At 48.2% G+C, this 277,859-nt stretch overlaps 9 protein-coding genes across 34 annotated transcripts; 2 read left to right on the top strand and 7 right to left on the bottom strand.

The window, feature by feature from the left end:
* The first annotated feature begins 48,289 nt into the window (after window positions 1–48,289).
* On the top strand, window positions 48,290–131,360 carry GPSM1 (G protein signaling modulator 1). 4 transcript variants are annotated; one of them, XM_055719848.1, is made up of 14 exons: window positions 48,290–48,446; window positions 75,388–75,609; window positions 76,140–76,275; window positions 76,569–76,711; window positions 78,241–78,364; window positions 79,566–79,681; window positions 79,961–80,116; window positions 81,853–81,961; window positions 84,985–85,111; window positions 99,504–99,574; window positions 102,942–103,121; window positions 125,201–125,360; window positions 128,524–128,732; window positions 129,141–131,360. In XM_055719848.1, the coding sequence occupies exons 1-14, from the start codon at window positions 48,388–48,390 to the stop codon at window positions 129,327–129,329; spliced, it is 2,001 nt and encodes a 666-aa protein (XP_055575823.1). In that variant the 5' UTR covers window positions 48,290–48,387; the 3' UTR covers window positions 129,330–131,360. The 4 variants fall into 4 exon arrangements, with proteins under 4 accessions (XP_055575823.1, XP_055575824.1, XP_055575825.1 ...); XM_055719849.1 differs by lacking the exon at window positions 48,290–48,446 and adding an exon at window positions 49,093–49,152; XM_055719850.1 differs by lacking the exons at window positions 48,290–48,446; window positions 102,942–103,121 and adding an exon at window positions 70,952–71,831.
* Window positions 131,361–136,837: 5,477 nt separating this feature from the next.
* On the bottom strand, window positions 136,838–138,806 carry DNLZ (DNL-type zinc finger). The gene is made up of 3 exons (XM_055719855.1): window positions 138,322–138,806; window positions 137,755–137,894; window positions 136,838–137,115 (listed from the first exon to the last, which is right to left on the bottom strand). Exons 1-3 carry the CDS (start codon window positions 138,484–138,486, stop codon window positions 136,944–136,946), a joined length of 477 nt encoding a protein of 158 aa, XP_055575830.1. The 5' UTR covers window positions 138,487–138,806; the 3' UTR covers window positions 136,838–136,943.
* Window positions 138,799–150,324, bottom strand: CARD9 (caspase recruitment domain family member 9). 10 transcript variants are annotated; one of them, XM_027809595.2, is made up of 14 exons: window positions 150,132–150,324; window positions 148,445–148,610; window positions 148,068–148,291; window positions 146,801–146,938; window positions 146,041–146,366; window positions 145,422–145,601; window positions 145,090–145,227; window positions 144,464–144,589; window positions 144,148–144,339; window positions 143,569–143,610; window positions 142,293–142,338; window positions 140,756–140,826; window positions 139,934–140,028; window positions 138,799–139,103 (listed from the first exon to the last, which is right to left on the bottom strand). In XM_027809595.2, the coding sequence occupies exons 3-14, from the start codon at window positions 148,249–148,251 to the stop codon at window positions 138,995–138,997; spliced, it is 1,647 nt and encodes a 548-aa protein (XP_027665396.1). In that variant the 5' UTR covers window positions 148,252–148,291; window positions 148,445–148,610; window positions 150,132–150,324; the 3' UTR covers window positions 138,799–138,994. The 10 variants fall into 10 exon arrangements, 7 of the variants coding, with proteins under 7 accessions (XP_027665396.1, XP_027665392.1, XP_014137836.1 ...); XM_027809591.2 differs by having other exon boundaries at window positions 145,075–145,227; window positions 150,132–150,323; XM_014282361.3 differs by having other exon boundaries at window positions 138,799–139,091; window positions 145,075–145,227; window positions 150,132–150,323.
* Window positions 150,325–152,069: 1,745 nt separating this feature from the next.
* On the bottom strand, window positions 152,070–171,703 carry SNAPC4 (small nuclear RNA activating complex polypeptide 4). Of its 4 annotated transcripts, none has more exons than XM_055719846.1 (23): window positions 170,941–171,703; window positions 169,876–169,913; window positions 168,743–168,898; window positions 168,069–168,194; window positions 167,143–167,221; window positions 166,547–166,628; window positions 165,582–165,686; window positions 164,901–164,973; window positions 164,442–164,606; window positions 164,062–164,209; window positions 163,116–163,222; window positions 162,734–162,828; window positions 161,917–162,011; window positions 161,217–161,302; window positions 160,118–160,513; window positions 158,971–159,060; window positions 158,500–158,743; window positions 158,324–158,394; window positions 157,963–158,061; window positions 157,665–157,692; window positions 154,905–157,012; window positions 153,437–153,567; window positions 152,070–152,583 (listed from the first exon to the last, which is right to left on the bottom strand). In XM_055719846.1, the coding sequence occupies exons 1-22, from the start codon at window positions 171,701–171,703 to the stop codon at window positions 153,448–153,450; spliced, it is 5,274 nt and encodes a 1,757-aa protein (XP_055575821.1). In that variant the 3' UTR covers window positions 152,070–152,583; window positions 153,437–153,447. The 4 variants fall into 4 exon arrangements, with proteins under 4 accessions (XP_055575821.1, XP_055575819.1, XP_055575820.1 ...); XM_055719844.1 differs by having other exon boundaries at window positions 153,452–153,567; XM_055719845.1 differs by having other exon boundaries at window positions 153,452–153,567; window positions 158,500–158,740.
* On the bottom strand, window positions 171,367–175,765 carry ENTR1 (endosome associated trafficking regulator 1). Its single transcript, XM_055719854.1, has 7 exons — window positions 175,599–175,765; window positions 175,250–175,522; window positions 174,630–174,703; window positions 173,747–173,858; window positions 173,082–173,144; window positions 172,261–172,400; window positions 171,367–171,851 (listed from the first exon to the last, which is right to left on the bottom strand). The coding sequence occupies exons 1-7, from the start codon at window positions 175,710–175,712 to the stop codon at window positions 171,758–171,760; spliced, it is 870 nt and encodes a 289-aa protein (XP_055575829.1). The 5' UTR covers window positions 175,713–175,765; the 3' UTR covers window positions 171,367–171,757.
* A 122-nt stretch (window positions 175,766–175,887) lies between these two features.
* PMPCA (peptidase, mitochondrial processing subunit alpha) lies at window positions 175,888–182,072 on the top strand. The gene is made up of 13 exons (XM_055719853.1): window positions 175,888–176,023; window positions 176,150–176,352; window positions 176,508–176,587; window positions 176,902–176,984; window positions 177,284–177,378; window positions 177,543–177,643; window positions 178,012–178,275; window positions 178,595–178,687; window positions 178,942–179,060; window positions 179,527–179,617; window positions 179,741–179,803; window positions 180,024–180,168; window positions 180,513–182,072. Exons 1-13 carry the CDS (start codon window positions 175,971–175,973, stop codon window positions 180,680–180,682), a joined length of 1,560 nt encoding a protein of 519 aa, XP_055575828.1. The 5' UTR covers window positions 175,888–175,970; the 3' UTR covers window positions 180,683–182,072.
* A 192-nt stretch (window positions 182,073–182,264) lies between these two features.
* INPP5E (inositol polyphosphate-5-phosphatase E) lies at window positions 182,265–192,916 on the bottom strand. Its single transcript, XM_005442026.4, has 10 exons — window positions 191,634–192,916; window positions 189,627–189,750; window positions 188,757–188,854; window positions 187,925–188,049; window positions 187,663–187,782; window positions 187,161–187,268; window positions 186,073–186,234; window positions 185,367–185,482; window positions 184,775–184,911; window positions 182,265–183,670 (listed from the first exon to the last, which is right to left on the bottom strand). The coding sequence occupies exons 1-10, from the start codon at window positions 192,482–192,484 to the stop codon at window positions 183,538–183,540; spliced, it is 1,974 nt and encodes a 657-aa protein (XP_005442083.1). The 5' UTR covers window positions 192,485–192,916; the 3' UTR covers window positions 182,265–183,537.
* Window positions 192,917–193,975: 1,059 nt separating this feature from the next.
* On the bottom strand, window positions 193,976–225,599 carry SEC16A (SEC16 homolog A, endoplasmic reticulum export factor). Of its 8 annotated transcripts, none has more exons than XM_055719841.1 (33): window positions 225,339–225,596; window positions 218,316–220,895; window positions 217,020–218,177; window positions 216,324–216,451; window positions 213,208–213,293; window positions 212,131–212,266; window positions 211,141–211,339; window positions 209,876–210,053; window positions 208,973–209,115; window positions 208,053–208,114; window positions 207,694–207,832; window positions 207,202–207,444; window positions 206,778–206,875; window positions 205,989–206,070; window positions 205,683–205,800; window positions 205,324–205,435; window positions 204,947–205,052; window positions 204,323–204,463; window positions 204,094–204,207; window positions 203,238–203,442; window positions 202,788–203,036; window positions 202,007–202,095; window positions 200,953–201,000; window positions 200,614–200,772; window positions 200,295–200,372; window positions 200,009–200,065; window positions 199,230–199,341; window positions 198,758–198,895; window positions 198,005–198,105; window positions 197,541–197,615; window positions 196,866–196,925; window positions 195,892–195,966; window positions 193,976–195,653 (listed from the first exon to the last, which is right to left on the bottom strand). In XM_055719841.1, the coding sequence occupies exons 2-33, from the start codon at window positions 220,818–220,820 to the stop codon at window positions 195,585–195,587; spliced, it is 7,263 nt and encodes a 2,420-aa protein (XP_055575816.1). In that variant the 5' UTR covers window positions 220,821–220,895; window positions 225,339–225,596; the 3' UTR covers window positions 193,976–195,584. The 8 variants fall into 8 exon arrangements, with proteins under 8 accessions (XP_055575816.1, XP_055575818.1, XP_055575814.1 ...); XM_055719843.1 differs by having other exon boundaries at window positions 217,020–217,550; window positions 225,339–225,593; XM_055719839.1 differs by having other exon boundaries at window positions 209,876–209,993; window positions 217,020–220,895; window positions 225,339–225,599.
* A 4,900-nt stretch (window positions 225,600–230,499) lies between these two features.
* Window positions 230,500–275,133, bottom strand: NOTCH1 (notch receptor 1). 4 transcript variants are annotated; one of them, XM_055720710.1, is made up of 34 exons: window positions 274,796–275,133; window positions 273,096–273,177; window positions 255,330–255,592; window positions 254,628–254,966; window positions 251,196–251,318; window positions 250,788–251,021; window positions 250,489–250,644; window positions 250,184–250,369; window positions 249,609–249,722; window positions 248,891–249,004; window positions 247,648–247,881; window positions 247,256–247,366; window positions 246,295–246,487; window positions 245,894–246,039; window positions 245,433–245,546; window positions 244,309–244,428; window positions 243,818–243,970; window positions 243,146–243,374; window positions 242,780–242,981; window positions 242,487–242,640; window positions 242,033–242,217; window positions 241,718–241,850; window positions 241,126–241,383; window positions 240,903–241,015; window positions 239,791–240,362; window positions 238,641–239,069; window positions 237,683–237,831; window positions 236,858–237,074; window positions 236,417–236,507; window positions 235,970–236,135; window positions 234,931–235,226; window positions 234,444–234,591; window positions 234,234–234,331; window positions 230,500–233,786 (listed from the first exon to the last, which is right to left on the bottom strand). In XM_055720710.1, the coding sequence occupies exons 1-34, from the start codon at window positions 274,956–274,958 to the stop codon at window positions 232,317–232,319; spliced, it is 7,755 nt and encodes a 2,584-aa protein (XP_055576685.1). In that variant the 5' UTR covers window positions 274,959–275,133; the 3' UTR covers window positions 230,500–232,316. The 4 variants fall into 4 exon arrangements, with proteins under 4 accessions (XP_055576685.1, XP_055576687.1, XP_055576686.1 ...); XM_055720712.1 differs by having other exon boundaries at window positions 241,126–241,245; XM_055720711.1 differs by having other exon boundaries at window positions 274,901–275,133.
* Between the last annotated feature and the right edge of the window lie 2,726 nt (window positions 275,134–277,859).

Raw genomic sequence — 277,859 nt, 5'->3', positions numbered from 1 at the left:
ATATACAGAAAACTCTAAATTTTAGGATTAATGCTCAGATTAAAGCTTGCCGTACTGAAGGAGTTAATATTTGTGACACAGAAGTACTAAGATCACAATGTAACTCCCTGGCTACCACCAGGAGTATTTTTATTTATCAGTAGTGTCCCTGAAAAACAGTACAATCAGTATACTGACTCAAACAACTGTCTCCTAACATTCAAGACTTCACTAAAAACATTTTTCCCCCTGCACAGGAGGGTACTTTTTAAAGAATGGAAAAATCTGAAATAAATACACTGTTTCTTATTGCTGTATTGAAGTGATGATTGTATTCTACCTGAATAATTTAATAAGTGGTATGGAAAGGATCTCCAGCTACAGGTCCAGACACCTTCATTTACTTGATGCCGTTTACATACCTTGCAATAAGCTGGTCCCTGTCCTGAGCAGCTTACCATTTTGGACACATGGAGGAGGCAAACAATGAAGCAAAATGGTCAAAATGATAAGCAGTGACCTTGATGCATCAACTGCTTGAATGCAGAAGTTTTCAAAACTTGTCATTATAAAACTCCCTCTTGGCAGCATTTAAAGCTCACACAATTATCTAGGACATAACTGCTTCCATTTTATCTACTGGATTGGCTCTTATCTTCAGCTATCACTGTGGAAAGGGTTTTACTTACCCCTCATGTTTCTTGCTTCGTTTATTCTCTAGCTGGACACAAGCCTCTTTACTCCCTGACAGATCAGGCCATTCTAGGTTGGCTGTGGACTCTGCTGAAGAGGAGTATAACTTTGGGCTGGAAATAAATTTCACGGTCTTCAGCTTTATTGCTTCTTCAGTTGCTGGGCTCCTTGTAAGCTAAAAGGAAAAGGTAATACATAAGGTTTCACCTGGGGTCCTTAGCTGCAGTGTCAGCTCTGACTTCAGCTACTATCTGCTCAAAAAACCAACCAAGACATCTAGCGAATGTGGCTTAATAACCTCTTGCTTCTTAGCCAAATTATGCAGCTTTTCCTGGAGTTGTGCCGTTGAATGCCGCATCATTAAGATTTCTCTTTGCTGCTTTAATAAAAGCTTTCTTTCTTGATGGGCTGCCCTGTAGATGTTTTGCAGGTGCTGGATTTCTGCCTACACAAAGCAGAAAAAGAAAGGAGTGCAAGAGAACTAAGATAACAGAGAAAAGAGACCTACTTAAAGATATGTATAGTATTTCTTAACATAAGGCAATACTACTCACAAAATACCCTGAAAATTCAATATGCAGGTTTTATTCCTTTTTTGTGATTTTTTTTTTGCAGTTTTATTTTTCACTAATGCTGACTGGGGGTTACCTGTAAAAACTAATGGCAGGTAAGGGGATATTTCATTGCCTGAGTGATGCCGTGTATGAGAGGTGAGACCTTTGGAAATTAATTATTTTCAGGTCATACAAAACTACAGGTTGCTTGTGGTTTGCACTCTGCATAGTAATTCCTTGAAGTAAAGGAAAGGCTTGTACTACATCAGAGTAGGACAAATTTTCTGACTACCAAGTGTAATTATGAGCCCAGCATTCCTCTCAGTAGTGGGAGAACTGAGACTATAAAATTAGCTGTCAGATTAATTTAATATATTTCAACATCAGAAGCATAAATTTGCATAAATCAGTGGAAACCTACATTATATGACCTGTTTATTATGGCACAAATAGAAAAATCCACAATAACAGTGGAGTAGCAGGGGAAAAAAAAAAAAGAAAAAGGTGTTTTCTTTTCTCTAAGATTTACAGACTGCTGACTTTGGCACAAAAACCCCACCTTACCGAATATAGGAAGCAAAGCAGAGTAATGCATGTGAAATGACACCACTGACTTTTTGAAAAACAAACCCCACTTGCTCCGACAGCTCCAGGCACCTCCCCACGTTGCATTCTCCCACTGTTGATAAGATGAAATCCAGCTCCTCTTGCTGCAGTATTACCTGCTCCTGTTTCAGCTCAGTTAGGATTTTGTCCTGCTTTGTGGCCACGGCAGAGGCTCCCTTACTATCTTGCCGTTTTTCCAGGCAGCTGGAGACCAGAGAAGGATGGGGATCACAATCAGACAATTACATGCCATGAATTTAATGCTCTTCAGAAAACAATGCCAGGGATAGGAGCAAAGCCCCTCTCCAGGCAGCTCTAAGTGCAGCAGTAGCTATGGAAGGCTCCCTGCAGGAAGTTTTGCTGGACTTGGAGGACATCTCACCACCCTGGGGCTGTATTGCTCAGACATCTCCTGAGGCAGCCAGACTTCCCTTAGCACTCTGTGCACAGCACTGAGTGGTGAGGGACACCATGCACTGGGGGGGGCTCAAACTGTACCTCGTGGTGTCCCAGCCCAGCCAGCGCTGAGGGACACCTCTCACCATCCCCAAGTGTCCTAGCCCAGCCAGTGCTGAGCAGGGGCTCACACCACACCTCAAGGATGCTCAACTGTGCTCTGGAGAGAATGAAACTGTGCAGACTCCCCTCCTCTTACAGGAAAAGTGCAGGTAAAGCAGAAGGATTTTATATAAACTCTTTTCCCCTTGAAAGGAAGAAAAAAAGTGTCCTGACTAAGCAGGCAGCTGCACCTCCACCTTCTGCAGAGGGACCTGTCCCTGTCAGGGCAGGCCTGCAACGTCTCTCCTCACCGTCTCTGGTGGCCCAGCCAGGCCAGCTCGGCCCTGGCTTTCTCCCGGAGAGCTTTTTTGCGGAGCGTGAGGAGGGCAGCCTGGTGTCGAGCTCGCAGCTCTTCTCCCCTGAGGCACTGTTCCATCATGGCCAAGCTGAAATGGCAGAAGGTGCTGGAGCCTCCGTAGTGCCGGCTGACTTTGCTCCACTGGGGACAGAACAGAGCATCCTGCTTATTCAAGAAGCACTGCACAGGTGACGAGTTTGACGTAGGGACTAAAAGCCAGAAAAAAAGAAAAACCCAAAACAAAACACCCCACACACTGCTACAAGAGCTGGTGTTACTTGGCTGTTGGAGCTGGCCTGTTCGCTGCTCTCCTCAGTGTCGTCCCCTGCACAGGTCTCCCTGGGGGGCAGATCCACTGGAGGTGACAACAGATTCAAGGTTTGATCATCATGCAGTGGCTTCCCGTACTCTTCTGGCAGGGATCCTAAGGAAAAAATTTTAAGTCATTGTAAATAAAATTTTTCACTGCAACAGAAGGAAAAAAAGACCCAAGAAAACAGTTCCTACAGTACATGAGTTAGCACCCATTCCTGAATTCAAGGTGCCTTTTCAAAGACTTGGCAGCCAGGTCTGTGTGCTGCCCTCAGCAGGAGCCTGGGAACAATCATCCTGCAGCTGCTCACTCGCAGGAGCAAGCTACAAATGCTAACCTTGCTTTCAAGTGAAATCATGGCAAACAGCTAAAAAGAAAAAGTAAATAACTTCCAAGATTGTTTTCTGTAGAAGGGGCAAGATTACAAAGGGAGATTGCTGTAGTTTAAGTATGCATAATGAACATAAGTATTTAGGTCAAAAATTTCAAAATCAGTTAGCAAATCAGCAAACTTTGTGTGTGTTCCAGTGCCTCAATGCTGCGCTGTTTCTCATGCCATGCTATAAAGTGTTGTTGTTTGCCCAGTACGACCAAATCCTTTAACTTAGTGTTCACCTTCTTGAAGCACTGAGCAATATGGCCCCCTTTCTCCCAGAGGTGTTCTTTCTCCCACTATTTTGGGATCCACTGGACTGCAATCTCTTTCCATCTCCAATGCAGATTGTTTCAGTGAATGCATCTCTTGATAACTGAAGGTAAGAAAGGAAATATTTTCTTATTGCAATCAAAAATACTCTTTCAGTTCCTAGCTTTCATAGCTAAGTCCTCTGTGGAGGCTGAATCTTTTTCAAACCAGCATGGTGCTCATTTTTATGCAGTATTAGAAGTTTGACATGTGCAAAGGTGCCTTTCTGGTAATTGTATCCATAAGACTCTAGAAGCAATTCTCAAGTCTTTGATCTATGCCACCTTACATGAACATTAAAATGTGCACATACAATATTCTCATTCGCACCAAGGTATATGATGGCAAAGCAAAGTAAGGAAATTTGTGGTTTCCTATGGGTTTCAAAGGGGCTTCTACCTTTTAAAAAATGCAAGATCTCTCACAACATTGGAAACACATTTATACTATGGTTTGTGCATAAATATGAGTAGAAAGACTGTATCACAAAGATGGATAGTTCACAGCAGAGATCTGAATTAATAAAATTATTAGGCCATAGTCTTAACAGTAATGTGACAGCCATGTAAGCTGCTCTTAAATGATTTGAACATCCATTTTAGAAGCACTGTGCAAATGCTTTAGTGCCCCAAGTCATTCATGTAGTCAAACCACAGGCTAAACCGAAGTGCCTCGCTGTATACAGCCTCCTGTACCTGCCAGCCATGTTGTCACCTTCTGATTGGTGTCCTCTCAAGGTTTGCTCTGCACGGTTCAGTCTTGGCACAGAAGAATAACTGCCACTGGAGCTACCGCTCTCCTGCAAACACAGAGCATTCATGTCTATGGCCAATTTCTATTGCCTAAAGGCAGAACTTTCAAGCTTTCTTCCCTCATCTTCTTAGGAAAGCCCTTCGTTGTAGGTAATGCTTTTCTTATGCCAATAATTGCTGAAGAGCTGGATTAACTAATGAGCTGGATACTACTCACAGTGTAAAAACTGTGTGGGCATATGGAAGTAAGGCAGTATAGCAGCTCAGAAACTACTGTGTATTTAGAGCTGCCTTCATGGGAGTCAGGGTACTATGTTCATACTAAGGGCTTTAAAAAAAACAAAAACCAACATACAGAGGTCGCTTCTGTCTGAGCTGTTCAAACATATTGAGAGACATTAACTTAGCTAAAGTATCCTCCAAAGCAAATACTCGCAACAATACAATGAGAGCTTGAAACTGCACATGAAGTCTGACCTTGTGTTTATGCATACGGGGCTAAATTCTTATTCTAATAGGCACTGAATTCCATCAGTTCCTAGCTGACTTCAGAATCTGAGGCTGGAAGGTAAACAAGAAATAAACAGCATGCTGAAGTTTTGGGGATTTTTGTTTGCTCATTTTAAAAAAGATTTCTTTTTTGTCAAGATCAGCATCTCACAAGGCTCTCTGCCTGAGCAAGTATCACAGTAACCAGCTCTTGAGGACTTAAATGCCCTTCTCTTGATTTTACAGCAAAACCAGCTGTAGACATCAAAAACTGCAGTACCCGAGTGGTTTCAGCCCAACAGTCCAAATGACAGCCTAAGGGACTCCGTTACATGAGAGACCCTTTCAAAAAGTTACTGTGATCTACAGTTTCTAATCAGTTAAAAAAAAACCCTCTTTTGATTAAGGGACTCTACATGAGGTAAAAAACCTGTGGGGATTGGAAGAACATTTCGCTGGATCCAGAAGTGGTAGCACAGGATCTGAAATGATTACTGACCTCTGAATTGCACTGAAGCAGATCACTCAAAACCCTCTGGCTTTCTTGAACCTCTAGCTTTGCTTTCTCCTTCAGCTCTGTAAGCTTCTGTTTCTGCTGGAGTTGATGGACCTGTGTTAGGAAATGACATGCTATAAATTATATTTTTAACCAAGCCACATGACTCCTCCGAGCTGGGGGGCAAAGAGCAGCAAACTCCAAGGGAAGGCAGCACAGGTATTGCGCAGCTGACTCCTGCCGCATCCTGCTGCTTTTGGAAGGCAGTACAAATGCTTGCTTTGGCTGCAGCAAAGCAATGTAGTCTTACCCTCAGTGCTAGACTAGGATCTCCAAACAGCAAATTAAGGCTGGCACCTCTCCTTTATAGCTACATGGAGTTTAGAAACCTAATGCACAGTCAGCTGATGCCAGCTGATTAAAGCCTAAACACACCTGAATCCAGGGACATCTAGCACCTTTTTACCTGGGATAGCAGAACTTGAATTACTCTTTGTTTGTTGCATAGGTTGCTCACTGTACCTTCAGTTTGTGAGCCAGTAGCAGGGAGGTTTGCCTCAAATTTTCCAGGTGGCTCCTGTGTTTCTCTTCCAGTTCTGTGCAGCTAGGGTCTCCCTCACCAGCAGAAGCTTAGGAAATAGATGGTAACAGTCACCATTTCTTAATTCAAAAAAATCTCTGCTCCATTTAATAGGTGCCAGCTGAAGAAAGTATCAGAGTTAACCAGAGGGAGGCAGTAGAAGTAGATTCCTTCAGATTCCAGTTACTGCCCTGCAAATGCATTCTTACACTGTCAAAGTCCTTCGGGATTTAAGTATTTGCTAAGTGTTTTGCCAGCAGAGCTGACTTGCTGGGTCACTTTGAGGCCAGTATACCTTGTAAACAGTCTAACTGTATGGTATTTTCAATGGGGTCCCATAACATCTGCTTCTCAGCGTTATTTGCTGCATATCAGATCTGACTGTACTTCTCAAAACATGCCTAAGTCCCAATACACAGACTCAAACAAGGGACCACCAGAAGAGGAAGGGGTGGTGTGTACATTGTTCCTAACTGCATTTTCCTTTTGAATTCTCCCTGGGTCTATTTTTGGAAGCCTCCCAAATCTGACATCTGTCTTTATTCCTGGAATAACTTCTCTGCATACATTTACTACTTCTACCATATCAGAAGAAGGAAAATGTCACTACTTACATGCTGTCAAGAAATCCGTTAGCATTAAGTCCTGCAGGTATTAGTGAGAGGGGAAGAGGTAGGACTCAAGAGGGCCTATGCCAGGGAAGAAAAGGACTGGGGAGCAATCCCCATTCTAAGCCTGAAGCTCAGAGCATCCATTATTGTCATTCTTGTTCCTGCTGCTCCTTCACTGCACCAACAGGGTCAGACCCACTAGTTACAGAAGAAGAAAAGCTTCCCAACCTGGTCACATCTTTGGGAATTCTAGTAACATCATGTGTGCCCCTTCCATCTTGCAGCTTCTCCCTGTGCAGGGCTGCAGGCTTGATTTCTCTCTTTTGTCACAGAGGGACACAAACCCCTGAAAAAAGCTTTTGCTTTTAAGTGGGGAAAACAACTCTTGCTCCAGGTGCTACTGCTACTTCCTTATTGTAACTCTTTTGTCTGTCTTTTACAGTATAGGTGATGTAATGTTTACCAGTGGTATGTTCTTGGCTGCTTTGAGCTTCTCAGATGAATTGCTAAGCTTATGTAAACAGGTTGTGTGTTTACTCTGTGCTGTGCCACTGTCACAGCAACCAGAATCATAAATGAACTGAAGTGTGAGTCATAAATAGAAATAGGTTTGACTTGGAAACTTGAGATAAAATCTGTATCCCTATCCACATTGTCTGAATCCAAATTACTCTGTGCCTCAAGATAAGCCTGCTCAAAGTTTGTTTTTGCTTTAAATACTGAAGAATCTTTTAACATGGAAGGAGCAGAGACCTGAGCTTCTTGGCATGCCAGGATGCTTTTCCTATTTACATGGATGTGAGTGAAACAAAATATTATGTTTCAAGCCTGATGCAGATTTTCTATTAGAATGATGCTGTGTTTTTATAAACAGCTTGATTGCAAATTTCACTTACCACTTATGGTGTTGCTATAGGAGGCTTTTTGTAACTCCCTACTTTTCAGAATCAAGAGATTGGATGAAAATCTCATTTTTTACTTCAGTAATGAGTATCTCCTGGTTCTGGAGCATTGTTTGAAAAGGCAAAATCATACTGAATTACCTAGAAATCACATGCCCAATAGAGTTCATCCTTTTAAAAAGATTTTTGGTTTTACCCCAGTCTTTCTAATTTTGATGACTGATTCAGATGCTTTAATGCACTGATGATTTTGTGAAATGGTATATTTAGGAAAATTCTGTGGGTGAAAGAGCTGTTGTTTCTGCAGGAAAGTTTTACTACTGGTTTTATGCAATATAACAGAAAAAAGACAAGTGAACAGTTCTTTAGTGGGTATACAAAGAGCTCATCACTTTCAAAAGCCAGATGAGGATGCCTCCTTCAACAATAATAAGGTCATTTTATAATCTATATATATCTATCGATGTGAATTTATCTGAGAAGCTTTTAATACTAATATCTGGGCCATTTTGAAGTATGATAATCTATTAGGATATTGTTTTAAACTGGCAAGTATTTTCAATTTGTGTCTCAAACTGAACAATGTTATTGTTGTTCTGCTCAAAGCCTGAACAATGGTATTGATCTCAAAATGAATACAACATTTGTTCTGACCTGTTTTCACTCCTTTTGATCGTAATTTTCCTAATTGTGGCCAGTTCCAGATGCATTTCTTGTGTTGCAACATCCTGCGTTAAAGAAAATACCATCTGGCTAAACTTCACGTCCTCTTATGTTATGATGAATGGCATTTTACTGCGTACCCAGATAGCTTCAATGTACATACGCTCAGTCTTTTTTAAAAAATGCTATTTGTTAAATCACTTTCCGCTGCACTGGCAGAATCTCAGTAAAGCCCTGTAGAATCTCTGTGACATATAATTAAAAAAGCCAGGCTAAAAGTCTCATTTTTCTAATCACTTGAAGCTAGGCAGAAGCACTTACTGCTGCTTTACTCAAGGACAGCTTTTTCTTTTTGCCCATGTCAGCAATCAGTCCAAACCTGTTATTACTAAGTTACACACTTGCAACTTTAGGTGTAAGCACAACTTTGACTAGATTATTGCCTGGAGGTGTATGAAGATGGTAAGAGTCCTAAAAAGCTGCTGTGGACTCCAGAAAGAATTTGGTACCATTTGATAATACCCCAGGTCAAGGCAATCCTTCCCCTCTCCAAAATTACTGTGCTAGCTCAATTGCTTTATGTATTTTAGGTTACTCTTTAGGTAAGGGAAGGGATGGGTGAAATACCACCCAGGCATTTCAGTACTTTGTTAGCGTGCAGGAACTGAGCTATAGTGATGACAGGTAAATGGAGATACAGAAAAGAGGTTTGCTAACTCCTAGTTACAGCTGAGATATGCAGCACAAGCAAACAGGATGGCTGTTTGGCCCTTCTTCAGCAAGACCAGTGAACCAAGGGCAATCCCTAAGCAACAGACTCTATACTTGAAGGCTATACTTGTTTATTCAAGAAAAATCAAAGGGCTGATCTGCATTCTTGAGTACCTTGGAAAATCTGTATATCCACGCCTGCTGAATCAGTTTCTTCTCTCCTCTATAAATATGTCTGGTATCCCACTTGCCATTGAAGAGTAGCTGCTTGCTAAACAAGGGGATTAATACGGCCTGTGCTGCTCCTGTCCTCCACATATTTTGTGTTCATATCTAAATCCTCTAGTGCAGAGGGTTGGCTAGAGTTCAGCTTCCAGTCAGATGTTGCAGCACATGGCAATACCTCACCCTGCTGCTGCCTCTTCCACGTGTGGCATGTTACATACAGAGCAGCAGAGCAGCTCTTGCTGCAGGCTAGTAAGAGAGAGCTGGCCCTGAATCTGGACTTAACCAGAACCCTGAATTTCCTGAATTTCTATTGCTCATCAATTATACAAAATTCCCTCAACCCTATACACTTGCCATAGGATACCAAAGCCCCAACCTGTATGGCAAAGAAGCTCCGGACCGCACACCACAAGAAATGCACATGTGCATCCATATGCTTTACAGTGGTATTTTACAAGTAACAGCACACTATGGGGTAGTAGCACAGAGAGGGACAAAGTCTTGACTTCTTGTGCACACGTGGGCTATAGGATAATTTATCAGCCAGCTAATAAGCAGTGCAAATACAGTCTCTGGGTAGAAAGTAACTAGTTCAGAGGGAGAAAACTGGTGTCAAAGAAAGCGAGAGCAGTTCTCAAGAGCAATTCTCATTTTGTCTGTCACAGAGTCAAGAATATGCTATGCTTCAATGCTGTCATCATTGCAGACTACTTTATAGATGTTTGAAGGCTGATGATGGAGCTCACTGAAGCTTCACCAGGCAGAAGCTTTGTAAAATACAAAAGACAGTGTAGGATTTTGAAGCAAAACCGAAGGGCTGTCTTATCTCAAAACTATCAGAGGACAATTAGCTGAAACCATGCTGTTAACACTTCTTGGCTGATTCCACTAATTTAATCATTCCTCCCTCTGCTAGAAGCAAGAAGGCAGCTCCCTCTAGTGATACGAGAAAACATGTCAATCAGCAGTTAAGGGGAAAGATGTTGCGTATAAATACATTTTCTTCGTAATCCAGGTTAAAATTCTGCATTTTAAGAATAATGGAGAGCATTCCATCTGCTTTCCTAATGCAAATTTTAAACCAGCAGCCGTGCTTAAACTTCAACATTTAGAAAATACTTTTTTAACAATTAATTTCAGCCTGAACCTTGTAATCTCTCAAACACAAAAAAGGAAACAGAAGTCTGGCCCCATGAAATGAGCTTTCTGACTCATTTAGTCCAATCTGTCTCATAGTCCAATCATGAGGCTGTAGGAAGGGACACAGGCAAAATGTTTTTTTTAAATCACCTAGTTCCCTTAATTAATAGCAATGCAGAAACTTGGGTACTGTGGGCTGTATTCAGAGGATGTGCTGCAGTATCAATTAAAGTACAGCTCACCTCCTCAGCTCCCTGTGGAAGAGACCTGCTGGTCTGGCAGGAATGATGGAAAGATGGTGGTGGTGTGATAAGCAGAATGTGCAAACCACTTCCTCATCAGCTCACTTGGTTGTACCAAGTTTTGTGCCTAAACTGATTAGAGATGCATATAAGAGCTATGTGAAATACTTTCCGGGGATGCCCGTGGAGACTGTTCATCACAGCATGTGCTTTAAGCATTTGCAATTCTGGATTTTACAAAGAAAATGCAACAGTGCAGGACAGGTTCACTGTCTTACTCCAGCCAGTAAATAGTTACAAGCATTCTGTGAAGATCTGCTTCTTCTACTTCGCTTTATTGTATTTGAAAATGAAATTTATTATTTTGCCAAGTATGTTTACTACAGATAATTTTTCCTGTCTTTGGCATAGCAATTAGCAGTTGGGTGATGCATGTATCTTTTAAAGGTAAATACTTGTATTTTGCAGCAATTGTATAATTGCACATCATTATGCTGCTTGTGCATGGTGACTTCTGTGTTCTGTGAAAGAGAACAGAATCAACTGCTGGTGTGATGCATTATAGCAGACAATACAGCCTTGCGTCTGAATGCCCTTTTCCTGAAAAGTGGTGAACAGATCCACTTGTGACCCATATTTCAAAACCACATTGTCTTCAGAATGACAGTTCTGTGCCTCGTCTGCAGCAACATGGGCCATACTGGAGCTGCTGGCTTACGGTCAAACCTTAGGCTTGAGCTCACTCAAAAGCTGTCAGCTCCTGCAAATGCTCGGAGAAGGTAAAGGTTTCTCCTGGCATAGACACGAGGCAGCCGTTTCTGTTGTTTGTACGGTGAATAGCTGATGGCAGGGTCTTTTTGCCAGCTAGCTTCCAGAATTGGGGCCCTTAGTTATTAATATTAAATAAATACAATGTCTTTTGCTTATGGTAAACACTTCAGACAACAGACTTACTGTCCAATCATGTAAGATGCCCTCCTAGTCCCTGGGGGGTGGGGAGAAGCGCAGTAAACAATGCTGGCTTCTCCACAACCTCAAAATCCAATATTAGATATAAAATTTTGTGAGGAAAACAATGAAGAATCCTTAATAAGAGCAAAGGCTTTTTGTAAGTACCCTCTTTGAGGAAAGGTTATCTGATCTTGTTCTTTTGTCTCAGAAAAGCCCTTAAAACAATGCACCATCTGCTACTGTTTGGTGGAAGCAAGCAGAGATCTCTTCAGACAGAGCAGCCTGCATGCTACTGTTTGCCATTTAACCCTTTCGGCCGCAAACTTTCCTTTGTTTCTATGCAAACATTTGTTCTGAGCAGAAGTGGTGATACCCTGCCCCCTGCCCTTGCCTTGGCCAGCCCTGCCCTGTCCTTCAGCAGATCCCTCCACTCAGCCCACACCCTTTGTTAACCCCTGTAAATGTTCTGTGCCTTGATGTCTCTTGATGTAAAAGTAAGATAATATCCCACACTTATCTGATGTAGTAATTATGAAGAATTAATTGTAAGGCTCCTTGCGACCTTCAGATGAAACTGCAAGGTGCTGAAAATGTCTCTGATCTAGATGGGGCTTGTTCCATCGAGGGCTGTCCGTAGCTGTCGCTCTGTAACTCGGAACAGGAGCGACCTGTGAGGTGATGCTGTGCTAGATTCACACCTGAGACAGCACAGCATTGCATGGAAAAGGCAAAGCATTTCTATTCCATTTTTCAGTGGGGTATATATGTTAAATTGGACCTGAAAGTTGAGGGGACATTTTTTCATATGCTCATTCTTCACTTTCAAAATCTGGAATGCGAACCAGCTACTTGAAATTCCTCCTCACCCTAGAAGATTTTTCAGTCCTAGTCAGAACGGCTAGCACGAATTCTCCTGCAATGAAGGACTATTCATTCTTTTGCCATAGCATAAGAATTACCTTGCACTGCGTAACCACCACGCTCTGACACTTTGGGAAATGCCACTTTACCAAAGTCCAGCTCAAAGCCGTCGTGAGTCTCAGCCCCAGTGCTCAGAGCAGCAGAGGAGGGCTGTAATCTGAGGTTGTCTGGTGTTCTCAGGCTCTCTCTGGGAGACTGGTTGGAAGTTTCCTCTTGATTCTGAACTTTCAAAATAGTCTCACACTGGTAGTGATTCCTCTGAGCTGTGAGTTCTCCCGGCAAACTGTGTCAAGGTAACAATAACAATTACTCAGAGAGCTTTTGCGATCGTTCATGTGTATAAGCAATATTTTGAACTAAAAAATGCTTATTTAATTTTAACAAATCTATGATTTATTACATTTTGTTAAAACAGAAACAAAAGACTCACTGAAAAGTCATACCTGCCGATGTACAAAACCCCTTCTTGTACCTTTATGTTGTCAGGAAATCTAACAAGACTTGTCTTCACCTACTCTACTTCTCTGAAAGAGCTGGGTGTTTCTCAACCTGGTGGCAAATAGAAACAACCACCTTGCAGTTCTGAAGCTTAATTTATGAGGGCTGCACTGTACAATCTGTGCCATTGTTAGGACTTGGTTGCACAATCTAGCTCTGAACCCTGGCAAAGTTATCTGAAATCTTTTTAGAAACACAAAGTACTAATCCCTGTTCCAGAGTTCCTGGGACTTGTGCTGAACATGGCTGTGGCCCAGCTAAGATTTTCTAATGATATATATACTTTAATATTTCAAACAATGTCAGCACCACGTCCTGCAGTCTTGATGAAAATCTCACCTAGCTGGTCTTACTTTGTTTTTAACAGTAACTATCTAAGCTTAACTAAAAAGATTAGGAAAGTGTGAAAATGGGCATTTACTGACCAAGTCTCAGCTGAAACACATGCAGGGACACATTGAAATAGTGACAGATGTTTTCTTTTTCATACAGAAAAATGAACGTGGAAAATTTTTTTATTGGCAATCAGCTTAGGGAAATCTTATTTATTTTTTTCTTGTTAATAAGCTTTTCATTGTTTTTCATGACCCAGAAACTGCTAAAGCGATTAGAACAGCTTCCACTAACACATCTTGGATGTAGTCTTCAGAAAGTGGGAGCAAAGGTGGATGAGAGAGAAGGAGGTAATAGGGATTTCTTGAAAAGCAGATCTAATATTTATTGGGCAAACACGCTGAGTACTATCTCCACATTTGTGTTGTGATAGGTTTTTTGTCAATGCTACCGTTTCTTTTGGCTCTTGAGAAATGCCTGCTTCTATTTGGAGAGACTGATGCCAAGATCCAAATCCAAATCCTGCCTGTTTCCTGGGAAGTCTACTGCCATTGTTAGTGGAGCCAATGCAGATACTACAGAAGACACTGGGATTACAGAGGAGTGGCCAGCAACCCCTATCCTCCAGACACAACCAGCCCTGCAGCAGGCATAAACCACCACAATTCCCAGATGAGGATCTTCAGATTTGCACCAGCTAAAGAGAAAGCATTATTGGGTCCGCAGCAGCAAGCAGAGCTGTGATCTAACAGCCAGCTGCCTCAGGACAGGAGGCTTCTGCCTGGCCACTGCTTGCTCTGCCCTAGCCCATGAGGCTGCACTTTCAAAACTGAACTTATAGTAGACCTTTTGATACTTACGATCTTTTTTGACTCTCAAGAATGTAGCCGAAAGCCACCTACGTAGGTAGCTGAATCAAAATAAGGATGAAATTGCATACACATTTTCTGGCAGTTTGGAGAATTCCCATCAGTGAGTCATTTGCATTAGCAACAAATCTCCATCAGCCACCCCTGCAGACTGCAGAGCAGCCGTGCATGAAATGGGAACATTTCTTATGGAAAGAGGCACCTGCGGGATTTCTTGCATGAACATGAGTCACTGTTTTCACAGCTATAATTAAACATGTAAACACAAACTGTGCTGTTGAAACTGGCTGTGGATAATATCATGTTCAAGAGCCCTGATTTTGTAACACTGGATGTTTTGTATTTGTGAATGTGGCCGGCAAACAGTCAGTTTTTAACAGGTGGCTTTGTTTAGATGAACCCTTGAAGAGAATGTCTGTTGTAGCCAACTGTGGACTCAACTCGTTATCACTGGTAGCAACGGTGTAAGACAGAGCACAGACCCAAATCAGCTGCTTTTACTATCACATTTTCTAACCTATCTCTAGCTACACTGGTGATGAGCTATACAGGCACAGGTTTACCACTGGCTCAGAACACAGCATTATCCCCACCTGTTAGCACAGTCTTGTAAAGTTCTGTGTGCTAGTCAAGAGGCAGGCTTCCTTCACTCCCCACCAACACTCCTCCATATGGAGTTCATGCACTCATGGTGCAAATGTGTCTGGAGCAGGAAAAATTATGACCCTGGAACATGTGTTCCTCAGTCACCTCCTTGACACACTCATACTCCCCTACCATGTGGCCTTCTGTCTGATCAGATCATAGATGTATGTCCTCAGCAGGGCTGTGAATCAGTTGAGCAACTTCAGGGACAGCTCGGTCATGGGAGCCTCATGTTGTCTTTACCGGTGTGTGCTGCCTGCTGGTGTGTACGGAAGAACTCTCATCCACTTTTGCTTCCTGTGAGTGAGTGGTACAGGCTTCAGGACTAGGGGCAAAATTCGAATCTAGATCATTGCAAATATCATTTGCAAATAAAAGCCAAGGCAAATTCAAAGACAGCCTTTTACCCTGAATCTTTGTATTACCTACTTTACCAGTAGCTAAGAAAAAGTGTGACATGGAGTGGTCTTTCCTTTATATCACCCTGTTACTGTCACTACTGCTGCATCAGAGGGAGCCCTCAACCCACAGGAGATGAGTCTGGAGTCATCCATATTATAGCAACACTTTCCACTTCTAATCTCTAAATACAGCAACGTTTTATGTGCACGTAGCTCTCCTCATCTTTTGAAACAGCACTTGCAATAGGGTTGTGATTTATTGTTTGAGAGGTTTTACTGGTGTGGTTTTTTCTGTGATGCTCTGAGGACTTTCTTTGACTCCGCTGCTCAAACACACAGGAGCTTTGCTTTCTCAGTAATTGCATTGTTCAGGAGATCAGTGCAATCTGTCTTATTTCTATTTTGTCTGATGCTTGTCCATTACAGCTGAGGGACTGTTCCTGTTGGGGCCCACGGGGGTTCTGCACCTACCTTCCACTACCGTGAATTAGAGTTGCATATAAACACACGTGCATCAAGACAAGAGTAATGGACCCCACCATCTCCTTCGGGCTGGTGGGCTGCGCTCTCAAAGGTGCAGGGCACACGCAGCTCTCGCTCTCTTCACTGCACTCTCTGAGTGCCGACTGCTCATGTTTTATACATTTGCCATTTTCTGTGACAGAACAGCTCCATAATCCTTGCAACTGATCTCTTGAAGCAGAAATCAGCCCAACCTTTGTGAATGTGGTAGTTGTGCACAAAGAACAGGGTTTTAACTCTCAGTAATTCCAGTAATTACTCTTCATAACTTTGGTAAGCTGAGCTGCCTGGACTTATCTCTCCAATTTTGATTTTCGTCTTGTTTACTTTGCACTGTAAAGCTGTAAACAATCTTCTTAAAAAGAATGCTGTGCCTTACATCCTGCCTTCAGTTAAAAAAACAACTCTCTTCTTCCCACTAGAGCTTTCTGCAGTTTAACTGCAAGTAGGTTGGCCCAGCCAGCTCTGCCCCAGGCACTAGTGAACTGCCCTGTAAGCAGAGTGACACCATCCCTGCCCGGCCAGGGACCCCTCAGCACCATCCCCATCCCCACCTGGGCAGGGATCCCGCAGCATCATGCCATCCCCGCCTGGGCAGGGATCCCACAGCATCATGCCATCCCCGCCTGGGCAGGGATTCTGCAGCCTCAGCACCATCCCTGCCTGGGCAGGGATCCCTCAGCACCAGCACAATCCCCACCTGGGCAGGGATCCCGCAGCACCATCCCCATCCCCACGTGGGCAGAGATCCCACAGAACCAGCACCTCATCCTTGTCTCTGAAGGGGAAGTTGGGGACACAGAGGCCAGTTTGTTGCATGTGTGTCCTTTCTTTGGTGATGCCTGTCCAAGCCATATGTCATCTTCTGGGTCTCAGAGGGTTTATTCTCTGCAGGGACATGCGGCCCCCAGGGGCCTCTGGCTTTGCCCTTCTCCGACGGGGCTGACCTGCAGTTAGCCATTGCGTCTGAGCCACCGGGTCCCTTCCTGGCCCTCCCTGTCCCCCGAGAGCACCTGCCTGCCCCCGGTACAGGAACACATCTTTGCTCTCCAAGGTACAGGCTAGATGCAGAGGGTTTTCTATTGACTGTCATCTACATTAAACATTTAATTAATGTAGGTTGACTGAAAACAACCTGCGTTAATGTAATCCTTCTTGCTAAACTTCCTGCTTCAAAACCTATTTTCCATAATAATTACCATGCTCCGACACGTGTCCTGTTCAGGGAAACTTAATGTTTGTGAGCAGGTGTTGCTCCACAGGCACCCAACCTGTGGAGCTCCAGTAATCAGAATTTTTCACCTGCTTTTGGCACCAAGGGAGTGAAAACAATTACTAAAAATGAATTTATAGTATTCGGTCGATTAAATCACTCTTTAATCCCCTGCGAAAAGGAGATCAGTGGAGATTTAACTGGGTGCTCACACAGACGGTCTATTCTGCTGTCAATGGCACATGTTATAATATGGAGGGGGTCGTTTTGCGGGGCTGGGGAGGCAGGCAGGGGCTGGGGGTCACTCTGCAGACACGGAGCTCAGCCCGGCTCCGGCGCGGGGCTCGGCGGAGCTCGGCGGGGCTCGGCAGCTCCCAGCCCCGGGGGCGCGGGGCACGGCGGCGCGGCGGGGAGCGCGGCTGGTGGCGCCCCCTGGCGGGCAGCCCCGGCACCGCCGCGGCCGCAGCCCCCAGCCCCAGCCCGCCCCAGCTCGGGGGGCCCGGCGCCTCCCGGGGGGGCCCCGGCTCCAGACAGGGGCGGAAAATGAAAATGCATCTCCCCCCAGCTCCCGGTCTTCTGTCGCCGCTGGAAAGCGGCACCTAGGGCAAAGCTCCTCCAGGGGGGCGCCAGCTGACCCTCTCCTATGGATCTCCCAGCTCTCTACAAATAGGTGGTTCCCTCTTTCAGTAAATCTTGTGTCAAAATCTGCCTACCTGGCAATTCTCTGAGTAAGGAGTAAAGAGCAGGCTGGCCTCATGCTGAATTGATGCTATTTATTTTAACTACGTGTGTGTGTGGCGCATTTAGCAGAGAATAATACATCCAAATTTGTTTACCTTCTAGCAAGGAATCTGTGAGATGGAGAGGCTGGGCTGGTGACGGGCTTTTCATGCAATAGGCTTCTGTCCAGCTCGGAGCCCTTATTCACAGGGAAACCTTTTAGAAAGACAAATGAAGGCATTTAATAAATATGTTCTTTGTAGAAATGAAATGGCCCAAGCATCAGCATCTATTCCCTGCCTACTTAAGTGTGAGTGCTTCACTTCCATATAGCTTTTCTTATCCACAGATTTCTAAGTACATGGGGTTAGGCTTATAATCCCTTTCTTACATCTGGGAAAGCCTAGGCACCAGAAGCTGATGTGTCCAAAATCAGTAGCAAAGCCACAGATAAAATGAAGAGATGTAGCTTCACAGACGCAATGAGAGGAGAAGAAAGTAATTAGATTATTACCCAAGTTAGATCATGACTTCTTAATGTGATAGCCTCTGCCTCAGTTCTATCTCTCTTCTCACAGGGGGACTGACAAACTTTTCAGTGCTAACCAAACAGACATATAAAAGAAGTCAATTACTGCTAACATTCTGGCAGCCTTCTGATCTGAGGAGACTTGCTGGAATTTCATGGCTCTGCCCTACTGAGCTAAACATACTGAACAGCATATGGAGTGGCACTCGCTGCTGCCAGAGGGTCCCTAGGGCTGCCTGTGCTGCTTGCTGAGGGCACCTGTGACTCTTCTTGGTCTCAGATTTGTGAGCTGTGCAGAGAACAAGTCTGTGAACACTCAAGGCTCTGGTGACTGCTCGCTCTGAGCAGTACAGATACAGCCTGGAAGACCCACTGCTCAGGGATTTTCCAAGACACACCACTTCCAATAGCCAAGAGGAGATGAGGCTTAAACACTGCTTTGTAGCTTTGAAAGACTTGGGCTATGGCATCTGAGCCTCACTGTTGCATCGTGTCAACGTGATCTACCTTGCAATGTGTTGCTCAGGTCTTCCCCAGCATTGAGACGTTTCTGTCCAGCACTGTGAGTGATCCATGGTATCTCTTTGCTTGCAGCACTCCCACCAGGCAGAGGAGTGGGTGCGTCCTTCTGTCTGTCCAGGGCTGTTGTTCCCTCAGTGCCACCCACAAGGCTAATCCTGCCCAGTCCATGAAATTCCCTATCTGATGACTCACATAACACTTCAGGATCTGGGGCGCCCAGAAGCATTTGTGTAGTTATTGTCCTGTCTTGTTCATCCTTGGATGTCTCCAGTTGTGGGTCAGAAGGCTCATTGTAAAGGTCCAGAGCTGTCTCTGTCAGTGTTTTGTCAGCAAAGTCTTTAACCCAGCTTGCTGCATTCAGTCTTATAGTTGCCATCTCAATGTTTTCTGCAAGTTCCTTGGATAGACTGTGTATGGCTTTCACTCGATCCTGTTTACTTCTGTATGGTGAAAGACCAGAAATCGAATCCTGGGAGTAAGATTTTGCATCTTTCTGAGGAAGGGAAAAGCTCAGAGGAGGCGTATGCAGAGCTGGGGGAGAGTAGTTCCTCAAATCTTCACGTTTCAGAGGACTGAGAAGCCAGCATTCAGATTCCAGTGATGCTGGAGAAGCTAATGCCTCTCTTTTATTAGGTGATTGAACTGTTTCTAGAAGTTGATTCCTGTTTAAACAAAAGGAGAAATACCACATTATAAAGACAAAGTGAACAAAGTGACAGCAGTTTTCTGCACAGACCAGTATCCTCAGCTAAAGCACTTTGCAAAAGAAAAAGAAACAGGTTTCCCTGTCTATAGGTACATTTGTCAAATGATAGATTCATGATGGAGTGTGAACTACTGACAGATGCAGAGAAGAAACAGCCGAGGGCTGGCAAGGAATAATTATTATTCTAAAATACAAAGCATAAAAGTAAGCTGGAAAGTTTGGCTCAACCTCAGAGCCAGAGCACTGGTGTCCTGCTGTGCTCAAAAGCACTCCCAAATGCTCCCAGGTTCTGTAACCCCTCTGGACCAGGGTGCAGTGAGGCTGATTTTAAGGTGAGATATGACAGTACATTAGTCCATTGCTCTATTTTTCTATAGGTTACAACAGAATACTGTGAAAAGTCTGCAGTGTGTGCTGAGGAGGCTTTCTAGGATGCTTTTTATGTCTGAGTACCTGCCTCTGTGATCTTTACTTGATAGAGTACAGGATGTTTTATCCACCCGGGCCATGAAACTCCTCTCCAGGATTCCACCACTGGTTTGCTCCTGAAACAGAGGTGACCATTAGTGTAAGCACTAAATAGCTAAGCAACGTAAGGGCAATATTTAGCTTTTGTTCCACTTAAGAATTGTTTCATGTAACTAGAAAACTGCATGCACCAAACAACAAACCTGTTCTTTTAGCTTAAGCAATGGAGATTTCCAGGCTTTTGGCCCTGGAGTAAGGGGTTCCAGCCTTACTAATGAGACCAGCAATTCTTGCCATAATTAGAAGTTAATTGCTCTATTTTCCCAGCTAAAACTTTTTCTCCCTGACACTTCAAAGCATTTGTATGAAGTGTTTTGTCTCCTGCGTGGTGCTGTACTGATCAAGGTTGGAGAGTTTTCAGTTTGCCACTCCTTTATGACTTACTTGCTGAAGTTTACACCGAGGACTTTCTTTCGCAGAAGCTGTTTCCCTGATGAGCTTGTGCATCTGGTCAGAACACATTTTCTTTCCCATAGCTTCTTTCTGTTTCTTGTACACTTCTTGCAGTCTCTTATTTCTTATCTCCATGGCCTGCACCAAAGACTTTTTCTCTTCTAGGCTTTTTTTCTTTCTTTCTTCATTCTTTCGACACATAAATTCCCGAACAATTTCAATGTTGTAGGGGTGAGGTTTTTTAATGTTCGTCCTCCTCTTTGAAGGATGCTTAAGGTTTTCTTTCTCAGACACTTTCTGTGCAGGCCTGCTTGAGCCTTTCTGTCTCTGAGGAGATGCACTTTTCCCTCTGCTGCAGTTTCTTGAGCTGCTGGGTGCCGCTCCAGCTTTCATTAATGAGGAATGTATCTTTTCCCCATTGAAAGCAGAGGGAGGTATGCCCTGAGGTCCAGGTGAGGGAGAATGGATCCCTAGGTATCGCTGCAGAACTTCTACCTTTCCTTTCACAGTATCTTTTGGGAGCCTGGCATGTCTGTGTTCATCATGACACTGGCTTTGCAAGTGTAGGTTCCTGAGTATCTGTTTTATATCCTTGGTTGGTGCATTGCTGCCCCTTTCAATAGGCTTGCTGGGGGGAACCACACAGCTTCTGAGTTCAGGGCTTTTCCCCACAGGTTCCTTTCCCTTTTCTGTGGAGCTGTTTTCCATCACTGGCATCACTACAAATCCTCTCCCAGGTCCTGTGGAGAGCATTTGGAGACAACAGTGGTGTCACTACTTCAGGGATGTATCAATTCCTGTATCTATCAAGTATGTCTTACTATAGCTGTGAGGACTATTTGCATGTGTAGCCCAGACTTGTACAGCTATTGCAAAATCTGCAATATTCTAGGGAGAATATAAACCTGTAAGGGTGAAATTTGAAGTTACAGTGGCCAAATGATATTACAAAATATGTGTAGTTTGTGCCCCTTCAGTATAAATAGAATTTAATATACCTGGACAGTGAAACCCTTTATCTCATAAACCTCTTATGCTTCTCAGTGTAGCACAATGAGATCTTGGTGGCCACCCTTGGCTATTGGTAGACCCAGAGAAGCTCTACAGCTGTGTCTGGCAAACCATTCCAGCTAAAAAGCAGGTTATGCTACTATGCGCAGGACATGGAGCTGATGCTGTATCTCTGCTGGGGAGCTATAACCTGTGTCATGATCCAGTCAAGTCTTACTTTAAGGACACAGTGCATTTGCATTATCCCTTCAAAACCACAACAGATTCAATGTGCCAGCTGACCATGGACGACAGCTTTAGTAATTGTTCTGGGTGGTTGCTAACCTGACAAGTGAGTCATTGCAAGAGTCATTAAAGATAGGTGTGCAGAAGGGCCTTGAAGCCTTTTGTTTCAACTAGTTTTACTAAACCACTTTTTTGTTTGTGTGCCAAAACAACTAGTGTTGTAGAGAGGCAACTGTACCAAAGGTATATGCTGTGCTTTGCTCTTCAGCTGTGCTCCTCAGATTTGGAAATGTAGGGGTTGGACCAAGCAACTTTCTAGCTAACTTCTGACCTTCTCTCCATGCAGAAGCACCAGGTAGCTTCACATCTGAAACAGAAGATTTGTATTTAATTATTAAATTCTCACACGTTCTTTGAAAGAAAACAGTAACTCTATTATAAATATTTTTAATAGCTATTTCCAGGAATAACACTCAAGGTGTGGGGAGATCAAAGAAGTTTCAGTCAGAGCAGCTTTAAAAATAAAGCTGATGCTACTTTGATGACAAAAAAAAATATATTAAAGCACTCAAACTTTGGAGGCTGTCAGTCTGCTAGGGTCTATTCACCAACTGACAGAAAGCTGGTTCATGAATCAGGTGAGGGCAACACATGAAGGTTCAGTGATTTCACCATTAGCATTTATATCATTTAACACTTTTAGCATGTTCACACAGTTCTTACAATTTTTACTTAGAAGCCATTGACTCCCAGAGTCCTCAAGAACACTTAGAAGAGGTCAGGACGTTGACCTGAGAGTGTCTGAGAGCACTCTTCTTTGATGGCAGCTGCAGACAGCTGGTACTTACTGGGTACCAGCAGATTTGAGAACTGAAGGGAGTGGGATAATGAAAATATTATTTTCCTTGTGATTACTTCAAACTCACCAGAGTAAACTAATTCATTTTTAAACTGGTGAGAATCAGCAGGATGCAGCATGTAAGAATCAATGAAGAGTACAGGACGATGGACAATGTATAATGCAAAAATAAATGATGCAGCATGCAGCACAAACAAGTTGTTCTTGCTTAATAGGTGATGTCAAAATAGACAACATTTATCACTGTTTTACTTCATAATTTCAGACTGCATTCACAGAACGCCAATACTTGCACTGGCATAATTATGTATTTATTGCAGACACTTCTCCAGCAGAAGGTGACTGAACAGGTACTTACTTGGCTTTTGCATGGGAATCCTCCCAACCAAATTCTCCCCCAATGAAAATATTCAAGCTTTTTTTTATATAGAAAAGATTTTACTCTTAAGTCAGTATCAGCCTCAGTTCAAAGATGTGGTTCATTCCTCAGTCAACTGAGTGAGTCAGGCTTTTCCAGCTCCTGTTCAGTAAACTGTCCCTGTGCTGAGGTGACTGTGTGCAGCACTTCTGAGAAGCACTTTTGGAGACTGGCTGGTTAACGGGATTGTCCTGAGATTCCCCTTTGCTTTGTGAGCAACAGCTGTAAGGCAACACCCCAGCTACAGCCCTGACTGTACCGTGGCCACTGGTGGAGTCACAGACACTGACATGCACTGAACTTGCAGCAGAGCCTGAGGTGCTCTGGGGGCTCATCTTCATCATGCACTTTAGGTCGTGTCACAAGGAGAATGATGTTTTTCAGACAAGGAAGAGCTTCAGTCTTGGGGGGATTGAAGTCACTTCCTATAATCACGTGGATTTACTTGGGAAGTCTTCAGAGGAATTACTCACTAAACCTATGTAGTTTGGTGTCTGACAGCAGGAACTGCAGATGGAATTGCCAGAATCTGTTGGGCTCAAGAGGGCTGAGATCCATCAGTGTCTTTAATGAAATACCTTACTGTATTACTTTGTTTTCTAGTTTAGCAGTATTAGAAATGCAGGATACATTTATTTTGTATGCTGCCTTAGTTTCTCTGAATGCAACTGACAAATTAATACGTATATCTAACAATCTTCACTTTACCGTGTTGTCTGATTTCAATTAAATCTTTTTTTTTTCTACACAGTGTTTATTAACTACAGAAACTATTATGCTAAAGTTCAAGAGCAGCGCCTCCATTTCTGATGAAAACAGTTCCTAGAAGAAAATCTTTTGATTTAAATAGTCTCCTGTTTTTTTCTGCCTATGAACAGATGAATATTTTATAGCTTTTGTGACTTAATTTTTTGTTAACTACAGCAAATTTATAATTCATCAAATTCCTGAGTACTCTGGCTCTGACCTCTGCCCCTCATTCATCTCTTCGTAGCCCTGCCTTGGCTCTTTCACTGACAGAAACTAATAGCCAATAAAGACACCATGACACTGGCAGTTACAATGATGAATGCTTCATGTGGCATGGTCTTATTATGACCCACTCTCAGAGGAAGATCAAGCCATTTTTCAAACTATCCATTAAAACAAAAAAAAAAAAAAGAGGGAGAAGGAAATTATTACATATTTCATGCATTTTAAATCGTACTTAGGCAGTAGAGCATACAGTGCCAATATGCTCATAATTTCATCAGCATGGTATTAGATAGCTTGGATTTGTTTCTTTCTGTTTCACATTACATACCTAGTACTCGGCTAGTGTAAAATACAACCACCTTGAGTGAACAGCACCCATAGCAGTTCTGCTATTTGTGTTGCTCCCAGCAAGTCTGAATGCAACCTATGCAAAGTAATAGCATTAAATGGGTAAAATGACTCAGTAGTTCAAATCTGCACTTAGAAGTACTGGTCAAAGAAAGCTAAGAGCTGCTGATCAGGACTCCAGTTCCTGCCGTTGATTTTGTAGTAAGGCTGATAATTCATCTGACTTTTCACTACTTTGATTTAGTCTCTATTTTGCAGGCCAGGAAATCCCTACCTTTTGGTGGCACTCTTAATTCATTAGGGAACACAGAACTGAATAGGTGACAGACAGCTCTTCCCGCCTAGGACGTATGGCTTATTTTTCATTTCTGATGATTTTTAATCCTGGCAGGTCTGGAATTCAATTGCTGCAGGCAATGGCATGGCAAATTGTCAAAGGTAAGGAAGGCTGGTTCTTGGGTAATGCCTGTGGACACAGGTGTGAAGCATGTGGCAAATCCTTGCCCATGGAGTGCCTGGGGGGTGGTGTGTGTGTGTGTAGGTGACTTGCCAAATTTTACCCAAAAATTCGGTAACAGAAAGTGGTATCAGGTGGCCAGTGTCATCCCCAGCCTGGGGGCCTCAGCATGATTCACCAGCAGCTAACCCAGAAACAAAGCCTTGCATCCTTGTGCTGCCGATGGTCATCTTCCACCTCCTTGAACAAATGCTGATTTTTGTCTGTTCCCTCAGTGCTTTTCTTTGTTACCTGCTTGGTATAACTAAGCTCTGATCCTTGACTGTGGATCCCAGGATTTGGTATTATTTTAATAACCAGCTAAAGATTTTGGGAGGCTCGTGCCCAGATGCCACTGGCCTGCAGTACTTTTGTCCATCAGTCCAGGTAACTTCTCATGATTTTCATCCTTACCTTTACCTGTCGCTGCTTTCTCTAGAACAGAGGACTTGGGTGAAGGCTGCCTCTGACTTTGCATTTGAATTCTTGGTGCTGAGCTTCTTTCTCTTCGGTCTTTAATCAGTAGGGGAAAAAACACAGAAAAGAATTAGTGTGCAGCTAAAATCAAACTCTAGACATGACTGCTGTCACCAACAAACCAAACCCAGTCCCATTTGCTTGGAACACGAAAGTGGGAGTCTTTTTAATGACACTGGTCACCGAACAAGCAGGACTTCTTTTATGTGTGGTACTGGAGATGTTCCAGCAAAGCAAGAATTGGCCTGGATCCCTGAGGTTACACCCACAACCCCAGCTACCTGTACAACAGCATACCACGCAAACAGCCTGGCCTGACTGGCACATCCAGTGGGCACAATGGGACACCCTTCCCTTGGTGTCTCTCTTGAGATCTGGGCTAACCTTTCTCTGCAGAGTACACAAACACTGCGTGCTTGGGCAAGTTGCCTGTGATGAACTGTTATGGTACAGCATTGATAACCTGGGATTTGGGAGACTTTTTTATAATCCCTCCCCTGTCCAGGGATGGTAAATTCTTCTCTGCTTGGTATTTTGTGCTCTTCGTCAGGCAAGGAGAGAGCAGACCTCAGGTTCACAGCACTAAAACCTAAACAGACAGATATTTGAAACCTGTTAGGGTATAAGGAACAGTGCAAATGCTGGTACCTGATAGCACTGAGCTATCATGCGTGTGAAAAGCAGAAGCATGCTTCCTAGGCCAGGCTGCAGGTACCTGACAGAGGTAATATCTGGCAAAGCAGCTGTGACACAGTTTTTTCAGTGCTAGAGTACAGTCAGACAAACTGAGCAAGTTGCACCTGAGCCAAGTGTCTGGGGCTGTTAATCTTCGGCCTCAGAGGCTGCCTCTGTTCTGCAAGTTGAATAGCTTGCCTGGTAGTTCCCTAACTCAGTTATGTAAAATGATCTGGTTTAAAAACAAACTAAACTAGCCTTCCCCCTGAGAATGTTCAAAAGAGGCTCAGCAGAGGATTGTGGCTTTGGCTTCTGGGTATTAGGAAGGGTAACTTTGCCCACCGATGACAGAAAGCGCTGCCTGGTTCAGCTGGAAGGGGAAGACAGCAGCACAGCCGTGTGCTCCCACAGACCAAGGTGAGCACCGTAAGATACTTCCATACATCATTGTAAAAGGTGATTTAGAACAAATCTAAGGGAAATGCCTGTGGAAGCTGGTGGTGTGTGACAGGGATCATAGTGCCCAATGAATTAACACTAATGCTATTATAGCAGTAAGATTATTATGTACAGCTTTTCAGCTTGTATTCTCTAGTCTAATATACCCCCAGTAATCCCCCTTTGGCTGAAAAGATTGCCAAGCGGGCAGGCTAACCAAGCTAGCTGTGGGCAGTCCTTGCTCTCGAGTCCATGCATTACAGCAATCTGAGATCTTAAATCATGTTAAACTAAAGTGACAGCTGTAGATGGATTCTTCTTCAGGCCCAAATTTAGCAGCAAAGCAGGATGAGGAAGTCTAATAATATTTGCTCTCAGATCCACACTAGTTCTACTGGATGAACTGTTAAATCCCCTGTAATGCCTCTGAACTATACAATTCCTGCTCTAAATACCTGTGATGCTTCTCTGCACTGCAGGGCTGCTCTTTCCCATGTCATGCTTTATGTGTGGCAAAAAGGATGTGGGAGGAAGGGGAGGAAGAATATATTTGCAGCAAATTCTTCACTGTTTTGTGGAAAGACATTTATAAATTTTTGCATGTTGGGGAATAAATCCAGTGGAGAAGTGAACTCAGAAAGCAGGCTGATACGTATAGCACAGGGAGGTTTATAGCTCCCCCAAGGGCTGCAGAAGTAAATGAATTTATCACACGAACATGATTGCTGCCCAACTTACACCAAAGTGTGGGGTGGAAGCTGTGTGGTTAGTTATTCAGCTGTGCCAAAGCACTGCTAGGTAATACATGGTTTTAGCCTTTCTCCATAGATGCCAGCCTACTACTGACCTCTGCAAACTGGAGCAGGAGGAGCAGATGCCACTTTGCACACCTTTCTCTTCAGGGATCTGTTTTGCAGTGGCTCTTTAGCATAAGCGGAAATCAGGCACTTCTGCTCCTGGGATGCTGCTTGCTGCTTTTGCTTCTGCTCCTGGATTCTCTTCTTGAGTTGCTCTAACTTCTTTTGGGGTGATTTTTTCCACAACTCTTCCAGCTTCTGATCACTGGGCTTGCTGGCCAATGGAGTGTTGCTCGGACTGCCGCATGGGACAGCTGAGAATGGACGGCTCCCTGCAAGGGAGTAAGGTGGGTGATGCAGAGAGCAGGGAGATTTTTCTTTTTCTGTTGTGTGATTCCTTGAATCTGTGGGCTCCCTGAAACCGTCCCATCTTGGTATGTACAGGCTCTTTGCAGGAGACCATGTTCCAGCTGTGTCTTTGCCATCTGCAGCCTCCTTTCTGGCAGGGCTGCAAGGTGCTGAGCGTGAGTGTCCCTTGGGGGACAGAGGGATCATTCTGGATGGGCTTTCAAAGCAACAGGTCTGTGACCAAGCAGGGGAGAGAGCAGCACGGTTTCCCTTTCTTAAGAAAAAGAAAAACAAGACTGAATATGTAGGGTGTATTATTAAATTGCTCAATAGACTGCTAATACGAATAACAGTTGAGTTTCTACAACATGTTCTGATGGTGATCCCAGTGTCTGCACAGGATCAGCATTCTGCCAATTACCAGCAGTTTGGAAAATTAAGGTAATATTGGGAAAGTGCAAAGCAAACCATGGTCTGATAAGATTTATTACAAGTATGAGCAGATAGACTAACACAGAGAACTGGTGTCAGAACACTGACTTGTTCACTGGCTTGATGGTCAGCATTTCCAATTTTTTGTTGTGAAATTGTCTGGCAACCTTTTCTGTTCTTCTAATAAATAGTAAGGTCTTAAACTTTCTCTGAAATCCTGCATCCCAGAATTTTAAACCCACTTATGTGTGCCTTTGCCTCTTCATCCACCAAGTGCTGTACATTAAGGTGATTATTTACCTGCAGGCTGGAGGAATCTCATTGCTTTTTTTCGTATTCAAAGCTGTTTCATCTTTGTTCCTCTTGCCACCTACAGCATAGAAAAATTACATCAACGTCAAAATGTCAAAAATGTTCCTTCACCATTAAATTAAACCAGTTCCTTTTACTGGGGACTGTTCCCCAACCAAATCTGGTCCATTGGACACCTGGGTACAATTTCATTCATACTTGGTAAAGAGCCTGCCAGCATCACAGTTCTGGGACAGAAGAGTGAGAGTTTGTCCTTGGATGTAAAAAACTCTGCGTACGCTGTCTCCATGCCATCCACGTCTGCTGGGCAGACTGAGTATTTGATTACTTGCTTGCACAGAAACCCATGCTACCTTTAGTACTCTGTGTCCTAGCTACCTGAATAGTATATGGCCTTAAAGTGCTCCACCAGGTCACATCGTGACCCTGTCAGTTAAACCCAGTGACAAACTTTCATCTCATCTTTCCTTCCCTTGTTCAAATGACTTGGGAGCAAGAAAAAAGATTCATGTGCAAAACCACAAGCTCCAGCAAAGCTTCTAACAGACCAACTCAACACACCTCTCTTGCTACCCTTGTTACAAAGACGGGAGTCCAGGCAGTGAGCCATCTCCATGAGCATGGTACAAAGCCCTACTGCTTAGGGAGGAAATAACTTCCATAAATATTAAAGGCCGGCAGCTTAAACTGTTGCCAGCCAATAAGCCATCTAAAAAAAAAATATCCAGCAGATGTGAAAATAATAAGTGAAGTCTGTTCTTGTCATTAGTTTTTAAGAGTCTTTTGGAATTTGGTTAGATTTCCTGCTTTTTTCTTATCCCACTTTGTCTTTTAGAGATGATTTTAAACACATTATGTATTTCCTGCAAAAGTAAACAAGAAAAATGCTGTATTTACATCACTTCAGCCATCTCTAGGGAAAAAAACCTCAGAGGAGAAGAACAAATAGCTTTTACTTTGCTGTAGCTGGTGGGTATTAATGCTGCATCTTTTGCCCAAGCTCTCTCCAGCAAGGTGTGATTCCTCATGCGTTGTGATATTCTTCTGGGAACATTAGTAGAAAGCTATTGAAAATATACATTTTCCTCAACAAAGAGGGCCTTTCACGATCTCTTGTCACCTTCCCTTCCCTCCAGCACCAAAGCAGTCCCCCAGTCTCAGCAGTTTCCCAGTAACTCAGAACTCACCAAAGCTTTTTTCATGCCAAAGCTTTCTTCTGGCTGCCTGTGATTTGGCACAGCTCCACGTTTGATGATAAAATTTGTTTTCAATCCTTTGTAGCTGTGAAAAGGCAGATTTTACTTTTGAAGGGAGACATATGTGGGGTTTTTTTCTGTGGTAGCCTTTTGCTGGCATACACTACTTCTCTGATTAATTTTGCAGCTCCTAGTTACTCTGTAAATACTGGCATGTCTGAGCATGTTCCATGTGGTATTTCCTACAGTTGGAAAGAATGCACTTGACTGGGAAGATAAGAGATGAAATCACCTCTCTCCATTATTTACACTTTGCATGTATGTGTGCCTCAGATTTTTACCAGAGCTGCTCTGATGTTTTTAAAAACAGCATAAGCTGGCAGTAACCTCAGCCAATAGCAACTTCAAAAGTGTGATGCTAGTGTCAGGCCTTCACCACACAAGCAACACTGCATGCATTTGGATAATACTGTGCATTCATGCAAGTAAGTTCACTGTTAATGATTGCAGCTGCTGTGCCTGATATAAACATTATTGTGTTTCCTACTAAGAGGACAATAAGACAGGGAGAATTCAGAGGATGTCCTGGCTCCGCGAGTGTCAGCTATTGTTCTGCTCAAGGGTTCAACCACACAAGCAAGACAAACGCTTATCTACTCTTGTCATTAATTCTGAAGAGTGTTGTGAAATTTGGTAAGATTCCTTGCTTTTCTCCTTACCTCTTTTTGTCATTTAGCAAATGATTAAGGAGGTTATATGCTCATTGCAAAAGTACAAACAAAATGGCATGTTTACATCACTTTCATTTACATTATTTCAATGAAAGAAAACTCTGTGGAGATGATGCACAGGTAGCTGACAGACAGCGCTAAAGGCATGTGACAGCAAGTGTTCCCTGAACCACACATACCACTGCTTTGGCTTTCTGAAGACTCTTCCAAGCCAAAGCCACATCTGTGGAAGGAAGAGATGAAAGACATGTTTTAGGATCTCTTCACATGTGTCTTCACTATAGACAATTTCCCCTCATGCCCAAACCAGAACAGATTATAGAGGTGGTGGCTGAAACACAGAACTGTTCCCGGAAAATTTTGGCTGGAGTGCTCTTATATACAGCTTGTTTTCAATGTGAGCTTAGTTCTGTCAGAGCTAATGCTCTTTGAGCTGTGTTAGTACTTATTCAACAAAAATCTTCACTGACATTAGATGATAGTTTTGCATGTATTTAAGAAAGACTGAGCTGCGTTTCCCAATTGAGTCCTATTTGGTAGTAACTCAGAAAAAGAAAAAAACAAAACTGTACAGGATTACTTGTGAGAGTAAGAATGGCTCATGACTTTTTACAGAAAATACAAAGCAACACATCAGATACAGCGAAGCTCCTAGCATGAATAACTGCATACATTCAATAGTAATTGAGTCTTGATGACTGCAGGCTGAAGGAGATTCATACAGCAGGTTTCTATTAGAAAGCAGCATGAAATGGAGAGTTCTGGTGTTGCTGTAAGAGCTACAAGCACAGTTACAAAACTGTCTAACACTCTCCAAACTTCAAGATATTTGCTTCATTGTGTCTGAAGTCATGCAATCCAGATTAAACTAAGCACTGAAGTCTTTCAATAAGCAACAAATCCTTGGTTTAAAATAAAATTATCCAAGTCTCTGCTATGGCCATACAGAGAAAAATGGAAGCTCATTACTCTTGTACCAGCTAAAGGATCTTATTCTCCAAATGCAAAACTGTTATCCAGCTTTCAGCTGTGCTAGAGCTCTGCTTACTTGATATCCATGTCTGAAACAACCATGCAAATGTACTAGTCGTTGCTGCCCTTTGGGAACAGTTTAGGTCATTTTTACGCCTATATATACTTTCTTATCTATAATTGCTGACTGCCCATAAAGACCCTCATCATTTAAATTTCTGTGGTGTTTGCAAATGTTACCTGTTACTATCAATTTTCTCAGCCTTATGAGGGAGTCTCAGGGAGAGACAGGGTTATGAAACAGTTGGTATATGTCTTGCTTTGGGTGAATACACTGAAGAACTGCCCTGGGAGCTCAGAAGTCTAACACACTCGCTTGAGGTGATGCCTGTATGATCAGAGAGTCAAGAAAGTCAGCTCCATCCTATGTCCCCCTGTTACTGCCTTGTCAACACTTACCTTTTGAAGTCTCATCCATGCATGGAACAAAGTCTCCACTTAGGAGCTGTGCAAAAGCACGTAGAGAAGCACTTTAGAGATGATCTGTGGGAGGGCTGCAGTTTTTCTACAGTGGCTAATCCCAGAAACCACTTTCAAAGAGAGATGTGAGAAAGATCTCAGCACTGAACATCCCATTTGCTGCTCCTTCCCTGCGTTGAGCCATCCCCAGGTACCAGCTCCCTGGCACCGGCTGGGAATAAATACAGAAGTTCCTCTGAGACAAGTGCCAGGTTGGTCCCTGCCCTGCCCATGAGCACTGGGAGGCACGGGAGGACGTCCAGAGGAGTCCCACCAGCCTAGCTGGCCATCGGCCATCGGCACACCTTTGTTTGAGCCCCTCTGTGCAGGGCGACAGTAGCGACAGCGCAGGGAGAGCCTGTTAGGAACAGAGGAGAAAACAAAACAGCAACAAGAGGAGCCTGAATGCTGATCTCACCTTGCAAACATGTGGCGAGATGCCAGCAGCTTTCTTGACAAGTCCTTGCGTCCTTTCCAGGGCGTCTGGCATCCTGGCGATGACTGCTGCTAGGGTTGGGATGGCTGCAGCGGAGAGGGCAGTGCAGCAGAGGAGCTGGGTCACCAACCTGGGGCCCAGGTGGAAGCAGCTCTGTAGTTCTGGAATGGAGAGAGAATATGGTGCCAGAGCAGGAGGAGAAACCAGACCCATCTGAGTCCTCATCGCAGGGCACCCTTTCCTCATTGCAGAGCACCTCTTGTCATTGCAGGACACCTCTCCTCATACCTTCCTCTGTAGGCTCATCAGCCTTTGATCCTGCTCTCAGCAGCACTCTGTCACACCTGAATCCCTGGGCTCAAGAGAGCAGGAGACTTAATTCTGAATATTGCTTTTTATTTAGGGGAAATGAAAAAAAGGGTTTCTGATCTGTGATTATAAAGAAAGGCTTTACAATATAAAGTAATTGTATGCTAACGTCTCAGATAAGGATTTTCCCCCTTTGTGGGTGTCACTTTTTAAAATGTCACAGTTTTTAAGTGTAAGTATTTGAAATCTGGGTGTGACCTTTCTGGTTCTTCAGGTCTTGCTGTTGTTATCGTCTCCATTTGGATCAACCAGAGGGAACACTGTATTCAGCAAACAGCAGAGGGCAAACTCAGCTCGCAGAGGTGAGGTATTGCGGTGCTGGGAGGCTCCGGGCCCCAGTTTCTGCCAGGACAACTCAGGAGAATGAATGGCCGTCGCCACCTTGGCCAAAGACAACATGAAATAGGTAGCAGCAGAAAAACCCTTGCTATAGCAGTGATTCAGTTTCCTCTTCGTTTTCATCCTTTTCACAGAAGCATCTTTCTGGTGGGCTTCAATGGGCTGATGCCTGCCAGGGAATTTTTTTAAACCCTCCCAAGATTATGGCTGCAGGTAATTAAGCATCCCTTAAGGTGTATCTCGGTGAATTTGCCTTCTGTTTGTATGCTGCCCATGCATTGCTTTGGGAGACTTGGTTTCTGCAGTTCTTTGTCCCAGAGTTACTCACAGCTAATTCCTGGATCTGTGGTTACAACCAAAATTACTACAATCAACACATAATGGCCGAGACTAGGCTGATCATTCAGTGCTGCTTCTCTTCCTTGGTTAGATGGTCCTTAGACATTGGTTTCCTGTGAAATTTTTCCATTTCTGAATTGTAAATCTGCTTCCTACAAATATCCTATCATATATGCTGAAGTCCTGCAAGTCCCAATGCTATATATGCCATTGGCTCAGATATTCATGTAAGGCATGTGAACACAAGAAAGACAAACAAATAGGAATAAAACACATGTCTCATTACCCTACAGCAGTGTACTTAATTACTTACACTTACTGCTGTCATGGGTTGAATTTCAGTAAGGACCCTGAGAAGCAGCTCTGCATCCTCTTGTAGGTCCCACCTCACTGCAGAGCAGAGAAGACCGATGTCCTGTTTCATCAGCATTTTGGTTTATATTGAATCTGCCTCTTTTTTCTGGTTTATGTCCTCAATTATTTGTTCATGCTTTAAAATTGTACAGATTCGCTTTAAGCAGCAACATCAGTATTTTAAGTGTTTGTTATTACTGGAAAGTACTCAGATGGTGAGGCAAGATACCAACACCGCATCCTTTCATGTGCATGGATCCCTGTGGTCTCTAGAGAAGTTCTCTTGAAGAAACAGACTCAGACTGCTAATCTAATAAACGTCACTGCAGTCTGTGCTCAGATATCTCCAGCTTTTCAGCTTTTCAAGTCTAACCAAACAAGGAATTCCTGAGCTGCAGACTGGAGTCACGAAGTTCCCATTTCAAGCTGTTCCAAGCCAACATTTTGGCCTGATGAGAGGTTTCAGTGCTAGGAATGCAAAGCTGGTCCAAGAGGGGAGCCACAGCTATTCAGGGTACACAAGTGATAGGAGCCCTAATTGCACTCTCAGGGTTCACAGGCAGCCCCTGTGCCAAGTGAACTGGCCCACCAAAGGGAGAGGAGGGAACGCTAATGTGAAACCTCAGCAGTGGGAGGGCAACTTGCAGTGAGTATTTGATAAGATGGGAAGCTGTGACAGTAACCAGGAAAGCCCAGTGCTGGTCCCAGCCTGCTGGGTTGATGGAGGAGCCAAGTGGAGCAGGAATGCATGTGCTGCGACAGGCAGAGCTTTCGGCTGCACGCAGGCGACGCTTCTCAAGTCCCTCAGGTCGGACTGGCATCTCTTTTGGCACCGTTTTTTCTCAGCAAGCTGTTGGAGCTGACGAGAGCCAGGAGAGTGACAGATTGCCAGCATGTTATGCTGCACATCTTGGAGTGTTAGACCACAAATCTGCTGAGAGATGAAGTAAAACCTATTACTGGGCCAAATCCCACTTCTGCAGTGTGTGAAACTCCCAAGTCAGGGAGCCAAGTGTGAGCCGAGGCAGACAGGAGAAAATCCATTTGGATTCGTATCCAGATATTCAATCCATTTGTATTTTAGATCTGTATGAGCAAAACGAGCCAGTCATTATGGTTCTGGCCTGCTGACTCCACAGCTCCTGTCACATGGAACTAAGACAGAATCAGGCCCCATGTTTTCATTCATGTGACATTTATGATGCATCAGCCCTCAAACACTGAATTTCCCCTACAGAGGTACTCAGACTACCACCTACTCATTTTAGCAAATCAGACTACAGGCTATTGCATATCCAGTGGAGGTTTTACAAAAGCCATTTTATGCTTTTTCTGGAAAGGATATTGCAAAGTTCCTTGCAGCTAAAAATCTGCCAAGAGAAATGTGGCTAACCCATTGCATGGGATTATCCCATGGAGAGGATATTGTCCAGGTACGAGTCTCTGCTTTTTTCCAGCCAGCAGTTTCCACTACCATTGTGCACGCACAGTGATGAAATGGGATGAGACGTGCCCGGCTCTGCCACACTGTGGCACTCGGAGCTTCAGCGTGGTTTTCTGGTGTTTTTGCAAGGCAAAGGCAAGTGGGCTTGGTAATGGCTTAATGGTGTACAAGACTGTTTGGAGTCTGGAGGTTGGTTTGACACCTCCCAGAGGCTTCAGTTTCCGCTGTTGTGCACTGTCACTGTTTAGGAAATATTTAAACCCATAACCCACAAGGCCTAGCAAAATGCAGGAAGTGCTTATGTATGTGAACCAAAACCAGAAATTCCTCCTAAGTCTCTGTGTTCTGACACAGACGCATATCATGCAGCTATACTTTGGCGCCCACCAGATATAACTCCCAGGATCTTACTAATTAGCAGCTCTGGAAGACACAGAAAGAACTCCTCTTTCTCTGGCTCATTTGCTCTGTCTGCCTAGCTTTGTGAGAGTGTGGAGGCTTTTCTCAGGTTTGGGAGCTATGTCCAGCTAAAAGGAAAGGAAACGTTGCTTGTTTGTTGGGTTTTTTTTTACAGTGCCTGACTAAGCAATTTACATTGTAAACCACTTTTCACAGCATTTCTCAGTTAGCAAACAATCAAAGCACAAATCTAGACTTTGATTGCAAGCTGGATGTGAGATGAATTTTGTAGTAAGTGTGTAGTGGGAAGAGGCAGCTGATAAAAAAAAGTGTACTGCTCTTAGGTCTGATGCCAAGGGCCCAGTCCTGCAGCAGCTGAAATTTGTGACAAAACACAATCTAAAGTTAAAAGGGACAAAGATAAAGACACTTACTAATTTGGGATTTGATTTGAACCTGCAAAAGCTTATGGTTGACCACTACATATTGAAGTGATTCTTAAGGGTACTTCTTGTCTCTCAAATCAGCAGCATAATAAGACTGAGCTAAATGGGCTGCCCCATTAACAATGCCTTGTCACAGTTTCTGAGATAGGACACAAATTCCTTCCTCCACAGGTAATGTAAAATAGAAATATTCATGTAAAAGCCTCAGAGATACAGAGGGAAGAGCCTGACCCTGGCTGCAGAATCTTTGCTGGTACCATTATTAATCAGGGTGGGGTTTTTTTTCCTTTTTTTTTTTTTTTTTTTTTTTTTTTTTTTTTTATCCTAGCAGCTCCTGCTGTTTCCCTTGTTGTAAGAAATAAGCAGATAATTTTGCCTGGTCTGTGTCATACACACAGTTACTGAGTTGCACTGAGTGCTGTACGAACACAGCTGAGATGCAGGTGGGAGGCTACCATGAGGCTGCCCCAAGCCTGGGGAGGGATTCACTGGAGTAGATACACTTTGCAGTGATTACAGCCAGAAACACAAGGAAATATTAAGCTTGTGTTTTCCTACTGATGTCCTAAAATAACAAGAGTATATGTGTCAGGAAAGAACTAGACCTTCAGAATGTCTGGATGTTTTGCTGCATGCCAAATGATGTCTGGAAACGGGCAAGTGTTCTCTTTACGTGCTAAAATACATAGATATCATCCAGTTATTGGGGAAAGTGTGTTAAGATAGGAAATAGCTATCCATGGCTCATTTGGGGTTTTTTCCTATCAATAGAGGACTATGTGAATGGAATCTGAAGTGAAGAAGTGGAGGGGGTGCTGCCTGCACTGCGCAGCTGAACGTGGGAGAGCGCAGGATTGCCATGGAAACCTGCTATAGTAAACGGGGCTTTCCAGCTGCATGATAAGATTTATAGTGCCAGGCTGGGACTAGGCAATTTAAATCAACAATCTACAGGTAAAATGGCACATTTCCTTGCACATTGTCTCCATGCCCTGTAAAATGAAAAGGGAAGGGTAGGTGGCTGGGGAGAATTACGGGTGTACAAAGTTATGAGGAGTCTTAAAGCCGGACCTAAAACCCGCAGAAGCTGATGCAAAGATTCTTGTGGCTTTTGGGAGGGGGCAGACCAGGCATGCAATGAATGGGCATATGTTCCCTGTGCACCAAAAGAGAGCAGTAGGCACAAGGATGCACCATACCTGTGCCCAGTAAACTCAGAGAGCGGAGAAGCAGAATCTATTCCCTCCTTGCACAGCCCTGCAGGTGGTAGACCCCGCGGCTCAGGAATTATCTTGGTTTGGAGCTGGGGAAGAGTCCACCTGGTAAAGGCCTCCAAAACAGCTCGTTACACCTATAAGTGAGACAAAGTGTGCTATAAGCCACAAACAATGCTTCTGTAACAAGGGATCAGGTGAGTGGGGAATGATCTACTGTTTCAAGATTGTCCCATTTATTGACATTAAAGCACAGTGATATATGGAGTGTTATGAAACAGCAAGAACATTATTTTTGCGGTACTGCCTTCATCACCATACATTACCAAGACTTGAGTAACAGTGACCCATAATCTTCTCCTGGATCAGACACTGCACATCTGTCCAATCCTACTCCCAGCTAAGGGCAACAGTTAAATCCAACTTTCATGGAACCATCACGGGGCCAGCATGGTCATTAGCTCCTACAGAACTGCATGCATTTAAGTACCTTGCCTAATCTCTTGACTCACCGTGTGTCCTGGACTTAGTGTGAGTGATTTAAATATGCAGTTTAGTACACACCTGGGTATATTTGTGACATTAAATATAAGAAGGAAAATTCCTTTTGAGCTGGAGAGTACAGAGTCCTTGGTAGCAAAGACTCAAGGCTCTGTACACTCTGTAAGCATGTTTTTACTGCGCTCCATAGCTTTTTCTTCAAACGTTACTTCATTCTGTTTCAACCTTTCAACAAACCATCAAACAGCTACCAAGAATGGCAAGGTTTTGGTCTCTTCAAGAAGAGTTATATGCTTAAAATCCAAGTAGTCCAACCAGAATCTGGGAACTGGGTCCTCCTGTCCTACCTGTGCTGCTGCCTGTTTCTTTGCCATCGAGTCCTGCCCACGCAGCAGATGCTGCCAGCCAGAGTTCCACTTCCCTTTTGCATGTTTTCCTCTCTGCAATACTTTCCATGGACCTTCAGTGGCTTTCAAAATCCCTCCTGTCACCTTTCAGTTCTTTACGTCTGCTCAGCAATTTGCAGGCCCTTAATCTCAGATCTGCATAATTTTCAAATGGCATAGTGAGAAGCTTATCTAATTACCTAGGTAGAAGCTCTTGGGCAGGCTAGTATATTGTGGCGTGTACAGATGCACCGTGACAACTCATCTTTGATGCATAACATCTGTCTTGCATCAGAGCTGATCAGCTCAGTCCCGCTTGGGACACCAGTGTGGGCAGCTACGAGAGGTTATGAGAGCAGAAGAGCTTTATATATCCCATTTACTAAGAACAGTTCCTGGGGCCGTTGACCCTCTGCTCATTAATTCACCTTATTTCTCTTGATTATATTTGTTTTACCACTAAGTGCCAATCCAAAATATTGTCAATGGAGAAGCAGCAGGGTAAGATAACACAACAGACTGATTTCTGCCTTGTTATGCTCTGTCAAGGCAGGTTGCACTCAGATTTGCCAGGGTTTCATTGCTGTTGTCCCCTGGGATGCTAGACAGCACAGTCATTTAACCCGAGATCATTTATGACTGTGACTGGAATTTGTTTGTATGGGCCCTTTTTTTTTTCCCCTATGTCTTTGAATAATAATGTAAGCCAGCAAAAATATTGCCTTATTATTGACAAAATTAATCTATGTGGAGTTAAGTGCAAAGGAAAATAGATACTAGCTGCATACCCATCTCCAATAGAAAATAAATATAGCATATGTTTGAAGGCTAAATTCTCTGCTGATGTAAAATGGTGCAGCCCTGTGCCAGCAAATAGAGCTATCCCAGCTTATGTAAGTAGATAAGCTGACCCTGAGGATCTTCTGTCTGCTTGCAGTAAAGTTGGTGGGTGTGTTACTTCACCGAGAGAAAGAACAGATCCTGGACACCTGGAAATGATGGTTATTTAGGGGCTGAGCCACTGTGAGCAAGAAGTGTCACCACTATGCAAGAATGTGGTAGGAAAAATGTGGACTTGCTTAATTGAGCTGCCTGGTAGAAAGGTATTAAGTTTGTAGAGACCTAGATACATGTGAGTGAAATGTGCTGTCCTGTGCGTAGCCTAGACTGGAAGGATTCCCAGATGCCCTTTTTGGGTTTCTCTGACAACATAATTTAGCAGCTCATGAGTGAAAGTCCAAAGCAGCAGCCAGCAGGTAGACACACCGTTCTGAGGGCAAAGCCACTACCTTCATTCCCTTTACTTTTCCAAAGAAAAGCCAGGGGACAGGATTGTAAATGTAGATTAACATTGTATTTTGCCACTCCCAAACCTTCTGCTCAGAATCAGGATGCTGTTCTTTTCCAAGAGGCCAACACAGCCTTCAGGCTGCAATCAACAGAGGACACAAATATTTGATCTCAATAGACAACTTGAGCAAACGTTAATATTCATTTCATCCCTTAGGCAATACAGCCTGTTAATCACATAGTGCGATCGATACCACAGTACATGTTACACTGAAAACACGACTGTCATGTCAACCATAATGTTGAGATTTGCTAGCCCAGGAAAAATATCAAATATCAGTAGATAAAACTGATCAATAGATAAACAAGAAGAGTGGTTTTATGGATAACAGAACAGATTGACTAATTAGAGTTCTGACATAACATAAACACTCTCACTCAGTGAATGCTGCATCAGACCCAGAACTTGTGTTTCAGCTGCAGCATACTTAAACACCATTCTTCCAGGTATCAGCTAATGCAGGGTGCACTCTGTTCCTAAGAAGTTAGTTGTTCCACTGTTTAATTACCTACATTTACATGTCGCATCTTATTTCCAGTCTGAATTTGCCTAGCTGCAAGTTCTGGATGTGACACTCCCTACTAGACTAAAAAGTTTTCTATTCTCAGAAATTTTCTTATCTATAAAGTTAACTGTCACCTAAGATTCACACTTTAACATTTACTTAAGCAAGCTAAATCAGTTGACTTGCTAATTTTGCATCACGCCTGTAACTGATATTTATGGTCTTTGCTTCAGTGTTGCTTTGTGGTCTTATACTTGGCTCGTTAGCTCCCAGGACCCCAGTAGTCTTTTCATAGCCCCTTCATTTCAGCATATGCATTTTCATCTTGTTTGTGATGTTTGGCTGTGCTGGAATGCATACTCCAAATGCATGTCCCACTCTACCAAACAAACCAATCCCATCTCTCCCATTAATTGCTACCATTCATCTAAATTTGATCTTTTAACACAAACTTTACCAGTAATGTCTTTGTACTTATTCTCTAGATCATTGATCAAAACATTAGATAGCACTGTATCAAGAGTAAATCCTTTGGACACTCTAGAAACTCCTCCATCAGATAATTACATTTAGATGCATGTTACCAAATTTTCCATTCATTTAATATAAGCCACATTGATTTTGCTGTATACTATTTTTAACAGAATGTCATGCAAGATTAAGTCAACTGCTCTGCAAAAGTCTAAGTCTATTATGTCAGCAGAATTACCTTTATGAACTGAATTTATAATCTCCTCTGAAGAAAGGCTGCTTGTTTGATGAGCAGTTTTCTGGAGCAATGGATTGACATTCCATGGCCCTTTTGACTGTGTTCCATATTAGCACAGCATCAATATTGGGCTAACGAGGCTAAAGTTACTTGGGTCATCCAGTTACTTTTCTAAGATATTTCCTTTCACTATTTGTCTCTTTTCAGGCCTTTGAAACTTCCCTTGTGTTCCGTTACTTGCTCAAAATTTAGCATTGATGGTGCAGAGTGTGCTGTGTGTCAGTTATCAGTCCTAAAATGAGAATTATTGCTTTTAGAAAATGCTGCTTAATGTTGCTAAGATATTGCCCTAATATTCATTTAGAAAGATAGAACAGTCTTATCTTCAAGTGGAAGAAATGTAGAAAAAAAAAATTGTATATCCTGCCATAAACACTTAGCAGAGTTGGGCTGTAAATGGTGGTATTTTTGCATTGGCTTTCATTGCTGATTAAGAAATCGATGGCTTTCAACCCCAGCCTGTGCGGTTAGTCTGCAGCCTTGGTTATAACCAGAACGGGCTTCCTGTCACAAAGAGCCGGTGTGGGGACTGCGAGGGGCTGTGCACCCCGGTGCGACTGCAGGAGCCTCTGTGACCTTGTGGTGTGGTTGGTGACATGAGCCACTTCGCCACCTCCTTCTGCCTCTGATTCTCTGAGCTGTTGGCTAGTTAAATAGAAATAAACCCTGTCAGTTACATGGCGAGTGTTTGGAAAGCACTTGCAGAAGCTTGACTAAACAGTGCAATTAAAGTGTAAATATTGGCAATCTGTTTTAAAAACAAAGCCAAACACGCTTGCTTGTAATTCATGTCATTACCAGCAGTTACAATTTAAAAAGGAAATAAAGCCCCCTTCAAAGGTGAAAATGCGTATTTTCCCCCTCTGCTTTCAAGTATAACAAAAGACTACTTTTTATTTCAGTTAACACTAATAAGAGGTTTTCCCAGACTTCCACCAGGAGAAGCTGGGATTTTGTCTGTTGACTATTGGAAACTGGAGTTGGTTAAACAAACCCATTGCCATCACTGTAAATACAAGCTGATCATGACTCGGCGCTCTGGGGTATCTGCCCGAGCAACAAAGCTTTAATAAAGTGCCTCCAAGAAAAGCTCCCTGTTACTGTTACAAGCCTTCCAAGCCCATAAAAAAGACAGCGTATTTGTGATGAACCACAAGAGAGACTCACATCACCCTCTTGGGGTGTTGGTTGACGTCCCAAGAAGATCTCTTGAAACTGGCACCTTGCAGGCTGTTGTGCTCTCCTGCAGGAGCAGTGAGAGCAGTGCCCCCAGGCAGCCAGAAGCGATGGGAATTTACCAAGAGATGAAAAGGCAGCAGCAATCCGTGTGTTGCTCGAGCATGTCCAGCTTGCTGCAAACATCACTGAGCTGCCTGCGGGTACGTGTGAGAGGCAATTAATAACACCAAGGCTGCTCACATCCCCCCCAGCTGGTTATCAAACACCATCCACCCTGGATATTGCAGTCAGCTCCAGCTTTCCTTCCAGCCCGTGGGTCAGCCCAGGTCGCAGGGAATCATGGCTGTGGCAAAGCCTGGCTGAAATGCTGACCACACCAGCAGCCAGTTTTGATTCCAGGAAAGGAGGAGGATGAGTGTGTCTGCAGAGACCCTGAGCATCCTGCCTGGGGCAAGAGCAGCGCTGGGGCCGCAGTGCCAGGCCAAGCTGGGCCAGCCTCCCCTGGGCAAGCCGCATCCAGAGGGAGCAAGGCCAGGGCAGAGGAGGAGGCTGGCAGGAGGAGGAACGCTGTTACAACATGCATGACTTGCTTGTGCTTGAAACTTGCTGAGTTCAAAAGCTTTCCCAGGCACTCCGTACAGTCTTTCTGCTCTGAGGTAAAGAGTAACATTTCAGCTGAAGAGGATGTGCTGGCTTTTTGGATACAAGGCATACATGACATTAGCACAAAGAAGTCAGGACAGTTCCCTCTGGCCCTGCCTAAAAAATCCCCATCTACCAAGCAGGCCAACGCCAGGCCATAGGGTTTCATTTCATCGCACAAACCATGAGGTTGAGAGAAGGGAATTTTAAGGTTCTCTTGCTATTCATTTAATGAAGCATTTTCAGTCAAGCTTGAAAGCTAAAGGAAGCGGATGAGTTCTGCCTTTTCGTTTGCTTCTTCCGAGGCTGAAAAGACTATTAATGAAAAGGAAATTCAGGGACATTAAAGACATAGGATGTATCAATATGCACAAAGCTGGAAAAGCCAAATCCTCAACTGCTGCGTGCACCCGAACATAAAGGAATGTAACTTGTGAAAACTATTAAGGTCTTGATGTGTTTTCATGCTGTAACAGGAGAAGAGAGAGGTGGGCGTGAGGGCCTTACCCTAGGATGGGGAAAGAAAGTTAAGAGCATGCTAGCTGTATTACTACCCTGGGAAGGGGTTTGCACCCAGTTTTACTGCCCGACAGGCATGTTGCTCACCACACTACTGGCTCACCTGGGCAGTGGAGCTCTGGTGTGAACGTGAGCGCCAGATAGGGGTCTCTTCGCTCAGTGGTTGTGGCTGTTGCAGGTGTGCATGCACACAAATTATTCAGAGAAGTTCAGTACTTGGAGCTTTTCCTGGGTCTCTGTGCTCCAGGAGGTTTTAAAAGAGACAACCACAGTCAGAAAAGCAACTCTTCACTCTCAGATGATCCTCCTTATTTCAGGAATGAATAATATTCCTGGCTGCGAGTCTCTATTACAGGTTATCTGGAGACTATAATAACCTTCTGTGCTTTTACTTGCAAGAGGAAATAATGGTTCCTCCCTGAGTCCCACCCGCTGAACAGAGGAGTTTTGTTGCCTTAGGACCAGATTCAGCAGAAAGAACGATTGCAAAAGCCCTTGAAAACTGTAATTCCTTTCCAGGCCCTGAAAAAAAAGCTGTGCAGCACAGCAGTTTTATTTAGACCTGTTAAATCTTCCAGATGCATGCAGGGCTCTGTTCCCCAAAGAAATACACTGAACCTTGTTCTTAATATGTTGTTTTAAATAACAGGAGTGGCTAAGCGCTCCTGCTGGAACCCGTCTCTGTCCCCTCATGAGTTTCCTGCATGGCTCTTCTCTGTTCTGAGGAGACTGTTGTTGCAACTCATGTAATTATGTTTTATGAAAATCCCAAAGCCAAAGCAAATGTTCCTGGTTTAGACAGGCTGTGTGTGGCCTTGATTTGCACACCAGCCTTTGCACCCTCCAGGGGCATTTCTTTTATTCCCTCTTTCTTTAACAAGGCTAATTCCTTTCTTACCCATCTTCACACTGGTTTCAGGCTTATTCAAACTACTTTGCTCACAGCTCAGTAATACTTTAAAGATCTTCAGACATTAATTCTTATTCCTTCCCCAGGAGGGATAGGTAGAAGTTATTTTCTTACCTTGACGTTACGAACTGGCATATGCAGGCACCAACTGTGATGTTTCACAAGAAAGCATTCCTGGCCAAGGCTACAAGGCTATGCTACTGATCATCCCCTCACTTCCAGTCCTGTATTCTTCATCTGGTGCCTGCATCTGTTCGGACACTTGCTCAACAAACTGGGGAAGAAATAGATCTACCTTCTAGTACCCACTGCATATGCATATACAGAGCATTCGTTGGGTCACTTTTCACTTGGATTAGTCCTCTGATTCAGTTCAGTGTGCGGCCACGAGAACACTTGTGCTGGACCAGCGCTTGGGAACCACAGAGACAGGCTAGGAAAAGCAGAGGAAGCTTCACTGGCTTTTACTAAGCAACGTTTGAAAGGTTAAATTACCTACCTGGTGGTACAGCCTTGCTCTGTGACCAACAGCAGAGGTGATGTAGGTATAAATCCGTGTTTGAACAAAAAAACTAATTTGTTCATTATGTCAAGGTCTTTTGATATTTATGGATTTTTTACTCTATATTAAAAGTTAAAATATAAACAACAACACAACACATGCATATTAGAGTTTGTCTGGAAAGAAAGAGCACATGCACTAGCCTGATTTATCCTGTCTCCAGAAGTTTTTGTCTCTTCAGTTTTCACCTTTACCATATAACTGCTTTTGATAGTTATTGTTGCTTGTTTACCTCTAGTCACTGTAAACTACTATTGCTGGTTTTAAAGGAATTCTGCTAATTACAAGTTTGCATCTATCCTTCCTCTCTATGCTTCCGGCTACTTGAACTAGCATTTAGAAGCCTGCACACAAAAGGAAGTTGCATCCACTGGGGTACTTGGACATTAAAAAGGCACAAACTTCCTCAAAGATATGTTTATGTCCATCTCAATTCACAGCTGTAAAATCATCTGATATAAGCCAAGACAAAGTTTCCCCAGTTCTGTTGTGTGAATCTTTCTAGGCTGGTTTAAACTAATACTATTCTGCCTCCAGACTAAGATCATTGAGCTGCCTAAAATGTGAAGGTAGGGAAATTATTACCATCCCCACCACACTGTCTACTTTGTCTGACTGATAGCAGATCATTTATAGCCTCTCTGTCCTTCTCCAATCTGACAGTGGCCAACTTGGCTAATAGTTTCATGATCTTTTTGCAAGTCCTGCTGCTGCAAGCCCACTTTCCTATGGATTTGTCTTTTGTCATGGGGCTTTTGGTTGAGTGTGAACTCTAAAACAAGCCCTGTTCTGCTACCTACCTACTCACATCTTCAGGCACATAATAACATTGGAGTTTTCATTGCCCACTTCTCTCAGGTGGGAAGTAATAGGTCTCTTCATCTTAATATTTTCATAGAGACCCTCTGTTTTCAAACCCCTGAGAGTTGGGAGTTAAATGACTGTCAGTGGGGAAGTGGCAGAAATCAGATGCACCTGCCCATAGACAAGGATGAACTGTGCCTTCTGTCACATCAAAAAGAGGACAAGAAAAAAATATTCAGTTCTACATCCACAGAAACAGAGACCATAGCCTGCTTTTCCTTGCAGGCTACCTTTAAGGGAATTTAGAGAACGGCAGACTCTTTCAAGTATGCTGCATAATAGCAAGGGGCTTTCAGAACCTGCTAGTTTGAAAAAAAGAGTGCAAGGTATGGTGTTTCATTACAGCTGTTGCCAGTAAAGGGTTGACAATTACAGGGCCAGTTCTGTATTGATTTCAGCTGGGGTTTGTCAGCTTCAGGAATCTGAATTGCAGTGCTCTTTTTGCACATAAACCCCAGCAGAGGCCACCAGCAATCCATTTCATGAGCTGCAGGAAGACTTCTGTGCTAATTAAGAGAAATCTTTGTGTTTTGGAGGGAATGCCTGACTCCTTGGCTTGTCTGGATGATGAAGGTACAGAGGCAGTGGAGGCATGTTCCTATGTCCTAGCAACCCTTAAATAACTGGCAAAATTTGCTGGTTGACTACTGTATCACAGCTCTGTATTGCTGTCTTCCTTTCAGCTTTCTGTGCCTTGTTGTTTTCATGGTTCTCTCTTCCAAGTGGTGGGAAATGAGACACTAGTTAGAGCTCTTTCATATTGTGTTGTGATAGTTTTGGGTATCAATTTTTAAGAGACGTATTTAAAAACTGCTCAAGAAGTTTTAAGGATCCCGCAATCCTATTGCCTACTGTTGTGATTCTGCCTGTGTTTGTAAGTGAAGATGTAGAGATGTTCAGTAACTAGGTGGAACAACTAGGATAATAAGTGCCTTAAGACTGCAGAAACAAAGGGCTGTTGGAGGTGCAGAGGTACGTGATGTCTAACTAAAATGAACTCTGCATTGCCTTTGAATTCTAGCCCAGGTGTTTTGTATCCTATCCTCTTTTTCATGATTCATTCTTCCTTTTTGCTGCTCTTTGCAGTGGCCCTTTTCAGGTTTAAAGATTATTACTACTCCACTTCTTGATCTTATCTGCACTGAACAAATCAATTTCTTTTATCTTTTTCTCATCGGTCACACTTACCTGGAGTCTCTAATTGTGCTATGTCCTTCCCAACATGTGACACAATGTGGACGCAATTCACCAAATGAATTAGTGGCATTTCTAAAGAATTGGTTTTTTTTTTCCTCTCTGTACTCTTGTAATTTGCCTGTTTCACTGTAGCTGAGCGATGGATCTGAGCTGTGGCTTAGGTCCAAGTACTTGCAGGGAGCTTCTTGGCATGAATATGTAGGGTTAACCAAACCCAACCCACAGCAAAGTAATTGAATTATTTCATCTAATGAATTCAAATCTATTGTGACCTGTTTGCCACTATACAAGAAGAAAAAGAAGCAGAGTTTGTCAGATGATAAATTATCCATTGCAAATTCATGAATTTTAAGGCCAAAGGGGACCATTATGCTCATCTTAGTCTGACCTCCTGCGCCACCCAGGCTGCGGAGTCTGACCCAGTGATTCCTGTGTCATTAACATGTGGGTGACCCCTTTGCCCAGAGCTCTGTGGAACACCATATATCTGGCTGGAGCCCAAACTGGAAGCTGGCCTCCACCCTCCTTTCTTTTGCTCCCCTTTCCAGCATTGTTTCTCTAAAGGGCAATTACTCTATCTGCCCACATTCATTAAATGCCAACCTAGTGCTGTGGGCCTGGTGCAGCAAAGCAGCCTCTGTCGCCTGTGGTTGAGCACGGGCTGTAGCCAGCAGCAACAGCAGCTGGTTTTCATCTTTTGCACTAGTATTCTTGGCTTGGGGAGGGGGGGAAGGCATGGACAAACAGCCCCCCTGGAAATACCGAAATCTCTTAGAGGTGAACAGTTCCTTGTTTCCATGTGCTGCGAACAGCTGCTCGTGCCAGGATGCCTGCTGCTGTCAGTGAAACCACAAACCTGGGTGAAAATGAGTTGGTGTGAGGCACAGTATCCCAGCCTGGCCCATGGGTTTGCCTGTGGTCCCGCCAGCGAGGCTTCTGTGGCTGGTTGCAGAGGGGTTCCTTTCTTTTTGGGGTGGTATGGTTCATACCCAGGGCACCATTGCATCTCCCTGGGCGAGGAGGCAGCTCTCAGCACTATGGTTTCAGCATTCTCTGCTGAGGTTTATCTACAGAATTGAGACTACTCCTAAGCTAAGACACGGATACAGGTTTGTTTATGGGCTTTTGTTTTGAATTTAAATGCCCAATCAATTAGCTCTTGGGAAAGAGGCTTTTGTGGTTTGCTAGGGGGATGTTATGGATGATGGTTTTTTTCCTGAGCAGGATCTCTGCTTGCTCAAGAGGGGCTTTTGTGCAGGTTCCCAGGGTAAAACAGCCCAGTAAGGGCATGGCTCTGGGTTCCCTCTGACCCCAGGGTCCTCATGTCTGCAGAGCAAGTTACTAGAACCCACTGAAAGCCACCATTTATACCTGCCCTTCTTTGGAGTGTACTGTGATGATCATGATGTGTAACTTGGTGTTGCTGGGTAAGTGGCACTAACGTACAGAGAGGAAGGGAAACACCCCCGTTCCTGGTGGATTCCTCACTACCAAAGGCAGCAGCCAGACCTTGCTTTGTGGTGAAGTCTGCTTCTGGCATAGCCCACCCCCGACTCATAGAAGGCAGGCACAGCTGTGCCAGGTCCTGCTCCCTGCTGCTCCAGGTGTAGACACCAACTTTCGAGGACAAAAGGGCTTAGGCTAAGGGGAACTGGAGGCTTCTTATCACGGAATGAAGTGGCGAGGTATGGTGGGGGTGAGCCATCGGTAATGCTGTGCCATCCCCCTTTTCCCGGACCGTGCAGGTGTGGTGCCCGCACCTCGCTGGGCGAGCAGGGGGCTGGGGCGGCTCAGCGCGGCTGCCCGGGGGTGAGTGCCGAGGCCCCGCGGTGGGATGTTAAACGGAGGGGGGAGCGGGGACAGGCGTGACCTCCCGAGGCTGCCGCGCCGCTGCCCCGCGCCTTGTGCCGGGGGGCCGGGTGGGCGCAGCCCCGCAGCGGAGGGTCCCGCCCGGCCCCGCTGCCCCCGGAGCCGCGGCCCCGGGGCGGGCGGCGGCGCCGGGCGGAGGAGGAGGAAGGGCCGCTGCCCGCCGCGGGGCTGACATCAGCCGGAGGAGGGGCTTGCCCGCGAGTTTCTTTGCTCGGCGCATCACTTCCCGCCGCTGCCATACTCCGCTGCCCGGTGCCGGGCTGCAGCCGCGCCTGCCTCCGCCGCGGCGGGCGGCTCGGCGGGGCCGGCGCCCATGGCGTGCCCGCCCGGTGCCGACAGCCCGGGCTCCGCCGCCCGCCGGCTCTACTCGAGGTGAGCGGGGCCGGGCGCTCGGCCGCGGGGGACCCGGAGCCGCCCGCTGGCCCCGGAGCTGCGCTCGCCGCCGTGGGCAGCGCGCCCTGCAGCGCCCGGGCCCCTCGGCGGGGGGAGCGGGGCGGGGGGCGGCGGCGGCTTCCCGGAGCGGGAGCGCGTCCGCGGGGGGCGAGGAGCTGTTGCGCGCCCGGGGACCCGGCGGGAGCGGAGCGCGAGGAGATGGAGGGCAGGGAGGTGAGGGTCGCTACGTGGGGCAGCTCCGGCTTCCTCTGCGGGCGCCGAGGTTGCCGCGGGGCAAGCTGTGGCTTTCCTTGGCGCTAGCCCGGGGCGAGCGGCTGCCCCCGCCGAGGAGGCTGATGCCGGAGCCTGGTCTGCGCTGGGCATTTCCATGGGAGGCTCCTGATCGCACTGCAGAGACTTTTAAGTCTCAGCTTGAAAACTGGGCGCTACAGAAATTCACACAAGGCTGGCAAAAAATAGCTTCAGGCTGTCTGTCGTTCGTTAAAATAGCCCATCTTGCCCATTCTTTCCACTTAGACCAAAAATAAAAAAGTCTAAACGAGAGTCAATGCGAGGCCTTACAGCATTGCTTAGAGCGTCGGTGTTTATGCTGTTTACCCTCACGGTGGTTTTATTTCTCCTCTAGCAGTCAGAAGCGGAGATAATGCAGTATCTGGACTAGAGGGTGAAACAAAAAAACCCCGAAGTACGTGCAATATAGTAGCTTTTCATCAATTCTCTTTGCATGCTTTGTAATAATTAGCATGGCAGCGAGTGGGTTGTCTGGTTTTATGTGTATTGGTTCATTAGGACAGCAGGTGTTTCTTGTTTTGGTTGAGAAAATGAAAAGAGAATCCAGAGTTACAACCATTGGTCTGCCTACCTGGTGGAGCTGCAGAAAAACACTGGCTTTTCATCAGACTGGATTTTTTTTTTCTTTCTTTTTCTTTTGTTTTTCTTGAAAACTTTTTGGGGAATAGGCTTTGGCCCTTTTTGGGAAGGAAATCCTGGTGGTTGGCTGCGTACCACTAACATGTGCCTGTTCAGCGTGGTCCACACTGCTACCACCTGTTGGCGATGAGAGAAGAGAAATAGGAAGCACCTCTCCTGTGGCTTGGTCAGGGTGGCTCTGGCACGGTGTGTGGTGTTAAAACTGTCTTCAGGCTTGCACTGCAGGCCTTCAAAGTACATGTTGCTGCAACCTCTCTGTCTACTGCACTGCTAATGGAGCTGTAACTTAAGAGGTTTTTCCTTAACTTCACTGTATCATAGTGTAGAAGCTTCTAGCTTGAAGTAAATGACTCTGAAGTCCAGCTGGTAGGCATACCTGCGGTGATGGGTGGAACCTTGGGGGACTGTTCAGGTGGTAAAGCCAGAATGACTGATGTCAAAGTTTTAGTGATTTTTTTTTTTTTTTTTTTTTTGCCTGGGAGCAGTAATTCAGGTGTAAGAACTGCAGAAGGTGCCTGTGCAGACAGGCACTCCTGCTTATCTGGGGGATGGTGGAAGGTGTATTCCTTCTAGGAAGAGGGATGGGGTGGAAGGAAGCATGCCACAAAGAGATGAAAGCATTCATTTTACTACGTCCCTTGGTATTTCCCTAAATTCAGCCCCTCCTAAACAAAGGCATCTGTTTTGTTGTGCTCACAGCAGACAATCTGTATGCTGACTCAGCCAAACTCTTCTATTTACAGCGACCAAAGTTGGGAGCATCTCTGCTATAGCAGTAATACTCCATATGCAATTTTGCAGAAGAGGTCCTGTGTAGCACTTTGTCTGTTCTAGCTAACTTTTCTGATGCCATTTAATTAATTCCTGTTGCTACTGTGGAACTGATAGTCTTGAGGAAGACTTGGTGGAAGTACAGGGCTTTGGAAGAAGTTGAGCAGGGCTGGCATGTCTGTGGTGGCCAGCTCCTGGTATTGGATGTAGAATCTTTGGTGGGGCTTGTTGGAAATGTTGAACTCTGTGATCATGCTTCACAAACTTGAGCTGAGCAAGTATTATGAGCCTGAGTTAATGCTTTATTTTCCATGGGGTTTTGATCTGGTACTAATTTAAGTGTATCCAGTTCAGCAGCATGTAACCTCTGAGGACTTCTGTCGGACAGAATCTGGGCTGCAGGAGCAGTGAAATACCTGCTTGCAGCAGGTTCTCTGCTCTTTGCTGCTGCCACAGATAGTCTCACTACCTGACCTTGTGCTGCCTACCTGACCTTGAATGCATAGGAAGCACCAAACCCATCAAATGATGCCCCTGGACCATGGCTCCTGAGAGTGTCAAGGTCATGTTAGGGACCAGTGTCCAGAGACCTGCACTGGATTTGACCCATTGTTTTTAAAAGGTCACTCTGGAGATTTTAGAGTCTGGGAATGAGGCATGGGCATGTTCTAGGGAAACCACTGCTGTCCTGCAGTGACATCACTGAGACATTATTGATCCCACACAGAAAGAACATTAAATAATGCTGCAATTGGAGCAGAAATGTATAAAACTGGAATGAAAACTCAGATAAGTGTGCTTTGTTCCTTCCTTCTGGGTGTCCCTTTCCCTTCCCCTTGTTCTGCATTCTCTTGCAGTGCTATGTATTTTCAATAGAGCTGTTGGCTTTTGTAATGTTTACTAGCTTTCCTTGATTGTGTCATAAACAGTCTCCATCTCGCTCATTAACATCAGTACAGGGGGTACCTGACCTGAATGCGCGTTGGGCAATTAGAGTGCTCTGTGAGCACCACGGATCTTTCTAGAGACAGCAACTTTCTCCTGTTCTGGTGGGAAAACTGAGATGGAAGAATCATTGGCCTTCTGACATGGAAGGCAGTAAGAGAGGCTATAACTCGGGGTGGTGGTGAAGGCAGGATAAACTGGTGTTTGCAAAGCTCATTGGGAAGGAAGTCCACTGTTGGGGTGGGCCTCCCTCTGGAATGGTTCCTGTTCATTTTGCGCGTATCCAAGGGATCACGATGCTATGAAATATTACGATAGTTTTCCTGCTGCTAGTACTTGTAAACTTTCAAAAATTTGTAAATCTGGACTTCATATAACACTAAAAGCACTGTTGCCATTTGTTCATTCAAAAGGAAAAGAAAAAAGTTATATATTGCTTGCTTTTAAGATACATTTATTCTCTTTCTGGTATTCATTAGCATCTGCCTCAGAGGTGAGAACTGGTACCACCAGCCATGCCAGTTTTGGTGTTCATTTGGAATTTCACTGAATACTCAAGTGAGTAAGCCTTCTGGTGATACTCGTGGCTCTGTGTTAACCTGGGCTGGATCTGAGCAGCAGTGTGGTGACAAAGAGCGCTCTGCCTCGTTGCAAATCCTCTGAGCCTGAAGGTTGGAGAGCTGTTGGCTCACAGGAGGTTGGCAGAGGAAGATGGTGATGGGCTTGCTCTGTGGTACTGGGAAGGGGCTCAGGTGAAGGATTCCCTTTGCACTTGCTAAAGATACTGCTGAACTACTGCGGTAGCAGCTATTGCAGACCCTGGCAATAGCTGAGGCGGTGGCGGAGTTCAGGAGAGAGAATACACCTCACCTGAGCAGCCAGGTGAATGCTTGGCTGCTGGGGAGCCTGGCCACTGCTGCCACACTCGAAGTAGCCCAGAGGCCACTCTGCAGTTGGTCTGGCTGTGCAGGTATCCGAGCCAGCAGCGCTTCGCCTGGCACTGAGCAGCCGGGCTGAGTGGGTGGCACTGTGAGTGAGGCACTCGCAGGTCTGGCTGGGGCACTGATGCCTGGGGTAGCTCGTGGCAGGTAGGATGGATGAGAAGTAACTACTTGTAAGTCTTTGCACTTGGAGTTGGTGCAGTTGACATCTGTTGTGTAACCAGGACCTATGCAGAAAATACAATGTTGACATGATTTTAAACTGTTTGAGCTTGCAGGATACTTTTACATGCTGTCTGTGTTTGACTTCCTGGCAGACTTCCCCTGTCTCCCTATTCTGATGTTCCAAATTGTCACAGCCGTCCTCTTGTCTCCAGGTAAGGATTTTCCTGCTGGAAATGAGTGTTGTGCATGCTGTGACTGAAAGTAGTCTGTCCTGGGTGGGCAGGTTTGCGAAGGGGGGGCTAGTTTGGCATCACAGTGAAAATGTGGTGTTCTCCACTGCCAGAAAGCTGGGAATGTGGAAATGACCCTTTTTTTCTATTTCTTTACTCCATAGATCTAACTTGAAATCGCTTATTACATTTGAGAATGCTGTCTTAGAAGTTTCTAAAAGATTACAATTTTTCTTTTGTAGGCCTGTGCAGTCAGTCTCCATTAGTCAGAAGGATGGGAAAAACGGGACAAGCATTTCTAAATAGCTGTGCTGCATAATAGGCGGCCTGAGCAAAAATTATATGATAGCTTAGCGTGCAGTGTTGGTTTTGTTGACATCTGTTTTGGGACATGTTGAACAACTCACTCGTAGTTTCAGCATTTGCGAGTAATGTGGTCATCCCAATGCGGAGCCAAGCAGAACATTTAGTCTCCACCACAGCAGGGAGAGGGACCCTTGCTGGCCAGACCTTGACTGGGAATCAGTGTCTGGCTTTGTTGCCAGTTTCCCCAGGACCTTGGGCATCACTTTTGATTCTTCTGTGTTTCTCCTTGTGGGATGTGGGGAGAGAAGCTCTCTTTCCCTTCTCCCTTTGGTCTGATGTTAATTGGGTTGGGGATGTGCCTTGTACCTGTGCAGTGCCTAGCACAGCATGATCTTCATCTTACTTCTGACCTCTAGGTGCTGCTGCAATACAAACAATTGTTGTCTTCAGGGCATTAATTTGACTTGTATGAGCACGTGTGAATCAAGTTGAGATGATACACAGCTCTTCCTGTGTACTGACTTGCACTTCACTCACTCAAGTCATGCCAGGCCTCCTGCTTGTTGTGCCTTATGCTCCTGGGTTGAGAGCTGTCCATCTGGATTCATTATCCCAAAATACTTCGCATTGTAGAAGGCATTTGTGCCAAGCAGACTAGAAAGAGAACTTTGTGCGTTGGCCACATGCTTGTGGGTTATGCCGTGTTTGCTACTGTGTCAGCTGAAGTCAAAGAAGCTTATGTGACTCGTGTGTATGGCCCAAGGGCACCCCTTGAAGCTAGCTCCCTGCAAAAGGTACGGTTAATGCTCTGTTTGGTCACCCCGGGGCCTAGCTGAGCAGAGGAGTGAGTCTGGAAGTGAGGCAGCCTTTAGCCCTTCCTGGCTGGGATGTTGTCCGTGGAGCATGAGCGAGCCGCGCTATCTGGTGCTCCATCACTAGCTACTGAGGTGCCTTCTCCTAGCTGTTCCATTAGTCATTAAATGCATCTCTCCTGGGAAAGTATCTGAAAGAGCTCGTGGCTAACAAGGGAGAAAGGACACTGTCTGGAAAGGGTTCCTATAATCAGGAGATTGGGGGGGTGGGGGCGGGTGGTGGTGTGTGGCTGCTGGGGCAGTCTGAAGGGCAGAGAATGTCCTTGGGGTCTGTGGTTGGTAACAAGGACCTCTTGCCACTGGGTTGTGGTTGGATCATGGTGACCAGGTGTTGCAGGTTAGTTGCCTCCATGGGTAATGGGTCCCGTTCTGGATCCAGATCTTATCGGAGCTTTGGCTGGTGTCTGCAGCATGACTTCTATATGCCACGTGAAAATCTTGTGTGTAATTAACTTCTGTTTTCCTGGTGGATCTGCTGCCTTTTATTTTCAAAGTCAAGGGAGCAGTGCCTATTACACCAAAGGATGAAAACTCCTTATTAAGGCTGAGAAATTGATTTGTCACAGAAGAGTGATTTTAAAATTCCTTTGTGGTCATTTCTCTCTTCAGTCAAATGCAGCGGAACCGTGACTGCTCTGGTGACGATAGCAGAGACTTGAGAGGTGATGGGAGACTAGAAATACCTGGGCAAAGGAGACGGGAGCAGGCTGCATAGCTCAGTTGGCATTCCCCTCCTCCCGCTCAGTAGTGAGTGTTTCCCAGACATTGGATTTATTCCTGATCCATTACGTAAACAACAGGGGAAAGCCTTACCTTGGTGTGCGCCTTGAGGATGAGCAAAATCACAGCCAGCAGCAGGAAGGCTTAGAATTAGATATGTTGGTAAAAGGCTGGAACATCTGTTTCTTTCCCCACTACTCGAGGTCTGCAGATTTGTAGCAAAATATCTGCAGTATGCTGTGCAGTTAGGAAGGGATTTTTTTAATGGACTATGGCTAATAGAATTATGTTTTTTAAATGAAGTTCATCAGGATGGAAGATCTGTCTGGATTCAAACCAATAGAGTGTGTGTGTATGTTCCCATTAGAGCAAGAAGAGGTCTCCAGCCCTGAAGGATGGACTGCCCTGAGGGGTGACATCCCCCTCCTCCTTCCCTGAGCCAAGCTGGCTGCTGTGCTTGGGACATTGCTGGTGCTTTCAGCTGGAGGTGCACTTGAAGCTTGAGCAAGGACAGAGGAAAGCCAGTGGGGAGGTGGCGGTCCTGGGGCAGGGCAGACCTTCCCTTGCAGCTCTGCAGGACCACCCTGCTGCCACCTACCCAGCCCTCCTCATTCTGTCCTGAGGTGGATCTGGGGTGACCCTGGCTTGTGTCCTGGGTCCCCTGCTCAGCTGGTGACTTCCTGGCTTGTCCTATGTTTCCTGCAGCCATGCTGCTTTCACATGTCCCCAGGGCACAACTTTGTTACTGCACCATAATCACATGCAGTTTGCGCTTTCCCTACAGCAAATACTGGTATGTCTTAAGCTTCATCTCCCCATACTCTGGTGTTCCAGCCCTGCTTTCTACTCTGTGCTGTCTTGCCGCCTCTCTAACAGATCAGGCTTTCTGTCAGCAGAGAATATAAACTATATTTTTTTGTGCTGCTGTGGTTGCTTTTTTGCTGTCTTGTATTTTTGCATTTTAGGTGATGTCCAGAGTTGCATTCAGCCTTGCTTGAAGAACAGGCTTGAACTGTCAGGTCTTATGCTGCAAGAAGCCACGAGCAGCAAGTTTCTTCATGTGGAGGGATGCATCTTATTTAACCCTTGATACCTCTCTGCTTTAAGAACAATTTTATCTCCAAATTGCTGCTCAAGTATACCTAGTTTCCTCCGCTTCCAGTCCTGCCCTGTGTATCACTTTGATCAGCCAGCCCAGCTTTCAGAATTCAAAACCATTCCCCTGTTATAAAAAAAGATGCCAACCAAAGCCATGAAACAAAAATTCCTTCTGCCTTTGGGCAGGCAGACTACATAGCCTGACCACAAAGTGGGGCTGTTGAATTCTGGGCCTGGGCTATTTATATTGTCAGTGGGAAAGCTTTCCATTGACTGAGCTGCTCCCTTCCGAAAGATACTTTCAATTAAATGTTATTTGACAGATCTGACTTCCTAACTGGCTTAATTTAACTGGTACAAATGGAATTTTTTATTTTTTCCCCCATTGAAAGCTGAAGAAAATAGAAATAATCTTGATGGAAGGCTACTTGCATTCAGAGTCACATCTATCTGTTGTTAAATGTAGTAAGCCAATAGAGTGTAAAACCGTGAAACAAAATCCACAACCAGAAAGGTAATGGTCCTGCCAGTGCTTGGTGAGGAGAAGGGGAAAGGGGACGCCAGCTGCCCCTGGCTCGGAGCACAGCAGCACTCTAAACAATGCCCAGTGACGTTATGCAACTACCTAGGGAAGGAAGTGAAAATTTATCATTATAGTGCAGTTTCAAGGGCAATATTAAATGAGTAATTTGCGGCACAACCCCCTGTACTTAACTAACTTCTTCTGGGATAAAATGACAGGGCTGGTAAGGGCGATAGCAGTGGCCTCCACCAGGAGTGGAGAAAATGCAGGCTCTTTTTTAGAACTTAATCTGAGGCACTGGTGATCCTTCAAAGTGGGCAGCCAAACCAGCGTAATGGCGTGATGCTGCAAGTGTATGACTGGTCCCTGTCCCAGTGAAGCCTGGGAAAGGGGGAGCAGGCATGTGCTGAAGCATCTCATTGATATCTGATTGTTCTTCCTTATTTCAGGGGAAGTAATAAAAAGACCCCTTTGCAAGGCCTTAGACATTGGAGCAACCATGCAAACTCTGAATGAATTACTTGGAAGGCAGTGCTACACTCTGATCGCTACCTTTGGGCTAGAAATAAATACCTTAAAAATCTTTTGCTATTGCCAGTTTTCTTTCAGCAAGAAGATTTTGCCCAAGGATGTCCAGATTGGATGGAGCTTTGAGCAGCCTGGCATAGTGAAAGGTGTCCCTGCCCATGGCAGAGGGGTTGGACCTAGATGGTCTTGAAAGTCCCTTCCAACCCAAACCATTCTATGATGACAGGCACCAGAACAACATGCCTTTCCTTTCTGACTCTTTGAGGTTAGAAATGATGTAGCTGAAGAAGCTTCATCTTCTGCTGTAAGTCAGTAGCTCTGTGCAGCTGTTAAACCTGAAGGAAGAATATTGGATTGTCTAGTGTCCCCTCATGCTTGTGTGTTACACTTTGCATTTACACCCTTTGGAGCAGTCAGAGGGGCTTTTCTCTGTGAGTTTGGTGCTAATGCATCTTTTCTTCAGATGCTGCAGGAAAAGATTAAGAAAATGGATTTAAAATGGGGAAAAGACCTATGTTGTTAGTATAACATAACTTAGTGTAGAAGCCATTTCATGTTGAGCCCTGGCTCCACCTGAGAGCAGATGTTTTGTCTTGGAAGCAGCTTTTAAAAAATGTATGAATAAAACTTAGTGCTGTCAGTTGATATATGCAGTTTGCTCTCTGAGCTGCAGAAAATGATGGCTGTTATGCTCCTGGGAAGCAGCTTTGAACATGCACTGCATGATCGGGCTCCTTTCCTGCCCTGGGGACCCAGCTCCATTTCCCTCCCACGCTCTGGCTGCCGGGGAGCAGACTGACATGGCTTGTGCGAAAGCAAAGCGCTGCCCCTCTAAGCCCCTTTCTGGATGCTCTGTAGAGCTTGCTGTGGGCCGGGGTCTGGCTGCTGATCCATCGTAAGACCTGGGGCAAGTTACTCGATTTGCAGCCTTGCTCGTGCTTGCCTGCCCCGTCAAGCCAGTGGAGGAATGACTTTTGCTGTGGGATTGCAGCAGGCTTAGTGTGGGGAGACCAGCTTTGCCGTGGGGCTTGCAAGTGTTGTGGCAACACACGTAATTTATAGTTGTGTTGAGTTCCTGAGGGGATGGCCCAGCCCACTGCTGGGACAGGCAAATGGGGGGTGTGTGTGGTGGAGTTTCTCTGTGCCTTGATTTTAAAAAGCCGCACAGCTGTGTGGATTTGCAGGTAGAGTGGCGGGGTTTGCTGTACCAAATGGCTTTGCCAGGTTGTGCGTTTCCATGACTTTCTTGATGCTCCTGTGATTTTGCAGACCGCTGAGCTATATGTGCTCTTTAGTGGCTATCACGGCAGGTGCCTTTTCTGTGTGCCCTGTGCGGGGGCTTGGCTGGCGGTGCCTCCATGGGCACTTTGGTGTAAATTGCTACAATTTCACACACTCTGGCTTGGAGCCGCTTGAGTGCAAATTAGCTGTGGAGCAAGCTTCTCCAGTGATCCACGCTGCAGGCTTGAGGTTGTTTTTGTGTGCTCAATCTGTGGAGTATCCATTCATGCCTGAGGAGAGCTAGAAAGGGCTGATTAATATTAATCTCTCTGGAGCTATTTGTTAATTACTGTTGTTCATGGTTTGTATTATGGTACTGCCTAGTGTCCCGTGCTGCTGCGCTAGACTGAGTGGATCCTGGAAAGGTTATATCCGTTCCAGGGTTTTCAAGTGCTTGGTAAACATCAGTATTTTATTGCAGCCTTTCTGGGAAATATTGTTCCTGTTTTCAAGGGTGAAAAATTGTATAGTCTTCAGGATGAAAGAGGATAATGGTGGCAAAGCTGGGAGCTGAATGTCCTGACTCCCACTCCTTCCTTTCAGCACTTCCTTACCCATGTCACAGTGAGGTTAATTGTGAATTGAAGAGGAGACCTTGGCTTCGTCTTTTACTGAACCAACACAGCAGCGCTGCACGATACTACAATGGCTCTGCTGTTCTGCTTAATATGGGAGGGAGCAAAAGGTTGTTTAGAAGGAAGTTAGCAGCTGGTGAATTAGATATTAGGCTCTGCCCGTTCACAAAGTGTTCCTTGCAAATGTGGTAGGAACACTGCAAACCACAGGCCCCAGGGGGGAGGAAGAGGGCAGCCTGGGTGGCCGTGGGGTCTGGGTACCATGAAGAACCCAACACCAGGTACTGGCTTGAAGAAAGAACAGCCTTGAGTTGTTGGAGTGCTCAGGCACTTGTGACTCTATGTAGTTATCTGTCTCCTAGGCTTTGGGAAGAGAGCAGTTAATGTAAAAAGGAAGAGAAGGATGAGGAGAAAAATTGTTCCTTAGCAGAAAATTGCCTGTAAGTTAAATCACTTAAGAACTGAGTAGAGTTCCTGGATGGCCTGCCTTGAGAGGTGGTTGTCTTTGGGGTGTGGTGAAAGATGGAGAGAGAAAAACACATCTCTATTGTTAACAGTTAGGCAGGAAGCTTTATGGGGTGCTCAGTGGCTGCTGGTGCTTTGAGGAGGGTCCTGTTGTTGCTGTGCTCCAGCTATGCTCTTGTGAAGTTATCATACCACAGCTGAATCTGCATCAGAAATCAACCCCTTTTTTAGCAACTGTCTGTGGAGATTTGTATTGAGAAAATGGCACTATGGATTGTATCTTGCTGCAAAACACAGAGGCCATCAGATCTGACTTGTTTACTGGCCAAGCTTTCTGCAGCATGAAAGCAGATGTATAAACCACCAGTGACTAAACAAATGAAAATACCTAGTATCATGAGCAATGTGTGTTTCTCTTTCCTTTCTGACAAATAAGCCCTTCTGATTTAAGTGAGGAGTAGCTTGCTTGGGAAACCCATTGGCCAGCATCTCATGGTGAGCGAACAGGGACTTGCATACATAAATGCAGATGAATGTCCTGGAATTGTGAGACTCCACATGTGCCTCAAGGCATTTCCTGGCCTCTGAGTTCAGCCGAGTGTCTGAGCTCCTACATGGGTCTAAATAATATAAAAACATATGAGTTCACCACAATGTTCCCAGAATTCTAAAGCTGCAGCCCTTGGCCAGCATTTGTATCAATTGCTTCCATCAGGGCTATAATCCAAGAACCTGCAAGCATGAACTAGTTGATTGACTGAAGTCTGTGGTTTGGCGCTTTCCTGGGTGAAGCGACTGGAGAAGGGGAGGCTGTCATGGTATTTGCATTCATCCCTTTCATGTGTACTGCTGGCAGTGGAAACAGTAAAAGCGTGCAAGCAAATACCACAGGCTCTGTGAGGACATTGTATTTGACAGGGAGCTTTGACAACCTGTTCAGGTGTCTAAGGAGTTAATAATGAAATGGCTGAAAAAGCTCACTTTTTCCTCTGCTGTTCTGGAAGAAAATGAAAACTCACTCTGCAATGTCTACATTTCTTTCAATAAAGCTATTCTTTGGCATCAGTGTTTTTGGCAGAAAGTTGTCATCAGTCATGCCACTGAGTGCCCATTTTGCAGAAAGTTGTGTTGAGAGATCAGCAGCAGAAAAAGAAAGCCTGTGAAAGCTGCATGGGTGTCTGAGACGCTGGCCTCTGACAGAGGTGTCCTGCTGTGCCATATGTCTGCAGGAAGGAGTGCCAGGGCCACATGCTGTGACTGTCCTGCCCTGTGGCTGCTCAGCACATCAGCTCACCAGCGAGTGGCTGGACCAGTCCTTGCCACAGCATCCAGGATTCTCCCTGTCCCTATTTTAAAGCCAAATAGGCAGTGACACAAGGGTGAGGAGTGAGCAGGGAAAACTGCTGTGTGCCTGCCCTGCCCTTGGTTCTCCCTGATGAATGAAATGACATTCTGTTGTGGTGGGAATCTCTCTGTGAAGGATCTGGTGTGAGGGTCTGAGCAGTGTGACTTCAGGGAGTCCTTTTGGCTTTGCTGAGGCAGGCTCAGACGTCCGCTGGGCTCGGTGAAGCTCCAAGCCCATGTGCAGAGGTTAGAGCTCACCTGCCCAGGGCCAGGGTGGCTGTGCTAACAGCAGCCTTAGGAAGGGAAGGAAGGAGATGCTTTGCAGACCTGGCTCCAAATGAGAACTGAGTCATTTGTCAAGGCTGACAGCTCGTGCTCAGAGCTGGCTGCCTGAGGCTAACATGGCACGCAGACAGGCGACGTAAAAAATATATCTATATGCACACACAGAGGAGAGAAAAGTAACAGCTCAAAACACGTGACTGGAATTAAAATTAAAAGAATTCCCAATTAAAACCATGGTGTTGGAGGATGTAACTGCTCCTGAAAGGCTTATAGAGGCTGTTTGTACAGCACAAATGCAGCCTCTCCATAATGCCCTGGATTAAAACAGGCAGGCTTCTCCAGCACACAAAATCTGTGTAGAAGCAGTGTCATTCCTGCATGTCAGCAGCTTCCCCAGCCCACCGCCTTCACAGGTTAAGGTAAGGAGCTATCTTTTCACCTGTCGCATCCTCCGTGTCGCTGCCGCTTGCGCTCCTGAAGTGCGTTTCTCCATGCAGGCTGCTGTTGTGCCTTATCTTTCTTTCGCTGCTAGATGACAATGTCTTTATGCAGGAGCAGAGACTTTTTTCTTCTTCTGAAGACATGCATTATTCAGTAGTCAGGATAAATGAACTCCCTGGATTTGGGCACGTGTGTTAAGTCTGATGCTATATCCTCCCTTTCACCAGTGCAAGGGATGAAGGGAGCAGTGAATTATTTCAGTGCTACAGAGCAGCCTGTGTTCTGTGTAAAGCCATTGCGATACCTGTGAGGTTGCAAGGAGCTAACCTAAACCTAAAATAGGCCTGTGGAGCAGTCTCCGCTAACCATTCCTGCTCATTCTGTCTCCTTAACTCTCTGTTTCCATCACACGGGTAATATATAATATAACGTTAAACTCTTGGCTTCGTTCTTTGTATGTGCACAGTAACAAATACTTGCCACGCCAAGGGGTACCGTGCAGCAACAGGGAAGGTCAGGGTGAGAAAGAAATATGAAGGATGGGGGGGAGGAATCAGAAGTTAAAGCCATGAAAGACATGGCCTTAGGAAGCTTCATTTGGGAAGGATTTCCCCTTTCCAAAGGGTATTGGGCTCTGCCTCTAAGCCAGCACGTGTGGCTGGTTGCCGCTGTGCACAGCGAAGGCAGAACATCCCCGTAGGCTGAGGATCTGCTCCTGCTTGCAGCTGGACTAGAAGCCTCCCCTGGTGTCCTAGGGATGGGGGAGTGTCTGCTGTGGCGTAACAGTAGCGTTTTGTCAAGACTGGGGAGAGAAGTAATGAGGTTTATAGAGGGTCTAGGTAGGATATTTTGCTGGAGTTGAATGTGCTACAGGCCTTTACCCCACTTTGTGAGGAAAGTGGAGGGTTTTTGGCATATAAAAGCTTAATAATCTAATGCTTCATCCTTTTGTGCCCCTTACCAAAGGCTCAATTCCAAGAAACATATGAAAGAGCATGATTTTATTTTTTTTATTTGTAGTAAGTTTTGCAGTTCACTTAAGAAACAATTCATTATATAAACTAAGTCATGATTTTGTGATAGGAATGAGAAAATTATTAGGGAGAGTAGTGTTCTTGCTGTATCCAGGAGGACTTTCCAAGAAATGTGATGTTTATCTAAATTCCTCCTGTGGAAGAACAGGACCAAACCCTATTTCACACATGTAAAGACATACCATGCTTTGATCTACGTGGCAAACTCATATAGTGATATATGCTTGCCTGCTAATTGAATAATAAACACGTAATTGAATCACACTAATATCACAGTGTTGGAGCAAAACCTGATGTGGTGCTGTGTCAGGGAGGCGCGGGCACTTGATTCATACAGACGTTCCACGCAGCGGTGCCAAGTGTTTCCAGGGTAGATGTTATCCATGGAGCTATACTAGGACAGAAGTGCTAAAAACTTGGGAAAATGCGGTGGAGGACTAAGCCACGCGATCCGAAGAAGAAGTGAAACCAGCTTGCAAGATGCTGGAGCTCCAGGGTTCCTCGCAGAGGCAGCAGACACCCACCACAGACTGTGCAGCGCAGTGCTAGACGGTGGGGTCTGTTCTCCTCGGATTAGCAAAGCAGAGCATGATTCTCACCTCCCATACGGACTGTGTTGCGGTGAGGTGATGGCCTGGCCTTCTGGGAATCCTGCCACACCCTGATGTAGGGGCTTGCAGATGACTCTGGATGGCATGTACAAATTTTTCTGTAATGCCGTGAAGAACCCAAAAGCACTTTTGCTGTTGCTCTGCTGGGCGTGGGCTTGCACAGAGGAGCTGTAGAAACTGTGTCTAGAGATGCTGGCTGCAGGGGACCCCGTGCTGATATCTGGGCTTTTGGGGAGCCTCTGCTTCCTGGTTTTTCAGACAGGTGTGGAATATTATCTTTACAAAATCCAGAGGGATGCCCTGTGGCGGTGCAACAGCCACAGAGATTGGCAGTGTCCCACGCCTGAGCTCTCTCACTGTTTGCCAAGGCAGCCTTTTAAATGCACGAGTGTGTCTGGGCTGATTTCCGACTTTTAGCACCCCTGAAATCTTCTGGGAGAGCACGACAATGCTTTTAACAGCCCTCAGAGCGTGAGACAGCTGCAGGAAAACAATGTCGAATCGGTGCAATCTGCTCTGCAACAGCTTTGCCAAAGAAAATCTGTCCTAGTGTCTGGCATCGCTTCCAGCGCAGCCGCAAGCTCTGCCCACCCGCCTTCTGTGACCTGAGAGAACCACCTTTGGGGCTTTCTGGTTTGGGCACAGAGGGCTGTCATCACCAAGGCACTGTCACACACTCTCACTGCTGTGCTCTGGCTTGATGTCACCCTCTTCACTGGCTTTACCAAGTGGCTGAAAAAAGGAGTTGTTTGGCTTCACTGGACTTGATCGCTTGGTTTCTGCTAACTAAGCTTTTCGGCGAGTTCTGCAGAAGGTAAGAGGGCCAGGTTCGCACTGTTTCTGTCGCTGAGGTCATATCCAAACCCCTTTCAAGTGTGAGTGTTGGTGCTAGAGGGTTGCAGAGCATCTTGAGCAGTTTCTTGGTGAGTTGTGATTGTTCAGCATCTCCCTGGCTCAAAGCCTGCATGGCCCAGGATCAGGGTGTGTGATTCCAGATAGATCCCAAAGGCCTCTCTCTCTTGGACTAAAATACTTGGCTTGGGGCTGAAGGGAAGCGGATGAGACAGGAAGGGAACAGAACCAAATGGGCTGTAGGTTGCTGAGGAGCCAGTGGAAAAACTGTGGTGCGAACTTTGCCGTCGTTGCCTTTTACCCTGCATGGTGACAGCAGTCCACGTGCAGTGCACTGAGCATGGGTCAGTGGTTTGCGTGGGTGTGTGGGTAAGGAAGAGGCAGCATGTGGGGGGCGTGCGCAGCCGCCGACTGCTGGTGCTGGGCAGATGCTGGGGAGGGTTGGGATGTGGAGGGGGCATGGGCAAGGGGCTGGGTGCCTGGGACAGGCAGCGGTGGGTTCCTTTGTCTGGTGGGGCTTAGCCATTAGACAGTCCCTGGTGTTGCCGGGACTTGGCAGCATCTTTTCAATATGCAGTTGTTTTCCTGCTGCGAGTCTGTGCTCCAAGGCAGGAGCAATTGGCAGGTTGAGAGAGGAAGGAGAAGTGGGGGCTGTAGTTGGAGGGATTTCCAGGCAGCTTTAACTGAGAAAAGACTTGGGCCTGTGGCCTCCGCGTTTCTGGGAAAACAAGACTTGCTTTCACTTGGCTTCGGAAAAGCAGCCTGGGTGTGCAGGAAGGGAAGTCTCAGGAGGCCCCTCAGCCTGTGCAGTTCCACAGCACAACTGGAACAATTGTGCCGGGCTACACTTGTGGAGCTGAGCTTGACCCTGCTGGCAGCTGGAGGGGTGGCAGGAGTTGGGGGAGGCTGTGACACCTTGCAGTCAAAGCTGTCTCATAGCTTGAGTCCTGAGCTGCATGCTTGCTTTGTCCAACCTGAGCTGGCATCATTGTGCTGTAGCTCCGTTAGGGTCCATGAGGACTTGTCCCTGGCTCTGATGAAGAAGACAGGAGGGGCCAAAGTGTCCCCTCTCCTCTCCCCTCCCAAGAGAGCAGTGGTGCTGGGGTCCAGGCTGGCCCCATGGGGGCTGGCTGCTGAGTGCTGCTGTGTGTCTGTGGGAGGCAGGTGTCAGGCCGTTGTAGAGAAGAGGTGTCTTGAGTCTGGACATCTCTCATTTACAGTGCTTCTCAATTTGGAAAGATAATCCCCCAAACCAGTATCCAGCCATTTTCAGTAACAATTTTAGCATGAATGAACCCTTGTATATTGGGGGGTAATGAAAGTTGAATAGCATAAATAAAATGGGTAATAAATAAATCAGCTGTTTTCATTGTATAGCTGTTGATAAGCTATTTGCTTTTCTAATGTCTATCATTATACTTTAAATAATGTATACATTGTAACTCACTGTATTTTGTAGCAGGAGCAGTATACTGATTTAAATCACAGCATATATTTTAGTCGAGAGGATGTGTTGACCTAATTGCCGAAGTAACGTTATAATGAAAAGCCATTCAGACTGCATGTCCTCTCTTGCCCTCTGGTTTCTGGAAGTAACTGAAGGAAACAGCACTTCACTTCTGGTGAAATCATCCCAGGAGTGTTGTTTCATTGCAGTGTGATGGATTAATTTCATTGAAGGCACTAGCACCGTACAAGAAAGCAAAATGCTCTTGGAAAACTCGGGAAGTTTCCCTCATTGTGCTGAGTTCATTTCAAGCATCCTCAGTGACAAAATAAGAATGCATAAAAATCCATCCTGTTGGAGGTGCTGGCTGGCTTGGTACTCTGTATGGCAGATTCCAGATGTTAGAGCTGTTACCTTTGTGGTCTGCAGGTGAGAGGGGAGAGACAAATAAGTGACAGCATAGATCGAGCATCCTCCTTTGTGCCTCCTAGGAAGGAAAGAGCATCCTCAGATCGGAGCATCATTAGTTCACGAGCATTTGGCAGGCTAGTGCTGCTGGCCTCATTTTCCTTTAGCTCAAACAGCGAGTGGTGGTGGGGTTTATATGCTGCTGCTGAGCCAGGCGAAGTGATTATGTTCCAGGCTACTTGGAAGGTTTCATTCTCACACTTCTTGAAAGTGAGTTCTCCTGCACAGTCCCGCTTCAGAGCCATCTTAATCAGTTCCTATGTTTGGTGGGTTTATTATTAGTATTTGGGAATTGGAACATGTTTTAATGAATTAATTTTCAAATTGGTGCATCCTTAATGATAATTTCCTTAGACTCTGGAAAGTATTTGCATCTTATAATTTAAGTGCTCTGAAACTGGGCATCAAGTGAGATCAGGATGAGATGAAATTCACATTTGCACCTTAATCCCACCTGAGCGTTCTCAAATGTTGCAGGGTAATTACATCCCGTCATGATCCTTTGGTATCTGAGTAGTTTTGGAGCATAAAGGCTTAAGTTTGTGCTCATTGCTTTTTAGAGGTTTCACTGCTCAGATGACACATAAAAATTTCATTGTGTTCTCTGTTCTTGCTATGGGTTAAGCTGTATTTGTGGGAAGGATTTGGAGCATGGATTCAAGATAATTATTACCAGTGTATAATTTATTGAGAGCCTAATCCTTCCAGGTGTAGAGCAGGTTTCTGGAGGTTGTGAGTATCTTAAGCTCCTGGAATTGAGGACATCTCTTTGGGCAGGGTAAGCTCTTCAGTGATTGTTTGGCATTATGTTAAGCTGATGGCACGAGCTGTGTGAGCACCCTTGCCTGGGTGGAAAATGCTGCACCTCATCCCTAACAGAGCAGCTCTAGTCTGAGTGGTTCACTTGGTGCTTGGAAAGAAGGACCTGGCAGAGGTGCTGGGAGCCAGGGCTCCTGGATTCCCTTCCATTCTCTACAGTTGATTCACAGCGAGGCATAACTTGTCCACAGTGTCTTAGCTTCCTTTTTGCAAAATGGGGTAATAGCTACCCTCGTATCTTTGCAAAATATTTTGTGGTCCTTAGGTTGAAAAGTTTCTACACATACCAGTTCAGCATCATAAGTTTCTTTGCAAAATGCTACTAAACCAGCAAATAACTCCTGTTTGCCTTTAGTTCTCGCTGTCCCGATGGATCAGAGCCACAGAGGTAGTCAATCTGCATCGCCTTCGGTCACATGGAGGGTTGTGTGCAGCCACAGGGTAGTTGTATAAGCAGGAGAGTGCTGGATGACTTTTGCTTTCAAGCAGGCAGTGGGGAGTTTGAATTTGAATTTCTGACAATGACACAGCTTGTTGGAACCATTATGAATTGAAATGGGGTCTTATTCAGCTCTGCTAATAAGAGGGTAAATGCAACTAAATACAGCTGTCTTCCTCACTGTCATTTGGTATTTATTAGCAAATATGCGGTGGAATTGAATCCCTTGTAAGTACTCTGCAGCTAATGGTGGATAGCAATTAACTGAAATGACTACTGTTGAGCACTGATGCTACCATCAGTGCGTGGAAGAGGAAATCTGGAGCCAGCACACGGAGCCAGCACGCAGACCCAGCAGTTTCCAGAACTCCCTGTAGTTTTCCCCTTTGGATTCTCTGTTTCATGCCCTTATCAAAAAAAAAACTGCAGTGAAAATCGCTTCATCTTGGTACTCCCTGGAGCTCCAGCTTGAACAAACACTTCTCAAGCAGCAGTGTGTGTGTGCGTGTGTATATATATGTGTGTGTGTGTATATATATAATCTTAGCATTTTAAGTTTGGGGGTCACTGGAAGGACTCACTGCAATACTGTTGCCAGTGAAGCAACTGTGTGGAGTAGAAAACTTCTCCCCTCCAGGTGTGTTGGTGCCTCTGCAGCACTTCGCATGCCTCAGGCGACGTGAAGGAAACTGGACCAGATGCTTGGAAAGAATTCAGAACCTGGGTGCAGCATTTATTGTTTCATCGTTGGCCTTTCCTCTCCAAACAAAACGAGAGGGTTTGTTTTCTTCCCCTTACTAATAAGGTGACATGTAGGTCACAGTGCCCCAGAAGTTCTGCCCTCCATTGAGTGGAGGGAAACCAGCTTCTGCGTGCGAGTTTCAAACCACCAAAAGTAGTTTGAGTCAGGCTAATTTCACGTATATCTTGATTTGTTTGTCACCCTTCCCTGCCAGCCTGTGTTTGATATGGTGCCTTGTGAGGAAACTGCTTGTCAGGAGGGGATTAGTGCTTGGGTTGTGCCGTGAGTGGGAAGCAAGGGGTTGTGCTGCAGGGAGAGCTGTTGGCAGGGTGGAGAGGCATTGCTGGCCATGTTGCACAAGAATTGGTCTTAGAAGTGAGCTAGTTGAGTATTTTCATCAGTGCCCTCCATGCAAAACAGAGCAGGTTGCTAACGAGCATGTTGATGTTAAGGAGGTATGAGCAGTACAGAGGAGGATGAGTCTTGAATAGGAGGAACTGAATGATTGATAGGTCTGGTGTCATGGCAATGTGATGATCTTTAATGGTATGAAGTTGCAAGCACGTGCACTTAGGAGCTAGTAATATTTTTTTCTCAGAGGTGGGAGCTCATCATTTGGGAGCAAGTGAGAGGCAGCTGTGCATGTGCTGTGATATGATGATGTGAGCCCCAGCTCATTTTGAGGAAAGTTGCTTGATGAGGAGTGAGGATGTTGCCTGGGGCAGAGTGGCCAGAGAGCAACTGCCTGAAACATGTTGTGAGTGTCCCAGGCAGAGAGCAGCAGTCTAGTCTGGCAGCTTGCAGTGCTGGCCCAAGGCTAAACAGGTATAAATTCACCACAAATCAATCTGGGCTGTGCGTCAGGAGGATCTGGGATAGCTTTCCTCATGTAGGGAAGCCCATGAAAATGGTCAGACTCTGTGAAGCACAGCATGGGCTTTCACACTGGTGAAGTTCATTGAGCTTGTTCCTGTGGGATGTGAGCTCCCTCCGTCATGTCCCTGTGCATGGTTCCTCTCCACCCTGGGCACTCGGAGCAGCTCCTACCTGGCTGTGTTACCTGCTGGTTTGGAGTCAGCGGGATGGTGCTTTCTGTGTCCCGGAGCTGTGCTAAGGCTGGGAAAGGAAATTATTAAAGGTGAGTACTTCCCAGCTTGATGACTTTCTTTAAGGATGTGCTGCCAGTTAATTATTTAAATGCATATTTAGTTAGTTAAACCAGTGAATACACATTTACACTAAGCACCTGATAAATGTGGTCCTTTTTTGATTGGGGAAAAATGTTTAATTAGCCCTGTCATCAGTGCTCTGAAGTTACATTTATTTTTTGTATAAAATTCAATTAGTTTGCAAGTAAGATGCTAAAATCAACAGTAGGTTTTACTGTTGTTGGTGTTCCTGGTGAGGTTTTTTTCTGTCTTACCTTGTGTCTAAAAGTTTGGGGTTTTTACTCCTGACTTCAGAACTACGGCAGCTCTGGCTGGGAATGAGTTTTCCAATCACCCCCACTAATATGAATCAAATACCTTTCTAATTTCTTTTCCCCCTTCAAACGCAGTTTCACCTTGCAGGTAGCAGAGCTTCTCTTGCCCTGTGAGATTTAAAATATTTAAGGCAGCAGACAACTGCCTCCTAGCTCTGTCTTGTGGCTTGATGGATTTGTTGTCAGCAGGGTAAGTGCTGTGAGCAAGACAGTCCAGACAAGGCAGCCCTGGATCTGTAAAAGGGAGGGCTGGGGTGGGACACATCTAATTTCTGGACACTGTGGTCTCCTCTCCACCTGCCTGGAGCGGCCATGGGGCTGAGGTGCAGACCTGAGAGCTGGGATTTCACTGTGTTCTGCTCTGGCTTCTGCGGCTGTTATCTCTTGGGCTGTAGGGAGCTGCGGCAGCCCTGAGCTTGGGGTCAGTGCATAGCCCTTGATCTGCAAAACAGCTTGTGGCTAAAGGCAGTCTGTACTGTTGTTTTCCAGCCCAGCTGGGGCAGGACAAGTGTGATGTTGTCCATGCAGTGTTATTTTCTTGGAATATTTGGCAAGGGAGACGCAAGATTTGGGGGAGAGCAGGGTGATGTGTAGTGTTCCCCCTCTGGGGACCTGTATCATCACACAAGTCCTAATTATAGTGCTGTTTTGATAACAGTCGTAATGATCATCGTTGACGGCACTGATAACACCTTGTGCTGGTTGCATTGTTTCTTACTTGGCAGTGTTCTCAGCATCCCCAGTGCTCCCAGGACCCTCCCTGCCTTCTCCATATTGCTGTGTTGCTTGAAAACATTTGATATGTAAGAGTCCTTGTGTTTTGCCTGTGCACCTTTTGTAAAGGAACATTTTCACTCTAATTGTTTCAGCTGGCTTGCCAGCCAGCCAAAAGGCAATGACACATCATCATTAGCTGCTATCTGACAGGGATGAATGACCCTGGGAAATCTTGTTGTTAAAGGCAATATCTGCTCTTCCTGCTCTTCACTGCTCTTTCTGCCTTCAGAACAGCTATTCTTTGAAGAAGAAGTTAAGGAGGAGGGAGAGAGGCCCTGCCCTCTGTTGTATTGGAAAAAAGAATTCCTCATCCCTGTCACCGCATGCTGGAAGGTCACCTTATTCTTCCTCCTATGAGTGTCAGAAGCATCATCCATTCCTGGGTTTGAAATTCACAACTGTCACATTGATGGGGGCCAAGTGATCTGCCAGCGTTATGCCACTCATTCATTCCTCTGGCAGAATGCTGTGCAGATTGCCTAATTCATTTGTGGCCAAACGTTGGGTTTATATTTGGCCTCTTACTGCTTTTAAAGAAATTGTTCTTTTTGTTGTTGTTTCTTAAGTGCATATATTGCCCTTTTTGAAGTATGTTTCACCAGAGGATCTTAAAGTGCTCTGGGAGCCACCTCCATTGCCATTGTACAGATGTGTATGTAAGCAGAGGTGAGGAGGAGCTGAAGGACTTGCTTAGTGCTCTAGTTGGGAGCTGATGCTGGGACTCGTTGCTGTACGCACCAGCACTGTTCTGATTTCTAGGTTACAACTGGTGCCTTCAAAACTTGGTTCATTATCTGGCCAGGCTTGACATAGTCTGTCATCTCCATGCATTCAGACGAAGACGGCTTGCTGTACATGGTGTAGTCTTTGTTTTGGTCTAGGACCTGATCAGGGGAGGTTTTTGGACCTTCCTGGCTGCTTGTGGTGGGCCTGGAATCCGGGATGTGACTTCTGTGACTCCTTGGAAATCCTGCCTATCTGGAGGAACATGCAAATCTCTGAGTGCTTTGTGCTGATTCAGGCAAGGCTTACGAACAAGGACTGCTTCAAGTGAGCTTCTGCCCCCTCCCTATGTCTTTGTTCCAGCCCACAGTCAGGGATGCACTGTGCTGTTAGCTAGAAGGTTGAGCAAGGTGGGAGAATGGCATTAACGAGCCCCAGCGCCTTAGCTGTAGAAAAGCAGCTCATGTTCTGCAGTGTCTGTCTTCTGAACCACACCATATGGCCGAGTCCAGCACCTTCAGTTTGTCAGCAGTGATTTGCTGGCTTAGGAGGGCCTGAATCTTCTTTTCTGGTATTATGACGTGAATAGCAGGTGCTTGCCAAGGTGGTACAGGCCCAGGCATGTTGCCTGCGTGTCAGCAGAGGAGAAACTTAATACCTGGGGGCTCTGCCTTTCCGGGTGATGGTTTGGAGCCCATTTAAATGGGCAGGGATGCGCTCTATGGGATCCCCTTTCTCCTGCTTTTTCCCAGTCTGAGAACTGCTCAGATCGTTTCTGGAACTTCCAAAGCCTTCTGGGTGGCTGATGGATGAGGTGTCTTTGGAGCCTGTCAGACTAATGAGTGGTTCTGCCCAAAGGTGACCCCTTTTTTGGAGGAACCCTGAGCTCCTTACCTGACAAGGACAGGTTTGTAGCAGCAGCAGTTCTTCTGCTCTTGCAACAAAGAGGCACCGACAGGAATAGCTGATGCAACCACAGAGGCAAAGTGCTGTGGGAAGAGACCGATTCAGAAAGGAGGAAGCTGCTTGCCTTTGACCATCTGTGGGATGTTCTAGGGCCCTTTGTCTTTGGGCAGCGCTAAAAATACGAGTGAACCAAGATGCTGTTTTGTTCCTGGGTTTCAGCTCTGAACTCACCTGTCTGCTCACTGAAACCAACAGTGGGTGAAGGACATGGTATTTCTTAGAGGAAAGAAGACTTTCTTTAGGTCTCTGGAAACAAAAGCAATGCTCCTTTCCCCTTCCCTTTCAAGAGCACCATACGGAGAAAAAAAAAGAAGTGTCCCAAATAACACAGTTTTGAGATTTCAGTAACTGAATGGTGATGCTGCCCATGCAGATGGAGTGAGAACTGGAGAGCAGTGCATGTTGTACGGACATGAAGATGCCATCAGCACCTTCAAAACCCCCAGTTCCTGCATATGAACTTAACAGAGAGACCTCTCTGCAAAATGGTTCCAAGTAGACCTCAGGCCCGCTGCTCCCTTCTGCCGGTGGGCTTGGAGCTCTGGTTTTATGTTCAGACAATGCGCAACCTGCAGAAGAGAAGGTAGGGGAGGTCTCGGGCATGTGCTGTGGGAGGAACTGGGGCTGTGATGAGTCTGTTGTTGTTGACTGTTTTACCTTTGCCAGTCTGTCAAGGCTGTTCAAGTTGGCTCACTTGAACAGCAGATTCCCATCTTCTACCAAAATTGCCCTTCTGTGTTTTTCTTATGGACAGTTGAGCTGTGGCCTTTGGAAGCTGTTGTATGTGGAGTGTTTGTGTGCTGGAGTTTGTTCATTGACCTTTAGTTGGTTCCTCTGCCCTTGGCGTCGTGTTTGAGTGCTTTTAAGGCTGCAGTGACTGAACTGCATGCAAAGTTGCTTCCCAAAACTAGCTCTGTCCGGGGGATCCTGGAGGGTGTGGGAAGGGCAGGTGGGTTTTAGAAGTGGGTTGTGTTTCTATTAATAATTGTTATCCTTGACTCTTGTCCTTTTAAGTGGCAACAAAAGCTTGGCAGAGTGCGATGCAGAGAAAAAACCTTCACTCCCTTCCCCTCGTTTGCTTAGGTCCCAAACTGAACAGTGATGTTAATTAGATAAGTCAGATACTCTGCAAAACAGCCTGTTCAAGGACAAACAGATTTTAATTAAAGGCTGTGTGCACTGGAAGGTCATGTCACTGCATTGTGCCTGAACAGTTACTATGGGAACACCAGGAAAGCACCCAGAAAGTGTGAGTGTGTGTGTGACTACGAGAACACAGGTCTTGAGGTGCAAATTTCACTTCTGGTTATGTTTCCACTGGCAAATATGGTCTGAGTGAGATGCCACCCTTGGGAGTGTGTAGTTGGGTTTTGTTGCTGTAGGGTTTTCCGTGTTGCGGGGGTGGGAACCCTTGCTTCAAGCTATTCAAATCACACAAGTTTGGTCTGAGCCAGACTACAACGCTGTGAATTAGGGCAACTGATTTCCAGCTCAGTTTCTAGTCTGTTTATAGTTGGTGAACTCAGTTTCTTAAAGAGAACCTGGATATTGGGAAGAGTTTTGTTTGTGTTGAAACTTGAAGTGACATTATTTTGAGGTTTGCCTCGGTCTTTGCAGTCTTCTAACTGGAATCCAACATGAATTCTTGTGATAGTGGCTCATTCCTGCATTTCAAGCCCTCTCAAGGTTCATCTCTGCTAAGCTGCCTGAATTTAATCTTGCTGACTTGAGTATAAGGTGTTCTTGTCTGTCTTCAGTCCCAAGCCTTCTTTCAACTGTTTGGGATGTATCAGCAGACTTGTCAATAGCCTGATGCTAGATAACCACTCTAGTGATCTACAGACCATGAATGTGCCTTGGGACTGATGGAGGTTTGGTATGATCCCCAAATGGGTCCCTCTAATGCAACGTGCAGTAGCAAAAGCTCATTCTTACTAATTTTCATGTGGTCTAGCAAGAGGATCCATAGAGAGAATTTAAATATTTTCAGTATTAACACTTACTATTTTTTCCCCCCTATCAAATAAGTTGAGGCAGGGACTGATGCTGCATTGGCACCGTAAGCAGCCTTCTTGCACAAGTAAAATAGCCACTGAAATGTGGGCTTTGCAGTGAGCTTGAAATCTAGTATTTGTGTGGGAGTTTGAAAGCTCAAATGAGCTGCTTCACAATCCTGTTCTCCCTCTTGTTACTTGGTGGTTTTGGGAACAAATGAACCATGAGACAGGAAGGATCACAAGTGTGTTTGAAGGGAGAGTCTGAAACCAGGTCTTTTGCTCTTTGGTGGTTGTTTTTTTTTCCTGTTTGTTTGGACAGCCCTTGTGGGTTGTCCTGCTTTGGAAGATACCGTTGGGCTGCCAAACGTTGGGTGTTTGGAGCCATATGGAGCCGACTCAGCAGGGAGATTGCCAGGCAAATAGGGCTGGATTTTGGAGAGTTTATGCACCGCTTATAGAGGAACTGGCTTTGTTTCCTGACAGCTGAGAAAACGCCATTCTGCCTGTTTGTAGGGAAAATAGATCAGGATTGGTATTTTGTACGTGCGTCTCCCCGTGCCCCTCCGCAGCAGTGGGAGGCAAGTGCTGGGTGCAGGCGTGGGCAGAAGGTACTGGAGCAGGAGGAACTGTGCCCTGAAGTCAGTGTGGTGGGAGCATGGGTGCAGGGCGGCGGGTTGTGCCCTCAGGGAGAGAAGGCAGAGCAGCACAGTGCCCCGGCTTGGCCAGCACACCTCAGCCTGGGTCTGCAGAGACCCTGGCCCTTGGGTTGTAAGGGTGGCTTTGGGGGAAGCATGTTCAGGGCTCAGCGGGAGGCTGCTACAGGAGATGTCAGCTGGGTGGGTGCTGTCACAGCAATGATGAGCAAGTTGTTCTTTTGGTCTTGGTGCTACAATCAAACTTCCTGCAAGTGCTCTTTGCCTGAAAACAGACTAGAAACTGGCTTTGAACATTTATTGTCTTTTGTCTGACCCTTGCTTTTCTGACTCTGGACAAGTGAGCTATGTTTTTTTCTGCGCAGATGTCTACCTTTGACCTAGTTAGTTTTGACTTTTAAAAATACATTGAGCAGAAATGAAAAAGCCGAAGAGAAGCATCTGACTAGAGGAGCAGGAACATGCAGTGTCTGTCCACCTCACGAAGCGGCTGACTTTGCAGCAGGCAAGATGTTTCCAAATGTAAGCTTTCAAACGCGTGCTCTGTCCCTTCTGAGAACTCTGGATACACACAGCCTGACAGGGATGGCTGTACTTTAGCAAGGATTTGGCGGAGCACTCAAAGGAGTAAGTTTCCTTTCTCTTGAAGCAGTACCACTGGTCTTGCTCCTCTCTGCTGGCTCCCGGAGTGCTCTCACTGACAGCATAGCGTGTGCCATTGCCAAAGGTGTCAAGAAATGCAAGGGAGGAGAGCTAGCCTGGAGGCTAATGTGCAGAGCGCCTGTGGAAAAAGTGACAGTGGGGGAGTTAATGAAAAGCAGACACCAAGCACTGGAAGCTGCACAGCCAAGAATTTCTGCACAGTCCAGGGCTTTCTCCGATACGCAATGAAGATGTGTTACAATTTGGCTACCCTCTCTGTTACCCCAAGGAGAGGAGTGCAGGCATGAATAGTCTGGGTAGGTGGCTTCTGTGATGTGCACCACCTGGAAGAAAAACACAAGCCATGTTAATCTTGTGGTATAAGTGTGCATCTTGAGAGCCAGGAGCCCCGAGTTTCTTGTTCAGATTCCTACTGGGAACCCAGGGGTGCCTTTGGCCACTTGCAGATGCGGTCTGTACATCTGGATGCTCCTGTGTCTCATGCCTAGGAGGCTGGTTTCCCGGAGGGGCTGAGTGCCCACCATGTGTACTGGAAGCTGGTGTCCACACAGCTGAGGTGTGCAAGCTGCATGTCCCCAGGTTATTATCGCCCAGACAGTGTTTGACCTGAGGCTGGTGCCTTGGTGCTTGGCACTGAATGCAGAGAAGGAGCTGCTGCCTGGAAGGTGGCTCCCTCCAGAGTGTTTTTATAGATTTTTTTTTTTTTTTTTCCTGGTGCTGTGAGTAATTAAAGATATGTGATGAAGTGAACTTTTTAACCATTGCATAGCAGCATGGGTGCACTGTGGTCTAACTCCTCTAGAAATTACTGTCTTGCTTTTTGCAGAATGGAGGCATCCTGCCTGGAACTGGCCCTGGAAGGAGAGCGCTTGTGCAAGGCTGGGGACTTCAAAGCTGGGGCAGCCTTCTTTGAAGCAGCGGTGCAGGTGGGGACAGAGGATCTGAAGACTCTCAGTGCCATCTACAGTCAGCTGGGCAACGCCTATTTCTACCTAAAGGAGTACTCCAAGGCCCTGGAGTACCATAAACACGACCTTACCCTGGCCAGGTAAGCATGTCAGCAGTGCTTCATCCTGATCAGATTCAGCTTTTCAGGGCTTGAGCAAAGGCAAGTTCTGTGGGGTCTGAACGCAGCAGCCTGAGGGAATCTGCCCTAGAAATAAGCATCCAAAACTAGCCCTGGGGCATGGGTTGAGTGTGCTTTGGAGAACTCTGGGGGCAACAAGAATGGGTCAGCCACCTTCAGAGCTGGGAGGTGGAGAAAGGGATATGGATGTGAGGAGAGTGCTTGTAGCAACAGGGCAGCGTCCTGTTCTCTTGTCCCCAGGTACTTGTAAGTACACCCAAAGCCATCAGAGCAGTTCACCCAAGACAGCAAAACAGGGAACAAGGATCTGTCTTCAAAATTGAGAGAGCTTGTATGAAGCATTTGAGCTTGGCATGTGTGCTGGGAGCTGCTGGATGTGCTGTACATACCATGCAGCACTTGCTGCAGCTTGAATTCTGCCACCAACAGATGGTGAATAAAAGCATGGGAGCTCTTTAACACCTCTCATCCTTCCTCTGGTCATCTTGCAGAACCATCGGGGACCGCATTGGAGAAGCCAAGGCAAGCGGCAACCTCGGGAATACATTGAAAATACTTGGGCAGTTTGATGAAGCTGTTGTTTGTTGCCAGAGACACTTGGACATCTCTCAGGAGCAGGGAGACAAGGTAATTGGTTCATGGCATCTAACAGGGGGTATTTCCTAACTTTAAAAATAGTCTGTCTGCAAGTCAGTAAATGTGATATGGTGTAGTGAAGGTAGGCTTTGGAAGGAGGTGGCGTGTATAGCTCTCCCTTCTGGCTGCCATCACAGGTCCATGCTGCTGACAGTAACAGCTGCCATGACAGTGAAGGTGGGAAGGGAAAATGTGGGCCTCCTGGCTTCGACCATGTCTGCCCAGCAATGAAAAGGTCCGTATCGGGATGTGAAGTGTAAAACCTTGGTTCTTCCTCCCTTTAGGTAGGTGAAGCCAGAGCACTCTATAATATAGGAAACGTTTACCATGCAAAGGGAAAGCACTTATCCTGGAACATGGCTCAAGACCCAGGCTACGTGCCTCAAGAAGTCAAGGAGACGTTACAGAAAGCTTCAGAATATTATGAGTAAGTATTCAAGCTTGGCCAACCCTGCAGGGATCGGGGCTCATGGGGCATCAGTGACTGCTAGTATGCACACATGTTTGCCTTTTGAGCTTGTCCTGCTCAGATCGTAATCTACATTTTTGATGTTTCTGGTCTGCTGGCAGCTTTCAGGGTCTGCAGGTTAGCTGAGCTCTGGTAACTGTTAGGCTAATGACAGCTGCATGGGATGCAAAGTGACAGATTTTCCCGAGTCCTGTTGGAAGCATTTCTCATAGCGGGGGTTTGTTTCCTGGGCCACTGAGGATGTGGGAGCTCTGGAAGACGTTTGTTACAAAGAATGGGACTGTGAGCTCAGAGCTCTTGAAAATCTGGCCACTGGGTGAGTTTTTGCATGTTGTAATGAATTAGGAATATTCTCCTGAGATGCCAAGTTACGATGGCAAATTAATCTCAAGGCAGGTGAGAGAGGGACTGCAAGCTTTTATAAAATTAGAGCTAAAATTCATCCTGGCATTGCCTTGGTAAAACTCACTGTGGTTTAAAGTATGATTATGCGGTTAAGTTCAGTAGTCTGCTCCTTCTCAGAGCTGTATTTGGAAGCTCCTGCAGCCCCTGCTGCTCTCTGCTGGCCTTGTTAAGAATGGATCCCTGTGTGTCTTCATCACTGGGGCCATGAAAGAGACTCTCCTTCACGCAGAGAAGAGACTTTCACTTGGAAGTCCTGCTTGTTCTTCTTGTGGATCTGTAGTTTATCTTGCTTGTAATGTCCTCCCCTTTCCTAAATAGTTTCAAAGATCACTCTGTCCCACGCAGGAAGGTTGTCACCAGACTTTTGGGCTAATGCTTTTCCTCTCGTGCTTCAAAGTTTTGCTTCAGTAATGCAAGGGTTTTAAGTAGCCTTTTTAAATGAAGAGAGTGACAAGATCTCATATCTGAGGATGTGATAGTGCCTATATGTAGCTCACCACCCTTTTTTCCAGAGAACGGTGCATGTAGCATAGCCAGTGGGTAAATTTGTGCCAGCTGGGGGCTCTATGCTTCCTTGTGTGCTGTGTATGTAAAGGGGGGAAAAACCAAGGTAAGTGCTGGGAAGCTCCATAAGCAGAGTCTTGGCATGGGACTGTGGATCTTGCCCCTCTCCCTAGGTTTGTGCCTGTACCTGTGGCAGGTAATCTCCTTTCTCCTATGCTCCTGATTCTCCCCTGTACAGTAAGGTGCCCATTTCTTGTTTAATGTGGGATCCTGTCAGTGTGATCCATTGTTGTGTGAGCACTTGTGCAGTTCTTGTACACAGCTACAGATTCCTTGAGGTTGAGGGAGCAACAGGGACTTACACCACTGGATCTGCACAGGCTCCCAGAGCTGCAGCTAGCATTGATCACCAGACTTCCACCTGCCAAGGGGTGACCGCCTGCAGGATGGGCAGTTGGGAAGGGGCAAATCCTTCTCCAGGATTAGCTCTCCTTTCTTTATGGTGCAAGTTTCTTCACTGCGTCTCCTGCAGAGTGTGGGCTGTGTCTCACCAGATGTACTACTCTGATTTCTTTCAGGAGGAACCTGTCCCTGGTGAAGGAGCTGGGGGATAGAGCTGCACAGGGCCGTGCGTATGGCAACCTTGGCAACACCCACTACTTACTTGGCAATTTCAGTGAAGCTATAGCCTTCCACAAGGAGGTAGGAAACCGCTGCACCTTCTACTGGGGTCAGGGGCTGAGACTGGTTGTTGGAGAGCAGCCTTTCTTCTCGCCACAGCCCAGGAAGTACAGGGAGATGTTTTCCCTCAGCTGTGTTTTTCTCCCTCCTGTGAGTACCCTCAGGGTCTGGCCCTGTTGTACTAACTCATGCTGAGCAACATCTTACTCCAGGCCCCATCAGAACCTAATGAGCAGCTTGAGGGAAAGGTGCTGCTGGCTTGGAAACCAAAGGAGATTGCTAAGGGCAAATTGCAGCTGGGCTAGCAAGGCTTTTCTGCTCTTAATTTGTGTTGGTCTAGATTTTAATAAATGCAAGCCATGAATTTAATTAAGCTGCTGAAAGAGCTGTTGATCAGGAATAAGTGTTGCTTGTAGAGCATAGTAACTCTCTGTAAATCTTTACAGAGGGTTGAGGTGACACACTCCCTGCTCCAGTTTGAATGCAAGCTAGCATCTATTTCAGAGTATATAACAGTTTCCTTGCAGTGCAAGGTGCTCAGCACCTTGGAAAGTCAGCTCTGTCACAGCTCTTCTGACTTTTAAATGCTGGGGGACAGCAGCCAGCAGTGCTTTGGGAAAAGGGGCTTGAGAAGGGGTAGAAAAACGCTGTGCAGTGTTTGGGACCAGGAGCAGATACTGCAAAGTGAGAGTGAGAGGTGGGGGAGCGAGGGGACGTAAGAGGAGGAGGAGGACCGAGGTGCAGGCAGGGGCAGAGGTTACGGGGAACAGCTGCAACACAGTGAGATGGAGTACACCCACATGCATGTTTGTTCTGTGCCACAGCACTGCGCAAAGTGACAGCCTTGTTCCTGCACTTCAGTCTGCTGATCCAACCACATCTCTTCACAGCCTGACCTACAGCTCTCCGTTCTCCTGTTTTATTCAGCTCTTGAAATATGTAACTCATTTTGCACTTTAGCTAGAGGCATGTGTACTGACAGGGCTGGAGTAGGAGCTGGCGAAGGATGCAGCATTATTCCCAGTGTTACAAAGGCCCTTCCTGATGCTGAATTGCACAGAGGGAGAGATTTCCTGCTGCATCCAGCCCTGCTAGGCATGTGCACCACTACCTTGCTGGGTAGGAGCTTTGCAAACCAAGAAGTTAACCTCCCAGAAAAGTTTCTGTGTAACAGAAACCTGGCAACAGCCAGCCTTTACTCACTAATCTGTGTCTGCTGCAGCGCCTTGCTATTGCGAAGGAGTTTGGGGACAAGGCAGCCGAGCGGAGGGCGTACAGCAACCTGGGCAATGCGCACATCTTCCTTGGGAGGTTTGACATCTCTGCTGAATACTACAAGTAAGTGCCAGGGGCTAAAGCAGACTCGGAGTACCTGTTCCCTGGAAGTTGTGACCTACTGCAGTGAATTCATAGGCTCAGAGGGATGTCACAGGAGACCTGGAGGCCAGTTGCATGTGTGGCGCTCAATAGCAGCGAGTCATACAGCCACCTGACAGCCTGCACCGTGTTACAGGTGTCAACTGCAACACAGCGCACACCCGAGTAGTGACTTTTCTGTCACCTTGCAGAGTGCCCTGCAGTGACCAGGTCTCTTTGTTCCCATCTGTTCCACTGCAGGAAAACACTCCAGCTCTCCAGACAACTCAAAGACCAAGCAGTGGAAGCCCAGGCTTGCTACAGTCTTGGAAACACATACACACTGCTTCAAGACTATGAAAGAGCAATCGAGTACCATCTAAAACACCTGGTGATAGCACAGGAGCTGGGAGACAGGTAAAGGGCTGCCTCAGGAGATGGTGTCTCTGATCTGGTGGGTTCAGAGCGCTGACCCTTCCCTGTTGACTTGCTATTCTCTACTGCTGGGGTTAAACAGCAGTGACGCGTATTCTTGAAAGTCGTTAGAAATCTCATAGAACCTAGGTCTTTGTCCAGTCAGCCAGCAAAAACATAACGTGATTGACATCTTTATCATGTCACTCAAACCTGGAGATTGTGCCCTTAATGCTACGTCTGCGTGGGCAGCGTGAGATTTCTAATAAGTACTTCAAGAAAATGCATTGTATTCAGCACTTTGCCATGCATCTACTGCTGTTTTATCCCAGAAGGGCCCCTCTAAAGCTTCCCCAAGTTCAAAAATATTGTGTCTTCCTTCTTAGAAACTGTGTGGCTAGGGCATGCATATGTGCCACTTTGTCTTGTTGCTCTGCGATAGTACTGGAAAGTTCCATGTAGAAACAAGTGTTACATAGAGCACATGGAGATGATAAATTTTGCTTCTTGTCATGCCTTCTTTGGGAGGCCTGGCGCTTTTTTTTTTTTTTAATATATACATTTTTTGAGAGGTGGGTTCCTTTCTCCTGGATACTCTGTCTGTGATCTTGGAGCCACCTTGCAGCCGAAGTGACTCTGCAGCCACCGCGTTCGGTGTTGCTGCTGATGGCTCTTGGGAGTCTGGGTGTCCTCCACTAGATGGAGCAGAGACATTAGAATGGGAGATCTGTGGCACTTCGGGCACTATCTGCTCAGAGAAGGTACGATCCCACCCAAGGGTGAATCATGCTGTGGGGGTGCAGGCCTGTGGGTTCCTGCATTTCTGGGAACACACCCTATGAGCAGAAGGTATTGAACAGGGTGACAAGAAAAATGTTTAAATGCTGATCAACCCGCCCAAACCTCTGAAAAGGGAGTTGCAGTCATGCTGAACCTCCCCCTGCGCCCCCATATGCTTTTTTTATCCCGTCACCCCCCACATCTGCTCGCTTGCAGAGCTGAGCAGGCTCTGATCAGCTGTAGGTCTCTGCCTGCTTGTGCAAACAGGTGCTGAAACCTGCTCCAGGGACACCTGGGTGTCTGGCTCGGGCTGGGGGTGAGGGCTGCCTGTTCCACACCCGCCTGCACTCCCTGGCTTCTGAAAACAAGAAGCAATGCCCTGAAAAGCCTTGTGGAAATAGGTCAATATTTGCTCAACTGTTGCATGCACAGACTAAAACTGCATGCATCTTGGGTGACACAGTGATGGTATTTAAGCAGGAGAATGTTGCGTGTCTGCAACAGTCTCTCCTTGCCATATTCTTGCTAGTTTAATCCCGGGCTGTTGTTGAACAAAATCCCTGGGTGTTATGTGCCCTTTTGATGCATTGTGCACCTCTGGAGATGAATCCTTGCTGTGTGAGGCAGAAGCTGGACAGGAGCTCTGGCTTGTGCTTTTGGGCTGACTCTCACAAAAGAAGCCAAACCGTTCTGGGTCTTTGCTGCGCTGCTTAGCTTTTTGCTGCTGTGGGTGGAGGTCCACTTCTGAGGCTATTGCTCGTTCCCTGATCTTACTGATGGCACCAGAAGAGTTTAAGGTGCACAGTGCATTTCATTTTCCTTTGTAGAACCTTTCTGTAGGTGAAAACGTGGCTGGGAGGCCTGGCTGCCAGTGCTCTGGGGAAGGAGGCGCCGAAGGGGATGCCGTGCTGCTGGGTTTTGCCCAGCATTTCTGTGGTTGATGGTTTCCTGTTTTGCAGGGTGGGAGAAGGAAGAGCCTGCTGGAGTCTAGGAAATGCCTATGTCTCCCTGGGGAGCCATGAACAAGCTTTGCACTTTGCAAGGAAACATCTTGAAATCTCCCAAGAGGTAAGAAAAGCTGGTTCAGATCGGAGGGAATCAGTCCACCCTGTTGAGAGGAAGGTTTTATTTTGTGCCAGTAAGCTGTATCCCTCTTGCAATGACTGCTTTGGGAAGCCCTTGTGTATGTGCTGTTTCAGTGGTGTCTTTAGGAACTGCAGAGCTTGGCTGGAAGATGCTCCTTTTATAGAAGGCTCCCAGCCTTCCTTTTAATTACAGCTAATAAATTTGCTGTACATTGCTCTTAACTGATGTTCCTGGGTGGGAAGGGATCTGGGGACTCACTGTCTGGTCTGCTGACCAAGGCGTTGTGCACCCAGCTGGTGTGAAGGAACTGATACCACTTGGTGTCCAGTCTGGTAGTACAACCCCCCCTTTCCTGAACACAAGGCTTGTGGGATTCTGACCGAGATGGACCTGGTGATTCTAGCTGTGGTCTGGCTCAATTTGCTGGCAAGTTAAGTACCTGCAGGAAAAAAAAGGCTAGTTTCTCCCTGGTGGCTGGGTGCTCTCAACTTACTGTATTTTGTGCGACAGCACAGGGTGCGGGTGTATGTCTGACAAGTCATTTCTTCTCATTGGAGCTGGCAGGGTGTCCCAGCTGCGAGGGGGTGAACTCTAGCATTGTCCTCGTGCCATCGATTGCTGATGCTGGACGAGCGCAGCCTGCAGCTGGCCCTGTACTGCTGCTGTGCTGTCCGGGCTTTCGTGCATGCAGCTACTCTCGTTTTCACAGACATGCTTGCCCAGCTAGCTGCAGCTTTCCTGGTACAAGAACCTACAGCATTTTTAGGTGGCTTAGAAGTATGGAAAGCAAGAATCCCATGGTTTGCTCTTTCCAGTATGTTGTGTGGCATTCAGCTGTGTCCTCTTTAGTCTTCCCCAGATGAAGCACTAATTGAAATCACCATGTGTAAATGCTTTGTGTGTTCTCCTGCCAGTCTATTGGGTTGGCTAAATCTTAGGGTAGGGTTGACATACCAGCCTAATTATGTATTTAGTTATGCTGATCAGACACGCAGAAGAAATACTGTTCTTTGGCCCTGTACACTTTAGGACAAATTAACTTCTGCAGCTATAGCCCGCTAGGGCTGTGTTGCAGCGTGGGGCTGATTACTCGGGGCCAGATGGCAGCTCGTCGCAGTGCAGAGGAGGGGTGACAGGAGGCCAGGAGCAGCAGTGGTCCTGGTGACTTCTGAGGGTGGAGGGGAAACCCATTGGGGTGGAGGTTCACAGTGTTCTCATTCTGGGGTGGTGGCTGTGATTACAGGGCATGTCAGGAGTAGGTTACTCGTGGCAGATGGCTAATAAACTCCCCTACATCATTTATGGAGCAGTGCAGAGACTGTCCATTTCTGAGGAGAGCCTGCATTAGCTTCTAGCAGCTAGTGATTCTGTTATAAAGCTCACGTTTTATTTTAGCCTTGGGAGCCAAGTGAACGGCTTGTGCTGTTGTGGCAAGCACCAGCATTTTGCCTAGCAGAAACCCAGCGATTTTAGACCTTTGCACGTCGATGTTTGCAGCTCGTTTCCCATTACCCTTTCCCCCTTCTCCCCCAACAAAATGCTGATGGTGACATTTGAATCCAAATGAAGCCTGTTCAGAGGAACCACACTGGAAGCTGCTGTAAGGTGATCGGAGGTTTCAGAGGAAATTTTTCAGTGACAGCTGGAATAAAGGGTGTGTACCTGAAAACCTTGGAAGCTGCCCTAGCTCTCAGATGCTGCTCCGAGTACCTTTTCGACTTCTGCATGCAGCAGAGGGCTCCTGGGGAACTGAGACATGTGAGCTGAGGGCAGAAAACAGGGCTCTGCTAGGGTATGTGTTGTAGGTCCTGCCCAGCATCGTTGTCCTGCCAGTGTGTTCCTCTGATGTTAATAGGGCCTTGGAGATGATCTGGAATGAGTGGAAGTCAGAGAAGCATTTAACAGAGCATCAAGGACTGTGAGACCTAAGCAGGACATAGTAATTTCTCTGGAAATGATGTCAGCAGCCAATCTCTTGTAATTGGCAGGGTATTTATGCCTGATAATAAGCTGTTTGATCTGCCTCCCTTTACTAGTGTTTGGGGCTTTGTCATAAATAATGTGAGGATTTATGATTTTGTTCTAGGATGGCTCACACTGCAGTCTATCTCGAAGGACCACAAAAGAGCTGTTGGAAGGCATTTAATAGGGAGTCAGCCCTCTCCAAGGGAACAGCCAAGGTCTTCTTCTGTAACAGAGGCTGCTGTTCCTCTGCAGATTAGAGCTGTTTCTGAGTGCCCTCTCTGTGTTTGCTGGTGATGTGCAGCACGGCAATTTTCTTGTTTGGTTAAACTTTGAGGAGGGCCGAGCAGCGTGTCCTATGACTCCCCATTTTAAGTAGCAGAAGCCATTGGACAGATCTCTTCCTGAACACGTAACATTGGCTACCTTGCCCTCAGGCTGGTGAGAGATGGGAATGTGGAAAAATCTGAACTCCCAAAGATTTTTGGAGTCTTGCGTGGGTAGATCACTAGGAACAACTCAAAGCTGTATGGATCTGAGCCAGGAGATAAGGGCTTTTGGAGCATCCAAGCCCGGAGTGTGACACCACCCACGTGGCTGATAGTAGTGTGGCTGTCTGGTGCTCAGTAACTATGGAAATACTTGAGGAAGGGGGCTGAGCGCTTCAGGGCTCTCTGCCAAAGCCATACGTGGTTGCAGGACGGACCAGACATGCACGTTTAGCTCTGTCCCAGTTCTGTAGCAGTGGGCGAGCTTGTGCCCCCGCAGTTCATTGTACCAAGCTCCATACAATTGCGTTTCAAGGTGCAGCCCAGTGCACAGCACCTATGGACCCTCTCCCAAATTATCAACAAGGAGCTGTTTTGGAGAGTTGCTTTAGTGTTGAAAGATGGGCTGTATGGTCTCTCAGGGTGTCTCCAAGCTCTTTTTTTCGATGTCTGTGTGTTTGCTTTGATATGGGACTGACAAACCCTTTGCTAGGGGCTGTTTGCTTAGAGCACATTGCCTTTTAACCAGCTGCCCTGTTGGTTTTCACCCTGTAGATCGGGGACCGGAATGGGGAGCTGACAGCACAGGTGAACATGGCCCAGCTCAGGTCAGCCCTTGGCTTGGGCCCTGGGGATGAGGACGTGGGTACAGCTCATCACTATTCTGGCTATGAAGCACAAGGTGAGTTTCTGGGCTTTTGCTGACATCGACAGGTCTCACGAAAGATGTGATATGGTGCGTGGGGAGGGGGAGGTGTTTGCAAGTGGGCAACATGGGAGGAAATATGAATGCCAGAGCAAGATGAGGCTATCAAGTGCCCTTACCAGAAAGAAGTCTGTGGTCTGTTTGCTCTGTGTTTTTCCATAAGCTGCAAGGACAGGGAAGGATAAGCCCCCAAAAGGGCACAGAATGAGTTAATGGAATTAATCTTCGTTGGACATGGAATTCCAAGCAGCAAATCTGCTTTTGTCTCTCTTAAAGCTCTGCAGGGCCCTTTTAAAACTGATTTGACTGATAAAGCAAGCTTTCAAAAGGTGACTGGCAGGGATTTTTGGCTGCTCTCATTCTGATTAGCACCCAAGGAACAAGCCTGCAAGCATGGGTTGAAGGCAGGCTGTGAGCATCAGCATGCTGGGTGCTGTCTCACCCCCAGAACAGCTGCAATGATGCCCAGCTTGGACACGAATGCATGGCAAGACTTGGTTACAGCAGACAAAATGGCTTTACTCACTGCATTGGGCCCTGGGTTGTTCTCCCTCTGCTCCCCAGGGAGCAGGAGAGCACAGCCGAGTCCGAGTCCTCGCCACATGGTGCTGTCGCCACATGGTGCTGTCAGCCTGCCAGCCTGACGTGTGTCCCCAGCTCGGGGACCGTCTGCCTGTCCTGGAACTGCCCGCTGCAGGCACTTGTGTGGGTGCCTGGCATGGGGCACTTCCAGCCGGTTGCTCTGTTGCTGTGGACAGACTTAATAATTCACACACACGAAACTGCATCCCAGGAGGTGTCGGCTGATTAAAAATGACCTTGTTAGTGCAGACACATTTCTTAGGCAGTATGTTCTCTTTCCTGTTGGTAGAACTGACGCAGAGAAGATGATGCTTGGGTTGAGGCGCAGTGTTCTGGGAGGGAGAAAGGCTGGCTGTGCATATTTGCTCTCTATTGATCTTGAAGGCGTAGCCTGCTAAAGCTTTTCCTGAGAAATCGAGCTGTGGGCAAGGGAGCCAGCGTGCCCTGCCATGCCCCATCAGGAGCTGAGTTCTTTCCTCAAAGGTCGTGTGGGCCACAGCAGGTGCCCCAGCCTCCTCCTGCACATCATCTCCACTTTGGTAACTGCTGGGAAACCACTTAGCTAGGGCCTTGCGTTCATTCCTGGCATCTCGTTAGGGGCTTCCTTCTGGCAAATGATTTTGCTCTGAAAGGGGAACAGGAAATTAACCTTGATGTCGCTGCTGCTCCTGGGACGGTGTGAAGCGTGGAGGAAATGAGCTGATGGGGTGCCAGGTCCCTCAGGCTGGGGAATGGGGGGTGCAGGAGGAGGGCAGTGCCAAGGACTGCACGGACACAAGAGCATTGCATGCTGAGACATGTTTGACTGATGTGTGAGCATGTTGCGTAAAAGAGCTGCTATGGAAGGGGTCGGGCCAGATTTATCTGGAAGAAGGGCTCTGCAGCTCTGACCATATTGCATAACCAGGAGCACACAGCCTTGTCTTAGCTGGAAATAATTGGAAAAATAGAGCACGGGGAGCTCTGCTCTCATAACACGCTCCCTGTTGAATCTGGGCTTGAATGCAGCCTGCTATGGACTTGTCTGGTGTCCTGCTGCAGGCAGGCAGTGTCCCTTGGGGGTCAGGGATGTCTTGGTCTGAGCAGAGCCCTTCTTGGGGAGAGCTGAGCCTGGTGCATGGCGGTATCCCCCACACGGCTGATGATGTGGCCCCACTGACTGCATCTCACAGCATGAGACTCGGAGGGGACGTGGCACCAAAGGGTCAGGATTTCTGCTCAAGGCACGTGGCAAGCCGGATCAGTCACTGAGCTGAACTTGGAAGGTGAGGCAGGGCAAGGCAGAGCCAGCCTGTGGGCTGCTCCCTGCCCTTCAGTGATCCAGATGTACCTGTGATGTGTTAATGTCTTGGAGCCAGTAGTGATTTGTCTCTCATGTGACACAGCCAGAGCCATGCCAGTCTGTGTGTAAGACACTGGAGAGTGGGAAGAAGGGCTGTAGTCAGAGACAGTGTTCGCAGCCACTGGAGGTTGCAGTGACCTTGTTAACATGTGGTGCTGTTATTCACGTTTCCACGGCTGGGGCTGTTGTCAACAGGACAAAGTGTTCTCTGGAGGAAAACCAGTGAATGACTGGGGCTTGCAGTGTGGGAGAGGGAGAGGACCTCAGGGCCTGGGGCAGGTTCCCTTGCAGAGTAGGGCTTCCCCAGCTGGCAGGACATGGGTGATGCTGCCCCTCACCGGGTCCTGGGAACCTGCTGGGGAGGTAAAAATCAGTTGCCCCCTGTGTTTTGTGGGCTAGGGCTGTGCAGCAGCATCTTGCTGGAGGAAGGGAGTGTGAGTGTTGCAGTGCTTAGCCATGTGCGTGCTTTTACACATGCATCTCTGGTGGGAAAAGTGCTGTCTTTGTTGCAAAGAGATTTGGAGAGAGGATGGGTCTTCAGGACAGCCCATGGAGAGGACCCTGGTTCCCTGGATTTCTCTTTAACGATTATTCTAGCTTCAGCTCTCTTACTCTGAACTTCAGTGGAGGATTAAGAGAGGCCCCCAATGTGCCTCTGAGCCCTTGAGAAGGGAGGTGTATTTAATGGCTTCTAGGAATGTTGGTACCCTCCTGTGCACATATTAAATGATTAGAAAAGCATAATTATTTATATTATTAATAGCAGCAATTTACAGCAAGAGGAACATCTGTTTCTGTAATAGGAAGCAGGTGAGAGAGTTGAAATGCAAGTTGACTTCTGAACCAGCCGTGCCTTTTGATGTCAACAAATCTTGTGGGGAGGAGAGCTTTCAATTATTTTTTTTTCCTTTCGGATTTGTTTCCCTGCTTAAGGTTATAAAATGGCTGCATATTCATGAGGATGCTAAAATCATCTGAGAAGGCAGGGATGTTGTAAACCACATTCATTTCATCAAGCAGGTAGAATAAAGTTTCATAGCAAGCTTGTGTTCTGGGAAAATCTGTATCGTTGGCTGAGAAACCCTGAACCAGACCATCAGACTGTGATGTCCTTCACAGGTTACTTTTGCTTCTAAGTCTTGGGCATTGCCCTCTGCCGAGGGCCTGGGGGGTGGAAGGAGTGTCTGATGTTTTCCTCTGCTGTTTTGGCTTATCTTGCTGAGCTCTTTGTGATTTTAATTAATATTCTGAGAGCAACTGGATGTCAGAAGACAAAGCTGGAGGCCAGGGAAGTGGGGCAGTGCTGCAAAAGACTTGTGAAAGCAATGACCTTGTCAAGAGATGCAAACACAGATAGCTGAAGGCAACAAACTGAAAAATAGAAAGTAGATAAAACATAAGCAAATAAAGAGAGGTTGTGTCTGTTTCTTCAGACAACCAAAAATGTGGCCCTGAAAAACGGTTGTACCCTCTTTCACACATGATAAGTAGGAATTGAGTACTGGTAGGTTTTTGCTTTTGGGGAGAAGAAAGGGAACTTGCTGAGGTTATAAAGGAGTTGCAGGGGTGAAGGCAGCCATGAATAAGCGCTGCCTGGTGCTGGGAGGTGTCCCAGGGTGCAGCCAGCTCTGCCCTGGGTATCGCTGCTGAACGTGGGGTGGGAGCACTGACTGCCTGTGCTACCCTCGCTAGCTGCCCTCTTCCAGATCACTTGGTTTGGGCTGAGGTTTCTGCATCTGCCAAGCCAGGAGCCAGCTGTGCCCAGCACTCTGCAGGTAACTGTGAGCTGGGAGCACTGAGCTGAGCCCTTCCTGGACCCAGCCTGGTGGCAGCGCCTGCCTGGGCTGTCCCTGGGTGGGTAACTCGGGTCTCCAGTGTGTACGAAACAGTGCTGCCTTGCACATTTCCCCTTTTCAGTTCCTCTTGGCCAGCTCTCCCCACTGGAGCCTGGCACTGGCCAGGGCAGCTTACCAGCTGGGAGGGGAGCACAGAGAAGGGGCTCGTCCACCACCAAAGGGGTGGGGGTGCTGGATGGAGGGCAGAGATCAGCTCGGGCCAGCCTCAGTGCTTCTCCAAAGTGAAAACTGACTCTGGGCTGCTTTTCCACTCTCAGCAGTGCATCAGCCTCAGTCATCATTTCTGATGGAAGCAGTAGTGATGGGAGACACTGAGCAACACTTCTCCTGGCAGCTGGGTGTAGGTGGGGCGGAATGCAGGTGTTCCAGAAGGCATTGGCATGTTAGAAGCTTTCAGAGCACTGTCAGCTGGTTCCTGGCAAGGTTTCTGTGCTGTTTGCAGTACATAGACACTGCTGCCCAGCTGCGCTCGACAGGCTCTAAGGGCAGGAAAGGACTCAGCTGTGAGCCTGACTTCCCCTGCTCTCTGCACATCTTCTGCTGAAAAAAGGGTAGGCGCAGGGCTGCTCCACTTGTTTGGTGTTCAGGAGCCTCTGCGCTGGGTATGCACATCCCTGTGTGAGAGGCAGCCATGCTTCAGGTTGTCTCCTCAAATGGTGAAGTGGGCAGCTGAGCCTGGGTGGGCATGAAATCCCAGTCCTTCCCGATTAGTGATCGTCAGCAGTGATTCAAAGCTCTTTGTGGCTTTGAATGTGGATCTTTGCGTCCTCAATGCAGTTTTGAGCTTGCATTCTTCACAGGAATCTTTGAACCCTTGGATCAATTAGACAGGAGTAGAAGAAATCTGCTTTTATGTTTCCCAGTCTGTTTGTTTTTGTTTGTTTGCTTGCTTTAAATATCTTTGAAGTATCTAAGAAGTGTTTAGGGCTGCTGAAATATGCTAGCTTGACCAGCCCTCTATTGACGCAAAGCAGAGAGGCGGCAGAGCTGCTAACCCATGCCAGACCATGCCTTAGGCTGGGATGCTACCCAGGGATAGGGATGTTCCTTCTCTGTGGCTTGCCCAGCCCTCTTGCAAAAGGCTCTGCTGGGTGACAGCAGAGAGATGTGACCCTCTGAGACCAGGGGGACAGCCCTGCTCGCTGAGCTGTGATTTCACTGTCCAGGTAGCATTTGCCTTCCTTGGCACTTGAGTACAAGAGTCACACCACTAACAGCTTCAGCATGGGACCTGCCCTGTCCTTGCTGGTCAGACTGAGTAAGCATAGCAAGTAAAATGGCTTTATATTAAGTATCCTCAGCTATATTTGATTTTCCCCGAGAGCTGATGGGCTGCAGCTCAGCCTTTTTTTCATTCTGAAAATGAAAGCCTGAGGCCGTGCTGGTTAATTGTACCTGCTTATGCAGGGTTTTGATGGATGAGGTCGTTGAATGAAGCGGAGTAGCTTTTGGCCAGGTGGAAGGCAAAATGCAAGGTGGTCTGGTTGCTTTATTGTGCTCTAACAGATGCTCAGTGGAGTGCTAGTGCAAATGATCCCATGTGCCTCCCAGTAAGGCACCTGCAGGAAGGTGTCCAAAGAGACCTGCATCTGTGGTGGTCCTTACTGTGATGCTTAAGGGAGCAGGGTGGGAAGGACAGGAGTGCTGCTTGGGTGAAGATTAAGGATTTCTAAGGGATGCCTCTTCATTATCTTTGTAATGAGTTTCTTCCAAATCTGAGTAACCTCTGCTGTTATAGCTGTTAAATCATTCCAGCAGCGCTGATGGGGGGGATGAACCTCTGAGTCATTTGGATTTAAAACGAGTAATTTAGCACTCGGTTCAGACTGCCCCAGTATTGGCTTTATGAAGTTTTAAAATATTCTTCTCAAAGCGTTAAGAAGTATTAAATCTTCTTCTATCATCTTGCCCTATCCATGAGCCTCCTTCCCAGCATCGATGTAAAGTACATCAAAACTTCTCAGCTCACAGCAGAGGAAATGCTCCAGGACTGGAGGAGAAGATAATTAGCTAATGAAACTCAGGTGCTTGTTTTATCTTGATGCCAGGGAAGACTGCAAGTGCTAGAACGGAGGATGAATGAGAGGCCAGTTCCTGAAGCCTGGGGCAGAGAAAGTACAACGTGGCTTTTGGCAAAGCTGTCCATTAAACCAAGGGGCTCTTGTGGGGAGAGCTAACTTTTTGGAAATTGCCGGTTCCTTGCACAAGCTCCTGCTCTGAGCTGGGAAGCCTGAAGTTCCCTTTGGCTGCTGTTCCAGGCTCCTGCAGCCATCCCAGCTCTGGTGTGTGCTGTCTGCTTCCCAAACGCGCTTTACACAGACAGTTTCCTTTGGTAGCCAACAAGTAGGGAACGCTGATCTTCTGTCTAACGGTACAGTATTACTGTGAGGAACAAGATGCCTCTGCTGATTGTATTTTCTTGCAGCACAGAGCAAGAAAGGGACCTGAGCTCACCCAGCTAGAATTAATTTTTATCTCTGAAACTTCTTACACAGATGACCATGGTCTGCTTTGGCGCTTGACTGAGCAAGGCAAGGCCAGACCCTCAGCATGAGTCACCGTTATCTCTTGACTGACCTCAGGAAACGTACTCCTTCACTCAGCAGCAAGGCTGGCCCCTAGCCTGGCAGGGACGAGTGCTCAGACAACAGACCTTTGCTTAGCAGAGACCTGGCAGCTCCTAGAGACGGAGCTCACGAATTCAGAGTCCAGTGTGGCCAGCCATGTTCCAGTAGCTGGGAAGTGTCTGGCTGCTGCAAGCTGCTGACTGATTCACAACAGCATCCAGGAGGAGGGATCAAGAACATTGACCCTCTTTAGAGGATTTTACTGGGAGTGTTTGATCACTGCAAAGCTCTGACGTGTGGTGCTCTCTCTTTTGCCCTCCCTGAGTCAGTCTGTAGGACTCTGCTGCCGTAGCTGGGCTTGTCTAGCTGCTGGAGGTGTTGCCTGTGTTAATTACTGTGTGTCACTTTCTAGTTCAAACTCGGTTTCTTTTTGATCTCCGCTTGTTCAACATAAGCTGATAAAGGAAGATGGGAGGTCATGAGACTCTGCTATATACTGGCAGAGAAGATCTTGCTCTTAGGAGAAACCCAGGTGTTCCTGCCAAGCCTTTCATGCTGTTCTTGAATTAGCCCTGAGGTTACATGCCTCCTCCCAGCCTGCTCCACCCAGTTCAGTTTATTGCCCAGAAAATCCTCCTGTCCCCACAACTGTTAATCTAGTAAGCAGACCATTGCCTGGGGGAGGTTATGGTTACAGTAGGCTGCCTCTAATACATCTCCAAGCTTCCCACAAGCTCCAAGGCTTGTATTTAGTATCTGTTAGGTATTGCATGATTGGGTACTCTGCATTTTCTAGATGCTGCAAATACACCAAAATACTTCGTTCTTTGACCTGGATTGCGAACACTTTATTTGCAAATAAGCATTATTCCAGCCTTGCTCAATTAGAGAAAAGCTAATGCCCATTGCATGTGTATGGGAATACTGAAATCAAAGATGCGCCCAACCTCATGGCAATTAATAGTAGTTGTAAGGCTACAAGATGTAAAATCAACTTGTACTCAAAGATTGCAGCTTTCCTGAGCTATGTGGTTTTGCTGCCTTGTCCCATCTCTGTCTTCAAGGAGGACTTTTGCTTAAAGGCTTACCTCTTCCATGTGAATGTGAAGGCTGTTCTGGTGTGGGGTCTGGAGTGTCTATTATTCTCCCCGCCTGAGAAGCCTGTGCTAGCTGCTCACCCTGGATGCAGCCAGACGTCCTGAGGCTCTTGGGTGCCATATAGATGTGCAGTGCTGCTGTTACTTTCAGCCAGTTGTTCAGCTGTCAGACTGGATTCTGGAGGATGTAAAACTCTGGTGACATGTACACAAAGCATCTTCTGCCAAATCAGGCAGACGAGCATCTTGATTCCAAAGTAATTTCTCTTTATTAACTGCATATTGTATATACTTCTCTTTTTTAAAGGAAGAGTTTTGCCACGGAGAAAAAACCTGCAAAATTGTTATTCCAGAGAAGGTTTTTGTAGCGCTCAGGATCTGTCTGGAAGGCTGATATTTGCTCAGCTGTGTGCTCTCTGTGTGCCAATGAATACAGCACATCAGAGCAAACATGCTGGAGCCTGATCTTCCCAGCAGAAGAGGCATTGCTCCTGTCCTTTTGGCTCCCAGTTCTGATAATGGAGACCTGAGGATGGAGGGCCTTGCATGGGACCAAAATGTTCCTGAGCGAGTCTGATGTGACACCACATTGAAAAACAACCTCCTGACAGCTTTCCCCAGCCCTTAGTTATGGATTGACTTGATTATTTTCGTGTGTACTATCCTTTCTGTTACCAGCCATGCCCACTTTTGGCTTTTGTCTAGACCCTGCAGCCAGAAAACCCCTCAAATAACTGATAGGCAGAAAAATGTTGTTTTGCCCATTTAGCCCTATCCTCAGACACAGAAGGGTTCAGAGCTGTCAGGATTCCCCGAGTCCTTTCCTGTCTAAAGGATTTGGGGGGTAAGCAGATGGTCCTTTCCATGGACTGACACACAACAGCTTGGTGCCAGAATTTTATGGCACAGCCATAAATAACTGGTACTATTTGCTTGCTTTATTTAGAGAAAAGTATTGTTCTATGCTGGTAACAACTGGGAAAACAAATGCCAGCATTTATCATGCAAGTGCTGGCAATAATAGAGGTCAAGTGGATTTATAGTGCCAGAACCCATTATGTGTTTGAAGACTAATTAAAGCTTTAAATGTTATGCTTCCCTGTCCCCTGTGTTGTCCCCCCACTGCTTTTCTCGCTGATCCGCTTGATTTTCCACACTCCACCCCACCCCTTTTCCTCTTTAGAGAGCTTGCTGTAATAACGAAGCACTAGCTTGACAGAGCTTTCCTGATTAGATGTCAGTAGCCTATGATTTGAGATGCTCTGTGAGCATGTGGATTGCTGGACTGTATCTCCATTGTCACTTCTGAGCTTGGAAGGGTTTACCAGACCAGTTTTCTACCCCAAACAACTGGCTGGCTGGTCTAATTTAATCATATTGAACAATATTTAGAGTTGTCTGCCAAAATAAAGGTTATGAAATGCTTTGGTCTGCACAAATGTGAGGAGACGTTGTCCTGGGCTGGAAGACCTCACCCAAAAGACAAGTCAGTATCTCAGTTAATAGAGGTACAGAGAGAAATGACCTTTTCATGAGAATACGGCAAGTGGTTATGCCAAGATTTGTCGTGTTCTTTGGGGTGCAAAGCTTGTGCTCTGTGGGGTAGCTGCTGCCACCGAGCTGTATGCACTGCTCAGCCAGGGGCACTGGAGGCAGGGGGGATGATGCTGGCCATACAACCTTTCCCTCTTGGTCTTCTGTGGAGTCCACTGTCAGGTTTAATTCTGTTTCCTCTGGTACAGCCACCCCAGAGGGATACAGTGTGTTCCCGGCCTGCAAATAGAACTGTCGCTCGATCTGCATCGCGGGGGGGGTGGGGGGTTTGCTTCCTCTCAAAGCGGGATGGAGTAGGCAGCTCTCCAAGCTGCTGGAGATGGGGGAGAGCCTAGGAGTTATCAAAGCACATGTCAACTTGATGAGAGCTCCTGGCAGGACTCCCTGCGTTGCTGCTACACATGTTCTGCTCAATCTTGTCAACTCTGAAATCTCAGGAGCACCAGTTGGATATGGAGACTGTCCATAGAGGAACAGAACTCTGCCCAGGTTTGCCCTACTGCAAATTTACATGGGATGATCCCATCACCATCCTATGATAAAACACTTCCTTGTGTTTTCTGTAGCAGCATCTCACTGTAGCAAGGTACTGCTAGAGAATTTTTGCTGCGTGAGCATTTCTCCTCAAAACTGCACCCTGAAAGCTGGGGACTTGCCTGTTGGAGTACCTGCCTGTGGCAAGGAAGAATGTCCTTCCCTCTGGAGACCATACTGGTCCTGCCTTTCCAGGCGTCATGAAGCTGGTGACAGGGGCATAGCCTCTCCATCAGACGTGCAGTGCCCAATGTAGATCTACAATGATCAGCTTAAAAAGCCCAAGAAAAGTAGGGAGCGTGCACTACCACACTTCTGGCTGTGAGGTTTCTAGATAAATGTTCCTGTATCCATGTTGTTGCAGGTGGCACAAGGATGTGCAGAGGGACCCACCCCCATTTCTGCAGGGTAGGTGTGTGAGGCAGAAAAAAGATGGGTCTGAGTGGGTATCTGGCATGGATACGTTGGGTTGGTGAACCAAAGGCAGAAGAATAGGGAGCCCTTGTGAGATGTGGGGTGTGTGAGGGAGCTGGGGGAAGCGAGGATGTCTCGTATGCATGCAGGCAAGCACAGAGGCATCACCCTCTGCTCTGTTGCAGTGAACTGCCCCCTCCTCAGAGTCCATTGCTGCCTTCCAGGGAAGGAGGGAGGTGACTGCTTCATCGAGTTTTGAAATACAAGAATGTGAAAACCGTTAAACTCACCTCAGGAACAAAATTGCAGAAGCAAAAAGTAAAAACAATCCCCTTGCTTCATGGTGGTGTTGAGATCACGGGCTGGGGTGAGGGGCAGGGAGAGATTTTGAAAAAAAATATTTTAAAAAGAAACAACCACCCTGGGCCTGAGCAGTGAAAAGAACAGCATCCGAGGAGCTCCAGGAAAACAAGGCATGAATGCAGCCAGTCAGTACCGTTGCTCAGCTGATGTTCACAAGAAGGTTTCAACTTGCTCTATTAGAGATCTCAGTAAACCTTAAAGACAGAGAGAGCATTTAGAAATGCCCCTGAGGTTTTCCGTTACTCTGCAGTAAGCTTGGTAAACATGCCAATAAATACTGGAGAGAGAGGAAAAAACCTTCCAGAGGAACAGACTCAGGTTTTCAGCTGCTCAATCTTTTGCATCCACGGCTGCTGCTGACTTTGTTGATCGGCACTGGAGAGACAGGCAGAGTTGAACTTTTGCTGAGTGTTAGGCAGTGTTGCAGGTATTTCTGGGAGAAATAACTTGAAGGAGGCTGAAAGTTACTTCTGGAGCCATCTGAGGGAATGTCCTGGTCAGAGGTGGAAAGTTAATGGGACTCCTCCTGTCCTGGGTTGCTTGTGAGTATGGAAATCTTTCTGCTTTCCTGGAAAATGAGTACACGCAGGCTCCCGCGCCCATCTGCTGTGGAGCAAAGGGGAGACGCTCCCACGCTTGCAGGAAAAAACCTGCCTGTGTCGATCTGGTTTACGACAGCCTTGATTGATAAGTAGCCTCTTAATTTTTCTAGCTGCTTGTTTTAATGGTGCTGTTTGTTCCACCCGCGGGACAGCTCGTGGTGAGTGGGGTGGCAGAACCATGGGCTTTCATGAGGCCAGTGCTTGGCCCCGGCACTGGTTGTGTTTTCTTCTGGAAAAAAAAACAGCTGAGTTGGATGGCTCTGAAGTTGAGTTTGTAACTCCTAACTGCTTCCTCGCTGTAACTCCTAACTGCTTCCTCGCTGTAATTCCTAACTGTTCAACTGAATGCGAAATCCACGTGGTAACAGCTGAACACCAGCATCAAAACAACTGGAAAAGACAAGTTGTTCTGCATGCCCCAATGCTGGGCTAGACTCAGCTGACTACGTATATTAAATTAACAAAGAGGAAGGCAGGTTTTCTCAGATCAGAGATAAATGGTTTCTGGCCAGTGGTTTAATGCTACTGCAAATGTACAAAAGCACCTGAGGATGGAGGTGTATAATTAATGACTCTTTAGACTGTTGGAAATGATCTGTGTTGATCTAATCAGACGCACTTCGCTTCTTTCTTGCTTTCCTGGAAGTGGCCGTTAAAAGCCGCTGTGACGCACGCTCACTTCCAGATGCTGGCCTCGCCTCTTGGGCATTGCTTTGAAACCCAAATATACCATCTCATTAAGTGTTTGTAGGTGGCTTTTATTCCAGACCCGCTTTGCTGCTCCATACATAAGACTGTAGGTTATTCTGAGGGGAGCTGAGAGCCATGAGCAGCTCTAGCAACATCCAGAACGTCCTCCTGCACAACGGGGAGCCACTGGCCACAACCCACCGCTGCCTGTACTTCGCTGAGCTCCTGCCTGACACCGTGGCAGCAGCTAAAAGCCCTTTGCTTGTTTGGCAGCATGGGAGGAGCCCAGGGGTCAGCAGCAGCCACCCTGCTGCTCCACAGCCACCTCATCTGTGCTGGTGCCCACAGGCTGTTGGTGGGAGCGTGGCAGAGCCATGGGAGCTGGGTGGGGGGTGCCTTGTGTCTCCCACTAAGGTGGTGTGGGGACTTTGGCTTTGGTTAAGAGCTTGGGGTCCTGTCAGCGGACAGCTGGTATCGCTGCTACCCTGGGGGAGCGTGAGGTTGGGTGGCATTTAGTGTGTGGGAGTCCTGCATGGGGTGAAGTGGTGGGTTGTGCCTGCCCTCGGGGAGCGGTGCAGCTCTCACTGTTTTATGGTGGGAGAGGGCTCAGGCTTGGTCATTTCTGCTGTCTTCAGGCTGAGTGTCCATCCAGCCTGTGGTAATCCCTGTGTTCAGCTACCAAATAACCGTATCGTTCCGTTGGTATCCAACAGCACGAGCCTTTGTCAGCCTGCTCACAGGAGGTGTTTTAAGATATGTTAGTAAATGTAAGGTGCCTTGGATAATATATCTTAATAAGCATAAGCACAGACTGAAATAAAAATGGTAAAACCAAGAGTTCTGCCTGCTTTGTTGAGGGCAGCAAGGTCCTTTTTTCCTGCCTGCTCCAAAGGGATGGCAACCCCATGTCTGAACAGTTGCCAGTGTCAGCAGCAATTGCTGACGTTCCGGGATCAAATCCTGTTGTTACTGAGCTGCTGCCAAGTGAGTTAACTGCCTTTGCAAGGTGGAAGGGGGTAGAGTTTGGTAGAAATGACAGCTGCTTGTGACATGTTTTCCTTGCTCTCTGCGTATTCGCATCAATATCTGTTCTGCACCTATTCACCAACCCTGATGTCAATCCCTGCTGAACTCAAAGCCTAGTCAGTACTGAAGTCACCTTAAAATGAAGCTGGTGCTAATGTGCTTTTGGGAGTAGAGAGGCAGAAACGTGCAGAAATACTTGGCTGATTTGAGGCTTTATGGCCGCAAGAAGTAAATCACTTCAGGATAGCGAGGGGCAGTGAAATTACCTTCAGGTCACTTACCACTAATAGGCAGACTTATCACTAGGATCCTTAATGAAGTCCCAGCTGGTCTGAGCTTGTCTTGCATCTCATGAAGCTGAGCGAGGTTGAACTTTTCAAAGCAGCGGTGTCTTTGGAGTTGCTGCAGTTTAGATATAACTATGGTCACACCTGGAGCCCTGGCTGAGCTGGATGTGTGTTAGTGCAGGAATCCCTGCTACCTGCTGGCTTTGTCCGTTTAATCCCCATGTTCTGCTTACAGTTAGTCTTGAATGGGTTTATGAATTTTGTGCCTTCTCTGTCATGAAGTTTCTCTAGTGAGCAGCTCAGTGGCACCCTGGGTTCAAACAGGGTCCACGGGGGCTGCTGTAACGTAAGCAACGGTGCTGTTAGGTGGTGGTGGGAAACTGGGGAATCTTTAGGTTTGGTGGGTTTGCTGTTGCAAGAACCACAGAAAGCTCAGCCGTTTCCGTTCTCAGGGCTCAGCACAGGGATGGGTTGCAATTCACATGCATTCATTCGCCCTCCCCCAGGATTTCCCCTGAAGCTTGGAAGCTGTCATGGGACCTGGAGTCGAGAGCTTTCATTTCTGCCCTGTTTGGTGGTGCTGGTGCGGGATGTCATGTGGTGCTCAGCAAAACTGAATCTTCAGGAAAGGAGGAGCAGGAGGGCAGAAGTTTTCCCAGATGCGTGGGGAAGCCATCCCAGGGCCATTTTGCAAATCCTGGCTATTAGTGAGCGAGGCAATAGCAGCTGGAAGCAGGCTGGAGGGAGAAGTGGAGGTAAAGAGAATTTGGAAAGAGGAGTCGGAGCTGAACTACGTTTCACCCACCGTTATTGCTGAAATAGTACATTGAAATGAATTTTATGAAATCTCATATGAATACCACAAACTCTGCTAAATTTTGATTTCTCAGTCAGGTTCAGGGCGAGGTTTTGCTCCCCTTAAGGCTGGGCCTATGGCAGTTAGAAAACATTTGCTCCTTCACTTTGTTTTTTCGTCCTTGTGACTGTAGAGAAAACTCAAAGCTGCATCCCAGATACATTCTTTAAAATCACAAAGATAAAGTAACAAATTCACAGATGTATTATAACTATATTTTTGTTATGATTTTTCTCAATGTCAGTCCCATGACCTTTGTGGTTTAGTGTGGGGTTTGTAACTCCTGAATTCCAGAGATCCCATTTGAGAATCAGGGTCATAGTGTGACCCGGCTACTGGTTTGATAGCAAAAGCCTCATGCAGCCCTAGCTGTTGCTGACCCTGCTGTGATAGTGTTTTGAAAAAGACCCAAAACAATAGAGGGGAAAAAAACCAGTCCACATTGGAATCTCAAGGACAGCACAGCTGCAACATCCCGTCCTTTTGACTTTGTAGTTAACAGGAGCGGAGGATCTGCCATGGTTTGAATTTTATCTGTGTGACATTAGTGCTGTCAGTGAGTGACATGCTCCTGATGCAAGAGTGCGTTGTTTTGCAGGAGCCAGGCCAAAGAGACTCCAAAGGAACAGCATGGACAGCTTAGACCTCCTGAAGTTCCCTTCTGAAAAGGTAAGCAACCATGTCTGGCCTATCAGTAGGAATCTGTAATGGCTTGTTGACTGGCTTCGTTTGCAGGGAAGTATGCAATTAGCAGATATGTTGGAGTCAATGGGATTAACCAGAGAGGGCTTCTAGAGAGCTTGGAGGAGGGGAACAGCTGGTCTAACTGAAAAGGCACTTAACAACTGAAAGCTGAAAAATCCACTTTATGCTTTTTTTTTTTTTTAAAAAAAAACAACCAAACAACACCAAACCAAAAAACCAAAACCACAAACAGCAAACCTGTATTGAGAGGATAATCGTTAGCATTTTAGCTTCTGTGGTGGCTGGTGGCCAGTCTCAGTGCCTTATTAGCCCAGCAGAGTGTTGTGTTCAGCACAGGTCGGGAAGGGGAGGTCAGAAGCAGGAGATGGTGCGTGGCAGGAGGCAGAGGTTTTGTTCCAAGTGGCTCTAAGGGTTGCCTCTGCTCCGCTTCACTGCTGGAAGTGTCAGATCCAAGCAGATCAGTATTTTCTCAATCTCCCCAGGGCAAAGGCTGTTTCTAGTCAGCTGGGAAGGCACTGAGCCTTTCTGCCTACAAGGATCATCTAAGTTTCTCAGAAAATCCTGCACCGGATCGCTGGATGTGCCCAGCAGCAGGCACTGGTGCTGCCATGAGGCTCGGTCATGTCTGTTGGCAGAGGAGGTGGCCAGGCGGGCAGCCGTGCTCTGCCTTTGCCTAAACACCCCAGTAAGCACTGGGGGCTCAGACAAAAGCTCCTCCTTGAATTAACTCTGGGAGTTAAATGCCAAACACACTTACATACTTTTATTAATTCTTTCAACTGCCCGTTGGCCATTTTGGTTCCTGCCTGCTTTAACCAGTGCAACTCCATCTCGGGTGTTGATAGCAGGGACAGCAATGCCCGACGTCAGGGAGACGTTTGATCGTGTATCCTCATTGGATACACAACCCACAGCCCAGAGGGTTGGCAGGGAGAGTTTTGATGTGTGATGTGCTGCTAATGCTGTTTGTTTCCTACTCTTTGCTGTACAAACTGAACCTCGTTCAATAGTTCAGGCAGGGTTGTGGGATTTCACAGGGCGGATGGAGTAAACAGGAGCTGTGGGTAGTTTGTAACTGTGGAGTCAGGCATGAGTAGTCCCATTCTCCCTGCCATGGTCCTGTGGGGTGTGTGTGAGTTCACCTCTCCTTGCAAGGCTGTTTTGGATGTAATTCCCCTTTCTCTTTGCTGCTGCTCCCATGATTACAGTCATGGGAGAGGGTTGTTTGCTTCAAGCTTGCTGTGGTGAGGGTGATAAAATTATAAAAAATACATCACTGGACTGAACTGTGATCTCTCCAGCACCCTTCTGTTATTGTCTCACCCTCTCTGCCCATCATCTCTGCTAGAGATAGCCTTCAAAGTCAGCAGGGACCTCTGTCACTGCACAGGCCAGGAGCTCTTGTCCAATGCCTCTGCATGGAGTCATGCGTCTGGGTAGAGTGTATCTTCCAAGAAGCACCCTCATCGGTTCTGAATGTCCTAGCATACAGCGTGAACAGTGCTTCCCTGATCTTACTGCCCTCTCCAACCTGTGCCTTACTCCTTGTTCTGAGCTTCTCTGGTTTTAGCTCCCAGCCATTGGTTCTTGTTTATTCCTCTCTCTACCAGGCTAAAAATCTCTTCATCACATGCTGTTTTTTAGCCTGAAGGTGCTTGCGTGCTGTAATTGAGTCATCTATTCTTTTTGTCATGAACTAAACAGTTTGAGGGCTCTAACTAAGGCAGTAAGGCATTGTAAGGCAGTTTCTTTCCGGTTCTGAAATCCACTTTTGTGGCTGCTTTTCAAAATGTGGACGCCAGCCTCGCTGCAGTTGGTCCCATCAATAGCATCTAGGGAAATGAATCTCTCTGTACTTGTTCTCACTGTTCCTGTTTGTATTGCAAGGAGTAGAAAAGTCATTTTGGCTACAGCATCCCACTGTGCTGTTGTTGTGCAGTGACTTTGGATCCTGTTCAGTATCCTTGGCTTTTCAGTCTGTGTGCCCTTAAATCCCAGCCTTGGGTCATCTCCTGAGCTGTACTTGAGATTCTTTCACCTGCAAGTAATTGTAATTGCTGTAGTGAGGATACCCTGGGGAGTCCCCTCAGCGCTTTATGTATGATGAAGAGGTGGTTTGCAGCCCCGAAGCGCTGAAGCCCAAAGCTTCAAGCAGGTTTTAGCACTCGGTTCCCACAGGTTACACATAAAGTGCCTGGTGCCTTTAATAAGTGACTTTGGAGCCAAATGCTGAATACTCCTCTGGTACCTCTGTACGAGAGCCTCATCTGTGTGACAGCAGTAATGAGGCTGTTATGATAATACAGGCAGGGCCATTAGCTCAATTCCAGTCTTCTGACAGAGAAGGGATAGAGCTGCGTGCGTCGTAAGAGATGGAGATGACAAGGGGGGAGCCAGGCACGGGGCAGGATAAAAACTTTGAGACATGTAAACTGTCACTTCAGTTTCCCCGTGCTTTACACAGGGGTGATAATCCTGTATTTTATATGTCTGTGGGAGCACGGAACACAAGCATTTAAGAGAGCAAAGGAGAACAGCAGTGAGAGGACAGGGGGCTGCTTGTGATCGTCTGCTGTAGTTAGCCACGTCACCCTGCGGTCCCCATGTGCTCTGCTGGCGTGAGGGTTGGCAGAAGAGCTGAATGGGACCCCAACCATTCATTAGGAAACGGCTGGATAAGGGCCCTTCTTGCTGAAGACAGTGGGAGACACTGTGTCAGGCCATGCAATATTTGTGCTGGGAGCTGGATCCTAGAGGTGGGAAGTGCTGTGGAGCATCTAGCATAGCCATGTCCCCTGGGGCATGGTTGGGTTATCCATGGTGCAGTGTGGGCTGCTGCACAGCTGGCGCTGGGGAGAAGTGAGGAACAGCAAGTGGAGGGACTGGGGCCAAGAGTTTTGTATCCTGGGCAAGATGGAAGAGGTTTTTTATGAGCGTAGTTGCCAGAAATCGCTAGCAGCAGCGACTGCTTCTGGACCTTTCATCCATCATTCCTTATGCCTATAAATAAACCAGCCATGCTTCTACCTGCATCCTTTTTTTTTTTTTTTTTTTTTTTTTTAAGAGGATGCTACTTCTCCCTGTGGAGAAGTTGACTACTGTGTGTTGTTTGGGTGATGCTTCCTCTCCACTCATTAAAATCACACACGGCAGAGATGGCCAACATGTCCTCATTCAGCTCTGCACATGACAAGTGGCAACTCACACAATCTAAACTCCACATTAACTTCTTGCTTCTGTGCGTCTCCTGTTCTGTGGCTACTTGCCAACAGATCTCCATGTAAACCAGAGAGAGGCAATTTGTGCAATGACTGTTTCTTGCTTTCCCAAGGACCAGAATGGGGACAGCCATCACATGGGAGACCTGAAGATCTCAGGAAAAGAGTTCTTGTCATTACCTGCGAGGTCAAAGAAATACCGGGAGCATCAATCCAGTTCAGAGAGAAAGTCTCAGGGGTCAAGTACCTCGCCACTGGATACCAGTGAAGTCCGAGTCCAGGTGTCACAGTCGGTAGGAAGATGATTTTTTTTTTCCTCAAATACTGATCTAGGAGTTTCTTATAGCATGTCTGTTCTTACCTCTTTTCTAACCTGGTATGGGGATGACAGTGTGGTCTTTTGGCTGGAAAACAGAGCCTGCATCTGGCTCTGCTGTTGACTGTTTGGGCAGCTGAAGGCAAATCATTTTGTCTTTTTGAGCCTCAGCATAACTGTGTGTTTAAATGATGAATTGTACCAGCCGCCATCGTGAACTGGTTTTTAAGAGCTTGGTATTTAGTGGTGGTATTTGTAACCTCTTGAGGGATGGGAGTCTGGACCTGAACTTTCCCGAGTTTGGGACTGTCAGAATGTGATGCCTTGAATTCCAGAAGAGCACAGCAATTTGGACTCCTTGCTTTGTGGAGCCTACTTGTTCAGTCTCCTGGGATTCATGAGGAGTGGACTTGTTGTCTTCAAGAAACAGAGCCCCTTTCAGGTTTTTGATGAACAATCAGGAATGCTGGTTGCCTTTGCCAAACCTGGGAACTTAGATATTGTTCACTCTCACCTCCTGGTCACATTGGTGGCCCTCAGAGTGGCAATGTGCAGGGTGGTCTCTTTGAATTCCTCAACCGTTAGGCAGAGATAGAAAATCATGGTCTAAGAGCTTCTCTTTGGAAGCAGCTTAGGTGGAACATATTTCCTAAAGAGCAGAAGCTGGCCAGAGGAGCTGGCCCTGATGTCAGTGCTTTATGGGTTACTGGCATGCAGCCGGTCCTGTGTTAGGGTTGAAGAGCTCTGCCTCAGTCTGTGCTTGGTTCCCCAGTAGGTGGTGGAGATCCATACCCTGGAACAATTGAGCTGTTTGTTAGGCCGTTGTTTTCCGGTTGTGTTGATGTTGATGTTGTGACACATGGCAAATCCAGTGTACTGGGCAGGTTTCCTGCAGCTGTGTTGGTTTTGCTCGCAGCCCTGGAGACAGGGATCACACCCACAAACCATGGCATTTTTCTGGATCATTGTTGGGAGGGGGCTTGGAGATACTTGGACTCAGTATCTTGAGTGAGAAGCCCCAAGTCCTCAGCTTTTTGTTGCCAGGAGATAGGGAGCATAACAGCAAAGATTTAATGGTTGCACGGGTGCTTGAAAGTATTTGGGCTCTTGCTTTATATTGAGACTGTAACATGCTATCACAGTCCTGTGATCATGCAGTGATTCCAGATGGAATAAATCCAAGCCAGGAAAGATAGGCCTATTTTTTCTTGGCATTTAAGGAAAGCAAATTAAAATATTTTCATGCTGGGTAAGAAAGGGTCTGAGCTGCAGAGCTTGGGATGAAGCCTGTCTGTAGAGTGGGGGTGCTTGAGAGTGTTTCTAGCACTGAATCCTTTGTTCCTGGTCTGCGGATCACGGGGAGAACATACCCTGCTGTACCTGTGTGTGTGTGTGCGTATGTACACATCCCTTTTTGACCACAGGCATTCCTAATTTCCAGTTCCGTGACCACTGGAGACAGGAACTTTGCACCAACTGGGTTTTTTTTAGACTTCTCTGAGCTCATTCTTCACTCCCAACAGTGCTGATGGAAATGGTCTAATAGGAAAAGCATTTCCTACTGCTCACCGGTGCAAACACGATCATTGAGAAGGAAAACAAAGCTCTTCTGAGCCAGAAAGAAGACAGGAGCATGGGGGCATCCAAGGCAATACAAAGGCAGAAAAAAACACGCTTCTGCTAAAAGTAGCCTTGTATTTTTAACTCAGACGTTCAGCCAGAAACCAAACAAAGCCATGCTCCATCAAGAGCAAGGCCAAAAGCATTCCTCGGGAGTGTAGCTGTGAGTACATAGGCTGTGTCTAAGAAAAGGCCCCATGGGACACTGGCCAACCACTGGTGACCTCTTGACAGCACACATGGGGTTTTGGTGAATGTCCGTGAAAGAGCGAGTGAAGACGTGGACATGCATACCCCAGTTGCAGGAGGTGGCTCTCAGACACCTGGTTTTGTTTTGTGCTGTTCCTGACTGATGGAAGTGTGTGAGCAGGCGAGGGACACGCTGCTCCTCCCATCCATCCTTCAGGGGCTGGGTGACCATGCAGCAGGGATGCAAAAGGGTTTGCACTTGCAGAGTGGTGGCTGAGGCTCTACTTGGTTACTGCAGTGGTCTTCTTGTGTCAGCTGTTCTTCCAGGGCCAGTTCCCTGTGTGCCCTGGCTTTGCAGCGTGTGTGTTAGCTCCCCACTTGCTCTGGATTTGCGAGCTGAGCCTCCAGAGTCCGTTTGGAGTTCAGTTCCCAGGCACGTCTGGTGCACGTGGTAGTGGAACAGCATACAGTGAATTCAACAGGACATGCAGGGCAGTGATGTGGGGGGGAAAAAAAAAAATCTTCCTCCTTGCAGACACTGAACATGTCCCATTCTATCCCAAGAGAGAATAGATCAATGCACTCTTCGGTGCTCATGGCTGGAGGAGAAGAGTGACTACCTGTCTTACGTTTTAAAGAATGCCCCTTATTTGTTATCTAATGGACCATAGTCCATATCCCATAAAAATGACAATGACAAGTGTTTTATTGGATTTTTCTTCAGGCCAGTAGCTATACAGAGTTACGTAGCACAATCAGCTTGCAGTCTTGGCAGGCAGGTGCTCTGAATGGCAGAGGGGAGTTTGCTTAGTAAAATGCAGGTGGGATGCCGAAGCCTCCCAGCATCACGCTCGGCAGGGCATCCTGCCATCCTTAAATGCCAGGAAGGCCAGAGCACCCAACTAGGTTTTGCCGCTGCCGGTGCACCCACAAAGTGAAGGCAGGTGTACTTTATATCCCCTTTCCAAAATTTTTCTGAAACACCCTCCGAAATCCAGGAGCTCTTCAGAAGCCGGAGCTGGAGAGGCTCAGGAGGCGTTTGAAATGGTGCCCTGATCCCTGCAGTGCCTGGCGGTGCCATGTGCATGCCGTTTGTCCAGGCACAGGAATCAATGGTCTGTCACCCCTATTGCAGGCAACAGAGCCCTGCCGGCACATGGCTTACGCCAGCTGGTTGTCATCAGACCATGCCCAGCCACACGAGAGACCCTTCAGAAAGGGTTGTTTTGCCAGGAGAACGGCTCTGCAGCATGTTCTGGTGGACAAGGCTGGGTCACTTCAGGTGAATTTTGTTTTCTGTCGGTGCTCCCAGCTGACAGTTCTGCTAGCCTGACTTTGTAGCATAGGCCAGACCTCAGAACATTTAAAGTCAGTGTCATCTTGCAAGTAGTTGCCAAAAGCAATGCAACCCATTGCCTTGTGTTCTGCTTTTGTCCCTGTCTGTCAGGAGGCTACCGGGGCTGCGTCAGTCTGTGTAGGGGAGCGTGGGTGGGCTTTTCTGAAAAGCTGTAATTTCTATCCATGGGAGCCTTTTTAATCAAATGTAGCAAACCCCACCCAAGACGGAAGAGAAGCTTTCCCTGGTCAGGCTGTTTAGGCAAGAATCCCTCGAGATGCCTCATTTTGTGAATACTCAAAGCAAAAATCCTCTTTAATCCATCAGTCAACAGCAAGTCCTTAAGTAGAGGGGAGTCTAATGGTTGATCTAAGGTGCTTTTATGGGATGCCACAATACCTGCTGTCCCATCAGGAGGCATGAGTTCAGACGGTGCACGTGGTCCTGTGTGCTGCTCTCCCACGGTCATTTTGCAGAGGGAAACCGAGGCTGTGTGCAGGGATGCCCAGGAAAAAAAACTCATCCCAGGACTGCCAAGCCCCAAGCCGAGTGGTGTAATCTCAGGATAAGCCCTACTGTCAACACAGCCACTGACCTCCTTCCAAAGGGGCTGTGCTGCAGTGGGCAGGTCCCAGGGACAGGGTGCAGTGCCTGAATCAGAGCTTGCTGGGTGCTGGGTCCCTGCCCATCTCTCCCTCTGTGCGATGGGGTAATGCTGCTTCCCTGCCTACCCTCGGGAGGTTACAGAGGCGTGATGATGGCTGTAAAGTTGTTTGAGCTTCGGATGGCAGGAGCTTGTGGTGGTGTTACTAACTTTGGTGATGATGATGCTAATTACTGAGCTGCTGGGAAACTCCCCATGGGAGGAGGCGGGAGAGGGGAGGGGAGGCAGGGAAAAGTGAAGGGAGGCAAAGTGAGCTTGGGGATGGAGAAGAGCCTGTCCCTGCTGGCTGCTCTGTCAGGCCGTGGGAGAAGGGCTCAGCCTGTTGGCAAAGCGTGGGGATGCTGGGATGGATAGGAGAAGCCATGGCCCAGGCGCTGCATAAGGTAGGAGAGTGTGCCAGGGCTGCGGCAGGTCCCTCCCTGCAGCCAAGACCTTCCTGCCAGTGCTGTGCGAGATGCTGGTGGTACACGCGATGGAGAGCTCGCACAGGAGGGTCACCTTGCTGGCGGGGCGGAGGTGGGCTTCCTTACCCCTCCCGTGGCCCTGTGGAATGGGGGAATTTGCCGGCCATGGCTGGTGGTCACTGGGAGGAGAGGGACTGGCACTGCCAGGCTCTGAGGGATGGGCAAGGACAGGGTCCTCTTCACCTTGGAGGTCGGGTCTGGAGCTCCCATGGGAATACTCAGTGCTGTGAGCGTCTGGTTCTCCACAGGCAGAGCAAAGGCGGGTTTGGCCTGGGAGAAGCTGGTGAGGGTGAGACATACTTGGTCACATTTCCTCTCTGGTGCAGCAGAGCCATCAGCAAAAGTAGCCGCGTTAGAGCTCGGTCCCTGTGCCTGCAGTTGCAGGCAGCCAGATCCGAGCTCCCTGGAACTCGTGCACCGTACACCTGAGTTTCCTCTCTTTTAAAAGTAACATCAAAGCAGAAGGTTTTGTACCACATGAAGCTTGCAGACATCAAAGACTTGCTCATAAATTTAACCCCTCTGCTCCTCTGTGGAGGAGGTCATAACGCTTTGGCTTTTGATTGCCTGGGTAACAGCTGTGTTTATAGGGTTAGTAGGATGTGATCTTTCTAAGACTTTGAAAATATCAGAGGTTGTGCGTCCCTCATCCCCCCCTTCTGAGAGAGCAACCACTGTGGAAAAAGGAGAGGGTCCATGGAAGAAAGGGGCTGTGTATTCCTGAAAAGACTGCCTGGGGAGGGGCTGAGGACCTGCCCCAGTTCTGGGCCTTGTGTTGAAGGTCAACACAAGTCTCTGAGGTCAACGGGACTGTGCACGTGCCAGAGTTCAATAAAGTGATAAAGCACTTTATTGGGTCGAGGTCCGACAGTTGAAGCAAGAACCATGGGAAGGGGTAAGGATCAAACCCAGCCCTCTCACCTCCTTGGGGATCCGTGCTCTAGAAATGGTCCTGTTCTTCTGGACCCTCCTCTTCCCAGGGGAGCGCATCAGCTCGAGGGAGCGCTTCCTCGCCCTTCAGAACCGTCCCCCACCCTGTCCTCAGCAAAGACCGTTTATAGTCAAGAGAAAGAGGAGCCATGTTTGATTACAGTGATGACTTGCAGAGATGAGTTGCTGATGTATTTAGACACTGAACAACTCGCAAGCACGCTGCATCGCCAAACATTCCCTAGGACAGATGTTTTTATAAGACCTTTTTTATGATTACAGTGAGAAGCAACCATAAAAGAAGGGAAAATTTTGTAGGGAAAATCTTCCCACCCCAAAAGCAGGTTGCCAGAGCTCTTTTGATAGTTTCCTCATGATTTACTAGGGGATTGTCAGGTTGCAGGAGCTATGTACAGAGCAGATGCTTGTGGTTGAACCTCTGCGGGGCCTGCAAGTACAAGAGTTCAGTTTCTGGTGTCACTGGGCAGGGAACAGAGCTGGAGGGCAGTGTGGCATCCGTGGCAGAGCCAGGCAGGGGGGTGCTGCCTGTCCCTGCTGAATTGCACGTTGTCCAGGCAGTGCTAGGATCAGAGCCCCCGGCCATCCCCTGTGACTGCGCTGTGGAGTGCAGAATTGGCCAGATGGATGCTGAGGTGCAAGGATAAATACAGCCTCAGGGGTTTCCTCCTGGACACTTGCGCTGTGGCCCCAAAGCATCTTTTCCCTGGTTCTCTTATATTATTTGAGAGAAGATTAAACTGATACTTCCTTGCAGTCCCTCAGGAGCTAGAACACGGAGGGGTTGCACCAGGCAGCCTTTGCTGCTCGATGGTGGCTGTCAGTGCATCTTCCCTCTCAATTTTAAGATGAGGGTAGCCTCTTTGTCTCATTGATGTGTAAACTACTGCAATGCAAAGGCAGTGCAAATGCACACCCTCCTTTATCCCACAGCCTTTATGTTTTGCTTAACTGCATGGGTATAATTATGCCATTATTGTTGGTCAGACTTTCTGGTGTAAACGTGCTCTGAGAATCCGAGAGCAAGGGGGGATGGAGAGGAAGAGAGAAGACAGAGTCAGGGAGAAGGAAGACAGCTGCTGCTAAATTTAAGACTGTTCCTATGATACCTGGAGGGTGCTGTGCTGGTGTCAGTCCTGTTGGAACTGAGCAGGTAAACACTGAACCACGGCTCGTTCTTGTAATGCTTTATTCTCCTGTTCAGTTTGTGGGACTTTCTGTAGTGCTTTGGGCAGGGGCAGACCTGGGAGAGGGGCTACACTGAGATGCTTCCTAGCTGGAGGCAGGATGCACCAGAAGACTTTCTGGAGGGCTCAAGTCTGACATGTACTGGGAGGCTTGTCCAGGGATTTGGGCTGTTTAGAGAAGCAGCCAGTGATCTGGATGCCTCCGCAGAGTCATCTTAAGTTGTCTGACCTTTCTTTCCATGTGTCTGTACGAGTCTTTCTATTAAGCTCTAGGGGTCTTCTTTTCTTTAGCTCTTCGTTGACTCAGGTGGGCTGGTTGCGCAGATGCTGCATGAGCCAGGAGAGAGTTAAAAAATGTTCTCCCAAATCTAGAAGTGCAATGGAGACAGCAAAGCCAGGGCCAAGATTCTCATGAGTTTTGCAGTGCAAAGCCGTGACATACACTGCTCCTCACAGGGACTTCGGTGCTAGCATGGGGGGCAGGGAAATAAATGGCTAGATAGAAAAGCTCTGCAAAGCAACTGCACAGAGATGGTGGGGGGAGGCAATAGCGTTTTCTGGCTTGTGCTGCCTCCGCTGCATTCAGTGCCTCAAAGGTAAATTATCAGTTTCTTCCTTAAATATTAACAGCTGCCAGGTAATGAATTCCCCCTCTCTGTTTTATAATGGCACTAAAATTGGGATTTGTCTTGGTTTTCTCTGTAATTATCCAATGAGAGTGTGTGAGTGAGAGGGAGGCATGGCAGAGCTGGGCCTTGCAGGCTCTGCTGCAGGCAAGTGTCGTGCCTGAGGGACCAAACCCAGGCACGACCATTTCCCATGGGCAGCTCCAGCGTGCGGGGCTGGGGCTGCACAAGCAGCCACGTGAGGCTTATGGGTTTATGATCCTTCATTAAGTTATTTTTTTCTCATGCAGAGGGGTGGGTTTGGAAGGTAGGCTAGCATAGACAGTTGGAGTAAAAGCCAGAATTTCCTGCCAGGCTCCTCTGCATCCCACGGAGGTGAAGGTGGTCCTGATGATGTGTGCTTGGGAAGGGTGAGTGAGGAGGGAGCAGCATCCCTGGCAGGGAGAGGTGAGGCAGGAGTTGTCCTGGTCCTCCAGAGCCCTGGGGCCAAATGCTGTGCTTGCTTCTCTCTGGGCACCCCCCTCCTCACTGTGGGTGGCACCTGTGTTTCAGACAACTCTGTGACGTGAGGTTTGGTTTTGTGAGAGACCAGATGTCTTCAAAGAGCTGTGCACAGCTCCCTGCGCTGCGCTGCTGAGTAACAGTCCGTGTTGTGCCAGTCCAGGGCTTTGCCTTTGCATCCTCTGCCTTGCTAACCTGGGTGGCCAGAGGAAGCTTCCTTTAAATTGCCCCTGCAGAGTCCAAAATGGGAGTCCAGAGACTCCGTCTTCTGTGCCTTGGGTGTAATGTAGACTGCTGCCTGGCTTGGTTGGAGAAGCAGTGATCATCTCTTTTACCCACAGCTTTTGCTTATGTGAAGGTTATGGGCACTGGATGCTTAAACCACCCTTTGCAACCAAGTTCCAGGGGTGTCTGCTCACAGCAATCGGCTTTTCAGTACCCAGGAGACTCAACTGATGCTAGTTTCATTTTTGGGAAGGTGACTGCTCTGCTATGGAGCCCCTGAAGGTGCTGTGAATGGTTTTGTCATTTCTTCATTTAAGCCAAAAAAAAGCCAGACAGTAACCTCCAGGTCACCTGCAAATATTTGACACTTTTGGGTGCTGAAGCAGCACCTTACAAGGTGCACTGTGCAGCACAGGACAAGTGTTAACTAATCTCTCCTCTTTGTCCTGCAGACAATATAGAGGACTAAAGCAGAGAAGAAAAAGAGAACCTGTCACCCGTAAGAGGCAGGTAACTCCCACACGCTCTGTGTGGCAGGGCAGATTGTATCTGTACCAGCTGCAGGGTGATCAGTATCCTTTATCCAGGGCAGCGATGGCTTGCGGACTGCTTTCTGAGGGCTGGTCCTAGAGCTGCCATTGCAGCATCCTGCCCGCATTTTGCTCTGAACACAAGCAAGGCAGAGGTATTGCTGCCTCTGTGCCTGTGTGTCAGCCCCTACGCCTTGTCCTAGATGAGAGGCTTCAGTACTTAAGGTCCAAGAGATAAGGCTGAATTCCTTATCTTCCTGTCTACAGGATATTCTTGTTGCTTGGACACTCTCTTTCTGCTTTTTCCCACTACACCTGTCCCTTTCCCTTGTTCTTCCTTGTTCTTGTTTGTTTTGAATCAAAGCTGCGCTGTGCAGAGGAGATAGGAGGCAGGATTTAACACAAGCCTGTACTTGTGCATCAACCACATACAGAAAAAAGGACGTTCAGGGTGCCCCGTGTACAGGATGGCTGCCAAGCCCTCGGCTTTGCAGGAGTTACACCAGGGATCCACAGGGACTGGGTGCTGCTCAGACCCCTTGGGCTGAGGATCAGGGGAATGTATGAAAGCACATCTGAGACCCCGTATTCCATTCATAACTGACTAAGTGTGGAGGCCAGGTTTAGAGCTAGAAACCTGTAAAAGCAAGCCTCTTACCAGAGGAAACTGCTCTGGGAAGGAGGTGAAAACTGAAGTGGTGTCCAGGGTCCCCCAGCAGACCTCAGCTGGAGATTACGACAGGTCTGCAGAGCAGCTAGTCCAGTGGTCCAGGCTGGGGCTGACCAGCCAAGCTACTCAAATACATTCTTCTTCCTTTGACTCATTGTAACTGAATTTTCAGTTATTGGCACTTTGAAGCCATAATTGAGGTCTGCTTTCCTCCTTGCACAGCCTCTCCTCCTGGCAAATTGTCAGCCATCAAGTGGTATGAGACAGTAAAAGAGATGTTACAATCACCATTTCCTAGAAACTGTCACTTTAAAGAGAACAATACTAAAAAGAGGGATGAATCAAAGCCAGACCCAGAGCAATAAAACTAAATGTTTGTCTTTTCTCAAAATCTGGAACTCTTCATTCATTTCTAGGGTCTCTGCTGTGCCTGGGGCACGCTGTACACCCACAGTTCCGGCCTCTCTCATTTAATAAACTGCACATGCCAGAAGAGCTTAAAAAAGAAAATCATAGTCTAGGTTCTCTTTGGATGTAAATCAGCATAACTCTGCTTAAATCACTGGAGCTATGCTGACACCAGATGACACGGGGGCCTCTGGTGACCGGGGATTTTGTTTGCTTTTCTTGCAGGACTCTCTCTTGCTCAGCCAAGCGCGAGTGCGAGAGCATGGCTGTGCCTGTGTTTCACCAGGGTGCCAGCAGCCACCTGTGTCCATGCCAGCACCGGGGGCTGAGCTCCCAGCCCTGGCTGGTGGGGTCTGGCATGTCAGGGAGCACCTGAGGATCCAGCCGGTCTGTGTGTGTGGACTGAGGCTGGGGAGGGAGCGTGGTCTGGCTGTGCTTGCTGGAGCCGTGCTGTCTGCTTTTCTCTTGCTTGCTGGGTCTATACAGACAATAGCTTCTGTACCAGTAACTTGTGTTTCTCTTTCTAGGAACTCTATTTAAAAACCAGGGAAATGCACCCTGCTAATACGGGGTTTGGGTTTCATCTGACAGACCTGCAGCGGTGCGGGAGCCTGTATAATCAGAGCAGTTTTGTCTGTACCTTATCTTTGATAGCAGCTGTTACCAGCTGCTGGGCAGGGCTATGGCGCTGGAGGCTCTCCCAGAAGATGCAAACACGCACGACCTTGGGGCAAGTTTGGCTTTTGTCTGTTACTGCCCAGCTTTGGGGAGGCTGGATCACAGCCTGTGAGCAGCTTGTCCTGTGTGGTCACTTGGTCACCCCGCTGCCTTGGTTCATCACCAGGGCAGCTCTGACCCCAGCGTTCGTTTGCAGTCAGGCAGGAGATTTCAGTGACCTCGGTGAGGGACAGTAACCTCCTTTGGCAGTAGGTTGGTCTCTAACCCACTGCTTACGGGGAAGATGCGGTCCCATCCAGTACCAGCCATCTTTTTTTGGATTTAGGATAGTCTTGGGGTGAGTGAGGGTTTCAGGCTTTCTCTGGGCTGTCCTTGCTTCTGTGTTTGGACTCAGTGCAGGAAACTGAGGTCCCTGCGAGCTGGCTGGGCATCCTCTGTGGTTGCAGGAGTAAAGAGAAGGATGTGAATCCATAAATCAAAGGAAACGAGGAAGGTTCAAGTGCTGTTTCTTGGAACTGACGATAAAAAAAACAGTTGGGGCAGCAGGAAAGCTCCCTCTGCCCCTGTATGAGTGTGACTGTGAACGCAGCTGTTGAGGGGGGATGTCAGGGTTAGAGGTGCAGGCATGTCCCAGCTGGGCAGGAGAAGGTCTCCCTGCTTTTGGCAGTCGTTGCTGGCTGCCCGCTGGGCTGGGCACAACCTGCATCCAGGGTTGATGTGGCAACCACAGGCTGCTGCTCACACCACCTTCAGCCTGCACCCGTGTTTCCCATTAGCAGTGCTATTTTTGAGCCTCCCAAGGCAATTAACACCAATTAATCTAAAAAAGACTAAATAATGGGTTTTTAGAGCCCCCGGCTCTTTCCCGTTCTCCATACGGCCCCAGAAGACTCCAGCCTGAACCTGGCAGAGGGCTGAACCCAGGTAAGCGCTTCATGTGCAGGGACTGCTGGGGAAGCTGCTTGAGGAGGTGTGCAATCAGAAAAGGGCCCGGAACAATCCCATGGATCCACTTTTCTATCCTGGATCATGGTACCTGAGCCACGGAGAGAGTTGCAGTTCCCTGCAGTGCTCATTGTGCTGGAGGAGAGGGGGAACCAGAGAGGTACGGTCCTCCTTTGAGAGCCAGCAAACAGTGAGACCACTGAATATGCTTGGGTGCAGGAGGTGCCGCTCCCCTGGGGTGTGCAAAAAAGTCCCTGGAGGATTTTTTGCCTGTATCTAAAGCCGTTTGCATCCTAGTATTCTCTGGGCCCTGTCACGTAGAGCAAATCAGCCTCCCTGTCTTTGCCTTTCCCAAATGGGGCATAGTTTCATCTTGCCCTTTACAACAGCATGTACCAGAGTAAGAGCTGCTTTTTGCTGATAGGAAAAGCTGTTTCTGTGTTCACATGTGATTTATGTCTTACCTGTTTAAGCTCTCCTGAGAAGGGCTGTGTCTGACCATCGCTGAAATGGCAAACCCACAGGTACCGGCCCCAGAGTCCTCCCCACCCCCAGCACAGCCAGGATTTCGTGTTTTGCAGGGTGCCTTGCATAACAAGGCCTTGATCTTGAGTGCAGCCTTCAGGCATTACTGGAATATGAGTAAATAGTAATTAAGATTTGGGCGTTTGCAGTGAAGGGTGTTTATAGGAAGGTTAGGTGTGCGTTATGGGTCCTAATGTAGACGGGTGTACGCAGATCCACCGACTAACTTCACCAGTTCGTTTCCACCCCTGGTAAAGGTGCTGCATCTGTTCAGCTGCTTTTTGAAACAGTGCTGCGCTAAGAGCAAGTAGGTGTCTAAATAAAAGTGTGTTTCAAGAAAGCAGCACAGTTTTGGCAATCCAGAGACAAGCAGGCTTTTTTTTTGCAAAGCATTTTCAAAGCAAATTGTCAGCAGGTTCCAATTTCAGCAGCACCGAGCGCGGTATATTGTGGGGAGGAGGGCATATCTGCTGCTGGGGGAGCCTTGGATCATTTCCATCGCTGAAAAGGAGCGTGTCCTTCACTGGCAGCGGGCTTATAGGCACCTGTCTCCTCCATCACCTCCTACTCCTCAGTAGGGCTGGAAGTGGGGAGGTGGCGGTGCGGTCTAGTGGATAGAGTAGGTGACTGGGAGTTGAGCACTCTATATTAACCTTGGCTTCTGTGCTAATTAATCAAGAATATGGGTTATATCCTTTAAAGCAATGGAGTTATTTCGGTTTTGCAAATTACTGCTGCTCAGCTGAGACTCAACAGCTGAGCGTGGTCCTAGTTCCACCCCCCTCCAACTGCAAAGTAAATCGCTGCAACTAGTTTCAGCTGAAACATTGTGCTTTGCTGCTCGGGTGCATGGCAGGTACCACAGCTCTGTGTGAGGGTGAGTATCAGTTACACTCCAAGAATTTACTGCTGGCCAGCATCTACCTATAACCTGAATTGTTCTGAGCGAGTGGTTCAGTTCACTCCCAGTTTTGGTGTTGAAGGGATCCTCCAGGTTTCTGATGGGCCAAATTGACCTCTGTAGCTGCCCATCTTCTTTCATAGACTGGAGGGACCATCCTGGAATGATAATGCTGCTAACTTGTCTCCTTGGTTAGTAATTTAAGCTTCAGGTGCTAAATCTAGGCTTGTGTGTTTCTGTTAAACGGTGATAGGGAAACCCAGCCTGGCATGGTAAATCCTGTCAAAACCTATGTGGAAAAGTTGCTACATTAACGACAAAGTATGGCTGTAACTGTTAGAGTATGTTTGAATATGCTGACTAATATATTGCTTCCTAAAGAGAAACCAGAAGTCATTCCCATGCCATGGGTGCACTGGTCTCAGCAGTGAGGGCTAGTTACCTGGCCTGCGATTTCAGCGTAGGTTACTGTCCAGCTGGTGAAAGAGTGTAAGTCCAGTATGGATAAGGCTGTTGCAAAATCGGAGCACAGTGGCACTGGCTTTCAGGCAGTCAGATTGGCACTGCAAGTAGCAGAGGTTTCAGTAACGCTTCAGCCAGACACCCACTCAGGCACGCCACGTTCTGTCTCAAAATAAAACCAAAACCAATACTGTCACCTGCTATTGATCCAAAGGTGTGGATTTAAGCTGCATGTGGCAGTAGGGCATGCTCCCAACAGGTCAGCAGTTACTCGATTAAGGAAAGAGGGAGCGTGGGTGTTGTTTTGGTTTTGTTTGAAACAATAAAACCCAAGTTATTTGAAATCTTAACAACAGAACCAGCTTTTAGCACCGGCTTTTATAGGGATGAGTGGGCGAGTTGTTTAAAGGAAAAAAAAATCTTTGAAAACAGTCCAAGTAAGGGTTATAATTTCATCCTACAAAGGAAGCGCGGTGTGCACGTCCTGTGTTTGAGCAGTGTGTGTATGGTCTGCAGCAGGGGCTGTGGCTGTGCAGTTTGCAAAGCACACCGAAGGGCACACGTGTGCAGAGGGCACGCTCGGGTACACACTCGCAGCGCCCTGACATGAGAACTGGAACCTGAAGTTGCAGGTGATGTCTGCAGATCACGGACGTCTCACTCTTCTTTGCTGCATCCTAAACCCAGATGCAAAAAGTTGTTTCCTCTTGCTGCTCCAAGCACCGACCTCTGGTGTGTGGGCTCTGCTCTGTGTTATACCCATCTTCTGCATTTTGCCCTCAATAGCGGCTTCAGATGCCCCCTTTCATAACTGTTCCAGGTCGACTCGGCAATTCAGATAAGGGGCAGAGTCTCAGTTCTGGTTCGCTCCCCTCTTCCCCCTCCCCACCAAAGTATCCCCTTAACGCAGCCCCCCAGCAATGCAGCAGCAGGGTGACAGTACCTGCAGCGTCTGTGCCCCCGCACTCAGTGTGACAGCAGGCAGGTCGGCTGTGCCCTGCTCCTTGCCATTCCTTGCCCCTTCTTCCCCTGCTCAGTTGCTGCAGCATTTTTAAAAATTAAATCACAAACTCAATTGGAGTTTAGTATGTGAGCTCCCCAGGCAGCAGCTTAGTTCGAGGCCAATTCCCAGTTGTCTCTCGCCTTCCATAGCCTGTGGCACCAGAACAAAATAGGTGCAGAGTAATTGCCTTTTTGCCTGCTTTGTCCTGATAGCAGGATTTTGCAAGGACCTGTGTGACGGAAAGTTGGCCTTTTCTGGCACATGACAGATGGGGCTCCACCACAGGACAGATCCTGGCCAGCATCACTGGTGCCCCGGGGGGGATCCATCTTGCATGCCTGAAGCATCCCCACCGTGACAGTTCTGCCCGTGTCTCATCAGCACGGGGCATCTTATCACTTGTTGCTTCAGAGCTGGTGTTTGCCCCGAGCGCAGCCTGGTCGCCTCCCGTCAGCCAGATCAGCCTCGTGGGCACTGATGGATCCACAGTTCCGGAGGGTGGCTGCCCCAGCTCTGCCGCTGTCCTGCTGGAGATGCGTTATGCATCCGTGACACCTTGCCCTTGGGTCCAGGATCGTTACAAAGCTCAGTGAGGCTTCACAGCCCCTCTTGGGGATGTAAGGGGGCTGAGAGCTGCTGTGCCCTGCGTGCTGCCTGGCAGGGGCCAGGGCCAGGCACCGAGCCAGGAGTCCTGATCCTCAGGCCCCACAGTTCCCGTGTTTCTATTATGAGTGACTCCTGGAAGTAAATTTACTGGTATGGAAAGGCACGGGCAGTCCCCAAAAGCTGCATTTGTTCAGGATAAAGAAATTTCCTACTTTTGCAATGAAAAATGAGAATGAAGTGTAAGAGGACAGTGTGGACAGTGAGCTGGAAGTGCCAAGGGGGCTCTGTCCCTGTTTTGCTACTGCCCTGCCAGGTGGCCTTTGGCAAGCTGCTTCTCTTCCCAGTGACCCATTTCACTGTCAGAAATCCATTTTGCATTCACATTTCACAAATGGGAGGTAAGAACAGCTCTTTGGTTGTTGCGTAGCATTTTCATCTTTCCATGTTTAAAACCTTGTTGCAATTAGAAATTTCCCTCTATTAAACAGTGGTACATCTAAATTAAGAGATACTTGTGGCTGAGCATCTTTGGCTCTTGCGATAAGACAAAAAAAATCACATATCTAATAATATGAGGAGCAGGAGGACTATCAGGAGCTAAAAATGGTCCTTCAATATTTTGGTGCTTTAAATCTGTGTGATCATTTTGTGTCTGTATGTGCGCATTGCATTCGCCGTCATGGTGTGTGTGCCTGTAGAGCTGAGTGTGTTTGCAGATGTAGTTTAGGAAAATTGATCCCAATCTATTTTTAAGGTAAAGTGTGTGTGGTGGGTAGGAGGTGAGGAGGTGGAAGGAAAGCTAAATATTCACGTAGCTCCACTGTGTGTTTAAGAGCATCATCTAATAACACTAGGATTGTGGCAGCGAGGTGAGGGAGAGAGAAGCGCTTCGCTGGAGCCCACCCCCTCGTGCAAGGGCACAGGAGTGACTCGGGAGGAGTGTGGCGAGCAGGGCTGTCGCTTTAAGCTGCATCTCGCACCCAGCGGGTCATCGGTGCTGGCGACGTTCTTCACATGGCTGCGCGCTCTGCATAAATCTCTGCTCCGGCAGCCGGAGCGGAGCTGGGGAGAGCTCTCGGAGCTGGGGAGAGTTCTCTCGGCTGCTAGCTGTAGCTAAACAGCATCGAAGCAGCAGCTCCGCATCACCAGCCTCTGCCCTGCGAGGTGAGGGCGTTTTTTACTTGTGGACATGTAAAAGCTGGAGCCTGGGGAAGAGCTGGCTGCTGAGGTCAGTAAGTAAAACTCGCGTTTTGTTTGTGTTTTCCTTCTGTCCTCTGAAATGAGAGGCTAGATCGGGAATAAGAGGAGGAGGTAGATAGAGAGATACAGAAGAGAGATTTACTTGGGCCAGGGCTTGCATATTGCCCATGTATGCTTATTTTTTTGAAGTTATCAGGTAGCTTCAGCTTGAACTTTTTATTATTAATATTTTTGCAACTTTCTGGGAAACGGATGCGAGCAGTGCACAGACTGCTGGGGTGTCTGCCCATGTCTCGTAGCAGAGGGCGGTAAGTGTGGTTGGTGGTTCTCTGTGCCTGGCCACGCTCGCTGGGGGAGGATGGGGTGTCTGCCAGCCCTGCCTTTTGGAGGGAGCGTGGCGGCAGTGCTTGAGGATTGGCATTGAAAGGGAAGTGCTGTTCTCAGCAAAGATGGGACAAGTTTAACAGCTTTTCTGACTCTGAAGATGACAGTCTCATCAAGGAGTGGAGACTCCAGCCGTGTTGGTGGCTGGGGACTGGGAGAGCCCGGCTCCCAACCCTGGAGATAATCCTCCAGACATGTCACCTCCCAGTAAAGCAGGCTGCACCTTTGGGCAGGGGTTTGCTTCCATGCCCCTTCTCCAGCACCCCCTGTGCCCCCCAGGAGGCTCTCTACAAACCGCCCTCAGGTGCCTTTCACCAGGTGAAGCAATGAGATGGGGAAATTAAAGTGCCTGATGTACCTGTGGGGTGAGGGGGTTTGGCGTCATGGCTATGCCAGTGGTGCTGGCCCCCGTGGTGGGTTCCTCTGGGGCGAGGTGTTAGGGTGATACAGGGATAAAGAAAAACCACATACAGAGGACTGGCAGGTAGTAGGGTAGCGTGGGATAAAGCACTCCCAGCACTGGCAGCCCCACTCCTGCCTGGTGATTTTGAGGTCAACTGCCAAGAAAAGAGAGGAGGTAAAATAGTTGTGATGTGTCTGGTTTATAGAGGGAGAGGCAGATAAGGCATGGCACACGGGCATCGATGTGTTGGAACGAGTACCTGCCAGGCCCTGGGCAGATAAGTGCCTGCTAGAACAAGGGGCACAATTTTTCCAAGAACTATCTGCAGTCGAGAGCTTGGCCCTGGGGACAGATTGCTGGATCCTGTCCCAGCTCTGCCGCTGTGTCACTTGGTCAAGTCACTTCATCTCCAGGTTGTTTCCTCCCTGAAATAAGGTGAGGAGGAGGAATTGCGGTGGACACATTTGAATGTCAAGGCAGTGCTCTCTGAGGGAGCAACAGTGAAAACTGCTGCTTTATCCCTGAACTTGCTGCTGCCCACACCTCGTCCCTGACCTGGCCCACATACCAGAGCCAGTCTGCCTGTGAGCAGCAGGTCCAGAGCTGTATCCACTGTGCCAGACCGACCAGGGTCCATCTGCTGCTGGGCAGCGGGTCCTGCCCGCAGGTAGGGCAGTGCCATCCCCTCGGGGAGCTGGATGAAGCTGGAGTGAGAGGACTTTGAGCTTGACAGCTCCTTGCTGCATCAGGGCAGCTCTGCAAGAAGTTGAGCCTGGAGCAGGGGAGAGGCAGGCCAGTGCCCTGTGGGAACGCCAGCTGCGAGAGGAGATGCTGACCTGACGAAGGAACAAGGTTTGGCCCTTTGGGTAGCTCACGAGAGCATCTGTAGTTTGGTGGGCGAAGCTCCCTTCAAAGGGGATGTTTCACCCATGGTACAGCAGGTGCTTTTGGCACATGGCAGCGGCAGGAATCACTGGGGGACATGCTGTGGCTCTGCCAGTGCAGAAATCATCTGCCGTAGTCCCTGGGGGCCCCTGGAGCCCTCTCGGAGCAATCTGGGAGTGTGCTGTTGCATGGCTGTGATCGGACAGGCTTTTGGTGGGGCTGGGCAGCAAATGTGGAGAGAGCTGCGTCCCACCCTGGCTGCCACTGCTTCCCGGGGAGCCCCCCCGGCTCTGCCCCAGCTGGCTTCAAGCCCTGTGGGGGCCACAGGAGGCTGTGGGAGAAGCCACTGTGGCCAGAGCCGTTCAGTTGAGGGTATTTGTAACAGCAGGTGCCCGTGTGTGGTGGGACAGCACAGCCCGGGCCAGCGGTGGGAGTGGGCTGCTCGGATGCCAAAGCCAGACTGGGGACGGGGTGCTGCCCAGGAACTGGTGCAGCGTTGTGGAGCAGAAAGCCTGAGCCACGAGGTCAGTGACATTGCCTTGCTGTGACCGAAGACTTACTGCTTCTGGCCCAGACATGAGGATCTCCCTCATCTACCTGCTAGAACACACTGTGTCCTGCTCCTCGTGGACATCAGGCGTGGGAATGCCATGTGAAACTAGCACAGAGATAATTAATGCATCTTCAGCCAATCCTGGGATGTGGCTCGGGAGCAGGAGTGTGTCGGGGAAAGGCTCTTCTCTGCAGAGACCCCGGTGGGCAGTGGCCTCCAAGAGGCAACCTGCTGGGCATTTGTGTGCGGTGGCTTCGGGTGTTGGGAACTGGAAAGTGGTTTAGTTCTTGCCGTTAGCCCTTCTGCATTTGCTTAGTGACTTTCCTGAATCCGAGTGAAAATGGCCAAAGGGCCAAGGGCACAGGAGTCTGTTCTGACTTTGTTTCGCTTTGCCTGGGATCACTTCAGCCTTGGTCTCACCCGCGCAGCTGGAGCAGCCAGTCTGAGGGATTTCCCCACGAGATGCTGGTCTGTGCCCTGCACTCCTGTGCCCAGGGGGCAGAGCCAGGTCCCCCAGCACCTTCTTGGCCAGAGACTGTGTAAGGTTTTATTTAGCATGAGTTTTTGGAGAGGAAATAGGTTGCATTTGTGCTCTGCAGGGCAGGGGCTTTGGGCAGCCCCAGCACCAGGCTCCCCTGACCCCTCCTGAAGAGCCACCAGTTTCAGCCGAGCAGAGGGACTCCCTGGGGCAACACCACTGCAGGGAGAGGGGCGAGCGGCAGCAGGCACCCCCTCACTCCCCACAGCTGCTCTTCGGTGTCTTTCCAACACCTCAGCTGTGTTTTACACATTCCACATCCAGCCTGGCAGGTTAAACAGCCTGCTTATCCACCAGCAAATAAATGTATGTAAAAACCCGGATGCCTTCCAGTGAGGGCGACCTGTTCCAGGTGAGCGAGTCCTGCTCTCAGGCTGTCCTTAGGCAGGTTGCTCAGTTCTCTGAGCTGGCAGTGTCCAGGTGGAAATACCACTCACAGAAAACAGGGACAAAGCTCTGACCCCCACGTAAGAGACCTCCACCTGCCTGGGACAGTGGCCATCCCTGTCTCGCCTGAAGTCAAGGAACAGGAGCAGAGGCTCCATGCCTGTCCTTGTCCCTGCGTGGAGAGAGGCATGTGTATCTCTGTGCCCGTGCCAAGGGCAAGCGTGTTTGCAGCCAAAGCTGCCCTGGGCGCAATCAGCAGCCCCCAGGCTGTGAGTGCAGCAAAAGCCCATGGTCCCTCTGCCCAGTGCAAATGGGGCTGGTTTGCCTCTTTGCCCATGATGAAGGCTGGCTGACCAGTGGAAAATAACAGTTGGCAGGATTGGGGCAGTTGTGGTGTAGAGGCAGAGGATGGGGGATAAGGGCAGGCAGGAATGCCAGCCACGGGGCGAGAAGTGGTCTCAGGGCTGGAAGCCAAGGCAGCTGCCTGGGAACCATTTAGGGGTCTGGGTCTTGGGCCTGTGGTGCCTGGTTTTTGTATGTCTGTGCTATCGCAGGACTGTTGCTCAGCCCTGTTAGGGGATGCCCTGGCTCTCAGGAAGCCTCCTGACCACCCTGGCTGTGCCAAGCCCTGGGCAAGCACAGCTCGGTAGCAGATGGTGGGCCCCAGGGTGTGATTGCGCATCCATCTGCCCTCACAGCTCCTTCCTCGGGGCTAGGAACAGCCTCGTGAGCAGCGGGAGCCAAGCACGCCGTGCCTTGTCATATCTGGGCATTTTAATTAGGGAGGCGCAGGCCTGGGGCGCGGGTTGGCTGGGGCAGCACTGGGGGGAGCCTGGCATCGGCAGGTGCTGACGGGGGCCCTGCGGCAGCCACATCCCGGGCTGCCGCAGCACGTGCAAGCCCTAATACTGGCCCGTGGGCACCGGCCTCCTGCCCCTCCGGGTGCCACCGTACTGGGAGGTACCCAGGCACGCAGCCAGCCCCATCCCACGCTTTGCATGCACTGGCTGCTCTTCCTACTGATTCAGAGCATCCTTTCCTCTCCCAGGCACGTTTTGAGCAGAGATCCCGACACACAAAATTGCAGGATCCCTGGCAGGATGCACCCAGGGGAATCTCGTCTCTGTGACGGGGAAGCCCTGAGCTGGGGATTCTGACCGACAGGCTGCTCCCTGCAAGGCAAAACTGCTCCTGCGGACCTGTGGCTGCTCTGATTTACTCTGTGCAGTCGCAGGGAAGCGAGCAGGAGGCTTGGTGTGAATGAGCCGGCTTCCTCCTCTAGCCTGAAATTTGGGTCACGCAAGCCAACATAGCAGAGCTGGGACAGGCGTAGTTCATCCTCGGTTCAAGCCCAAGCAAGCTTTGATTTCCAAGGTGCAACTGCCAGCGGTTCAGAGGGTCCGCCTGAGCCGCTGTTTCATTAGCAGATTGGCACGTGGAAGGAGGTGAGAGGGGTTTTTCCCCTCCCTGATCAGCTCCCACATTGCTAATGTTCCTCTCTGGCCCGCTGCTAATTTTGATGCTGCCCTAAATAGAAGCTGAGTGCATCTCATCTGCTTCACTTAGCATACAGGAAAATTGTTTTCCTTCATTTACTGAATCCAACTTGCAGCTTTAACCCTGTCAGCACAAGTCTCTCCTCATTGCAGATCTCCCTTGAAAGGCTTTGCGTGCCTCTGCCCTGGTGAAGAGCGCTCTGCTGGTAGGAGAGGGAGGGCTCCTGAACTGCCCAGAATGGCCACCAGCAGAGCTAGGAGAGGGGCTTTGCTTTGTGAACAGCCAAGGAGATCCCTTTCTGCACTGAAAGCTCTGGTGCTCTGGGCCAGTTCTCTCTGCGCCCTCTCCATTGCTCTGGCAGGGCGTGCTGCTCTCCAGGGGGGACCCAATGCTCCCCCTCAGAGTGGCCTTCCCCAGCCCCGTTCGGGAAAATAGCTCAGCACTGGCAAACCCAGTTGTAAGAGTTTCTGGTTGGTTTCTGTTGTGGTATTTCTTCCAGCATCTGTTGGCACCAGCTCAGCATGCAGGGACCGTTCCTGAGCCTGGCAGATGCCCTTCTTATCACTGTCTAATTTTATATTCCGTTGTGAGTGGCTCCTTGGAAGGATCCGCTGCTCCGACTGCACTGGCCGCCCCAGGGCGGGCAGGACTCTGGGTTTGCTCTCCCAACACGGGGCTCATCTCTGTGCTGGAGCTAGACACAGCACAGCGCTTTTGAGAGGCTGCCTTGAATGTGAACCCTTCTGCAGCATGACTTAAATATATCGCTGTCTAGTGTAAGGTGCTTATTTGGGGCTCATTTTATGAACACGCTTATTTTTGTGCAAGAACTGTTTTCCTGAAAAACTATAATTTTGTGGCATTGGCAGCTCGGTGACTGTTGGAGCAGGGGGTGTACTGAGGACACAGGAGCACTGGAAGGAAGCACTGGGGGTGCGAGGGGCAGTGGCCTGCAGAGGTTAAATTTAGCTGAGTAAAAAGGACGGCTGAGTGCTGGGATGCCTGAGCTCGAGCTGAGCCTTAGCTGGGCACACAGCACTTCAGCCAGGGTGTCCACACAGCTCCCCCTCATCCCTCTTCCTCCCGACCGTGGTCCCTCTCTGAGCCCACGCCTTTGCCAGCTCAGAAGCTCCTCTTCCCAGCGGAGCAGCGCCAGGGCGAATGCTGTCCCCTTTCCTCCCCTCTTTCCCTTTCAGCCTTCAGTTTGTTCTGAGCGCTCAAGATGCTCCGCAGCAATGGAGGCTGCTCTGCAGGTAGGAGCTGGGCGCTGGTTTGGGTGGCACAAGTGCCCAGAGCCTCTGGGGTCAGGCACAGTGCGGGTGACCTGTTGGAGGGGCTGCAGCTCTCCACAACTGGCCATCCTGCAGAGCACGCGTCGCAGAGGAGCTCTGCCCCTTGCTCAGGGGTCCCTGCAGGAGAGGGGACTTCGTGATGTTCTGTGGTCTCCTCTGAGAGGATGGTGTTAGTTTGTCCACGCTGAAGGGTGGCAAGAGAAACAGGGAGAGGTTATTTCGGAGCCAGGAGAACGGAGGGAACAAGTAGCAGTGACCCCCGGCAGGCTCCAGGCTGCGGGGCTTGGCAAGCTGCAGGCACGGCCAGTAGCCAGCCTCTGAAAGGCCCAGGAGAGGGCATGGCGTGTTGCCACGTCAGGCAGGCCAGTTGGACACGGGGAAGTTGTTTGGGGTGTTCTGACTCTCTTCTGTATGTTACTGTCATTCCAGAAAATCAACCGGACCCCTTCGGATGAGGAATGCTTCTTTGACCTGCTGAGCAAGTTCCAGAGCAACCGGATGGATGATCAGCGCTGCCCGTTGGAAGAATGCCCATCGGAGGCGGCAGAGGCAGCTGCCACACCGGTCCCTGCCCTGGGAGAACGGATATGTAAGCACCGATGCGTTTCTAAGTCTCTATTACTATGGGAGTGATGCTGCTCCCATGGTGTGGTGAGCCGTTGTGGTTTTACTGTGAATCTTGTGATGTTTTCCCCAAGCCTCGGCTCTCTGAACCTAGCAGTTCTTTGGCAATCTCCGATGTTATTTAAGGAAGAAACATTCTTATGTTAATGGTTGCTGAGGGAAAAGCCAGAGAATGTGGACTAAGGCTGGGAGAGTAAACCAGGAAGAGAAATGCAAAAATATACTTGGGTTTTTTCAGTATGGATCTTTAGAATGTCTCGCCTTCCGAACAGTGGGGTTGATGCAAGGACATCTGCCTCTGCCAGCACCTCTGGGAGGAAGATGCTGATGGTCGTTACTGAGGGAGCCGTGCAAGAGCCTGGAGGGTTGGGGCACGCAGAGGGCTGGGGTGGGCTTTCACAGGCAAGTTAAAGTATTGCCAGTTTTTCTCAGAGTGTTGCCGTGGAGGAAAAACTTCTGGATTTTGTACAGTTCTTGGATGCTGTGGTGATAGGTGCTGTGTAAGAGCTGAGAAGCTAGAAGGATGGATAAACAGGAGGAAGCTCCAGCAGGCAGACAGCTAGCTCACCCGTAGGAAGAACAGGGATAAACTGAGGAAGCCATCTGACAAATAGATGGGACAGGAGAGGCAGGACAGGTCTGTGTTTGCACTTCGGTTTCGTGTCCTTTTTTTGTGATAGGGTGTTGAGGGCTTTTGTTTAAAACAAGCTGCAGAGAAGGACTAATGTGTGCAGGTCCCACTTGTGTGCTTAATCACCATCACAAAGGGCTCAAGACACTTCACTTGAACTGATGGATTTACCAGTTTCCAAACGAACACAAAGTACAAACAGGAGAGGAGGAGACCCCTGACATCCCTTCAGGAATGGCAAGAGCCGCAGCACGAGGCTGCTCGGAGAAGGAGGTACCAGGGGCAGGGGCTGAAGCGGCAGCGAGAGCAGGGCAGTGCAGAGAAGGTCAGGCTGCAGCAGGAGGGCAGGTTGGCTGTGAGGTGAGAAGGTTTTTTATCTTCTAAAAATAGGGTGGAAATGAGCATCACTTTTTCAAGACAGGCATTTCTGATACAGAAGTGCATTTGGCTGTAACAGCTGTGTAATTTAGGAGACAGTTTAAAATACGAAGCATTATAAAGACTGTGCAAGTAGGCACGTGTTCTGTTCGGCTCTCATTTGGTATCTGAGCCTTTTGGACTTGTTATTTTCAAGGTTTCTTTGCGAGCTGAAGGGGAAGAAACTCATCTTTGTGTCAATGCTGAGATTTTTTATGTGTTTCTGCAACTCCACAAGCTGGGGCTTTAAAAAGAAAGCACATCATGTCGGGAGGCTTGGGACACCCTCTGCTCGGGTGCTTTGTGCTCACTGGGACAGTGACACCATCGGGGCTGGGTTTCTTACGGTTTTCTTTTGTCCCTGTCCCGGGCGCAGTGTCTGTTGTTTGGGAGCAGCTGCCAGCAGCCAACGGGCTCTTTCCATCCAGTGCTGCCCAGGAGGTGCTCCCTGGGCTGGGGGCTGACTCACTCACTTTGCCAAGGTCCTGGTACTGCTCGTGTGCTGTTTGGAAATCCTCCCTTTGTCCTGTTGTTTCCCTGGCCCACGCGAGCCCCTCGGTGCTGCCCACGGGATGCTGCCCAGAGCAGGCGTGCCAAAGCTGGGGGGCACAGCCGTGTTCCAGCTGCTCAGGGCCCGAAGGCTCCTCCAGCGCTGCACCCCGATGGCTGGAAACCCCCAGGAACGTCGGGTGGCTGTGTGGGATATCCCCGCCGGGGTTTATGGAGTATAGGTTATATGTATAGGTCCTGGACTGGGACCCCCGGTGCCGGCCCCCTCCCAGCAGGCAGAGCCCAGGGTGGCTTTGCTCCACTCGTGATGGGAAGAGCCTGGCCCCGTCAGTGTTTCCCGTGCAGGTGCTGCAGCTCATGGCAGCCGGAGCATCTGCTGGGCTCACCCCGGCGGCGCCTCTACTTGAGCTGGACTAAAAAGGCCAAGCTTTGGGGGGCCTGGGGAGGTTGTGCCACCAGATGTGTGGCTTAGCCAGGCCTGCGCTTTGCCAATTACCTGCCTGTAATTATACCCGGCCCTCGGGACCGTGTAGTGTGCCCGTCACTGAGCCACACAAGCGCTGCGGAGCTCTGCGTTCGCCTGCGGTTGCTGGTGTCAGCCCAGCGTGCCCCGAGCGCTGTGCGGGCTGGCCCTGGCGCAGCCTCTTGGCTCCAGGTGGAAACCAGAGGGGAAGCAGCCGCAGAAGCTGCCAGGTGTTGTGCTGGAAACAACAGTGATCACTTGCAGGCAGCACTTTGCGTCAGGACACTGGACTTTCTGGCCCGAGGTGGCATCTTTGGTGTCCTCCAGGAGCTGGCCGAAGCAATAAATAGCAGGGAGCCTGTCGTGGGAGGTGGTGCAGCAGATGTGTACGAGAGGTTCTGCTCTCTACCCTGTCAGGGCACCTGCTTTCCCCCTTTGCTGCCCAACAGGTTGTGTGCGCAGCAGGCTAGTGTGGGAGGCACGCTCTGCCCAGCCCCACACACTGGGTGCCTTCGTTAAGGCTTGTTGTCCAGGGAGCGTGCTGGAGGCGGCGTGCACGGCCCTTGTGGGGGCTGCGCTCCAGCTGGACGGGGAAACCGCCGCTCTGCTCAGCTGGGAGCTTCTCTGCTTCCCAGAGGGAAGGCAGGGCAGAGGGTCCCGCGGCTGGGCCAGGAGCCGCGCGCAGGCAGGCTCCCCGCAGCCGGCCCTGCTCACCCTTCGTGCATCTCCGGGGCTGCAGCCCAGGGCGTTTTGGGGAGGTGGGTACCAAGGGCTGTGCTGTAGCACCGGCCTTCAGCAGCTGTGACATGGGGCAGGGGGTGTTGCTCCCCATAACACTTGTTGCTTTGATGGTAGGTTTTTGCTCGCTTGCATTGCTGGCACGGGGATCGTTCCCGCTCCCCCACGCAGGCTGGAAGATGTCGGTGGTGGCACAAGCAGCTGGCGCCCCAGCCGGCTCAGCCGCAGGGGGCCTGGCTGTATAGTGAGCCCCTGGCCCTCGCCGTAAGGCGTGTGGGGGGCTGGGGCACCCTGCAGAGCAGAGCTGCAGCTCGGGCACAGACAGGCAGAGCTTGTGACCCTGCTGCGTGCTCCTCTCCCCGCTCACAGCACAGTCCTCCCTGATGGCGTCTCCGCAGACGGAGGAGTTCTTCGATCTCATCGCCAGCTCCCAGAGCAGACGACTGGATGACCAACGTGCCAACGTGGGCAACCTGCCAGGCCTCCGGATAACACACAACAACCTGGGGCACCTGCGTGTGGAGGGGGATGCCCAGGAGCCTGGGGACGAGTTCTTCAACATGCTCATGAAGTGTCAGGTACTACCGGCATGGGACTGGGTGGGCTGCCAAGCTGCAGGGGGGACACTAGTATCTCCCACACAGACAAATGCCATCCTGTGACCCCACCTGGCCTGCTGGGAGGGGCTGTGGCCACAGCCCTGGGCAGCCAGGCAGCTACTCTTTTTTGCCTCCGGGTCCTTTTTTTCACCCTGTACTGAGGGCTGTGCTTTGTCACCGCTCTACAAGCCAGTGGCTGAGAGCCCACCCTCCAGGCAGTGCCTGCAGCCCTGGGCTGGGTCTCAGCTCCTCCCTTAGCCTGGTCCCGCTGCCCTGCGCCCCCAGACAGGAAGCATCTGCTCTGGGCACTGGTCCCAGCCCTTTACTTCCACGACAGGACTGTTGTGTCAGGACTCAGTCCTAACGCCCGCTCTCCTCCCCGTGCAGTCCTCCAGGATAGATGACCAGCGCTGTGCACCACCAGACTCCATCCCCCGTGGCCCCACTATGCCAGACGAAGACTTTTTCAGCCTCATCCAGCGTGTCCAGGCCAAACGAATGGACGAGCAGCGGGTAGACTTGGCCTCCGCTCAGGAAGAGGCAGCAGAGGAGCCGCAGAGGCCTGGTTCCAGCTAAGAACAGGGGTTTGGTTTGGGGGGGTGGTGGTTTCGGTTTCATTTTGTTTTGTTTTGTTGGTTTTTTTTAAAAAAGAAAAAAGCGTAGGTGGTTACAAACCCCAGCACTCCTGCGCTACCACAGACTTCTCCAGGGAGCTGCCCCGGGGACACGGGGGAGCCGTACCTCCTCGCTCGGCGCAGGCAGTGTTACAGGAAGGCCCACTGGAGGAGGGGACAGTTTTTAAACAAGGGGTATTTTTAGGACCTGTGGCTGCTGTAACACCAGGCACAACAGGAGGGAAGACTACTTTAGCAGCCCCTTTGCTTATCACCTAAAATTCCAGGAACTTGTGCTGTCAGGCAAAGGAGGAGCCCAGAGTGGGTAGTTAACTCCAGCCTTGATGTCTTTTATTTCCACAACAGTTTTAATTTCATGGGGGAAGGGAAGAGCACCTTTTCCATTTTGAAGTTGTCCTGTTTCGCCTGCATCGTGAGGTGACACAGATTGCTCTGGCTCCTTCCCTGGAACGTCTTGCTCAGCTTTGTTCCTTCTACAGGAGGAAATGAGCCCAAGTCAGAGGCCACACCGGTCCTTTTCACCCTCACCCCTGCGGTCATGGTCCCACACACCTTATTTTAGGTTTGCTGAGGACTCAGCAGTGAGCCCTAGGACACCCCCACCGGCTCCCCAGCCCCAGTCCTGTACCGGGACCTCCTGAGCAGGAGCAAAGCCCCGCTCGCCATCAGCTTTAGTGGGATCTGCTCACCTCTAGAGAGCAGCCGTGCAACAAAGCCCAGCTCCAGCCTGGGACGGAGCCTGACCAGTAACCGCCAGCTGTGCGCCCCGATCTGCAGACCCAGGACAGGGGGAAGGAGGTCCCTGTTCGGCACATGTGGGCAGCTGGTGGCTCCTGGTGCTGCTGAGCCAGAAGTCTCCTGCAGGATTTGTCCTGTGGGCAGGCCTGCATTCAGCAATGACCCGCTCTGAAAGCCAGGAGGTTTCTGGCCACGGCTTGTCAGGAGTTGCTCTCCTCCCTTTTGTGTCCAGCAGCAGTTGGGAATAATAGCCTCTCCCTCCCCTTGCTTCCTCCCAAACCAGTGCTGAGCTTTTCCCAGTCCCTGCAGGCCCTGGCCCAGCTGCTCCCGGCAAGGCACTCTGGTTTTGCCCAATCTGTCTCCAAGAATGGAGCCTCACGAGAGCCCCAGACCGGGGTGCTGGCTGGAAGTCAGCTCCACCCCCCACACAAGTGCAAGAGTCTACATTTACTTTTGTTCCTTCCCCTCTTGGAACAGCTGGAAAAATCAGCCCAGAGAGGAAGCAAGCAGGGATCTAACTTCAGGAGGTGGAGTATTTTTCACTTGCTTGACCAGCTAGGCTATCTTGGACTTCAGAAGCTCCAGTAATGAGTTCTGCCAAAGCAGATATGTTCTTATAGAGAACAAATCAGCACTTTCTCTTTGAAATGCATTCGATGGAAACATTTCCAACCAGCAGTAAGATTTTTAGACCAGTGATGCTGCTCATCGGGCATTTAACCTGCCTGCACTGACCATGTGGAGAGTTAGCTGCATTTTACCTGCTACCAGGGAGCACTCACCTGCCACGCTGCTGCATGGACTGCTTGGCCGAGGCTCGGCCTCCTCCCTGGGGCTGGTCAGAGCTCTGGAGAAGGGGCAGGACCTGCCCAGCCACCTGCATACTGACCTGGCTTGCGTTTGGAAAGAGGAGGAAAACACTGAAGGTGAAGGTGACTTGACCAGCTGCAGGCTCGGGCTTGTGCAGCTCTCAGCCAAGTGGTGAACTGGAATCTGACCATTAAGCTTTCTGAGGTGTTAATTATTTGCCATATACTTGAATGTATGAGCTTATTTATTTTTTACATGTGCATTTGCTAATGTCATTTTAATGGGGAATTTCTGACCCACAGGTACTTTTTTTTTTCTAAAAACAAAAATAATCTGCCAAATGAATTAATATATTAGAAATGAATACAGCTCAAGGGGAAGGGGAGGGGGGTTGTGCTTAATAAATATTTGTGTCTAAGCTTCAGTGACAGAAATTCATTTCATTCATTCCCATTACTTCTTGGCCAGCCTGCCTGCTTTGCCAACAGCAAGGCTGACGCTGGCCCTTTGGAAGGGGGTTGGGCATGGGTGGTGGTCTCTTGTGGCAGAGACCACCAGGTTTAAGTGTTAGAAGGGTGTATGCACCCACCTACACCTCCCTTTACATTAAAAGCACACAGGGCTCTGAGGCAGCAACCACCGTCCTCAGCTCTGCCTGCCTTCAACGCACAGCATCGCTCTGACCATGGGCTGCAGAGGGAACACACCGAGCCCTGGGCATTCCCTGCCCAGAGCAACCACCCAGGCCCAGAAGTTACCAGGACAACAGGGCAGACAAAGCAGCCCTGCAGTGGCCAGGAAAAAAACTGCTTTTCTGTCAGCTTAAGGTCTCCTCCAGGACCGTGGCTGAGCCCTTCCTTTCAGGCCCTCCTGGGGGCTCCGGCTCAGCCCTGTCTCGGCACCTGGCCCAAAAGCTGCATCTTGTGTGCCCAGCAGCAGCTACTAGAGGAAAAGGGCAGCAAGTGCTGTGCAGAGCCCTGGCACCAGCCCTGAGTGAAGATACTCACAAAGCAGCAAGCAGCAGCGCTGGCTCATTCCAACACAGCAGGCATGAGCAAGCCATTAGGACTTCGCTAGAAAGTAGACCTGAGAGCAGCTGACTTTGGATCCTGAGCCCTGTGAGGATAAAGCCAAGTCACAGCTGGTCTTCCCACGCCCCACTAACTTGTGCTGGCCACTGCCAGTCCTGATCAAAGATTAATGAAGCGCCACCAGCTTGTTCTCATCAGGCATTCTCACGCCTCTGGGTGCCTGGACACAAGAAGCTCTGTGCTAGAAGTCTCTGTGTGAGACTGGGGGACAGAACCATGCCCCCAGGTACGCAAACGACAGAGGCTTAGATTCCCAGGAAAAGATTAAATCCCTGTGAGTGAGTGATGGGGTCTCACCTGCTGTCTGTGTCCGTAGCAGCTGGGGAAGGAAGCACATGCTCTCCAGTAAACGTTCTCTCTTTCAGGCTCCCTGCCCCAGAGCAGGAGGCAATGGCTACAGCTGAATCTCCAGAGCAGCTCACAGCCTGCAACCCCTTGCAGCAGCAGACAGCAGCGTGCCAGCGTCCGAACGCCAGCCCTCCCCTCGCCCATGCCACCAAGGAGCCCAGGCTCGCAGAGCTTGGTCCCACACAGGGAAGAGCCCTCCGCTGCTGACACCCGCCGGATAGAGCCGGGATTGCCGTGGCCCGTGCCGTGCTAACGCGACCCGTCTCGCAAAACACTGCTGCTACAGCTGCAAAGCGCGAGTCCCCACAGAGCAGGGTGCTGACCCCGGTGCAGGTCTGGAGGTGAAGAGGAACTCTAAAAAAACCCAGCAGCAATGCAAGATACTAATCTCTCCTACTCAGCTGTGCACGTGCCCTGAGAGGCGCTTGCAAGACAGGGCTGATGTCACAGGCCTGTGGGGATTTTTGTATTGCTCATCTGCCAACTCATGTCAGGGCTGAGTCTCTGCACTTACCTCAGCCCTCCCCAGAGCCTCACGCTGTTCCTGCTCCAGCCATCATTGATCTCCATTTGGCTGGAAAGGCTCTCAGCCTGCAGGAAGGGCTACGCTGGCCCAGAGCACCCAGCACTGTAAATTTCAGTCTGGAGTTGGACAGCTTTCGGCAGCTCTCCTAGCAATCCCCTGGGGCCCCCCTAGGCCAGGACGCAGCTGTGGGCTCAGTTAACTCCTGCGCAGCTTTGCAGTAAGGCAGGGCCATCCCTGTGCTGCACAGCCCAGCCCAGGGACACAGCGCAGATGCAGGCACACAGGGTTTGAGTGGAGGACTCGCCCTCGCTGTGCCTCTCTGCCTATGTTAAGTAGGGCCAGAACCCACCTATGTTAGGCCCTATGCAAGCAGCACAAATCAGCAGCAATTCATTTCACAGCCGTTCCTCACCACCTGCGCTGCTGCTACAGGAAAAGAAACATACCTGCCCAAATACCACTTCAGCAAAGCAGGCAAATCTCCCCCAGAGGGGCTCCCAAGTGGCTCCTTGGTACCGCTCAGCCTTCCACAGCACACCCAAGCGTGGCAGGGTCTAGAATCACCATCTCTGTAAGGCAGCAGAGTCCCACGCAGCACACACATGTTCACACACACTAGTAGCAAAAAGCATCAGGGGGTCATGGCAGGTAGCCCCAGCAAATGAGCCTCTGCACTGCAGCCTCCCTCTTGTTCAGGCCTGCAAAGGCCTTCCTTCGGCAAGTCCCATCACTGCTCACTTCCCAGCCCCACAGGGCACCCATCTCACCTTCACCAACACCACTGCCTGTCTCCTGAGCACGGGCCAGAACACCAGTAACCCCTGCAGCTGACTGATGCAACCCCTCAGTCCCACGCTGATCAGATTAACTCTGCACTACATAAGGATTTGCTCGGACACAGAAAACAAAGAGGCAAAGTATTTGCCATTTTGCAGAAAAGCCCTTGTGGGACAGGATTCAGGAACTGGATCCATCCCTTAACAGCCACTATGGCATGCTTCAAGGAATGTACAAGCAGCTTCATGTGTGCAGCCCATCCTGCGAATGCTACTTTACCCCCCCTGAAATCACTGCTTCTCCTCTGTGCAGCAAAGACTCACCCTGCACCTTCAGTCACCCTCCTCTGCTCCACTGCACCAGACCTTCACGTCACTTTTTTCCCCATCTTGACATACCTCCAGTTCAGGAGGAAGGCTCCTTCTCTTCTCCCTGCTCCCTCATCTTTGGCTAAAACAAGGTCTGCTGGGCTCCCCTTAAACAAAGCATGCTCACCTGTGTCCCCTTTAAAGAAGAACACACACTTCCCATGACACAACATTTTTCAGAAAAACCCACTTCAAAAGGGAGAACAAAATTCCTTTTTTCCCTGCGATCTATTAGCAGCAAATCTTTCTGTATTATATGCAAATTGCCTCACACAGCTGCAACCCTCTCCCCTTCCAGCTGAAAGCCCCGTAAGGTTTTGTCATGAGAAGCACAAATTCTCCCCTGCACAGCTGCGTACTGCAGGCTTAGTGCTTGGTGCCCCTGGGGGCTGCACTCCCTGCACACCCTGCCTGCTGCAGACCTCTGACAGGCAACAGTGAGCAGCGAGCTCCCTGCACTCCACGCCAGCACCTCACCCACTCTGTCATCTGCTGCCTCCTGTTTTCATAGGATCACTTAGACTGGGCTCAACCACTTCCCTGGACAGCCTGTTCATTCCAGTGCTTGACCACCCTTTCCGTAAAGAAACTTTTTCCTAATATCCAACCTGAATCTCCCCTGGGGCAACTCGAGACTGTGTCCATGATGTTGGCCTGAACCTTCAGAGCAGCAGGAAAAATACATCACCCTCCACCCTCAGTTCTGGGTGCTGCAGAAGGCAGCAGCAGGCCAGCCTGCTGCACCAGCGCCAAGCCTCGAGGCACAGGGACCAGCGCTCTGTCCTGCCTCCAGAAAGTACCTAAGGCCAGCGGACACTGAGCCGAGGAAACACTAAAATCTAGTTAACAGCCAACACGGACAGACTTTGCTACAGTTTTTACTGTAACAGCAAAAACTAGCACCACCTTTCTGTAGCTAGGGCACAGAAACAGGTAAGAAAGGTAAGGAAAACAGCATTAAAAGAGTCAGGTTGTAAATGAACTGTTCCCAAGGCAACGTGGATCCTGCAACAGCTGCTCTGTTCCACCCCATCAAAGGTATGAGCACAATGGAAATAGAATACTGATTGTCAGGTAAAAAGGTAATAAAATAACCACTCTTCCAGCAGAGTGCTAATATGCACCAGCAACTCACAACAGGGCGAGCACACAGCAATGGTTGAAGATGCAAGACTCCCGTTTCCTAACACGTGGATCACTCCAGAATGTAGTTGTTTCAGATGGAGCTGTTATTTCACTGGGATCTGAACACACACAGGCTGGCTGACAGATGAAGTTCCTGCCCCTCAATGCTGTTTCATCACTTTGAATTTATATACCAACAGGAAAACATGACTACTTTCCTGTTGCTCTGATCCATGCTTATAATGCAACACACATAAAATCCCTACAAACGCTTCAGATTAATCAAACTCATTAATCCTCATTAGTACAGCAATGCCCTCACTGAATTCTTGGCTGGATAAGGCCCACGAACGAGCACCTGGACATGCTTGGCTAAAAGAACTGGGTTTGTTCAGCCTGGAGACACAAAGGCTAAGAGGCATTTTACTGCTTTCTGTATAGCTTGCTAATGAGGGGACATAGAGAACAGAGACAGGCTCTCCTCAGAAGTGCACAGCATTTGAAAAGAAGGTAACGGGTGCAAGTTCAAACACAGGAAATTTCACTTAGGTGATGGGTTTTCTTACTATAGGATCAGTCAAAGACCAGAACAGGGGTCCAAAGAGGTTGTAGGATCTCCATCCTCAAAGATGTTCAAGACAAGACCCCGAGCATCCTCCTCTGAACAAGGGAGCCGGACTAGAAACCTCCAAAGGTCTCTTCCAACCTGAATTATTTCTTTGATTGCGAGTTTAAAACTGTAAGAAAGCTGACACTTTACTGTACTTCAAGCTAACAGACCTCGAGAGAAGTTAAATGTTCATGCAGGCAGAAGTAAGCCCTAACAAAGCACAGTACGATCACCTCACTGTCTGATTCATCACTACCCGAGTGTTATATGCTGGTAAACACCTACATTTTTCACTTATTAAATTATTATTTTTTCTTCTAACTGCTCTTAACATGCAGCAGTAGCATTAATGAGCACCTCAATATCTGTCAAGTAACTATAAGACAACTTTTCTAGGCGCTCTACTTATCTCCAACATGCTTCACAAATACTAATTTTGCCTTCACGCCCATCCTCCCCCTCACCAACAAGTTGCATAACCCCAATGCTGGGAAGCCACTCACCGACTCATCACCCCGAGTGGGATTCCCACAGGGCAGCTCACTCTGTAACCCACAAATCCAGGAGACTTTCAACCCTGGCATGAGGGGCACAGAAGCAAAACTCTGGAAAATGGCAAAGGAAAGAAAAAAAGCAACACATGACCGCACTAAGAGCTAGTGATCTGACCCTTCTGCAGGGTCATTTTGGCTTTGTAAACTCACGTGGGGTCAGGGCCCCATCTCCTCAGGTTGTATCAGTTGTCTCCTTCTGCTCAGCTGCTCTGCCGTGGGATGCATCTCCACAAGCTCTGCAAACAGCTACCACGCAACACCTGGGCAAGGCCAGACATCATTAGAACTCCAGCTACAGCTGTACCTCCCTAGGCCAGAACACATGGACAAAGAATTACTGGCTGCCTCCTCAGCAGAGAACAAAGCAGGGCTCCTGACACTAAGGCAAGTCTTGGTGCTTCAGCGAAGTCAGCAAAACAAGCATCAGGAAAAATATCTACATTCCATCTCTACATTAGCTTGACCAAAGGCAAAACTACACAAGACAAAGACACACAACAGAGAAAGACCAATGCCCGAGTTTATTTTAAAACACAGACAGCTGAAATAAAGGAAAAAAAGTTAAAGAGTCTCTCTTGTCATCAGCAGATCGACACAAATCCTATTTGTCAGGTCTGTCCCTTGCTGCCAGTCTCTGGGGGAGCTTCCCCGCTTTCTCCCTCTGTGGGCTGCCCCTGAGACCCAGTATCTGCTGAGTTTTCCAGAAGCAGTTCCAAGGCTTCCTCGCCAACCACACGTCTCACCTTCTCCCCTTTGGCTGCCAGGATTTCCTCGATATTCCTTAACAGCGATTTGAAAACCAACAGCGTCACCACAGCAAAGGCTGAACATGAAAGTCAAGCACAGGCTCGCTCTTCCACACTTTGCTCTCAGGATTAACGCCACACAGTGAATCACGCACGAGCATCACCACAGTATTTCTGCATAGTTTGGAAAGCAGGTAAAACCACCCAAACCTTATGGGAGTACTTTCATCCATTAGGATCAATAACTTTAGCAATTATGGCTAAACAATAATGTTTAAAGGTATGTCAGGGAGCTAGAAATCATTGAAATTCAGCAGCAATGAGCCTACACGTTTGAAATGCTTAGGGAAACCTGGCAGTGGCCTGATAAAGCCTGAGGAAGAAGAGAAGAACCACACACAGCAATTCACCTGCTGGCACCAACAAGGATACCTGTGTATTACACAGCTGCTGCTGCAGCTTTGCACCATTTATTTCAGCCGCAGGTAGCAACAGTCAAATTACAGATTAAAAAACTCACTTTGCGTGATTTAAGAAAGTGGATGAAACAGAACGATACTCAACAAAAACTTTGGTCTTCTCTGAACCATGCTTTGAAAGCATTAAAAAAAAAGAATGTACCAGCTGAGCAGCCCTTTCCCTGGCTGGAGGAGAGCGTGGCTGGCACACCTACCTCTTTCCTTCCAGGTCGGAGAACCAGCCCAGGTTATCCGCTATGACGTGGTGGTTCCCGCAGCCGGGACACTTCACGATCACCACCCCGTTATGGTAGGCCAGCTTGGAAATCGTCTTTGCTGACCGGGTCTGGCAGACCTACAAAACAAACAAAATGGGCTTCGTGACCACAGGAACTGCAGCTTCTTGACTTTTTGCGAGAAAAAACCATTTTATTTACCTGATGAAAAGGTGTCTTTCCCCCTCCCTCATCTCTAGTTATTACAAGGGGGCTGGATCGTAGGGTCAGGGAAGCGTTTCAGTTGGAAAAGGCCTCAGACCCCGCCAACCCCGGCCCAGGCCGCCCCCTCCGCGCCGCCCCGGCGGGGGTGACACTCCTCCGCGTCGGCGGCCGGGGCCAGCGCCTGCCCGCCCGTTCCCTGAGGGAGCCTCTCCCAACATCCCGCCTGGAACTGGCGCCCAGGTCGCGCCACGGCAGCCTCGGGCCCGGGCAGCCGGCCCGCCGCCCCCGGCCAGGCCCTCTCTCCGGGAGGGCCCTTTACCTCAGCCCGGCCCCCCCGCCCACCTTGCAGGTGTACACCAGGCGGTACTGCGCGGCCCGCGGCCGCCCCGCCCCGGCGGAGCTGCAGGCCAGGCGGCGGGGCAGCGGGGCGGCCGGGGGGCGGTGGGGCCGCCATGGCGGCGGGGCGCGGAGCAGGGCCCCTACCACTGCCCGCACCGCCCGCTGCATGGCGCTGGCGCAGGCGCGACAGGGGCGGGCACTGAGGCGGCGGCCGCCATGCCGGAGGCGGGCACTGAGGCGGCGGCCGCCATGCCGGGGGCGGGCACTGAGGCGGCGGCCGCCATGCCGGAGGCGGGCACTGAGGCGGCGGCCGCCATGCCGGAGGCGGGCACTGAGGCGGCGGCCGCCATGCCGGCGGCGGGCAGGCACCAATTCGAGGGCGGCCCCGGGCCCCGCCAGCCCCCCGCTGGAGCACGGCTGCCCCGGGCCCAAGGGGACCCGCCTTGAAGCAACGAGCAGCCCACCCGCGGGCAGGGAGCGAATATTTAATCCCGTTTATTTTATTTACGCATCTCCCGCCTCACTGCTTTTCTCAGAGAGCGATAGACACGGGGACAGCAGAGCTGAAAAATATCGTCCCATTACAAACGCTGACTATCATAACTGGTTGTTTAGATGCTTTCAAATGAAAGAGGCCCTTGAGAGAGCCATGCCGAGGGAGCTGGGCTCCCAACCCTCAGGAGCCCTCGGTGTCGGTGTTGTCGCTGCCGGTGGTGTTCTCCCAGTCCGCCTCGTGGTGTCGGTCCTTCGGGACCCTTCGCATTGCTCTCTTTCTGAAAACAAGACTAGACATTTCAGTTTTAGAAGGTGTTTTCTGCAAACAAGTGGCATTGGGGAGCTCATGGGGGGAGGTTTAGTGCGTATCAACCCATTTACTGTTTAATTAACATGACGGTTTGCCCACACACCCAACAACACTGTGAGTACCAGCAAGCACAAGGTAAAGAGAATTGCCCCAGACTGATGCAGATATTCTTACGTTCCCTGAAGTGTGGTGTGTTGATGTTCAGTTGAAGCAGCCAAGAAATCCTACCCAAAGTCCTTTCTTTAACAAAAACATTGTCAACAGTCTAAAAGAGTAGTTTACTGCGCCATTAGGAGCACTTCTACCCAATTCTAGAACTAAGGTCCCTATTTCGCAAGGGTTTCATTAGCTTCAGGCTTCACAAAGGTGCTGATCTGTGACGACACCAGGCATTAGGAGAGGCCTTCAAACAAGTATCAAGGGTGGAAATCAGCTCCCATTCACAGTTGTGGGAGCCTGATCTTGAATATCAGCAGTGTGGCAGACAGGCAGTGAATGTCAGGTTTCACGCACAGGGGAGAAATCTATCAAACCCATTAAACTAGCAGATCTTTGGAGTGCCCTCCACTCCCTGCTGTGGAAGGGAGTGCAAGGTCCGGAGCAAATGCAATCATTGCTGTCTTGGCTACCTCTAGCACTAAAAGAGGAGTCTCAACCAGTTCAGCATGAGACTCTGAAGAGAAGATCTGTAATGAATTTGTGCCCTCCGTGAATCAAACCTGGGGGCTGGGGATGGACAGAAAAGAGGAAATACATACAACAAGCTAATCAGTTAGATTACATGGGTATCTCTGAATTAGTCCTGCTTACTGAAGTCCAGACCTTCGGTAACGCTCAAAGCAGTCCTTCATCCTCCTCCGCTCCTTTTCTGCCAGTTCCTCGTTGGCTAAGCCACACCCCTTGAACTGCAAAAAAAATCAAACAAATATTAGCACCAGGTAGTGAAACCTGTTTGCAAAGGTGGCCAGTTTGGGGGCTGATGTACTGCATCTAGCCTCTGCATAGTAAAATACTGCACCCTACCCAGCGAAGCTTGGTCACTTCTCCTCTCTGACTTGTTTGCGCAAGGAATCATTTTACATCTACGTGAAAGAGAAAAAAAGAATGGCAGCCTATGCTTTCAGATGACCAAGAACAGCTGTTCACTACCAAAACACTCCTCCAGGAAAGCAGTCTACTGCACAGAGCTGGCTTCCTACATCTGCTTGGGCCTACAGACTGAAAAAAGCAAGTTCATTTCTGGGCTGCCCAATATCGTGTGTGCAGGATGGTAATACGTACTGTTTCACATATTCTTACCATCTTTATTCCCTCCCATTTGTAAATCTGGGATTGTTTCCTGTACCAACAGTAATACTGCAGACAATTAAACTGGAGACCATCCATACCCAGAGATTAAGGCTAGAAAGTAATTAGAAGTTTCTAGGCACAGATGGAGAAATAATCACTGTAAGTGTTCTGCTGTTCAGAGCTCACCCTTTTTGGAGGGTGAATTTTGCACAAAGTGCTCAGATTTTGGAAAAGCAGTAGCTGGTTACATGCTTCTCAAACCTGGTAAATCCGTCATTAAGAAGAACATTAAAGATCACAAACCCAGTCATAGTAAAGAAGAGCTCACAAAGATTCTCTTACACTTGGTGACTTTGGAGGCAGACTGCTCTCTCGAGTACTAAATTGCTGGTCTTGTCCTTCAGGGAAATCTTCTAAAAGAAGGAAAAAAATCACTGCTTTAGTCATAGATGCCATTGCGAAGTAACTTCTCCCTCCACCAGTTCATCAAACAGCAATAGCTGTAACGTAACAGCTGCCCAGCACTACACAGAGTTAACAGCAGAACTGAAACCAAGCCTCAAAATGTTCAGGATTCAGTCCTGTGATCAATGCAAGAGTTACTTCTCATTTTACTTGAACCCTCTATCTTGCTTATGATGACAGAGTTCCTCATCAGAAAGAGACAGCAGCTTTCCAGTTTCTGCTTATGCAGGAGCAAAATGAACCTTTGCAAAGTAGCACCTCTGCTTAGCGTCATTTTAAAAAATAATCATGTTAAGAGTTCACCACAAGAAATCACGTTTATCATTATTTTAACCACAATTCATCCCTGTTCCCCAGCAACTAAGCTGTGCGTATCAAGGCACTTCACACAGTTTAGTGAAAATCCATATGTAGTGATCAGGTAATGTGACACACGGTTTTGAACTGACTGAGGTAGAATAATGACAGGCTTTTTGGATCAGTGTTGTTCAGTTTTTGTGAAAAATCTCCCATCTCAATGAACAAAAAGATCATTTGGATCTTCCAGGAGATCAAAACAGATTATTTTTTTTTTCTACTGTGCTGGTTTACTTCCTTTCTCAACATGTTTTGAAAGAGAATTTCAAGTTCTTGGAGGAGCCTATCAATTCCTTTCCACACTGCTGAGTCATTTCCACTGGGGATGCCACAGAAACAGAACCAGTGACAGCATTAAGTACATGGTTCTGCTTTGGTGAAAACAGCCTGCAACATAAAAGGGAAGAGGGGAGGGAAAAATCCCTGGAGAAAGCCACATGGTCTAGCTGAAGTGGAAGGATGTTTTTTTCTGTTCTCAGCTCTGCCACAAATGCAAGAGGAGTTGGAGGAAAAAAGGCACCCAGGAGCTATTTCTCAAATGTACCAGGTGACTTTTCCTGTACAAATTCAGTAGACAAGATTACCTCAAAAAAAACCAAAAAACAAAAAAACCCAAACAAACAAAAAAATCCAAACTACTCAAGGTCCTAGGATGGTCTAATGACATCACTTTTCCCAGGTCATTCAGCCATATGAAAGACCCTTTCAGAGACCATGCAGTAAAAAAACCAGCCTGTGGAGCTTTTTACCTCAAAAGGGCTTTCAAGCATTCACTGTTCCCAGCATGTGGGGACATGTTCTCCTTTTTATAGGTAAGGAAGGTGGTGGTATGGCAGAATGCCTTGATGTATGGGTACCTGTTCTGGGTCACCCCAAAGAGGTCTTACTCAGAGTGCCAAGCACACCCCACCGAGAAGCACCTCTCACAAACTGAGTCCCCAGTCAGACTACCTATTATTCTCTAAAAATAAAACCCAGGAATGTATTTTCCTGCCTCTTTGAAACACTGGACCATGCTCTCAAGAACTCTACTCTGTTTTCCCAGGAAAAGCCTTACTTTTAGTCGGCTGTGTATCTTCATCTAGATGACCATGAAGAGTAAGCTATGGGACAGAAACAAAGCAAGAACATGAGAACCATCCCTTATCCTGTCTCACACAGTAGCTAGGCACAGATGGAGGAATGTAAGGAACAGGACATGTAGAACTGACCTTTCCCTAGTTCACCTTGCTGTCAGCAAAACAGCAGACTGAACCAGAAGTTACAGATCTGATGGATTTATCCTCCATTAACAGATCCAGCTCCTTTGGCCTCATTTATACTTTTTGCTTCTAGACAGTGTGACAATCGCTTCCACACTAAAGTTATAAACCAAGTTGTCCTGGTTTCAGCTGGGATAGAATTAATTTTCTTCTTAGCAGCTGCAGCAGCGCTACATTTTGGATTTGATGTGAGAACAATGTTAATAACACATTGACGTTTTTAGTTGTTGCTAGGTAATGTTTATAGGAAGTCAAGGACTTCTCACTGTCTCAGGCCCTGCCAGTCAGAAGGGTGGAAAGGCACAAGAAATTGGGAGGCAACGCAGCCAAGGCAGCTGACCTGAACTGGCCAAAGAGGTATTCCATACCATAGGACGTCAAGCTCAGTATAGAAAATAGGGGGGGGTTGGCCAGGCCCTGCTGATCACTGCTGGGCGACTGGCTGGCCATCAGTCAAGCAGGTGGTGAGCAACTGTACTGCGCATCACTTACTTTCTTTTCTCCCTTCCCTTTGGATTTGTTCTTCTCCCCTTCTCCCTCCTTTTAATTACAATTGTTATAATTATTACTACTTTCATTTTGTTTCAATTATTGAATTGTTCTTATCTCGACCCTCAAGTTTGATATTCCTTCCCGATTCTCCTCCCCATCCCTTTGTGGGGCGGGGGGAGTGAGTGAGTGGCTACGTGGTACTTAAATTACAGGCTGGGGTTAAGCCATGACAGAAGTGAAAACTCTTTACTACCAACATCCCCTGAGTAAGATTTATTTTTGCCTGTTCTCCCACAAGAGAGACAATTAGAAGCAACTCAAAATAATTCAATTCCCCTGATATGCTTAGACTCAACAAATCTCGCTGACTAATGCCATAACTGGGTCCTACACTTAGAAATCTCAAGACACAAGCAGATTCTGTCACTGGTGTTTTGCTGCCTCTGGACTTTCTGATTATCACTGAAATGAGCCTGAGCCATGGACTGAAAACTGCTGTTACTTGGGGAACTGAGCACAAGTGAGGAATTTGAAACCATCCCAGAAGAAAGTAAAAGGTAAACAAGGCACCCTACTCACTTCCTGGGAATCTCTGGAGGAGGTATCATCCAGGTCAGAGGTCTGAAATGAAATCAGTATAAATTAGTCATTTCTCATAAGCAAGGAATTGGCAGTAAGGGAGCACACCGGACACTAAAAGCTCCAGAAAACATAGAAGTGTGGAATTCCTCCCTCTGACACTGCTGTCTAACCACTTGGAGAAAGTACACAAGATGCCACACTAATTAAAAACCCCTTTATACCTAATTTACTTCCAGAAACTTTAGCACCCCTACACTCCTAATTTCATCCAAATGGCTCTTACACAGTCTCTAAATAAGAGTTCGCTCTCTGGCAGCTGAGGATCCCCTCATCACCTTTGGATGTGCTCCAAACACGAACAGAAGGCCTCAGCTTGCATCAGTCCAGCTTATCCCTGCTGCCTGGAACTAGGGTGAGGTAATAGGGACTGTCATCTTTCATTTCTCTCAACTCAGAACTTGCATGGAAATGGTTATCCATGCAGTTGGCCACTGCCTGCTGAATTTGAACAGCCACACTCTGGCCCCACGCTCAGCTTCCCAACCCATCAGACAGATGACAACCCCACAGGCATACCGGTGTGGGTAGCTCCAGCTGCAACCTTTTCAGCTTGGCTTCAGTAGCCAGTAACTGACTCTCCTTTTGGAAAAGCTGCAGTTGCATTTCATCACATCGCTCCCCCAGCTCCCGAACCTGCTTGCGGTAAGCGTCCCTCTCGACCAGGTTCTTGGAGTACTGCATATAGAACTGTTCTCGAGTCAGGAGTGCCTGGTGTAAGGGATAACACGTGCCACAGCATGTCACACAACGATACATTCAGTGTTACAGTATCTGCCCACTTCAAGCAGCAAAGCAAGGATTAGCAGCAGCTCCAAGAGGAATGTTTTATCACCTGGTCTCTTTCTGAAGCCACTTCCTCCATTTGCTGCAAGACAGCTTCAATCCGTTTTTTATACATCTGGGAGTCCTTCCTCAGAGACACACACTGTAGTTCAAGCATCTCTTTTTCCTCTGCATACTGTTGAGACAAGGTCAAAACCACCCTGCTTGTGGGCAGAATCTGAGCTAGACTCTCACCACTTCTGCTCTGTGCCACAGATTGCTATGGCCAGACCTCCATGGAATGTCAAAGTTCTGCCAGACTGTCCAGCTGGAGCCAGGCCAACCAGAAGGTTGGTCAACATGACTAGGAGGACTGCAAACACAATGGATTTACATGTATCTGAGCTGCCAGTCATGAAAAAAGCTCCCATCACCCTCCAGGCTGAGGCAGGAACTGTTAAATAACAAAGGCGTTAACAGGTAACAGTTAATGCCACAGACACAGAATGCTGAAATATTATAGTCTGTTGAAAAAAGGCACTCTAACACAGTTATACTAGAGTAGGGCAGTGAGGATTGCTGCTGAGCAGCCCCTCTGCTTCACAGGCAAGACACTGCAGGTGCTTCGTCTGCCTGTCTTACCCACTGACCCTCAGCAGTAATCTGTACTGCATCACGCACTTTGTCTTGGAGCACCTCAGCTCGCCGCAGCTCCTTGCGAAGGCTGTAAATGGTGTTCATCAGCTCCCGGCGTTCTTCTAGTATCTGGCTACAGTCATTCTCCAGGGTGTCCTTGGAGAGGCTGTTCTCCAGATTCTGTTCCCTGGCAACCTGCTGGACAAACAAACAAACTGAGATACAGCAACCATCTAACTTCATATTAACTCTCTCCCTACGATCCTAAGTGCTCTGACTTGGCAGAACAAGGCCACAGCCAACCCACACAATCTTCAGCGCAGCTCCATCACTGCCCTGGCTGCTACAAATAAACCCTTCTTGGGAGCCCATATTCAACAACCCCTACCAACCTGGAGAGTGTTCTCCAGCTCCTGATTCTTGGCCAAGAGCAACTCCTTCTCCTGCTGGATCTCCCACATCACCTCATGGCTTGGACGCTGCTCTATGGCGTGCTTCAGTTTCATTGTGTGCTTACGCTCCAGTTTGCAGTCATCCTCAGCCTTCATGAGGCTGTGCTTCAAGTGATCGATCTACAAGAAGGTTCAGAGCTCATCAGTAACAAGGAGAAAACTGACTTGCAAAACCAGTTCTCACTCCATTCCCCAGACAAACACGAGGCAAGCTTCTCCCTAGCTGTTTCCCTCGGGAAGTTTGGTGCTCCAGGGACCACAGTCCCACTGTGCGCTAACAGATACAACATGATGTTCCTGTACTGCCTGGGTGAGAGAGGACTGTCTTGAATGAGGGAAAGACCTAATTCTTCACAGCAAAAGTTGTCATACATGGACCTACAGGGCTGAGCTAGGGACCACCAAGGCATGCCACCTGCTAGAGAAGATGCACAGTACTTTATGCTGGACTGGTCCAGACCATCCTGAGGAAGGATAGGTCTGGTGCACAGCACAGCCTTCCAGGGATCAGTTCAGATGGGGAAAAAAAGAGGTGACCCTTGAGAAAAGGGTGACTGACCTCTAGGATCAAGTCCCGGTTCTTCATGAGGGCAGCGCTCTTCTCCTCGCTCTGTTTGGCATAGCACATCGCCAGGTTGTAGTTCTCATCCTTGCACTTCCGCAGCTCCTTGCTCAGGCTGTCCCTCTCCTCCTTCATCTTCTGTGCCCGCTCTTGATGCTTGCGGAGCAGGCTGTCCCTCACCCACATCTCCCTGATCGTGTTCTCTTTGGCGTGCAGCCACATGGTGAGCTCCTGGGCCTTCCGCCGCTCCTCCTGCACGGTGCTCTGCAGCTTCATGATCTCGTTCATCAGCAGCTGGCTCAGGCCAGATTCCCCAGCACTGTCTGTGTGGTGGGCAGGCGTCAGCCACTGCTGCCCTGCCTGTTCCCCAGACACACACAGAGCACAGGTTCCCACCTATTCCTTCAGCCTGGGATCATCACATGCCACCAACAAGCATGCAAACCCTGCAGGCATGTGTGACCAAATTATCTCCGCAGTTTCCCCCCTGTTCTGTGCCAGTCTACACCACAGTGTCACTGACAGAACAGGCAGAAGAACTGATCCTTCTGCTTCCTCCTCCACCCTCCCAGATCCAGCCTGTGACACCAGACAGCAGAGCCATTCTTGCCAGAACCCTTCCGAAGCACACGGAGAAGCCAGGGAAGGCCCCTGACTGCTCAGCAAAGCTGGGGAGAGGCAAAAGTGCAGGTGAATCCCCGCTTAATTTGCACTGCAACACCAAATGAAGAGCTGTTTTTCAGAACACAAACGTTACCTATAATCATAGAGAAAACCCTGCTGGGCTCCTTGCCAGTTATCTTCTTATACAGTTGTGGATAATAAAGCTCAAGACTCTCCAGAAATGCCTCAAAGCCCTTGTGTCCTGTTCGCTGAAGAATGTCCAGAAGAACACCTGAAATAATAGAAACAGGATATTCTATTCATTTATTTATCTCTCTACCTATTTCTAACATAAGAAAAAATTGCTCCGCTTTCTCCACATGCAGATTACAGCCCCTGGGATCAAATCCCCCAGTCAATCCTAAGCCAATTCCCCAGTAACTATATATAAGTATTTAAACTGTGAAAGAACAGTTAAAATTTAAACATTATACCTCACTCCTACTATAGTAGAGTGCAAAAAGCAGATCTCAGAAGAGCACTTTGTCTTATCCTGCTGATAATTACAGAAAAGGTAAGTTAAAGCACCATAAGAGTTTCCGCAGCTCAAGGCTTCGCTTCTGAATACCAGAGGCAAATATGGGAAAAAAGGATGACTGGCATAAGAATGCTGCACAGAACTAGAGAGGTCGCAGGGACAAGCCTAGGAAACCCTGGACTAGAAACACTTTGAGCTCAGTTCCCTACTTTGTCTAGAAATATGCCATACCAAATCAAGCCCAAGGTACTTCTTGTCTGTGTTCTACAGTTCCCCAATCTGAAAACAGGGAAAATATTTTTTTTTTCAGTGACCCTCAGTAATTTATTAATAAAAGTTAATCCAATTCAAAGGACAGACTAATAGCATAATGAATTCTGTCATTCTCTCTGGTTGGAACAAGACCAAGACGGTATACAACAGTCACAAAGAATTTACTTAATGTGTAGCCAGCGTTTCCTCAAACATTAGAAGATAGGAACGAGGGACAATACATGCTGAATTAATCTTGGAAATCTCCCTCTGCAAAATTGTTACACAAGAATAGCCTTGTGGGTTAAACCCAAGCAACTCCCTCCCTTACGCTAATCTAGAGATCCAGGCGCCATAAGGCTGCACACCCTCTGTGCTCCCATCACCCTCATCCAGCTCAGGAACGCATCGATAGAGCTACCTCCATTCCTCCTCTCCCCACAATGACGTGCTGGGGATGGCAAAGGGGCTGCACAGCAGTGCCTACAACACTTGTGACTAAGCACAGGCAGACGGTAACCTAGAAGCAACGTGTTTTCAGGCCCAGTCATTAGCACTCCGTTCCAATTTGCTCCCAAGAGCCGACAGAACATGGGAGCATCTGCGGGGCCAAAGGCTGCACTTCACCCACCTGCCTTCCGCTTGCGCATGACCAGGCTCGGGTCGTTAAGAACTTGTTCCTCATCGTCATGGCTGATCACTTTGCACTGGCGGAGGTAGGGTGTTATACGGGAAGGATCTATCACAGAGATCAGCTTCACTCGGAAGTTCTCCAGGTTATTCCAACATGTCTCATCATTATCTTCTTCCAACATGCTGGCGAGCGAGAAGTATCAGTGAGCTGTGTTGCCCTGTCTTGAAAAACAAAAATAGAAAACAAACAAACAGACTTTAAGCCTTCTAGAGTAGTGGAAAAGCATCTTAGATACAGGAACACATTTCCCATGTGGTCTTTAACTCACTGCTTGCAAATCACCTGCAGAACACGGTGACACACTACAGTCATACCTGAAAGAACAGGGCAGTCCCAGACTGGAGATGTCAGCAGCTGCGAGCCTAGCACCAATGCTGCTGACACATACACGAAGGAGAGCTAGTGTGAAATTCTGAGAAAACCAAAGTCACCAAAGCTTGATCATCTCCCTCCAAGCAGATGAACATCTCCCAGAACTCGCTGGAAGAAGAAAGTGAAACTATTTAGCAACAGGTCTATTGGCAAGAGACAAGTCATCAAGAGCCCCACAAACAGATGAAAATCAGCTAACTCGATATTCCCAAGAACATGCTGTCAAACCTCACTGACTTCACCAAGGGTTCTCCAGATGCTCAGCTATGCTTAGAATTAAGTCTTTAATCCCCACTAACTATACAAAAACAGTGGAACACAAAGCAGGATAAGCTGATGGCAAACTGCAACTTTCCAATTTGAAGCTAACCACCCTCTGAAGAAGTGAAAATTTGTTTACAACTCTCCTAATTGGCTGTTGCCTCTGCTTTACGAACAGCTCACACTTTTCCACCTCCCAACATTTCAGAGATCCCTGTGTTCCTGTCTCACTACACAATCACTAAATCCAACACCCACAAAAGGCTCTGTCAAAACTCCCAATGGCAACAGCCTTACCTGTGTTCAGCTGTAATCACAAAAGCCGTTTTTCAGCGTGCTGTACTTCAGCCATGTGCAAAGGGGCACACAAAGCTGTATAGGTTTTTCACTGTGAAAACAGAGGCGCAAATCATGCACCAGGAAACCACAAGATCAGCCGCCCCTCACAGATCCCACCTGCCTCTCACAGATCCTCTCACGATCTCACAGATCCCACCTGCGCTGCTTCAGCAGTTCAGGCTCACAACCCCACCTGTGTGGCTAACACACAGATGCACCAAGAGCCTGCGGAAGCATTCCCATTGATGAAGTGTTTCTGGGTGTTTGGTGGGAGCCTGCTGCAATGCTCCCCTACAGCAGCTATACTCTGAGGTTGTTAGTTACTTGCTTCCCAACAAGGGCCTGCTATTAACTGCAGGGTCAGAAAAACTACTTTTCAGCCTGGAAGCGTGCAGGTAAACAGATGCAGAAACCCAAAATGCTTCTATACCCAGGCTTCTTTGCCTTTTGAATACGAAAGTGGCATTATTTTTATTTCTTTGCCCCTTCGTGGTCAGACTGTTCCATAATGAGTACCTTCTGAAATCCCAGTCATTAATTCCCATCCTTCTATCACATGTATGAGTTGACTGCAGTAGCCACTATCATTTCCAGTGGCTTAGGAAGGCTGCCAGAAACCTCAGAATTCACAGTTTTAGCCATCCTGTTTAGGGGCAGGGAGAGTGGGAACAGAGTTCTGACCATCAGCAGCTACACAGGGGCTGGGATTTCACACATGTCTTGCTGTGTTTCTCTCCCAGGTCATCTTAAACCTTCACTGTTTTTCTGCTCCAGCACAGAGAAAGATTCCAAACATCCTCAGCACATACGTGTTACACATTACATTGTCAGTTAACTTTTATTAAGCCGGACTGACATAAAAGTAATCATTACTTATCATAGAGAAAATACTCTGCCTGACATCAAACCAGCCCCAGCAGCTTACAAGAAATGCATTCCCCTGTTGATAAACACCACACCTTATCTCAGAGCTGCAAAATACTTCTTTTTTCCCATGAATATAAAGCATTCTGCATTACATGGACCAACCTGAGCCTGTGCAGTCAAAAGCCTCCTTGTTTCCTCTCCTGGTCTAGCAAAACTCATCTGTGTCCCATCTCTGAGAAGACTTGTCTTGGATGCAGCCTCCCTTTATATTCTGACTAGAGCAATGATCATTCCAGGAGCAAAACTGGTTTTGAGAAAAAAGGGGAAACTACTCAGCTATACTCTGAGACAGGAAAGGGAAGGGAAGAAAAACCAGAAAGGATTAAAAAATAAAAGGGGAAGCCAGAATGAGTGATGGGGGATGAGACAAACGCGAGTCACATTGCCAGCCAGTAGCATTACATATAGTGATTTTAGACTCATTCTGGCATTGTTTTTCACTTTGTACCACTGAAGTACCAGCTAGGGTTCAGAAAGTTTCTTTGTGTAGTGGTCAGAAAGACTAAGAAGAAAGAAGGTCAGAGGCATAGGTATGTCCAACTGATTTCAGGGGACAAAAGCCACACAAAAGAAAAAGCCTCTTCAAATGGCCTTTCAGCCATTAACATCTTTACACAAGAAAGCAGGTGGCAGCAAGAACTCTATTGGTTTAGAGTTCAGCTGAAAAGGATGATTTCTATAACGATGCCTCTAATTTTGGATGTCCTTAAGCTTCAAGCATGATTATGACAATTCAGTATTTTGAAGGAAAAGGAGTCAAGTCTTGGCAAGGCAAGGAACATAACCCACGATTCTCAAATTACAGGCTGTGGCTCTAACAGTAATTAAAGAAGCAGCACAGCAAGCAGCATTGTAATGATGTTAAGCATCAACATCATACCTTTGACTGCCTCCCCACCTTCCCACAGTCCTAGAACTGTAGCTGCAACAAGAACTCACTAACAGTCTGTTTTAAAAGTCTTGAGAACATACACGCTCTGATACCATGGCAGCATGACACATTTTCCTATTAGCTTCCCACTCTACTCTTTGTTCTGCTTTCTAAGTTTTGGAGAGTTTCTTCATGTTATCATTAGGAGTGGGGCAAAGATGCTCAGAGATTCTTTAAGCCTGTGCTTCTTGTTAGGCATTAAATTAGCTTTACACTAAAAAAAGATGCAGTACCTCTATTAGCTGTGCCCTTGCTAAAGGTAATCTGAATGTCTGCTAATTGACCAATGTAGCCTCAGGGGTTTTTGTTCTACGGTAAAAGATCAGTTTAATCCTGAAAAAGAACAAAGACAGCTATACAAAGTTTTTCCACAAGCAGTAAGATTACAGGGGCATCACTTGAGCAGCACTTGCAAAGGACAACAATCATTCAGAGCGCAGATCACGTTTACTACCAATGCCTCACAGTAACAGCCTTGTGGTGAATCACACACAGAACTGTATGGCACAGCTTCTGCCACACCTGGATTTCTTGGAAAAATGTTATCTATGCTGGCTTATGGAAAACTGAGTACACTGAAAGAGGAAAGCCACTTCAAAACCATTCCCTTTGCTCCGTAATGTCTTGACACTGAATTACAGTAACATTGGTACCCACTATCTCCCTGACCCCAGCTCTGCCTAACAAGAACTCTTCTTGCCCTCACAGAAGAGCTGCAACTCACAGCGCTCTTAACTCACCGCTACACTCGGGAAGCTTAGCCAGTGCAGTGGAGTGAAGCTTTCTGCAGCACTTTCCCACTAGATTTTATCAGCTTTGACTCAGCTAGCCTTGCACCTCTCTAAGACAGAAATTGCTGTTTTATGAATGAAGAAACAAGTTTTTGTTAAGTGATTTCCCAACGCCTCTATGGGGCAGGCTGTGGAAGAATCAAGAAAGACTCCAGGCCTAATTCACTCCTGCAGTTTTAGCCACACGCATATTCATTTGCCACATTCTCCCTGGTTTTCATGCAGCTTGCAAACTTCATTTTTCTCATTAGCAATCACATTCATACACACATTATTAAAAGCACTATTTACCGGAAAAAAACACACAGAATACATCAGTAATTTTTAAGTGAGAAAAATAAAACATCTGTATTTCAACAAATACTCAAGACTCATTTTGATACAAAATTGGTCTGCTGCTTATTCAGCAGTATTCAGTCAGTTAGCTATCAAGCAAAACCACTGTCACAGCACTAAAAAAAACACCCAATGAACAACATATTCTGAATATGGATAAACATTCACATAAATAGGGGCTAACATAAAAAGGAAATAAATAACCATCGTTGCTTGTTTCCCCAGACCTCCAGCAATCTTTCCCCTCAGCATCTATGGCAGGTGCTAGTTTGAAAGAGAACAGAACTGGTCTATGCCTGAAGGACTTTCCTCCAGCCTTTTTATGTTCTTGCACCTTGTCTCAAGATGCAGACTTTGTTAGGCAATGGGAAAACCAGTTCAGCCATTTTCCTCTCTTCCCCAGGTCCATCTATCAGTTTGTTGGAAGTATTAAAAGTGAATAGTGCAAAGAGCATCTCCTACTGCCGCGTAGGAGGGCAGATCTCATTAGTGACTCCTGTAACAAAGCACAAATAACTCCTATTAGTCACAGCATTTTTATAGGGAAGCTGCCCTTCTGGAGTTTCTAAAAACAATTTTAAAGAAAAACCCAAACAGTCTCATCTGACAACCATACAAATCAAACCCCATTCACGTTCATTTAGTCTATTTCATCAAAAGCCTCAACAGGTATTAAGACATCATACCAAGGATGTAGCCTTAAAGACAAACTCCAGTGAAGTAGCCACTGGTCTTAAGCCCCAGCTTCCCACCAGCTTTTAACACTATTCTTGACTTCAAGACTCACAAGCCAGGCTACAGAGGGGACTACACAAAGACTACACTACGCTACTACCTGCTCGGGATCTAGAGGATTGCCTGACAACTCCGAGCAAGGACATCTTACCACCAGCTTGCTGGAACCTGCAGCAAGGATTTACTTCAGCTTCTGCTGCGTGTTTAGCATTCTCTCACACAAACCCTCTCTTCAGCAGTAGCTGCCCAGGCTTTCCTGTCCCACAAATTATGACCCTCTACTAGTCTCATTTTAGTAGCCAAGCCAAGAACTCATAAATTCTACCAACTAGGTATAATGCTAGCAGGCAGTAGCATGGACTAAAAGGCTGCCACATGTTTGAACTTTATGACTTTTTTACATAAGTTTATCATGGAGACATCAACTTTCCCTCCCCCTTAGTCTATGATTAATGGGTGATTGTAGAACTCAGTGCCCTAAGGAAACAAAAGTAGAGATAATATCAGTCCTTTCCTAGGGTCACAATTCATTGTCTAAGCTGTACCACAGACAAATGCATCTCAGGTTCTCTTCTCAGGCAAGAAATAACAAGATTCACCGAGTAGCCACTAACATATTTCCTCCTCACATTCTCCTCCTTTTCCTGAAGCGGGTACTTCTCCTGATTTGAGGAGCACTGGCATCAGCCGCAGCACTGCAGGAGTCCAAGACAGATTGTGCAGCATTCTCCTCAGATCCCATGTCCTACAACATAACCAGAAGAGACCATCAGTACCATGAGAGCTAGCATAACTGCAAAAGAAGCCCTTCAGTCACCTTTTTATTTCAGGGAGCTCAGCAAGATTTCAAAATAGTCTTCCACATACCTTCAAAACTAAGCATGGGACAGCAACATTCTATTACCAATGTCACAACAATCACAAAACATCCCAAAATTTTCAGAGCAAAACCTTCAGCCAACACTGGCATTTCTTTCTGCTTCTGCTACCACTACCAAACTCGAGCGACTCCTGCTGCAGTTTGTGTCTGGGCAAAACTGTTCATTGCAGAGGTTGTACGCACATTTGTTAAGAGAGGGTTGTACACCCGCCACAAGTGATGCTTTAGCTTTCTCCAGGAGCCAGACAGTGCCCCAAACAACGTAATCAAAACAAACTTTTCATTCCTTGTAAGGCATACCCCTACCACAAACTTTTCATTAAAAACACCAGGCAAACCACCTGGGTATAATGTTAATAAAAAGAACAGGAAGGAGTGTGGTGGAAGATGACACAGGACAGAGGCTGTCAGCAAGGCTATCAGGCAGTGAAGAACTGCTGGTGACTTTTGGACTGCTCACAGTTCAAACTACACTGAACTTGGCCCAGACCCAAAAGTCAGAGCCAGAACAGGAAGATAATTGCTGGCTTTTACTATGGGAAAGCTCTGAGTTTTAGGCAGATTTGCCATATTTCTGTAGAAACAGCTGTTTACCTTGTTTACTCATCTTCATTAGTGTTTTGTTTATTTTGGAGCCACAGTGAACTGAAATGCAAGTTTGAGCTACACAACTCCCAGCATGTTCTGTAAGAAACAGTGCTGGGCAGTGAAGAATTTAGCTTAAAAATCAGAGCCTGATTTTAGGTTGACATTATGGCTTACATCGATCTATATACTCTAAGAACCTGTAGTCATATAAAAAAATTTGAGACGACGACCTCAAATGGCAACATACACAATTCCCCTGATATTAATGGGGTTTAAAGGAAGCACGCACAATGAAAAAAAAGGGCCCAATTTAAAAAATACAAAAGTCAGTGTAGCAGATTATAAACTGTAAGAGGAAGGAAGCTTTGATAGTGCCCAGAAGCAGGTATCATGTCAAGTTCAATGTGCTCCACAATACGCACTTTCACCCTTGTGAGGACTAAAGGCTCCCAGCTCAGCAAGAAAGCTTTTCCTTTTATCAGCTGCAAAACTACGCTTATTCAAAGGACCAAATTTCTGCTACACTTAAGAGCAGTGGTGGTTTTCACCCTGGATTCCAGCGCAACATTTAGCTGGCAGTAACCTCCTTTTAGCTCTCAGCACCTCTGTTTTACCTGAATTAGTAAATCAGCATCTTTATCTCCAGGCTGATCACCAACCACCTGATCCAACGGTACCCCTGTTAATTCATGCCCACAACTCTCTTCCTCAGACACTTCCTTCTCACTCTGCCACTCCTCTTCATCACTCTCATCATATTGCTTCCTGCTGGCTGACAGAGTCGTCGTCACTTTTGGAGGAGGCAGAGTTGCTAGAAGAGCTGGGAGTGTAAAGGCTGCTAGGAATCTAGCTTTCAGTAGGAGGTAAGCAGGGTTATTGCCGAGTTTCTGCTGCACCAGTTCTCCAATAGCATGCAAATCAACCCCAGTGCCCTCACCCTGACTGGCATCAGAAGGCAGAAGACATGCCGCTTGCTCTTCTAGAGCTGCTTTCTGCAGAAGTAGCTTTGAGAGGGTTTTTAAGTTGCACAAAAAAGGTGGCAAATAAGGCAATCTGGTTTGGAGCAATGGTACCTGGACACCTTTTTTCCCATTCAGCCACTCCTTCACTAGCCCTTCATCTTCAAGGGAAATCAGGCTAAAGTCAAGTAGATTCTTTTCTGCACTGGAAGTGGTTGGCTGGGGTGGACTTTCAGCAGGCTGTGCAGCCAGTGGTTTCGAGGCAATAGGTCTCTTTTTCAATGCTTGCGCAGCAAAGCAGTCAGAGGTCCCTGGGACATTGTTATGAGGAACTGGATCTCCCAGCTGGGGCGCAACCTCTTTCGTGATGCTTGGATTGGAAGACGATTTGTTTGTTGTGATGGAGTCATGACTCTTTCCCAAGGTAGGGAGACTCAACACACTCTGGGAATCAGACCCTTGAGTGCTTGAAGGTAGCAGTGTCTGGGGCAGGAGCACACCATGCAGGGTTGGTGCATCAGCTGGAGAAGCAGTCTGAGCGGCAGAGGAGTCGGAAGCCCTGGAGAAGCCGTCTGAACACGTAGGCGTTGCAGAAGAAATGCTGGATGTGGTGCAACCAGGATTTGCTGAGGTGACAGGTAAGAGAATTGTGGAATGGTTAGCTGTCTGTCCCAAAGGTACTCCTTCTGTTAACTGGGCACTTGGTGCTTTTGTCTCTGCGCTGCTGGGGTGAGGCAGATTTGCTCTGGCTGGCACAGGAGGCACTCCTAAATTAGAGACGTTGCCATTGGAAGTCACAGTTGTCTGACACTGATTTCTCACAGCAGCAGCTGGCAGTCCTCGGGGAACACCCACCATAGTTTGTACAGCAGTGGGGAGCAAAGCCTGTGGTGTTACGACCCATGTGAAAGGCAGTATGCCGTTGGGAATCACATGTGAACCAGTTTGTGGAGTTACAAGAGCAGACAATAGATTGACTGGCCTCTGCTGTGGCACACTGGTATTCAGCTCACAGGTAACTGGTGTGGAAAGAGACAATTTGTTGGAGCCAGACTCAATGCCAAGAGGCACCACTGTAATCTGATGTGGCGCAAAAGTTTGGGGTTGCAACACTACTGAAGCTGAGCTGCCAGCTAGGACCTGACTGTTGCAGGCTCCCTGATTTGGGGCCTTCTCTGCTGCAGCTGGAGTCAGGCCTGGAGAAAACCCTCCTTCAGGGCTACTTTCCAAAGCTTGCTCTTTTAGTTCCTTATTGGATTGTAGTTCTGTCCCTTGTGAGGAACCAGGACTTTCCCCAGTTTCTGGCACTGATGAGGAATGGTTTTCAAGCACAATAGCGGTAGAAGTTGAACCTGCAACAGAAGTAAATGCTGACAACGGAGCTGGTGCACACTGTACTTGGTTACTTGTACAACCGACTGCTGCAGGATTGCTCCCTGCTTGCACAGAAGGAATGATTTGCTGTGGTGAGTGCTGGATTATGAGAGGCCCTGAAACCAGCATCTGTGGGGCAACAAATACTGTCCTCTGCATAGCTTTCTTAGCCCGAGATTCTCTTAGCCGCTTCTCTCTGAGTAATTCTGAGACGGTTTTAGGCTTCTGCCTTTGCACTTGGGCTGGGAGAGCTCCCTGTGTGGCAGGGGCGCTGCTCTCAAAGGCAACGGTGGAAGTCTCCCTTGCTTTTAAGGCTACAGGTCTCCTGACAGCATTCCTTGGTATGCCCCTTCGGGAGTTCCTCTGAGTACAAGATTGTGATGAATTGCCTATAGAGGAGGGGAAATAAAATAAAAAGGAAAAAATTAAAAGATCGAGCAGTATTTTCAAAAGTCATTCTTTAGCTATTAAGCACCAAGTACCCTGCACACAGGAAGCAGCAAAATGCTTGTTTGTGAGAGTTCCTACAACACCATAGTCATGGTTTAATCAAGCCCCATCCTGACATCCTGCAGGTAACTGATGTAGCAAGCTTACTACTTGCTCAGTAATCACATAATTTTCCCCCAGGAAATCACAGATGGGCTAAGAAAGCACCTTAACCCGCTCAGGAGGAACTGTACTGGTCAGTACCACATGGGGATGTCACACCAGCCAGGACGACAACAACGAACTGGGGTTTTGGTCAGTGCCAGCACATTCACTACAACCTATAGCTGTAGAAGAGCATTAACACTGACAGACTACAGAACTGGTGGCCCAGTGCCACTGGTCCCCAAGCCCTTCAGTACTTTTTCCAGTCCTTACCAAAGGGTAACGTATTTAGGCAATAACTGAAAGATCCAAGAGCTAGCAAAAATGAGCATGACAATGTAGTTTTGTTCCAAAAGTTCTCCTTCAGTTAAATTGGTCATTAATGTAATAGTGTTGAATTAAGTGAAAGATCTTGCACATCATAAAAATAAATGTTCTGGTAGGTACCTGAAGAAGTCTCCATATTTTGGGAAGCCTGCCAAAAAAATTATATTAAATTATACTTCTGAGATATCTGAAAATTAAAAAATTAAAAAATCAGAACAGTGCAAATGTGAATCAAACCCACATCTGCCAACATCCCATACAAGTGGCCACACAGCCAGCATTTTATCATGCTTCTGAATCAAAACAAACTGGTGACACACACACGTACAAACAGCACACCACTGGCCACAAAATTAAGAATCTCTACTTTAGTCAAGCCTTCAGGAGGAAAAGCTTAGAAACAGACCATGCAAAATACCTGCTGAGGCCTTCCTGCATTAGCCCTAAGAAGCTCTGACTGCCTTAGCCTCTTCTCACGAATAATCTTCATACAGCCATTGGTATCAATCTGGAAGAGCTGCAAGAGGAGAATTTCATTAAAATTTGATTGATGACAAGATGGATGGGAGAGGCTTCATATGCATGATTCTGGGGATGTTTTCACACTTACAGAAAAAGGATTTATTTGAAAAATATCATACAAGCCATGAGGTCAGATTAATTCAGTAATTAGATTATTTAAAGAAACAAAGATAAGCCATCTATTTAAGCATCAAATACAGAAATAAAGATTACCACTGCTTGAAAGCAGATAATGCTATTAAGACAGTAAAACCTACCTGAATGAAAAGCGTGAACAGGGGAGTGCTCGTGAGACTGATTGACTTAATCTTTTCTTTAATGGAATCAGCTAGAAAAAAGTCCAACATCAAAATCAGCTGGGCATTTACTTACAAGATGTCAGGAGGTAGGGAAAAAAGGTAGGACAGTACTATCCCTGATGGGTCACCACTACCTTTTGTCTGATGAAAAGCCATCTTCCCAGTTTGCAAGGTGCAAGGCAGTAGCACATTGCCCACCCAAGGTGTCACTGCCATGAGAAGCTTTCTGTCAAGGTTCATTCTTCTCAAACGCTCTCTCTCTTGACGATAAGTTTTCTCTGTGATGTTCTGCAGCCCCTCAAGCTTCTGGCCAACAGATGTACTAACTCCAGATATTTTTGTTAAAGCAGTGGCAGAAGGTTTTAGAAACTTCAACTGCTGTGCACAAACAAATACGTAATTAAAAGTTCCAGTTAGGAAGGCTCTACCATAATTAGCCCCAGAAAAAGACTACTTGTGGGGCAGTTATGAAAAAAAAAAATTATGAGCTTTTCCTCTTGGGACTACAGTGCAACAAGATACGCTATTCTATCAAATAACATTTCCTAAATACAGCCTGGAAGTGCTTACATCACAAGAGCAGACAAGACAGAAGAGGCACTTACAAGCTTCCTCTGAAAGCATGTGTTATGTCTTAACACTCTTCTCACATTGTCCAGGGTAACCCGTAGCACTTGCTTTCCACATCTAGAAGCCTTAACATAAAAGCATACAAGAAAAGATAAAAGAGAAAGTATCTCACAGAACTTTCACTGATTATACACAGAAGGTACAAAAGTTTTCAACAGTCCTGCTGTTCAAAGCATCTTATTGAAGGAAATCAGCCCCGATATGCACACATTTACTTTATCTTTTAGCCCTTGTGCATTACGACAATACCAAATGTTTATTTCATAAAAGCTTTTCGGTGAAGTATCTAGAAAAACCTGCACTGAAGGTCATAATTTATTGGATGATTCTCTGCACTTTTTGGCTTAATAGTACAAGGGAAGGAAAAGAGGCAGTTTGGAAAAGCCGCTGACTCTTCCCTCAACTTCTACTAGTAAAACAATGCTCTATCTGTAATCAAAATTAAAGACTGATTAGACCAGATAAGCACTTACAACCCTTGCATACCATAACCCCCAGAACACACCACTTCTGTTACTAACAAACTTGCCATAGGTGCAATCGGTCCTGAAGTCTAAGGCACACAGGCAATTCTTAATGCAAAAGACAGAACAATTTTGCTTACAGGAACTTAACTAGCAATTTAGACTTACAATATTTTGCTAAGGAGTATCTTTTTGCAAACATGTGCTGGGAGGGTTTGTACTGTTTCAGTACCTGATCTGGGGTGAAAACCCAGCTCATAATCAGATACAGATGTATAAGCAACTTAACTCTTCCAAACTGTAAGCCAATACACCCTAGCCACAAGAGCACAGACACATCACAGTTCACTGTACAATTCTGCTTTATGAAGATCTAAAAATAGTTTTGTTTCTGTGACATTCCAAGTGGAAAGAATACAGCTGTTTTCTAGGTAATGCATGGGGAAACAGTGCTAGAAATTTCTGTTTAATCCCACAGTGCAGTTTCCAACAGCACCCCCCAACGGCACAGCGAGAAAACAGCCAACAGATGCGCAAAAAAGGTATTTGCCGTGTACTTATCACATAATCCCTTTACTGCAGCAACTGCACCTTCCAGTTGCTTCTGATCTAAGCTCCAATCCTACCAAGAACAGACTGAGAATCCCAGGATTCTCACCTTGTTCATTACTTCTACTGGATTCTTCACAATGACATCCGTTGAATGTGGACGTGCAATGCCCCTCAGGAGGGTGTTCAACTCTGACGGTTCATCGGCAACCCTGTCCTTGTCTCCATCACATGTTGTGCTTGGAACTTCACTGCAACTGGTCTTTGCACCAGCACTCACAGCAGAGAAAAGGGATAGAGCTTGGTATCTTCCCTGGTTTGATTCCTGTGTATTTGTCCGTGTCGGTATCCACAAATCAATGCTGGGAAATGCAGACTCCTCCTTGCTTGGTGCCTCCTCCTCCTCTGAACTGTCTGCTAAGTCCAGTTCTATGTCTTCACTGCTACTCTCTGAAGAGCTGGAACTGTCTTCCACAGGCCGGCGCTTTCTTGATCTAAATCTTTTCTTCTCAGTGAAAAAAAGCACAGACAAGTTTTAGCTAGTGTTCACCCTTGACTTGCAAATCTCTCAAATCAGTAAGTTATGAAGTTTTATGGGGCAGTCCCCTATCAAGTAAGGTGTGGCTTCCAAATGGATAGTTCTGCTTTACTTCTGCTACGATTAACTAAATGCAGTACAACTGACAATTGCCTTTGGACACAGATTTTTACTGGTTTAGATTCCGTATGCAAAAAAAAAAGGCTACAGATAGAGATAAGTTTGTGTTAAGAAGTGGTACACGTGAAAGTACAAACTAAGTACAGTGCCCCATCTTGACACATTCGGGTTTCCATGATCCCTGCCCTTGAGCAGGTGCTTTGCCATGGAAACAAGACTATCTTTAACACTGTCTTAAGCAGCCAGAATTTCTCCAAGTCCCTGGTACCAAAACTGGCAATTCGAAAACCTAGGTACATCCCATCCTTGCAGGCACTTCAAGGCAGTAAAGAAATCCTAGATAATTTACAAATATATAGCAAATTCACTTCAGACCCTCAGAACAAAGGCTGCTTTAACACATCAAAAAATTAGACCATGAACATCCATGACAAAAACCTTCTGTGAAATCAGTGTCAATTTTTGTATTGATTTCACAGGATCTCACTTTTAGTTTAGAGAATCCTAATTAAAGAGATGGAACCATGACAGCAGCATTTTTGCACAATACCTTAGACCCAATCATAAGTTTCCACTTGCTCAGACATTGGGAGCCAGTCCGATGTGGCAATTCAGAAGCTATTTTACTCCAGTGACCTATAAATGATGCCGAGTAGAACATACCTATTAATGCAACAAACTGAGCGACAGGCCTTTTCAGTGCAGAATATTATACACGTATTCTACATTTCCTTGTATAAGAGACACGAGTTACTATAGAAATGGATCTCAAAACCTTAATACCCATTTGTGGTCTTCGATCAGACTCTGCACTACGATACACTCAGCTTAAGTTAGACACTACTAGAAAAATGAATCAAAAATGAAAACTCCAGCAGAACTCCACACTCCCTTGGAGCAGTAAAGGACTGCTTAGAAGAAAGCTTAAACGGAATGCTAAAAAACTTCCATTTGCTAAGAAAAGTTGTCTTAGAGAAAATAAGTGCTCTCTTTCGCAGGCTGTTTCGAAGGGAACTCGCCCTTCCAAATTGTCCTAGCTCTGACACGGTGCTGACACTGCTAACAGAACTCTTTACTACACAATCCCTCAGTAACTGCACAATGTAAGGGATACTCAATCATGAGTATGAAGCAGAGCCTGCTAGTATGAGCTACGGTGCTTAAAATAAGAGGAGAAAACTTAAATGATAAATTCCTTTTTACTATTCACTTCTCTGAACTTCTATAGGTTAAGCCACAGAAACACTTACCCAGGCCATGCTTTTGAACCAGTTCAATTAGCTGCTCCTCTTCCTCTAAACTCCACTTGCCTTTCTTTACATCACAGTGCAAAGCTTTTAAGTACCTTCAAAATGAAAACATTAAAGTGAGGAACGTTCAATCCTGCTTGTAGTTCTGATCGTCACTGCCTACTCCAAGGCTGAACAAAACCAGCATTCCTTACCAGATCTTTCGTTTTTCTAAGGGAGCCTAGCCCTACTCCCTCAATACAGCACAGCTACAATCTCTTTGTTCTCAAAAATATCAGGCCACATGATTAAGGATTACAACAAGCAGCTGTAAAACGGGTCACTGAAATTAGGACATACTGTACTCTGAGTTTCCTGAAGTTGAGTCCAAGGCTGAAAATTGCTCAGCACCTCATTATTGCTGTTCAGTTACTGGAAGTCACTGCCTAGTCTGTGTATCTGTGAAAATGATCAATATATGGATGACACCTTTCATCCCTACATGCCCTCATTCACATCTGATGACCCCTTTGCTTCATTTTGAACAACATCCTCCCCAACTTCTGCTAATCCACAGGCTGAGGGAGTGGCGTGCCACAGTCAACAATGTACTGTTCTCTCTGGTAAACTCAATTTCAACTTTTTGACTTATGTAACTACAGATACAGGAGATATGTGGAGACAATATTAGAGACTATATTTAGACCATAACCCCTTCAGCAAAACAGCCCTTAAGGTGATACTGGTTTAAGCAAAGCAAACGTATTTGTAAAGTAAGTTGCACCTTGGCTCTGTGTAACAAACTTGAAAGCACAGCCACTATATGTAGCATACTTACCGATCTCTGCACTGAGCATCGCTCCTCCCTGGCACTTCTGTCCGAATTTTATACCAGTCACGCTCTCCATACTTCTTAACTGCAGCCAACAGCAACTATGGTAATCAAACAAAGAAAGAGCTGAAATCCTCATCAGTAATAACCTTAACAGGCCTGAGACAGAAGCAGTTGTACTCATTTCCACTGTATTCTAAATCTCTGAACAGAAGCGTTTAGGAGCTTCTAAGCCCTCTTGACTTGGCAAACTACCTGCCTTGGTCTGTTTTACATTCCTTTGCGCCACTGTTAGAGCTCAGATGTATATAGCCATGCACCATTACAACAGTCTAACCTTCCCACTTTTTGTACCCTGCAATTCTAGGCATCAGAGAACAGAGCTTACAGCATCTTCCTCTGGTGTCCAGGGTCCTTTCCTCAAACTGGGGTCCACGCTTTTTGTCCATCGGTAAATCAGCTGAGCAGAATCTCTTCCTTCCATGTAATAAGCAACTAGAAATGCAAAGGTGTATTTTAAAGCCTGTTGCAAACAACATTTCTTCCTTTACTCACATTGTAACTGTAGTATTTTCAAGCAGTGGCTCGCCAGAAGCAGCATATTAATCTCAGCTTCAATACTTAAACATGTTACACAGCAAGAATTGAAAGAGCAACTTGGTTACTACTCTTAACTCTACTCCTCACTAGCCACACTGCCTCTCAACACTCCCGAGGAGCAAAGGCACAGTAGCGACCCCCTAAGAAAAGGCTTCTGGGCACAGCACTGAAAACTGCCAAAAGAGCTGGCCCTAAATGAATACTGGCTTTCTAGGGGAGAACTCTGATGATTTTGCTACAAAAACAAAAGTTCACACAACCGGCAGTACTTGTTAACAACTCTCAGCCAATTGCAACCAAAAGACGGATAAAGGTTCCAAGAGACAGTAAGTTCTTGCTGATACAAAGAAAATTCCAGGTAGGTACAAGAAAGGCATGTATCACTGCTCCCACCAAGGAAAGAGAGGGAAAATGCACTCATCCTCTTTCATTCATCTCACCAGTAAAGGCTTTTAGAAATCAGTACATCCGTGGTTTCAGATGAGCCACAGCACTGTTGTGCCTCGCCTACATCACAGTCTACAACAGTAAGGTGAAAACACAGAACTATGACTATCCTGGCAATGGAAACATTCATAGGAAATACAATTCATTCATTAATTTCCTGAATCAGAGCAGGCTGGGTGCTCTCAAAGACATTAACAGGCATAAGCATGAGAGGATGAAAAAAAATTAAAAACCATACAAAATCCCCTCAGGTGAATGGAAGGCATTTTCACTTGTACGTCACTTACTTTTCTTGTATGGGATATGATTTCCTACTCTCATCTCCTGAACAAGCTCTAAAAGCATCTGATCTTCACGTCTGGTCCATTCTTTCCTTTTCAAATCTTTGTTGTAGATTTGATACTTCTGCAAGCACTGGAAAGGTGTCCTGTTTGTCTTAATACAAAGAAAACAGGTACGCAGATAACTGATTATTTATGAAGACAAAAAGCAGGAGGTAAAGGCTAAAGTACCGAACTTTTTTGGTACTGTTCTTGAATGTTAATTAATGTTTTTTTGAGAAGCAATGAATTAACATTAACATGTTTTCTGAAAATTGACATGAGGCACAGTTAAGTCAGAATTAACCAACTTGTCACCTCTTGTTTCTGAGCTCAGAAGAACTTACCCCCAACTCCTGGGCTATAGTCTGCCAGTCCAGATAACCATGTTTAGCAGCTATCTTCTTTAGCCTCTCTATTTCCTCCTCAGTCCATTCCTTTTTGTTGATGCTTGGATGCTCCCAATTCTGCCAAAACTTCTTCAGTTCTTCGGAACTACGTTGTCCATCAAACTAAAAGAAATGGAAAAAAGTAAAAGTAAAAGTAAAAAAAAAAAAAAAAAAGACTCTTTTGTCTTGTAGCTGGAGTCTGAAACACCTGGGCAGACAGGAATATATTTTGCATTCCAGGTACATCTTATTGCTAAGTTTTCCAGAATTAAATCATCAAATTTAAGAAGTTGAGATCACATAACAGCCAGCTTTGAGCAATACATGTTAGGAACAGCAGATGCAAACTAGACCAGGTCAGGTAATTCTCAAAGAGAAGGGACACAGACATCAGACGTAATAAAACTCCCAACTTACATGGATGTTTGAAATTTTCTCCCAGTCATGCTCATCGAATCTGTTTCCTATCAAGTCACCTTCTGGGAGTTGGCTAAAGCAGAAGATACAAAGAGAAAGAAAGAACCACATTAAATGGTTAATTTAATAGTTTGTCTTCCTGATCTCACTTCATCTTATTCCTCCTGTTCCTGACTGTTGGAAATATTCCACCTGTTACTGATTTCCACAGGAACTGAACATTTACTATCTAAAAGCATCAGGCTCTTTAACATAGTCACTTTGCCCAAAACAATTTTTCTTCTTGAAAGAGTTCCCTACAGATGTTGGTTTAGCAGGAGGAACAATTAATGCAGTATCAAAATACATGGCTTTAGATATACTAAGAAGCAAAAACTCAGAACTACTAAAAATGTCAGAACTCTCTGCTTCTTTGTTGCCAAGTCAAGAACTATTTAAAGCAGTGCCTCTATATTTGGTATAGATACTACATTTGTGTATCAAGACCCAAAACACAATTCTTAGTAGAGATGACAGCTCTGCGGAGTTTGAACAGCACTTAATCTTTTGCAAGCCAACACAAATAAAGGTTTCTCCAAATGTCACATCTAGAAGTGTTCAGGGAAGGAGGAAACTTTTAAGAGGTGAACTCCAAGAACAGACTTTTGTTTTCACCAAGAATATAAAAAGAATGCTTCTCACTTAATTGCTTCTATTTCTCGCTCCACTTCTTTGATTTGCTTTTCCAAGATCTGTTTCTCCATTTCAGTCTTGACTTTCTCCAGTTTCTGATTCCAGTAACTCACCCTGTTCAAAGACATTTTTATCATTATTTAATACGACTAGACAGGAATGAGGTCAATGGCAACAGAAGACATATGGCAAAGATGATTTCCTCATCAGTATAATTCTTTCCCTCAAGTTTATTTCCACACTACACAAAACCATTGTTCTTCTAGGTTTTCCCACATGGCACACTCGTCCTATTTTTGCCCCTTCAATGCAAATCACTGACCCAGAACAGTTCTCAAATTAATAATTTTGGTATTTACAGAGAGAACCAATGGTTGCTGCAACAGCAACAAAGACCACAAGCTCCAGGCACAGAAATCTTTCGCTGGATGCATCATTATAACTTGCTACATATCATAATGTCAGCTTCAAGCCCCGTAGACTATTTTACATTATACCACTGTGTAATGGAAAGAAATAGATGGCTATAAAATGCCACAATACAAACCAAAACCTCTCCACCTGCCAGATAACCTGCAAAACAACCATCAAGCATTTAGAACCCAACCCACACACTGTAACCTCTTGCTTATGATCAGAACACTGCAGTCCAAGACCCTTTGGACCCCATGCACACCCAGGTAATATAGATGTCAACAAAGAAGGAAAGATGCTGCTATCTACAACAGTGTTTTCCTCTGCACTGGTGCCCACAGGACAGAGGAGTTTGAGGACCACTGCTGTAAATCACACAGTGGCTGTCCCAGGCCTAACAGCGATACCCAAAGCCTCTCCTGTGTTTTGTAACCTTACTGAACTGCAAGCAGTTAATACAAGAACTTGCTGAAGGAAGGTGGAATCTCCACGTATATCCTCTCCTATCTTCATATATAATGTTGTCATCAGGAGAAAGATGACATTTGCACAGTACTTACTTCAGTAACTTTGGCTGAAGCAGGCGCTGCAAGCTGTCACTTACTACTGATTTCTGCAACAATGTCTTCTCTCTGCTTTTCCCTAAACCAAACAAGGTAATTGAACATTCAGACGTTAGTGCAAAACCACTGCCAAGAAAAACAGAGATCCACTGCTTTCAATGCCGCTGTTAAATTATCCCCCAGCTCTTCAAAAAGAGTTCCCCACCTAAATTGCTAATGTCATGTCTGAAAGGAGACCTCAGTACAGATCATCACCCTGGTGTCCGTAACCATCCAGAGCTGTAAGTGTCCCTTGAACTCCTCTCACCTGAGCAGTACCCTTGCACAACCTCACTTGGTTTTGGAGCACTCACACGAGTTGATGGAGCAAAACAAATGCAAATGAAAGACGACAGTCACTAATCACTCACTGAAACAATTTATAAAGCATCCCATTTACTTTTAAGTATTACTTTTTTTGTGAAGTATGAAATATCAGAAGTGTTGACATTTAACTGCAAATGGCGAGAGGGGGGATGACACTACTAACAATATCAGTACATACATTTTTTATAGCTCTTATAGAACACTGAACAGCACACAGAGTTACTTACATTTTGTTGAAGTCAGTTGTTCAAAGGATTTTATGCCCTGAGCTGCCCTTTCCTTGGTATCTTCATTGGGAGGAGGGCCCTAATGAATTGTAAGAGTGAGATACACAGAAAAATTACCCTTTCTCCTCAGAACGCTAGCATGAACTGCTACAAAAAAGACTGGTAACTCAAACTTGTGCAAACTGTCACATTCAAATGGCTAAGTTACGTCTATTAGCACTAGCTCACAGATACACCAGAAGACACAAGAAAACAAATACAAATAGATACTGCTAAAAAGTTTGTCCATGGTTACACAGCACATCCTCAGCTCAGAGCCAGGCCTGCTCGGATCAGCTGACGGTTGGTTAAAGAAGCATTTTGAACATGGGGACATGTAATACACCTGTTTGTACCTACTTAAGAATGCACTACCAGCTTGGGTAGGATTTAATAGAAAAATCACCAGTTATTGCTTGAACGTTTTATTAACATATGTATGATGACAGTTGACATCTTAGCTACAACAAAATTGCAAGATCTCCTTTTGCTAGCGACCCTTTAAAAAAAAAATGAAAAAAGTAGTGACATTTCCCTCAGAAAACTCAGTTTCAAAAACAATCAGATTTCAAGTAGTACTTTAAACAACTGCATGGAATTGGATTGTGGAGATGAAGGCAAACAAAGTTAAATTGAAAACAAGAATGTTCAAGTGCCCCATGGCTGGAATGCCGCTCCTCAGAACTCACTTTCAGATGTCACAGCCAGATACAGGTTGAACAAACGTTTCCAAAAGAGGGTAAAGAAGCAACAAGTGAGAAAAACGTTTCAGAATGAGGAGTGACATCCACAGTTATACAGTTGACACATAACATTTTTAACGCTGTTACAATTTAAGTCTATCATTGAAAGATATATCAGTGCGTAACCTAGTTATATTTACTTACAATTCCTGTTGTTTTATCCTTGAAATATGGCTTCAGAAAATGACCCAAAAATATATTTGCTGGTAGACTTCTACCATCTCCTGCCTTTGCTACTTTTGGACCACCAACCTCGCACATAATTTCCTTCTGCAACACAAGAATTAAACAGTATCAGTGTTTCCTTCAAATTCCTAATTTCAGAGAGCAGTGGCTAAGCCATCACAAACATCCCAGGTAGGGCTCAAATTGGAAGCACCAGACTCTGAATCAGTGTACATGTTGAAGACAGGATCTGGAACTTCCTAAGTTTGTATAGTACACTGCAGATGATAAAAAAAATAAATACTAACTTGCTACAAGAAGCTAAAATATAAGATATAATATATCCTAGTGGTAGCATTTTTGGTGGTAAGAAATCATGGAAGTATCAGTCATATAAGCCAACTGAAAGGCCAGTCAAATGAAATTGATTTGAATTGCGACAAAGAAAATGAACCTGGTTTGTGGCCAAGCAAGCTGAGCACTGCACCAGCACATGAATAAGGGACTATGATTGCTGCAGCCGATTCCACTGGTACCTGTGATGGATTAGGAACATCCTGGGAAGTTTTATTGGGCTTTAGGGGCAGGGGAAGGTTGGCAAATGACAACCCAGAAAAGCACACAGAATTAACATTTTATTCCTGTTAGCTCACCTGCTGTTCTTTGTTTTGTGCAATGAGACGCTCAACTTCTTCGATCTTTTCCTGGATAACTTCCTGATACACACGGTTCATCTGCAGACATGTTTCCGGATCCTGTGGCAGACTACCTTCAATATCATCGTCGCTGTCATCTTCTCTTTCTATTTCCTTGAAGCAAATGGGGGAGGGAGGGAGAGGAGAAATACTTGCTTTAAAAGCAGGTATGGAACATAATTTTGTAACTCATCTATTATGTTACAAAACTGTTGGAAGCAAATAACTGTCTGTCCCTGGCAGCTGTCCTGAATATTCCCAGAAGGCAGTTCCCAGCCTCACCTAGCTCCCTTTCGCCCTAGTTCAGCTAGTTCAGCCTGCTGCTTGAACCAATGCCCAACTCCAAATCTTGCCAACAGCTGGTCTTGTACCATCACCTGCAAAATTGTAAATAAACTGCAAAACAGTAGTACTTTACACTGGAGCTTTTTTACCTGTTAAATCTCAGAACCACCCCTTTAAACTTCCTCCTAATTTGTGCTTCTACTGAGGCAATTCTTCCCTTACATGATTTATTACCACACACTTTGGACACAAAGCATGGCTGACCATCTCAGGTGCAGATTTGTCTTCACAAACTAGCTTCTCCTTTTCCTGTATTGTACAGGTGTTAAGATGTTTCTCTGCCAAATGTTTTTATATGAAGTCTGAGAAAATATTACGTTTAAAATTACATCAAAACTAATCAGTTCTGTAAAATGCCTTAGAAGTCATTATCCCCTCGTGTACGAACCCAGGACTCTTCAGGTACAAAGCTATAAGAGATTTCTTGATCACAAGCTGCGGATTTCTCTCACATGCACTTGCTCTGTCACCTCCCCAGAAGGGGGTGTGTTTCCAGTGACAGAGATCAGCAAGCACTAGAGCAGTGAGGCCTCCGATCCCTCATTTGTTTTCACATGAAGAAGTCTATTACATTTGAACAACAAAGTCCTGGGCAGGAATAACTAAAGCTCAAGATCTATTAATCCTTCCTGAGCAACAGAGCGAAGTCAGCTGCCTAGATTCCCTCAGAACAGAGTGAAATCTCGCTTACTCTTGCTCCCTTCAATAGACAAATGGACAAATATGCTTACAGAGAAAATGGTTACCATTTCAGCATGAGAATCTGAGTCATCTTCGCCATCATCTGTTAGACAACAAAAACATCAAAATGCTGACTGTAGTGGGGTAAAAAAAGGAAAGCTTCAAAACCAAAGACTTTTCAATTAAAGCACACAGAATAAAGCACCGCGTGGTATCTCAGATGTGACCACTATAGTTTTGGGATACTAACAATGTCAAGTAAAAGTGACGTTTAGTTATACTCCATGTATGCACTTTTTTGTTCTAGAGTAAGAAAAAAAAGAGCAGCTCTTAATAACTACAGCAACAATCAAGCTGCACCTTGGTCCTAAACATCATGGGAAATTACAGGCTCCAGAGCATGCAGTCAAGTGAACATTCCAACCCAACAGGACCCATAAACTTTGTGAGCACCCCACAGCCCTCCCACACTCCAGCATTATTTGGTTTTGTATTCAGTGTGGCTACAGACTTTTGACATACGTTATTCAGACTTGCATGATCAAAACACAGGTGGATGAAGTGACTGTGACAACCACTATAGGTACAGATGCCCGAATATCATCACCCTCTTCCTGCTTTGAAAAATGAATTTTTGGAGTGACAGGCTGCAACATGGAGTGGCTCACACAACAGAGTTTATGTTGTCTGTTCTGACGGCATGGAAATGACTGTGATTTAACTATTGACAATATCTGGTGAGCTGTAAGGTTTCACGAGTCAGCTGGTTATCACCTGCCGTGACTAGAAACCTCCATCAGGAGGCGTGAAGGCTCTCTCAACCTCCTCTGCCAGCTTGCCCTGGGTTTCAATCATGAAAATATGCAACCCAACGGTGTACGAGGCTTCTCCCGCAAGCAGGCCTACTAAGCCAAGCCTTGAGGAGGCGTTTCGCCTCGAGTCCTCCAAAATTCGTCCCCAGCACCGTCTGTGCGCAGCGCCTGGCAGAAATGGTGGGGTTAACACAAAACCGACGCCAGCTCGTCTCCAGTCACGCCAGGCATGCATCTCAAGCGCCAGAGCAGCAACCTGAGGCAGGAGCAGAAGCACCGGGGGGGCCTGAAGAGAGGCGAGCCCGCGCCCCGCCGTACCAGAGCTGAGGCTGGAGTCGAACACGGTCACCTCTGCGCTAGCTCCGCCGGGCTCCAGGCTCCGCTCCAGCTCCTCGATCTCCCGCCGGATCTTCTCCCGCTCCGCGTCCAGGTCAAGGGCCGCAGGGGACAGCGCAACCCCCACGCCGGGGGGCCGGCAGGCCCCGGCCGGGCCCAGCCCGCGGGACATGGCGGCGCCGCAGGCTCCCGGGCCCAGCCGCGCAGCCTGTCCGCTGGCCCCGCCCCCTCCCCTCCGCCCAATCACTACTGGGCACCCTATCAGCTGACCCCCGCATGTGACGCTACCCAGCCAATCGAGCGCGCCGCGGGTTGCTGGGCGGGTCCAGCGCACGCGGCAGGCGGGAGGGCGCTCCCGGGTCCCCGCTCCCGCCCCGCGGCTGCCGCAGCGACCGACCGCACACCTGCTGCGCCGCCTCCGCCGCTTTAATGGCTTCGCAAAACCGTGACACGGCGGCCGGGGCGAGGGCCCGAAACCGCCTCTGAAGGCCCAGCCCCGCCGCGCTGCGCGAAGTCCCCACAAGCCCTTTTTCCCGCCTGGCAAGGAACGTCCTAAGGGGGAGAGCAAGGCGGGACCCGGCCGCAGCCCGGGGTGCTCGGGGACGGGGCCGTGGTCCCAGCCTAGCAGAAGGGGCATACTTTTGTCCGTTCCGGGTTTTGTGATCCAGCGGCTGCACAGGGTAGCGGTGGAAAAGCCGGGGTTCTGCAGCAGCATGAACAGCTTCACCACGATGAGGCTGAACATCAGAAATTAACTTTGAAGTCACAGTTTCCACATGAAAGTGACTTTCTGTTTGAGTCACTGTCCGTCTTCTGACACTTCAGAAATTCTGTCTATTGATTTAAGGAGATCAGCGACGAGCTGCAGGGATTCTGCGCCAGAGACCAGCTGCCTGCAACGGGAGAGACACGGCATGAGGCTAAGGGGAGAGGACGAAGTAGCCGGACACTGCTTTGGTGGTGTCCACCCATGCAGCGTTATTTGTCTAAGAAGCAGTTTGTATGAAGACTTCACTTCCAAGAAGTGTAAGGGTCTTAGAGAAGTGAAGTACAAGAGACTTTCGAAGTATCACAGTCGTACATTAAGTAAAAAGTAAAGACTTACAGATACTAGTTATTTTTATTACTTGAACTTAAGAGAAAAATACATTGCATGTAACTAAGAATATGGACTAGCTGATCTGGCATACGGGATACAAGAACCTGAGTTTCAATCCTAAAAAACCCCACGCTTGGCTGTGATGTCAGGATTTAGACAAGGATCTGGGATAGCGTTAGGAGAGTTGTCTTAGAACAACTCACTTGATTGATGACCGGGAGTTGGTTATGACCGTGAGAAGGTTCTGTAAGGCAACGTCTGCGTTTTGTTTCACCACGGCCAGACTTGCTGACTGGCCCAACCTCAAGGCTTCATTCTCCATCTTGTAATTCTTCAGCTGAACCTAGGGAGGAAGGGAACAAAAGCTTGATGTGAAAGACAACCACAAAACTCCCACAGATACTTTACAACTAAAGCAATTAACAAATACATGCACACAGCAATTAATTAGGTACAACTAATCAATAGAGAGCAGTCTGACAGAACAACTTGGAAGCCTTCCCTGACACTGAAAACAGCACGCAGCGTTTCCCGATGGCCTGCCAGCCAGCAGCCCTCAGGTCTGCTCGCTTCACAGAACCAACCCAGTGCCGAGTAGCACGTTCCAACTTCAATGGTGGCAACGGACGCTGCTACCTGACGCCAACCTGTGACCAACTGCACACAGGCTCTGCTGAGCTACCTGTAATCTCTCTCGAGCTTCTCTTCCTCCTGTCAGGCACCCTCCTGCAGCTAAACGCCCATCTGCCCTGTTGTGTTACAGCATTCACAGGTCCCCAGTATCAAACGGCATCTGAGCACCGCATGAAACTTCAGCAAAATCATGAGTGAAGTACCACACGTCCCAGAGACAAAGTTAACAGTCTGTGTACAGCTGAAGTGTTCCAGTCTAGAACATCCTCTATAGCATTCACTGGGAAAAGCGAGGCGTAGTTTTCCAATATCCTTTCCACAGCCTCAATTTCAAGATGTATGCTTTCAGTTGCAGTACATTCAGCAAGACCTTAAGAATGCTGCTTCATACCTGAAGTAGTGCATTTTCCTGTTTCAGTTTTGTAGCACTGTTTTCTGCTTTAACAGCCCGTTTCTGAAATGGAATGAAGATTATTTATACCATAGCAGCGCTCAGGATACAGCAGGCAGCTTGAGCTACACAGGAATACATGATTCCAGCACATTAACTTGGAAGTGATACAGTTTGTGTTACAATCCTCATGTTCTGAATGCTTTACAAGACGGGGATAGTGCCCCCAGTTACGTCTGATAAGCTGTCTCCTCCCCTCCTCATTCTTCATTTCTGATATCTTCAAGTGCCATCGATCACTTTTGGGCATTATTTTTTTTTCTTGGACAAGAGGAAAACTTACTCAGTATAAACAAGCAAGCAGAGAAAACCGCTCTTAGCTCATATAGGTGTTTTCAGAAGGCTGCAAAAAAGCAGCTGAAGTTATTGATGAACCCAGAAATGGTATTAATGCAAAGACCTCCCTTATTCTAGGTAACAAAAGGAGTTCTAGAGTGGGATGCAGTCCTGTTATAAGGGAAAAGTCTGAACCCATGTCAGAGCCATTCAGTGCTCACACGGGTTCAGCTTCCCTCACTCTCCTAGAGGAGGAAGGAAAAGGAATGAAACTACTCAGTTCCAACTGCGAACAAGCTTCTAATACTATGGCAAATGCCAACACTTACAGTCATCAGCTGGAGATTCTGTTCCACGTGCTGCACCATTGCTTCCAAATCCTGCGCTTCTTTTTCTTCTTTAATTTTGTTTTCCTCAAGCTTTTTTTCAAGCTTCCTCATCCTTAATAAACAAGAGACAATGTACAGTAAGTGCCTGCAACATTAAATACTTAAGGAAGAAAATTCTATGGAAGGATCAAGAAACTAATTCTTTCATGCCTTAAGGAAAAAAATGTCTTCCCACAGAACTACACTTCTAGGCTGTGGCTGAGGGGATTTATTTGTTCAACATCCAATAGCATTAATGGAAACCATATGGCGGAATGCAGAAAGGCTGCAGAGGAAACACTGCCATTCACAATCAGCCTAGATAAGGTTAATTCTGAAACAAATGGTTACCCCATCACCGTGGAAATACCAGCTGCCTCACTGTGAGGAGCAGAGGCTTCACATGGGAACTTAAGAAATTGCCACACTAGATCAGTCACCAGATTGTTTAACCTCAGAAAATTTAAGTCTTCCAATATCAAGTTGCTCACCAGCAAAAATAAAAACACTTTTCTTGCTTCAAAGGAAAGAGATTAAGACTCCTTATTTTGCTAATCTCAAGCTTTATGAAATCATCCTGGCAAGCCCTACCCTCATTTTCACTAACCACCTAAACTGCATGAAGCATAAGCCACACAAACACACTCATGAAATGTCATCTTTCTACTTACTTTCCAAGACTTTTTCAATAAGAAAACCAGGTTTGTTACAGCTTTTTAGTAAATAGCATAGATTTCAACTACATTTTTCTTCTTTAAAGACGTTGACTGTTTCCAGTGAGCACCTCTTCTAAGACAACTCCATGCTTACGTGGTTACTTTCCCCCATACTGTGGCTTACGCACTTGTCTGCTTGACTTTCAGAGAAAATCTGAAGCTTATTGATCTTGCTTCTCAAACTGGCATTCTCTTCTTTTAGCTAAAAAAAAATAAAAATTCTCATTAGAAACAAGGGTATAGTTTCATAACACTACTAATGCTCCAAGACCAGTACCAGAAAAAATGTTGAGCTTTAACTCTAGTGATGGAAAGTTTTGCACTTTACATTACATTCAAGATTACTTTTGTACCTTATTTTCCCATCTGGAAACCATCTAAGAGCACTAACCCTGTGAGGCACAGAAACGCAGCACCAAACAATCAGCGCAGATGGGGCTAATCAAACAATGTTAATTATAAATTAGCATGACCTCAAGGGGCAAAAGCATGAGGAAGACACCTGGGTCATGCCAAAAGCAGTAGGACAGACAAGGTCCTGGATCTGCCTCATACTGCAGAGCTATTTTTCAGACCTATTTCTCTTCCTCAAGCCGCTCCAATGCGCTGCCACACATCGCGGTAGCCCTCGGTGGCAGCACGGTCTGACACCCCTGCTCCTGTAGCAACCTGCCACACAGCCCGGAGCTGGCCTGCCAGCGGGCGGAGGCGTGCGTGTCCGCCCCGGGAGCCCGGCCGCCGTGCTTACCTCCGCGTAGCTGGGCTGCCGTGGCGAGTGGCAGCACGGCCCCGGGGGCGCGCCCAGGGAAGCCCCGTTCGGCTCCTCGCTGCCCGCCAGCCCCGCGCCCTCGCAGAAAGAGCCGGCGGAGGCCGAGGCGGGGCCCGTGGCGGCGAGGTGGGCCTGCTCCACCGCCGAGGGCTGGTAGCTCCCGTCCCATTCCTCCTCATCGTCTTCCGCCTCTCCGGGCGGCGCCAGATCCGGGAACAAGAGGGGGCCGAGGCTGGGGCCGGGCCGCACCGCCTGCGGAGGGGAGAGCGGTGCTGAGGCAGGCGCCTGGGAGCGGCGGGGCCCAGCCGCGCCCCCAGCCAGGCCTTACCTGGCGGGCGCCGCCCGCCGTCTCGCCGCTCCGGGCCTTGCTGCGGACGAACTCGCGGAAGGAGAAAGGGTTGGGCTCGGCCGGGCCCGCCGCCGGCAGCCCCCCCGCCGCCATGTCCCCTTCCCGCTCCCCGGGCAGCCCCCGACCGCGGGGCGGGGCCTCGCCTCAGAGCGAGCCCCACCTCCCTTTGAGACGGACCAATGAGCGGGCGGCCGCCGCAACCTCGCTCAATGGCGGCCTCACCCGAGTCCCGCCTCCTTGAGCGGCCCAGCCCCGCCCTTTCCCCGGGGCCAGCGCGCCTGCGCAGCGCCGCCTGACCCCCACGCGCGTGACCCCGCGCCGGGGGCAGCGAGGCTTCCGGTGGGCGGCAAGATGGCGGTCGCCATGGCGTGGCTGCGGCGGGGCGCCTGGGGCCCGGCCCGGCGGTGAGCGCTCCCTCCCTCACCCGCGGGGGGAGGGGGGGTACGGCGGGACGGGGGAGGTTCGGTGCCCGGTAGCGGGGCAGGGGCGGGCGGGCGGCCTCGCTGACGGCGGCTCCCGCTGTGCCGCAGGTGCGGGCTGGCGGCCGGCCGGAGCTACAGCGGCGGCGGCGCCTACCCCAGCGTGTCGCTGAGCTGCCCGCTGCCCGGTGTGCCCAAAGCGGTCTTCGCGGCGGCCGAGGGACGGGAGCGTTTCGAGACGCGGGTGACGGTGCTGGAGAACGGGCTGCGCGTCGCCTCCCAACAGAAGTTCGGGCAGTTCTGCACCGTGGGCCGTGAGTACCGGCGCCCGGCGGGGGGGCTGGAGGGGAACCGGGCCGCCGCGGGACGGGCCTCACCTCCCCCAAGAGCCGGCTGCCTGCCCTGACTGGAAGGACCGGGGCTGGCAGAGGTTAAATGTCGTGCTGACGTTTTCTTTTCTTAATGCTAGTTCTTATAAATTCGGGATCAAGACATGAAGCGAAATACCTCAGTGGCATCTCTCACTTCTTGGAAAAGCTGGCCTTCTCCGTGAGTAGCACGCTTATCATAGCCAGGTCCTGGAGTCAGTGCCAAACCGCGTAGTAAATGGGCACAGCAGTGAGTGATCGGAAGAGAGCAGCCGAGGGCAGGGCCCGCGCGGTGGGTTTGATCTATTTAAAACAGTGATAGTATTCCTAGTTAACTATTTTGAAAGTCTGTTGTGCTTTCAGCTCCAAGGTCAGTGAGTATTTAGGAAACCTTTTGACTTAAATAATGTGGAAGGTGGTGCCTGTTCTGGGCTACAATGAAGGATTATAAACAGTTACTTCACTAACTAATAATGCCGGTATCTTCTTTCTTAGTCTACAGCTCAGTTTGGCAGTAAAGATGAAATTCTGCTCACCTTAGAAAAGCACGGGGGCATTTGTGACTGCCAGGCATCGAGGTATGATGCTCTTTGTGCTGTGCCACCTAAGTGGTTGTAATGCTGACAGTAGTTTGAGTTGCTTTTTCTAGCATGTGGCAGTAAAAGCCGCTTTTTGTTTCGAAGCAGCAGAAATCTATTTGTGGCAGCTTCTAAGAAGCTACAAAAATGAACCCGAAAGGGTTATGAAAATGTGTCGTTTCCTTTCAAAAGCATTTAATGAGTAATCAAGCAGCTTTATCTGTGATTTCCTGATGCACTTTTATGGAACAATCATAGAAGTGACTTCTCGATGCAGAACCTGTCTGCTTATGTTGCAGGGACACCATAATGTATGCTGTTTCTGCTGATGCCAGAGGCCTGGACACAGTTGTCAACTTGCTGGCTGATGTAGTGCTACAGCCCAGGTTATCAGGTCTGGAAACTTAAGTCTCTGCCTTGAAAAAAAATAATTCCAATACAAGACTTGTTATTAGATTTCAGAATTCTTCATTTGATTGTGCTCATCAAGAAGTTATTATGTAGCAGTTTGGTATTTTGTGTGGTGGTGGTGATCTCTTGCTTTTTTTCTTATTACAGATGAAGAAATTGAGATGACTCGGACAGCTATACGGTTTGAGCTTGAAGACTTGAATATGAGACCTGATCCAGAGCCTGTCCTCACAGAAATGATCCATGCGGTAAAATGCTGAAAAGTCTATCTTGTATGCAGTTCCCTGGATGAGACATGGCTGCATTCTTTTCCTCCTGAAAACAGATTTTTCTGTTACTCAATTATATTTCAGTGGTGGGAAGGAAAATTTTGCTGTCAGATTTAAATTAGAGAGACATTCTACACACGTGAAAGATGTTAACCTAACTAAAATATCTATAACTTATCTTTGTTGACATGGGGGACAACACGTTGTTGAGTTATGTTGACATTAGTGAAATAATGCTCAGCTTTTCCTCTCTTACATGTCTCAAACAGGTAGGTGTAATTCTAAAACAGAAAGAGAAGGTTTGGATGAAGGGCGGTAAGTACTTTAACTTACCTGTTCCCTTTCAGGCAGCCTACAGGGACAATACGGTTGGATTGAACAGGTACTGCCCAGCAGAAAATACTGCCAAAATTGATCGAGAAGTCCTGCATTTGTACTTGCGCAACTACTATACACCAGACAGGATGGTGCTGGCTGGGGTGGGAATCGAGCACGAGCAGTTAGTGGAGTGCGCAAAGAAGTATCTGCTTGGAGTGGAGCCAGTGTGGGGCAGTGGGCAGACCAAGGATGTGGACAGATCTGTGGCTCAGTACACAGGAGGCATTGTCAAGGTAAGAGGAAGGTGGAGGTGGCATCAAGCCTCTTCTTGTCTGTTGGAGGTGCAGATTTGGATTTGAGCCGATTTCTTTATAGGCTTTTCTAAAATTTCTTTCTTTGCTTTTCTAAAATTACACAATGGTTTGGGTTGGAAGGGACCTTCTGAGATCATCTAGTCCAGCCCCCGACAGAATTCCATACTGCTAATGAATATAAGCCAAAACTGGCCATGACAGCTATTATTTGGGTGACATGTTAATTACTGGGAATATATAAAGCTGGATAGAACAGAGGTGAAAATCTGTCCTAATAATTTGTCTGCCCTTCCCACAGGTTGAAAAAGATATGTCCGATGTGAGTCTGGGCCCTACTCCCATCCCAGAGCTTACCCACATCATGATTGGGTTAGAAAGCTGTTCATTTTTAGTAAGTATTAACCTAAAATACTTTGTTTTGGGTGCCCTCTACTTGAAGAATCCCAGAATACTATCTCATTATGTAAACGCTGGCACTCTTGCTGCTGTGTACAGACAAGCAGCTTTTTCACTGACATTTTGATGAAGGCACTGACCTTTACGCTGTTCTTGTGCCATGTTTCTGACTCTTCTTCTGCCTCTTCACTCATGCCAGTCCCTTGAGAGCTCTGCTGTTAGCTGACTGAATTTCTTGTTGCATTTCAGGAGGAAGATTTCATTCCCTTTGCGGTGTTAAACATGATGATGGGAGGTGGTGGCTCTTTTTCAGCTGGAGGGCCTGGCAAGGGCATGTTCACCCGACTGTATCTTAATGTGCTCAACAGGTTTGTTTCCCTTTAAGGGATAGCAGAAACAGTCTCCTCTAGCAGGTTCACATGGAAGGCTTCATCTGCCTAAGTCAACACCCCCAGGTTTTACATCAGGTTATTCCACTTGAAATATGCGGGACTGATTTGTCAGTTGGGTTGGCATTTTGAGAGGGTGAAGGTAAAAGGCAGAAGTGACCAGGAATCCTGTCTTCCTGCCTTAGTCCAATCCATGCTTTAATTAACGGAATTGGCAGTAGGTACCAGTAATAGTGCTCTGTATTGTTCTGGGTTTGGTCTCAAAGGGTGCAAGTGCAGAGAAGGAAGTAGACGGCACACGCAGAAACTGTCAGAGGCCAGTTCTCATTGACACTGTTGAGAATCCTGAAAATGCAGTAAGAGGGGACTCACTGTCAACGCTTGTTTAATTTTTACATTTAAACTCTGGTTTTTAAATTTCTCAATACTATTTGTATACTCACAGGCACCACTGGATGTATAATGCAACCTCTTACCACCACAGTTACGAGGATACAGGTCTCCTGTGTATACATGCCAGTGCAGATCCAAAACAGGTATATAGCCCTGTATTCAAAGACAGGTGTCCTTAACAAGTAATTACATCGCTTATTACTAGACAGTAATGTTAACAGAATAAGCATTGTTTTAATCTTCTTTCAATTATCGGTTCTTCCTAGGTTCGAGAGATGGTGGAAATCATCACAAGAGAATTCATTCTAATGGCAGGAGCAGTAGGAGAGGTCAGCAGCTTCACTTCCAGACTACACAGATGGTCTGACTAGCCTTGCTGGAATGTATTTTTGTAGATATGTTATGTATTTCTGTAAAAGAATATAGTAACTTTAGCAACACCCTCACAAAGAGGAAGGAGTTTGCAGAACTCCTATGTGGTATTGTGTATTAAGAGAGCAGTGGCCAGACAGCTTGGAACATCTATTTGTGCTTGCTGCTTATTTACAGGTAGAACTTGAGCGAGCGAAGACGCAGCTGAAGTCCATGCTCATGATGAATCTTGAGTCTCGGCCAGTTATCTTTGAAGATGTGGGAAGGCAGGTGTTGGCAACAAACACAAGGAAGCTACCTCATGAGCTCTGTGCCCTGATCAGTGAGTACACAATGCTTTTCCTTGCCTTGAATTAATTGTAGGTACAGGCAGGGCAGGGCAACTTACAACATACTCTGGTAGCGCGGATGAATTGTCTTAGAAAGCCTGGGGGTATAAACATGACAGATCGGTTTGAAATGCCTATCTTCTCAATTGCTTGCAGGCTAGCACAGTGCTTATTTTTGTCAGAAGGAAGGACAAAACAGAAGCGTGGTAGAGAAGGTCTCGGTGATCGATTTCTGAGCACAGGGTCTGACTCGGCATAATAGTAAAGCTGCTGCATGCTATTTACTATGTAGTTGTCACAGCTCTGGCTTTTTTTGTTTGCTTGTTTTTCTCCACAGGTCAGGTGAAATCTACAGATATTAAGAGAGTGGTTACTAAGATGCTTCATAAAAAACCAGCTGTGGCTGCACTGGGTGACTTAACAGATTTGCCCACTTACGAACACATCCAGGCAGCACTTTCCAGTAAGGATGGGCGACTCCCTCGGATGTACCGGCTCTTCCGATAAAGCAGTGTGTTCTGTGGATGTCAGACAGACTTGCTTCTTTTTTAGTATGTTTTTGAGATTATAATGTTGTTGCACCGCCACCCCCAATCTTTCCAGACATACTGTGCAAACATGGAGCTACAGTACAGCTGAACAAAGCTGCTTCAGAACACTGGGCTGTGAATTGCTCGTTATGTTGGGCTTAAAGGCTGCCCACCCTGGCTCTGGATATGAATACTTTGACCCTTTGAGTAGGTTACAAGAGAAGACGGATGTCTGCAGCCTTCTCTTGGTGCTGAGGAGAACACAGCAATCCAAAATATTCATCACTACAACTGAAAGCATGTATCTGAGAAGTAAGTCACTGCTGCGTGTTACCACTTAATCACATCAGCAGTAGAAGTGGGGCTGTCGGACTGGAGGTCCTGGTGCGTGGCCTTCTTTTGAGGAACGTGGTGGCATGTTAAAGAGCTCCACTTAACTATTCTTTGAATTCAGATAGGTATAACTGTTACCAAGGTAAACAAAGACTTTGTCAAACTGAATTAGGAAAATACTAGTTATTATCCGTGTGAAGTTCGGCAACAAGTTTCTTGCTGCCCAGGTTTTGTTACAAGCATCATCAATCCATTTCATGGGTGTAATTTAGCATCTGTAGTAATACTAGAAGTCACATGTCTGGAAATAACTTATAATTTTGCTAGAGCTCAGAGGAGAGTAGACTTACGGCATAACTAAGTTTCTGTGGAGTTCATCTGCAGAGATACCACGCATAACGCTACGTGGACACTTACTCTAGAATGAAAGCAACTCTATTCAGGTTTTTTTTTCACTTGCAAGTGAACTAAAGAATAAAAGTTCTTTTACTCCAGAGTCAGTATACAAACAAAGTTATTAAAGGAGTTGCTGCACCTTAGACTCATACCTACTTTCTTCATTGTTACTCAGATGAACTTAAGGCCTTGCAAAAAGAAGACATAATTGTAGGTCTCGCAGCAGAGATGTCACTTAGCTAGGAGTCAAGATCAACAAAATGACAATATTTAGAAACCTTATGATCTTGAAAGTGATACCATGTTACTGAATGATGTGAAGCTAAGTGCCATGCATTTGACATGCTAAAGAAATGGAGACACAAAAAAGAGGAATAAAACATTTGATTTACATAATCCCCTAACATATGTGGCTTAAAAATGTAGATGGCTGCACAGCAGCACTTCACTTGCTAGATGTGTATTGTAAGGAGCAGTCAAACTGGGAGCAGAACACTGAGGCAGCTATTACCAGCTTTATCCCTGTACCTGTCCTCATACAACTAGAAAACATTGTTTGCTTCTTGTGGAACCCACAGTATGGAAGTCCTATTCAGTTGTGTATGTTTGTAAGAAAATAAAGAGATCTCTAAATGTCACGAGTTCTGAAATTCATCAGCTAATGGCGGGGTTTCTTGAACTGGCAGGTGAAATGTGCTTTGTTCAATGCAAACGATTCTGAAGAAATCTGTCCTGCTCTTCCAGCTGAAGGCAAATGGCTCAGATCACCCGAACAACACACAGTCAAAGAACTCTAGTTCTGACAACCCTGCAATAAGAGCTGGTTCTCATTTAAGGTATTGCATTAATTTATTTTTATTCCTTTAAAAAGAAAGGCAATCCAAATACCTGATGGCTACAGACAGGTCAGTGCCATAAATGTTTGTACCGCAGAACAGAAGCTCTGTCTTGGACAGGTTGCATAGTTAGCAGCACTTCCTCAAGTTGTTCGCGGGGTGTTTTATGTACTAAGGTGATTAATGATCCAGCTGATCTGTGCCCATGAAGTTTCTAAGTATTAGCTGTATTTAACATTTTACTAGTGCTGTACTGGTCCATGTAGTATGTTTAGCCTTAACACTACTTCAAAAATAGCAAGTTATTCACAGTTCACTGAATTGGAAAAATAAAAACAAATGGAATTAACTGTAATCAGAGGTAATGGAACTGCGCTGATCTGACTTGCTGCAGTTCCTCTGTGTACTTCCTTAGTATACTCACTTGATGTTATAATCACTTTGGTGAAGCATTACACATTAGCTGTACTTAGACCATTATTTTCAACTCAAGCATCCTGCTGCTGAAGGCAGGTAATATTTTATCGCCCCTGGGGAGGGCAAGTGAGTTAAGGAAGGGATTGTTTCAAGCAGTCTCAACAGCCAAATCTATGGTGTGAGATTGATATTTACCCCCTTAGTAACAGAAGGCTTATAAAATAAATATTGAAAGGCAATGTTTCTACACTTCAGATGTACAGTAGTACATTCACACAGATCTTGCTGCAGAGGACCAAAAAAGCCTAAGCCAAACACAGGAGCACCATCCGTACACAAAACTGCCCAAGTCCCCTAACTGGTCCCTGTCACACATTTTACAGAATACCGTACGATTGGCTAAAGATGAGGAGAAAAAAAGCAACCTCACAACATATGTAAGCTAACCAGATCAAATCAAACCGACAAACAAAAAAGTTCACCTTTCTGCAGGCTTTTCTTGGGTCCCCTGCCCTTGGTGATGCCAATTCCAGAAGCTGTGCCTGCTGCATGGAGTCATCTTAGAACCAAGAGACTGCACCTGGTTACTTCCATAGATAGTGTGGTTAAAAATAAATCAGTTACATCTGTTAGGATGGATGTCCTAAATAACTGACTCCATTTTCTTCAGCGAAAGCACTTGAGCTACATGGATTAGCTCATGCAAATGAATCCAGGATGAGGTTTAAGACATTCTTCACAATCCGCAGCAGCTACCAGAGGTGCTTAAGCAGACAATTCCCTGCAGTTTGCTGTGGCCTAAAATCCTCTTTCTGGGCACCTCTAACAGAAGCACTGCGGAGTTTTCAGCTCAGGAAATGCTACATATGCTGCTGGATTTTTGGTCCTTTTGCTCTTGCCGTTTCTGAAGTTCCCTTGTAATCCGTCTCTTTATACCGATTAAGTAGAGTTCTCTGTCAAACTGCCCTGCTGCAAGTGGAATGCTACAATATAAACACAAGCAATTAGATCAGGGCACAAATACATTCTTCTTGTTTGCCCAACATTTCCCAACTGGTTCACACAACAAAGGCCAGAAACCCGGTTTTTCCTTTAAGGCATTCAGCTGCTGCTGTGGGAGAAAATGGGTAAAACAAAGTTGTTCTTCCACAGCAACAAGTTAAGGTTTTTCACAATGCATTTGAATGAAGAAAATATTAGTTGTAAAAAGGCAAATGTACTTTCAATTTAAGCATGAATATGCCTGTATTCATAAAGGGCATACATGGAGGACATCCTTTATAACCCTAAACCAAAAAACTCACTCATTTGAAAAGCTAAACTCTCTTACTGTTAACTTGGTGTATCTGCTGGTATGGTTCATGCACAACAGTTCTTACCTTGGTCTGCTCTAGAGAGACCAGAAGGAAACTCCAGCATCATAGACTCTGCTCTACTTCTGTTTAGTGGATATTTAATACCCGTAAATAAAAAAAATCCCAATTCTAATTGCACTGCTGATAAAGTGCTTTGAGAAAGCCCCATGTTCTAGATACCCGAGTCTTGAAATCCCTGACCATGCTACTCACAGAAAAGACACTAACTACGTTTCAGTGACTCAGCCAAATTTTCTAAGGAGTTCTACTAGCAACAGCCCATGGTGGGACATGAGGGACTTAGAGGATCTCAAAATACTCCACTGACAAACGTGTAAATGCAGCCACCTTTGGGGAGGGAAAACAGCATTGATCCCAAAGAGGGAAACAGGAACAGATGAGGAAACCTGTCCATGCTGACAGAAAAAAGAGAGAGCTGCATCTCAGATAAAACAGATTTATAGTCAATTGCAATAGACTCCATTTATCTCCTTCAGGAGGATTAAGGCACCCGGGCAGCAGGGATGTCAAATGTCAGTGCAAGGTTTAAGCGCTCTGACTGCTCTGACCACTGCTTACATTGCGCAAAAAAACAAACAGGCTGCAAAGTGCTACATGGGATAAACTCTATTCCAGGAACTGTCCTGGCAGGACAAACTCCGAAGAGGAGCATATCCTTAGGATCACTGGAATCACATGCAATCATACAGAGTGGCACAAGAAGGTACTAACTTGTCTCTGCCAGGCCTCACTTTCACACGAAACAAGGCAAATACAGGCCGATGGTCTGAAGTTTTGATCACAGGACAAGATGAGTACTTGACAGCATGGATGTCATCTCTGTACCGACTGCGGTATACAACTCGATCCTGGGAGGCAGAGAGAGAGGGGAAACTGATTGTAACTCCCTTTGCACATCCACCCTGGAAAGAAGCACTAGTACACAAGAGACAAATCCATTCACTTATCACACTCAGTGTCTCGGACAGGGATACATTCATGAAGAATGAGTGTCTGATCCCAACAGCGGTTCTGTGCCCAGCTCGGAGTGCAGGGGAGAATGCACTCAAACAGGATGTAAGGCAGGGAAAATAAAATTAGCAGCTTGTGCCAAACTCTCCCTGTATGCAGAGATTCAATAATCCTTTCTTCCAAACCAGTTCCACCTGCCCTGTTGCCCTTAAGCAACAAATCTCAGCACAATCATATCTCATACATACCAACTGCAGAAGGCAGCTTTTTCTTGCAGGTGAGAATTCCTTTTGGAGGCAGATGTGAGGTTGAGCAGCCCTTCCAAGCATGCTGCTCTGAAATCATCCCTTACCGTGTAGGAAGGAGTCCTTTGTTTGGAAGTGGTGTCATAGCTGTCCCTTCCTATGTCAAACTTGTACGAAGGACGGAAATGAATGTCAGCCTCTTGGAATCCTTTGAAAATAGACCCTGTAAGAGAAGGAGAGAACAGCATGGACAACAGATTTCTCCTTCCTAAGAACCTGATGCATTTCTGCATTTATTCAACACTGCTTAACTATGCTGGCTAGACACAGCAGCCATGTACATGCGTGACTAGAAAAAACAGGGCTTGGGCTCCAGAAAGGGAGCATGCTCAATTTCTTACATAGTGAGGTTAAGAAATAGCCAGTGGCTATTTAAACAAAGAACACTTGGTGCACACACTTCTCCTTCCACTGAAAGCTCATGATGCTTTGCAAATGCTAGCTGTTCATATCTAAACACCCTAGATGCTGTGACAGAATGATGTCCCATTTATAGAGGAGTCAGATGAAACAGTAAATGGCTTGGGAGATTACACTCTATATAGCAAAGTGCTATAGCAAAAAGTCCCTTGTATAGGCTGCCACTGTATTTGACAACTACTAACTTTTTTTTTAGGGAACTTAACAAGCGGAAGCAGGAAAGGTCTCTAGGAAATAGGGATTTGGCTAGGAAATAGGGATTTGGCTGTAATAATCTCTGTGTGTAGATATCTTTGTTCCTGGAGACTAGGGTGAAAAACAGCTGTCCCTCACCCCTACTCATTTCACTAGTGAGCTGGTCATATGCCAGTAGCTTGGACACGTCTGTTTCCAGGTTTTGGTTCAAGATGGAATCCACAGTCTCACGGTCCTTATTTAGTCGGAAGTTGAAGTCACCAAACCAGAATACTTCATCAAACCGAGTGGTGACATCACCTGCAAATTCAAGCCAGAAGTGCCAGTATAAAGGTAAACATCCTGAAAAGTTCCGAATTTTCTTCCCTGAATCTCCTTTTGACTTTTGAGGAAAATTAAAGTATAAGATATACTACATGCTCATTAAAACAAAACTCACTTAATTCTTTTGAAGTGAGAGCTGTGTGATGCATAGCTTACTGAGAGTGCTGCTAGGTAAGTTCAAAGAACATAAGGCAAAAATTCTTTTTCACTACCAGGAGATTTAACACTCGAGCATGTTTTCTGCCTGTGACCACCACAGAATGTGGTAATCAACAACCAGTAGAAAATAGAACAGAAATATAAAAAATCATACAAAAAGATGAAAAGAGACCAAAATATCTGTAGGACCTAAAACCAGTATGAACACAAAACCCTAATGCTACACTGCAGATAGAGAGTAAATTCATCTTTCTAGAAAAAGGGCTTAGCTATATATGTAAACTTCATGTTAACAGCACAGTATTAAGAAATGGTAAGGGAATTAGGCAAACAATGTGCTGACCTGTGTATATGCAAACTGAAATAATAGTCCTTCTCTTCAGTTTTGAAATAAACTAATTTCTACTTGTTCTAGAAAACACTTGGGAAGTGGAACATCCATAACACTGATAAAAATTACACCAAAATTATCTTACTGCTGTTCTGAGGAAAAAAAACAATGAAAATTCCTTTTGAGCTTTCTCTCTTCCTCTCCATTTAAACTTTTTCTCTGAAATTTCCTCCAAAATTACACCCCACCTAAAAAAAAAATGACTAACAAACATCCTCAGTCAAAAGATCCCATGGTCTCTTTTTATACTGTCTGAAATTAGCACTCTCACTCTCTCTTCCTTAGTGTAGACTGAAAGACAGTGCACAAACTGTCCATTTGGGCTCCCATACCACAATGGTTTTACACTTACTGGAACTGGATCGATACGGGTTTGTGTCCGGAACATTCTTGGGAAGTGTAAGGGCTTGAATGGTTTTATTGTAGTCCAGTTTCCTCTCATTCACCTTACTGTCCCCAGCTGAAAGACAGAAACCCCATTACTGCCAACAATGCATCATTTTCATTCAATTACCATTTCTGGTTACAACAGGAGCTTCCAAAGGACACTGGACATTTTCCACATGTAAAATGTAACACACTGGCCCAGGGAGCACACACACTGAAAAATAATGACAGAAGGTGTGGAAAAAGGGATACAATTGTGCAGAATTAATTTCTGGTTTACTAAACACGGTTCTTTTCTAAGTTTGCTACCAAAAAATCCTCCCCCCTTATTGTTTTCAGCTCAGCAATCCTGAGCTTTGACTTCAGTCTGTCCTACTCCTGTGTCCTCTGCAGCTTTTTTACCTGTGTAAAGCAACCCCCCTCTTCCCTCAATCAGGACACTTCTAAAAAGATTGTAAATGTCTCACATGTGAAGTGGGAGGTGATGAAGAGAAAGGAGGTCCCAAAAAATGTGAAGCTGATTCCCAGAGCTCCCTTGGTTTTGATCTGAGATACGATTCGTGTTGTCACTGTGGCATACTCCACTTCTGGAAGGAGAAAGAGAAGCTGCTTTTACTGAAAAGCCTCTAGAGGCAGTGAGCAGGAAAGCTAGGTGAGGGACAGCCCTGGGAAGAGGATGGCAGCAGTTCTTTCACCTCCCTGCTCTCCAGCTCTTACTGGACCACACACCTGAGCAGAACCAGATCAGGTCCCTCCGAATGAAGATCGACATGTACAGCACCCCGTGTGCTGCAGAGTAGAGCATGACGTAGTGGGGGCCCAGCGTCTCTTGCAGGCGGATCTCCCACTCTCTTCTGCAGGAAAGAACAACAGCTGGATCACAAGGACAGTACAAGAGACAATAACCAGGAAAGAAAATCAGCATTGCGAAAACAGAGAAATCCTTCTGATAAAGAATGTCAAGTAAGCATAGGCAAAACTTCCACGGCCACAGCGATGCTGCAGTGAAGGCTCGCCAGTCTAACGTGCAACTCCACACATGCCATGCAGCAGGCTCTGCGTGTTGGTGAGAGAGTACCACAGCTACTGCACCGAGCAGCTTGCAAATCTGAGGAAAACAGAGTCCCACTGGGAAGATACCCTAAAAAAGCAGAGTCCTACATGAGGCTTCAACCTGCTCTTCTAGGGTCAGTCAATCCCAGGCAGACTAGAAATTTGCAGCAATATCCTGCTACTGAGCACGTGGCTGCTAACACTAACAGCCCACCCACGGGCGAGCTCACAGCCAGCCCAGATCTACTGTAAGATGCCCACAGAAATCAGACAGTTTTGCTCTCAGCTGTCCAACAACAGGGCCAAGTTCCATATTTACAGAGTTTTGTGACATTTTCCTCTAAAACCCATTTCCCTTGGTGCTCATGCAATGGAATTCAAGAGTCTTATTAAATGGGGGGTTTACTGAATATATTAAGAATATGATGGAGACTCTTTCCAGACTAATTAAAACCAAAGTAATTAGTTAACAATAAAAAAGGATGGTTCATTACATTGTTTTTGCTACCTGTCTGGACAGCCTTCTTGAACCCCAATGACATACATGTCCTGGGCATAGTCAGGATCTGTTGGTAATAAGAAGTCATCCAGATTCACTGGAAGTTCCTATTATTAAAACCAAAAGAAAAGAAAAGAGATAAACCAGCAGTATTAGTTATGCAAGGATGTGCTAGAAAAGCACTAGAAAGGTGCAGCCTAAGCTACAAGTTCCACAACATACACAAACAATCCAGGCTTCAAAAAACAGGTTAAGTGATAATACTAAAAATTCTCCTTCCCAAAGGCACACTTCAACCGCTGTCACTCCAGCAGCAACCAAGATTCCACAGTTCAGCCATGTGGGCCAGCTATGTGATGTTTCTAATTTCCTCTAATGCTTACTTTTTATGAAGCGCATAGGCTATTTACTGAACAGCCCAGGGGTTGCTTGTGCTCTTCCAAGCACAGCTTCTCAGTCACCTGGTAGAATCAATCTTGAATTCCTTGGCTACCTAAAGATGTAGGCAGGAGGCTGTGTTCTTTATCGGACATGTTCTCATCACAAGCACTAAACTGTCAACTTCATATGACCCTTAATTCTATAATGACCCTTCACACTCTATAATTGCAACAGAGCGTGAAGAAGCTGCCACAAAAAGCCAGAGTGACACTTAGCGAGGTCACTGTTTCCATACCTAGTGTCTGAGGAACCCCCTTACAATGACTCTCTCACTAAGATGAACATGCACGAGAGGGCCTTGTAATTTGATAAAGACAAACTCAGGTTGATGAGGAACATAGTCACAAACAGAAAAAAAACAATGCACCAGTCCTTGCAGTAAAGATGGGGTAACCTTACCACTGCCACCAAGACCTGTGGAGACTTACATGCACATACCTTCTGGCCCTGCATGTTCCAGGTGGCCACAAAAATTCCAATATTCCGATCAGGGAAATATCTGCTAAGTTCTTCTGCTCCCAGTAAGGCACCATTTGCCAGAAGGCTGCCTTCCAAATAGCTTCTATCAACAGAAGACCCATAAAAAAGCATCTAAGGAAATGGCATGGCAGTTGGAATAATGAGTTGTAAAGATTCAATCCTGAGTTAATCAAGAACATACCTTTAGTTCAAGAAAACGGCATTTAGTATTATTTGTATTATTTGCTTGCCTAAAGTTCCTTATAAAGTTCCAACCCTTATACAGTTCATGGATCACATGCAAGAAAACAAAACTACTGTCATAAACTGGCATTTTCAACATCAGGACAAGAGTATGACGTGAGACTGATGCTGCACAGGTTCTGTGCTGAGAAGACTGAAGCCACCCAAAGTCCTCAAATCCCTCCAGTACTTGCCACAGACACAAAACGAAGAGATTGGTTTGATTTCTGAGTATCTTGAAGCAGCCCAGTTTACTTGAAACATGAAAAATAGCTCCACCATTCCCAGTGCTCTGGCACTAAGTTGCTCCTAATCAAGGATTCAAACTGACATTCTTCCTTCAATTCAGCTCATCAAATTAGCTTTCAAGTAAATGAGTTATTGAGTCTGAGGTCTAAAAGAGTATCACATTTAAAGAGGGTAGATCTGCCCTGCGTCACCTGCCTCTCCAAACACACTGGTTACAAAAGCAAGGGGTATTGGCAAAAGGACTCCAAGTCGAATAAGCATTTTTAATCTTGCTTAAGCTCCGCAAATAATCATGACAGCATGATGTCAGAGAATGCTGTACAACCCACTGGTCTACCCAGCTGCTGACCTGACTCTAACAGCTTTGCAGAAGGAAGTGAAAGAAAACCCCTCATGGCAAACAAGTCACAATCTATCTTCGGGGCTTCTTTACCAGAAGGTAAAATATTTGGGGTTTTTCCCTGCCATTTAACATTTCAGTTCAAGCCCCATGTACTTTTAGATTTGAAAAAATCCCCCTTTTTATCTCAGAATTACTTTCCTCTGCACCACCAACTCCCACTCTTTGGATCAATGATCAGATTTATCCCTCTAAGGCCTTGCAGACTGTCGTATGTCTGTAATATGTACTCTTAGCTGAGTACTTGGTATCCTTGACCTTTTAACATGTTTCCTGACCTGCAGTATTACCAATAATACCAGTTGCAGTGTTTGTGTGCTGGCAGGTCTTCACAAATAGAGGGTCTGCAGCCAACACAAGACAAGGATTCGATACACTACCAAGCAGGTTAATACACCCATCTTGGTTCCCTCCAATCATCAACCTAAACTTAACTAAGAATGACGACAAATGAGCAACCAGAGCAAGAGGTCAGGGCCACACTAGGAGAAAGTGCTGAGATCCGAGTGCAGTCACACTCTTCCTCAAGAGATTTCTGGAAAAACTGGAGCAGACGAGCTCCTGTGGGACACTGAAGCAGTTCACAGTACATGATTTGATCCCGCCAGAAGCCAAAAAAGCTCAACATCTGCAGAGGGCCCTCAGCATCCTACAGGATTGTGACAGCACTGTATGTGCTGCACAATAGTTTCAAGCTAAAATATTTGGGGGGTTTCCCTGCCATTTAACATTTCAGTTCAAGCCCCAGGTACTTTTAGATTTGAAAAAAACCCCAACTGTTAGCATGCACAGCCACTGTTTCTTAATCTTCAAAACAAATTACTTAAATAGTACAAGCAAGTGGACAGCAAATCAAACTTGTATTTATGAAAACAAATACCCAACTAAAAGGAGCAAATAGAGAGCATTTGTACTACTTGTTTCATCTTCAAACTGTTTCCAGTCTCCACAGCAGGTTAAACCACCACCCATAACAACTTCTGTGCTTTCCAGTCAGTGGGAAGTTCTCTGCCTCTGCCCAGCAGGATTCTGCAGGGCAGCCACCTCCCTTCTGGCATACCGCAAACTTTGCCACGAGAAGCTGGGGGACATACCTGGTTCGAACATCCTTGGAGCGAATGGGAGTGAGCAGGCTGAACGTAGATTTCATGGAGTCTGTAGAGCAATTATCATAGACCGTCCCATTGCCATGCAGCCTGGTATCGTTCAAGCTGCTGCTTACCCTCCCAAACTTGGGCTGAGAATAATGTCGATAATCCAGACAATCTGAGTCAATCCTATTAGCTGTCCTCAGTGTGTGAGAGGCCACATTGAACTCCATGGGTGGCAGAGGTCGAGCCGGCATTATTTGGGACAGCCGGGGTTTGCCACCTGCAAACGCCTTCCCCCGCAGAAGCCCACCAAAGGCACTGGAGATCTCAGAGGCTCGTTTCCCCAGGTCAGAGGTGCCTCCTCTGCTCTTCCCCACAGGACTGGCTTCTGAGGCATTTGGTGAACTGTGCAAGGAATTCTGCTGGCAGCACTGATGGCAGGGGCTTGCCCTACCCCTGACAGGAGGGCTGAGGGATGGTTCCTGCAGAGAACCATTTGAGGAACTTGTCTCATTGGGATCAGTCAGACTTTCCTGACTTGTTCTAAACCGCCTCCACCTCCTCCAGCTTTTCTCATCCAGGGATGCAGCACGCTCCAGCCGGGGTTTCCGAGGAGGCCTTGGAGTGACCGATTGAATTTTCACATTATCTTTGAGTTCACCCGCTAGAAGCTTTTCATGTAAAGAGCTGCCTACACTTGAATGATCTTCAAAGGTAAGCACCCCATTACCACCAGCCTCCTTCTTTGCTGCTTTGCCAGCTTTTTTCGCATGCAGGTCCTGTACTGCTCCACCTTCTGTGCTCGGAGTAACACATGCCCCCGAGTGCTGTGGAAATCCATTTGGAGTACTCATTCTCCCCCAGGAACTGGCTATGGATGCTGCTCCTTAAGAAAAGTTCCTCAGAGCATAGTTTCCTTCCCTTGCTTACCCCCGCTGGTTGACAGGGCTTTAAGCCAGAAAGACACGGACATCAAAGACAGCTCAATTTTTAGTTGAAGATGAAGGGCGAGTATTCTTGCAGGCAAATGCATTGTCTGCCGAATTTCACGAGGCGGGATACCCCATTTCCGCAAGGGAAACCAATAAGAATGAAAAGTTACGAGCTGCGAACTCCGCTCCTTAATCAGAAAGCAAGCTCCTCACAGGACCTCTCTTCAGGAACAATTCAAACCTTAACGTGACCTTGTTAGAAAATGAATGTTATTTTCTGTTTTTTTTCCAGAGCAGAGCAGTGAAGCGGCTCCCTCGCTGCTGCGGGCATCACGGCTGCACGTGGTCTGCTTCAAAAGAAGGTTGTGTATCCTGTGAGTGCAGAAGGAAATGAAACCTGCGCCTCAGCCACTGCTGGCTCCGCTCGCTGTGGGGTGGCCCCGGCACAACCCTGGGCTGCCCGCAGCACCGGGGCCACAGACCAGGAATTTTCCAGCCACCCCAGCTCCCACCGGGATCACCCAGCGGGGAGGTCACTGCCGCCTCCTCGCTCTGCGCCAAACCCGGGCGCCGCCGCTGGGACCGGGAGAGCACCCGGGGGTCATGGGATGGGAACGGGGGGGGCTGCGGGACAGGGACGGGGGGACGAGGCCCACTCGGGCCTGGGGGGGCACCCCGTTATTGCGCGGTTCCCGTCAACCGCCGTGCCCGCCCGCGGCGGCACGCTGCTCCCGCACCCAGGGCCGCTCCCCCCCGGGCAGGCGGGACAGCACCCCAGCCCCTGCCCCCTCAGGGACCCCTGCCCCGGACGAGTCCCCCCACCCCCCGGCCCCGCTCGCAGACCACTGACCTCGAGGCCCGCTGCCGCCGCCGCGGCAGAGGCCGGCTCCACTTCACCCGCCGCGGCCCGGGCCCCGCCGGCTCCAGCCGCCCTCCTCTCCCTCAGGGGCCGGCGGCGACAGGGCGGGCGGCAGCCCCGGCCCGGGGGCGGGCAGGCCGAGCGGGCGGCGGGAGAGGCCGCCTCAGACTCGTAGCAACGGCGGCGGCGCTGGGCACGGGGCCGGGCAGCGGCAGCGCCCCCTGGCGGCCGGAGGATCGCGCCTCCGTCCCCTCCCTGCGGGGGGCGAGACGTCAATCAATCAACCTCACAGCCCACGGCTGTCACGATCCACCCTAGATTAAAGCAGTATTTAAATAAGCAGCCTAAAGCAAAGCATTTTACACTTAAAATTAACAGCTGTTTATATGAAATCTACAGCTTCAATTTGGAACATTTCAGTGAAGAGCCCGATGCACAGGCACAAACTCTTAAACCAGTTACAGCACAAAACGGCCCCAGAGTCTTTCCAAAGATAGAGGAGAGGTTCCCTCACCCAGCCTGCTAAAGCAATAATCACAAGTAGTAGTAAAATGTGAAAGTGCTCCAGAGCGCAAAATATTTTATTTAAGAATTTACAGTGTCAAATCTTACACTTAGGAAAGATAGCCGCTCCCAGCTCAAAGGAAGCCTTCTTGAATTCAGTTGTTTGGCAGTCTCTACTGAAAGGAGAAAATCAGCAGCAGCCTGGCTGAACTAGAGGAAAACCAAGTGTCTGACTAGGTTTCAGTTATAGAAAAGTAAACGACACTGCTGCTGACCACATCTGGAATTGAGCATGGACCATTATGCAAAGGTTTCTAATCCCCCCAAACAGCGTTTTACTTCTGCTACATACAAACCTTTTAGGACATACGTAAGGCTATCGAGATCTCAGAAAGGTGGAGTTATTCAGGAAAACAAACAAACAAAAACAAAAACCAAAACCAAAAACAATTGGGGACCAACACTGGCAATTTCACATTCACATTATTTCTACTCATGGGCAGAAATTCAAGTAAAATCAAATATTTTGGTGGCAAGTTCTAAATAAAATATGGCCTAATGATTTAATAAATATTTAAAGTTTATTTCTCTCTTTGCAGATAATTCAGATTCTTCAGTGAATATGAATGTTGCATATCATGGTTTTCAAGATTTCCTATATTAAAACCTAAAGATTTTAAAGTCCATCGGCAGAGGTCTCATCTTTTTAGTATGTTTGAAATTCAGCTGTTAGCTATTTAAGACCTTGATTATTTTAGTAATGGAAATTCAAGAACAGAGTATTATGCTGATTCTGGCACTCAACAGGAAAAAATGTAGACAACTTTCAAGCTGTTACCACCTTAATTGTACAGTGCCAGCCGTTTGAGAGAAAGCAAGTAACCGTATTGCACTTAAAAGAACACTCACTCGTCAAATAGTACAGCATTGGCTATTATACAGAGAGCTTCTTTCAGACTATACAATTTGCTTTACAAGTAGTCTAAACCACAAACTACATACATACTAGGTAAGATCCAAATCAAATTAGTATTAGATTACAGTCACAGTTTTCGTTCAATATAGGTCAATTTATTTGGATGAGCTGTGGCCCCCTCCCTCCTTCAAAAAACAAACCAGCGTGAGGCATTTCCCAGATGAACATCTCCAATTTCACACACCAACAAACCAAGTCCTGTTTGATAAGCATTACAATTGTGCATGGTCCTCTTAAGGCCAGAGAGTGTTATGTTACAATGTGGACGTGTTTTTCCCCCACTGGGAGGGGGGCATCCTTCAGAAATTAAGGAATCCCTGAAACTATGTCTTTGAAGGTCACACTAGTAGGTTTAAAATAAACTTAAGGAATAAATTGCCTATGCAATTTACAAATAGTTTTTGTAACAGACAGCAACTATTTCCTCCCTTGTGTCTATTCTTTATCACAGCAAAGCTATTTCTAGCCAGGTTTCTTAAAAGGAAAAAGTTACATATATTTCATGTTTGGTAATGATTTGCGTAGATGAGGTGCAAGCAGGGAGACCCATGATAAAAATCACCCGTCATCAAATTTCCATCATGTCAACTGCAGCTAGTACTGATGCCATGTGCCATAAGATTGAATAGTTCTTCGCATACTCAGAACACAAGTGAGAATTCCAAATACAAAGCCATTGTATTCTACTTCAATGTTGGATACTTCCTCTGTCCAATTCTTCCCAGTCTTGAACTTCCAGTCACTGCAGGAGACTGAAAAAGGAGAACCGGAATAAAAAAACATTCTGTGGAAGTATCATACTGGAGACAAAGATAAAAAAAGTTGCCAATAAAGTTTTGAATGCAAACCTGTTCATTTAAACCGGTGCTAGACTTCTCTATATGCACGCCTAACACTCTACATGCAACAGTCTCAATTCAGCTAGTGAAACATGAAATCATGGGTTTGTTCAATAGTTTTGTTCTAAGTAAGGATGAGGCTTTTACTCACTTGTGCAAATTGAGAAGGATTGTAGAACGGTACTGTTCCTGCTGCAGGCCCCCCTGAAGGTGGTACAGTGGCAGGCTAGAAAGTAGATAATCCTCCAGTTACAGAACCGCAGAGCTTCAGTGCCTCTCAAATGTGGTTTGCTTAGTCATACAGAGCAAATATTCACAGTAATAATGCCAACAATATGGACAGAGCAGCATATTGTAACAACTGCCAGAAGTGCCGGTACAATTTGCATCCATATCTTTAATATTACTCGCTTAATGTAGGAATTGGCAAAACAATGTCACATGCATAAACTGTAAATAGCTCTGAAAATCCAAAGCATGCAAAACCAAAACAAGACACCGGTGCGACTTCACTGAATTAGTACCTTCTGCTTTTGTTAGTAGACCTTAGGACTTGCCCCAAAATAAACATTCTACATCAAGCTTTGCTTTACTAAGAAATATCAGAAAGAATTTGTATCACCCCTTTATGGTGACCCCACAGTACTGGAACTTACAGCAGAGATGAAGCATTCCTTTAATTCCTACAGGGACTTTTGCAGATGAAACAGGCTATGGTATTATTACCAATTTGAGACAGGCAGCAATAGAATGACAAGGTTTTACTTGTATGAGTTTTTTTAGGAGTTTTGTTGGTTGGTTTGTTTTTGTTTGTTTAAAAATCAACTGACTACTCTGGTGTCGCAGGGAAGAGCTGACCAAAATTATTAAGTGAATCTCTCAGGAACATGAACATAAACAAAAAGCATGCCTGGATTACATGCATTCTTATGAATACAAAAAAATTGAAGACCCTGTTTGAGTGTTAAAAGGAACACTACATCATTAGTTACTTTTGATGTTATTTCTGTGAAATGAGAAGTGGGGAAAATGACTAAAAGTAGCATTAGTAAATATTTAAGCAAATGCAAAATGAAGAGGGGGGAAAATAAGTTAACATAAATGAAAATGGCCAGCCACATGTACCTGATTAAAATGCTGGCTTACTTCACGTGATAATGAACTCATTGAACTAGAGCGCGAAAGCTACAAAACAGCAAGAACACACAAATACAAAAAAACACAAATAAAAAAGTCGTCATGCATGTCACTGCCCCAAGCTTTCAGTTGTTTTATTTAACTTTAAAAGTCTCACTGCCAAAGGTTAAACCAACTTCAAGTTAAAAAAAAATGTAAAGCCAGAAGTTAGTTTAAATCAAAAGGACTTCTTAAAGCACAAAATTATGTAGATATAGAAAACATTTAGTAGGAACAAAGGCGATGTTACTCTGCCTGCACATAGCAATCTATTCTCCTTGTTGTGTCTTGCACTTAGTATTAGTGAAATTATATGCATGCATGGAGGCGAAAAGAGATCTTCACCCTGCTATGGACATTTAATTCTGAAAAAGGCTTGTAAAAGTCTACTTAGATAGAAAAAGGAGATCACACCACAGAATGTAGGAGACGGAACTTCGTGTATGGGCTTAGAGGTCTTTTCAGTACAATTTTGGAGGCAGACACGTGCTTCCATCTTGGCTAGTCACCGGCAACTCAATCAGTTACTTGTTGTTTTAGATGGCCCATGTTAAGTCCACTACAAATTCATGGTTGAAATATGCTGCAAAAGTCATTAGCTAACTACTTTGAATCAAGCCTTACCTCGCCTGATTGGGAGCCATCAGGGTTAGAAACAGGAAGTCCAGATCCAGGAGGAAGGATTGCAGGGTTTAAATACTGAAGAAAAACAACGCACTTTTATTTATCTTTGTTACTATGATGCTATTTCACATTTCTGCTATATTGATGCCACTGAAGCAAAATGTTACAATACATCAAACCAGGTGAAATATGCAGTGTATGGCTCTTCCTATGTTCTTTGTCCCTTTCCTGACACATACCGCACCCACTAGAACCTGCAGCTCTGCCAGATGAGCAAACACATCTTCTCAGGGGCTTCGTACTTCAGTTTCCCTTCTCCAGTTCTTTAACTAAAATGTTATAAACATAATCCCTACAACAACATACTTTGTATGTACTGTGGCAATGAAAGTATTGTTCAGAATCATGATGGTTTTTTAATCAGAAGTTTAAATTATATATACAAGACGTTCTTTCTAACCCACCTCTGGCTCAACAGCTGCAGCAGGATCTGCATTGGTTTGACTTGCAGCTGGTGCGTGCTCTGCTGCACCACTCCCTTCCATTGGCTGGGGTTCCCCTGGAACTACAAAGAAACCAGAATTCAGCCAAACACACCACATCAGGGCATTTGATTTCATGGAATGAGAAGGAGGGACATCAGCAGAACTGAATGTCTGCAACACCAATCTTCTCGCAGGAAAAATGTAATTTAAAGAGGGTAGTGTCAGTGTCTCTAGATGCCCCAATCTTGTTACAAGTGTTCAAGCAGGAGATGCATACAGTTCATACAGATAACCTCGGTGCACCACAGCACGTAGTGAAAGCAGGAAAATAAAAAAAAGATGGTAAGCAGGTGTGCAGGCAAGACGTCTCCCATTCTTCTGCCAAATAGCAGTCTTGGAACTAAGAACTGGTGTCAGAAGTGAGCACAAGATACTGAGCAACACAGGAATACGACACCAGTCAAATTTTGCTATTTGGATGGCCTAGCCATTCTGCAATAGGACAGGGGGAGGGCAAAAAAAAGAGAACCCCTTTATTTGCAGCATGCAGAGCTGGGCTTTACTAACCCATTTGTTTTACTGCAGTTCTCAGACTGATTCTACTTCTAGAACAAATTGGAGTTAATAAGATGGAACATTCTTAAATGTTCGTTAAAGGCTACATAATATACACACAGCCAAAAGTGACTTAGACATACAACCTCCTTACAATTTCATCCACTCATGACACACCTGAGTTTGGAACAAACACATTTGCAGGAATTGGCATTGGTGCCAAGGGGGCAAATAGGTCTGATGGTGCAGGAACAGCACCGCTTGACTTGGTTCCACCTGGATTCAGGACATCAACATAACGGGCTCTGCTTCCAGCTAAAACAGAAAAATCCAGAAATAAGCCTTGTGTTAGTCATCCCCATGTCTATTTCAAACTGTTTGCTGGTTAAGCCATCTTTCCAAACCAGAAAATAACACTTCAGGGATACAAACAGTAATACCCAAGTCACGGTACAGTTGGGACAGCAATCTCAGTGCAGAAGCTAGGCACGAGCTAAGCCAGCAATAGTTGCAGCTCCATGGTATCACTAAGTTGCCAACCATTCCCCTAACAGCTCCAGCAAAGCCAAGACTTCTGCCTTCACATTTTATGCAAGACAAAAAAACCCTTTAGATCTTCCATACTTCAAGCATCAATGTTGCCTGTTACCTGCTCTTCTGGAAAACATGTTGACAGGGGCACTAGGTGGGCCTCCAGGTCCAGGTGGAACAGTCTGAGGAACTTTAGGAAATCCTGTCGGAGGTGGCGGTGGAGGCTTACTCTGCAGGGAGAAAAAAAAAAAATCCAACCACATTGTTGACTGAGAGTTTTAAACCAAGTATCCCTCTGACTTTTTTTCCTTACTTATTCCAGAGCACATAAAAATGGGTATACAGGCATACATCTTGTAGTGCAGACCAGTATTTCCCATCTTCCATCTAATAACTAATGTAAAGGCATTTCTGCAATCCACCTACATTCACTCTAAAAGGAAGCATTTACAACGATGGTTGTTATCATTTGTGTTTTGAGACAGATCCTTGAATGACAAGGATGGACAGGATGTCTATATGATGCATTACATTTTCAAAACTATAGACTCCTCCTACCTTTTTTCCCCTATATTCTGTTTGCAGCAAAATAACAAGCAACTGTCTAGGCTGCCGACCTCTATGAAGAGATACACCAGACTAAGTTTAGAGCAAATTCCCTTGTAAATTCAATTGCAGTTACCGGATCCACACCAGCAACTGAAGATACAATTGGTACCATAAGGATGTAGACCATAAATAGATATAACCTGTTCATTAGTTTCAAGATTTGGTGCATTTAAATCCAAATTCAGTAAAAGGCAGCTCTTAAGAGCCCATAACAGATTAAAAAAAACTGTGTGCCAGTAGAGATTTTAGTTTTCCACTTGGAGAAATAATGAGTACTCATATTTTTACCTCTTCTTCTGGTTCATCCAGATTAACCCAGCGTTGTTTCTGTTCATCCCAAACAATCTACAAGAAAATCACAGTCAAAGATTAGGAGTTCAAACAAAGCTGTTAAGCCAAAAAAACTAAACCAAAACAAAACTTGTAACATTTTTTTTAAAAAGCCAGTCTTGGAATAAGCATAATCTCAAAGTTTTACACACGTTTACTTGTCAAAACAATGTTCTCTGCCATCCAGGCAAACATTCTGAATGAAGGAAAATGTATGAAGGTTTTTTCGATTTAGGGGCCTTACTGATTTGTTCTTGTCATCTGGCAGGTGAGCTTCATTCTTTCCTTTTCCCATCAGCCAGCGAAACCAGGTTCCACCAGTCTACAAAATAAATTTGTCTATCGCATTAATTCTCTCAACACTGCCTTTACAGGCAGATTAAAAAAAAACATTCATGCAACAATTCATTTTCTGTTAGGGACTTGAACTCTGAGTCCAGAGCCACCCCTAACAAAAAGAAACAGTTTAGTCAGGTCCTCTTAAATCAGTATGCCAGACCAGGAGTTACCACATATACTAACAAATCTCCTCCAGCTCTAGCTACTTTTCTTAGAAAGCTTACCTTTCTAGGTGCTGGTTCCTTTTTTATTTCTTTTTTATTCTCTTTCCCTACAGGAACAGAGGGAGGAGGAGAGGGCTGTTTTGCTGCAGAGCTGGATCTCTCTCGTCCCACAGAATGAGCAGAGGACTCTGAAGTTGTTCGGGATCTTCGCCCATAGCCCTATATTACAAATGCATAAGTACAAAGCTGTCGCTGCTGGACTGATGGATTACATTTCATCTTGCTAAACAAATTCCTTCTTTGAAAAGTTAGTAAGAGGAAGAGATACGAAAGCACGTAAAAAATAAACATAAATGAGGACAAAGATTTAGTGAAAGAAACAGCCTGCTCATGGCATACCATATGTGCTGAAGACTGAGATGCAGATCTGGATCTTCGTCCTGGTGCCTGGTTAGATATAAAGCCAGGACATGCATAATAAGCAAGCAGCTAAATATCTGACACAATATTCACTTTTTATCAAGAATTCCCACACAATTAAAGATATTCAAGCTGGTTATTTGGGTACTTTATTTCCTCTGACATATACGCGGTGCAGAGAAAGAGCTGAAGTCTGGCCAAGCAATCGCACAATCATGTAACTAAAAGTGTTAAATCAGGGCACTGCTGTGCAGGCTAATCAGCTAACAAGAGGAAAGATAAAAACGCTGCACCAGGGAATGGTCGCTGCATTTTTTTCCTCCCTCCAACATTTGGTTGTTCTTCTAAAATTTGTATAGCAACTCAAGCATAAAAAAAAATTCACCGTTTCTTCTAGAAGTATGGTTAATTTCTAATTAAAAAGTCTCCTCATCCTTTAATCAGTTGCCAAATGTATCCCTATTAAAAATGTTTATATTAATTCTTTCAAACAATTGTCACTTCAGGAGACTAACTTTCAGGGAGAGGCCAACTTCAGTGATACTTAAACAGTGAAAATACAACGTATTTTTAAAAAGGGGGTTGGGATTTTGATAAACACCTTCTACATTTCCAATCATGATCAAGTGGCAGTTAACGCTGGCCTTTTAAAACTCAGTCACAGAACTGTTCACTGGGCCCTGCTTCCCTCACTTGCTGATGTATACTACAAGTTCTTCTGGGTATAAAGAATCATTCTGGGAGGTGGGAGAAGAAGGCAGGGCAGAGAAAAAAAAACTCTTCAGACAACAGCTTGATATCCCCCCTCCCCCCTTTTTTTAAAAAAAAAAATTGTTTTTAAGAGAATAAAATTAGGGCTAAAATTGTTCAACTAGCTCTTCATTATTTATTCTACTGAAGAGGAAGATCAGTGGGAAAGAAAAACTAATCCTCAAGTCTTTCTGAAGAGCAAGACAAAGCCCCAATATACTCTGTTTGCAAAGGTCTGTCATGCAGCTGACACTTGCTCAAAAGATGTATGAAATAAAGATACCATGCTAGCCATTCTGCCATAGAAATCCTCTTCCCTTTGTTCAGGGAAAGAGCTTTGTGAAGGAGACTCCCGGGCAATTCTCTGTGTTCCTTAAAAAACAAATTAGATTATGTTAGTGAGGAGGACGGGATGAGACAGACACACAACAACAATGAAAAAAACCCACCAAAACCAAAGCGTCCCCAAATCCCACAACAACACAACACAACAGCTTTCACTAGTTAGGAGTTTTGTGACAGAAAGAACCTGGTCTTTTAAAGACCATGAACTGCAGTTTCTAGGATTCTTTTTTTCCCTTCTGCATGGGTATTACATTAGTTCTAAACACAGGTTAGAGCAGGCTGAGAGATGCAACCATCTGTATGGAGCACTAAAAGGTTCTTCACATCTCTAACAGAGCTCTGCCAAACTTGTGTATGCCTGCTGTCTCATGTGTTAGGTTCTCCTGTCACAGAATCAGAACTTATTGCGTCCCAGACACTGATGCTCAGAGGCTCCAATCACAGACCCTGCAAACAGAACTGCCAGCCCCTGTGCACTCAGCGATTACCTGTTAGGGTCGAAACCATGAACTGCCAAGTCTGACCTCTCTTTTAATTTAAAGCCAAATAAGCAGGATAAACACTCTAACTTTGCACAGATGTTTCTGTGCCATTACATGGTTTAAATTTCATTACCCAAGACTTGACTTACTATTTGCTAAATATTGAGATATTTTGCATTTTCCCTCAAAATACTTCTTTCCCCTTAAAAGGAAGGAAAGCTGTTTAAGATCCCAGACCTGTTTCTGGGTTTATCTGCTCTTCTGACCGTGGTTCAATTTCTTGTGGTGGTCCTCCTGGTGGTAGTGCTGACCCTAAATACAGGGGTGATGGTTCATTTCCATATGGATTTGAAAATCCTGGAGGTGCAAAGCCAGGTCCTGGACCAATAGGCTGAGAAGCCACTGAATAGAAAGGGACACTTCGGACAGCTTCCTGGTCACCAGGAGGAATCATAGCAGCTGACCCATCAAGGGCAGCCTGAGGTACTGCAGCGCACAAAAAAAAAGAAATTAGAAGTTATAACTAAAAAGAAATTCTAGTATATGAACCTTTTACCCTACAAATAAAATGATATAATGCGGAAGTGAAATCTCACTGTTTCTACCACCCTCTTAAGTAGCTTCTTATACCAGAAACCTGGAAAGTTTATTTTCTCTCTGTCATGAAGAAGGATATGAAACACTAACCTGAAGGCATCAGCTGCACACTTTGCATCTGTTGAGCCATATTGGGTAATAAGGATGCTAACAATGCATTTTCAGCACCTGGACCCATGTCACGGCCAACTCCTGCTCCATCACATTGACTAGCATGGTCTAATTCAGAGCTTGGTGTACTACATGCATATGGTGGTGGGGTGGATCTGTCTGTGTTATAAGCTATTGCACCCTCCTGCACAAAAAAGCAAGATCTTATTAACTGTACCAGACATTCAGTTCATAACCAAGGGAACATACAGCAAAGGAAAACTTAAAGAGTGAAAACAGCACACAGGGTTTTTTTTAGCGTTTAGTCAAAAAAAATGGAGCCGTCAGCCATTTGCAGGCCAAGTTCAACAAATCAATTGAAGTTTTCTTGGGAAGTTTTGTTTGGATGTTTTTCAAATGGAAGCTTAGTTAATTAGCTCAAGGTTCAAATTTCTAACAGATCTCTAAATAAATGGCAATTATTTCCACTCTGTTATGAACTAGTTAGACTAATTCAAACACAACGTTTTTTTTCCTGGCAAGCAGAACATCTGCTTACAGCAGGAGTTATTACAACCCAATAAGCCTTGCAATTCCCCTTGCATTATGGTACTAAAAAACGCCTGTCTCATAACGTACACTACCCTTTAACTATTTGGTATTAAATCTTAGGGCACTGAAGTGTGGTAAATCCACTTGGTTTAAATCATAACACTTGCACTTCACAACATGAATACATCCATAAGGTCACTTAATATGTTTCTGTGATTAGCAGTATAAGCAAAACCATTTAAAAAATTGGATTTACACTAATCCTTAAAAGAGAATACTTCATGTTGAATAGTACATTCTGTACCTTGATCTGTCCATCCACATGTCGAAGCGTTACTAACCATGAAGGTTCAATAAAAGATTCCTGTTCTGGTTTTTCTTTTATCTGTGGGTCAAACAGGCGTAGTTGTGATGACATCTAAAAAAACGAATCATTGTAAAGTTTAGGTTAACCAGACAACAAAATGCAACTTTAACCACAGGTTATCACTTACAGTATGAAGCCACAAATACTTCACTCTTCCTTATGTTACCTGGATTAGCTGCCCAATAAGTACAGGTGAATAGTAATGTGGATCTTTAAGGACAGTTCTAGAAATGACTTCACAATAATGGAAAGCCTGAGCAGCAAGTCCCATTTCAGCTAGTCGGCAAGCATAGATGAATTTGAAAACCTATGGAATGCAAGGAGGTGAAATAAACTAAGTGATCAGAACATTTGTAGAAGTATCAAATGAAAGGCAATCTCTCACTTCAGCTGAAAGCTCAGATATCCCATTATCACATCTATACTAGGCAGGAAAAGAAAAATAGGGAAAAAGCATTCAGTTCTGCTCTTCCACCCAGTGTACCCAATGGAAGTTATCTATTTGTCTAACAGCCAGTACCAGCAAATTCTCCTGGATTTTTCTTTAGGAATATAGAGTTACAATGACAACAAAACTTAAAATTCAGAAGTTCAGAATACATCTATGAAAAATGTGAAAAGTAGATTTAACTGACAAGAGGAAAAAAGCTATCTTGCACTACATTATCCATTAATATTTCACGTTACAATGGATAAAATATTTGCTATGCTGAATACAGAACATGAGAGATGAAAGCCTCACATAAAACTTGCCAACCCCCCCCCAAACCTGAAACAAACAGCTCTTCACCTGGAAATTGGGCAAACAGCCAGGCTGACTTCCTAGAGACTGTGCATATTCATAAGCTTCTGTTCTTTGAATGGCTTCATTAGTGGCAAACTTAAAAAATGGCAAACTATTCAGAAACGGGAGAGGAAAAAAATTATTTAACATTGAGATTATATATGCTGACAATAAATACAGATCCATCAATCAGAAATGAAGTCAGAAACATCACTCTTAAGACACTCAGTAACTTCTCCTCGAACAAGGACAGGGCATCAAATATTTATCTCAAAACCAGCTGTGGCTAGTGATGGTAAGGGCAGCAGTGCAACACAGTCTGTCAAGCCATTAAGCTTTCATTTTTTCATCTAAAAAGTTGTGTTAAAAAAAAAAAGGCAAACCTATGATTTGATCCAATTAGGACAAGCTTTGTTGTCTTCCTTGTGTAAACTCCAAAACCAACTTGGGCCATAAGGTAACAAAAGTGAGCAGCATCCAGCAGGCCTTTAGAAGCTGTAGAGAAATATGTGACAGAACTCAGGATATTTCCTCTTGGGTGCACACTGTAAATTCAGTGTCCCGTATTGTTTTGGCTTTGCATTCAAACACCTTCACAACAGAGACACAGCCATATAAAACTGTTCCACTTTACATTTCACACAGCAATAGCTTGTTTAAAAAAAAAAAAGGCTGAGTAACTAAAGCTTTCAGAAAGCTTTTCCTTCAGTCATCATCACCCTGTTCATTCCCCAAGAGTTACCAAGAGCGTCTCCCATGGTAGCAATGGTCCTGGATTCCAAGTCCACATTATTGGTCAAGTTGGATAACACCATTGCTAGATGAGGCCTCCAGTCTCCCCATTTCTCATCTCCACAGCACTAAAATGAGAAGAATTACTTAGTCAAATCAGTGACTGGAGCTCTGCATGGGTGTTTCAACCTAAAAAGGACCAAAACAACTTATCTGACATTCTAGGAAAAGCACATGGAAATATTACTGTTGTGAACTACACTACTCAACTGCAGTACCTCTTTAGTCTCAACTGCAGCTCACACTCGCATCTTACCGTGGATGCAGCTGGCATCCTTCCAGACATGAGCTGGTAAACAGTCTGCAGAGGGTCATTAATTGGGAGACTGTTGGCAAATCTACGGAGACATTATACAGAAAAACAAAGCAAAAACATGGGGTAAGCAGATAAGATGTACTCAAACACTCAGTGGTAGTTAATCTAGCTTAGTTTAAGGGAAGGAAGTGCTGTTTGCAAATACTACACTGAATTAAGCAATTGCCCAGTGGATAATGTTCAAAAGCAAAATGTTACTAGTTAACTGGATCTGCCACTCTGACACAAGGTAGTCCAAGCCAGGAAAAATCTCAGGGTTCTTCCCAAGCCAGCCGAGGAGACTTGGTACGTGATTTCACAAGCTCAGGAAGCTGAAAGTTTTTCTGTCTGCAGACAAAGCGTGCACAAACACATCTACTTCTTCAAGGCAAGGAGAACGAAGGGTACGACAGAGCTACCTGGCTTTAACAAAGTTGGCAGCTGTTTTTTTGCACAGTTTTTTAAAAGCCTGACTAACAGCACCTGTCAACCAAGGCCACATATGACACTGTTCAAACACCTCTTAAACAGAATGAGTGGCATAGAATAACTTCTCAGATTTATGGCCAGAAGGCCCCAGAATAAAAAGTAACAGAGAACAACTGAATATACAGGTAAAATGAAAGCATAATTCTTGCATGAGCTACTAAGGATAACTCAGGCTTTTGACATTAAGATTTCTGAGCACCAAATCTCTACCTCTAGCAGAATAGGTAGTCATATTGTACTAATCAACAAGGAAAACAGTACCTGGTCATAACTCTTGCATGTGTTCTGCTGTCCATTTTGCTGGCAAGTAGCAGAGCATGACCCCATAAACCATGCTTCATCGCAGACTCCAAAGCATCCTAATTAATATAAAAATTAGTTTCCTGGAAACAGCTTAACATACTATTCAGATCAACAATGATTGTTTTACAGTAGTACTTTGTGACTGAATGAAAAAGTATTTGTTTAGATCAAATGCTAACACATGAATATAATTTTGTTTTATATTATAAACTGTAGGGCATAACGTTCTTCCATATCATTGTAGGGCAGCGCCATGAAACATCATATGCACTGCAAGCTGCAAAAATTATTTTAACTGATACCTAGAGCTTTAAGATTTGTGAAAAGTAAGTAAACAAAATAAGATGCATGCAGTATTTGGAACAACAGTATACGCATTCACCTTCTTGCGGCCATAAAGCAGTAACTCCCTAAATCTCTCTGTCTCTTTCTCAAGACTGTCAATTGTGGTTATAAGACTATCGGTGAGAAATGAGAGCTGGGCTTCACCAGATTCCTCTTCCACTTGTTCCAAAGCCTCATTAGTGAAATCAATCAAATTTGCTTCATTTGGTGACTTTCCAGGAAGCCACACTGTTTTATGATCTCGGAGCAAAAGCTCAGCCAGGTCTGTTCCCACAACCGTCTACACATGTAGAGAAAAAAGAAAAAAAATTACTCTTACTTCAACATTGCCTTCATTTTATTTATCACCTCAACAACAACATGTGAGTATCAGCACCTCTCAGCACCTCAGGACAAGTGACCAGTTTACCTGTTCCATCAATCTGTGCACTGTTCCAAGGTAAGTAACTTTATTACTGTCTTTTACATAAATACCACTTTGCCTATAAAATATTTTAGGATAGATAAACATTCAAGCAGTGAGACATACCCCATTCTGCCTGCACAACAGTACAATAAAGTCCCAAAGCAGACTTGCAGACTCTTTGTCAATTAGATTATCATTCTTAAAGCACTGTGAAGCTTTATTTTGTGCAAAATTAATAACATCTACTTTATGGGTGTCATCCCTGAAAAAAAAAAAAAAGAAGAAAGTTTTTAATGAGACAAATGTTAACATTCAGATCGTTATTGTGATTACTATGACGAACAAATTTAAAGCTTATGTATTATTTAAGCATGTGAAAAGTCACAAATATTTTCAATTAGTTTAAATCCTGTAATTTGCGGACAATGATGAAATGGATTCTGAATGCATTGAAGTTATTTCTGAAATCTGTAAGAACATACTTAGCAAGAGGACCGGGAAATGCTCTCATCTCTTCTTGCTCTGGGGAATGTTGTAACATAGTCTAAAAAACAAAGAGAATCCGTAAGAAATTCTTATAATTATGAATTTTTCTTTTTAACAATAAAACCCCAGACCTGAACATAACCCATAGTGTAATCAAGCCTATTGCTCTTAATACACATATGATAACTTGCAGTTTGCACAAGGATAATAAATTACGAAATCTCCTTTACATGGAAGTCATTCCGTAGCAAAATACAAAGATCTTCTTCATATCTCCTTAATCATAGAATCAAATCATAGAATCACTTAGGCTGGAAAAGACATTTAAGAACATTGAGTCCAACCATAAACCTAACACTGCCAAGTCCAATAATTTTCATGATGCTGTTTTAGTACTTTTGTACAACTCTACTCCCTTACAGTGATACTTTAACAATGAATTCTACCCTCATCACGTAAACCCATCCTTCCATATATTTTACATAAACTGAGTATTGCATTTCTTTGCACAAGAAGAATGAAAATATACCCATGATATTTAATCCCCAGTCAATCCCCAGTCCATCTAGATGACACACAATCCTCAGCCCTGCAGAGAATGTATGAGGACAGTGTTGTCCCTATGACCCACAATACAGAGAAATAAACCAGCACAACTCCCAGCTCTTCTAGGATGTAAGGATTTTACCTGAACAAATAAGGAGCTAGATGATCTGATCATGATTACCTCATCTCTCAGAGGAAAAGAATTTTTCAAGTTACTGTTTTTCTTATGGTTACAGCCCAAACAGATAAAAGAACTACGTGTTCACATACTAAAAAAAGTCAGGAAGCTATAGACCCAAGTTCCCCACTCCCTTTCCAAAAGGCAGACCTGTATTCCACCACCACCTCCCTTTTTTCTTTTAAACTTTACCTCCATACTGTGTATTTCAACCAGAGCTGGCTGTCCTTCTGAAGGCAGGTTTGGCAGCACTTTTATTAGGAAGCCCCCAGGACCAAACCTTGCGCAGATATGAGGCACTGAAAATTTCTCAGGTGTTGAGGGCCTTAAAGGTGCTGAAATGGGAAGAAAAGCTAAAGTAAGAACAAGTACCCTGTCTTGCAACTAAGTGAACTTGCTGATGGTATTTATCCAATTCAGTAATCCTGAAGTACTAGTAGAAAAAACCCTGCCATTCAATTTAGCTAAACTTTATAAGCTACAATTGATCTGCTCCATTATAGTCCCAAAGATTTTCTGAAGATTTGCAATAAGAACAAAACTAGACTATAAAACTTCAAAATCCACTTATTTTTTCTATGCAGGGGCTTTGATTGTTCATATCAAGACACATTTCTGTGATCTCTGTACAGATATACGGCACATCTTCAAAGATCTAATCTACTTCAACATACTCCGGAAAAAACTTTTTCCAGAGAAACAAGGACAAGAAAAAAAACTATGGAAAAATCTGAAGTTTAAGTTAAGCTTTAATCATTCCCCCTGAAGCACAAGCAGCACAGTTAAAAATCTACCTAAAAAGACATTTACAAATAGAAGTAATGCAGTACTTCATAGCAAACACTGTCTAGCTGCTACTGTTTTGTCATATACCCAGGTTTCAGCAAGTAAGTTATCCTTAATTGAAAAGGAAACAAGACTTTGTTCACGTGCACATACACTGTAAACCAGCATTTTTTTTCCTGTTAACATGCTCAATGAATACAAGAAAGGCAACTCATACACTACAAATATTAACATAAGTGCAAACTACTACTGGCAGACAACCTCACAAGCACAGTGCCTTCCCTCCTCCTTCCCCAAGGGTGCCAATACCTTGTTCTACAGCTGACCATCCAGTTTCAGTCGGGTAGCCATAACCTGTAAAAGGCTGTTGTCCATCAAAGTTAGCAGCATATCCACCATATGGGTAATCTGTGTGGAGCAACACTCCCTGCGCAGTAGTTTCATATGTATTAGCCATTAGATCATGATTACTTCTATACAGCTGGCTCTGAATAGATCATATTAGTAATTGTTAGCAGAGAGCATGAAGTTACACAAAGCAAGCAATACTGCAAGCACGACTCAAGACTGTAAGCATTCCCCCACCCAGCTGAAATCCTTTACACCATTCGTAAACCAGGCTTACTACACCACTGCATTTGAAAAAGCTACCCTGCAAGACACCTGCAGCAATGGGCTACAGAAGATAATTAGTATCTCAACATTCTCACTTAGCGTTTTTACTACCATTTGACCTGTTCACATCCATGTATGTTCAGTTCTCTCACAACAGAATGTCTATGTGCCTGTGTGAAGAATAACATCACAGAATGCGCTGCAGGTTCTGTATCAGCAACTATGGATCAGAACCAACATTCACCTCTGCTGTAACACTTTGACAGAAAATCTCAACTGATTAAAATGATGGATGCCTAAATAATCTCCAGTACTACTTTCAATATTACTAAATGAATCTGAATTCAGGCTGAAAAAACACCTAAACTTCCAAGTAACATGATGAACCAACACATGAGACTACAGCTAAAATGACATTCCACTAGCAAAGACTGTGCCTCAAAAATAGCTCAAATATTCTCTGTGTTCTTCGGGTATTTGTACTTATGGCATAAATAGATGAGTGATCAGTTAGGTTTGGGTTTTGCTTTTAAAGTCAAAATAGCATCATACAAATATGGAGTTAGTCTTTTAACAGATCCCAAGTTCAGTAATAGCATTCATGCGTGTGATGAGAAAAACAACATAACACAAAGCCAGACACATTATCAACTACAGCCAAGCACAGTAAGGGCAAAGTTCTCACAAACAGTAAATGGATTCAGTAGAGGAAATTTTCCATTTCTCTGTGTGTGGCAACTTGCACAGCTGAGTGCTGATTTTGGTTAAAGTTCTCTTGACAACTGTGATAAATATTAAGTTCAAAACTATATTACAAAACAGCCTTAACTTACAGAATAAAAGTTTTCAAGCTAAACCCAGAAATATTTCTGTATTTCTAATGCTTCACCCACCCCCCAAAATCGAGAAAGCCCCAACTCAACTGAAAAGAGTACTTGATGTGACCATTTGAAACTCACTTGTTGAGAGCGAGAGCTGAAACTACTCTGGTGACTGTGAACACTGCGGGAGCTACGGAGACTATGACCAGAATGCTCACTGTGGACGCTGCGCCTGTCAAATTCATCACCATAGGGGTCTCTATGGGGCTCAGATTCATCATCAAAACTTCCAGTAAAACGAGGATCGTATCTCCAGTTATCTTCATATTGGTCATGTCTGAACAAAGAAACATACAAAGAAAAAATGAACATAGCCACCCATATCCCTGAGGAAAGTGACTTCACTGCTTATCAGTCAAGAAGAGAGTTGTACCTAACTTCAGAAGGGCTTTTAGATTATTCCCTAGACTGAGATTTTCATTACAGAAAACAAACTGATGTTTCTTTAAGAAGTTTATCCAGAATATTCAAGATCAAGACCAACATCATACTCAAGAGACTGTTCTGGGAAAACCCACAGAATGTTCACCTCTTCTGAAAACAAGTCCTACTACCTTAAATCCTTTTCTTACGAGTGACATGACAGCTTATCCGTTTTTCCTCAATGACCTACATTAAAGCTACAGAAAGGACTAGCGACATGTATCTGTGAAATACGTGTAATACTGCATTTCAGTAGTCTGTTACAGGATGCACCTACATTCCTAGAGAGTATTGAGAGGATTTTACTTACAAAGCTGCGTGATACCCTGGAATTCTGATGCTTGATATAACTGTCACAACAGTTCATATATTTTGAAGGCTTTGGGGCAGATCTTCAGCAAATATAGAGCATTTCTATTAGGGCACAAGCAAAACCTCAGCCTTTGCCTTAACACTTACTACCATAACTTAATTTTCTGATGACACATTTAACTACGAGGGACTCAGCCCTGAAGAAATGAATACCAGATCCTCCACCTTGACTCAGACATACACACTAGTTCTCTGACTGTCGTCAGTGCCTAGGCTGTGTGCTACCCTAGGTCTAGAATGGGCACTGAGAGAATATGGATGGAATGGACAAACCTGTTGCCATATGGATATGCTTCTCTCTTCTGGTAAGGGTTGTGTTCAGCATCATACCAATACCTCTGACCATAACTTCTAGGATCTCTGTATCTGGGGTCATAAGCTGATGAGTAACGTTCCCAGCGACTTGGATCTTCGGAGAACAGAAAGAAATGGTTTAGGTGTTGGAAGCCGTTGCCTATAACCTTTTTCTACTCCTTTCTCTTTAACTACATGCTGATTTGGTCCTGAAGCACATAGCAAAACCAAAATAATGTACCTAAAGCTACATAAATATGTCCACTCATTTTTAGTTAAAAAAAAACAAAACACCAAAACAAACACCCACCCCTAAAAACAGATTTCACACCTTTCAGAGAAACATGATTATAGCTAGCTAGATACACTTGAAGAGACAGTGTTTACCATCAGACAGATAGATCTTTTCTAACAACTTTAAAACTTGATCATAACATGGTAATAACTCAAAAAACATTAACAGAATCTTTGTGATCGGTCTTCAGAGCGTCATGTCTCAGGATGTGGACAGATGTTGCTTAAAATCCTCCCAGGCACTATACAAGCTATTTTCTTCAGATTACAAACACCAGTATGTCTCTGTGAGCACTCAGATAATTATGGACAAAACCAAACTCTACTCATCAGTCAATTTCAGTTTACATCCACCTAAAATCTGCTTTAGAGGTCTGCCTGCAAGTTACACACCAAGGATGCACCCCAGTGAGTGTGTTTGCAGCACATTGAAGAAAACTATTCTGTAGACTTCAATGGTGTGCTTTCACAATGGAAAGGCAAAACGAAGGCTGGTAGTGAGGACAAAAAATCAATCTATTTTCTACTTACTACTGCTACTAAATAAAAAACATACAAGAATGGTATTACGAACTGAAATAGGCCCAAAGATCAATTTTCAGCAAATGCAATTTTATTCTTGCTGGTTGTGGAAAGGATAAAAGTTTTATTAATATGAAAAAGCATAATAATTCTCTTATCTTAAAGTTTCCCCTCCCCATAAATTTTTGTTTAAATCTGCATTTTTCTATAAAAAATTCAGAGTTCATTTTGACACCTTACCTCCATAATCATATGAGTTTGAGTAATAGCCTGGATAATAATCACTCCATCCACTTTTTGCATAATAATCTTCAGTATAGCCTTGTCTGAAAGAAAGCGCACAGGTAAAAGTTATTATTCGTCCTTCAATCTCTTCTAAAGTCAACAGGAGATATGAAGAATTGTAAGCCATAACTGATTAGGTAGAGTTTCATATTTAAAATAACGCATTTACAGGAAATCAAGGAATCATAAAGACTTTAAAAACCAATATATCACTAAATTGTTGTGGGCCATAAAAAGCTGTCAGCCCTTACACCACAAGTAAGTGATTTTTGTAAAGTGCTTCGGTGATAAGTTTAATTACTTACAGACAATTAATCACAAAAATCGCTGCTATAATTAGCATCCTTTGAACTGTCTCAACAGAGAAGTCAGTAACTTAGCAAGTAATGAAATAATTGCTCCCTCAACTTTAATGGTGCTTTGCTATACATCTTACGGTGACGAAAAGAGGACTACAGTCTGGAGAAGAGGTCATGAAAATGGGTCAGGACACGAACTAGCACTCTCACAGATAATTCTGAACAGAAAGTTTCAGTCTCCAGGGCTGCCATTGTGGCATCTGTCACCAGCATTAAATACAGTTGGAAAAGAAACAGAACCAAAATGGACTACACTTTCCTTTGGCGACCTGGCCAAAGAACTCAGTATCGCACCACCTTGTTTGACTTGGAGCTGATGCAAATCTGTGGCTGGCAAGCACACAGAATACTAACATGATGGTTAGCACTACCATAATCCCAATGTTTTATTTTCATTCTGCACTCAGTCTGTTTCTCAATCTTGCTTTTCAGTAGATTCAGCAACGTTTTGTAGCGTTAGCACATCCATACATTTAATACTTTGACAAATAAATGAGAGCATTGAGATGTAATTGTAACACAGCACACCACTACACAACTAATTCCAGGCATCTTCTGGGTTATTAGCCTTCTCAATAGGCTTGGACAGACAGTAGCGTGTAGGAAAGCCTTGCTTTTTATTTGAGCAAATAGAGAGGACTGAATAGAAGAAAATACTCATTTACAGAGCCCGTGTTAGAATAGCAATTCTCCAAATGAACAGAACAAGTGCAAGAACCTGACTAAAACACATCAAAGTAAGAGTCAGTGCAGATACAAAAGATAATTAGAGTACGTCTGATGGAAAAAGAAAGATGTGGCCGTCACTTGAAAAGTCATGAGCCTTTATTATATGCCATTTTTAGGACACCATCCCACAATTTCTGAAAAAAGGCAGAAGATGAATGTTAGGTGAAAAATGTACATGTCTACATATACATATGTACGCATATATGTATATACATGTACGTTTATATCTACACACGTGTATACACTCACAAACACACATAGATATACACATACACCTACAGGAGGTAAAGATGTTTAATGCCAGTGTGGAATGCTGGGAACCTTCACGCTCCTCTACAACTGATCATACAACTGATAGTGCAAACTCCAAAGTAGCCAAGCAAGTCAAGTGATGCTCCACCCTGGAACGTGTGGGAAGTTCGTTAACACAGCACCCACCTCTGCAGAGATGTGATCTTATCACATCAGGTTTATCCACCCAACCAGTCTTCTCAGACTCCTTCAGAAAGATGTTCCCTTCCCCTCCCCAAACAGCGTTTACAAAGCTGCAGCATCAACACTGGTACATTAAGGGCAAATTTCAGACACATTATCACGCTGACTCTGCCACTCTTTGGCTCCGTTGCCCTGCAATACCATACCACAGTCCACATCTGACTGCACTGTCATGGCACACAAACACCGACAGAGCTACTTCTAACAGGCTTTGATCTGCCCAATACCACCTACAGGAATTTCAGCCTCTTATAAAAATAGTACACAAGAAGAGTACACACCAGGGGAAGTGCTGCTAAAGGCTGTTATCTCATTACAAGATCTCACAGTGCACAGATTTACTTAAGATGATGATAAAAGTTATCAAAACAATGGCTGTAGCTACATGTGCACTCCAAGGCCAATACACACCTATAATCTTCTGGAGGTGGTAATCAAAATATTTGAAGATTTGAAATCAAGATTTGAAGATACCAACAAAACCAGACAAATGCTACAAAGGATTTCCTCATTTCCAGAAAAGTTGTCTCTCAAAAACCTGCAAAACCACCCACTATATAATGCAACATTAACATTCTGTCATTAATTTGAAGTTCATACAAAACAGTTATGCAATAATCATCAGAAAGTAGTAATCCCTGGAAGGTAATTTGCTGCTTCTTGCTTGAGAAATACTAGAGATTCCATTTCTGCTTTTTATTTAGCATTTGCAAGTAGCATCTGAATGTATTGCTCTCCTCTCAAATTTATTATTTCATATAACCAGCCAGACCAGGGCTTTTAAGTTTTCCTAATTCACATGCCACCTGCATCAAAATCTGTAGTGAAGTCAGCGGGCAAAACATGCCCACACAGCACCTCTGCTACATGGACCACAGTTTGGGAGTTTTGTGAGAAAGCTTATCCACACATCTGAAGTAATCATCAGACAAAATAATCTGACACAGCACCAGGATGTTTTCACCTGATTCACCAGCGCTCTCTTCTGAACACCTGAAACACCATATATACAATATACATCATATATACAAATAACAAACATACATCAGCAGGCCACTCATACTGCTAGGCTTGCAAGGCAAATCACAGACCAACGTGCCATTTATTAACCAAACTAGGGCCACTGTTTTAAGTGCTAGCCATAAACTAAACACGTATTAACAAACCCATGGCCTACACTGCTCTTTCACAGCACACATAAAAAAGAGCTAATCTCAGCACCAAGTCCATTGCGATGACTTCCTGCCTGGCAGAAATGCCAACAACCACCCAGAGATCTGAATGAAAGGGGTAATAAGGCTTAGCAACAGAAAAGACTGTGGAATCATATCCTTTTAGACATGGCATTTGATATGGTCCATTCCTATGGCAGCACACTGAGTTTTTGAACTTCCTCACTGCAGCTTATGCTATAAAACTGCAACAGGCATCGTTATACTCACTGCTTCAGGATGTACCAGATCTTTACTCAATTTAAGAATTACATACCTAGAAGGTGGCCTGTCAGAGCAGTGACTGGCTCTGGAACTAGGACGTTCAGGCTCAGAATAGCGATAGCTCCCAGGTTCCATATAACCAGTGCTGTACCGTGGGTCATACTGTCCATAGCTATCCTCCTAGAAAAAGAGATTGGCATGTAAGATAAGAGGTTTCCCACCTGCAGGAATAAACCTTTAAAAACAAAGAAATCACCACACACGCAACTGTGACACCTGAAGAGATGCAGATCAATGGACTACAGTATAGCTTTTGATACCTGTTGTGACAAGTTATATTCAAGTCTATTAATATCCTAAACTTAAGAAAAAAAAACATTATGCCTGCACTAAAAGCAGTCTGACCGCTCTGCAACCATGCTGTCAGTAATTCAGGCAACAGATGGGAATCAAATTTGAACATCTGGGCAGCTAAGACAGTTATAACTGCCAGCTTTTTCCAAAGAACCAAATAAATTGCTGTCAGTTGATATCTTTGCCAACTGGAATCGGTATTAGCAACTACTTTAACTTTTTATAAACTTTGTAATGTAAGTTTTGTTATTCCTATCTGGATTTTCCTGACAATTAAATACTTAATGTGAATGCTATACTAAGCGATCCTGGCACAATGGTTTACATTCTTAATTCAAAGATGAAAATTCCCAATACATACTGAGGGGGGAGGAAGGGAGAAATAAAAATTTACCATGTAATAAAGATGAGCTGCTGTTCTGGGGTCTGCAGGAGGATAAGGTGGCGGATATGGAGGCTGATAAGCGTCGTAAGGATGTCTGTAGTAGTAGTAAGGGTTCTGGGGTGGACCAAAGGCATCCTGAGGAGTCTGAGGCAGGGATGGACGCTGCAGGTCTTGTTGCACATTTGGCATGACTGACTGACTGACGGTGGTAGAAGGGGCTGTGGAAGCTGGAGCACCCGACAGCTGTCCAGATGCTGGCTGCTTATCAGGACTTGTCTGATCATATCTTGTTGTCAGCTGCACCGAATCTGCCTCTTGGGGACCCACAGGTTGGGGATGGTTACTCAGCACCTGGTTCTCATGCTGCTGTGATGCCTGCACTGCTTTAGTCCCTGCGGCCACCTGGTAGTTTGAAGGAACTGAGGACTGCCCAGAAGATGCTGGTTGCTGCATCTGAGCTGCTTGCATTTGTGGTTGAGATGGCAATGCTCCCTGTACAGCTCTGTCTGATACAGCTTGATGCTGTACATCTTTTGTCACCTGTTGATAGAAATGTTGTTTGTCATGCATCTCAGGATGCATCTGACCAGCACTACTACCAGCTGACTGTTGAGGATATACTGGACCACCAGAAAGCGACTGATTATGCACCTGCACAGAATTACTTGCACTGCTTTTCTCCAACGTCCGTGACACTGTGAAGTCGAGCACTCCAGCAACTTCTTCTTTGCTATTTGAATGATTTGCAGAATTATTAGCCTGTATTACAGAATTAACAGGGGGGATTAGTGGACTTGCACCAGCAATATTTGTCCCAGGTGAAATGGATGAGCTAGACCCCGGCTTGCTAGCAAATTCAGGAATAAACCCTTCCATATTAACATTCTTTTGCCCTTCTGGAGCCAAATTAAGTGGAGTTTTCATAAGCAAATTTGCCGGCTGATTAGAAGCAGTATCAGAGGAATTAACAGGGCTTTGTAATACATTATGTTTTAACAGATTAGTATTTGGAAGTGCATTAACTAACAGAGATCCAACTTGCATGACAGGTAATGGCACGTTTTCGCCAGAAATGATCCCACCAGCATGTGAAGTCTGAGGACCCATCGCAGGCTTGTCCCCAACCCCAGAGTCCTTCATTGGCTGATTGTTTTCATTGCTGCTTAGCTGATTAGACAGAGAAATAGAAAAATTAATTGGCTGAGCCAAGTTATAACTTTGATTAGGCTGAGCAATCAGGATAGGTTGATTCTGCAAAGACTCTGTAGGTGGAGAAGACAACAAACTTGCATAACCAGAACTTGCCTGAGACTGAAGTGCCTCCTCTTCTCCCATTTTGGGAGGATTCTCAAGATTCTCAGAAGGTATATGTCTATCTTGGGAAAGCTGAACAGCAATAGTCCCTGGTTTACTTGGCTGCTGATTAGACAGGCCTTCTTCTGGTGGCTGAATGACTTCTACAGTTTGTTTGGCAGGTACATACACTGCAGGAGCAGCAGGAGCTAGAAGAACATTTCCCCCAAAATTAGGTAACTCATTATGAGCCCACAAAGTTGTTGCTGGGCTATCACACTTTTTAACTGCTCCCTGAGCTCTTGTTGAGGACCTTCTCTCGGATATTGATTGTATGTTTTCCGTAACAGGTCCCGAGTGCAACATATTTCCAGCTTCACCAGTGACTGCAAGAGGCAGTGGGTGTACCTGAGGCATGAAAATAGTTTCCAGGTTATCTGGTGGCTGTTCAAGATTGCCTGGGGATGCAGCCGGCACAGCTGTATTCTTCTTGATATTCTTTTGGTTTGAGTGGTTCTCTCTTAATTCAACCACCATCTTTGCTTGGTCAATCTCCGCAGGTTTTATACCAACTCCATGGGACCTCACGGGTTCAAAAGAACTATTTGCACTTGTCTGAAATACTCCTGTGGGCTTAGGAGGACTTGGAGTTGGAGGCTGGGATAGATTACCATGGTAGCTCTTGCCCAGGTTTAGCTCACTTGAATCACCTCCCAACGGAGAAGAGTCAATCTGTTTAAAGAAGCCAGCAGAAGATTCTTCATCAGGCTTCCCACTTTCTTGCTGAATAAACGTACCGACTTGCTCTTGAGGTCTTGCTGAGCTTGAAGCGCTCCTATGGCTAATGTTGCTATAGTTTGAAGATACACTATCTGGTCGGACAGGATGAGGTAACGAATCGGGTGCCTCCAAATTTGGTCCTCCTTCAGTATGGCTCACAACAGCATTCTTTGGAAGCATCTGACCTGGAAAGGAACCGTATCTGTACAGATCAGGACCAGCACCAGGGGATGAAGCATTTTGTGGTTCACTTGGCAGCACTTCTTGATTCTGAATGCACTCCAGGTTCTCAACGTTTTCATACTGTGAGCCACCATTCCCAGATGGGTCACCTATACATGCCTTGTCATCACTAACAAACATAGAGTGCTTAGCGGCCTGCGTCTCCTGCTGACTTACAATTTTAGAAAAGTACTGGGCATCCATTCCTTTTTGCACCATCTCACTGGCTGAACCTGTACCAATCTGCGCCTGAGAGAGAACATTAGTTGCAACCCGCTGAGGATGCATTGGCTGGTGATACAAGGATGCCGAATGTGGCTGACAAGCATCAAACTCCGTTTTCTCAACTACGTAATTTTTTTCAGATGAAAGTATTTCTTCATTTTCTGCCTCATCCCCTTTGAAAAACATGGAAAGAGTTCCTGAATCTCGATCTGCGGGAACAGGTCTATTCGATGTTTCAGGCATATCTGGAGACTGGTTTTGGGGGTTATTTTCCTGAGCTGTGGGAATGACAAAACTGGAATCTTGCAATGGTGGCTGTGGGCAAAATTGTTCCTGGTATGGTTGACTTAACCAAGTGTTAGTCATTTCTGTATTCTGCCTAAACACATTTCCAGGCTGGATGCTATTCATGTGATGACTGCTATTTGCAGAGCCATTTTTCCCATTCTTTTCACAACCAATGGATAAAGGCGCTTGCGTGGTATTTTGTGGAATACCTTGGTGTACAGGAACTTGTTGTAAATTTGCCTGTAGAGGAGGATGAGAAGTACTAACAGAGGACTGAGAAACGTTATGAACGTCAATCTGAGAAGACGGCTCAGGGTAGGGCACAAAATTTCGAACTGGAGACTGCAGGTTACTTTGAACAGGCCTCCACTGAGACATAGGCTGCTGAGGAGGTGGAGGGAAGAGTGCCGTTGCATTGGGTCCTGAAGGAACATCATTTGGGTCTCTACCAACATCTTGTCTACCTCCAGGTTTGTTTGATGCAGACACCATTCCAGGATGCACACTGAAAGAATTTTCAACTGCCGCTCCTGTATTATAATGTAATGGTACTGCAGGCCCACAGAGTCCAAGATCTGCATTTGGATGCGCTTCTGTGGTACTATTTATAATATATCCTGGGGACAGTGAAGGAATTGGAACGTTAGAAAACGTACTGGTATTTATTCCTGGTTGAGATACAGGAGCTGATAAAGACGTATGCAGTCCATGAGGATTGTCCCCTGCATGTGATGGTGAAGTATGGATAATGGCTGGCTGCGGAAACACTGCTGGGGAAGAACTTTGCATAACCAATGCATTGCCCTTGGATGGATTATCTAAAGGGGAACCCTGTGGAGTTTGTCTGCCAAATGCAAAAGGGTCTGTCACAGGCTGCACTGGAGCAGCTGTTGCATTTGCTCGTTTACTGAGTGAGCTGTTTCTCCAGTACATGTTCCGAGCAATGCCTGCAGGAGGTGGAGCTGCAGCTCCTGCTGGAACAGTCTGTGGAGGCTGCTGCATGATGGCCTTCTAGCAGGGTCAGATGCTAGTCGACAAACTAGTAGTGGATGCAGTAGAGAGATTCCTTCTCCCAACCTGTTAAGGCAAAACAGATGACAAGTCAGTTTCCTTTCTCACAATACATGCAGCACTTAATTTTTAGTTTAGAAACAAAATTACTCTAATAATTTGAAGTGGAAAATCTCTTTTCTCCAGAATGTATAAAAAACTTATACATAACATTGTATTTCTAAATCCAAATCCAGTATTAATGAAGCTTAATGCTGTGTGGTAACAATGCACATTATTTAACAACCGTATTAACAAATAGCTCTGAGTAATTAAACCCAGTTCAGTCTTGCACAAATGTTAAAATCTCAGACCATTAAAGCACTGATGGAATTATACTGATATATTTCCCCAAAATTGTTTTAAGCAGAAGCATGCATCATAGACAAGGCACAGCAGCAGTCAGCCCGCAACAGAACCTGCAAACACTATGGCAAGTTCAATCTAATTGTAAGGAGTTGACAAATTACTACGTAACTAATTCTACTAGAGAAGATCTTCAGTTCTGTTGCGCTGCTGCTCAGTGTGAATGGACCTTTTTACAGGTAAGATGAGAAGCACCTCAAAAAAGAATTCATGAGATCTTATTCCCCTGAACAGAACACAGTCCATTTTTGTTTTAATAAAGAAAACATTGTGTAGGACATTAGTGTTATTTGTTTTGAGAAAGGCAACTGGGTTTTCATCACAAATTTTCTCTCCTCTAGATGAATGCTGCACAATAGTAAAACTGCATTTGAGAATATAAAAGATAATCAACTGCCCCTATCTTTCAATTAATCATTTTTCTCACTTTAACACTAGTGGGACTTTGGCACAGTATCAGAGTTATAGCTGTATTTCAGGGTGGAAGTGACAGGCACAGAAGTATTCCAACTCTGCCAGCAAGAACTCCAAACACAGGAATACACAGGAAGTTCAGTAAATTAATCAGGAACACTTATTTTTTCAATTTTATCACCCCTTAACAATCTGGGGAGAAGGGAAGCTGGCAAAACTGGAGTTCTTCAGTACTTGCCCAGTTCAGCTCTGTGAAGCTTTACCAACAACGTGATAGTCTTGGTTTCTAGTAATACACAACAAACATCATTTATATAATGCAAAGTTAAATGCCCACAGAAATTGTTTCATACCAGATGCAATTCTGTTTATAAAAGACAGACAAAAGCTGTGCAATTTGTAAGGTGGTTTTTTTGTTGTTTGTGTTTTGTGTAGGTTGGGGTTTTTTTCAAGATTCAGCATCTTGTCAGTAAGAGTAACAAAATGGGAAGCCAGAAGTTTCAGATGTTTGTAATCAAGCCAAAATTTTAATAGCTATACAGAAATTCAAATGAGAAACACTTCTGATTTCTGGTTAGCAAAAATACATATTGAGTGACCACTGTGTGACTACATGTACTTCATAAAGATTTAGAACTAAAAAATTCCAATTGACTGGTATGACAGCATGAACTACACAGACTTTATCAGACATCAGTACAACTTACCCTAGGGAAAAATCCTGTCTACTCATCACTGCAGAACTCAACAGTCCTACGTTTAGAGGGCCTGAGGTACCAGCCAACAGAGACACCGCCTCTCAACTTCTCCCCCGTATTCATTTATTTCACAGCCATATCTTAAGCTAAGGCTTTGTAAATTTGTTAAAATTTGTGTTTTGTTAAAATGTGAAAGAAAACCAGAAACTGAATTCAATAGAACAGCATTAAATAGAAAGCCTCCTTAGTTTCATGCATTACTTGCGTTTGTCTTCAACATTCTTTTTAAAACTCAAGTTGCTGTTGAACTTCTATCAAGGAATGCTTACAAAAAGGTTTCAGTGCTTCATAATCTTTTCTCCTACTACAACACCGAGGTGAAAGTTTTCTAGCCAGCCATGCTTACTGCCAGCCATGTCACCAGGAAACCCTGCCTAAAACACCCACCTCAGTTCCAACATGCTTAGGAAATCTCAGGCTGTTCTGGACATCCCCATTTACTGTTCATCATGTTCTTTACTGTATTAACCTAACTGTAAAAACCCCTCTCTCCCCTCCAAATAAACTAGTAGGTTTAGGCAACATACTGCTAAGTGGGGAGGAAAAGAAGCTAATTAAAAAGTCTGCCAAGACAGTTACCTCCTGGAAAGTGTTGATACCTACCCAATAGTTCTGTTCTTAATAGAAAAGTTGTTTCTGAAATACAGTTGAGTACAAAAGCCAACTCTTTTCACAACTTAAATATGCACCTCCAAATTTCTAATGTGGCCTTCACGCCTTACAGTGTCTTATCAGATGTACGCAGAGAAAAAAAAATCCCAGAACTTTAACACATTTTTGTAACTACAAGTAATTAGCTAATTAAAATAAGCATAGAGTTGTACTCTGAAGCACTGGCTTGCCATTCCCATAGCAGGATCTCTAATGTTGCACTACAGAAGTTCAATAGGAGGGTATCAGATCCCTTACAGAAGGAAAGTTAATATTAACAGACTGGACACAGTAGTAAAAGCATGCACGATTTGAAGAAGTAAGTACAAATAAAATGAACATGCCCATATCAGGTCATTTAAACAGAAGATATCAACTCTGTGATACCAACCCTCCCTGCCCCCAATCCAGTGTTAACAGAAATGCTGATTTCAAGAAATTTATAAATGATAAATAACTATGTAAGTTAACAACAATCCATCCCTACTTATCTAGCCTAGAAATTCTTAACTTTCAACAGGTTTATTAACAGATAATGCAGAGCAGCCTGCTAAACATTAGTCACCAGAAATAACAATTGCAGAAGGTGTTTCCAGACATGCCAAGAAAATGTTACCAAAGAGGGAAAGAAAAGATTAAAAGTACCCTCTAGACAAAGCCATCAATAAATTTCACCTGATGAGCTCTACAGCCATGATTAGTTTTAAACTCCCCTGTGAAAATTTATCTGCACGAAGGAATAATTTATTTTGGGGAAAATAATTTAATCCTATCTCCAAGGGACATAAACTATATAAATTACGCTTAAACAAGAAAAAGTATGCCCACAAAGCAGGTTACAGAGTACTAATGTTAATTCTCATGTATGCCTATATATACACACACGTTGGCACACACATGTGCGCATACCGAAGACTAAATAACATGTTCACATACACAGATTCTGAACAATGAGAACAAAGTGAATAAAAAAAACCCTGCTGCAATCCCAAAGACAAGAATAGCTAGCAAATGAGATTTGCAGCTTTGGAAAAAAAAAAAAAAATCAGTATCTGGGACACCAGTTTTTCAGATTTTTTTTATGTCGACAGTTGCACACCTGCACACATGTGGATGACACTCAGGTTGAACACATTCTACATTTTTAGTACTCTTGATAGCTTCCTACTGGCCTTCTCATAAATGGCAACCACAGTTACAAATGTTATTCAGTAAAAATACAGTTGTAGGACATGGGGGAATGACTTTAAACTGAAAGAGGGTAGATTTAGATTAGATATCAGGACAAAATTCTCCACCATGAGGGTGCTGAGGTGCTGGCACAGGCTGCCCAGAGCAGCTGGGGATGCCCCATCCCTGGAAGTGCTCCAGGCCAGGTTGGACGGGGCTGGGAGCAACCTGGTCTAGTGGCAGGTGACCCTGCTCGTGGGAGGGGGGTGGAACTGGGTGATCTTTAAGGTCCCTTCTGACCCAAACAGTTCCATGATTCTATGGCTCTATGAAAAGAGCTCTTTAGGAAATCAAAAGCACAGAGCTTAACATGATTCACAGACAGAAGCAGCACAAAACATTTCCATTTGTTTTGTAAAGGAGACTGCCTACCAGTCCATTACACCAGCAGGTCCCAACACTTCCAGGCAACTGCACTACTGAGTCAGCAGCAGTTGCTACTCCAGTAAAGCACAGACCTATGACACTTGTCAACTCGAAAAAAACCTGAGTTGCGACAAGTATTGTGTCTTGTCAAAAGAAATACACGATAACGAGTGCCAGGTAATAATGATGACTGTAGGATCCCTCTTTCCCCCACCCCATGAAATATTATTCGTGCACCTGTCCCACCGTGGCACCCGAGGCAACCCAGAACGACCCAAATCCCAAACCCTGCCCGAATTCTGCAGGGAAAGCCGCCTGGGCAGCAGTGCCCGGTGCCTGCCGCAGCCCCTCACCGCCGCGCCCCTCCTTGCGGCACCACCACCTGGCCCAACCGGGGCCAGGGGCCGAGCCCCGGGGCCGCCAGCGACCCACCGCCTCCCTGCGCTGCGGCAGGCGGCCCCGGGAGCCGCCGCCCGGAGACCCACCCGCACTGAAGTACGGCGGCACGGGGCAGCCCCCGCCGCACCGAGGGGAGCGCCGGCCGCCGCCAGCCCCGGGGCCCGCACCTCAGGCCCTGCGCTCCTCACGCAGCCCGGCCGGGATTCCCAGCCCTCCGGGCTGCCGCAGGCCCCTTCCCTCAGCCGCCCCTCACGCTGCGGCGGCGCCCGGTCCTGCCCCGTGGTACCTGGCAGCTCCCCGCCGACGGAGACCCCTCAGCAGCGGGCGGCGCCGCCCCCCTTCACGGCCGCAGCACCAGCCCCCTCCGCCGCCATCTTGGAACATCCGCCTCAGTTCCGCCGCCGCCGACGTGTCATGCCGCGTCGCGCGATGACGCCACAGAGCGCGCGGGGCCCGGCGCCGCGCGCTTGTTTGTGTTTCTCTCCGGCCTGCTCGGCCCGCCCTCCCGCGTTCCTTAAAGGGAAAAGGGGGCGGCAGGAGTGTCGGAGGGGAAAAAAAAAAAACAAACCAAAAACAAACCAGCAGCAGGCAGCCCTAGGGGCGGGAGCGGTGTCGATAGCGCCCGCCCCGTGGCGACATGCTCTGGGTGTCACGGGTTCGAGGCCCGGCTGGGGTGGCTGCGGGGGCGGCCGCGGGGGCGGCCGGTCTTCGTGCCTCCCGCGTTGGGCGCTGCGGTGCCGGTTGTCCGCTCGGCGTGGCGGGTGGGGCTGTGCTGCCAAGCCTCTGTCCGCCGCAGGCCTCGCTCCTGGCCGGTCGGGGTTTGACGGAGCGCGGCGCTGTGGGGGTCCCGGGCACAGCGGGGTGCGGCCCTGCCGGCCCCCGCCACCGTTTCCGAGCGCCAGGGTTTCCCGGGGCGGGTGCAGTGACGCAGGAGGCCGCCAGGGCGGGACAGAGCTCCGCGGGGCACGGCCCGGGCACTGGCTGCGGCGCCGGCCCCGGCCCCGGCCTGTCACGGGGGAGCTGCGGGCGGGGGGACGGCGGGGAGCTGGGTCAGCGCCCTGCTCCGGGCCGCTCAGCCTGAGAACGAGGAAAACCGGGTTTTTTTGAAGGAAGAGGCAAAATGAAAGAAACTGTTAGTAGTTGCAAAGCGAGATCTCTGTCTCGCAGGTCCATGGGGGCTTAATTTGTGAGAGGCTGTGGACCGTGTGAGGGGACACGAACTGTACTGGGGGCTGTCAGCCATGTCAGGGGACAAGAACCGTGTGAGGGGACATGAACCGCATGGGGGACTGTTATCCATGTCAGGGGACAAGAACCGTGTGAGGAGCTGTTAGCTGTGAGAAGGGACATGAACCACATGGGGGGCAGTTAGCCATGTGAGGGGACAAGAACCGTGTCAGTGGCCGTTAGCTGTGAGAGGGGACATGAACTGCTTGGGGGGCTGTCAGCCATGTGAGGCGACATGAACTGTGTGAGGGGCTGTTAGCCGTGTGAGGGGACAAGAACCACGTGAGCGCTCGGAAGGCTGGCATACAAGCATCCAAAAGCTGCAGCATGGCAGACGGCTCGGTTCATCCCTGCTGCACACAGCTGTCCCTGGGATGCATTAACTTAGAGGCCCTATAAACGCACTTCAGAGAAGCATATGTTTGGTGGTCTGTTGTGTTTGGGTTTTTTTTAAGACGAGATCATAGCATGATTTCAAATAGTTATGTGCTAGTCTAAAGATTTTACTCCACTCTGCTGTGTGTTGGGGCTATTTCACACAAACACGGAGCTTTTAAGGGGTGAGTCGCTGTTCAAACCAAAGAACGATGTCTCATTTACAGGTGGTGGCCACTGTGCCAATATTGTCATACTCTGCACCTAACAACAAACCTTGGAGAGGAAAATACAAATGACCTACCAAACGTCTTAATCAAGGGTTATTATCAGCACAAGAGCTGTTTCTGCAAACTGGATCATTAAAGCAGGGCGATATCCTCAAAGGCCAGTCCAAGCAGGGGAAGCAGCACTTTGATGCTGGTGTGGGAACCAGAGGCAGCGCTGTGATTTTTACAGTGCCTTTCATCTCCCTCTTTTGTAGGAACATTCTTATAAATCATCTTGTCAAATACAATTTCCCTACACTGGCATGGATCGCAGATATAAGCCCTGGTCCTCCCTTGGTATTTCCCCCAACAGGTGTAATCTGAGGAAACATGACTTTAATTAGCTTGATTGACTTTTAAAAAATATGCATGTATTCTGTAAATATCATCAACAGCTTACATCTGTATAGCTATATATTTATATTACATATCTAACCCTCTTATACACCTATACACATACATACACAACATAAACATTGATGATGGAATCTCACCTTTGCTGTTCTGATAAGTATGTGATTATAAAGAATTGCTACATTAAAATATTAAATTCCTTTTTACCCTGAAGCTTTCTAACAGATTTGCCATACTCAGCAAGTGCAGCCAGTTCTGGACTTGAGAGTGACCAGTTACAAATAAAAAAGCTGGCAGGATGAGGACAGCATGTGTCTTTCTCCCCTGCTTCATCAGCTTACATGGTGTACAACACATGATACTGATCTTTTCCCATTAAATTCTGAAAATTTCTTCAGCCTTCAGGTTGCAGGCAACCATAAACACGTCCCTGTCCTAGGAGCTCGCTATTAAAGGGATCATTCTCTGAGTTTAGAAACAAGGAAAATGGCTAAAGGAGAGCTTCCCTTATGAGTATTGGTATTCTGTATCAGGCTAGCCAACTCGAACAAGCTGAGCTTTATTTATTTACTCATTTAGTTGCTGTGATTAGTCAAACTATCCCAGCCACATTAACCCATGTGTAATTGGAGACAGGCTACACCTTAGATGAATTTGGCTTCTTTTGTACATTCTTAAGGGGGTGATTGGAGCTGCAGCAAGAATTTGGCAATCAGGGTTCCAGCAGCTGTTAGCAACTTTCTGAGCAAACACCAACAGCCTGGAGGTAAAAGCAATACAGAGTAGCAGTTTCTAAATGTCCCATCTAATTGAGCAGGAATAATGAAAACAAAGAAGAAAAAAAACCAAGCCCTCCAGCATGTAAACAAATAGTTCAGGTGCACCAATTCCTCATTGCATCAACATACTTGCCATCAGAATAGCTGGGTGCTAATCTTGTTTTAGGCAAACATTTCTGAACCCTTCCCTTGGTGTGGGATGTAATTTAAGTGCTTCTCAGCCTTTTTCACCTGGAGTGCTAAAACAACCATGCTTACCATGACCCATTGGTTCCTCAGCATCTTCTGTTGACACTAGAGCTTGAAATCCAGCTGCCAGCACCTTTACCAACCCGAGGTAAAGATGAGCTTGTGGTTGGGCCACGCAGGTTGGCTGGAGGGGACTGGAGGAAGGCAGATCCTTCAGAGAGTTGGTGGGAAAGCCCAAGTGCAGAAGGAGGGTTTGAAACTGGGGCCATGTCTTGTTTCTCATTTAACTTTGCCTCAATCCCAGCTGGGGATCTGTGACCCTATGATCATCTCGTGTACTTGCCCAGGAAAGCAGGAGTGAGGGACTGGCAGGAGTTCATGCGTCACCAGATGTCTTCATAAATGTAAGAGACATTGGGGGCTAAACGCTTAAAAACTAAACTGTGTGGCCTTACTCCTCTGCTGCTTAGGAAACCTTTTCCGACTTGTAGTTTGAATCACCTTTTGGCCAGTTTATTAGTATCTATTCATGTGCCAACGCTGACCTTGTTGTGCCTCTTTCTCTGGTATTTAGCCCCCTCTTTCCTCATTCTGGCTCTCTGACCCATCCTTATGGGAATTTACGTGCCTTGTAGCCCCTCACTTTTTAAATGAGCTGCGTGTATTTTGTTGCCTTTTGCAATGTTGTTTTGCACATCCATATAACTTCCTTTTCTTAATCCATTCCAGGCCAAATTCCTGGTTTGACCATGAGGGACTGGAGTGTTGCACAGTAGACCAGGTGTGAGAGAACCTTACTAATGCCTCCCATTGGCATGAGCATCTCCCGGTCTCACTGGCAGCATGGGGCCATGCGGTGCTTGCAGCCAGCCATGGGCACGGGTGCTGGGATGTGTACGTGTGGGAGACGCCTGGGAGCATGGGCTGCGTGGGAACATGGCTGGATGTTCCCAGACGTGATTCATGGACAGCACATGTGCGAATCGCGGTGAAGGCAGACATACTTCATCTAGCGTATCCCAGATGGGATGCAGCAAGACACAACTTGGGGGGAAGAGCACGTCTCAGGAAGCCCATCTCCAGGGTGTCCCTTGGGGTAACGAGATCCTCGCTGGTGAACCGCATTTTGCAGGGGAAAGAGGGATTTGTCCTCAGCTAAAATACACCTTTCTGCAGAGTCTGCAGGGAGTGCACACTGGCACATCGGCTCCCTAACCTCTGAAGGTGCTGCATTTCGCTGCTGCTGGGTGGCATGTAAAATGCAACTGCTGCAGCACCAGCTTCTGGCCAGCTGTACAGCCCGTCTGGCAGCCCCGAATCCGTCTGGGGCTGGATACTGGGTACATGTACACACATGCCCACTCCCTCCCTAGCTACAGAGTGGAAAATACCAGCATTCCATGAGTTACCAGGCTTATCTGATTTGGGAGGAGGTCCACAGCTTGGCTATTTATATCCAGTTATTTGGGGACTTTGCAGCTGCATTTGGACTATAGAGTCCCTGTGGGGAAGAAAGAATTAAATTCAATTACCTTTCAAAATCTTGAGAGCAGCAAAGACAGCACACATTTCTGTACAGTGTCTGTGCCTGGAGTGGCATTAGTGAAACTTCCCTTGGGTGCTGCTGCCCTTTGGTGGTGTAGTCAGATGGCTCCCCAGTTCCTATCCGCGCAAGCCACCACATCTGAGAGCCCAGCCATACGCTCAGCGCTGCGTGTGAAGTAGGAAGCTCCATACATAACTCATAAAAACACCACTTGTAGAGGGCTGTTTCCATAGGCACCATGGAATTAAAAGCACATGGCCTTTTTTTACCCTTGGCCGTCCCATCAGGCAGAGAATGCTCCTAAAAAAACCATCAGAAAGCAAAGTTTTAAAGTGACAGAATACAGTACTTCGAACATGCGTGAGTGACACTCTTTAAAAAACTTTTCCACTTTTAGGTCCTGACCGAACGGCAGAGGCCCGAGAAGACATCAGAGCATCCACAGCACAGGTAAAGGGCTACCTGGGCAAAGGCCACCCTGGCCGAAAGCCTCGGAGAGCCCCTCCTACCTTGCTCAATCCAGACGTCTCAATTTGGTGAGAGTTTTGCACAAGTTAAGGAGAAAGTTTCATTGTCCAAAGCTCTGCTCTGAGCTTTAACACAGAGAACAAGATGTTAGGGAAGTGTCGAGGCAGCCCTGCAGTACTGAGACAGCAGGTATCAAGCCCAGATTTCAACCATTCTGTAACAAAAACACTGAAGTTCCAGTTTTAGTAAAATCTAGATGCCCAGAAGCATCATTTATTGCAAATCAGTTAACCAAAAAAAATACATCATTTTTGCAAACTACAACTTTGCATGTAGATAACTTTATTACAGAAGATATCTTTTCTTAAACTACACTCTAGTTTATAAAACATAGGAAGATTCAACACCACGTGATGTTTTTATCACTCAGGCATGTCACAATAACAATGGTCTGAAATGTTAACTAAGACGAGTGCTCAGCAAGGCGCTGTGCCTTGAGAAATATCCATTTTATTTGGTGTTCTAATAAAAAGGAATGAGGAAAAGGAAACCTTTTCTCAGGTTTTCCTGATTAAATGCTATTTGCCTGCCCCATACACATATCTAGACTTAGCGTGTCTGCTTGCCTTTGCACCCGAGTGAGTGATATTCCAACACCTCTATAAGGTGATATATTTATGATATATTTAAGACTTGCTCATTTAGATTTTTGAAACAAAATCCACCTTTTCTTAAAAAAAACATATTTACAAACATTAAATCTGCCACAGGCTTATACTATATTTTACATGATACACAGAAAGAGTGTACATCAATATAAAAAAAGATGATCACTCCAGACTAACAAGAACAAAATGTTAACGTTTCACAGCACAGACTCGGCTGTGCTGTCCTTCGCCCTCCTGTTTACCCAGTTCAGCATCCGACCAAAACTGGCAGCACTTTCCACTGAGCACCCAGCAACTGCGCTGCCAGAGGAGCTGGAGACGGGCGAGTACTTCGTGGTGGCAGTGTTATAATGCTTTGTAATCTCACTCAGGTTGTCTGCATTAATAGACACGCCTTCTTTAAAATAGGCAGGCCATCCTTAAAATAAGGATGTGGTTTACAAGTTTATATTGGCATTTATTTCTTAAACAGTTACTCAAATGCAAACACAAAAACAAAAAACAGTAAAGATATTCAAAGTAAAATTAAGTCTCCGTTGTGTATAGTTATGCGTTTGGTATATACTCCATAGTTATGGGCTTGCCCTCTTGAAAGTTTGGCAAATAGACTTCTTTTTGGTGGGGGACGGTATTCATGTTTTGTAGGTTTGTTTGTTCTTTTTTAGCTTAGATCCTGTTCTTACAGGTCTATAATCCTGATTACTTTTTTTTAAGATCATAAAAATCATTTAAATATATATTTTTTTATATATATAAAAACAAGAGAGAACAAAAGTTCTTATTATCAAGGCAAATGTACAACTATATAATACTGAAATTTAAACAAAGATTCATGACTGGTACCATAAAATGTCCTCTCAGTTATAATAACAAAGGAAACATTTTAAAGTACATTTCAAAAATCTGTTCACACTTAATTTTTTTCCCCCTAAGGAGTGGTATTTTTAGTCAATTTTTCCTTCCCCTTTTCTTTCTCACCTCTCTTTCTGAGTTGAAAGAGAAAAAAAATAAATTAATGGCATTTCAGAATCACAAATCACTGCTTATAGCTTTACATAAACATTTCCTCTCAAATCAAACACAATGAACCCCCCCAAACAAAAAAGAATGTCCTACAAAAACCTAATTTTTTGATTTCTTGAAACACAACTGGTATCCCACATCGAGTTCTTAACAATAGAACATATAAATAAAAAGGCAGTGTTTTCATGTAAAATAAAAAGTACATAAATAAATACTAAAAAAAAAGGAATTAATTTGTCTTTTTATTTTTTTATAAAAACATATTTAAAAAGGATCCTTTAATGAAAGCATCCAGTGTCCTTTTAAAAAAGATTTCCTCAAGCTTCTAACTCCCACTGAGCATCAGTGTCTATGAAACACTGTCTTTTACTTGAAGGCTTCAGGGATGTGTCCCATCTGTGACTGCATACTCGTGGGAGGGCTGGAGATGCCCTCGGACCAGTCGGACACGTTGGAGTGAGGAGATGAGCTGGACCACTGGTCCGGTGACTCCGGAGATGGCGTTAGGAAAGGGTGGTCGGGCACCTGGAGCTGGTGGCTGGGGGTGTTGTCCAAGGGGGAGGAATAACTGTGCTGGGAAGGTGGAGTTAGAAACTGCGTGGTGGTCATGGGCTGGGCAAGGGAGGATGGCAGAGACGTGGGCAGCATCTGGGAATCTTGAGGCAGGATCGTGTGGACTGCCATGGTACTGCTGCTCACCGGCTGCATGTCGGGCTGGCTCAGCTCGGTACCGAGGAAATTCTGGCCAATGTGACCGCTCGCACTGGAACTGGGGTTGTGATGCTGCTGTGGTTGCTGCTGCTGTGGTTGCTGCTGGGGTTGCTGTGGCTGCTGCTGCGGCTGCATGTTTTGCTGCTGGAGCTGTTGCTGCTGCATCTGCTGTAGCTGCTGGCTCTGCATCAGGTGAGGCTGGGAAGCCAGCCGAGTGTTGGGCATGGCCTGGTAGCTCATCATCTGCGACAAGCTTGTGGTGGGCAAGCCATTGTGCAGGGAGGTCATCATACCGTGTTGAAGGTTTTGCGTCTGCTGATGGGCCCCTGGTTGCATGTTGCCTCTCATGGGGTTGTACTGATTCTGGACCATGCCGTTCTGCAGCCTGGTGAGCCAGTCACACTGCCCGTTCAGACCGGCCGCTCCGCCGACAGAGAAATTCATCGGGGCATTGCTCATCACTGTGCTGGGGCTAGAGACGGGGAGGTGAGAGAGACGCGGCGGCACCGAATCGAAGGCCATCCTGCTGGAGTTTCCCATGGCCATATCCTGCTTTCCCGCCATGTTGAGGTGGTTGATGCTCATGTGGGCATCAGGCATGCCTGGCAGATGATTCAGAGGCATGGAAGGCGACTGCTGAAATGGAGAGGTCATCAGTGGAGGAGAGGCGACATCTGACAGGTACCCATGGGGCGACTCCAGGGAGTCCACTGGAGACAACACACTGGAATTGTCCAGCAGACATCCTTTTCCATCTTGTGACTTTTTCCTCCGGGCTTTGAGGTCTTTGGCATCCTTGCCGTTGCAGCTCAAGCCCTTGGTACTTGGCTTCCTGGCCTTCTTGCCCTGGACGGCAGGTTTCAGGTTGCCAATGTAGCTGTTGGGAGAGCAGAGCGGTGGGGACAGCGTAGGTGCCCCCAAAGGGCCGTTGTGCAGTGGTGGGCTCCGCACCAGGTTGTACTCATCCAACAGCCTCACGATGTCATGGTGCATGCGCTCCTGGGCGATGTCCCGTGGGAGCCGGTCCATGTGGTCCGTGATGTCACGGTTGGCAAAATGGTCCAGCAGGACCTTGGCGGTTTCGTAGCTCCCTTCTCTGGCTGCGAGGAACAGTGGGGTCTCCTCCTGGAAACCCAGCAAAGACGGTTAGGTTTAAGTTCACAGATTCTCCTGGCTAATGCTATCCTGAGGTCTACGCCCAGCACCATGCAGATGGGTGGCAGAGACAGTAACTGTCTCTCCTTTGGTGAGGTTTTGCTGCTGCTTTTTCCTACACTGCTAAGTGACATCCTTGTACTGATATCAAACCAGGAACCCTATGAGTGACCCAGAACAATGCAAGGCAATAGCCACACAAACACTGCATCATACTGCTCACCAAGCACTGCACATCCCCTCAGTATCACCCATAGGACCAAATCCCACAATGCTTCTTTGAGCTAAATCAAACAGCTTCATTCAGAGCAGAACGGAGTCTCAGTGCCAAACTGTTACTTTTTAAGCAAAAATTACTCTTTTAACAGACTCCCCAAATGGTTCTTTCTTTGCCTGCATCATCCCGGAGACTCCTACCTTATTGTTCTGCATATCCTTATTGGCACCATTCTTCAGGAGAACTACTGCGGCTTCAACATTATTCACAGCAGCTGCCCAGTGCAGTGCCGACTTGCCTACAGAGGAAGAATGTGAAATACAACACACGTTAGTGAGTGGTAACAGTAACAGCAGGCAGGCCTTCCCTTCCACTTCTCAAGAAGCCTGTCTTTTAATTGCCTGCAGTACCTAGATCATCCACGGCATTGACGTCTGCGTGGCAGTTGATGAGATCGTCCAGCATGCCCTCCACAGCCAAGCGAGCGGCCAAGATCAGAGGAGTGGTGCCGTCATGCATTCGGGCATCAAGATCTGTTGCCCTGTTCCTAATCAGGATCTGCCACAGCAAGGGTCAAAGTGCAAGAATCACAAACATTAGGAGGGACAGACAGCAGACACTCCAGGTCTCAGGCCCTACAACCCCCTTTCCAGAGGCTGGTCCCTCCAGTCCCTGCTCCCAGTGTGGGGGTGCACATCTGACGGCAGCTATGGGGTTGTTGCTTTGCTGTGCCCTGCCCTGAGACAACAGGGACTTCAGTTTTCAAGACTTCCACCCCATACCTCACCAGGGCAAGCTGGAGACCCTGCGATCAGCTCAGCTGTGTGGCTGACTCTGCACGCAGCACCAGTATTTCCCCCAGAAAATCCCAAGACTGGTGGCAAAAGGATCAATTACCTGGAAGACGCCTTGGGCATCGGCAGAGACGGCGGCATGGAGGGGTGTCCTGCCCATGTTATCTTGGATGTTTGCATCAGCACTAGCTTCCAGCAGGCGCTTGGCAGCGTCTGAGCGGGAGTACCTGGCAGCCAGGTGAAGCGCCGTCTCGCCGGTGCGGTCAGTCTGGTTGTGTAAGCTGGCGCCTTGGTAAATGAAATCTGAAATGACGGCGGGAGCATCGTCTTCCTCTTCACTATTGCCGGTCTCCAGCCCTCCTCCACTGCATGAGGCGATCATGAGGGGAGTGAAGCCATCTGGAAAGCACAGGGGAACTCGGTGAAAAAAGGCTTTTTACTCTTCTGTAATGCAGGCGGCTCAGCAAGATGCCCTGTCTGCGTTAGATGCTTATTCTCATGGGTGCATCAAGACTGAGTTCCTGACTGGTTCTAAACTTCAAACATGAATATCCTTCCTCTGATATAGATCTGAAATTCCTTAGTGGTATCTCACCACTCACTGCTTTTCCTATTTCATCTGCTAGCGTGCACACTGTAACATATAAGGTGCAATTTATAAAGAAGGTTGCTCAAAGCAAACTTGAGTATGGTACAGCGCAGCCTTAAGTATTTTCATTATTTCAGAGAACAATTTCACAGTCATGGGGAAGACCAAATGTTTGTAATAATTTAAAAGCCTATTAACTATTAATACTAGTTAAAAACCTGAAAAGGAGATTGTGAAACATGCTGTTTGGTAGGGGGAGAGGAATCTAGAAGTGGAAGAGAGATAAACCGGATGATTTAATAGGCACCGTTTCTGTATTCTCTCATTTTCATCTCAGTGATTAAACAAAAGAGATCCTATGGAAAGCAAAATGTGGTGGGGTGCATCTCTAAATCACACACAACAGCAACCATGCGATGCAGAACGTCTAGCAGCAAGTCCATACTAGCGATAGAGGCAGGCAGGGCTGCCTGGGACTGCTCATCTGCAGGGGGTAAGGGAGGATTTCAGATTAGCTGACAGGCAGTACAGAATTGAAAGGAGTCCACCTTACCAGGACCTCTGACGTTGACATCCATACAGTCTGCATCGATTTCCCCCTGTGGTGGAGTAGGCGCCATGGAGGATATGCGCAGGTCAGCAGCATCCAGGTGCTGCTGGGTCCACTGCCTGTGATCCGTCTGATCATCCGTGTCAGGCAGCATCGCCTGCTCCTCGAACTGAGGAATGACGGTGGGAAATGAGCACTGAGCAAAGCGCACAAACCAGGGTGGGAGGAGGGGGTGAGCTCTAGCGTGGAAAGCTCTGCAAGTCTCAAAGGTGTGTTTGTCACACGCAGGTTTGCAAAGGAGCCAGCAGCAGCAGCAATGTGTAGCGCAGACCGGGCCTCCGAGGGTCCCTCTGCTGCTCTGCTGCCTTCGACAGCGCTCAGCTCCTTCTGTGACAAAACCCAGCGAGTGAGGACTTGCAGCACAGAAAGGGAATGTGGCAGTGAGCTTACCCTGAACTTCTTGGTGTCCAAGGTCTCCTCATCACCCCACTCATTTTGGTTGTCATCCATCAGCGTACCGTCTGAAGCATTTTTGAGGGGTCTTTAAAAATAAAGCAAAAAATCAGCTCCTCTGCAGGAACTAGTCTGTGATGGACTGTGTTTATCTACACGCACAAACTGAAAGAAGAATCAACCAGGAAATTTCCAGGAGGTTCCCCTCAGGTTGCCTTTCATTTTTTACCAAATGCAAACGGATCACGAAGCATTTAAAAACCTCCTCCAGATGGGAACACTGTTTTCCCCATGCAGAACTTTAAGAAACCTCATTTTTCTCCTCCCCACTACACCAGTACGATGCACTGGAGAACAGAACTCCGATGGGTTCTTGCAGAAGAGCCCCGAGCAGCCCTGCTGCACTGTGTTTAATGGGTTAGCAAGCAAATTACTCACTTCAGTCCAACAGAATCCTCCCCAAGTGGTTCTCGTCGCTTCTTCTTGCTCGACTCTGTCACTTTGAAGCCTTCTGGGAACCAAAGCTGCCCATGCTCCCTGCGCCGCTTACGAGACACCAGCACTCCCAATCCAATGAAAGCAAGCAAGACCAGCGCAGCCACCACCACGTACATAGGATACAGCTGGGAGTTCTTCGTGGGCTCAGCTGTTTCACCTACAAAACAGTGGGGCACAAAGAGATGCTGAGACATTAAGCTGCATAGCAAACCAGTGACAGAGTGGAAATGAAGCAAAATTAGTTAATAGAGGTACCTAAGTCTGATCTAAATCAGCCCCCCCAAAATAAGGTCATTTTATACGCTATTAATCAGAATTGCAAACTATCGGCAAATTCTCGGCTGCACAAGCCAGCCTGCATCAGGAGACAGCTTCACTTTTTTCTCCTTTAAGGAAAAGGATTAACAAACTTCAAATCATTGCGCTTGCATTGAGCTGTTAAGACAAAAGGATTTAGGGGGGATTTTGAAGATACAAACTTCAACTCCTTGCATGTCACTGATTGATTGGAGCTGGTTGGGTTTTCTTTTTCTTTTCTTTTTTTTTTTTTTAATAACTTTTATAGTGATAATGATTTTGAAATAAACCTGAAATAAGCAAAAATATTTTTGTTTTTTTTTTAAGAACAGACTTAAAGAACCAAAAAAAGATGCAAGGTTATAAAAAACAGACTGTGCTCAAATGCAGCCAGCTGACAGATAACTAAACATGGATAAAGCTGAGAAGTTTTGGCTGTCTCCTCCCCAGCTGACCAACCATACTTACTTTTAACGGCTTCTATTTTGTAGGGTATGTTCAGGTTGCCAAGGGAGGCCAAGGCACCCAGGAACGCTGCCACATCAGTTGCACTCTGGAAGCACTGCGAAGACGACTGGATGCACTGGCGGTTATCAATTTCCAAGTAGACGATGGATCTGTGCGAGAGAAGAGTCAATGAGACGATGGATCTGTGTGGAGCAATGACCACACCACGAAGACAGTCGAGCCCTGTCTCCCTTCCCTCTTTAAGCCCCCATCAGTGGGAATTAGAAAGTGGGGAACCCATCTCCTCGCTTCCCTGTGGCCCAAGCCCTGCAGCTCACCCTCATGGTCTACTGGATTTGCCTCGATGAATGCTGTGAAATCTAACTCCCCATCTACAGGAATGGAAGGGAGTCTCTCCTTCACAATGTTTTAAAATCACCCAAACTCTCCAGTATCTTAAATAATGCTGTTTGGGAGCCTTCAGATCTTTTCACATCAGTTTTGCTGCTCTAACTCCGTTCCTTTTGGTGGCTTTTGATTGAGCCCACAGAGAGGGAGAAGGTTAGATCTGTATGTTTATATCAAAGATCTCCACGCACAGTTTGCAGTAATTGAGTTTTACAACAAAGCTCTAGAAAGCATTTCCCAGGGAGAAACTGAGGCTTAACTTAATGACTTCCTGAAGTCAGACAGTCAGTCAGGCCAACCTCTGCTTCCAGGTCCCACCCAGCCCAGCCCTGGCTCCCAACAATACACAGGACTCCTTCAATCGTGAGAGTCGGTGCAGCATTGTATCAGGGATTCCTGAGCGATCAGTCGACTTTCCCACATGAGAGCAAAATCCGGTTTCTATTCACACAGAAAGCAACATCTAAATACAATTATCTGGCCTACATCCTTCCCTTTATTGCGTGTTACTATTATCAACACAGAAAACAAATGCTGCTCAGTAAAAAAGGAACCCATCGGTCCCTCTTACCCTCTGATGTCCATCTGATCAAGCTCTCTCTTCTGCCTTCTGCCAGCCCTGGAGTAGATGCTGCTCTTTACTTTGTTGATGATGGCACTAGACATATCTGACCAGTCCTCTGTTGACCTCTTGATGTAGTGCTTCTTCAGCTCCTCCTCATTGCCATAGTATGGAAAGATCATATACTCTCCCTTGGGGTTCTTCTTGAAGACCACGTTGGTGTGCAGCACGCGGCTCAGCTCCCGCAGGAAGTTGAAAGAGTTGTTCTTCAGGTTCTCAGGAGTGATCAGGACCACCACCACCAGCGTGCCATCTGCAAGCTTCTCTGGCATGTTGTTTGCGCAGTCCAGCCCATCCCATTCGCACTCAAAGTTATTGCAGCCCTGGTCACAGTGACCATCTGAGAAGTGATCTTTGCAGTACTGATCATACAGAGGGCTGGGCAAAGAAAGGCAGAGGAAAGAATTAGACTAAGTACTGTGTGCATTACCTGTCTGCTGAGAAAATAAGTGGTGGTCCACAAGGACCTCTCTTTTGTATAAATATTCTTCATCCTGATAGACATTAAGCCAGTTTACACAGAAGGCAACTGTTTCACACAGCGTTGTTGAAGCATTCACCTCTGCAGGTGAAAGATAGGCACTGTTAAATTATAAGTTGGAATACAGATGCCAGGAAAAGGGACAAATTACTGTGACTCAGAGAAGACATGGGGACACAGAATAATTACTGAGAGCTGGTCCAGGAATCTGGGATTCAAGTTGCTGCTGTTGCCAAAGGCAATGTTCGGTAAATGCCTGGATGTTAACATCATTATGTTTTCTGGCTGCTCTTCCATCTGGGGTTTCCCTATGCTGAAACTCACTGTTTTACTACTGGGAATTGGAGAATTCACTTCTGTGGCATGATACGGGCAAGGACAGGGAAGACATCTGGAATGAACCAAACGCAGAAAGCTCTCAAATGTTTATAAATTCAGTAAGACCACTGGGAAGTGGGGTTGCTTGAGCTGCAGCCCCACAGGCAGCAGAACAGAATGTAGAGAGTGAACAACAGGTCTGCAGCTAGGAGCTTTAGCAGATGCAACCAGGAAACACCCCAACGATCAGCACAGAGCTCATGGCTTTAAAACAAAAGTGTCAATGAGCAAGTCACTTACTTGCACTGCCCTTCGTATTTCTGGCAGTCAAATCCATCGTACAGGCAGCCAGCGTTATTGCACTGAGAGTCGCACTTGCCATCGTTGAAGTACTTCCAGCACTGCAGAGACTGGGAGCAGTTCTTCCAGGGGTCGTTAAAATTGAGGGAGCAGTCGCCCCCGTCCCAGCCGCAGGCATGGTTGTTGCATTTCCCATCGCAGATCTTGTTGCCAGCATACCCTGCGCAAACTGCAATCTCGCACTTCTCCTCAATTTTGGGTGGGATGATGTCCTGCCCAATCCCACCTTGGAAATCGAAGTCCAGGATGTGGCAGTTGAGGCCGTTGAAGTTGGCAGGGCAGTTGCACCGGTAGTAGGGGGAGGCATCACTGAAGAACTCGCAGGTGCCCCCATTGTAGCAGGGGTTGGATGTGCAGGGGCTGCTGGCCGGGTACTGGCACTCGGGACCCGTGAAGGCTGGCATGCACATGCACTTGGAGCTCTTGTGGATGGAGATGCAGGTGCCACCATTCAGGCAGTGCAGGTTCCCACAGGTGCGGGAGTCGTTCTCACAGGTGGCACCCACGAATCCCTGGGGAGGTGACAGCAAGGAGGGAGTCAGAATCACTGACGCTGTCCTATGAGCAGCCTAACACACGTGTGTGTTCTGGGAAACGCGGCACAGACCCAGTGAATCAATCAGGTAATGGCTCTGGCACGTCCTCTGAAACTAGTGATGGGCAAGAATCATCTAGAATGTAAACCCCTTTAGAGCGTCTCCCTAAAAATGAAGTGAGCTGTTCTCCATAGCTGCCTGCTCCACCTTTATGTGGCGCAAATAATGGTCAGCCCGACAAGAGTCTGTCCTACAGAGCCATGTATCATACTGGCTGCGCCACCTCCTTCTCCCTGACCCTAACCAAGCCTCCTTGCAAGTGAGGAGGGTATGCATAGATGGATATACCTCCCTCCGGTGAACACCCACAGCAAAGCATCTTCCCCTCTGCACTTACCCCCAGCTATCCCAGCCAGGGCAGCCTCAGGGGCGAAACGGGCCCCTTGACTGCACCTCTGCACAAGGGACTGATGTGCAACATCCCACATTCAGAGCAGGAGAGGAGCAGGTACCTACCGGGGGGCATTTGCAGATGAAGCCACGGCCAGTGTTGCTGGCAACTGCGCACGTTCCACCGTTTCTGCAGGGTTTGCCTTTACATCCATCCACCACGGTGTCACAGCGACGGCCTGCCGAGGGAGAAGAGCGCGTGAGGAGCAGAGGAAGGCGTGCGAGATGCTTGGGGTGGCTGGGGGGTGCAGGGCTGGGTGCTGAGAGTGGCAGGGGGTGCAGCGCTCACCTGCATAGCCAGGTCGGCACTCGCATTTGTAGTCATTGACCCGCTGCACGCAGTTCTGGGTGCCGCGGGCGTCGCAGGGGTTGGACAGGCACTCGTTGACGTCTCCCTCGCAGCGCTCCCCTACAAAGCCAGGGGGGCAGATGCAGCTGTAGCCACCTACCCGATCCGTGCACTTGCCATTGTTAAAGCACTTGGGCCCCAGGGTGACAGGATCAAAGAAAGGGCTGCAGTCATCCACATTGATCTCACAGTGCACCCCTAGAGAAACGGGGGAACAACCCACACAGCTCATCAAACAGTATCGGGGTGCCTGGTGGTCCCTTGTGTGAACCTTCCCTGCGAAGGGGCTGAGCCTGACCAATTCAATGGCAGTCTGAGCCGCCGCTCTGGCAGGAGGCACGCAGCACCGTGCAGCACTGCGCAGCACCACGCAGCTCGCATCCAAGGTTGCATGGCCTTGATGGCTAAGCTCGCAAGCAAACACAAACCTCTACCCTTGCATTTGCTTCTGCTAGCCCAAGCAGCTAATGAGCAGATAGCGAGGATATCTGCACTCAGCCCGCTAATGCCCCAGCCTGGGGAATTAATTTACCTTGAGTTCCTCTGGGGCAGGAGCATTTGTAGGTATTGATGAGATCGATGCAGGTTCCTCCATTCTGGCATGGGTGGGACAAGCACTCATTGATCTCCTCTGAGCAGTTAACTCCATGATAACCAGCCACACACTAAAAAAAGGGAAGAGGGGAACTGTCAGAGAGGTTCACTCAATTCCCATGTGGCTGCAGGAGCACAGCCAGCACCCCAGCCTTCAACTCAGGCGAGGGGCACTGAGCCAGCCTGCAGCTGGGCCAGCTCCTTGGCAGCAGGAAGGCAGTAACTGTGCATCCCTGCCCTCCATGGCACCCACCTCACAGGAATAGCCTCCCAGGTAGTCTGTGCAGGTGGCTCCGTTCTGGCAGGGGTTGGGGGAGCACTCGTCCACCTGCTCCTCGCAGTAGCTGCCAGTGTAGCCGGCCTGGCAGCGACAGAAGTGAGTGTTGCCAGTGTCCACACAGAGCCCTGAATTCCTGCAGAGATGTGCTACATCGATACCTGCCAGGGAGAGCAGAGTGAGACACGGGGACCTTGGCGACAACCACGCACCGCAGGGCCATGTCCCGGCCGCCGCACGTCCCACTGGGGATCGCAGCTGGGACCACAGCCTCGGGGGGTGCACATCACAGCAATCCTTGAGATTGTGCTGGTTGTACCAAAGATCCCCACCAAGAGAACTCAGCATGACCCTGCTCAGAGCCCAGCACAGGGGGCATGTGGGGACCCCACCCTGGCCCTGCAGGGCCATACACATGGTGGGTACTTACCTTGCTGCTTAGCAGCCACCTCGCAGGAGACACTGGGGACATCGCAGTAGACCCCTGTCCATCCGCTGTTGCACTCGCAGCGGTACAGGTTGTTGGTCTGCCAGCACTTGCCTCCGTTTTTGCAGGGAGAGGACTCACACCAGCGCACCAGGTTCTGGGGAGAGCAGAGCAAGAGATGGGGGTCAGGACCCAGCAGGGCTTCTGCAGGAGTGGAAATTGGAGTGACCCCCCAAATCTCCACAGCCAGCATGCACAGACTGGGGCACGTGGCTGACAGCCCAAGGCTTCTCTACCTGGCAGTTGAGCCCAGTGTATCCCTGGGGACAAGTGCACTTGTACGTCCCGTAGCTGTCCTGACACGTGCCCCCATTCAGGCATGGCTTGGAGTCACACTCGTTGATGTCATGCTCGCAGTAGCTGCCCGTGAAGCCAGGCAGACAGACACAGGTGAAGGTGTTGATGCCATCCACACAGGTCCCACCGTTGAAACAGGAGCTGGGAACACAAGAGGTCACATCCCAGTGAGTCACCACTGGTCATGCACCACGCCAAAGCCCCCACAAACGAGCCCAGAGCTATGGGGCAGCGCGGGGTCCGCAGCACCTTGCTCCAGCCCCAACGCAGGCTATGCCCATGGCAGGAGCTGCACTGGGCTGTACCTCTCCGTGCAGTCAGGCGTGTTGTTCTCGCAGTGGATGCCACTGAAGCCGGAGGGGCAGGTGCAGGTGTAGCTATTGACACAGTCGGTGCAGTTGGCACCGTTCTTGCAGGGGTTGCTGGCACACTCGTTGATGTCCTCCTCACACTTGGGCCCACGGAAACCAGCCAGGCACTCACAGAAGAAAGTGCCAACTCCATCGGAGCAGGAGCCACCATTGTGGCATGGATCTGGAGAGGAGGGACGTGCATGTGAAGATGCAATGGGTGCAGCAGCCCTGCCTGGGACCTGTCCCACAGCACTGCCCCTCCACATGTCCCCTGGCCACACAGAGGGATAGGACAGAGCCCACGGACCAGGCAGGAGCCGGGCCAGCCCCACCAGAGCATTGGACACAAGGGACACACTTGCTCACTGCCTGCACGTCACTCTCCCCCCTCCAGCCTCCTTCCTGCCAGCTCCCATCTGGCTTTGGACTGACGCAGCTCTACCGGGACGTGTTTGAAGTGGCCCAAAAGCCCGAGCACGGCTGGCAGCATGGCCCCGGCCAAAGCAGTGGCTGGGGCTCGCCCGTGCACGGGGAGGAGGGTTCCAGCCCCAGGAAGGGCAGTGAAGCTGACTGCTAAGGGCCAGGCTGAGTGCAGGCGGTGGCCAGGGCAGCCCCTGCTCTTACTGGGCTTGCAGTCATCGATGTCAGTGTCACAGTTGCGGCCAGTGAAGCCGGTTCTGCAGGCGCAGCGGTAGCTCCCATTGGTGTTCTGGCACGTGGCCCCATTGCGGCAGGGGCTCTTCACACACTCATTGATGTCGATCTCGCAGGTCTGACCTGTGGGACAGAGACCACGTGGGCTGCAGGTGCTGGCAAAAGCCCCAAGGATGACGATGATGCCTTGGGCACTGCTTGTACCAGGGTGGGAGCCCTTGAAGCAAACCACCCCCACCAAGGGGTACAGGTGATGGCTGCTCCCATCCACCTGGCTGAGCTGTGGGGCAGGTCAGGACCCCCCTCGAGGCTGGGCACCGTGCAGGGCTGCTCCTGTTTGGCAGGGCACGCAGGCAGCCACCTGCCCGCTGCTCCCTGGCCATGATCCCTCCCCTCTCTCACCCCCTGAGCAGCTGAGGAGAGCAGGGTGTGCTGAACCTCCAGATGGGCCATGTCCCTACCTTGCCAGCCCGAGGGGCAACTGCAGGAGAAGCTTTTGTAGTCTTCTGACTCCCGGCACTCGCCACCATTCTTGCAGGGGGCGCCAGCGCAGGGGGCGAGCACATCCTCACAGGTGGCTCCTGCAGAGGCACAAGCACCCACTGACACCTGCCCCGAAATGATGGGTGGCCCAAGACCCCGCTACCCCGTCCCCTGCCTTGGGCCGCTGCCAGCCCTGGGACAGGCTCTAGGCTTCCCCACCAGCCCAGGGCAGTGCAGCTGAGGCTGTCTCATCTTTTCCATCCCTGGTCCCCTGTGACCCCCAGGCCCCCCATGAATCCTTTATACCCTGGCAATCTGGGCTGCGTTAAAGCGCTGCACACTTCCTTTGGCAGGGAAGCACTGCTCGGGGTGTCCTTCCCCCCCTTGTGCTCCCCCTCACCAACCCCCTCAGCCGTTTTTCCTGTTTACATCCAGCCAAGGCACATGTTACCTCCGAACCCTTATCTTCTCTGTCAGCCAGTATCTCCCGAACTGGCCTTTGCTATTTTCCAGAGCCTTCCCCTCCCCGCCTGCCCTGTCCTGGTCCCCCCAGGGGTTTCTATGGCCACTGCCGAGGGCAGGAAACGGCTCACGGCTTCCTGCAATTGTGCACCCGCTGCCGCTCTGCAAGAGCGGAAGAGGGAGGCCAGCAAACAGGAATTGTCTCAGCAGAATCCCCCAGCCCCTCGGCCTCGGCTCCCTTTTTCCAGCGTGAGCATCATGGCAGGAGAACTGGGCCACCGGCAGCACTGACCCCCCAGGGCGGTGGGGTGTGAATGGGGCGGCCACCTGGTGCTGCTGCCCTGGGTGCAGGCTGTGGCCAAGCCACCACTGCAGTGCCCTCCAGGAGCAGGAGGAGGAGGGAGGAAGCTCTAGCTGGCTGCTTCCGAAAGCTCCTCTGAATTTCCTCCAGCTGCGCGGCGGCATGGGGAGGTGGAGCTGCGGCCATGGGCAGCCCCATGGCAGGGCAGTGCGAGGGAAGCCTCCGTGCTTGGTGCCAGCTCCTCTCACGTATAGAGGGACCGATTTGCTGCCACACTCAAAGCAGCAGCCCTGCAGAGCCCCAGTGAGGGCCTGGAGGGCACAGGGAGCTCCCCCTCACCTGTGTAGGGCAGGAGGCAGTTGCAGGTGTAGCCAGCAACGTCATCGATGCATGTGCCCTGGTTCAGGCAGGGGTTGGAAGCACATTCGTTGATATTGGTCTGGCAGTTGGGTCCTGTGTTAAGAAAAATAGATAAAAGTGGCTGTGATGGAGCTGTGCTGGTGGTAGGGGGATGAGGGTACAGTGGGGATGTGGTTGTCTTTGGCACTGGCCAAATGGCAATGGCCCACCCATCGCCCTGGAAGAGCCTCTTGCTCTCAGCTCCAGCCATGGGTGCCCAAACTCCTGCTGAAGGTCCCCAGGCTGGCTGCACTGCCACATCTCCCAACCGGATCTGGAGTCTCCAGCATCCTCACAACGAAGCCTCCAGCCCATCTAATGTCATGGGGACACCCACCCACAGCTCCCACCCAGGCCCCAGCGTGGGGCGGACGGGGCAGTGGCCCTGGCTGCACCCTTACCACTGAAGCCCTCTCTGCAGGTGCAGATGTAGCCACTGGTCATGTCCTTGCAGGTGCCACCGTTCATGCAGGGATTGGATTCGCACTCATTATTGTTAATGTCGCAGTTTGTCCCACTCCAGCCTGGGTCACAGTCGCACCTGTAGCTTTGGGGAAAAATTGGGGCATAAAGCCCAGGATCTGTTCTGACCTGGCCCTCCTGGCTATACCAGCCATCATCTACCCAGCAAACCCCAGCTCTTAATTGTACCCCTGCAGGGAAACATCCCCGGCACTAGCACAGAGCACGGACAAGTACTGGCACAGGGGACTGCTGCTCGCCCTTGCCTCTAACCCCAACTCTGCTGGGTAGCCCTCTGGTCCCAGCAGCCCCACAGCAGCACCCACACTGTCCAGCCTACCCGTTCAGCCCATCGTGGCATTTCCCATGGATGCAGGGGTTGCTGTTGCACTCATTCACTTCAGACAGGCACTTGGGGTCATGGAAGCCCTCGGGGCAGAGGCAGGTGAATCCGTTGATGCCATCCTTGCATGTGCCCCCGTTGTGGCAGGGGTTGCTGGAGCATTCGTCAATGTTGATGTTGCACATGCGCCCTGGGAAAGGGGTGTGTGAGGTAACGTTATCCCATAGGATGCATGGCACGGTGGGCGCGCACTGCTTCCTGGGGGGCACCCACAGGGCAGGTCCCCCTCCAGCCACCTGGGGAATGGATGCCCGAGGCTCTAATCTCCAGGCACACGTGTGCCAGCCATGCAGGAGCGGGCTGCCCTCCAGGTAGGGTGACTTCACACCCCTGCATCGCCCACCTGGCTTAATTAAACGCGACTGGGAAGAGGCCATGTCCTGGGCTCGTTTGGTCCAGGAGGGAATAACGAAGGGAGCAGGTTTCAGCCTGTAACCCTACCTGCCGCGGCTGACAAAGCCAGGCTTTATTGCAGCTCCCGGCGGGCAGGAGGACGGGGGGCCATGTGAGTGGGGAGAGGCAGGGGCTGCTCCCATCAAAGCCCTCTGCCGTTTCCAGCAGCAATCAAACAAACCAGTTGGACAAGGCAGCAACCTGATACCCATGGGAGTGGGCGCAGCAGGAGTCAAATTCGCGGCACCAGACACCCCTTTGATTTCGGCCTGAGCCAGGGTCACCCTCCTGAACAAGCAGGACTGCTGGAGGGTGCAAAAACCTCTGGCAAGTGGGACGGCAGCACCTCCCCTCCTGGCTGCACCTTCGCCCTGGCTGCGTGGGGTACCACAAGCTGCAGGCATCCCAGCACTGGCACAGGAGACATCCCAGGGCTCCATGGCACAAGGCTGGATCCAGATCATGTCCCCAGGGTGCCACAGTGGCTGTCATGCCCTGCTCTCACCTGTGTACCCCGGCTCGCAGGTGCACTCATAGCCGTTGATCTTGTCGATGCACTTGCCATAGTCGCAGGGGCTGCTGGCGCAGTCATCCAGGTTGATCTCGCAGTTGGGCCCTGGTGAGGAGAGTGGTGCCATTAGGGGGTCCCCAACCCCGCTGACAAGGCAAAATGAAGCCCGCCGGCACCAACTGCTGCTACAAGCAGCTCCCTGGCTCCTGGCTGGGGCACGGCTCCCATGAGAGCCAGGCACCAAACCGGGACAACTCACCCTCAGCCGAGGGTGCCGCTGCTGGTGGCGGCCCAGGGCCAACTCGCCCCGGGATGGGGCTGGGAGCGGGGTGCTGTGTCGGCATGGCCAACCTGCACGGAGCCCCTGGAGGGTCTCTCCCACTCACCTGTGGTCCCTTTGAGGCAGAGGCAGTTGTAGGCATTGTTCCTGTCCTGGCAGGTCCCCCCATTTTTGCAGGGCTGGCTCTGGCACTCATTGATGTTGATGTCGCAGCGATGGCCCGTGTAGCCGGGCTGGCAGAGGCAGGTGAAGGTGGCGATGCTGTCCTTGCAGGTCCCGTAGTGGCATGGGTCTGGGTTGCACTCATCGATATCGATCTCGCAATGAGCACCCGAGAAACCTGCCACCAGCGGGAGAGACACGGGGTCAGGATGGGGGGCACGGGGTCAGGACGGGGTATGCAGGGTCAGGGTGGAGGACGCTCCTTCCCACCCTGGCCAGGTATGAGGCAGCACACCGGGGTGGCTCAACGTGCCCACCTGCCCTGCCGCACGACCCAGGACCCCCAGGAGCGGGGCGCAGGCGGGGGAGCACCCTGGCGTGCAGCGGCAGGGCTGGTCAGACCCGGCTCACAGCTTTGTCCCGGGGCGCACAATGACCGGCATTAAGCCGCCTCAGCTCAGGAGTGGGGCCCCGCGTTTGCCTGCGGCTTGTCCCGGAGCGCGTGGGGGGGCCAGCCGCAGGCACCCCCGAATAATAACCCCCCCGGCAGATCCTATTCTCCTGGCCGGCTCCCTCCCCGCCGGGTTTGGGGGTGGAGAGCTGAGGACAAAGTACAGCTTTGACTAGACCCCGCCAAGCCCACATAGCAGCTTTTCATCGGGGCTTGGCATTAGCAAGACACTAATTAGAGGCCATTCAGCTGGAAGATTTCTGGCGGGAGCTGCTCCACAAAAGAGCCACTGTTTGCCACCAGGGCTCAAGTCATCATTTTGTGCAACTGCTCCTTGGGTTTCGGTCGGCGAGCCCCCGCAGCCCTGCACCTTGCGTCCTCATAGAGGCAGCTTTATTCCTTCCTTCCTGCCTTACCCCTTGCTGCCGCCCGCCGCCGAGGCGGGGAGCACGGCGGGACGGCTGCTGCAGGGCCACACCTCGGGAGCACGGGGCTCCAGCGGGCAGCAGGGTGACACCAGGGAAAGGGACAGTCCTGCCCCACGGAGTCCCACTAGCGGGGACTGACCCCACTGCCAGGGGGGTTTGGGGACACCCGCCATGGCAGGTGCTTGGGGAGGTGGGCACTTCATAATTTGGCAACAGGGTTTTACGGCACATCACCGGGTAGAAATGGCTTGTTCCTGCCCAGCAGCGCAGGACCCCTGGAGCCCCCCAGGGACACAGCGACCCCTCACCTTCGGTGCACTCGCAGCTGTAGGTGTTGGGGCCATCCACGCACTTGGCACCGTTCTTGCAGGGGGTGCTGGCGCACTCATCGATGTCGAACTGGCAGAGGTGCCCGTTGAAGCCTGGAATGGAGGGAGAGGTCACCTCCCCGTGCAGTGGCTGGACCCGCCAGCCTCCCCCCGCCGCCAGGCAGATCCCGCCGGCCCCCCATGTCCCGGCCGGGGCGCCGGGTTTCCATGGGGACGGCTGCTGGGGGCCCTGAATGCGGGGCTGCGACCCACCATTGAGAGCATCTTATTTACATCTCTAGAGGAGCAAAGTCTCTGAACTTCAAAACCTCCTTTCACAGATTAACCGTCTCCCCATTCTCCGCTCCACCCTGTGACTTTGACACCACATTCAAAGCTGCTGGTGCGGCCCCCCCGGCCCCCAGTCCTCCTTCCCAAAGAGGGGCCTTTTCAAGTGCAAAGCCATGGGGTTTAATCCTCCTTCCCCTCTCCCATGGGCCGGACCTGGAGCAGCATCGCCTGCACGGCGAGGGGCTCAGCCCCTCGCTGCCATGGGGGAACCCCCCCATCAAAATTCCCAAGAAGTGCTCAGCTCCCTCTCCCCCTTTCAAGAGGCTCTAAAATTCAAGGATCCTATTTTCGGCTCCTTCCCAGCTCGAGCTGAGCTGCACCACGGCTTTGACTCCACCGTGATGGCAGCAGGATGGATGCCACGTACCAGTGGGGCACTCGCAGTGGAACTCGTTGATCTTGTCAAGGCAGTTGCCGTTGTGCAGGCAGGGGCTGCTGGCACACTCATCTGTGTTGATCTCGCAGTAAACCCCCTCGTAACCTGCGGGGAGACCCGGCACGCCATCAACACCATGGCACGGGGACGGCACAACGCGCAGGATGGGCAGGTTACACCAGGGCACCTTTGGCCTCCCCGTCTTTACAAAGGCAGCTCAGGAGCTGTGCTACAGGTGGTGGGACTTGATGCACAAGCTGCTCCATGATTGTCCACTCCAGATCTCCCTGCCCTTGGCTTGATCCAAGCCAGCAAGTTCAGCAAAAGGAGGAGCCCAGAGCAGTGCTGATGGTCCCCAACTCTCACCTCCTGTCCCCACACTGCTGCGGGAGACTGCGCCACCTCTACCGAGCTCTTTCTTTTTGGTGCTGTCTCCACGAACACGTGCCTCCCACAGCTCCTCACCCAAACCAACACTGAGCTGAAGCTCAGGGGCACCCAGGTCCCTGCCACCACCCGCACCCAGCACCGGGGCAGGGGTCCCCAGGGCTGCCCTGCCCACCCACCAGGCATGCAGATGCACTGGAACTCCCCAATCTGATCCAGGCAGGTGGCATCATTCTGGCAGGGGTTGGAGAGGCACTCGTTGACATCGATCTCACAGCGAGGGCCTGAGTAGCCCTGCAGGCACTGACACTGGAAGGACCCCTGGGTGTTGATGCATTTCCCCGCGTGCTCACAAGGGTTGGCTCCTGCAACACACAAGCATGGCTCACAGGACATGCTCCCAGATGTATGTGAGCTCCCGGTGGCACCGGCACTCTTCCCAGCTTCTCCTCTGCTGCCCGCACAGCTCAGCCCCGGTGCTCACCCAGCGAGCACTCGTCCACGTCCTGGTTGCAGGCTGGCCCCATGTACCCCGAAGGACACGTGCAGATGGCTTTGCCGTTGACAGGGTTGGTGTCGCAGTTGGAGCCCTCGTTGCAGGGGTTGCTGATGCAGGCGTCATCGAGGTGGCACAGCAAACCTGGGTGGCAAAAGGCAGGCGTATGTCAAGGGTGATGGGCGCACAAGTCATCACGCACCAAGACCTAAGCTAGGAGCCAGGGGACATGCGGGGAGCTGCCACCCTGCACCGCGAGCAGGGGGCAAGATGGGACGGGGCCTCACCTGTGCGGCCGTGGGGGCACTCGCAGTAGAAGGAGGCTACCCGGTCGTGGCAGGTGGCCCCGTGGAAGCAGGCAGCCATGGCACAGTCATCGATGTTCTCGCTGCAGTCCTCCCCTGTCCAGCCATTGACGCAGACGCAGTTGTAGCCGCCATGGTTGTTATGGCAGGTGCCCCCATTCTGGCAGGCATTGGGCATCAGCTGGCACTCATCCACATCCTCGGTGCAGTACTGACCTGCCAGGGGACAGGGCACACGCATGAGTCCGGCACTGCCCAGCTCCCACAGGCTCCACGAGCATTGCTGTGAAGCAGGACAGCTCTCCCCATCTGGTCCCCAGTGTTCCCTGGGGCAGGATTCGTCCTTCCAGCCCAGTCCTGTGCCACCCTCACCGCCAGCAGCAGTGTTACCTGTCCACTCGGGTGGGCACTGGCAGTTGTAGGTGTTGACACCGTCCACGCAGGTGCCCCCATTCTTGCAGTTGTTGCCTGGACAGTCATTGATGTTCTCCTCACAGTTCTGGCCCGTGAACCCTGTGCAGAGGAGACATCTGCCGTGATGCCAGCCCACCAATCGGCCATGCCACTGCCTCAGCCCCTCACCCCCCCGCCCCCCCCCCCCCCCCCGCCGATGGCAGGTTGCTCGTTACTGGCTGCCGAGCGTGTACCAGGTGCTCCCAGCCCAGCTTTGAAGCCAGCCGCCTGGTTTCATCCCCAGCCCCGTCCTGCGTCTGCTGGGGCTTGGTTCTGCCATGCAGGTTTCCCTGCCAGGACACCATCACCGGAGCCTGGCAAGCAGCAGCATCTTCCTCCGCACAGGGCAGACGGGGCGTCCCCAGCACAGGGCTTGCCTGCCAAAGCCCCCGGCTCCGGAGACGCTTGCCTCGGGCGGTGGAGGATCCGGCTCCACGGAAAGCTGGGATGAACTGGGGCTGCTCCCACGAAGGCTTGCGGCACCCGGTGCTGAATCACCGGCTTTTAATTTCACATCTAAAGAGCCTCAGCAGCAGCGCTTGGCCCGGAGGGGGATCCATGTCCCTGGCAGGGTGAACCACCGCCCACGCGGCGCTAATCCCAGCCCACCTCTCTCGCGGTGAGCCCGGCTGCCGGGGTTTATGTTATCACCTCCACCCGACAGCATGGCACACACAGAAACCACGCTGCCCCCGGGCCTCTCCCCGTGGCCTCTGCAGCAGAAATGAAACACCCAGGCCCGTCTCAGAGCATCTGCCAAGCTGTCCCGTCCCCCTCCAGCTGCCACTTGGGTTAAGTGCTGCATTTACCGAAGACCCCCAAAGCCCCAACCAGCCGCCGTCAGGATTCCCAGCCCGCCCAGACACACAGGGTCGGGACAGCAATGCCAGCCCGTGGCAGCTCCCCGCGGTGCCGGCGTGCCCCTGCAGCTCCCCAAACTCCCCAAGGCATCCTGCACGCCCAAATTGGGCTGCTCCCCTGTGCGGGCAGCTCACTGCATCACCTCCGCCTCCACGGGGAAGGGACCGTGTGCCCAGGCTCAGCCCCTGTGGGACCCCAGACCCTGTCCCAGCTGGGGGTTTCCCCCTTGCTCTCTCCGAAGGGCCGTGTTTTCCTCTCCCCCACAGCCTCAGCCCCACTGCACGAGGAGCTGCAACAGTTATTTGCGATTCCTGGTAGGAGTCCAAAGCAGATAATGTTGATTTGCACCTCGGTTTTAAGCAGCTGGGCTGAAACTGAACAGCAATAACTGGCAATGTCCTAGACACCAGGATTAACTCATTTTGAACCATCCGAATGAGGAATGAGTAATTAGTACTGCAATTACTTTAAACTCAGGGTTACATTCTACAGCGATGGCATGATAAAACAGCCCAGATTAGTTTAACTTGAAGAAACCCGGTATGGCCAGGCCTCTCCGGGAATGAAAAGGGGACATTGTTTCAGGTTTGCTGTGCTGCATACCAGCGTATCAATCACCCTCTTATCATGAGAAACAGCCTCCAGTCCCTCCGGCCTCCACCCAAGCCAATGCAGCTCCTGCACCAAGCCACGTGGGATGGCAGAGGTGCCGAGCAAGCCCCCTGTCCCCTCCCCTGTCCCCTCCGGAGCAGGGGCTGTGCTGCACCACCCCACAGGAGGCAAACCAGCTCGTGCAGCATGCAAATCTAGAAGCGGCCCACGAAGCTGCAGCTGGGCGTGAAAAGTAGCGATCCCCACTGCAGCAGGGATGCTCCCCGAGGGCCATGCCTCACCCCGACATGCCCGACGCCTGGGCTGCTCCGGAGAAAGTGCCTCGTCAGCAGAACGGCAGGGCAGGGCCAGCGCCGCTCCTCCTGCCCCCTCCACCTGCCCATCCCTGTGGCAATGCTGCTCTGCCGGGCCAGGGCTTGGAGCTGCTCCCGCAGAGCATCGCCCCTGGGAGCTCCCGGTGGCACTGGCTCATCCCAGAAGGAAAGGCTTCCTTCCCCGGCACTGCTCGCCTGGTCAGCCCCGACGCCTTGCTGCCCCTAAAGACAGGAGCTTTGCTCCAGCCTGGGTGAGCAGGCGTGGAGGGGAAGCAGGAGATCCTGCAGGGCCCTATGTATTTTGGATGGTTAACTAGTCTCCTGAGTTACTGCAGCCAAAAGCTTTGGGAAGGGGATTGAACCTCTGAGCCTGTGTCAGAGATCAAGACGAGATCCCTCGTGCTGCCCTGTGGGGATCACGCCTCTTCCCCCAGCACCGGGCAGGGCTGCCAGCAGGATGCGGGTACATCTGTGCCACCTGAGAGACCCCATTCCCACCCCAATGCCACATCCCCAGTGGCGGTGGGGCAGGAGCTGCCGCAGAGGGAGGCGGGGGCTCCCCGCAGTAATGCCCAGCACTGCCCAGGGCACACAGCAGAGAAGCCGCCTACCCCTTGTATTGCCCCAGCGGGGCTATAGGCAACCAGAGGAGATCAAAGCAGCCCCACAAGAGACTTCTCAGGCAGCTCAGCCCTGCCCACAGCTTCCTTCCAAGGCAGAGGGTGGATGCGCCCCCCCCGCGTCTGCCGCAGCCGGCCGGCGTGGCTGGCCCGGGTGAGAAATGGCACTTGCCCCCTGGCAAGCACAGCCTGGTCTGACCATGGGGCTGCACTGGGGCTCTGGGCTGTGCCACCCGCCGGCAGAAAATTCCACTATTTCATTTCTCCAGCTGTCACGGGGCCGTGGGGGGGAACACACAGCCCCTTCCGCTCCCTGCCCCGACCGCACTGCAGACTGCTGCCCCAGGGCAGAACCGAAAGGGCTTGCCGGGGTCAGGGGCCCCTTTCGCAGCAGCTTTTCTTTCCTCCGGCATGCAGGGTGCAAGCTCCCTTGCAAGGTGCTGAGCTCCTGGGACAGCCCCCAGCGGGCCCCCTCCTGCAAGAACCCTTCATTTCAGCCGCTGGGCTTTGGCTGGGCTGCTCCAGCGCTTGCCGGAGGGAGCAGCAGCGAGCATGGAGAGGGTCTCCCTTCCCCAACTCCATTCACACTCGGAAACTTTCCAAAACAGCTATTCCGGGCTAATTATTCCATTCTGGAAGTGGATTAAGCTAAAGCGGAAAAAGGCACTCTTATTCTGGAATATGAGCATCCGCACAGGGGCCTCTGCTGAAACAGTTGTTTTGGAAGAGCTATTTTGGTGAATCACCAAGTATAAAAAGCCCCCAGATGACCTCTCATCTTCGGGCATTGCTGCCCAACGTTTTCCTAAATGCACATGGCACAGTGAGCCCACAGCCCCTCGATTTTGTCCCCCCCCCAGAGCCATCACCCAAGGAAAGATAGAGCACTCCTTGTTTACGGAGGGCAAAGAGGCTGCAAGAGGGTCCCCTGGCCCTGTCCCCCCCTCGGAGGCAGCCTCTACCTGGCAGGCATGTGCAGTCATAGGTGGTGTCTCCGATCTGGCGGCACGTCCCCCCGTTCTGGCAGGGCGAGGGGTTGCAGGGTACGTAGAGATGCTCACAGTTCTGCCCAGTGTATGCTGGCTTGCAGGAGCACTGGTAGGTGCCCACCTCGTTGGTGCAGCTCCCACCGTTCTTGCAGACGGGCGGTGAGATGTTGCACTCGTTGATGTCCTGCTTGCAGTTGGCCCCGTGGAAGCCGGCGGTGCACCGGCAGATGTAGTGGGCTTCGAAGGGGACACACTGGCCCCCGTTGGCGCAGGGGTTGGAGGCACAGGGGTCGGCCTGCTGGCAGGTTTTGCCTGGGGAGGGCAGGGAGGGAGGATGAGGATGCGAACTGCAGCTCAGGCTCTTGGTGGGAGCGATCCTTGCGCTGGGGTGCAGACCCAGCTCTGGGACTGTGTTCACAGCGATCACAACTAACTCCCCCCACCTCTGCCCCCGGAAAATCCTCACGCATGCAGGAGGTTCGCAGCTCACCCAGCCAGGGACCCCCCCCCCCCCCCCAAGCCCCAACATGGGTTTGCAGACCCCATCGCTCCCCCAGCACCGAAGGAAGCTGCAATCACAGGCAGCACCCTTCTCCATCCACAGGGGTCTTCCAGGAGCATATGCCTCCCGGCCAGGTCACCGCGTCCCCACACTGTGCAGCGGCACCAGCTCACCTGACCACCCCGGTGGGCAGCGGCACTTGTACTCGCTGAGCGTCAGCAGGTCGCAGGTCCCCCCGTTGCGGCAGGGGTTGCTGAGGCAGACGTTGTCACGGGGCGTCAGGCAGAGCTCGTCGGTGAAGCCCAGGCGGCAGGCGCAGGTGTAGTCCACAGTGCTGCCGTGCACCACCGCGGTGCAGGTGCCGGCGTTCTTGCAGGGGGAGCTCAGGCAGGGGTTGGGCAGCTGGCACCGCTCGCCCATGTAGGCATTGCTACACCTGGCAGGGGCGAGACACGCCGTCAGTGGGATCAGCCCCGCGGGGACACCCGGACGCCCCAGGGACCGGCTCCAGGAACACCTCCCCAGGCCCAGCCCCACACCGCATCTCGGAATGTCAGGTTTGACAATTGCAAGGCTCTGCCCTGGCCGCTCTGGGCTGAGAAGAGGAAGATGAAAGAGGTGCCGGGAACAAAGGCATCCCCCATCGAGGGGCCTGCACTGACTTGCAAAACCGCAGCCTCCAGCGCTGACGTCCTGCTTCTCATCGCAATGTGCTTTTTGTGGGCCCACCCTCCCCATCGCTGGAAAGGAAACCAAGGCACAAGGAGCCAGGAGCACCCCCAAACCTGTACCCAACCCAGGGCACCTACAGACCCCCAGGGAACAGAAACCCCAGGGCCAAGCAGCACGGGGACAGCCCTGTGCTCCTGCCCGTCCCTCCCGGCGCTGGATTCCCTTCTCCACCAGGGCAACTTCTAATCCTCCTCCATCCTCAGAAATCACTCAAACATGGGCTCGGTGTTGGCTGGTAGCAGGTGGGACACATTCCTGCTCCCCGCAGCCAGCTGAGATCTTCCCCAAAGCCAAACCCTGCACAAGAAGGGCTGAGCAGCCCCGGCTGCCATGTCCCTCTGTGGGGGGGCCCTGAGAAAAGGCCCCCCGATGCGGCCACCAGCTCAACCATCTGTCACCGTTGGCCAACAGGGCTGGAACAACTGCCTGCTGCAGGAACGGGGCAGGTGATGGGGACATGCCCCAAGGGCAAATCCCACCAGTCATCCCAGCGAGGCTGGGCAGGATGCAGGGCCGGCAAAGGACCCCACGGACTGGGGAGACGCCCCCCAGGAAAGGGAGGACAGAGCAAAGCTGTGCACAGAGAGACCAAGGGCACCTGACATCAAGAGAATATCCCAGGGATGAGGCCCTTCAGCATCTCCCCAGCGCAAACCCTCCTGCACGGCTTCTCTTTTAGCATGTCTGCAACACGAGGTGCCACGCGTCTTGTCCCCTAGCAGCTCTGCTCACATTACACCACCTCCAAAGGCCACCACCCTGGCCGCGCTGTGCCGAGCGGCCATTGCGAGAAGGGCACGGGAGGAGTGAGACGCCACCAGCACGCTGCTGTCCCACACCGCGATGGCAATGCCACCGCAGCAGAGCAGGGCATGCCACGCTCAGCTGCTGCCGGGCTGCTGGCTGCTATCAGAGACCCTGAGAGCAGAAATAAACCTGGGGTCGGCTGCATGTGTTGCCGTGAGCTTGGGATAAGGCAGTCACTGCTGGAGGTGATGGACCTGGGCACAGGGGGACTGTGGTGCCCGCTGTGCTTTGGCAGGTCAGAGAGCTCAGGGTACCCACGTGCCCACACCCATCGCCACCCAAGCTAGCAGGACCTTGTGTCCCCAAGCCTCGTGCGTGGCATCCAAGGCTCCTGTGGCAGGCAGACCCCTGGGGTGCACTGGGCCAGGGAACGCTGCAACCCCAAGGCTGTAGAGCAGAGCACTCACCTGCAAACCCCAAAACAAGAACGTGGGGCTCCTCCAGGGAAGCACAGCCAGCAACCCCCCGCCCTCAGCCAGCCCTAACCCGGAGCTGCCGCGCTTTGCCGCGCCACGCTGGCGGCAGGACCGCGTTCTGGCCCTGCTCCCCCTCTCTTTTTCCCCTACTTTTTTTTTTTTTTTTTTTTTTTAACCCAATTCTGATTTCATTGTTGGGGATTGTGTGAGAATTTGTCAGGATTCAGAGACATTTTGAGTTAATGAGACGGCATTATCCAGGCCAAATGAAAAAGAAAATGTGTATAATAATAAATCAGGGCATCTGCTCGGCACACAAAGGGCGGCGGGGAGCAGGTGTGCATCCTAATGAGGCAGAGCAGCTGCCGGCGGCCGATGCGATGCCCGGCTCGACGGCGGCTCCGAGCCCAGGGCGCCATGGCCACGGGGCGACGGCGCTTCTGGGTGGCTGCGCCACGGCCGCGCGGGCAATGCAAGGGCTGGGGCCGCGGCCGCCTGAGAGGGGCCATTGTGCGGGGCCAGGCGGCCGGCACAGGCACGCCGCCGGCGAACCGCTCAAGTGTGCAGTCATCTGGTAAAAGCACCGCTCTCCCCCGCCTCGCCGCACCACACACGCTTTTTTTCTTAAAACAATCCGCCAGGCCCTCGCGGCGGCTGGCGGACAGGGAAGCGTCACGAGGTTCTCCAAGGGGAGAAAAAAAAAAAAAAAAAAAAAGGAATAAGAATAATAATTTAAAAAAAAATGATGATGGACAAAGAGCCCCAGAGAATGCGCGGGAATCGCTGAGCACGTGGGAACCAGCACGGCACTGGCTTTGGTTTGCGGCAGTGCCACCGTGGGCAGCCGGGACCTGGAGGCGATGCTCTGCATCCCTGGCCGAGCCGGGCAGGCAGTGCAGCCGCTGCTGGGATTGGGGGTCCTGCACCACAGAGCTTAAATGAGGCCAGTGCGAGGGGCGCAGAGCCGAAAGCCCTCCCACCCAATTAAGTTTTCGGACCGTTTCCAATTTCAGTGCAGGCAAGTGGTGGTTTGAGCTCACGGATGGGAAGCTCAGCCCGAGCCTGGGCATGGTTATTAGCCAGGAGGTTAATTAGTGACTGGAGAAACTCCCCTGAGCCCCTGCCCGAAGGCGCAAAGGGGGCCGGGGCCATTGGCAGTGCCTGGGCTGGGGGCTGCCCTATGCCCAGCTGCTCTGCCCTGGTGCTTTCCAGGCTTTTGCTTCAGGAAATCCCTCAAGTTTCATGGAGTTTGCAGATTTGTTTTAAATGGCTTTCTATTTGTTTGTTTTAAGAGCTGGTTTATGGATGCAATCAGCTCGAGAAGAGAGGAGGGTGCGGCAGACACAGGAAAGGGCTTGGCACAGGTCTGCCCAGGCCAGAAGGGGCTGAGCTGAGTGATGGACACACACGGCAGGTGGGACCAGGATACGACCAGGGTACGGTACGCTCATGCATCACATTTCCCCTCCCTGCAAGGTGGGTATTTCCAGCCACAGAGAAGTGCTAGTGATCCAATTTTCCAGAAAAAAAGCAATACGACACAGGCACCCTTAAAATCCAGTAGCCACTACTGTAACCCATGGAAGAGTTTGCATCGCACAGAGTGGGGCTGTGCAACACAGACCCACGGTGGAGGTCTGGTGACTCCTGAACCACAACCGCAACTGTGGCAGGGACGGGGACAGCACTGGCATACCCAGTCCAGCCCTGGCATACCCATGGCACACACAGCACCAACTCCCAGTGCGGGGAGCCCTCTCAAATCCTTCCACAGTTTTCTAAGCCATTTCAGTTTCTTATCAAGGTTTCAGAACAAAAGGTCTCTGATGGCCCAGATATCACTGTCACGATAGTGATATCGTCGCTCAGCGAGAGCATGGAATGAGGACACTGGATGCTCCTCCACTTGCACACAGCAGCACCTGGGACATGCCTACGGGCTGTCTTGCACCCAGCAGCTTCATCATCTGTAGATGCTTCTGCACAGAAACGATGCTATTTCTGACCAGGTTTGCAACAACAAGTCTGAGACAGGGCAGGGGAGAGCGTGGCTGCGGACCAAAGCCACGGGATGAATCCTGCTGTTACCTCCCCGTGTGGGTCCCACGGCTCACTCGCAGCCGGAGACTCTGGAGCCGCATTTAAAAGCCCAACAACCGCAACAGCTTTATAGCCCTGGCTGCAGAGGAAAGCCTGGAGACAAGCCTTGCATGCAAAGCAAGAGATCAAAAACCAGGTGAAGAATAAGGCCAGCCCAAGATGTAGTTATTTTTCAGCTCTCCCAGGTCTGGAAAGGCTGGATTCAGCAGAACCAAGTTCAGCTCCCAGCTGTGCTGCAGCTTCATCATGCATCCACCTACTTCTCCAGGGGCTAAAAAGCTCTCCCAAAGTTCAGCCCAGGGAGCTAAGCTTTATTTTCTGTAAAAAACATACCGGCGGGTGGTGGTGTCACAGCTCCCAGGTGAGCAGACACGGAGGATGCGACGTCCCCGCAGGCTCAGCAGGGTGAAGATCACCCTGTGGTTTTTCCTTTGGCATTTCCCAAGCAAGGACTACCCAACCAAACCCCAAGCAGCTTATGGAAATTAGCATAAGAGACATTAAAGCTACACTTTAATTATAGATATATGTGTTGGCAGAGGACAGGGCGGGTGCTCCAGGATCAGAACAGCTCAGAAGGGCCATTAGAAAGCAACTTCGAGGCAGTGAAAGGCAGCTGAGCTCCCTGGGGTCCTGAGGAGCCTTCAAGAAATCTCCAGAGAGGCCAGCATGGCCACGCTCCCAGCCCCACGCCACAATGTACGCTTCGTTCCCGACCCAGGCAGGAATGGCTAAAAATACCGGTGCCTCTCCCTCCCCGGAGCATGCAGCTGAGAACCGTTTCTGTCAACTCATTAAGCTGCTGAAGAGGCAGCAAACACTCCTGCCACGACCCACCCCACCGTTTCAAATGGTGACAGAGGGTGACGACATCCCAACCCCGGTGATGGCCGAGCCCTGCTCCAATGCACGATGCTCCCTCTCCCAGCACCGTGCCAATGTAAGGAGCAAGCCTGGGCAGACAGTCTCACAACTTCTCACTTCCAGGATATTTTTTATGTGACCTAACCAAGGGACTGGGGCTGTCACCAAAGCACCAGGCAGGACAGGGGACAGCGATGCGGCAGCTGGTCCCCATCCCTGCGGATGGGGATGCTGCATGTGCTCCTCGCAGGTGTGAACATGCTGATTTACATCCCCTGAGCGTCTGGGACTGCCATCCATCCCAGTGGCTTTTTGTTCTGGGGGGGTCAGGCAGAGGCTGGGGGCTGGATTCCCACATCAGGCTGCAACGCATCTTCCACCCACCCCCCCCCACGCTGGCCCCAAGCGAGCACCCACGCCTGGAGCACAAACTGCTGCGAGGGGGGAGGCACAATTAATAATGCACCACGCTCCCAACCCATAAATCTCCAGCACGATTCATGGGCGATGTGAAGGGTGACGGAGAAGGCCTTGTCCAAGGTCAGACTGTGAGTCCCGGGGGACAGCCTGGGAATGGGAACAGTGGCCCTGAATTCCCACCCCGTTCCCAGCGCCGAGCCCGGGCCAAATCTGGATCTGCTCAGCGTGGGCACGTGCATTTGTTGTGTCTGCTGCACATCCTTAACGAGTTACAAACAACGGCCCAGCACTGCAGTTATTTCAGCAAGGATCCAGAAAAGCTCGGCAGATCATATAATCAAAAGCATGAATGAGCCGTAGGAACATCAGTGTGCCAACAAACTCTGCTGCTGCCGCCGCCCCAGCTTTGCATTACGCACGTGCTTGGCCGGGCGCCGCGGCATGGAGCAGTGCCGGCAGAGTTGGGGTGCCCATCCCAGCCCCCAGCAGCCCTCAGGTCCCACACTGGGTGCTCTGTGCGTGCGGCTCTGCACCCACTGCCGGCCCTTTGTTCGCTCCCTCCCTGCTTGCGGTGCGCAAGGCCTTCCCTCCAACCCACCAGCAACAGGTTTTGTCCCTCCGCAGCAATGTGGGCACTGAAAGCATCCCGAGGCAGATGTTTCTGTGACCTCTGACCCAAGACTAATGTTTTCCTTTCTGTGCTAAGCTGCCATCTGCCACGGCCGGCACAGATGACACCCAGGAGCTCCCACAGCCCACCCCGGCACGGCTCCTGCATGGCGGCATGGGGGCTTTGTTCAAATTTGGGATGTGTCAGCTCTGCCCAAGCACAGCCCAGGGGCCAGGGGGTGTTTCAGAGGTGCTGGGTGCATGGGGGATCCCCTGGATGTTGGGGGGCTCAGCAGAGGCTGCGCCTGCACCACCCCACAGCTGAGAACAGCCACACTTATGACACCCATTGCTCTCCTGCCCGGCGCCAGCGCATCCTCCCAAGGGCTGAGACCTTGGCAGGGCTGGAGGTAAAACCCACCCCGGGCTTAAAACGCACAAAATAGACCACAAACAAAAGCTTAAAACGCACAAAATAAACCACAAGCAAAATGAAAACCAAGTGTAAGCTGGAGCATGGCCACCAGACATGGCAGGGCAGGGGGCAGACCCACGCCGCAGGAGGGGATGGGGGGGCTGGCAGTGAGCCCCATCCCCACCGCTGGCCCCGTGTCCAGGCTGCCTCTTATCTGCACTGCTATCATAACCTCTTCCTCACCCACATCTGCTGGAAGCATAAATGGCCACGCTTGTTTTCCCCAAGGTATGAGCACCGTGGGAAAGCTGAGGAGGGGAGGCTCAGGTCTTTACTCAAGCCCCATTTTGGGGGTCTTGAGACTAACGGAGCCAGGAGAGTCCCTGTTGTCTCTAGGGCAGCAGTGAACCTAGGCACCAGGTGTGGGGTCTCCCCCGCCACAGGGAGCTGGCCCCATCCCGCTACCCATCCCCAGGCGCAGGCTGGGCTGGTGGCAATGCTGCTTTCTGCCCGGTGGTACCCATGGCCTGGAGCAGCCATCCCAGACAAGCCATCCTCTCTGTGCCCCAGAGCCCCCGGCAGAGCCACCCCAGCACAGAGGCGGTTCAGCAACCACAACCGTGACCCTGCGTGGCGCAGAGGGTCTCCACCGACAGACCACCACACCCACACAGCCCTCTGCACCAGCAAACACTGCAGGACCGAGCGGATGCCTGCACCAGTGCGGACCCTGCGGAGCGAAGCAAGTGGCCAAACGTGAGCAGGACGCTCGGATTTCACGTGTTTGCTGGCAACAGCTGAGGGAAGAAGAAATAACCAGCAGGAGAGTCCCCCTCAGCTGCACTAAGTGACCACTGCCACTGCTGCCAGCCACAGAGTGGAGACAGGGCCCTACCCCCCCCCACCCCCACCCCGCACGCCCCTGGGGTAACTGCCGTCCTTGGAGCCACAGCTGCCTGCCTTCACACCTCCACCTGTGCCACCCCAGCAGCTGCAGACCCCGGGCGTTAAGCTCGCTTTCCATCAGGCATTCACGCACAAGAGTCACTTTTCCAGTTGTGCCAGTGGCTTCCTGCCTGGCACAGCCTGGAAGCAACACCCCAGCTTTCTCCTGGAGTTACACCCTTCCCCCTAAGACACACTTGCTCAGTGCCAGCCCGGAGGATCCTGATCTCCCCCAGCTCCAATCCAACCAGAGAAAGGGGTGGTGCTCAGGGATACGTCTCCATGTCACCGAGAGATTTGCTTCGTACTCCATCTTCCATTCCACCTTATTCCATTCATCCTTATCCATTGCTTTCCCACCAGCCCCTCCTGTGCTCCTGCATGGAGCATCATCAGGGACTGCACGTGCACACAACTGTCTACAGGATGGCTTCCCCGCAGCATCAGCCTGCCCCAGAAGTACCCCATGAGCACAGGAGAACACTCCGGAGCCAGGGGAAAGCAGACAGGCCTGGGAAATGGTCCGCTGGGAAAGCAGAACTCAGCACCCTGCGTCTCAGCCCATGTCCTGCTCAGCTCCTGCCCCGGCATTGCCACCCTGCCCAGGGTGGCAGGGCACCCCTTGAGCCAGCAGAAGAGAGATGGGTGCAGGGAGATGAGAAACAATTTTGGACGCTGCCCTGAGCTCCCTGGGGTATGTGGGGCTGTGGCTGCTCCCTCCTGCCCTGCCCGCCTGAGGCTGGTGGGGGCCGCTTGAGCCCCCTCCCAGCCGCGGGCACAGCCAGGCTCACCGCGCCTCACCTGCAGCTTTGCTCTGTGGTTTCTGGCACAGCCGTCCGTTAAGAAACCAAAGGCTTTGCCACGGCTCCCAGGAGAGCCAAGGCAGAAGAGGCAGAGCTGCCCAGCTCCCCCTCACACACATCGGGCACCCCGGCTGGGCGATACACCCCAGAGCTCCCACCAGCCCTGCTGCACTCCCCCGGCGCCAGCACGGCCCCACAAACACCTCCGGCAGCCGCAACATGGCTCCCAGCACCAAAACCCAGTGCTAAACCAAACTGGTGGTTTTTTTTATGAAGTCCCATCCAGGACCTGCTTTATTAAACACTCTGGGACACCAGCCTGGGAAAAAAAGAGAGTTTCACACAGGGAGGGCGGTTGGCAAAGCAGCAGGTTACTCCGAGTGACATCAGGTTAATAAAGCAAGAGCAGATCTCCAGTCTTGTTTAATTAAAAAAAGCAAACTGCAATTCCAAAGTCTTTGATGTGTTTTTTGGTTTTTTTTTGTTCGTTCCATTTCATTTTTGACCTAGCCCAAGCCATCTAATTGAGATTTTAAGATCCAGACTTTCATCTGGAGAGAAACTAAAGGAATTCCGAAAGCTGGATGTACTCATGGACAGGAGTGGGGAAAAACGTGCTAGAGCCCTGTTCCTCCTACCAGTTCGATGGGGAGAGGGAAAAAAAATGGCTTTGTTTCTTAAGTAGACATTAGTCAGGACATTTTGGGAATCAAAGTTCCCATTGTAATGAAAAACAATATAATCCCATTACTAAGCAAAGTGGCCAGGCTATTCACCGGGTGGTAACCGGCTACCTGGGAAGGAGCAGCCCTTCAATGGAGCTTCATTCACAATAAACATGAAAGATGTCGAAGGAAGAGACCAAGACAAAACTCGCTTCATTCCCACCCTCAACAATGGCTGCTATGGATTTTTTTTCCCCAGTTGATGTTTTTTATATCCTCTGCCGGCATGAATCTGCACAGCCCTATTGTTCGTGGGAGCGGGCTGCCCTGAGCCGAGCTCTGCCCTCTCTGCTCATCCCGGTCCCTGCTCAACCTTCTCTTGGAGGAGCCCATTTATGGGGCCACCATGAAGGATGTGCTTCCCTAGGGAACACAGCCTGGGCTGAAGCCGGCGAGTGATCCCACTGTCCCCTTGCCGGGCAGGGGCGAGCATCCTGAGGCAGGTCCTCAAGAAGTGCCCACACGGGTGACCAGGGTGACCGGGGTGCCCAACCGCTGTTACCCAGCTCTCCTCTCCCTCCGCAGTGCTGCCCAGCAGCTGTGGCGTTTGAGAGCACCCACTGCAACTGCTCCCTGCTTTGATTTTTCAGATGTAAACATTTTCCCTTTAAAAACATTCTATCCTTTAAGCCAGCTGAAAGAAAAGTTGGAACTGGGGGGAGATGCGGAATTTCCTCCTCCTGAGGCCACCCTCCCTTCCCCGTCCCTTTCAGGGTACGTGCCCATTTCCACCCGCTCTGGACACAGTGCTGCCCACACCCGCTGCCTGTGCAGGGCAAATCCACGCTGCCTTGCTCTGACATGCACACAGTGCCGGTGTCACCACCTTCCTAAGCGATGAATTCTTATTTTTTTTTCGTTATCCCCTTAAACGAAGTTTTGGCTACACACCGTGCTGCCTGAGAGCCAAATATGGAAAACTCCCACCCGGGACACGCGTGACCCCACCATCCCCTCTTCTAATCCTGAACATAAAACCTGAGATTAGGATCTGAACAGCCACCAAGAGTTTAAACAAGCTATATTTAGCTCCGATATTTATAAACAGGAGGGGGGGTGGGGGGGGGTGCAGAGCACATGGATGCCCCTGCAGCACAAACCCTAAAGCCAGAGCAATTTGCTCCGAGGCTTTTTTGGTGAAAGGATGGGAGGGCACAGATGGCCAGTGATGGATCCAGTTCCCCCCAGCCACAGCCATGAAGCTGCTGGTTTCTCTTCGCAAGCAAAGCTCCCCAAAACAGTTATTAGCAACAAAAACCTCGCCTCCTTGGATACTATGGCCTGAGGGACGTAAAGCACCTCCAAGCAGACGGGTATCTATCTGCTCCTGGGATCTGCATCCCGGGATTTCTGTTGCTGCTGAGTTTATCCAAGGAAACGGCAAGAGAGGGAGGGAAGGTTCTGCCTCCGACACCTTTTGCCGGCAGAAATCCCTGTGTCAACATGACGCCCTCGCTGAGGGAGCGGGGACAATGGTGGCGGCTCTGCCCTCCGGCCGCAGCCCGCATTCCTGCCCCCCTCCCCTGGAAACCCCCCTTTTGTGGGGAGCAGCAGGCCCTGTGAAAGGGCCGTCTGTCGCCCTGCCTTTTGACTTGGAGGGTCTGTGTCTAACATTTTAATAGGGGCTGGGGGCTGGGGAGAGCCCCCCCCCCCCGCCTTGTCCCAGGCTGCTCCCCAGCGGGGTCACTCTCCCAGCCCACCCCGAAGCCGGCGCACGGGGCTCCGGCCGCCGATGGGCTGTGGGTGCTGGTGGCACTGCACATCCTGCCCTCGACAGCCACATTCCTCCAACTGCTCCAAGAGGAGCTACTCGATGGGTTACCTGGCCGTGAGAGCCTTCGGGAGGGTCTTCTTCTGATCCCCCCCCCCAAGGACGCGCTGGTGGGGCAGGAGCACTGGGAACATGCTCTCCTCCATGGCTGCTCATAGACAGCGGGTAATTTCCATCTTAAAATAAACCACGGCACACTCACACTCACCCCCCAGGCAGCGATGTCAGCAGGGAGCACATGGTACTTGGGGTCCCCATCACCCCACCAGCGCCAGCTCTCTCAGCCAGGGGACACGGGACAGAGCAGCTGGCAAAGTGAAGACCCCCAGGGCCAAAGGCTCCTTTCATTGCTCCTCTTGGGGACAGTTGTGGTGGACACAGGTAGTGTCACATCGCTCCAAGGAGCCATAAAGGAGGATGAGGAGGAATCAGCAGCAGGACAGGAAGCTCAGCCCTACAGCATCAGCCCTTGCAGTGGCCTGGGACTGATCCTGCACAGCCCTGGGACTGAACCTGCACAGCCTGGCACCACCACTCTCAGCTACACCAACTTCAGATGGAGCCCAAAGCAACAGGCTCCCAGCCCGGCGGTGCTCCCCCCGGCACCCAGCCCACCACCACAAGGCTGCTTGCCTGCAGGGTGTCCCTTCTATATAAATAAGGGCAACGTTATAGCGTCATTAAAACTTAATAAATCCATTTCCCATATAAATACCATTAAATTCAGATTTTGGGGAAGGGAATTAGGGTGAAAAGTTGTTAAAAGAAAATGACTACTGCGCAAATAAATTTTTGCAACTTGACTGAGCGTGAAAGTTTCCCATTAAAATGCAACTTCGCTCCCTTTGCTGGAAATGTGCAAGAGCCTAACAACCAGGGCCTAAACATTAACTGTTTAACTGACTTTTCCAATATTAACTCCAGACTGCCATGGGGGAAGGGGAGGACGTGACGGGTGCAAGCTTAAAGCAGACATTAATTACTGCTGTGCGAGGGAAGCACAACCAGAGCGCGCACCGCTCGCATCTCACCGGCATCGTGCTCCCAACAGCCCTTGGCAGACACAGACATGGGCATCAGCGGCCGTGAACTAAAAATATTATATTCTGTTCTGAGGCAGAGGTCCCCACATGGCCCAGTTCAATGTCTTCCCCCCTCCCCAATCCATCACGTGGGCTTTAGTTGTGGTCCTGATCCTGCACCCCAAGCACTGAGCACCGCATTTACCAACGGGCACCTCTGTCACCGCGAGCCAGGATGCGCCCAGCAGGCTGTGTCCTCCCTCTCGCACCAAGACAGGTTTTGATGTTCAGATACAGCAGCAGACAGAAGGGGAACTGAGGCACTCAGCAGACCTCACTTGACATATGTGGAAACCTCAACACCATCCCGTACTGCAGACCCCTGCCCATGGGGCACCTGCCAACACGGGGAGGTGACGGGGGGGACTTGACCTGCTGGACATGCACTAGAGCTGTAAACTGGGGCACTGCAACAGGTCTTGGTGCTGCTGCGCACCGAGGAAGGCAGAGTCCAGCCAAAGGTGTGCAAGCCTGAATGGGCACCGTCACACCATCGGGAAGCACCCTGAGCTGCTCCACCAGCAAGATCCAGGTGTCAAAAGTAAAGACTGGGGTGTCCCCAGGTGGGCATCTCTAACTGTCCTGGGGTCTCCAAGCAGGTGTATGGGAGCTGCCATAGCCTGGTGTCAGTAAGATCTAGCGGAGTGCTGCAAAGACTTTCCAACACCACACGTGCAAAGAGAGTTGTGCTAATATGTCCAGAGGGTGCTTCCTCAGCCCCCCGAGCCCTGGCGCTACAGCCCTGGTCAGACCCTGCTGATGCCAGCAGTGCCAAAGCAGGACCCTGCCCCTCACACGTCACCGCTCCTGCTCCTGGATGCCTCCACATTCAGATACCCAAGAAGCAAAAGCGCAGCACCCCACTCAGCACCAGAGTAACGTTTCTATGCTTATTCCAGATCTCTGGCTGATGTGAGTAGCTGCAGTTTTACCCCAGACCAAAGCGTGAGCGCAGCCCTGGGCTGGTGAGCACCCAGCACAACACCCATGGCCAGCAGTGCTCATGATAGCAGGGGTAACACAAACCTGCTGCTGCTGATAGCTCTCAAGGCCAACCTGAAGGAGCCCAGCACCACAGGATGGAGCCCTTCTGTGAACAGATGGACTGGGAAAGCTGGGATGTGTCCTCCCCGCAACAAATCCGGCTCACCAAGGAACCATGCAGCAAGGCAGCATCGGGGACTGGCAGGATTTTGGCACAGCTGCGGGGCTGGGTGGCTGAAGCACCATCCTTCCAGGCACTGGGGCTCAGCGCCATGTGCCAAGGGCACGTAATGAGATGAAAACACTATTTGGAAAGCATCTGGAATCACCCCAAACCATCACACCTCTGGCCTGATGGTCTTTTTAACCTTGGGCCCCCAAGCAAAGAGCTGCGGGAGGTCAGCCCAAGGCCAGCTCGGGGAGCAGTGAGTGAGCAGCCCAAGTGCCCTGCGGTGCTGCCCCATCCCAGGCGGCAGCAGGAGCCAGGCAGTCCTCAGGGATGGCTGGACATGAAACCACACACACCTGCAGCCCTGAGCAGAGCAGACAAGACCCTGAACACCTTTTTGGCCCCTGGGAAGGAGGCTGGACTCAACCGAGACCCCACTGCTGGTCTGCTTTCCCAGGAGGGTTTAAGTTGTATCCCAGAAGTTCTTCCACTCCACAGCCTCAATACATGGTCTAAAACCTTCACCTGGAGTTTGCCGACACGTTAACCAGTCTCCATTCAGATACAGAGCTTACCAGCTCTCAGTAAGTGCACCCCGAGGCTACCCCCTCGTTAAACACACTGATGCTCTATAAATTTCACATTCCACTCATGTACACATGCCGTTACCGTTTGGGACGCCTACCAACATGAGCAAAACGAGGGTCACTACACCTCCAGGCCTGGAAAGAGCAGGTTAATTTCCAAACAATGTTATTTTAAAACTTGCTAACTGCCCCCTGATTATGTTATCCAAGCCCTTAATTGGTGAATAGCTTGGTCTTGCAGTGACTTATACGTGTCTCCCTCGTGCTACATACAATAAACTGGAACAGCCTTGGAGGTGAGAGCAGGGTATGCAGTATTAGCTGGAACAAACTGACATATCGTGGCTTCCAGCAGGTAGGAAGACAGCGAGTCAGTTTGTTGAGATGGAAGAGATTTTGGTGGAGTAAAAGGTACCCCACAGGTCAAAGCCAGTGACCTCCAGAAGCTGCCCACGGAGCCCCATGCACCGCATCGCACCGCAGGACCACACATTTAACAGCTGCAAATACCTGGCGAGGAATAGCCCCTCTGGTCTCGGGTGATGATGGCCGCTGTGAATACCCCATCCCCTCTGCATCCTGGGGAGCCTCTGAGCAAATTCATCTCGGCACGCACCACGCCATCCCTCCTGCTCATCTCTGTGCCACACGTACTGCTGAGGGACCTACTGAGATATTTCTTCTTGAACATGACCCACACTTGCCCCTGTCCAAATGTAGTACAACCCTTTGGACATCACAAGTATCCAAGCCATGAGAAAAAGCAAGCAAAAACCCTCAGCCCAATCAATAAAATCCCAAGGCAAGTAAGCAGGAGTCCGTGGGACCACCTGAGACAACTGATAACCATCAAGACACCTGGCAGAGAGGAGAGATGTAAACAGAGATTCTTCTAGCAAAGAGCTAAAAAATCCCGCTGCTGTCCCAGTGACCTCACCAGCTGGGCTTCTCAGCTAAGTTTCTCTTCAACTGGAATCTGCAACAGGTGACGCTTTTGTATTTTTAATCTACCCTTTTACCCATTTCCACCTTGTTCTTTCCGAGAATGAGATCAGACTCGAAAGAGCCATCAAGAGTTCTCAACATGGCTGAATCACCGCTCGTCTACTGCTTTAAGAGCTTCCTCTGGTTGATTGTTCAACACTCCACCCTCTTCCTCTCCAGCATGGAGACTGCATTTTTTCTTTGTTATTATTTCATGGAAATAACGTTGGGTTAAAGCACATGAGAAAAACCAAACCAGAAGGAAACTTCCGCCCTTTACAATGAGATAACAATGACTGAGCAGTTGAATAACTTGAAGGGCACAGAGAGCTGCAGGGCTCAGATCACTCCTCTCGTCTTCCTGGTTGTCTCCTGGAAGAGTCTGGAGTTAAAATAACCATCTCTTCCCACTACAGTCCCCCCTCTGAACGTTTCTTCCAATGTTTCTGGCCCACTGCCCGTAGAAGCTGGTGGTGGCAACAGGCACCGGCTCCGGAGCCATCGCCCCAGCTGAACTACAACGCCACGCTGATTCATAAACAGAGGAAGTACTTTAGCAAACCGACTTTTCCCCCTTTTCAGCGCAAGCCTAGCGATTAATTTAACTTATTCTTTTCCTCTGCCATCTCTTCTGCTTCTCTGGGCGAGGGTATGACAACCCAGGCGCAGCTCCTCTGACTTGAATGGCACGAGGCTGGTGGAGTGGCGTTTGAAACGCAGCCTTCTTTCATGCCATCTGCTTTTAACTAGCAGAGCAAGGGAGGTCCTGGGAATAAACATCACATGGCACAGCAACCTAAAATCAGCCCTACTCCTTTGCAGGGATGCCAGTCAAAACTACGGTTGTCCAACAGTCTAATTAGGAGCTATCACTAGAAGTCAAAACGATCTTTTTGGAAAACCTTCTCATTTTGTCTGGGAAAATGCCTTAGTCAAAGGCAAGTGCTTTTTCTGGAAAGCCACAGCTATCCAGCACCACGAAACCACACGTCAAGCACCGCAGCAGCCATCATCTGCAGGCAGGACCGTCTAAAGCTCCGGATCTGGTCCGAGCGCTGTGCGTGGGACAGAAACACCCTGCGCCTCCAGCTGGGGTCCGGGCAAGATGCGCCAAACTCTGCGGCTGCTCCTCCAGCACTGAAAGACCCGGCTACCCCTGCCAAGATGGAAAGCAGCTCCAAAGGCGGCTTAATTAGGCCGCTTCTGTCGCGAGCCCTCCAGCCGATCAAATGCTCAGTCCTCTCCATTCAATTAAAGCCCTGCGTGCCCCGAACTGCCTGGCAAAGGGACAAACAAGATAAGACACCTGGAGTTTTACAAACTATCCCTGTAAAATAATAAAGGCAGAGAAATCTCATCGCCTCGCACCGGCGATTCCCTTTCCGTAACAGGGCCGATAACTCGGTTTCAGAGTTATCAGAGTCGTCTTCACGTAACCCAACGAGCTCTCTCCTGCCACAAACGCCAGGACGCTTGTCCGCTGGAGTAGCGTCTCCCTCGTACGCTATTTATTTCACTCCACTTTCTAATTGGATTTGTGGGGGCAGCACAATGGGGCTTTATGGCCAAACTTTGTTAAGTGCCAGGCCGAGCAGAGATGTGGCCAGCAGCCAAAATGGTGCATTTCACGCAGGCGCCAAAGGGCAGTGCCAAGCTTTTCTGCGTCTGGTATCTGTGTTCTTGGCTCTGCTTTGTTTAAGAAGCTTGGAAGCAAAACTCCTCGTAAAGAGATATTCAAACAAGTAAAAAACCAGGATTTTGCAAGCTGCTCTCAGATACCTCAGAAAGCTGCACCTCCTCCAGTCTGGCAGTACCTCCGATATCTGCCCCGATCGCCCACGGAGCATACCCTGCACGGGACAAGCGCTTTAACACACTGAGAACACACACTTTGGTTTCCTGCAAAAATAACTCGCACACACTCGTGAATCCATCCCAGCATCTGCAGCCAAGCGAGAGGTGGTTATTCACAGCTAGCAAGTTTAAAGAACAAGTTCTTTAAACTTTTTCTCTTAAAAAAAGCCCATCCCAAGCCTACTTTGGAGGCTTCTCCTCCATATAGAGCTCGCACACATCAGATCTAATTAGATTCCATCACCATCTGCACATGAAAAGTAAATCAGGAGTTGCAGAGACTTAAGAAAAAAAGGGAAGAATGACCACAAGGAAAAGGAGGGGTGTAAGGTTGGGGAGGGGGTGGAGGGTTGGGCATTCTGGGAAGCCATACATGATTAGTCACACAGCATTAATCTGCCTCCCTTAACAATAGCTGCCGAATTTCGACCGAATCCCAGCTGTCGCTCTTTGAATGAAAGAAAACAAGATTTAGAGCGTCAAGCGTTGGTAAGGGCTTCTGTGCAAAAAAAAGTGGCGTGCATTCATTAGTGGCTCACAAAGAGACCCAGCCTTTGTCCATTAAATTGCTCATGTGCCTGATTGATTTGCTGATTTATTTGCACCAAAGGGTTGGGGGGCTCAGCTTGGAGAAGGGGGCGGGAGGTGGCTGGCTACTGGGCAGAGTAACGGCACCCAGGCAGATTTGCAAAAAAGCAACACACATTGTCAAGGGAAACTGCCATTCAACAGGTTGGGATTGGAAATGCCTTCAGGTTCCTCCGCCGAGGACTTCCTATTTGGAAATTTGGGGTGGGTGGGAACGTCTCCCCGCCCGCTCTCAGCTCAGGCCACGTTCAACAGGCAGAGGGGAAATCTGGCCGGAAAACAGAGTCTTGCCCATTCACATTTCTTTTATGGAATCGTTTTTAAAAGGGAGCTGGAGTCTTATTCATTTCTCTTGATTATTGTTCCCTGGGAGCCTGGAGTGAATCGGCCATCGCTGCGGTGGGTCGGTTGGTCCTTCAAAGAGTCCCAACGCTTTACACATCCGTTTCCCCACAATCGGCTTGGAGAAAGCTCCGGCCCGGGTGCCAGGTCCTGCCAGGAACGCCGGGCTGGACCGCAGCTTGGCACCGGCGCTGGCAGGACTGCGGGAGGAGGTGGCCCTGCTCCCCTGCCCGCCCTGGGCGATGCCCCGCAGACCCACGGACATCAACGGGGCAGCTCCAGAGGCCAGAGCCACACCATGAAACCTCTCTTGAATGTTTATTGGAGATATACTGGGGCACCGCACCACGAACTGCCAGGGTGCAAGGGAGTGAAAGGCAACGCTTCGGGGCCAGGAGGGAGTAGCTGGAAGACAGACAGAGAGACAGACAGCTTCCCTCCCTGCCTGACGGTCCAACGAGTGCCGCGGGCTGGCCCTACCTCCTGCTCCATCAGCAGGGCAGTCTGCATAGGTTAACACCAGCAAAACATGGCCCTTTGCCCATGTTTTTCCACCCAGCTACGAACAAAGCCCAATCCTGCCAAACTCGCGGCGACTCCTACACAAGCAGGTTATTCTTGCCACTCAAGGAAAGAGAACGCATCTTGCCCTATTAAATCCAGAGCCTTCAAAGCAAAGTCAACATGCATGTCAATACTTTGGTCAGGAGAGATGAAAATCCTCTGGCTCCTCCATACTTACTGGCACACCTCCGTCCCGTTGAGAAAAGTTTCACACTTGCCCCCGTTGAGGCAGGATTCGGCAAGCTGTGTGCACCGTAAACCTGCAACAGAAGGAGAGCGTTAGCCATGGTGCAGGTTCTGGGTGGCAGTGGCAGTGGCTGCATCCCCTAGAGTCACCCAGACTGGGGACAGGCTCGCCGAGACCCCCTGCGCAGCCTGGTGAGATGGGGGCTGTGGCACCCGGTGGCCCCCAGTCGCAGGGTGATGGAGGCGGGCAGGGACCGCATGGCCCCAGTGCCGAAAGGCTCACCTAAAAATAAACTCAGGGTGGGCTCGAGGGCAGGCTCTGCCTTCTCCTCCAGTGGGAGGGCTGACAGAGAGAAACCCCAGATCAGGCCCTTGAGTGACAAATGCCATTTGGGAAAAACCATCCGCCCGAGGGCCCATGAGTTACCATTAACTCGGTAACGAAATGAGTTGCCCGTCACAACTTGCTATGAGTAAAGTTTTCATTGTCTGGCCCTCAGAGCCAAATTCTGCACAGTTACCACAGCAACTTGCTGAAAGTACCAGAATCGCTTCCGATTTCCACCCCGGCTCACTCTTCCCCCTTCTCTGCCCCACTCGCTCTTCACGGTAACCGGCTCCGCGCCACGCGTGTGCAGCCAGAGTGGTTTCACATCGAACAACTTGGCACCACCACGACCAGAACCAAACTTCTCTGCCAGGCGGCTGCCGAGCCCCCCGCACCCCAGGGACATCCTCGGGGCTCTGGCCGCGCCCCGCCCCCCCCCCCAGCACACCCCACAGGGGATGGAGAGGGGGGGCTGGGGACCGCTCCAGCCGGCCACAACTTTCTGCAAACTTCGCCTGCGAGGGCTGGGCGCCAGGCACGGCTCTTAGCCCGGGCGGTCCCGGTGCGGAGCGGGCCGACGGCAACCCTGCTGCCTTCCCTTCCCAAAACCCTCCCAGGACACTCCTGCTGTAAGGATGGTTGCTCGCTCGGGGCCGGGGCTGGGGGGGGCATGGCAGGGCCCCGGCCCCCCGCGGGCGGGCTGCTCCCCGCTCCGCCCCGCACCTCCGGCCACTTTCAGGGCTCTTCGCCCCGGCCCCGACCGGCCGCCCCCGACGGGAGCGCAGCGCGGCGCGGCGAAGCGCCCGGGCCCGCCCCAGGGCCGGCGCCGGCGGGGGCTGGGGGGGAGAGCCGGGGGGACCCTGGTGACTTTCAAGAAACAGGAAACCGAGAAAAATTTGCAAAACGGTTAAAAGCTCTCGTGGAACAACAGGCAGGAGCGCGGCCGCCCTGCGCGCCCCTCCGCGGGGCCGAGCCTGCCCCGAGCTCCGGCTCCCCGCCCGCCGGTCCCAGCTCCGACGGCCCCCACCCGCCCGCCGTCCCGAGCTCCGGCGCCCCCCGCCCCCCCGTCCCCAGCTCCGGTCCGCCCGTCGGCAGCGAGCGCCAGCTCCCCGCGGCACCCCCCGGTACCGAGCTCCGGTTCCCGCCGGCCCCGAGCGCCGCTCCCCCGCCACCTCCGGGACAGCGAGTCCCTGCCCCTCCGCCGTGCTGAGCCCCGCTCCGCACCACGGCTCCAGCCCCGGTGTCCCCCCCTGCGGCGGCGCCGAGTTCCAGTCCCCCCCGAGCAGCTGCGCCCTGTCCCCAGGCACCGAGTCCGGTTCCCACGGACCCCCCCCGCCCCGACGGCGCCGCGCTCCGGCACCCACCGTGCCCAGCCGGACTCGGGCCCCCCGCCGCGCCCGGCCCCGCTCTCGGCAAACTTCCTGCCGGGCCGGGGCGGCCGGTGCGGGGCCCGTCGCGGCGGCCCTCACCTCGCGTCAGGGCGGGCAGCAGGAGCACCAGGAGGCCGGGCGCCAGGAGCCGCTCCATCCCGCTCTGCTCCCGCCGCTCACAGCCGCATAGATCCGCGGGGCCTCGGCCGAGCCGAGCCGGTACCGGTGCCGGTAGGCGCTGCCCCGCCGGGAGCCCCAGACACAGCGCGCCCCACGCCGAGCGCAGCGACTCCGAGCGCCGGCGCCTCCCGCGGCTGCTCAGCCCCGGCGGGCCGGGCCGGGCCGGGCGGGAGGGCGGGGGGGCGGGACGGCGCGGGGCGGGACGGCGCGGCACGGCACGGGATGGGGCGGCACAGCACGGGACGGGACGCTCCTCCCTGCCCAGCCCGGGGGGCCGCGGGTGGGAAGCCCCTTCCCGCCACGGAGGGACCCTGCGTGAGATGGCAGTGGGGCGGCGGGGCAGACGCCCCCCGTGCGGCCACCGGACACCCCTGGTGGAGCCCCCCCCCCCCCAGCCACCAGACATCCCCGGTGCAGCCCCCCCTCACACAGCCGCCGCACACCTCCGGTGCAGCCCCCCGTCAACAGCCGCCGCACACCTCCGGTGCAGCCCCTCCGTGCAGCCACCAGACACCCCCGGTGCAGCCCCTCGACGCAGCCACCAGACACCCCAGGTGCAGCCCCCCCATGCAGCCACCGGACACCTCCGGTGCAGCCCCCCCATGCAGCCACCGGACACCCTCGGTGCAGCCCCTCCATGCAGCCACCAGGCACCCCTGGAGCAACCCCCCATGCAGTCCCCACAACCCTGCAGTGCAGCCCCCCCATCCCCAGTGCAGCTCCAGCACAGCCATCCCATGCAGCCACCACAGGGCCCCAGCACAGCCCCGGACCCTCCCAGGCAGCCCCCCCAAGCAGCCCCTGCATAGCCCCAGTGCAACCCCAGACACCTCCAGGTCGGCCCCCTACCCCAGCCTTGCTGTGGCTCCCCCATACACATGCTGCATAACCCCAGTGTGGTTCCCCCCATAGTCCCAGTGCAACCCCAGTGCAGCCCCCTTAAACAACCTGAGTACAGCCCCTGCGCAGCCCCCCTAGTGCAGCCCCCCAGCCCCTGCACAGCCCCTGCACAGGGGCAGCTGGAAATGGCTGGTTGCGCCGGTGGACCAGGGCTGAGCATCCCAGGGGGTCACCGGAGCACTGGGTGCAGGGTGTTGGGGGGGGGGGAGGGGGGGGGCACGGGGTGGGATTCACCCTGTGACCAGCACCATGGCGCAGGTGCGCGCAGGTACGTGGAGCCATCTCCCAGCGCCTTCCCCGCCCGCGCAGGCGGCTGCCCCGGGAGCTGGGGTCGGTGGTGTTTGTTTTGTGCTGTGAACTGATGAACTCGCAGGCAGAGCCCTGGCCAGCCCGATGCGCCACATCAACAAATAAACAAATAAATTAGCGGAAGCGGGGAAGCCAAACCCGGGAGGCAGCCCCACAACCCCCAGATGTGCGCAGGCTTCCCAGGCGTGCAGCTCTGCCTGTGGGTCCCCGCACCCCCATACCCGTGTTCCCGGCGCCCCGTGCCAGCCTGCAGCCATTCTGTGCTGCAGGCGAGCCCAGCACGCCCAGCACGCCCAGCACGCCAAGCTGCATGGAGCCTTGGGATGGGGGCACGGGGAAGTCCCACCTGACACCCAGCCAGAGCCCAAGCCCAAACACTTAAACTCGAGTTTGCTGGTGTCACCCAACGGGTGTGCCTTCAGGGGGGTGCTCAGTGGCTGCGCCCCCAGAGCATGGAACCAGCCGTGTGAGGATGCTAATGAGGGATGCTTCCTCACAGGGTTGTGGGGGTCAATCCTGCTCAGCAAGCCTGTGGTGCCTGTAAAGGGAGAGGGGGGCAAAAGCTCATAGCACAGGGAATTTGGGGTGCTAACTGCCCTGGGGATGGGGCACCTAAATCCCATCAGGCTCCAGGGTCTCCCCGAGGCCCTCTGAGCTGTGGCTGTGGGAGGCCATCAGGCGGCTCTTCTACAGCTCTCAAAGATGGGGACGTGCGGGGCCAGCTGCTGACCTTTGGCTGAAAGCTCAGAAAAGAGGAAGAGGAGCAAGGGTCTGCAATGGGTTAATGGGAAGGAGGTGACACCGCTGTCATCTGTCTCTCTCATCACAGGGCACCTTTCAGCCCCAGGTTCATCCCATCCCATGCCAGGCCCAGCCAGGTGTTATCCCACTGCTTCCTGTTGTAAACTATTTCCAGAGCAAGTGTGAAACAATTAAACCAACCGAAGGGCAGGGTCTGCTCATCAGATCAAAGGAGGGAGCCCTGCAGCGGTACCTCGCTCCCCCGCTCTCCCCTCCTTCCCTGCACCTCCAGTGTTCATCACTTTGGGCTCTAACATGGTGCCCTGACCCCAGCTGGGGAGCTGGGGCTCTGAGCGGAGCAGGGTGCTGCTCACGCTTCAGGGGGCTCCAGTCCCCTATGAAACCTTAAAGCGTCCCGGGGAGATGCCACTTGGCCCACTCTGTCACGGCAGAGTAGGGGCAAGGCTGGGCCATTGACACGTTTCAAGAGCAAATAACAGATGCCAAAGGATGCGCAGCTGTAATGCCTCTGCACCGCCATTCTGGCCGGGAAGCAGGCACCCCCCCTCTTGTGCCCTCCCTGCAAACACCAGGGGGGTGGCAGTAGCAGGATGTGGCCCCTGCTGCTCCCCTGGCTGAGCAACATCCCTGCACCGCTGTGACCGCCACCACCGTCAGCCTCAGCCAGGCAGAAGGCAGTTGCGAGGGCGGCCTGAGGCTTCCACCGCTCGGGCTTCCTTGGAGATGGAGAATTCCGCTCTCTTTCTCCATCTCCTCCCGTTCTCCCTCCCCATCAGAGCCCAGGCAGCATCTCGGCTCTACCTGGTGGAAATACCGGCCGTAACTTTGCCCGGGCTTGTTCTCCACGTGCCGAAAGCACCATGTGTTTAGCTTAGCTGCACTGGGGGCTTGCTCCCTGGAACTGCAG

This window comes from Falco cherrug, chromosome 9 (assembly GCF_023634085.1).
Source record: "Falco cherrug isolate bFalChe1 chromosome 9, bFalChe1.pri, whole genome shotgun sequence".
In the NCBI taxonomy this organism is placed as follows: domain Eukaryota; kingdom Metazoa; phylum Chordata; class Aves; order Falconiformes; family Falconidae; genus Falco; species Falco cherrug.
This window is presented reverse-complemented; position numbering and strand designations above follow the sequence as displayed.

Bases quoted from the DNA above. Each gene is read 5' to 3' on its own strand.
- NOTCH1 (XM_055720710.1), bottom strand. From the start codon at position 274,958: ATGGAGCGGCTCCTGGCGCCCGGCCTCCTGGTGCTCCTGCTGCCCGCC. The intron at 249,723-250,183 runs GTGGGTGGGCAG...GTCTCCCCGCAG, and splicing joins CCAGTGCATCTGCATGCCTG to GTTACGAGGGGGTTTACTGC. The intron at 234,332-234,443 runs GTACTGCAGGCA...CTTCCTCTGTAG, and splicing joins CAATGCCGTGGATGATCTAG to GCAAGTCGGCACTGCACTGG.
- DNLZ (XM_055719855.1), bottom strand. From the start codon at position 138,486: ATGCAGCGGGCGGTGCGGGCAGTGGTAGGGGCCCTGCTCCGCGCCCCG. The intron at 137,895-138,321 runs GTGGGCGGGGGG...TTTGTTTTGTAG, and splicing joins GCCTGGTGTACACCTGCAAG to GTCTGCCAGACCCGGTCAGC. The intron at 137,116-137,754 runs GTAGGTGTGCCA...ATCGCTGTTAAG, and splicing joins TCCGACCTGGAAGGAAAGAG to GAATATCGAGGAAATCCTGG.
- ENTR1 (XM_055719854.1), bottom strand. From the start codon at position 175,712: ATGGCGGCGGGGGGGCTGCCGGCGGCGGGCCCGGCCGAGCCCAACCCT. The intron at 173,859-174,629 runs GTGCGTAAGCCA...TTGTTTATTAAG, and splicing joins TCTGAAAGTCAAGCAGACAA to GATGAGGAAGCTTGAAAAAA. The intron at 172,401-173,081 runs GTATGAAGCAGC...CTTCCTCCCTAG, and splicing joins AGGAAAATGCACTACTTCAG to GTTCAGCTGAAGAATTACAA.
- SNAPC4 (XM_055719844.1), bottom strand. From the start codon at position 171,703: ATGTTCAGCCTCATCGTGGTGAAGCTGTTCATGCTGCTGCAGAACCCC. The intron at 162,829-163,115 runs GTAAGCTCTGTT...TGATTACCATAG, and splicing joins GGACACCAGAGGAAGATGCT to TTGCTGTTGGCTGCAGTTAA. The intron at 158,744-158,970 runs GTAAGTGCCTCT...GTTTGTGCACAG, and splicing joins CATGCTTTCAGAGGAAGCTT to CAGTTGAAGTTTCTAAAACC.
- CARD9 (XM_027809591.2), bottom strand. From the start codon at position 148,251: ATGTTGGAAGAAGATAATGATGAGACATGTTGGAATAACCTGGAGAAC. The intron at 145,602-146,040 runs GTCAGTCACCCT...ACCTTCTTGTAG, and splicing joins ACCGGGACTTGATCCTAGAG to ATCGATCACTTGAAGCACAG. The intron at 143,611-144,147 runs GTATGCCTGTGG...ATTTCATTTCAG, and splicing joins AGCTGGAGCTACCCACACCG to ACCTCTGACCTGGATGATAC.
- GPSM1 (XM_055719848.1), top strand. From the start codon at position 48,388: ATGGCGTGCCCGCCCGGTGCCGACAGCCCGGGCTCCGCCGCCCGCCGG. The intron at 80,117-81,852 runs GTAAAGGGCTGC...CCTGTTTTGCAG, and splicing joins GCACAGGAGCTGGGAGACAG to GGTGGGAGAAGGAAGAGCCT. The intron at 125,361-128,523 runs GTAAGCACCGAT...CCCCGCTCACAG, and splicing joins TGCCCTGGGAGAACGGATAT to CACAGTCCTCCCTGATGGCG.
- INPP5E (XM_005442026.4), bottom strand. From the start codon at position 192,484: ATGAGTACTCCAAATGGATTTCCACAGCACTCGGGGGCATGTGTTACT. The intron at 188,855-189,626 runs GTATGTGCATGT...TTTTAATAATAG, and splicing joins GGAACATGCAGGGCCAGAAG to GAACTTCCAGTGAATCTGGA. The intron at 187,783-187,924 runs GTGTGTGGTCCA...TTCTCCTTCCAG, and splicing joins CCTGATCTGGTTCTGCTCAG to AAGTGGAGTATGCCACAGTG.
- PMPCA (XM_055719853.1), top strand. From the start codon at position 175,971: ATGGCGGTCGCCATGGCGTGGCTGCGGCGGGGCGCCTGGGGCCCGGCC. The intron at 176,588-176,901 runs GTGAGTAGCACG...CTTCTTTCTTAG, and splicing joins TGGAAAAGCTGGCCTTCTCC to TCTACAGCTCAGTTTGGCAG. The intron at 178,276-178,594 runs GTAAGAGGAAGG...CCCTTCCCACAG, and splicing joins ACACAGGAGGCATTGTCAAG to GTTGAAAAAGATATGTCCGA.
- SEC16A (XM_055719836.1), bottom strand. From the start codon at position 220,820: ATGCAGCAGCCTCCACAGACTGTTCCAGCAGGAGCTGCAGCTCCACCT. The intron at 205,801-205,988 runs GTAAGATGCGAG...TTCTCATTTTAG, and splicing joins GGATGCCAGCTGCATCCACG to TGCTGTGGAGATGAGAAATG. The intron at 205,436-205,682 runs GTAACTCTTGGG...ATTTCTCTACAG, and splicing joins TACCATGGGAGACGCTCTTG to CTTCTAAAGGCCTGCTGGAT.